At 38.0% G+C, this 250544-nt stretch overlaps 5 protein-coding genes and 2 long non-coding RNA genes across 35 annotated transcripts in view; 5 read left to right on the top strand and 2 right to left on the bottom strand.

The window, feature by feature from the left end:
• Positions 1-1985, top strand: part of IL17RD (interleukin 17 receptor D) — a 58455-nt gene extending 56470 nt beyond the window's left edge. For all 4 annotated transcript variants that reach the window (XM_027700444.1, XM_027700445.1, XM_027700446.1 and 1 more), the window contains exon 13: positions 820-1985. In XM_027700444.1, the coding sequence (XP_027556245.1) occupies positions 820-935 (116 nt within the window). In that variant the 3' untranslated portion in view covers positions 936-1985. The remainder of the gene's footprint in view (positions 1-819) is intronic.
• A 6311-nt stretch (positions 1986-8296) lies between these two features.
• On the top strand, positions 8297-122213 carry ARHGEF3 (Rho guanine nucleotide exchange factor 3). 4 transcript variants are annotated; one of them, XR_003536980.1, is made up of 14 exons: positions 8297-8407; positions 20236-20331; positions 42928-42994; positions 64955-65017; positions 105653-105760; positions 111589-111759; positions 112749-112811; positions 113150-113246; positions 113346-113422; positions 114321-114578; positions 116942-117112; positions 118291-118477; positions 119395-119980; positions 121375-122213. XR_003536980.1 is itself a non-coding variant. In XM_027700759.1 (13 exons), exons 1-13 carry the CDS (start codon positions 8373-8375, stop codon positions 119739-119741), a joined length of 1740 nt encoding a protein of 579 aa, XP_027556560.1. In that variant the 5' UTR covers positions 8297-8372; the 3' UTR covers positions 119742-122213. The 4 variants fall into 4 exon arrangements, 3 of the variants coding, with proteins under 3 accessions (XP_027556560.1, XP_027556561.1, XP_027556562.1); XM_027700759.1 differs by having other exon boundaries at positions 119395-122213; XM_027700760.1 differs by lacking the exons at positions 8297-8407; positions 20236-20331; positions 42928-42994 and adding an exon at positions 54194-54241 and having other exon boundaries at positions 119395-122213.
• Positions 122214-123571: 1358 nt separating this feature from the next.
• LOC113976120 lies at positions 123572-127135 on the bottom strand. Of its 2 annotated transcripts, none has more exons than XR_003537005.1 (3): positions 127010-127135; positions 126082-126177; positions 123572-123829 (listed from the first exon to the last, which is right to left on the bottom strand). It is a non-coding gene; the product is annotated as an uncharacterized LOC113976120 (long non-coding RNA). The 2 variants fall into 2 exon arrangements; XR_003537004.1 differs by lacking the exon at positions 123572-123829 and adding an exon at positions 125394-125615.
• Positions 127136-127272: 137 nt separating this feature from the next.
• On the top strand, positions 127273-152729 carry TASOR (transcription activation suppressor). Of its 11 annotated transcripts, none has more exons than XM_027700909.1 (23): positions 127273-127902; positions 133837-133982; positions 135111-135203; positions 135694-135766; positions 136734-136825; positions 137165-137323; positions 138368-138495; positions 139156-139187; positions 139855-139960; positions 140360-140463; positions 140567-140670; positions 140904-140976; positions 141121-141195; positions 142473-143189; positions 144910-145334; positions 146225-146363; positions 147345-148150; positions 148860-148982; positions 149557-149716; positions 150289-150397; positions 150559-150737; positions 150822-150980; positions 151336-152155. In XM_027700909.1, the coding sequence occupies exons 1-23, from the start codon at positions 127518-127520 to the stop codon at positions 151389-151391; spliced, it is 4443 nt and encodes a 1480-aa protein (XP_027556710.1). In that variant the 5' UTR covers positions 127273-127517; the 3' UTR covers positions 151392-152155. The 11 variants fall into 11 exon arrangements, with proteins under 11 accessions (XP_027556710.1, XP_027556708.1, XP_027556707.1 ...); XM_027700907.1 differs by having other exon boundaries at positions 139105-139187; XM_027700906.1 differs by having other exon boundaries at positions 139105-139187; positions 147222-148150.
• Positions 152730-153247: 518 nt separating this feature from the next.
• Positions 153248-176313, bottom strand: CCDC66 (coiled-coil domain containing 66). Of its 4 annotated transcripts, none has more exons than XM_027700913.1 (20): positions 176110-176313; positions 175028-175092; positions 172836-172858; positions 171842-172262; positions 170856-170991; positions 170581-170684; positions 169504-169628; positions 168523-168699; positions 167596-167727; positions 164749-165005; positions 164303-164387; positions 163349-163510; positions 161823-161970; positions 161373-161495; positions 159622-160100; positions 158644-158681; positions 158096-158382; positions 157527-157648; positions 154025-154108; positions 153248-153326 (listed from the first exon to the last, which is right to left on the bottom strand). In XM_027700913.1, exons 1-19 carry the CDS (start codon positions 176118-176120, stop codon positions 154028-154030), a joined length of 2976 nt encoding a protein of 991 aa, XP_027556714.1. In that variant the 5' UTR covers positions 176121-176313; the 3' UTR covers positions 153248-153326; positions 154025-154027. The 4 variants fall into 4 exon arrangements, with proteins under 4 accessions (XP_027556714.1, XP_027556713.1, XP_027556712.1 ...); XM_027700912.1 differs by having other exon boundaries at positions 153265-153366; XM_027700911.1 differs by lacking the exon at positions 153248-153326 and having other exon boundaries at positions 153736-154108; positions 176110-176312.
• On the top strand, positions 155601-158201 carry LOC113976099. Its single transcript, XR_003536999.1, has 3 exons — positions 155601-156869; positions 157586-157640; positions 158093-158201. It is a non-coding gene; the product is annotated as an uncharacterized LOC113976099 (long non-coding RNA).
• Positions 176314-200536: 24223 nt separating the features above from the next.
• ERC2 (ELKS/RAB6-interacting/CAST family member 2) overlaps positions 200537-250544 on the top strand; it is a 443741-nt gene continuing 393733 nt past the window's right edge. For all 9 annotated transcript variants that reach the window (XR_003536997.1, XR_003536996.1, XR_003536995.1 and 6 more), the window contains exons 1-2: positions 200537-200823; positions 214400-215200. Coding sequence is in view for 1 of the 9 variants with exons in the window: in XM_027700915.1 (XP_027556716.1) it covers positions 214544-215200 (657 nt within the window). In the remaining 8 variants the exon portion in view is untranslated. The remainder of the gene's footprint in view (positions 200824-214399; positions 215201-250544) is intronic.

Here is a 250544-nt window from a genome sequence, read left to right as displayed (position 1 = left end):
CCCCCTTGACTGACTCTCCCTCAAACCTCCCCTCTCCCAGACCAGATCCTAATTAGGTACAGGATGCACAGGAGACAGTGTCTACAACTGAACATCATCTGCCTATTAGAGTGCAACTCATTAAATCTCTTTACTGTCCCAGACATACAAAACATATATAGCCCTAATATTGATATGCCTGATAGTGAGAGGAGTAAATAGAATTTTTTAGGTTTTGTTGTAAGAGATGGACACGGCCAAGTTATTATTCTGAATTCACACTACCATTTCTCTCCTGGCTACCTATTTTTTACCCATTACTTGGTCAGAACAGACATGAATAGCTCTGTCATTGAGCATCTCAAAGTAGATCTTTCTTCTTTAAAGGACAGTTTTATTTAATCTTTGAAATTAAAATCATAAGTCACATTATTTTTAATACTATTTACATAGTCACGTAATTAGTAATACTTCCTATCTTTCAGTGTAGTTCCTGTGCAGATTACTGATCTGCAAAGAAAAGATTCTCAAAGAGATCATCATATTAGGCATCCTCAACTGAAGTTCAAACCAGTTTAATTTTGAGGAAGCACCAACAACCAAGGCTTTACCAGGTTCATTCACTAGTAAGGCCTTCCCTAAGATGTCCTGCCTGGGGAGAAAATCAGTATTGTTTCTTTAGAGAAGGTGTTGCTGAGTGTGGTAGTTCAGCCTCTGGGATGTATGGCAGGATGGTCCAGAGGGTTTGCATAAGTTTTCTTTGCATTGTTTCTAAAATGTTGACCAAGTCCAAAATCAGTGTTTCAATTAATGAATTTCACTTTTTTTTTCCTTTTGTAGGGGAAGAAGAACCTCCTGTAATCACTGCTACAAAGTTCTTAGTGCCTGGAATATGTAAGGCAGAACTTCATTGCCACATCCATACTGATGAACTGCAGGCAATTGCTCCTTTATAATCCATTACAACGTTGTTATGCATTGCCACTTTATCAACAGCCTCTGTTTGTGATTTAACTACCACACTGTCTCAGCACTAAACCTACTTGAAGGAAGAGATAGTCCCTGAAGAAGATCTGTTATTCCATTTTTTGTGGCCAGTAAACTTTAATCTGTTGGTCTTTTTATAACAAGTCTTTCATGATTTGAAAAATGCAGCATGGAAAAATAGAAGAGAATACATTTCAGAATTATTCCTATTATAATTTAAGTGTCATGATATTACACTGTTTACAGATGCCATAATCATACTGTTTTTTGCTAGAAATAATTTTGCAACTGGACATAAAATAGCTTGGAACATTAAGTCTTAGTAAATTTTGTAGTCCAGCCTCTAGTTTTAAGTGCTGATGTACTTGGTGGCAGGAGTGTTGTAGTGAATGAAAGCAGGATTTTTTTTCAGAAGTAAGATAAAATGCCAAAGGTGAGATCAAGAAATTCTCCATAGGAAGAAATTTTCTTTTAGAAATGTTTGAGCTCCTTTCCTCAGTCTCCTCTTTCTCCCAGATGTTAATGTGTCTCAGTATTTAATTTCAGATGAGTGCATGTCTCCCTATTCTGCATTAAGCTCCTGTCTCCCCTTCCCAGTCTGGCTGTGATGACTCACAAATAGCACCATTCTGAGGCTGAAGTATCATTTTTATGATAGGCAAAAATATAGGTCCTCCATATGCTGAGTGGTACCATGGAAACAAAGTTTTCTATTTTCTTCCTGGAAAGGCTAATGGAAAGAATACTTTGAAGAGCAGATTTTATATTGAAGATATCATTCTGGATTTGTTCAGCCATGAGATGAGGATGCTTTATGGGGGGGTTCATTTTATCCTTCAAGGACATGATGCTGCAAAATCACCTGGGATAAAACAAGCCAAGACAAGCAGTTAACAGGCAGAAATACTTTGTTTTGAGCCAGCCAGTAAACAGAAGCCTGTGAGTTACTTTGCAGTTCACAATACTTATCATTACTTAGTAATTAAGATAGTAAAGTGTTAATGTGTTATATTAAGAAAAAAAGCAAAAACTACAACGGACATGTTTATTTACAGGCACAGAGCAGGCATGTTCTGTTTTCTGCAGTGACCAGGTGGGTGTATCTTCATCCAAAATGTCCCTCCTGTTTCCAAAGAGCAACTTTTCCTAAGTAAAACACACCTATGTAACTGTAGTTCTAGGCACTATTATAATAAGCATGATAACAGGAAAGGACACCTCACCAATGTGCCTTTGCTAGTTTTGCTCATGGAGGCAGATTCTGTCTCATTTAACCCATATTCACTTTCCACTAGCAGGAGGCTACTTTAGGGAGAACTAAGGGAGAACTCCAATACCTCAAATATTCTCTCAGTTTTGATAGAAGAGAATTAGACATTGCTAACTGTTACATTGTATTATCCATTTTAATAGCGTGAGCTAGAACTATTAAACAAGTGATGATTTTGGCTGAGTAGCTTTAAAGCTTCTGGGTTGTTTTCATGGGTCTTTGTTTTGGTTTGGTTGGGGTTTTTTTGCATCAGTTTATATTTAATCATTTGAATTTCCAAATAAAAGCCTCTTGAGATTGTTGTCACAGGTGGAGTAAGAAAGTGCTGTAACAATTATTTGAACATAACCATCAATGTCAGAACTCGGACATGCTTTGCAATTGTAATATGGAATTCTGTGATCAATTAGATGTATGTGTTGGATCTGGAGGGCTTTGTCCATTAATGTCATGTTCCTTACTCCTCCTGCTTTCCGAATGTCAAAGAACACTAACTGGAATACCTCAAAACTTGCAATATCTAAGTAAGTCTAGGTAGCTTTATGTACACAGTGAACCATCTGCACCTTCAATGATTTTTTTAATGCTGTGCCTTGGGCTGTATCTGTGTTTTCCCGTTCTTTGAAGCTGAAAAATTCCTGGGTCAAACCAGGCAGAATCATTTAGAGGTAAATGCTCCTCCACTAAATCCAGCTATGAAGGATCTTGATTGGGTGCAATTCTTGTTGTTTTAGTAGAGAGAGAGAGTTTGGACTGGTAAGCCACGGGCAGAAAGGTAACAGTTCATGTGCTGAAGATCTGCTGTGCATTGAAACGCCAAAGCTGCAATTTCTTTGTTAGCTGGTGAAGGTAATGCTGCTTTCAGCCGTGGGAAGTCCCAGCTCACCTAGTGTTATTTTATGCTAAACTAAAGATTGGGAAGATTTCCATGTTCCATTAAATTCAGTAGCAGAATTGGTATTATGAAATGAAATTAAGTTTTCATTTTGAGCTCTAAGAAAGCTGAGTTTTGAAAAGGGGCGAAGGCAGTTGCACAAAGAATAACTTGTCATTAATGTTTTTATTTTTATTTTTTCAGAATTTGATGTACAATCCTGCAAATCTCATTTGTTAATTATAAAAGGTCTATGCAGATGAAAGTCAAATGTGTTAGAGAAGGGGGGCCAGAAAAATTTCTTAATTCCTTCTTAGCTTAAAGTGGAAATGGTATATTGTATGTACTAAGAAGAAATAATTAATTGAAAATATAGATTAGGACAGCCCACACTTAAAATGTACAAAAGTGAGAGAGTAATACTTAATCTGATTTAGTATAGTTTTTTTACAAAGCCGCAGTTCTTAAAACAATTAGAAAAATATTTTGTATATTGAGATACTGGAAGGACATAGTACTGAATTGTCAAGAATTCTTTATTTTTCCTGTAATGAGAATAACAGCAAAAATCCTTGTAAAAGTTACTTTTAAAAAACCAAATATGTTAACACACATATTAAAGGTTAGCTTACTAGTATTTTCAAGCATTAGTAAACTCTAAACAGAATGTTTGTAGGGAAGGGATCCCCTTAATTTGTAAACGGAACTGTGTGGACGTTGTTTGGATGTTTTATAATGTATTTTCTGGGAGGATGGAAAAACCATTGGAAAACTGAGGGCTCAAGATATGATGGTGTGTTCAGCATTTCGAATGATGAGTATTGTTGTTGCCATGATTTGTACCTGTAGATGAACACATCAACTGTTGAAAATAGGATGCAGCTGACCTTTGCAGAAATAAATTTTTTATTATACTATAATTTAGAAGCTAAATATAAAAATAAAATATTTTTTGTTCAGTTTCATCCCTTGGACTTTTCTTAATAGTATAAGAAGAAATGGCTTAGAGGTGCAGTAGTTTTGTTCTAGACACTTTGAGTGCAGTTACACACAGCACACAACCAACCAGACTTGCTAACTGCTGCTCATGCCCTACAGCTGGAAGGGAAACAGCTATTTTGGGGGGTGTTTATTATAACTAAGCAAGTGTAAAAACCTTTCTAAAACTTGTGTATTGGACAGACTGGATCTGATTTGATTTTATTTTTTAATAAAACTGCCTTAATGTGATTTTATGTAATTATTTTTCCTATGTCCTCTTAGAGTTCATTTCCAACCTCAACAATTCTGTGATTCTAAGCGCGTGAGTAGTGTTAGTAATTCAAAGGAGAATTTGATAAGTTATTTCTCTGTGTCTGAACTGGACTTCTTTGAGATGCATTCTCCATATGTATATTCTGCAGTCCTAATCTGTGTATCCTCTGCCTTGGAGCCCAGTACATGAGCTCTGAGAGCTGTTGGCCAAAATTCTTACACCTTGAGGATGGGGAAAGATATGCTTTGAAATGAGGATGTGCATATGGATAATACATCTCAAAAGAGTTTAGGAAGGAAGCTCTCCTTTTGCTTTTTTTAATTTGGCATTTAAATATTATGGTGACGTGATACTGAAATGATACACCCCCTAAATAAGAAAAAAAACCCACAAACCAAACAACAACCAACACTTTGAGTTATAGTGAAAAATGTGTACTGCACACAATATCTGCATTCAAACTGTAACTGGTCAGCCCCAGATTATTTCTAAAATGTCTGAAGTTAAAGGTTGTACTATAGATCACCTGAAGGAACTTTTCACTCTGTCTGCTATAAATTATTTTACTTTTCTTGTTGTCATCTGTTGCTGCTTCTCACTCACAAAAACCAGAACAGTGACCAATTTATATATTTTATTACAAGATACAGTTTTGTTCTTTACTCTCTTAGAACTAATTTAATAAAGTGTGATTTACCTCAGATGTTATGGGCAGCTGCACTGTGGACAGTGTTTTAAAATTTGTAGCAGTCTGTGGAAAAAGGGGAAATTGGTCATATTGTCCTGTTCATAAAGAGCAGAGGAAAAGGAAATGTTCTTTCCTCGCTGTCAGATGTCACCTGGATGACAAGGAATGGGTGCTTGCCCAAACCTACCTCAGTGCTAAAAGCTCAGGTAGTGATTTTTGTGTTGTACTTGGACACAGGTACTGTGGGAGGTTGGAAGTTTGAAAACATGAAGATATTAAAGATGTTGGGGAGCAGGGGAATTTTAGTTATATGTAGCTAGATATAATAACTTATAATAGATGTAATAGTTGTGATAGTAAAAATCCATGCAAGAAGAAATCAATATCTGGAGAATTTTCTTCATTACTTAATAAAAGGACTTAATTTTAAATGTACAGGGAGCTGTAAAAATCAAACTTTCTTCTAGACTCTCCTGGGAGGGTCACAGGCCCTGACAATACATGGAAGATTGAACTAGTGTGAGTGAGTATATGGAATGCTGTCCTATGGGCTGCTGATTTAGTTGGAATTCTAACTATTTAGTTGCTACTGGTGTGCAAAAAGATCTACTTGAAGAGAGGCTTGTTGATTATACGAGTCAGGTAAGTTTATTTCAGAATAGCCCATCAATTTGGTGTTTTGTGTCCACAAGGGAAGTTGTGCATCTGTGGTTTCACAATTCTGAACTGTAACACATCTGCTCCCTGAGCAAATTCTCTATTAACCCTTTGACTGTAAATCAACATCAAATTTTTCACAAAACTTGCTCTGAATTTCTATAATAGCCAACCAGGTTTATGATGAGATTTTACTCAACCAGAAATACTTGGCTATTTATAATCATAATCTAATTTTGCTAGGGAACACAGCATTTCTTACTAATACACATGGAACCTGAGATTACACAAAGGGCCTGGGAGACTGTTATAGTGGGTTTTTTCTATATCAGAGTAAATAAACCTTTGGAGGCTTCACTCTGCCCTTTATTGGAATCTTGACTATTCCCAACTACAAACCAACTGTAAACTTCATAACTTTTGACAGTACAGTAAAAATACAGATCAAAACTAAAAGTGGAAGTCACCTTTTTCATGGCTGAGAAATTTTTATTTCTAGCCCAGTTACAGAGGATTAAACTTGTCAAAAGATTGGATGCCTTGCATAGCAAAAGGGAGAATGAAACACTTGGGGAACAGACTTGTTTTATTTATTTTTTACATAATTACTAAACTGTGCTTTAAAGAAAAAAAAGTTCCCAGAAGGATTTTACATCAAGAAAACTAGTGCCAGGAGTATTTTCAGGGCAGGTAGCTACTACCTGATAAAAATAACCTATAGTGCAAGTTGTGGAACTATAACCATGATTTAAAAGTTCTTTTTGGCAACATTTTCTAAGCCTTTTCAGAACGCTGTGGCCACACCCTTTTTAGTAATGCTTTATTTCTCAGGTGATTCAACCAATGTCAGTGGGTCTGGTTATGAAATCAGATACTAATAATGGGAGTGGGACATACATCAGAGCAGTTGTTTGGTGCGTCACAAGTCAGAATTTTTTTTCTCACAAGTGCACAACAGGTCATATAAAGGCCATAAGCAAGTGTTTTTGTCTTAGTGTTGCATGAGAAATGGGAAGGAACTAGATAAGAAATAGGAAATGGATCCACTTCAGAACAGAGATGGGGCTGGTGGGAGCTGAAGACTGAACACAGGGTTTCACGTCTTGAGCCATAATGGTGCTTCTTTCAGCAGCCAGTCAAGGGATTTGGTTAGAGACATTATTATTGCAGCTTTTGCCATTTTGCAATAACTTGTGTGGCAGAACAGCAGGACACTGACTGATGTCCCAGAGTTCTGTGGCACCACTGCAGCAAGTCATCCACTGATGGAGCTGGGTGGGAAACAGTGGCACTGCAAGAGAAGGAAGAGGTGGGTTTAGGGCAGACATTAAACAATGTGTTTTATTTCCTCTCCAGTGTCCCCCAGGGACCTCTAAAGTGTGAGTTACCTTGGGGCAGACTCTGCAGGGGCCTGTTTCAGCCCCTTAGCACTCCTTGGTACTACTCCTCTGGAAGTGCATTGCTTGATGGGAACCTGGTTTGCAAGAATGACTCCTTTATAATTTTGATGAAAATCAGGAGTGATTTCATTGCTGTCAGTTACATCATACTTATTTCAAAATAATTAAAAGTGAGAATAGAATTAGACCTACTTGTCTTTAGCAATGTCTAATAGAGGGGATGTACCCATAAAGGTCATGAGTCATCAACAGAAAGGAAACTGTCTGCTCTTTATTGTAGCTTTTGCAAACATGCCAAGGTGTGTTTAGGTGTTAGGAAGGAAATCACCATCTCTTTGCAGAACAGTTGGACAATGCTCAGCTACTGAGGGTGGAGTGGGAATAACAGTGACAGTGAATCAGGAAAGCAGGGCAGGATTTGTATTTCTAAACTTTACCCTTTACTACTTTACCCCTGCTACTACTGCAAGAGACCTACCACCTACATTTCATTTGACTTTGCATGTGTTTAAAGTTATGTCATTGTTAGTATTTATTATTACATTGATCTAGTACATATAGGCTTTGGTCACAGAAAATAAGATTATTAGACACAGTACAAATGCATACTAGATAGTCCCTGATCTAAAGTGCTCATGATGTACCTGCTTCCACCTTCACATTGCTATTTTTTTCCCTGATCAGTAGGACTTTTGAGTCTATTTCCATACTATTTCTTTCGTCCAAAACACACATGCTGTTACCCCCGTCCAGTATTTGTCACTACTTTTTCTAGGTTTTTGACCTAGTGGAACCCTCTCCTGGTCGCTTGCTGTTAATCTCGTATGAGATGCTTCGCGTGTAACTGGTGCACTTGGCCATTTTTTGGTCGGTCTGACTTCTGAACAGCAACGAGGCTTCCACCACCTTCTCCGGGTGGGACACGAGGGATCCGGGGGAGGTCGGAGTGGCCAAGCCCAGAGCCCGGGTGGGCATTTCAGAAGGGACGCGGAGCGAAGGGGAAGGACAGGACGCCCATCAGAAGAGCAGCCGGGAGCCGGGAATGAGGAGCCGGAGCGGGAAGGGAGGGGAGCTGGGCGGGGCGGGCGGCGCGGGGCGGGCGAACACTCCCAGGGACACACACACACACATCCCTCCTTCCCCCCGCCCTGACAGCGCTGGGAGTCCTGGAACCCCCGCGTCCTGCCCACCCTCCGCCGCCTCTCTTGCCCTCGCCGGCGGCTCTGCCGGGTCCGGGCCGGGGCGGCAGCTCTGGGAGCCGCATGCCGGGGGCCGAGCAGGAGCAGGAGGGCGCAAGGTGAGTGCTGCCCGGCGAACCTGGAGCGGCTCGGCTGCTCCGGGGTAGGCGGGGGCAGCCGTGGCGGAGCTGACCTGGGGGACCCGCCGGGCCTTGGGGGACCCCGCTCGGAGCGGGGGCGGTTCGGGAAGGGACTCCCGCCAGCTCTTGGTGCGGGGAACGGGACGCACCCTCCTCCATCTCCTTTCGCCTTCACCCCGCTCCGGCGATGCCCCGTGGAGGGGGAGGCACAGGGGGACCGCACCGCCCGAGCTTCGCCCCACCGGGGTCGGTCCTGGGGAGGCGGGACCCGCGGGCTCCGCTGGGGACCCGCAGCCCCGTGAGGGGCCCCGGTGGGGCGGCACCGGGCGCTCGACCCGCTCCCTTTCGGGGCTCAACGGGCGATGTGCCTTTATATGTTTGCGGTTTTGAATAACTTTTAATGTTTATTCAGTGGCAGATCTTACACGAGTGCGGGTTTAGGAGGATGGGCCGCGGTGCCGGGAGCTGCCGCCGCCTCTGAACCCCGCGGTGTTATCGCGGACCGCGGTGCCCCCGCTGCTCTTTGCCTTGGCGGGGCCCGGGGCCGCTCTCGGCCCTTCCCTCCTCCTCGGGGAAGGACGTGGGGGAGGTTCGAGCCGAAAGGAAAGTGGAAAAAAACAAACCCGGAGCGTAATGACTTACACTTGTGAAGCGCGGCACGGCAGCCTGTGGAGGGGCTGTAATTAGAGACAGCGCTGATTAGCGAGGCACGGACCGGCGAGCGCCCCGGTTCGAGTAGTTGGTGCAGGTGAACTCGCGGAGCCGGGTCGGGGCCGCGCTGCAGGGTCAGTGTGTTACAGCTCATCCTGCGCGGTGCTTGGCACAAATCCGTGATTTACTAGGGAACCATTTACATTAATGCAGGAACTCCAACTTTGGTAATGAATATCTCTATTTTTCTTCATAGTTCTTCCATCTTGTGAATGTATAAATCTTCACGTATACCTTTTCTATGTATGCCTATACTCATTGATATAATTTCTAGCTAAATGTTATCCTTTAGTGCATTTTCATAGTGAAAGGACAGAGAAAATTTGTTCATCCTGAAACACTTGTCATTGTATTAATTTGGTTGCATACTTAGTTCTTTAGCACATACAGAGGTCTAAGAAGTGCAACAAGTTAGGAGATGGATGTTGTATCTGTACAGAATTGAACAGAAAGTTCAGAATAGAAGAAGACATAGGATTTGGAAACAAATGGAGTTAAAATATTTATTGCAGAATAAAAGGGCTTGCAGAATGTAGGTAGCAAAGTGTGTGAAACTGAGCTGCCCTGGGGCAAGTGAAGTAAGGGAATGTACAGGAATAGCTTTGGCTTGTCCTTAACTGGATTCAGCCCTTCTATTTAAAATTTTTCTATGTGTGACATGATGCCTGTTTTCAGTAAATATTTGTTACACAGTTTCAGTACACAAAAAACCATATTGTTTTGATCAGAAATCCTGTTCAATTCCCCATCGGAGTCGTGCGTATAGGTTCTCTGTGACAAGGCCTCGTGACCCGTGCAGACACTGTAACATTCAGTATCATTCCCTGCACATTCTCCCAGACCTCTGCTCTGTTTTGAATAGCTCACTTCTTCTCAGGACTGCTTTTGTGTAGACAGTTGTTCTGGCGTCAGTCCAAGTTGTGGGAGTCGTATGTGCGCATGATTTGGAGGTGTATTATGTGGAGTTGCTTCCAGCAAGTGGCCAGTGAGGCCACATGGCCCTAAACAAAACTGTTTTGTTTTGCTGCTCATGAATTGCAGTGGGCAGTACCTGCTTCTGCTCAGGAGTTCATGCATAATGTCTTCATATTAACTCAGGAACTAGTTTTTCTCATGTTAAATCTTTTGCTTTAGGTGTTAAAGAAAATTAACCTGACCTCTTAAATTTTGTTGGTGCTAGAGTTTTATTTGCATGTTTTCAGTGGTTTAGGTTTTTGAACAATCTCTTTTGATGAAATGTGTTTTCTGAGTGTTTTTTGGGGAAGCATCTGCCCGCTGCTACAAATGTTGTAATGAATGCATTTAGAATTCTTTTGGAGTGCTTTATGTGTGTGTATTGTACTGCAGACACGTATTATTCAGTGTATAAGTGTGAGGTGCATTAGGAGAAGTAATTTGTTAAGAGTTGCCACTTTCTTCCTGTGTAGTATGTAGGGAAACTGGGAAATGATATGTTTGTGGAAGACTAAAAGGCCTGGGGTTCTATAAACCACACATTGATTTATTTTGTTTAACTTAACTAGTCTCTATATAAGTCCCTTTGGTTTTTTACCAAATTGTGCCTCTTAATTTGTGAGGGTGTGTTGTGGATTCCCGTTGTCCAGCTCATATGAAATCTGGACTTAACAAATGGCTGCAGTCTTGCCCAAGTCTTTAGGAGACTATAGAATTACTGTTCTGTAGTAGGTAAAAAACTTGGAAAAGAAAGGACTTGGTGAATGTGCTCCAGTAACCTGTGATTAACACATACCTGTGCTTTGCTTTTGGGTATAAGAGCTACAAAGTAGCTGTACTGAAATAAATGGTTCTGTAGCATGTCACTGTGGTGGTCTCCACCCCCAAATGTAACATAGAGGATGTGCAAACAAACCAAATGTGTTCTCCCACCCAGTGTCTGCCAGGGTTGAACGTGCAGTGATGTGCTGCCAGGTACTGAAATGTGGGCAATGATTAACTTGCAGGTGCTCAGCACAGCACAGGATCCAGCTGAAGGGGTTTGCTGGTGAATGGACCAGGCTGTTAATACCTAAACACAAGGGCATAGGTATCTGTACATTTATTTACTTCCTAGTCACACGCTATGAGTAGCTTGAGGATTTCAGATCTGAGAAGGTGTTTGAAGTAACGTGTATCTTATACAGACCACTGCTGAGGGGCAGTACTTGAGGGCATGGCCAGGAGTGAAATCCAGCAATTCCCTCCAAAAAATTGTTAACACTGGACAAGAAGCAGAAGTTTTATGTTCTTGACAATAAAAGAAAGAGAATTTTTGCCTTTCATGTTAAATCTTTATATATACAATCAGAAATGTAACTGGAAAGGTGCCCTATACTGTTGTTTTTATTTTTTTCCTTTCTGTATAGAGTTAATTACCCCCATGGTCCTCCTAACACTGCAGGTGTAATCAATGTGTGGTACAACTTGGATTCAAAAAGGTTTACTGGCTTTTATACCACTGAAGCTTACATAAACTTGGAAAGTTGGCAGGAATTATCTGGACCTGTGTGGTTTCTGTAGAACAAGAACAGCTGCTATGCTGGTATCATCTCTCAGACATTTTAGTTGTTAAATAGAAGTACAGCTTTCATTAGTTTATTTTAAACATTTCACCATTTTTCCCAAATAAATTTTTGGGTTTATAACTGGGAGAAGAGTATGTCCATTACGCCGTCTGTACTGTATCAGGAATCCTACTGATTTTATGTTAGATACAACAGTAGTGTTCCCTCAGAAGGTTTTGTGTGGACCATCACATGAAGACCACAAGGAAATATTTGGACAGCCTGTATTTTGGGGGTGACTGACTGCTTCTGCCTGTGTGTGGCCTTAACTGATGCATCCACAGAGCAGGTGGTTGGGAGAGGTTAGAGATGTAGGGATGGCAGCAGCACCACGTTTGTATTGACATGTGCTTATGATGGGGGCATCCCAAGCCTGGTGTTCCCCCGTAGATAGTGAGGTTCTTATGTGAGTATGAGCCCTAAAAAACTTGCCCTACAGAAATAGGTGCTGTCAAAATTAGCATTTGTTGATGCCCCACAGATAAGTAATTAATATCCTAGAAAAAACTCTCTCAAGTGAGTTGATTGCTGTGTGGAGGGGTGATCTTGCAAACTTTCTCATGTAGGTTTGGATTTTGACTGCACTTAGCAATTGCAGGTGAAAAGCTGGAAAGACTGAAAAGAAGATAATTTTAGGACAATAGATCTTTTTGTCTACCATTGAATGTATTAAATAACCAAGAAAATAAATGCAAAACCAACTTGAAACACTTCAATGATGTATTAAACTGTGCAGCACTCTTGAATGAAATAATCATGATTATTAAGACTGTGGGCTGAAAGGATCATCATTTTAATATTAAGGAGGAAATGTGACACCATTCCAAGCAGATAAAATCTTGAACCTGCTGCTGTTCCCTGGCAGTGATGATTCTGAGAAAGGGGGAAATGGGTTGTGTTTGTCTCAACTGGGGTGGTGTTTCTCTTGTGTTTAATTTGTTCTTAATGTATGCTTTTTTTGAGGATAAACTTTATTCTGAAGGAAGCAGGAATATGTTGAAAGGATGAGAAGATATGAAGAAGTTGGGCAGTGGTTGCATTAATTTTACACTGGGTATACATGCTGGATCTCGTTTTTCTTTTCTTTTTCTGAGTCTGCCATTACACTGAAAAAGACTTAATTTCAGTGCTAGTTTCAGAAAATGCATCTTTTTTGCTTAGTAAATTATCCCTTAAATTTGCTTAGCATTGTATAGCCCTTCTAATATTCTTTACAGAAACAGCACAAATATTTCTGGAAATAGTTTTCCTGTAGATAAAATCTAGATTTTAAAAAATCATGGAAAAATTCTTTGTGTTTATTGTTACAACTCTTGAATAACAACTTGTTGTTGTTATTCAAATTCAGAAGTTTGAAGAGGATAGAGTTAAATGAATCTCAAATTGCTGGCTGTATGAGTCACTAAATTGGGAACATAAATACTCATATTCTTTGGAAAGAACCTCTCAACATTGTTTTCCTGCATAGTGTCAACTGCAAAACACAATACAGTATGTTTAGCTTACAAGTAGTTGTATTTGCATTTGAAATCATAGTTTATGATAAAAGTCAGATAACTTTTTGCCCTTTTTTGCTTGTCCAACTGACTAAAGGCTAGCACTAAGTCTCTAGTAGAAGCTACATTATTATACTGTTGTGTTTTGTGTGCTTGCTTTGTTGAGAAGAAATAAAAACTTGGAGAGGGAGAAAAGAGTAGAGAAAGGGCCAGTGCTGGAGAGCTCTCCTTGCACACTGATAAAAGGGATAGGTTGTTTTGTTTACTGTCTGGTGCTGAAGCCAGATACTGGAAATAGGAACATCTGGATCTCTTAGTCCCGAGAGAAACAGATTTGTCTCAGAATGACATATGTAATTTCAACATCACTGACAAAAAAATCCTTCATATCTGTTTCTTAAATAGAATATAGTACTTAGTGTTCTCTGTATTCTGCCTAAACAGTATATTCTCTTTAAAATGTTCTGTTCAAGTCTTTGGAAGTGTTTCATAATTTCAGATTTTTTTTCCCTAATCAGATAAGGGAGGTTTAGTTGTGTGTTGTTAAGACACAGAGTACTGAGGCATTAAATTTTTTTTTTTACCTGATAAGTCAATCAACTTTTATCCCTAAAAGTGACATGTAAGCTCACAAACATTCCATACTGGGCCCTACACTGCTCAAGTTTGAGTTGAAACCACTAAAAGACCGAAAGGTTCTGGTAACTTTACAGACTGGTGAATTTGAGAATGGTGTCTCATAGCAGGCTGTATTTCTCCAGCATGGAGGATTGTTCCATGTCAGTGCTCTGGCTTCAGCCTGGAATGAACTTGTACTTATTTTTTTATTTAACTGTTGTTTTTACCTTTTAATGTCTTCCGTGCTGAGAATAAATACAACATTCACGCTATTTCAAAAATAAACACTGTCTTTTATATATGGCTGGTTAGACTGTCTCGCTGTCTATAGCAAGTGTGTGTGTGTGTGGGAGAGGGAGCTAAATTTGACACTTGCTGTGAGACAGGATCATTAGATTATTTTAAAGCTTCTTCTCTGTCATCTTGGAAAGTTCTGACAGACTCACCAAAATGTGCAATGTCTCTGAACTATTTCCTACAAATATCTTTGTATATACACTTGTGTACAGTACCTATATAAAACTTAACTGCACTTCTGAAGAGGAGACAAGGTGGTTGTTTCTAATAAGATGCCTTCAGAACAGGAATAAAAGCTCTTAAAAATATGTATTTGAAAAGGTCCTCCAAACCCTTATTCCTTACTGCATCAGGTGCATATTTAGAGAGGGTAAGTAATGATATGCCACGTGTTCATGGAGGTCAAAACTTACTTGAAATAACCATGGTGTGTGTGAAACGAAGTTTATGGTATGCTGGGCTTGGGTTGAAGTGGTTCTACAATGTGGAATTCTCAGCACTGGCTGCTACTTTGAGTTGTAGTCAGGGGAAATGTTCTTGAAGAGCTTCTTGAGTTCTCTCTGATTTCCCTGAAGTGTGCTGCAGTGGCATGGAGATGTTTTTCTGAGGTTTTCAGATACGGCAGTTGCAAAACAATTTGAAGGAAAGTTTGCTTTTAGAATTTATTGTTGTGCAGTTAAATAATGAGGTTTTGTTTAAAGTTTAAATCTGCCCTTCAACAGCTGTTTGCCCAAGGTGGGAGCTGGTTTGGAGCTGAGTGCTATCAAGATGGGAGATACTGTGTGCTTGCTGACTTTGTGTGAGGAAATGTGACTTTTCAGAAAGAAATATGAGACTAAATATGTTCATTCACTAGAAATTACAGACTTTTGTGCAGCTAGTAAGGAAATGGGAAACTGGCTCTTTAAGGATGTTAGAATACATACTTGCTAATTGGTAATCTGTGTTCAGGTTTTGTGAGCATAAAGACATTTGTTTGAGAGAATGATGGTGTGTAACAGTTTTGTCTTTGTAGCAGATGCACATTAATCTAGTGATGCTATTGCCTTCTTTTTCATTAAAAGGAATAATGATTTCTGCATTGAAGGGTCTCAGGGTTCAGTAAAGCTTTTTTCTGCAGTTCTCATATCAACTAAGTATAACAAGAGACTATTTCAACAATGCAAAGCATTTTAGTGAAGGTGAGGAGCTGTGGGAACATGTTTCATCAGAAGATATTAGTTATTTTTGCTTTAACTGTAGTGAAGCGAACAGCTGTTGAATGATACATTATTTTTTAACAACCACTACTGTGAATATCTTACTTGTCTAGAGATACGAACAGGGAGTGGAGGGAAAGGCAAAAAGTATTTTTAGCCTGAGGATCAAAGTGTATCTACACTTTGTAACACAAGGGGAGGGGGGAAAAAAGGGAGGAGAAAATGGGCTTTCTGTAGAGTATCAGTTTTAACAAGATATAAGTTACAGGCTGGTTTGAGCCCGTGAGCTGTTGTGAATTCAATACTTTTCTTGAACCTTCTAATTTTTTCTCTTCAAATGATCCTGCAATGCTGTTCTCTGTAGGTTTTCAGAGTGCTGTGCTATACTAGTGCTATACTACTATGCTTTATTTTTGTCCATTTAAGGGCAATTGCAGAACTCCCAGAATTAAATAGCCATGAATAAAATACACTTAAATATAACCCGCTTTTCAGCTGTTGAGCTAATGGCTTACCACTGCTAGACTTTTCTCTACCATTATGTGGTGTAAGAATCTACTCTAAGGCAGGTGGACTGATAATGCTTCAGATAATCAAAGTTACTGTTTTTAATGAAAGCATAAAAATGTATTTCTTTGTGGAGATAATGAGAGAATTTTGGGGTGCCTGCTTGTTTCTGGGGACTCTAGTGTTGAATAAGCTGTCCTTGGTCAGAGAAGATGAAGTATGTTGTATTTGAGATGTCTCCTCAAAACCAGCAAGGATGTTTCTCCAAGGCTGTTTCCTCAGTAAGATAGTGATAGTAGTGTTAATCATAGTTGCTATAAATAAGTCTTTGACATTGTTTTCTTATGTTTTTGTTCTGGAATTGCCTTTTGCCCACTTCCTGCTATTACAGCACAACACGATCTCTAGGACAGCACCTAATCCAAGTGCATGTTCCTTATCTGGAGCAGGCAAGGCTCAGTGTGCAGAGGCTGAGGAACATCTGAGGCAAAGTCTCTTAAATTAATATTCATTGACTTGTCTTGGCATCTGGCTTCAAGTTGTTAAGAGGGAAGCTGATAGATTTATTTTCCTCTTTCAGGTTTCGTCATGTATCTTGCCTATGCCTTAAAGTTCAAGTCCAAACAAGAGTTGGATGGTGATATAGAAAGAGGCACCTGTGAACAGCGCATTTTTTTTTCTGAACATTATTCCTTTGCTTCTTGAATTGCATTTTATTTTCTAAGATGTTGTTATTTTATTACTGGAGGCTAATTTCTGAGGATAGTGGTAGTAGTCTGATTGTGTGTGTAGATATATATATATTTAAATATATGCAAAATTTTCCTTTGCTAGTTTTAGCTTTAATTTTTGTGGTTCGCTTTGAATATAAGGAATATTTTTCAGAGAGTATAAACCTTACAATACATTTTATTTCCACAGAACAATTCAGTTTTATTTTAGACCTACGGAAAACCTTTTTGTTCACTAGAAAATGTCCATAAAAATATTTTTGATGCTTGAAAAAATATATCCCCCTTGTACATCTTAAAATAGAAAAGTTTTTATTTAACAAAAATTATTTATTCTTGAGAAAGGGTCTTAAGAGCAGTCCCTGGCACACGAGTCAGGAGATAATGTACCAGCTGAGAATTTTTCATTGAAATTGTTTCTGAGTAAGGGAAATAGTGGTAATATTTCATATCCATGGCTTTGGAGAGTGTTGACAGATAGTGATTTTTCCATTTGTCATTTAGAAACTAAAAAACTGGTGGTATTTTGACAAGGCCATAAAACTTGTCCATTGTGTGGAGATCAGCTGTTTAATTACCTGCTGCTCCTGGTAGAGAGTGAACTAGGACCTGTGCAGACCTGCTGGCAGGAAGAGGATGACAAAAGAGTATCCCTGCAGCTTGTCTGACTCATTGCTGTCCAACCTTTGGAGTGGGAATGAGGATTGCTGCTGGATGGCAATCCTGAATGGACACCTGGTCCCAGAGCTTTGAGATGTTGAGCATCTCAACGGGCAGGAAGGAAGGAGAAGGAGGGTTTGAAAGAAACTGGCTGATGTGGACAAAAGCCACTCAAGGTGCCAGGAGTTTATGCTCCAGCAGACAGGAATTCCATGGTGGGTATTGCTGGAACATTGTTCGTTTAGGGGTGTGGGAGGGAAGTTAGAGGGATGCTCCGTACCGTGTGCAGCGATCCCAAGGGAGTGTGCCCTGGGCTGCTGCCCTGTGGGGGACAGGAGAGGCGCTGTGGTGTTTGTCACTCCCATCTCTTGGTGGCGGCTGAGGGGAAGGATCCTCTCCCAGCTGCCCATCCCACCTCTCCCACAGCCCGTCCCACCTCTGCTGCACACCTGTAAGGCAGGAGCGTGTTTAGTTCGTGGGTGTCTGGGCAGATCTCTCCCATCACTGGAGATGGAGCAGTGGAGGCTGCAAGAGCCGGTGTGTCTTGAAAGAATGACTCCTGGTATCCAAAAGGCCTGCTGGTGCTGAGGTTGTCGAGGAGAAGGAGTACAGTATGTTACTGACATTTGCAGATATCAGGCTGGGAACGTGAGGGAGTTGATAAATTTGATAAGATGTATTCCTCTTTGTATATACGTGATTTTGTTTTGCAGAACATCTGAGAATGTAAATTGGAATAATGCCATATTTCATTTATTTTCTGTTAAATCCGTGTCAATCTTTATTTATTGTTCATAGAAAAGTTCATAACACAGTAACTTTTATCACTTCTGTCCTCTGCTTTTGCTCCAGTTTGAGTGTGGAAGTCTCAATGCAGAGATCTGTATGGAGTGTTAGCTTAGATGTTTCCAAGGGTGGGGGGGAGTGCCAAAAACAGGTTTGTTTTTTTTTAAAGTAATACCTTGAACAGTTGTACTGCTGTGGTATTGGCTCACAAGGGAACAGGACAAGCTGTACTTTTTTTTTTTCTGGAATGGCAACCTTGTAGTTTTGTAATTTGAATCTTTCAGCTTTCAACTCTGAGAATTAATGGGCGACTTTTAACCTTTCCCTTGAACTTTTGATCTTACTGGTACAGGTGACTGCAAGAGGAGGTAAAACTCTTGTTGCTATAACTCGTGTGATCATTGAAGCATCTGGGCTTTCCCCATGTTAGGAAATTGCTGCCTGTAAAAGGGGAACTTTGCAGAAGATGTTTAAGTATGGGCTCTTGCAGTGTTGCTTCAAAATGTATTTAAGAACAACTCCCCTCTTCCTGTGCTATTATAGACCAGAGAGACAAGTAATAATTTCATTTTCAACACCTGCTGCTGCTTCTAGAATTACTAGGCTTTTGTGTGGATTTGTTGGGGGGGGGTTGGTTTTGTTGTTTATTTGGTTTGGGGTTTTGTTTTGTGTTTGTTTGGTTTTAGTTTTTGTTGTTGTTTTTTGTTACTGGCCCTTTTTTTCAACATGATCCAAATTGAGATTCAGGAGTAAATTTGAGGTCAGGCACTGATCCAAAAAGAAGTCAGATGGCTGAGTCTGTGTTCCTGCCCTCACAGAGGTGATGCTTTTGTTGTTCTCCCATTCAGAATAGTTTTTTGGATCTTTAAAACAGGATTTCAAAAGCAAATTTGCTCAGAAATAAGCTGTTCTATTATGAGGGATGTTAAAAAAATGCAAGATTAAGAACCTATCCTTGTAAGTCCCTTCTGTTTCTTCTGAAGTGGCAGTGCCACATGCTCTGGTCACACAAACAAGATGTTAATTCCAGTAAGGACCAAATTTTGTTTGCTGATTTTGGGACTTGTAGACACGCTTGCCAGGGATGTTTATCTACTCTTGCATGGACAGAATTTTGAAACCAAGATGGGCATTCTCTTCAGAGCACTTATTTTGTGAAGATTGGCCTTGTCTGCCTGCCACTGATGGGACACGTGCCTGGTGCTCAGCCTTTCATGCTGTCCCTGAAATCTGTCAAGTCTGATTTTGACCCGGGTTTCATACAGGTTAAACCAGCTTTTTAGTGGTTCTTTGTACCTTCTTGAAAAAAGCAAGAGATTATTATCTTGACAAGCACAACCCATTTTCTGGTTATGTTCTAGCAGGTATTAATTAATATACAGTTGAACCTGTTTTCTGTTAATCAATTAGGTCTTTGTGCTGATCATAATAGAAACCAGGTGTCAAATCAAGTCAAGTAATGTGACTTTGATGGCTAAAAATATTTCCCCCCTCCCTCTCTTTTAAATGAAAGGGGGAAAATAAAGCTGTAGGGCTAAGAAGTTTCATGTTAACATCCTGGATCCTGTTACAAAAAAATAATAGTGTTTCATGGTGTAATTAATTTGCTGTATGAAGAGTCTTCATTTGTTCTTGCCATGCAAGTCGTTTACTGGAAACATCTTTGACCATACGGACCTTTTGGAAGTGTTGTAACTTGGGAATTGCTATGGCCAGCATTGGAATATCTCTGTGCTGTTTTGAGAGTGACTTCAACCATGAATGAATTGTTGTTTTCTGCAAATCAGCAAAGTATGATCTGAAGTTATTAAAATATGCTGAAAAGCTTCTGTAAACCTTTACATATCAGAAAGTGAAATTTTCTCCCCCATGTTGTGTGGATCTTTCCATGGCAATGCTGGCTGTGACTGCTGGTCTGAATTAACAGAACTGACACGATGCACAGCCCTGGATTCAGGCTTGCTGACATCAACTCTCTTGGCATTTATTCAAAAAAGTAAACAAAAGACAATCAGTGTTGAGTTTGGCATAACTAGCAAGTCCATAAAACTGCCAAAATCCTTCTCAGTGTATTCATCCAATTAATCCCATTGATGTAGGGCATTTACTTAAGTGAGTAAAACATACTGTGTTTGGTCTTAAAAGTTACTGTCTTAAAGTTTTGGTTTTCTAGTTAATTAGTAACCACAATCTTCACTTATATAGCATTTTTCTTGTTTTTTTGATGTTGTTCTTTTGTAGAAAAAAAATGAATTCTGAAAGCTCAGCACTTACCATGAGTAGCCCTGCTGTAATAAACCAATGTACCAGAGGAGGAATGGAACAAGAAAAAGTTTGGTAAGCTTTACTTCTAATTTTCTAAGAGGTTAGTAGAGAGCAATATTGGGAAATGTAGTTTGAAAATTAAGTAAAATAATAACTTGTTATAACTGATGCATTAATTCTGCAGTATTTAACAACAGAGAAGGAAAAAGGGAAGTATTTTTTCATTCTGGTTTTGAGTTTTTAGCAGATGAGGTGGTACAGGGTGTCATGGGGGATGGGCAGTGGAAAAACTCCTGTTCACTTCAGCAGTGCACCAGTTGTACTCATGGAATCTTTCACATATGGCAAATGTCTTAATCTCCCCATGCTGTTGCTGTGCAGTGCTGGTACCAGCACCCTTCAGTGCTGTGCAGGCTCCTGAGATTCATGCCCTGGGAGACATTAAAAAGCCAATAGTTTCCACTTTGTATATAAAAACCCCTGGCTCTCTACTGGAGGTAAAACCAATTACACTGTTCAGTGATAGATGTGGACAAATGCTTACACTTTATGACAATATTTTTGTGACAATTGCCACTGACCATGCGATTTTCAGCACCTGATTTGCTGTTTTCATGAAGGAAACAGGGTGTTGAGAAAGCTTTGAGACTGTTTCAGCCAGGTTAACAAGAGCCTTTTATTGAGAGCCTGCTGATTTTTACTTGCTGTTGTTCACTTGGTGTTTTTTATGTTATTTATTTACCATGTAGAAAACAACCAAATAAACCCATGACAGGAAGCATGACACCCATATGGGAAAAGCTAACTTACATTGTTTTTGTAGTCTGAGAAATACTCTTGAAAAGCTAAATAATTAAAGAAATAGTAGCAAATGAGTATTTCCTGCAGGATGCTTGTCAGGAAATAAAATGAAATCTTTTTTTTGCTCCTGTTTTTATATAGGATTAAACTAACAGCATCATAATACTGGAATATAGTTTCTTTTAAACATCTCTCATTGTTCTACTACTGTTTCTGGAATATCCTCAACAAAATCTTTGGATGAAGAGGCAGGATGAGGAAGATTTGTGGGCTTCCCTCCTGACTCTCACATACAATGAGGGATGGGGAATTGACACAAACTGTTCTTTTGTTTGATATCTTTTACTGGGTTTTTTATTCTGCTTGTGGTATTGAGCTGGGACCAGTTCTGTTTAATGTTTTTATCAATGATCTGGGTGAGGGGATCGAGGGCACCCTCAGTCAGTTTGCAGGTGACACCAAGTTGGGTGGGACTATTGATCTTCTGGGGGCTAAGAAGGGTTTGCAGAGGGATCTGGACAGGTTGGATCCATGGGCTGAGGCCAATTGTAAGAGGTTCAACAAGGCCAAGTGCTGATTCCTGCACTTGAGTCGCAACAGCCCCACTCAGTGCTCCAGGCTTGGGGCAGAGTGGCTGGAGAGCTGCCCAGCAGGAAGGGCCCTGGGGGTGCTGTTTGACAGCTGGATGAACACGAGCCAGCGTGTGCCCAGGGGGCCAAGAAGGCCAAGGGCATCCTGGCCTGTACCAGCAACAGTGGGGCAGCAGGACCAGGGCAGTGATTGTACCCCTGTATTCCTGGTGAGGCCACACCTCAAATCCTGGGGTCAGTTTTGGGCCCCTCACTACAAGACACATATTGAGGTGTTGGGGAATGTTCAGAGAAGGCAATGGAGCTGGGGAAGGAGCTGGAGCACAAGTCTGATAGGGAGCAGCTGGGGGAATTGGGGTTGTTTAGCCTGGAGAAAAGGAGGCTCAGGGGGGACCTTATGGCTCTACCATTCCTTGAAAAGAGATTGTAGCCGGGTGGGGGTTGGTCTCTTCTCCCAGGTAACAAGGGACAGGACAAGAGGAAATGGCCTCAAATTGCACCAGGGGAGGTTTAGATTGGATATAAGGGAAAATTTGTTCACTAAAAGGGTTGTGAAGCACTGGAACGGGCTGCCCAGGGAATCACCATTCGTGGAGATACTTAAAAGTCATGTAGATGTGGCAGTGAGGGACATGGGTTAGTAGTAGCTTGGCAGTGCTAATGTTAGAGGTTGGACTCAATGATTGTTTTCCAAACTGAATGTTTCTATGATTTGATGAATATAATTTCATTTTTTTCATGGCATTTCTTTGGAATGCTTCATGGCAGTTCTCGGAATGTTAACTGCAATAATGCAGCAGTACAATTTATGCTATGAAGTATTAGAGTATCACGAGTGGATGGTGTGATTTGGTACAAATGTGTAATTAATCTTAGGGAAAGTAGTGCAAAATAGGAGAATTTACTTGTTTGCTAATCTTTGATTTCCTTCAGTCATGTCTGTCCTGCTCCATTCCCCCACCCCACCTAGTCTATATTGTGTACACTAATCTCAGATTTCTTTGGCATACATCCAGTCATACCTGCTAACATTTTTAATCATTCTCTTCCTGTAGTTTTTCATTAAATTAGTCAGATGTTAGATTCCTTCTTCGGGAATTAAATTAATCTTTTTATTTAATATCCTATGATGCTTAGGAGTTCTAATTATGAGATAAAACAGATTCCTTTTTTAAGACATTGTAAAATTACATTGGGATTTAAGGTTAAATAAATATTCATAATTCCAAATGCTCATCTGCAGGAGCAGACACAGCCTCCAAGTTTCTCCCTTTATCTGTCAGTGGTAGGCCAAGTTATTCAATGTGTTACTGAGATGCACAGAATTGTTTCACATTGTAGGGTTAGTTTTATGCCATTTACTTGGAAATGAAGACTTCTAGAACCACTAGAGTACTTGCACTGACTGCTTGTATAGTCACCACTCTATGTTTGGATGTATGCTTGGTAAATATTTTCAATCAGTAAGAAAAATTTGAAATTAAAATGTTAAATTAGAGTCTTGCCTTGTAATGTGTGGTAGCTCATGGGAGTGCTAATAAGGGGCAGTAGAAACTTGGGCTGACTTGTCTTGACACTGAAGTGTTTGTTACTGAAAGAGAAGTTGTTTGGTTTAAGGATATATTGAAATTTAACTCTTCTGAGGGCAGAGAGTAATATAGGCTGTCACAGGTTTTGTGATATGCTTTTATATTTAAGTACTATGTATTAGGCTATAGCAGTGGTATAAAGAGACAGGTTATTACTTCGTGTAAATTGTGGGGCTTGTGCTGAATTACATGGAGGTAAAAATATTTAAGCCAACTTTCGGTGTGCTTTGTACTTCCACGAATGTGTTTAAACCCCAAAAATATCACTTTCACTTTTGCTAATTTCTTACTTTGCAACCCAAAATCTTGTTTGTTCAAAAGGAGCATCATGTTTGCAGTCAGTGGCGTTTCAGTCTGATTTTTTGAATTGAGAAGCTCAGGAGCAGTGTGATGCATGGCTGGTATCATGAATGCAAGTTAGGCCTGACCTCTCAATTCTTTACTATCTCTGACTCAGACATTAGTTGGTGGGTGCAGTAAATACAATGGTAAAAATTTCATTTAGGTTTATGTAATATATATTTGAAGATTTCTAAAATATTGGGTTTTATTTGGTATTCTGGGGTTCTGGAGCTGAATGAACATTATTTTTCTGAGCCTAATAAAGTGCAAGGTTGCATTATCTTACTGCATCATGTGTTTATTACTGCTTATTCATTGTCTGATTCTTGAAACATTCTGATGGCTCTCAGTTTATTTTCATGAAAACTATGACTATTGGTAAGGACTGATGTTAGTCATAGCAAGATTAGGAATGTATACTATTAACAGTATGCGGTAACAGTGGAAAATATTTAATCAAGTCAAAAGCCCCCACAGAGAAAAGCCCTGAGCAAGACCTTATCAAGCATTTAAACATCACTTATGATGCATGTAAAAGGCTTTGATGTTGTATAAGGCCTCCTAGAAACAGAGGGGAGAGTAAATAATTGACAGACTCCCAGTTACCTTGTTATAGCCATTTACCAAGTCTGCTACTCTGGTCCATCAGTGTTTTGTATCTGCATAGTTTGGTGCCTCTACCAGATAAAAAGAAAATCCCTGAATTCTCAAACTTGCAGTGGTTCACTTTCTTCTGTTGCTTTTTCCCCCCCGACACACAAAATCAAGATTACAGCAGCAAAAAAATGCTGGCAGTAGCACCAGTGTGACTGCTGTAATTGTCTGATAACTGAGGGTAGCACTGCAGAGTTCATGTGGGAATCAAATTCAGCTGTTCTCCATGAGCAGGAACACTGAGGAATTCAGCTGATATTATGGATGTTATGACCACTCAGTGTCTGACCTGGTGTGGAATAGCACTGAACAAATCGAGGCTTGAGAGACTGGAAATTCTAGAAGCTCCTGATTTGGCAGATTCTCACTTTCTTAATGTTGAAAAGTGCAAGAAAGGAGCTGAAGAAAGGGAGCAAGTGGGAACTGTGTCAATTCATCCACATTTACTAGGAAAGGAGCTGGCTGGCACATTGTTTTTCAAAACAAATGAGCAGAATTGGAAATTTTCCACATTTTGTTACTGTGTGGGGATTTATAACATGCTTCCTCTAGGCTGGATGAAATCTTGCTAGTCAATCCGTCATGTTACTTAGGATTAAATATTTCCTAACGTAATCCTTTTAAAACTAATAATTGAAATTTGGGGTTCTAGGTGTCTCTCATGACAGAATATGTGGTGGCTTGGCTTTCCATTTCTGTCTCCAAATACTCTGCCCTGTTGCCTGCAGAGTCCTCCTGTTTCTATGACAAAATTACCATCACTTTTAGACCAACTTTCTCTGAAAACCGTACATGTAATGAATAAATAAGTCTATAGATCTTTAACCAAACAAGCATTGTTATATGTGAACTCCAGCGAATTCTGACTTTGTATTTATGACTTGGCTTAAGCTGAGTTTGAGGACAAACTTCTTCAAATCTTTTTTGTTTGTTTTTGTCTTATGCTATAACAGAGAGATGCTTTTTGTTTCAGCTTTCCTTTCCAGTCTGAGATGGAAGTACTTTTGTCATCTATAAAGGCACTAATCTTGACTGAGAGCAGTGGTGTGCAAATAACAACATTAAATATTTTACATGCTGTCTCTCCCATTTTGGAAGAGTTATTATCTCTTCCATTGGGAGTATGAATTACAGTCAAGTTTTTTTGCACTATGCTTTAATAGAAGAATAGCTTGCTTTTTGATAAATTTACTAGAGAGAAATTGGCAACTTGTAACTTATTTTTGGTGACTTTCTATTGAAGCTCCAGTGGGTACAGCAAGAAGGAAGACAAGGTTAGATACTGAACTTAGATATTACAAAAACTAATAGTAAAACGAGCTCCATAATTGCATACATTGAAAGACAAAAGCTTACTGTCATAGTGTGCACGTGTCTGGGATGCCCACATCTGGGTTATGTGAAAATTTTGGAAACTCTCTAGTACAGGAAAAGTAGTTATTTTGGGGTATTGTGCAACCTGTATTTGAAGCTTTTTTTTCTTTTTTTTAAATTAATCTGTTTAAAAAACAAATAGAAACAGGGTCAACTGAAATTAAAAAGATACTTGAACCAACATGCCCGTGACTCCAAGTAAAAGCAAGATAGGAAAGCAGGGGTGAGCAGCTGAAAATCTGCATCTTCATGGTGAGGTGGTGTGTAGATCCCACAAAGATACTTCCCTTAATGCCTGTGGTGTAATCACACAACCCTTCTTCCTTCATGAGGATCAGAACAGGGCAGCTAAATTGCTGCATACTGTAGCTCAAGCTGACTCCTAACTTGTGTGTGGGAAGTAAGGTTTCATGCCATAAATCACCATAATTCTGGGGCAGCTTTTGCCAGCTGCTGGTTGATGAAGGAAGAATTATGCGTCTGGAATTACTGTAAGAAGAGAAACAAGTTGCACAACTTTCCCTGTTTCTCTATATCCTTGTTTAATCAGTAGAAATGAGTCATCCTGAAGAGCTGAATTAAACTGGCTCTAGTCAAGTGCAGTTTAACTGCAGATGTTTGTGATTACAAAAGGCACATACATGTTTGGGGAATGCAGGGTTACAGTGTGTGCAAAATGGAAGGCCCATAAATTACAAATTAACACTTTGGATAGCTGGGTAAAATTAATCTTATTTGCAAGAGGCCTGAAATTAGTTGTTTTCTAGTAATGTCTTATTACAAAGACAGAAAATACTCTTCTTGGAAAGCTGAAGAATATTCAGGATAGTTAGCGTAACATAACAATTATGACTGACTAGTTTTAATAAAGCACATAAATATTTACAATGTATATATATATATATAAAAAAATCACTTCTATGTTACCTAACGTTCCTGGTTTATTAATGTACTTCTCTGCCCATAAAAGGAGTAGTAGAACTGAAAATTGTTACGAGGGAGTCCCTTGCATTGGGACTTGCAGCCTGAGAGCCAGTCCCTTAAAGGAAGTGGATGAAGATTCAGGAGAGCGATGTAGGACGTGGAGAGGGTGACTCATCTCAGGTCCTGCAGCACACCCACAAACTGCCAGAGATGAGAATGTGCTGAAATGGTTAAAGCAAGCACAGTCACCAGTTGCTGACTTGCCTCATGCACTCATGAAATGGGCTTTGTAACTGAAGAAAATATGCCCCGGAGGCAAGTACAAGTTTAAACATATGTTTAATCATCGTGTCTTACAAAACTAAGTATGGATTGCATTTCCTCATCCTGCATGGGATCAAAAAACTCTTGAAGGCTGCCTTGAGAAAGAGAAAGCAAAGTGTTCAGGTTGCCCGCTGGCCGGAGCCCCACGAGGTGGCAGCGTTGGTCCAAGCGTGAGGCTGTTCCTGGGGTTCAACTCGCTGGTGTCCCTCTCTCTGGCTTCAGGTTGTTCTCCTTCCCCCTTCCCACCTTGCCCTTTTTCTGGGCCCACATGAAGCAGTAGAAGCAGAGGTGAGAGTTACTGATTGTTGTTTCTAAAGCCATCTCACCAGACTGAGGCTGCTGCTTGTAGGTAATATTTGGTAGGGGTTTTGCACAGAGTTTATTTCTTCTTTTTTTGGTGAGGGATCATCACTCACCAGATTCCTGGATAAAGCTGTCATCTGCATTTTGTACATGTGATTACATTGTCTCTAGGTCATACTTCAAATAATTTCTGTTGATATTACGTCTCTCAAAACATTTGCTACATCCTGATACATTTGCTATGTGTGACTGTTGTGCTCTACCTGCTTTTTCATTGTTAGGTGACTCTTTGTTACAGCTGTTAGCCTAGGGAGGGAGTTACAACAAATATTGCTGGAATAACTACTTGGTTCCAATTTGATGTCAAGAATTTTTTATCCAAGTAAAAGGTAATCCCATCTTTAGGCTGCCCTCAGTGGTATTTTGTTTATAAATGTGTGTTAGTGAACAGACTGGTGATGTGGCTTTTATACTCTGATGTACAAGTAAATGGAATGTTCACAGGGGGTGTATACATTTATTAAAGGATGAAGAATGTTTAAAAACTATAACTTTTAGTTACTTTGATGTAGGAAAGAAGTATAAAAATCTGTCAGTCCACCTGTCTTTAGAAGTATCTTCTTCCATTCATCTGGATGGACTGTATTGGTGAATCTAGAAAAGATAAGTGATAAAAAAATTTCACTTTGGACTGTGGCAGTCACTCTTTTGTCTGGAACAGGAATCATTGGAACTGAGAAGCTGAATCTGTATAGCTTTATTTAAAGAACCAGGCTTTCACATTTTGGCATGTTAACATTTTTTAAAATTTATTTCTATTTTTCCCCTCTGAGAAGTGCATCCTGTCAGGGTGATAAATATCACTGGTCATTAGGCTTGGATCACCAATGTTAATAACTAATAGACTATGAAAGGAGGGCCCAGCATCCCTAACTCATGTTTTGATTGTTTGCAAGTTGAAGTTATATTATAGTAGATGAAAATGTCTCCTTCAGAGCAATCTTCCAAACATCAAATAAATGAGTTTGCATAGTTGAGAACAAGGATGAAATTTGTAACCTTAGTTTTTATTTGTGCTGTAAAGCCTCATCTTTTCATTCAGATATGCAGCATCCAGCTGTATTTTCTTTTCCTTCTCTATTACCTTATGAAAAAACCTACAATAATTGCAGAAAAAATAAACATTTCTATTTGAAAAATACAAACAAGCAAAGTAAAGGAAAACGTTGCCTTTCACCCTTCATAGTTGTTGTGGCTTAACCCCTAACAAATAATAATGAAAATAGTAATTGTAATGAAAAGGACAGGGAGATACAAGGGATGCACAGTACAGTTGCTCACCAGACACTGACCATGCCCAGCCCATCCCCATGCAGTGATCAGCCCCCTCCAGCAAACTTATACACTATATCCTACATTATGGAATATCCCTGTGGCCAGTTCAGGGCACCTGCCCTGGCCATTTCCATCCCACTTTCTCATGCAGCTCCTCACTAGCAGAGCATGTGACACTGAGAAGTCCTTGGCTCAGGGTGAGCTCTGCTGAGCAACAACCGAAACATCAGTGTGTTATCAGCATTATTCCTGTACTGAATCCAAAACACAGCACTGTTCCAGCTACTCAGAAGAAAACTAATTCTATCTCAGCTTCTCTCTTTGGGTCTCCCCAACCCCAGCCTGTACAGAACAGTGAGATAAATATGGCTCTATTTTGAAAGCTATATAATGTGTTTCTGTTCCACAGATTAAAATGCAAATTGTATGTGACTAGATAGATGAAAAAAAAATAGCTGCACTCAAGTTTTTTAAAACTGAGGTCTCTTTGCAATTTCATTCACATTCAAAACTTTATAATTTATTATTTATTACTACAGCAGAACTAGAAGATCTGGTGAGCTGTAACTGGGTATGCTAAGGCATGTTTCCCTCGCTCTCATATCTGTTTTTTCTCTAACAACTTAATACAGTGAGTGAGTCATGGTAAGTTAACTACAAATCAGTGAGAGATTTGTGTCAAAGTGCAGACAGGGAAAGTGATGCTTAGCTTGTATTGTATGTACCCTGGTATATAGCACCTTTTCTGTCCCATTCATCAGATTTCATAAGGTTTGGGGTTCTTTTTCTTCCCCCGGATATCCTCTCATTTTTCTGAACTAGCAACTGATCCAAGGAACTCTTTCATCTTTCTCCTCTGTGCTGTGTTGACATGGGGGCACTCCATAGCAAAACAGAAAACGGGGAAATATCCACCAATCTCCATACTAATGAAAAAGAAATCGGGGAGAAAAAATAGGATTTAGAAGATTAAATTACTTTATCATTAAACATTGAAATTTATTTGATAATCTGCTTGTTTATTATGACCGAAATAACATAATAATAATAAACTCTTCCCATTCTTGCCTTCCACTCATAGAAAATGATCTGGTGAAGTTTCTATGATGGTTCAGTTAATTTCCAGTCAATTTTTGTAGGAGATAAAGCTATCTCAAATCCATTGTGCATCATATGGTTAATCCAGAGGTTAAATTATGACTCCTTTAATGGTCTTAATATTCTGTTTCTTATTTAATCTGCAACTCAGCTGGCACAAGGCAATGTTTGCCTGGTCACGGGGTACCGAATTGGTTCTTTTGCATTTCATTTCAACAGAGATTTGAAATAATTCATGAAAAGTTCTCTTCATTCTGATTTGTATTTCGTTATATTTGGAGGATGTTTTAAATTTATATATGATGTGTATGTGTTCACCATTTACAGCATGATTGTAAAATAAAATAAAACTATTGGACGCAGGGAGAGGGGAATTTAAAGGGAAGGTTCCCGTAGGTGTTACATTGGATAGGCTGCTGAATATTTGTTCCTTCAGGATCTTTTCATTCTGCGTTTACTGGAGTAGGAGAGTTGTGAGGAAAATAAGCTTCAGTTATCGCTTGCCATCAGGGTTCTGTATGTAAATAGGAGAGCGCAGGATAATTCCCAGCGGGATCGCAGAGCGCGGGGAGGTGAGGGCAGTGCAGGGCTGTGCTTTGCCCAGCGGAGGGCGGTGTTTGCCGCCGGTGACTGCACAGGGGCTTTGCTTTAATAAATGTGTCACCTTTGAATTCCATTTAAGCCTCAGCCAAGCTTCTCCCACTTGCTGGTGTTTGTTTTTTATTTTGTAGGACTTAATATTGCAATACTTAGTTTCTTGGTAGTTTTTCAGTATCTATATCATTTCTTCTCCTCTTTGAGGGTTATGTCTGTCTGGTTTTGCTCGTACTGTGTATGTGTGCTGTGCAGGTATGACTGGAACTTCTGCCCAGCAGCGTCCTTCAGGTCTGTATGAGTGCTCTGCAGTTTCCTCCTATCAGGCTGAGGAGATTTCTCTTACAACTCCCAAATAGCCTGTTTACAAGAAGACTGTGCAATGTCCCCTTGCTCTGCGCACTGTGTTTGCAAACACTGTATGTGGTAACTTTGTGGTCATAAACGCAATAGCGATTTCTTCCATTCCTCTGCCGATGTGCAGCTTCGTATCACTGAAGCAGCTGTCCCTGTCTGCCTGAGGAACACAGTCCGTGACTGTTGAGTCTCTTTGTTTTTCTCACAAACAGTACAGGCGGGACTTGAGCATGTTTTTCTCTTACCATGCTCCTGCCTCAGGCCTTTCAGCAACTGCCTTCTACAGGAACACAGAGTTGTCACAAAGGGCAGGTAGGAAGGTTGGCCAAGAGCTCTAGAACTAAGAAAAACTTGTTTTGGATTCTGGATCTCTGTTATCCTTATTTAAAGGAAATGGTCTTGTGTTAAGTTCCTGGGTATTATTTCCTCGTTCTTTTCAAATCAAGCTGTTTTAATCAGTGATTAAAATAATTTTTTTTTTTCCCCCAGTGAGGAATCTGTGACTCTTTTGCCAAAGTATTGGTAGTCCCAGGAACTATCTAATCTATCCCAAAATCGCTGTTCATTTAGGATTTTGCATCTGCTGGGTGAATAGATGGAGATAATTAGTAGTCTGGTGAAACTACAAGCTGTGTTTCCCCTGAGGAAACTGCTAAACTGTTTTCTCAGCCTAACCAAGTGACTTAGGAATTGCTCAGATAAACACAAGTGTAGTGCTGCAGAGCAAGATTTGGGACCAGAATGGATGCCCGTTGTTTTTCTTTCTTACAGACTTAGCGAAGTGGAAATTTTAACAAAGCACATTAATTTCTTTTGTTTACAGTGCTAACTTGTGTAGGAAGTTTTCCTTGTAGGAAAACAATCTCAGTTATACAAGTACATGTATTTATTTGAAAGTCAAATATCTAAAGTCTTAGGTTCTTCACACAGTACTTAGTAGATGTTTTTAGATTTCTGTAAGAATAGAAAAGGTTTTTGTGTGAAGCTGTTGTAAAAGTGTAGTAACACCCCATTTTTATTATGTGTTAATGTTTGTAGGTGTTGTAATTGGTGTGCAAAGAAAGGCACTCATTATATCAGAGCTTGCTCACAATAAATGTCTCCTATGGTAATTTAATGCCTTAATATCCTTTTAGCAGTCAGTTACATCTCAAATGCACTACAGGGCAATTTTTTGTTTGTTAAGGCTTTTGCTTTCGGTGAACTCCATTACAACTGTACTGCAACTGTTTATATTTTACTAAAGCAAAGATGTAACTGTTTTGATCAGGTTCCCACTTAAAGATAACTTCAAAATACTGTGATGCTTCTTTGCTGCATTTTTTCACAGTGCAATTGAGTTTAGAGTGATCATCTTAAAGCTCTTTGTTTACATATCAGAAAATAATGTTTATTTTCTTGTAGGTAAGGTTTAACATTCCATATTTTTCACTTGCTAGTAATTTAAAATTTTTCTCTCTTGAGAAGAGCCACTTGATTTTATGAACCTTGTGGAAAAAAATTGCAATTTTCCCGAGTAGGGTTGTTGATTCATTATGACAATTGAAAAGAACAGACTTTTTTCCCCATTCCGTAGATTTACTCAAAGAAAAAAAATTATGAGACATTTTGAGTTTAAAACCCCAACCAAATACCCCCCGCCCAACTTGTGTCTTTCTCACTAGGACATCAAGGGCGTTTGCTTTGCTTTTCAAGGTACCCAGACAAATTTTTGCAGAAAGATGTGTGTGTGGTTTGAAGACAGCCTGTTTTCCTCAGGAAATGACATATGACTGTGCTGTCGGTCTCTTACCAGTAAGTTTTCAACTCATTGTCTAGTTTAATCTCTTCAAAAATAATAAAAAAAAAAAAATCAGAGCAAATAAACTCCAGTTTTAACATAATTGGGTACGGGTTAAGATGAGAGCCCCCCTTAGTACCAGCATGGCGAGGAAGGCTCCCAGAGAGCGCAACCATTCACCTTCCCTGGGCAGGAGCCCACCAGCAGAAGTGTTGGACTGAACTGCCCACAGCCCTCCTGACAGGAGGATCGCAGAGATGAGGAGATCTGAGGTGTGTGGCAGAGCTCAGGAGCTGCAGCCACAGGAAATGATCTTCACCAGCGCTGCCCTCGGCAGGGGCTGCTCCGGAGCTGTGTGCGGGCAGAGGCGATGCCTCTGCTATTACCGTGTGTACTCAAGAGTCAAATCCCTGTTCTTTTGCGTTCTGATGGCAATCCTGAGGTCACATGCCATGCATAGGGTGTGAGTGCTGCTTCACCTAATTCTGGTACCACCCTGGTCTCTTGGGAATGAGAAAGCAGCTTTTGTCATCAGTCTTTACCCTGAACAAAGATCCTGTGCTGGAACATCAGACGTGCAAACTTGATCTTCATTGCTGTACCACTCCTCCCAAGGGACTTCCTATCGCTGCATATGCATTCTATCTTAGTTTAAGTTTGTCAGAGTTGGGAGATCTGCCTGTAGGGCTGTTAGATAACATTGTCAGGGAATCTTGCAGCATCCTGAAATCCTTGATGTGATCAATGCAAAAGACCCCACTTTAGTTGGAGGTGGGGAGAGTATCAGATGAAGTGAACTCTTTTCATATCAGCTGTTCATAGAATCACAGAACAGTGTTTTTGATACATTTGGAAATGAAAAGTGCTGTCCTGTAAGCATAAAGACTGTTTCATTAATTGAGAGATATAGTATAAGTGATTGGAAAAAATCCAACTGTTTTGACTGCAGAAACATACTTTACATATTTAAAAGGAGTAGAATAATTTAATTTATGTTCCTGTCACTGATGGCTCCCAACAGTAGTTCTGGTATCAATGACCATAGAGGAAACCATAAATACTTTTGCATCATCATTAATCAAATCAACATCTGTTTGATTTCTTGCCTGGTAGTTTGACCCTCTTATTTCAGCTGCTGTAGTGACAAGGAATAGTGTCCTTCTGTTCTGGTGCTTTCTGTATTCAAACTGAAAAAGCCTGTTCTCTTGGTTTTATGATTAGGGAGCTTTTAGTTTTTATCATGAAATATTGCAGTATATGTCTAATTAATACACCTCTTTGAAACCTACATACATTAACTCCCAGCAAGAGTAAGAACAGAGGTAGATGTGCCTAATTTAAAGGCATGGCATTAAAAATGTTTCGGAGGAAACATAATAGTGGAGAATGTCTAGAAAAAAACCAAAAACCTGGTGAAAATAAAGGAAAAACCTGTGTAGTTATCCAAGTGCTGAATTCCTCCATTGGTGGCTCAACCCATCACTGGTGTGTTTTAAAGCAAAATCCCATTTTCTGTCTGATCCACTGGTCTCACTTCATGTGTTAATGCCTGGTTTTGCAGAAATTGTGGTAATTAGGAAGGAAAGAAAAAGCATGTGTGTGTATGTGTGTGTGCATCCATTGAAATATACTTTATTTTTTTAATATATATATATATGCATTTTGGAAAAAATTGGCTCCAGATCTCTCCTACCAATAAATGCACTTTTTAAGGAATGTACTTTGACCTGGGATAAACAAAAAATATACACTCTTTCAGAGCCATCACTGTTATTTTTTAATTATAGGATTCCGTACTTGTAAATGAATTATTTTAACAAAATTTCATGTATGGTCTTGTAAAATGGTTTTGGGCTGAAATTACTGTAGGTGGTGTATTTATATTGAAGAGACTAACTTGTTGCTGGCAGAAGAAGAGCTAAGTGAACATTTTCTGTCCCGAGTTGATATTTTGAATGGAGCTTTAATGGCACGATGGTTTCAACAGGTTTTACTCCATTGCACTCAGGGGTTTCTATAGTAATTACTATGGCAACAGTGATGCAGAAAATGTTCCCACGGGAACCCAGCTGTGAATAATAACTAGCTGAAAACATTTTGCTTTTGCATCTCAGGTTAAATATCCCTTCAGTGAAAGTGTGAGGGTTTTGCTTACTTAATAGGAAGTCATTCTCCTACATAAAACAGACATGTTGAAAGGAGTGTCTGGTTTCAGAATAGAAACACCTTTTAAATGTATTGCTGAAATATCATCCCCAAAACCAATGAAGTGTTTTAAACATTAGGTGTAAAATTTGGCACCAGCTTCAAACGTTTCATGTTGTTAAGCGACTTCCAAAGCCAAATTTGCTGTACAAAATCTTCTGCTCAGGAATTATAACTTAGTTTTTATTAACAGCATTATTCATTAGGTAAATGGTTTACGTAACTCGTGAAGATAAAACTATCCTGATAACCTTCTGACCTCTCTGTGCAACGAAGGTCAGGATCACAAAAGTCACATGGTGGAGGTCAGTGTTTGTTGACTTCAGTGTCTATTTATAAATTGCCTTCAAAAACTCTTCTGATTTCTGCAGAAAGATATTTGTCAGTGTTTGTATGAAATATCCTGATATCAGAGGATACAATATTTGTTGAAGCTATTTGTTGTTAAATCTAGCTCTCCTTGTATGTGTAAACTGGCCTTTGTGCATATAGTTGCCTTGTTTGTATTTATTTCACTTTCGTTCAGAACAAAGGGGAAACCAATCCAGTGTTTATGATATGAATAAACTTTTAAACTTGAAAGCATGTTAGGGCTTGATTTGGTAGCTCTACTGTCATGGAGTAAAAGAAAATGCTTATGGAGCCCAGGAGATTTGTGGCTACAAGGAAAACACCAATGTGCTACATCAGAAAAGGGGAAACTAAAGCAATAAATATTAAAAATACTCTGCTAATTCTTTTCAAGATCTAAAAAATTATGTTAAAGCTGAATAAGAAAATTGTGAAGAGCACTTTGTTAAATATAAGGAGAAAATAGTTTCCTAAGCCCAGGGGTCTGGTAATTCAGAGTTATTTATTCAACTTAATAGGAATTACTGTGCAGATGGAAATGTGATGAAATGGAGGTGAAATCACTATTTATTTCATTTGGGTGCCTGTGCTGTGCATCCTACTGGTAAAGCAGGTAGAAGTCTTACAAGTGAAAATGTCTTTGTAAATCTAAAAGTTGCATGATCGTCATGACTTGTTTGTATATATCACGTACTATTTTAAATTGTGATTCAGGGCCTCTTGTAGTTCATTTTGGTGCACATAACGTAACTTTTCAAAAAAATAAATATACTGGTAGCTTATTAAAGAAAACTGGTTATAGTGGGTATGTAACTACTAAAAATGTTTACTTGTCCAGCTGTGTCTTAAATATTTTGTTGAGTATAGTTGTGTTTATTGTACCTATTGGTCTTATAATCTAATAAATTAGAAGTGCTCTCTCCCGGGTTTCAATAAGTGTTTGTCTTTAAAACATCACCCAAAGGAAAAAGAGATAAAGTATCACGACTTGGAATTTTGCTTTTTTAAAATTTCTAATAAAAAGCTCTAGAAATGCGGAAAGGCTGAAAAAGTTAAAGCTTTATCCCTCGGGCTTGATATAAATATGGAAACTGATTCCCATGAAAGGTTTTGTCATTGATAACTTGATGAGGACAAGAGGAAATGGCCTCAAGTGCAGCAGGGGAGGTTCAGATTGGACATCAGGGAGAGTTTTGTCACTGAAGGGGTGGTCAGGCATTGGAATGGGCTGCCCAGGGGATGGAGTCACCACTCCTGGAAGTGCTCAAGAAACAACTGGACGTGGCACTTTGTGCTGTGGTTTAGTTGGCATGGTGATGGTCAGTCAAAGGTTGGACTCGATGATCCTTAATGATTCTGTGATTTCTGACTTTTTTCCACTTCTCAATGCTCTATTCTTTCTTTAACTGACAGTGTTCTAAATGTGGGAGAATGTCTGTTGTCCATGTTGTGGTTATGGTATAATAAAATACTTTGTTGTGTCCTGGGCAGAGCCCCAGAATGCTGTAGAATTTAACCTTTGGTGAGATTTTTATATCCAAGGTACTGAACTATATGTGACAAAATAGTTCAATGGAATTTGCCATGACAGCCTCCAGTCCCTTAGATGTGGTAGAGGGCAGAACTGGTGTAGACACAAAACTGTGGTATAATTTGGCTTTTCTGGAGCGGTAGTTACAGCACACTGAAGTTAAGTCATGGGAATGACTGTGTACACTTGGAGAAGTTTAGTTTATTAGCTCTGGTGGTGACAGGCCTGTTACAATCCCAAGATAAGACGTTCTGGAATGTCTGCATAGAAATTGCAGGAGTGGTTCTTGTCACTCAGTATAAAACCCTCCATGCAAGAATAATCTTGCTCAGTAGAACAGCATTCTGAGTGTTACAGTGCTCTATAACCAATCATATTTAATAAAAGCAGATTTCCTTCCTTGACTGACTGGCTCAGTGCCAGATCCTTGAGAGTGAGGTGTGAAAGTATCACACAGCTCTCTTGTAAAGGTGTGCCAGAGTTTTTTATTTTTCAGCACAGAGAAGCCTCTGAATTGACTACGGGGTTAATGGTATAATGATCCTATATGACATCTTTGTTAGAAACCTACATTTTGGGCCTTTTCAGTTGAAATACAAACTATAGTGCAGAAAAATATGAAGTTGCAAACAAAGCATGAGGAACCTGCAGTACAAGAATTTTAAAATAGTGCATTGAATTGACTTGCCCCTAAGTCAATGTTAGTGTATTTTTTAAAATAGCATTGCCCTCGTTATTCAGTGCTCATCTCCCTGAATGCCTGTTAATGAACCACAGCTTCACAGGAGCTCATGTTTGCCTTCAGAATAAGCCAGATGAGGTGAAACCAAACAAAAAGGGTTTTCAGAAGCCACCCATTTCCTTTTTCAAGAACATGATGTAATGGCACTTGAATGGATTTTGAGGGTTAGGAGGTTCTCTCCAGGCTAGCTGAAAATGCGGTTCGGTTGGATTTCACCAACAGCTAAGAAATGCCCTGTCTGCTTTCTCTGGGTGAAGGTGCTTGTTTCTGTCTAACTAGTGAGGGTCCAATCTTGCTAAGCTAAGTGGATTTCCCAGCCTTTTGTTTGAAAACAAAATAGACTTCTTGTCTTTCCTTGAGTATTGTGCAGTTTTTGCCCCAGGCTTGCTTTTTCTGACCTCCTGATGGGGGCATTTAAGCCTTTACATCAGATCTTATTTTTCCCGTGGCCCAGAGGATCTTATCTGGCTGTGTCTGACTGTTGGGTGGAGATGAGCCATTTCTTTTGAATGTGCAGTTGTTCTCTCTGTAAAGAATTCAGTTTCTGTGATACAGAAGTGGGGATGAGGTAATGACTAAAAATTAACAAACCTTATTGCTGTTTCTTCTTTCCAATATAACTGAAATGATACAGTAATAATTTTAGGCTGCGTGGTCAAAGTAAGCCAGTGAACAATCTTTATAATCTCAGTTTTTACAATACACATGAAATGGTGATATTTTGTTATAGAAACATAATACACGACTCTCTTCTCATCCTTCCCAGCATTAATGCAGCTGTACCTTTGTTAAACAGCAGAAAAGTCTGGGTCCTCCTGTTGGCCAGTAGCCAGGGATTTCTCTTTCAGGTGTGACCAGAGTTCCTTGTGTCAAGAGGGGATGCTTTTATAGTGGTGTATATTGATGGATTTATTGCATTAGCCTGCAGTAACAGATGAACAAATAAATGATTTTTTTCCCCCATCTTTCACAAAATTAGTTTTAATTTTTACAGGAAAGGAATCAAATACAGAACTGAAAAAAATGCATTTTGTAGCTTCTTTGGGTTTTGTTGGTGGTGGGATATTTTCCAGTAGGTTGCATTGGTTCAATAGTATAACTACACATGTTGTGAAGAGAGCATGGGAAAAGAGTAGGTGTGGGACAGCTCCCTGGTACATGTACCTGCTCAGCAATGCCTCTGTGTGTGTAGCCAGTCACGGGGCTGTTTTTCTTTCTTAATGTGTTTATGCCAGTTCGTGATAATATGACAACAAAAGATTGTTAACACTGAGAAAATCAGCACAGCAGCTAAAAATCAGTCATCTCTTTTTTTCTCGGTTGATATTTTAGTTTCTCTCAAGATACTGAGTAGTGCTCAGTCGTCTAAGTGGCCTCCCCACCCCCAGTTATCACGCATTGAGAGCTTGAAGAGCTCCTGTCTGCAGGCCAGGGCCTTGGCAAACCAAACATGCTCAGTCTTTGAGTTACTTTGCCTTTAGCAAGAAGAGTGTATCAAGTAAGCTCTCTATGTGAAGTTAAATACTTTCTGAGCCAAATTCTTTTGTGTTAGATTTGTTTTACACTTCTAGAAAATAAATTAAATTTTCCACGATCTCCTTTTAGTGCCAAATTGCACAGGCCTAGTATGAAAGAGAAATAATATTTGGGATTTCAAGTGTGGATGAGTCAGTGCTTTTTATTAAATAAGTCAAACCATGAGTTTTTTTTCTTCTTTTAAAATCAGTACCAAAGGTACATTAATTTATTATTATCTGTAATTTAAACTATCTAGGAGAATCAGTATTCAAAGCTGTTGTTCAAAGCTAAAATTCTCTTATGTCTCAGGCTTCACCAGATAAATCACTTTGACATTTTCTTATGTGTAATTTAGTTTTCTTGTAATGTGGTTTTCTTGTGTGTAATTTAGTATCACAACTATCCCAGTGTATTAAAATAAATGTGCTTTTGTGAACTGTATCTTAGTGTACAATTTTGATAGGTTAGGCAGACGACATTACAAAGAACAGTTCTGAACAGTAAGTACTATTTATTATTTAACAGTATCTTTGTAAACTATTCACAGCTGTAGTAACAACCTTTATTTTTGCAGATTGAAAAAGATTTTTACTTAGCACAGTTTGTCTCTAAGTGGTCTGAGTTTTCCTTTTATTATCTGAGTGAGTATATTCATGTAGATTTGTGAAATGTGCTTTTATCTGAAGACGGATGTAGCAGCTGAGTATTTTAAACAAAACATGCACAGCTTGGATATGCATATCTAAAAAAATCCTCTTGTAGTCAGTGATTCTGTGTGCAGATAGACTGGAGGATCAGATGAAGATGTAAAAGTTACTTGAGTTTAATATAAACTGCCATAAATTGTTCATTTATCTCATCATCATGCTTCAAGGCAGATCATACACTTTTGTTAGTAAATGTAATAGAAGCTTTAAAACATTCAGCCCATGTTGTTGTTTTTAGATTCCTTTATACGCTTCTACTTACCGACTGTCATTATATAATTAACCTACAGCACAGTAGATGTTGCACAAAAAAAATTCCACTAATTTATTCTAGGAGGCATGTTAATCTGGCGTCTAACAATTGTGTCTAAAGAAAGATTTCAATAAGGATATATTTGTCCAACAGATACTTTTATTATATATCCACAGTATGTGTGTGAGAGAACCTAAATAGAAAACCCTACACATGTCAAGGACAGAAGCATTTTATTCCCCGGGGTACAAAAGAGTAGTAGAAGCACCTTGGTCAAAGCCGGTGCCACAGCTCAGGGGATATCGCCAGTGTCAAAAGTTCCTGCAGTAATCAAAGTTTTGTTCAGTAAAATTCTAAATTGCTCTTATTGAACAGCAGGATCACAGTAGGAAAGTACCAGGTGAGTAAGTCAATATAGTTTGGTCATTCCCTGTAAACGTTTCGAGGGATCTAAGGAACATCGGAGCTACTGAGGCATGAAGATACCATTTCCAGGGTTTGTGTTGCCAAGGCTGGAGCTTGAAGATCAAATGGAAGATAAACAGTTAGAACATCTGCTAATGAGGAGAAGGAGGAATTTCACACCCAAACAAAGAGAAGGGCTGAATGTTGAGGATCTCCACGGGCCGCCTTTCCAAGGGACAGGTCTCTGCTTGCACTTCTCTCACACTGGAGGGACTTGGTTTCAGGCTTCTGTTTCCAAGGTAAACTTTCCATAGCGATCCGCAAACCAAGCTCAGCTGGCAGGTTTGGTGACCCCCTCCTTCCCACAGTGTTAAGAGCTCCTTTATAGCCCCACCTTTCATTCATTTAGTCTTTCATTCTTAAAACCGCGGTACTGAGGAGAAAGTGTTTTGGAGTCTTTTAGCTGAAAGAGATCCATGTGTAAGAAAAGTCAAGTGTTACAAATTACAGCTTTCAGACTATTGTTACAATAATTGTAGGGAGGAACTCCTCTTTTACCTCACACATTATTACGGCGCTTCCTTTTCTCAGTCTGTGATAATCTATTTGGTGCGTTTCACAAATGTTAATCACAGTGCTTGCAGTTAGAGAGACCCTCCCTGTCTTGTACTTGACATTTGAAAAAGCCTTACTGTAGTACCTGAGTGATTTGTCTTAGACGTAAGTGCCTCTAAAAGTCAGGTCTGCTCATCACTGTTAATGCCTATTAATCTGAGTCCTCTTTTTTACTTTGTTTGGAAAATTCTGCTTTACTCTATTTCTTTTTCAGTACAGTTCTCACTGATGTTGACAGATGGGAAGACCAAGAGATCAAAATAAGATAGTGAAGGACCAAATTGAAAATGGTAAATGAGGTCTTGCTGTTGGAAGAACTATGTTTTATTACTTGAGGTGCAGGGCCAGGAGTTGGACTTGATGATCCCTGTGGGTCCCTTCCATCTCAGGATGTTCTGTGATTCCGTGAAGTTTATTGCTTATTCAACAAATTTATTGCTTACTACAGAGTTCTTAGTTCTCATTACAGAATGATTGTGGGGAGATAATTTTTAATGTAGTCTTCATTTCCCTTGAAACATTGTCTAAAATATCGTAACACCTGCTATATTGAAGTTGAAATATCTTTTGTTTCCCCTATATTCAGTTTAACTAGTATAAAACTAGTGCAGTTCTTAATTGAATGTTAAAATAAATACCTGAACAACATTAAAATAGAAGATAAAAGTGCTGAAACATAAGTTTAAACATATTTTTCGAGAAAGAGTACAACTTTCTGTAAAGCTCACAGTACGTTTTTTGAAGATCTAACTCGTTCCAGTGTGAGATCATCTGTGACTAAAAAGCTGCAAAACACCATTGGGACAACTGATACTCTGTGTAATTTTTGTTAATCACATTTTTCTCTTTTCATAATGCAGTTACTGTTCCAGTAAAAAAGTGGGGCTTTTATGTTAGAAATTCAGTTTCATGATATTTTAACTTGGAAAGCTCTACTAGGAGAATTTACTAGTGGGACAGTCTTTGATGTTAAAGTCTGTCATGTGTGGTGACTTCTGCTTTTTAATGACTTTATCAATACACTTCAATATTGATATTCTTTCTGGTTGGCAGGCTGTTAGAGTGAAAAACTGAGAAGATTTACATCTCAACCTTTGATGTTACAAAAATTACGTAATTATCATGATTATAATTTTATCTTTTGCATTATGCTGGCATCAGAAAACATCTCCTGTGATCACAGCTCTATGATGTGTTTTAATGAACATAAGAAAAATGTCTATGCACCAAATATTTTACACAAAAATAGAGAAGACAGTAAGAAAACCAGGGAAAACTATTGCCATCCTGACTCTACAGAAAAGAAACTGAGGCATGGTATCTTGGAGTCCTTCAAGAACTACAAGCAGCAGGAACGACTCATGTTAATTCAGTGCTTTAACTGCAAAATATCTGTCCTGTTATTGTTGGACGGTGAGGTTTGAAAAGCAGCCATTTAATTTGCTGGGTTTTAACCAAGTTTTTGTGACCCTGTTATTATTTGTGGTAGCTTCTGTAAGGTGTATAATTGCATGGTTGGAGCTGCAGTGTGCTCAGCACTTGGGTCCCGCTGCCAAACTCTTTGTTGGTCTGGTCAGCTCCAGCAGGTCAGTCGAGCTTTGATCTGACTTTGTGTGTAAAATCTCAGCAATGTTTACCTACCTTTGTGAAGTAATTTAAGATCCTACTGGTGAAAAGCACTCATTAAGAGTGAAGTGGACAATGTTATGGTTCCTTTTCAGAAATAATTGTACAGTGATAATTATAGAGTAGGAGAAAGATTTTATTTTATTTTTTTTCTTTTTTTGGAAGGAGTAAAAACAGAAGTCGGCTTCTAGTTTTTAGCGTCACACCAGAGCGTGGCTGACGTGCTTTGCACTGGTGCTTCGCGTGGCTTCACTGGCAGGATTAAAGGCTCTTTGTGTCCTCATCCAGTGCAGCTGCAGCCTGCACCATCCTGCATCACATGGCATGATTGCATCTTCACAGCTTGTTTGGGTCAGGGTTGTCTCTCCTTGTGGAAAATCAGTGGGAGTAATAAGTTGTTGACAGTCATCAAGTCAGTGCGTCTCTGAAGGCCTGTAAGGCTGCCATGTCCCTTAGCTCTCAATCTGAATTAAAACCTGTAACTACGCTGAAGACAGAAACCTGTCAGAGGCACAGCCAAGGAAATCTGAGGTGTCTTGGTGCTTGAAGCATGTTTGTGTTTTTTTTTTCTCCCTCTCTTGTCATTCTGCTGTTGAAATAGAAAACAGGGCAGCTGAAAAGGTAAACACTTGTCTTTTCTCATCTTGCAGGCCAAAACAACAGCAACAGAACAATTTTTCCTTGTTTCCTTCCACCAAGGGCTGGAATTTCAGAGGGGTAAGTTTAGTATTGTTTTGTTCACACTCTAACATTCTCACCTCCTTCATTTTGTTGCAGTATAACTTTGTAGTTAAAGCATGATCTACAAGGACTAAAATCATGGCTAAACAATTAGACTTGAACTTTTCATTTTGTGCCCTCCTAAAAGGCTTTCTAAAAAATACCAGCTTTTTTTTTTTAGTGTGATTGGCTGTATTGTTATGAGGGTTGTGGGAGATAGTATAAAGTAGGTTAACCTACAGTGTCACTTTAAAAAAAAAAAGGTTGTATTTTCATATCTGAAAATAAATAATGAAAACTGAACTGATACATGTAGTTTAAGTGCTGTTTTACTGTAGTATATATATTTGTAAAGTTATCTTGTTGAAAGTTTGTATATGTGAATTTTTCAGAAATACAGTTGGAGAATCATAACAAAAATTACGTGAGTCTCTTACAAGGCAGAAGGGAATAGGTTTTATTTCTGTTTGGTTGGCTGAGCAAGGAAATACAGAAGCATGGGGGTTCCCACAGTAACTGACTGAAAACTTACATCAAAAAGCAAAGCAAGTGACACTTAGAACCTTGATATTTGCTGGTGGTATCAGGAGCTTTTAGTGTTGTCTGCTTCAGGTTTCAGAGATCTGCTTCTTACATAGGTTAATTTGTTCAGAGAGGCATGTTGTCTCCTCTCTGTTCCCTATGAGCTCTGAAACCTTGTACACCATTGGTGTAATAAATAGTATAATAAATAGTATAATAAATAGTATATTACCATTACCTGTAATTTGGACTGACTTGTGCTCAGGAGAGCATATAAATTTTCTCTGAACTTCTTCCAACAAAGCATTTAAGTAGCCAGACATAAATGCTTTGCTGAAAGGGTAAATGGCATTGACAGGCTTACTGGTCTGTGCTGCTCAAAATACTTTTTACAGTATCTGGTAGTGACTCTTGCTTTCTAATTTGGTGTTTTAAATAGAGCATCCACTATCATTTACTGTGAGGGAAGAACCTGTATCAGTTGTTCACTTGGTCTGTTTGGATGCTGAAACCAAGATAGGTGAGCGCTGGAAAAGATGTCTCAGTGTCTGTTGATGTTTGCAGTGTCTGAGCATTAACTCTATTCTGATGGATGGAAAAATTGTGTTATAAAAAGCCCAGTGAGCAGACTTAAAGTAGCAAAGGTTTTCATAGAGGTGGTGAATGATAAAAGGTTAGCTTTGATGTCTTTGCTCCAACAGGACTAAAACCTTATTGGGTAAAAGAACTAAGTTAATGTTGACAGTGGAGCAGAGCCACGCTTGAGTATAACAAACACAGCTCTAGAGCTGACTTACTCATAGCTATGTTCTTTTCAACTTCTGGGCTATTTCTATAGTACAAAATATAGAACGTCAGGAGACTATAATACAGGGTCATTTTAACAGTCACAAAAAATAAAAAATAATCAAGTGATTAAGCACCAAATTGCAACACCATGTTCATCTACCTGTCCTCACTTTGCAGCTAGTTCAATGATTTTGAAGATCTCTGCATCACGCTGATAAGGGCTCATATTAAAGCATCTTTGAACATACACCAACGTAAACCTCAAAGGAAGATAAGGAAGGCCCAGATGCTACACATTTACCAAAGAAACTCCTCTGCACTTCTTTTCCTCTCCTTACTTAAATTTATCAGAAGCAGCTTATTTCCATCCTGAGCAGCTCTCTTGAGCCCCATGGTTAGAGATCATGTTGAATTCTCTCAATGGGGATTTTCCGTTAAGATGATATCATGTGTTTCTACCAATGCTGTCATTTTTAGGTAGTGGTAGCAGTTACTTCCAGAACTTTGGAGAGTATTTAGGTATCACTGGGGAGAAGGGAGTTTCTTTTCTTTCTTTCTTTTTTTTTTTTTTTAACTAAACAAATCAAACCTGGTTGAGATTGAATTAAGACTTAAGAGTTACCAAGCAGTGCAATCTCTCCACTATATGCTCTTCCTGTGTATACACAAGGCATCAGGTTAATTTGGGCTTTGAAGAGGTTTTACAGTCAGTTGTCCAGCAAATAAACCATTATGGAGGGATTTATAGGGGTATTTATAGTGAGAACTGTCATTTCAGAGGATCAAACAGAAAACCTGTGGAGGTAAGAATATCCCTCACTGGAGGGACAGTGCAATGGGAAGACCAAAACATAGGAGATCAGGTGTTGGGTGTGGTACTTAAGAGTAGAAAAGGAATAAAGCAAAGGAAGATAATCGGTATACGATGGGAGAAGGAAAGAGGAGGAATCTGCAAGTTGGAAAGAAGGATAACCAGGGTGGAGAAAGCAGAGAGCCATGGAAGATGCGTGAGAGAAAGAGAGTGGAAGTGGATAAAGTATAGAAATGGAGGAAAGCTGGTGGAAATGTGCAGAGGAGCCAGAAATCTTCCGTAAAGCACTGCAGGTTTATCAGCTCAACCTTTACAAGTATTGCCCCTGGGGTGATGAGATGACATGTGGGTGGGGGAACAATCTGTGGCCGGGGCTTGGTAAGGAGAAGAAACAAATACCTGATGGGATGGGGCAATTCAGAGGCAGGTCAATAATGAATGTAAACAAGGCAACAGCACAGATCTTGGCACAGAGATCAGTATTAATCCCATTTTTACTTTATATTCTGGTTGCCATTAACTCTCATTCTTCTTCTCATTTCCATGCCCCCCTTCCCTTAAAACCTTGATGCAGGTAAGTGGCTTTCCTCAGCACCACAGTCTGGTACCTGTACATGATTGGTCAACATGCTGCTCTTAGTGTCTGTGGAAATAGTTTGTGATGTTGCCATGTAGGGTGGCAAACAGTTTTAGTAATAAAGCATTCCATCAAACGAGGGTTACGTTTGTACAGTCACCCACGCACAATTAGGTGATGTCAGGATTAAAGTTTCTGTGGGGTTTTGCTAGGTATGATCCAGTCTTGAGTTACACACTTGTGTGCTATTTTTTTCCATAGTAAGAGCAGTCAGTCTTACAAATAAGGAAGTTTTGAATTCAAGAAGACTAAGAAACTCTCAAGTGTTTAAGACTTCAGCTTCTTTATCCATCTCCCTTCCTGCTCCCTTAAAATGACCCACTTTCTGTTTTTGCCAGCAGGATAAACTTCTGGACTTAGATACGTGACTGGAAGTCTTTAAATGTGTTTTTTTCTACTGAAGCATTCAGATATGTTTGCAGAAGTAGTGGTACATGTTGGTCCCAGTGTTGATATGCTGACACTGGAGATGACTATGAAGAAACTGCCAGACAATCAGAAGAAAAGCAGTTACCTGATTAGTGAAGATTATTGGGGCTGTAGGCAGAACTGAAGAGGATGCTGGTTTTCTCTGTGCTTATCTCTGATATGTCTCTCCACTGTTCCACCAAGAGAGCATCATTTCCTGCATGCTTTAAACAAACATCTGAACCATTAAGATCGTTTCTCTATTCCTCCCCCCCCCAACAAATTTGGCTGAAGAACTTCAGTGCTAAAAATAAATAGTGAAATCTAAACCAACATTTTGTAATTTAAATAGTTTGAGGCATGTGTTTAGTGTGCAGTTGCCTGAACATTGAAGATAATTTATTGCAACTAGGCTTCCTCCTATTTCCTCCTTTTTTGTTTCCTTTTTAGTTTTGCAAAAGCATTTAACTAACCAAGCTGCAGATGTGGTCACTTGTAGGAAAGGCTGATCTAATTTATGAGAAATCTGACATTAAAAAAGTGTTAAACATGTTGAAGGTCAATTTTAGATATATAAGTGGTTTCTTTGCTAGTTTTACTGCATGTGTGCTTGTGGTGAAAAAGGTGTCTTTCCTGCCAAATGGGAAGAATTCCACACTTTTCAGACAGTATTTACAAAGCAGTATATTTATTTTTGTGCAGACTGGTAGACTTCAGTTATTCCCTTCAGGGTGCACGAATCTCAACAAGATAAAAATTGCTAAAAGAGAAAAGTTCTTTCCTAGCTTTAACTTGATGAGTAATTACATAAATTACATAATCATGTACTACCATAGGAAGCACCTCTGTACCTATCCTGGATTCTGACTGGATCTGTATCCACTGGTACTCGTTTGCTTAAGCAAAGATATTACCTGTAACAAAATCTTATTAGAAGTAGTATCAGACAGGCCTTTATTCATATTGTTGAAGCCAAGTTATGCACTGCTGTATCTAGATCAAATGTGCTTAAATACCATACAGACTTAGTCTATCTAGTATGATTTTAGAACACAAGTTATCATATACATGAAAAAGCACTTGTGGTTTTCTGTTATTTTAATGTACTTTTATGCACAATTTAAATAGCTTCCTCACAGGAGGGTGGTGACTTTGTGTCATTGACAGCATATTTTTCTATACTTTGTGTAATCACAGCATAGCTGTGAATGGAATAATTATACCTGTTATGACAACAGTCAGAGAGTGGTTCCTTCCCATGCCATGGACAGGGGGAGTCTGGCTGGCATCCCTGCCCTCCCACAGCTGCTCTGCTGCTGCTGCTTCTCCCTTTACATCTGCAAAGTCCCTCTATTTCTTCTAACCTCCTGCAGCAGGTTAAGGAGATGCCAGGTGGATGCTTGACCTGTCTCATCCCTCTTTCTCTTTGAAAAGAAAAATTCCATATTCCCTTTCCTGCTTTCTAAGAGATGATATGTTACTGTGCATTGCTCGCTCCTTTCAGATCTCGTCCTCTGCCTCCTTTCAGTGGGTTCCAGCTCTTCTGTCCCAGAGTTCAGTTGCCTCAGCCCTTCCCTTTCCCTGCCTGTCTCTGCTCAGCCTTGCTCTTAGTCAGCCTTTGGGGAGGTGCTATTGTGCCGCTGTCCAGCATTGACCTGTCTTGGACCAGAATGTCTCTATCCCTGATAGTAAAAAATAGTAAGAAGTGATTCTCTAAGTCTGTTCTTGCAGTTCTTTCTCTGCAGCATTCCTGGAGCAGGGAAACTTTACTTCACTCTGTGATAGCAGCAATGTAAGGGGCAACGGGAGTGCTACAAATTTCCTTCAATGATCCACAATTCTGACTAGGGCTTATAAACTGGAGCAAGTAGACACCCTGGACACTGATTCTTGTTTGTAAAAGAGTTGAGTTTGATGTCTCTCTGCTTATTCTGTGGGCGGAGTTTTAAAAGATTTAGCTTGTTATTGGTTTTGTTTTTGAACAAACCACTGGAACTGTTGTTGATTAGTCACAAGACTAATTTCTCTTGGAACAGCAAGGTTTATGTTGGCAAACAATAGAGATGCTATCAGAAATTCATTGTGTGGCATTTGCGTAACTGGATAGCAGTCAATTCCATCTGCAGTTCCAAAACACATATCAGAATTGTTTATTCTTAATGTATACACTGAATTTAAAAAGCAATGCAGGGTAACATTGCCTGTGAGACAATTTTGAAGAATTCAAAATTGTATTATTCCAAACTCATGTGCTGACTCAGTGTGGTTTAATTACCATGGCTTCTGTCCACAGTGTGTGATGTTAGGTCAGTCTTGTCACACCAGAATGTTTTATCTGAAATTTCAACAAAACACAGTTTGTTGATACGTTAGTTCTTAGGTCTGTAACAAATGTCCATATCTTTTTGTAGGATCAATGGGTAGGGTAAATTGCAAGGTCCTTTGCATACAATAGTACAGCAAAAATCATGAACATGTGCTGGAGAGACATGCATGAGTTGTTTAGAGGTGAGTTACAAAGGAGAATGATGCAGGCTGGCCTAAAGACTCCAACAGGATTTTAATGGTTTGAGACATTTTGTGCATGTTTTATGAGCTGTTATTGCTCGTGCTATCTAGAGAGGGCTGTAATAGGAGTTTGCAGTTACTTCACCAACTCAGTTCAGTAGCTGTTTTATTAAACTTTCACTGCCTGTACACCTGAAGTCATCTGTAAGTTAAGTAACACAGCCATGAAACCTGTCTACCTGGTTCACAGAGCTGCTTTCAAGTTAATTACATGCTACTTATAGAAAAGACACTTTAGATTCTGTTGCTTGGGGCAAGAATTTCAAGTTGTGCTTTTACAGCAGCTAACACATTCTTAAGAGACCTTCATAGACTTTTACACCTGCAAGTTTCATGGTTTGTGTTGTAAAGGGTAGGTATTCTGCTTATTACAGCTCAATTATTCAATTAATATTTTGAGTTTTTCTGATAATGAAAATAGTCAGATATCTCCCATTTGGAAGGATTTCTTATAATTTCATGTTATCTTTTCACAGAATTGATGTGGTTTTTTTAAAAAAATACTTCATAGGGTCATTCTGTTAATGTTGTAGGGTTTTATTTTATGGATCTTTTTAAGTGCTTTGTAACAAGTTTATTTTTGTTCCGGGTGTGGTTTGTTATTTATAGTAGAAATATTCTGTATATGCTATTAACCTGTCATGCCAGCTCTTTTGCACATACAAACAATACTGAGCTAGAAGCAGCATGTGATGAAGCAGATAGGTCCAATTGTCATTCTCTTAGGCTGAGTTGGATGTTCTGTTATATAGCAGATTTCCTGTCTTTAATCATAGACTGGGTGTTACCTTGTACTCCTGCTGTCATTTACTGTTCTTTTCTTTGTTCAGCAGCAGATGAACTTGACCCCAGTTCAATTTAACTCAAACCAAACTCTGCCCGTTTCTTTGTATTTGTTTTCCCCCACCCCACCAGTGGCTGTTCTTTGAGAACACGTGATGTGAATTTACTGTTTCCTATGACTTTGTTTCAGAAACTTGTAATGGTTAACAGGGTGATGCTGTTGTCCAGTTGAATTTAATGCCACTCAGTCTGAGCAACCAGCATTTTAGAAGCAATTTTTAACTATATATTGGTGTTTTATTGATGCTATACGGTTTCAGATTCGGATGATCCACATGATAGTGGACACAGCTGGCTGCACACACGGACTTGAATTGCTGTTTTGTTTGCTTTCCTTCTTGAAAGCTAATGTTGTGGTTAGAATGTACACAGCAATTAAAAATTAGAGCTGTCTTTAAACTGTGCCACAAATGCATAATAAGATTGATACGATGGTGTCCTCTCTTTGTTGTAGCCTGGAAACAAATTTTCTTATTACAGTAGCAGCCAGCAAAACAGGTCTCCATTTTGCTAGATATCATGTAAACATAATAATAAACTATTCTTTCTAGAAAGAATTTACAAACTAAACATATGTAAGAACATACTGTAACATTTGTTAAATAATGCTAAGTTAAATTTTTTATAGTAGATTCAGATCTGTTGAAACTCTTATATTTCATTCATGGTGACAGATTTTTGTAATTCCTGGGTTCTTCTACATGTTTTGAAATGGACTATCCCATTCTAATTGAGGATGTATGGAGCATTGCATACAATATGATCCTAACATGATTTGAGGTAATGTTCTAAAGATCTGTAAGATGCACATTTAAGAATACTTATTACATTGGTTTTGGTGCAAAAATTGTACTGGTGCTGTTTCTTTCTGGATTGTGGTTAGTTGTAAAGCTTTTCAGAGAAAGTTATTTTTAGTGTTCTTAAAACACTCATAATGCACAATGAGAAAGCAGTTTTAATCTATGTGCCAGCAGACACTTCCAGTCCAAAGCAGTCCAGTAGCCTTGTGAGAAGGTCGTGAAATGAGGGCAGTTATAGCAATCCTAAGAAGATTAGATTGCATGTCCTGACTGGAAGGATACTGGGAGGAGATGAGGGGAACTGCAGCACTTCCTGAGGGTGCTCAGTTGGGCAGTGACTGGTGCAGTTTGGTGAGGCACTTGCTTCTGGACTACTACAATCCTAGAAGTAAAAATAAAAATTATTCTCTTCTCGGTGTCTTCAGAAAACCATGACAAACTTTTCCACATTCCGGGAAGCATTATCTTAGAATTCTCCATGTCATTATCTCTGGGATTATATGTGAGAAACCACAAACCTATGAGTATAATAACACTTGAAATAATTGCACTCCTATATTTAATGCTGGCTGAGGTATTGCCAAATTCTGGTAGCAGAGGATTAGGGTTTCCTGTAGGGGGTGAAAGATGGTTTAACTGACAAGTTAATAAAGAGAAAGTAAAGAATCCTTGAAAAAAAAATTGCAGGCTTATATATAGAATTTATATGTATTTCCTTTGAAAAATAGACTATGTTCTGCTGGACAAGTCTGAAAAGAAGATGCCCAGATTGGGTTTTAGCTCATCCTTAGGTAGGGAAGACAGGCCAACAGCATTTATATTGCCCCAAAATGGAAATGCTTGAGTAAATTTTTTAAGTCTTCTTCTAAAATGTCTGCTTTCTGAAGGGTCTTTGAGTTACCATTTGCTGTCTGCAGAGATGTCACAACTCCTCTTCTCAAAGGAATTGGTGCCTCACTAGTATCAGTTTCACCTTTTATCTTCTTCCTCCGAGCTCAGCAGAAACTTTTTGCTCTGAAGAAAAATTACACCACCTCACTAAGGGCTTGTTCTCTTTAAAAATGAAGTTTGAATTGCTGTGATCTTCCTACCCAAATTTACATTTGTCTTGACATTCTTGCCCACTGGAAATAGGCAGCTGGCAAAAACAGCTCTGTGTTTGTAGATCTGAGCAAGTCACAAAAGATTGAACAAGATAGGGACATATCAGGAGTGAAGTGTAAGGATGCGGGGTATGTGAATTAATTATCTGTGTGTGTATAGATATATATAGTCACAATAATTTACAGGATATAAGATATTTAATAAAAAGTGGAATATTATTGCCAAATAATTTAATTAAAGGAGAAAGAAGATAGCTGTTTTTAAAATTACTTTTATTGTTTGCTCAGGCATAATATCTTAAATCTTCATGTTTATTCATGTCAACTTCTTAGTGCATTTCACATTGTTTTTCCTAATTTTTAAACTACGTTTTTAGACTGAATTAATCTTATGCTTTAACGGACTCTTCAGGCACCTGTAAATAATTTACTAAAACAAAGTTTGAAGCACTTCTTTTGGGGTGGAATTCATCCTTAAGTGACATGTGCAGATGAAATTCTATTGGTTTAGAAGTGAAATGACTCAGCTGCATCCGCTAAAGAGCTGAAATAAGTGAAAATCCCAGATTGCCCTCATACCTTTTTCAGTGCTTAAACTGTTATCAAACAATACTCACCCTCCCTGCACCTGAAAGGTCTAATTCTAGTTTAACATAGAGAATCTAGTAAAAGAAGTTTGCAGGCTTTGCTAAATATATGGCTTGAACTTTGTATCTGTTAATGCAGAAAACATGACAAAAATGTATTCATTGTACTGGTATGTTAAAATGAAACTGTTGACATTCAGCTGTTTTTCTTTGTCCAGTATGGATACTTGCCTGAACTTCTCACACAATTATTACTTCAGTCTTAAACAAACACAGAAGTCTCTTTGCAATAGTAGTGGGAACATATTCAGTCATCTAATATGACTAATCAAGAAGTTTTCCCAAACCAAGAATGCAGGATCTTACACATGCATAGAAACTATTTTAAAAGATAGAGCACTCAGGAAACTTTTCACTGTGTATTTACAGTGTGTGTACAAAGCATTAGAAAAGTTCCAAGATCTCACTTCTCCCTGTATTTGCACTTGTTCTTTACAGTAGAGTCCACATATACTTTAAAAAAGAACCAAATCTCATCTGTCTCTCAGCAGTTTCTTTTTGCTGGTTTCTGAGGATGACTTGTATAAAAGCTGTCCAAAGCTTGTGTTTCAACCACTTGAGATGATTATGGATTCCATTTTTTGGGGTCAATATTCTGCATTGTTTTCTACCTAACTTTATTTAAGCGAAGTTGATATTTATGTGTGTCTGGATTTTGAACAAGGCTACTCAAATGCAGCTGAAATGAATCATAGGCAATCACAAATTTTCATGTAATGTGTATGAAGTTATGTATTTTGGTGACTTGCAGATAAGCATCTTGTGAATCTTAGCTTTTGTTACCTTGAAGAAATGTAACTTAATAAGGTGGCCAAACCAGAAAATTAACTGAGTATATACCAAAGGGAAACATGTACTAGAAAACACTGGTGACCCAGCTGGCAGTTTGAGAGACCCCACTGAAGACTCATTATTAGCAAGTCAGTCTCACTCAGTTGTTCTTGTCTGCAGAATGATTTGGCATGCAAATATAAGAACTCTCAAGGAACTATTATATTTTGCAGTTTGGATTATGAGTCTGGATCCTAATCCTGTCAGTTTATTGACCTCAAGTTCTCAGTCACACTGAGGATCACACACCACTGTGTGTGTCCCCCTTGCAGGAGGAGATCCGCAGGTTCGAAAATCCAAGTGAGCTGGGAAATTTTATGTCATTAAGGTAGCAACAGTCTTATTTCATATTTCTGAGGGAGCAATAACTTCAAGTTGAATGCTTTCTTGATGCTTAAGATACATAGCTTTCAAAACTCCAGCGAAGCAAAGATTCACCAGGTTTCATAGGATGCAGCTGCTAAAGGCTTTCTTATCCAGATTGGAGGAGAATCAAGAAAAATGAAGTTTCTTTTGTCAGTTATATTGAACTACCAGGGATAAAATCAAAGTCTACATTTCCTTGACATCTTCTCACATCCAAACTTTGGGTGCTCTGTCAAGCTCATCTCTGATCCTTTATTCTGGGCTTATTCTAAAACATTCTTTGCTGAATTCTTGCTATTACACTTTCTGTTAATTTAAGAATCCCTGCTTAGCAGATCCCCTAACTTTTCAAATACTAAAAGTTTTTTGTAAAATAAATATTTAAAAGCTCTATCCAGTATCTACCAGCTGTTTAGTTTGCTGAGTCATCTACACTTGGAGATATTTGTCTGCCCTTGAGTTTAAAGCCCCTTGCTGCTGTTTGAGAATTGCACAGGTAGGAGATGGACTGTGTTTCAGTTACTGAGTCTCAAAGCCCCCAAACAGCAACCTTTTATTTTAAAAGCATGATAATGATATCTTTAACTGGTGCCATTCACCTGTTGGCAATATGTAAACCACTTTTGTCTGTTTAAAATATTATTGGAAGCAGTTTATGGGAGCAAACCACAACAGAGATAGACAGGACAATACGGATCCCTCGGCTTCTGACACTTGTAGTCTGCTGCATGACAGGAAGCGAGAGCAAACTGTGTGGCTGCATGGGGAGGAGTTCCTGCCCAAAACTGAAGGAGAGACATAGGGACTCCTTTGTAACAAAGACTTTTCATAGTCACGTTGAATGTTAGGAAACCTCCTAAAATCTGAGTACAATACAAAGTACCTCATGGTGTGGTGCTGCTTTTTTGTGCATTACCAGGTAAGCGTGAATTTGGGGTCGTGGAACTCTTTATTGTTTGTGTGTGTTTAAGTTGAAATTGCACAGATATTGCTTCCAAGCATGCCAGGATTTAAAACAGGGTATTGATTAAACCAAAATTTTGCTTAGCAGGATTGTTTCCTTCTGTAAGGAAAGAAATTGGTTTGGTAACACACTCGGATATTCCCAATGGGATGGAGGACGGTTTATTTTTCTCTCTGTGTTGGTAGTTTGTTGCTGCAGGATGGTGGGTTTAGGTCTTTTGGTTTTGCTTTTTTTATCATACATGTGTAATAATCACCTCTGTCTCCTAGCATGAAAATGAGGATTTTGGCTGATGCTAGGGGAGCATTTATAGCAATATGCATTAGTGTATCCATTGTCAAAGTGAAAGCTGCAACAGATCCTATTTCCAGTGTATTTACAGTGCAGAAGGATTCTGCTCTGCAGCATGGGGATGTGGTAACACCTGGAAAACTGGGTGCTGTTACAGACTCTGCACTTGGGAAAAATGTGCATAGAAAAGTATCAAGACTGATAATAACTGCAGAAAATACAGCCTTTGAAGGAAGTTTAAAAGATTTAGTGCATCTTGTGTATACAAAACCAAGATGTGATATGAGGTGTGAGTACATGTTTGTCTCTGAGTGTGTGGGAACAATTATATAGTGGGCACTTGTTCTCTGTATTTGCCAAGGATAGCACAAGAATAAGCAGGCTTATTTCACAGCAAGGGAGATTCAGGTTAAATATTTTTGGGGTAAATGCTTCCTGATTGTAATGTTAATTAAGCAGTAGAATGAAATGTAGAATTAAAATCTGTAATTTCAAACTTTGTGGCATAAAAACTTTTCAGACCTGTTTTACATGTTGCAATGGTTAGCATTTAGTACTGGGTTGTTCTTAATGATTTGCGTGGGTTTTGATTTTGGGCTGTTAATATGTGAATAACAGTAGCACATTAGGACACAAGTGAACAGATCTCTAACTTTGCAGCTCCAGTCCCAGTTTATAGCATCCTTTTACTTGCTGGAGAACTAGAGAGCTTCCTCTCATTTGAGAAGCAAATCTGTTTCAAAATATTTGTGTCTACATTGACTGAAACTGCACTTTGAAGTTCTTAAAAACATGTGGTAAAGGTGGAGGCCTGAAGTGTGAGGCAAGTCAGGGATATGGAGACCTTATGGCTCTGCACCTGCCTGAAAGGAGGTTGTAGCCGGGTGGGGGTTGGTCTCTTCTCCTAGGTAACAAGTGATAGGACAGGAGGACATGGCCTCAAGTTGCACCAGGGCAGGTTTAGATTGGATCTTAGGGAAAATTTCTTCACAGAAAGGTTTGTCAAGCACTGGAACGGGCTGCCAAGGGAGTGGTGGAGTCACCATCCCTGGTGGGATTTAAAAGTCATGTAGATGTGGCACTGAGGGACACGGGTAACTGGTGGCCTTGGCAGTGCAGGGTTAATGGTTGGACTTGGTGATCTTAGAGAGTTTTTCCAACCAAAATGATTCTGTGACTGTGTTCAAAGCCCTGTATGCTCTTGGATTTGCTGTGGAGAATGAGGCTTAAGTACACTGAACCTTAAGACTGAATTGTTAATGGGGATTATATATGTGTGTGTGTATGTGTGTGTGTTAGGGTTTTATGTTCCCTGTGACAATTTCCAATAGTGAAAGAGATTATCTGTGATAAATTTATTCCACAGAATATTTTTAAGATGTTACCTGGTGTACTTTATGCAGTTCTGACTTAAATCATGTTTAAGAAATGTATCAAAATTTCAGCAGACTTGAAAAGCTTATTAAGACTGTCAGATGAATGAAGAGCTAGTCAATGAATAAAATTAGTTTAATAGACATAATAAAATTGAATTCTCAAGTTTCATTAAATAACTTAAGATTAGGACTGGCTATTTTTAATTGCCACACTGTTAAATTGGTGTAGTCTTTCTGGATGTAATTAATATGCATATTTGCTATGGGTATGTATTTTAGATAAATTTTCACTTGAAAATTTATAGCAGAAGAAAAATAGATGCCAGTTTTCATGGAACACATGGGAAATGCGTGGTTGAAGTAAAACCACACAGATTGTTTAGCCTCTACTAATATTGCGGCGCTCACTTTGAAATCTTTTAAGTTGGGTGCCAATTCCATCTCCTGTTCTATATGCTTTGTCCAAAATAGATATAGTAACATGCAGTTTCACTAAAAGTGGTATTGTTTTTATCTGCAGAAAAATCCATTTTGGGTGCAGCCATTTTCTCTATTCTGTGTGGTGCTGAAGAGCAGCACTTGAGGCACTTACATCAAAAGCCACATGCAGGAACCTGTCTGTGGTTTAAAGGTACAGCAGCACAGTGGTGCTGAGGGCAGGAGACTGGGGGAAGGCAGAGCAGCAGTAGAGAGTTAGAAAAGGATGGAGTGACTGCAGTTTATGCACATCAGCCAGTTGAATGACACATGAAGACCTAGTTTATGGAGATTATTTCATTCTGCTGTATGTGGTTCTGGTGCTGTGCACAGCATCAGTGATCCAACCTCCCTTTTACAATGAGAAGCTTAGTTGGATTTTTAAAAACAAACAAACAATGAAAGCCACAAGCCTAAAAAAAAAAAAAAGAAATCGTGTCATTTGAATGAATCTGCTTTTCAAGTGAGAAAATTTCTTTGTGGTTTTTATTCCAAGAAAAAAAGTCTTCCCTCTTACATGCACAGATGCAGCAGTTTGGGCCTAGAACTGGTTGTTGACAGCTGTGATTAAATGATCAGCAGCAGCAAGTACAGGTCGTTGCTGTCCAGGTAGAGGAAGTCACCATGTGGAAGTGCACAAAACCTTTGAGGACAGAGTTAGAGCATTAAAACACCTCAACTTTGATTATTCTTGGTTTTACAAATAGACCTGTAATAATCTCCCTCCACAACAACATATAAGGCTTGGAGCTGCAACTTCATCACTTCAGATGAAGTTGCCAAAGGCAAAGGAATCCAGGGATTATTTGCATGCTGGCTGATTATGTTATCTGGGGGCATAAAGAACTGGATCTGACAGAACCCAGCTGAAAAGTGTTTGTGAGAAGAACAGAGGATGAATCTAAATAGCATGTGGACTCTTTTGAACTGCATCTTAGTTTTTATTTATATCCTAGGTGAATTTAGTATCCTTAGATATTGACTGTGTTAAATAAAAGCATAATTTACATAGCAGTCTTCCAGTTCTGAGAAAGGATTGTATAACAGAGGTTGCTGTTCATTCATGTAACAAAAACCTCCAATAGAGTAAGAAATAAATGTAACTTATTTAGCTGTGGTTGATTTGGACTTTATAGTAAACTGTGAAGAAGTTTCAGTGTATTTAACTCTGCTCGATTCCCATTACTGATCCTCTCCCCTGTCTTCCAAAAAGGGGAAGGAAGAAGGTTAAATAAAGACAGAATAAATACCAGTCCTCAAACAAAGCTCTGCTACTCCTTGTCCTTACAGCATCCCGTACATGCACACCCATTTCCTGTTGTTAATGTTAAACACATTGAATATAACTTTCATTTCATTGTTCACTTCAGTGTTCATTTTCTATTACATTGACCGGAAAATCTCAAATCCATCACAATAAGCACTGCAGAACTTGGGCTTGCCATGGTGAGAGGAGGGTGAGGAGGAGCTGCCATTTTGGCTGGCAGGGATGGGGAGGGTTCCTCAGAAGGGCTTAAACAGTTTCAGTGGCAAGGTCTTAAGCACCACAGATGACCTCACCTCCCTTTCAGCTTTCTGCTGTGCTGTAACAGACTTAGAGCAGAGTCTGTTTTTTCATTTGTTTGTTTTCCTTGCAACATGGGGAACAAGCAAGTTCTGTTCCTAACACCAGTATCCAGGGCTCCTGCCAGCTGAACATGTGCAGGATGGGAAGTTGGACCTTCCACGCTGTGTCCCAGGCTCGGTGCAGACTCTGCTGTGGGGTCACCTCTGGCTGTTTCTCCCTTAAAAACAATAGAGTTAATGTTTAGATTTTTGTGTCGCTCTTGAGAAAACGAAACCTGGAATGTCTCTGGTGTTCTGAACAGTAGAGGGCAGCGGAAAAATACATGGAAACCAGTTTTATTATGAAACTAATGAATTTTTGATCGCAAGTTCCTTTTGCCAGTGTGACATGAAGAACTGTGATACTGAAACACAGGGTAGCAGGTTCTGTTCTTTTAAAAACATTTAATGTTAGAATACAGTATTCTGAAATTAGGGTCCCAAAAAGCATAAGGCATCGTTCAGCTAAAAAAAAAAAGCATCATGCTTGGGAAAACTCACTGTCAGTGGTACAGCCATGGAAGTGAAAGATGGAACAGGGAGGAAACACTGCTACTGGCATGAAGGTAAAGTGAAAGAGGGCTTTAAAAGATGATGGAAGATCCACCTCTCTCTGAAAGACCTTAAACTCTAGGAAATGAATTATCACTTGTTCGTGCAATTGTAATTGGTTAGCTCAGAACCAAGGACCACACTGAACAGGAAATGAGGGGATTTCTTGCTGGGGATTGCAGAGATGTTTGTGTGATTGATATGATACCTTTCCCTGCTCTATAGATTTCTTTCTAGAACTGTGCATTGTTTCTTTCATTCTACCTCACTTCTTTCATACTTTTTAATATCTGTTTTGTACTATTTGTGCCTCATCACTGGACTCTGTCCTGACTTCAAGTCCTTCATACTCTCTGATATAACTGACTGGGAGCTTGATAACTTTGAGAACATTTGAATGTGATTTGAAATGGAAAACAGTGAAAACTTGAAACATATAACACAGAAGCAACAGCAGATGGAATTATTGGAGTCATTAAAGGAATAAATATGGTCTTGGCAAGAGGTACTTTTTGAGGCTTTTTAAGAGAGAGATCAACATGTCAGTTGGATGGGTGTGGACGCACTGACAAAGTAAAAAAAAGATGAGAATTCTAGTGTCTGAATATTCTTTTTAAATATTCTTTTGAACTTAGCAGCTTCTGTACCGGTTAGGGATTTAAGAATTAGAAGGGTGCACAGAAGAGCTCATGCATATTTGTATGTACACATGTGGATGTTGCTGATAAAAAAAGAGAATTTATAAACCAACTGGATTTTTTTCTTTTTTAAAGGAATCTTGTATAAAACCAGTGTGAGTAGAAATTCAAATGGAAATCTTGATTATTGTTGTGATTTGGTGTCTTTCTATAAAGAAAATGATGGTGTGCTGCTGCCTTACTCCCAGCTGCTTCAACACAGACTGTGATTCCTAAGGCCATCAACAGGCTTTTGATGTGAAAGTTCCTTGTAGATTTAAAGTGCTCTCAGCTGGCTAAGGAGATACTGATTGCTTTTTAAAATTAAAAGAAAAAAAATCATGTAATAGAGCTGCTTGTCATGCAGACATAATCCACCCTTTGGAGGGTGACTTGAACCTTTTCTGGCCTGTGATATTTGACTTTTTATTAAATATTTGGTCAGTTTTCTCTCCTCCTTCCACATTAATCCCTTTTGGATTTTATCTTTTACTCTAATTGATTTCTTGAAATTATTTTTCTTTGATTGGTTTTGGTTTTTAACAGTCTGATGAAGACACTGTTCCTGATAAAAGTGTACCATAAACTGGAGAGCAGCATAAAGCCCAGAACAGTGAATCCCTTCCTGCCTTTTTGTCAACAGTAAAAGTGATTCAAAACTTTGTTAGCTATGGTTTTCCCTGTTCTGTGTTATTGCAAATTACGTGTGTGTGTGTATACTTATATATGCACATGTATATATTTTTATATATTAGTGTATATATATGCACTTCTACCTACTTCCATTCATTGAGATCTTATAACTCCATTATTTACAAAATTATTTTCTTCCAATTAGCAATCCTGAAGTGTTTTCAGATGTATGTTCTAAAAAGACTGTTTTTAAAATATTTTCATATGAAAGCAATCTGAAATACAAACTAATTGCATGGTTTCCAATTTTTCTGGGTTTTGGACTTTTTGTTTTGGGGGGTGGGGTAAATCTATTTCAGTAGATTGAATGGATCCTCATTTGTTAAATGGATTTCTGTACCATAAAAAAGGCTTAAAAAGTCAGTTATTTTGTGTTTGATTTTGAAATGAGTCTGTCTGTGACTTAGAAGGTCTAAGGGTATGATGTGCCTATGCAAATACATTGTCTTGAATTGTTATTTATTTTTATACCAGTCTGTGTGCAGACACATTTCTAAACATTTAGAATGGATAATTAACAAAAGTCAGCAATTCTTCTGAAAAGCATTTCCTTCCCTGTCACAGGATGGGTTTTGTCAGGCTATTTTTGTGCATCTTTGCATTTCATTTCCCAGTTGGTAAAATATAAATCTGTGGATTGGTAACTAAAACCCTGTGATGAGGAGGATGTTAATCCAGCCTTCCTATAACAATGCCTTATTGCTTTAATTCCTTTAATTAAATCACTGCTTTAATGTGTAATTGAATATTTTACCTTCTCATCTCCTGTGAGATAATTATGGAAAGCAACTCTTTCCTGCTATGTTAAGGCCAGGAAGTATCCTGTCTCTGTAACTATGGATGTAGCCACAGCCTTTCAGGCAACAGTATCACAAATTTTAGGATTCAAACTTGTGATAAGAGAAGTTTTCTCGGAGGTACCCGTTCAGATGCATGTAATGCACCTGTGTGGTCCCTCAGAAAACACAGACACATTTCTAATCAGAACATATACTTGCTACTTTTTTTCCTGCAGATGTGTCCCCCTTTCTTAAGATCTCCAACTACTGTGCAAGAAAGGGGAGTTATTGAAGTGTTTCAAGCTTTCCTTTTTTCCCAGCAAGTCAAACAGCTTCATAATGTTTTCCAGTTTATTTGATTCATGTATTTACAAATTCTGATAAAGCAACACTCTGCAGGTGGCATTTGTCCCTTGCTCACAGCCTGATGGGAGCAATCCCAGATTTTGTGTTCGGTGTACCCATGCAGTGCTGCAGGTTGGCATTCTCATGGAAGACACGTGCACTGGAGGTGGTGAGTGACTGTGGCTGGGATAAGGACACTGGAGTTTTCCTGGGGGGTGTGACACACACAGGGCTCCATCACCCGCCTCTGGATTTGTCCTGAAGCTGTTCCACTGTGCTCAGGGGGCTTGGGAAAGGAATACACATGACAGTGGTGAGATCACAGTGCAGTGAAGTTTGTATTGCTTGATGTGCCATGTGATTTAAAACATCAAATGGAGAGCAACATTTAAGGGGTGATTTCCTGGAACGTGGGACATTCAGAGGTCAGCTGCACTGTGCTATGGCAACTGAGACAGGACTTGTAACTCCTTTGGGGAAAAGCTTCTCACAAAGAGCAGGGATTAATTTAATGAGCACCTTATGCTCCCTGCACAATATCTACTGCAATCTTTGCTTCTAATCCACTTATTATGGGCAAAGAAATTTATCTGGTAGCTCAATTATTGGATTTTTTTTTTTTGCCATGGTGTTCCCCCTCCCCCTTATACAATGGTGATAGCCCTTGAAACTCTCAGAAAATTTAAAACATTGATCTTGCCTGCAGTGGTTAATATTTAACAATTTCTGTATGAAATTACACGTCTTGCCTAATCACTGAGACAAACTTACTGAGAACATAAGAAGTATAATATTGCAAGCTTCCAGATAACAAGAATAGTACAGTACATGTGTTGTTTGGTAGATTATTTTTGTGTGTGTGTGTGTATAATTTTTCAATAAGTAGAATATTTGAAATACAGTGAGGAGTGATCCTTTGATTAGCACAATGAAGTAAGAGATAGAGCAAGAGATCTCCTTTGTGCAGGGTGTCCCACACTTAATATGTAATTGCTTTTCTTAGACTTTCCCTGTCTTTTCATTGCTTTTGGTCTGTACATCATAGGTGATACTGATTTGTTCCTTGTGGCTGTTTGGATATTTAGTTGTATAACCACAGAGGTGGTCTCTAAATAAGATATGAGCATGTTAATTACTCCTAATTACATTTTGTCCAGAATAGTTTTGCCGTGGATGCTTGTCCTCATGGACGCTGCTTTGTCCATGATACCTCTGTGTTTTGGACCCATTTGAATGTAGCAATTAGAAGCCCAGACATAGTTGTTTTGTAACTTGCCCTCTCCAGTAAAAGGGTTGTCCTGCCTCTTTCAAGTTCACTTTAATCCTGTAGCCTTGCCCAGTGGGCTTCTATTTCATATTATGTAATTTATAGTCTCAATCTGCTCTCATTAGAGTTGGCCTGTGTTGGAAATGCCACCTTCTGTGTTAATCTGTAGCCATGTGACTGCAATAAGAGTCTTTTAATCAGTTATTTAACAAAGGAGCTACCTATTTGTTGTGTGTGTGGTCATTTGTTACACTCCATTAGCAATGAAATTGAGTCTATTCCATTGTAGAAAGCATTTGTTGTAGTTTGAAAATGCATACGATATATTTTAGACAGAGAATTTTATTTTTTTTTCTAATTTGACCTGCCTGTAGAGTATTGGGAGCACATACTCTAATCAAGCACCAAACTTACCTTTTTTTCTCTCTCTTTTTTTAATTACTATACTGCTTTTGGAATTAACTTCTATTTTTTTGTTGTTTTGTTTTTTTTTCTAATATTTTGTAGACTGAGGCTTAGGTTAGAACCATTTTTATACTTCTGTCACTAAAGATATCAGACTAAAAGCAACACCAACTCAAGCTGTGAATGCAGTTGCATCCTGTCCATCTGTATACTAGCATTATAAGTTAGACTCAGGTACACCAGATCCATGCACCATTTTAATTTATCCTTATCTTGTAGAAATCTGTATTCCAAATCTAAACACCCTTCATTTTTATTTAACTTGTGACCACTGTGTGGGAGGGCTGGTACATTTTAGTTCAATAATTTCTGTTTTATGAAATAAAAACTCAGTGTAGACTTCAATAGAATCAATAAATCTATTTTTTTTTTGAGTAAAACTAAAGGATGCTCACATTTGTATTCACAGAAGTCTAATTAGGTTTGAAAAATAGTCTGCAACACGTTCACTGGGATCTTAGGAAATGCTACCCTTTGGGCAACGGACTGACCTGATAGATTTCATCCTTGTTGTGTGTTTTTCACAATGAATTCACACTGGCAAACCCTTGAATACTAATTCAGATTAGTTTATCATGTGGGGGAAAAAAACCAACCTTATAAAAGACTGATACAGGGTAAGCAAATATACTCAGTATTATTTCAGATATTTCTGTTTGTTGCTCAGTGTGGTCTGGTCCAGAAATTTCTGTGTTCTAGTCAGTCCTTTAACTTGTTGCTAAAAATCTGAACTGTAATGGTAAAAGGGATTTGATTACACTGAGTCTTAGGGTGGAGAATTACTTTTCATTAAACATTTCTCACTGGGTAATGTGGTGACAGAACTCCTGGTCCAGTTTCTGGATAATAACGATGTTAAAACCCAGCTCTCACTGACTGAAATTATTGTCAAAAAAAAACTGTGAGAAGTTACTTAGTTACTTCCTGCATTTAAATATGATTACACAAGTCAAAGATCTGCTGAAAACTAGTGAGTAAATATAAAAGTTTTCAACACCTACAGTTTAATTAAAAAAAACATGAAATCAAAACATCTGGATTTTGTGATAAATATTCCTTATCCGTGTTCATCAGAGAAACAGTTCTCAGAAACCTTATGCTTGACCCAGAAGATTCAGTAGTTGTTTCACTGGCTTGATGGAATAAAACCTCCAGGCTTCACAAGAGCTGGGAGCATGGGTACTGTGGGGGGGAGACACAGTTTTTTTTCTCTCTCTGTTTTTTTAATAATTAAAAAAATACCTGCATCATGTGCAACTTGTGCCTGGTAGCTGAGCTTGCACCATCTCATAGTCTGGGAGCTCTGTATGGCATCTGTGTGGGGTTTTTTTGCACCCTAAATTGCTCATCTTTGACTCCTGTAGACTGGAAACTCTGATGTGTGAATGCTTATCTCTGGCTGGCAGTGGAAGACAACACAGCTGGATAAATAAGAATCCTGTATTCTGTCACTTCTCTTGTTTCCTGAGTCTTCCTACCTGGTAGAAAATGTAGAGGTTTGCTAAATGGAATGTCATACTTATTTGAAGGCATGACTATGAATCTTGTGATGAAGCTGTGAAATGACACAAGGGAGGGTGTGCCATTTGCAAAACCCAAACCTGAATATAGAGCAGAAACGCAATCACTGACATGGAGAGTGAAACCCAAATACATGCTAAGGTAATTCCTGCAGTACATTTCACCGTTTATCCTCACTATATTGACTATCTGGGAATAGTACTTGATTGCTGAATCTGTTTTGAAAATCTTAAGGCTAGCCTTTCAACACAAAATATGAGTTTCTCCTCCTGACAGTCTCATTAGTTACAGAAGTTCGTATCAAGTGCCGAAGTACAATTTACAATGTGGAATAATTACTTATGCTTTTAGTTTGAACTAAGTTTCTTAACTGAAGAAACTGAGCAGAAAAAGGAACAGCATTTAATTTACTAATGTGCTAGTAGGTAGCTTTTCAACTTGTGAAAATAGAATTTATACTCACATACGTGATAATTATAATAATGATCAGAGAAAATAATTAACTATATATACACACTTGTATTTATGTATATGACTTCATTATGTGTACTTGTTTCAGGATCAAGCTAATGGTAGTTGGTATTATCAAAACTGAGCTTTTCTTTTGTTTTGTTTTACAGAAAAAACGAAAACAGAGTACTCAAGATGAAGATACAATCAGTATCTGCAGCCTGGATACAAGTGTGAGTAATTTCATTTTCTTTTTTGCCTTTCCTTCCCAACCCCTTAAACTAAAATATGGTTATTAGGGGTACTCTGAAATAAACCCATTCATCTTCTCAGCTGTATTGTTTTCATACATAACATGAATAAGTTGTTCTGCTTATTATGAAAAAATTGAATTTGCTGTATTACTGCTCTCATTTTCTGTGATAATATTTTTAAAAGAAAAATGAAAAGTTATAATGACAGTTTATTGTAAAGTAGCAAATCTCTTACTAGTAAATAATTATCAGGATAAAAGGGAATTTTGAATGCAGGACTTAAATCCAAACCTTCTATGCATTTGCATGGGTGTATGAGAAATTTTATCTCAGTTGCCAGTGGTGGTTAATGCTGCTGCTGTGAAACTGTGTCGTGTGACGATAAGATTGTAAGACCTCTGTGTGTCACTGCTGAAGTGATGTGCACATCACATCCAGCTCTGCCACCCTGTCACACGCTTCAGATGTGAAGGCAACACCAGAAAACACATTTTATAAAAGCCACACAATTTATAAAGTGTCTACTTTTCAGTACAAATATTCTGACTTGTGAATTTTTTAGTTGTTTCTGTAAGTAAAGATGAAATATTTACTTGTTTCATAATTTAAAAATATGACTACAGTGACACTACAGTAATTTTTAGCTTCTTTTCAAAAGTAAGCTATAAGGACGAAACTCTTCCTGTTGATTATAGTGGATGTTGAGTCCAAGTTTTAATGAGGGTAATTATGCAATGAGGGTAAACTGCAATGTGTGTTGTTTTTTGTGTAAAGTTGTACATAAAGGTACACTGGCAGTTATCATTTAAAATCCATGGGACTAAAATAGATGTAGGAAAATGTACCATTCCTTCTGTTCAGTGTTTTCATCAATATTTTCAGTGCTTTGTTTACAGTCAGCTGTTGAACCAGTTTTCCCTCTCTGTAGCCTCTCATGTAGTACAGAGAGAAAAAGTAAGTTTAAAAAACAGAGAATAAACACTGCTTGTTTAAACAGTTTTATTTATTAGCACGTGTCAAAGCTAGTGCTGTGGTTTCTTTAGTGGTCAAATTTTCATTTTGGTTTGAAGTATATGTGTTCTTTGAAGAAGCAATTACACTGAAGGGCTCACCTGCCTGGATGGCTGCAGACAAGTGCAAGCTCTTGCAGGCATTTCGAGTGAGCTGGGTAGAATCCAGCACCGTTCTGGAAATCATAAACCCACAGTAGCCTGACCTTGTCTGTGAGCTAATACTTTAATGTTAGTTAATCCCATTAGACCTTACATTGGGCCCAACTTCAAAGGAATTGTGTTTCCTTTAAAGGAGTTTTAAAGGAATTGTTATTCTTCAGGGAAAATTCAAAATTGTTGACTATTTATTATTATTATTATGGACTAATTGATAGCTTGTTAGATGCATTACTCTGATCTGGGATGGAAAATGCTGGGTTTAACGATTTTTATGTTTCTGTAAAGTGTGTATTTTATTCTTCTATAATTAAGACAGTTATGTCAAACTCTCTTGTGTAGAAACTGTTATCCTGCTGTAAAAATACTCAGATGAGTATAGTTTTGTTTTGACCAGTAGCTAAAGATGTAAATACTGTTTGAAAGGTACAATTTCTGTTAATATAAGAGGAGGGTGATTTACCTCTTAATTTGGCCCACAGAAACACAAACAGAAAGCACTGAGCAAAGTGAGGCTCGTGAGTTACTGATAAGCAATAGATATGGCAATAACAATAACAATGTCCTTCATTTCCAGTCATAAAATATGACTTAAAATTTATAAAATGTTATTTCCTTGATACTGCTTTTCTGCATAACCATTATTATTATTTGCAAGGCAAGTGAACAGAAACATGAATCAGAGAAAAGCTAAAACTATGAACTGAATGTTTCTGAACTGATCTCTGAGACAATGACTAATAAAACTACTGAATTTGGATTTTCATGACAAGATTTATAAATCCTACTAAAAAGGGATCTTGTCAAACAAAGGTGTGGAAGGCTGGTAAGAAAACTGTTCCCCCTGTCTTCAATGCAGAACTTCACTACTTAAATTTAAATGCATGCTGGAGTCTGTATTCTTAGAAAACAGTGGGGAGAGAAGGGGTGAGAAAGGAATGGGTGAAGTTTGAATCTTTCCTTATGGGGCTTCAGAATCACTCAGGTCAACAGGGTGGGGAATATCCCATGAGGATATAATGGGCATGCAGTGTATCTTGAAGAATGATCAGTTTGTTTAAATATACAATTTATATAAATACTAGTTGGTTTATGTTTTTTGCCTGAGGTGGCTTTAAGCCTGTCACCCCTTTTTTCTGATACCAGAAAGTGCTGATTATCTTATGGTGTATGGCCATGGACTGCATTGGCTCTTGGGTCTTTGGAACTTACTTTGCCCTGAACTCTTCTACATTATAATACTACAGTTTCTTGTTCGGCACGTAGCAGGTGCTGTCCCTCATCACTGACAAGAATTGCTGTTAAGGCTGCTTTGCCTCTGGCTGTGACAGAAGGCTTGAACTGTCATGGTGACTTGGAGAGGGAAGGTGCCTTTGGCTTAGAAAATGAGCCTGACATGTGACTTCAGAACAACACCTTCAGGTTTTTTAGCTCTAGGTGATAGGTTAAGTGTGCCCATCAAAACTTGGTGCTGTTGACATTAAAACAAGTTGGGCAGGAAGAATAACCCGTTTTCCCATGACTTGTGTTCCTGCCAATTAGATTATAATCCCCCTGGTAAAGGAGGACTATCACCTTTGTGAACCTCCTGGACATGGCAAATAAACGTTTGTTTTTCCTTTCACATCATATTTTGCTGATGGATAATGATAAAGGCAGTGCTGAAGATGCATCTAGATTGAATACTGAGTGTCTCGTGTCATTAGAAAATACTGGAGGGTCTTTTAGCTACACTGTGAAATGTTGTAGCACAAAAGGGACCATGGGAATCCAGCAGTCCATGGCTGAATACTCACCTGTAGAGGCATTTTATTCTCTCCTTGTGCTTAAATGCTATTTATACTGGGGATAGATGTGTCTCTTGTTGACTTGGGTTTTGATTTTAGAGAGCCATAGCTGACATTCTAAGCAATTAGAGATTTTGTTACACGGCAGAGATTTGGTTGTCTTTTGTTATCGTGTTTGTGAAGGCAAATTTCAGAAAGAAGGAAAATTTCAAAAAAGAATCTGTTCATACTTCACAGAAACCAGCTGTGGTGGTGTTATGCAAATCTACCTCTCCCTTCTGCATTGCTCTCCGCTCTTCATATACCAAGTAACTTATGCCCAGGAACAGGGGTGGGGAGTGGGTCTGGTTTAAGGAAGAGGGGGATGTTGATGAGAAGTATCTAAAATAATCAAAAGTTTGGAACAGTTTCCATATAGAAAACAATCAAATATACTGCAACTTATATAAACTGAAATCAAATATACTGGGGAAAAAATGGTGGGTGATTAGTTATTTATTAGTGTAAGGTTATTTATCCTCTTGTGATTAACAGCACAAAATAAAACTGTTTGTAGGTTCCAACCAACCAAACAAACTAAAAGGGATGTCTCTTCACCTAGCATGCAGTGGCACAGCTCTGGCACAGGGTGTTCTGGATACCAGAGGTTTTGCAGGAGCTCAAAAAGCAAATTGGGCAAATTCATGGAAGAAAAACCCGTCAAGAGCTATTAGGTGAGTGAAGGCATCCATCTGGAGAAACCCTTGAACTTGCATACTTCTGAGTCTGGGAGAGGGAAGTATGTGTGTATCACTGGGTGTTTACTCTGCTTTCACACACTGGACAGCTCTCTTTTACTATTGCTGAGAAACGGTGCTGGCCTGAGACCCATCCTTAGCCTGTCATGGCCATTCTAAGAAGACTTTCATTAGCCCAATACACACCTCCTTTTCTTCCAAGCAAGTCTTGAAATGACTTAATGAGGGCTCTAGGCTTAATTGGAGCATGATGTAAATAACTAAGTGTTCAGGTTCCTTTGTCTAGTAACTCTCTTAGGTCCTTGAAAAGATGTGCCAAATTGTTTATACGCATATCTTCAATGAAAGCATTTATTCTCCAGAGCAGTGGCTAAGAATATAAAAATTTGAATGCATGTGTTCCCTATTACAAATTTAGATTCTAACTGGGATAATTATATATCATTAAATTTTTACAGGCAATAAATCTCTCAGGCTGTGCAATAAAATTGGTTATTTTTTATTAAATAGCATATATATGTAACAAATAAGTGTGTCAGACTTTTGTGGGCAACACACTGTCTAGTTTCCATGATTAGGTGAATGATGCTGGTTGGTTCTTCCAGCTCCTTTAGCTGCTGATGTAAAAAGCATGTGCTGCAGTCACTGCTGTGCTACTTCCCAGGCATCACCTCAGGGCTATGACTCTTTTTTGTACTTGCCAACGGAAAGATCCAGCCATTGTTACTGTCTGAAGTTTCCAACTTGTGTAAATGTATCTGTTGGCCACCTTTGTCCAGGAGAGGGTGAGGGATAGCAAAGGAAGAGGATATTAACTATTTAATGATTGGATTGCTTCATACCTTGGAAAGCAACATACATATGTGTCTCCTGCCAATTTACATCATCATCTGTCTACAATCTTTTTATAAAAATGGGGTTTAAATTTTTTTCTCTGACTGACCATTGCCAGACACACCTGTCTTTTCCATGGGAATCAGTCATACAGACAGAATTTCCTTTCACAGGAAATGCTGGTTGGAGCTTTGCTGACTCAGGACAAGGACTGGTAGCCTAAGCATGTTAAATGATCCTTGTATTTGTTTAGTGATCTGGACTGTTTTGATGCTTCAGGAGTTGATAAACTGGATTATTAAACTGACTGGTTGCTTTTGGCTCATTTTATTGCCAGCTTAAAGAAGTGGATTTGCAAATCCCCTCAGTGTCAAATAGTTTGTGATAACTTGTGGCAGATGTGACCAGCAGACTGTGAGGGCTGAGTGCAAGAACATACAAGGCCACTGCAGTCAGAAGTTTGTATTTAGAGGGAAAAAATGCATATTTTCTGATATGGCTTTGTTCATGTTGGCCTCATGTTGCATTAATTCAGTAAAGAGACTTCAGTCTATACAATTAACTTAGCCACTGACGTGTTTCATGCTTGTGCTCTTAAAATGATATGTGCTAGGTTTCTATATGCATATTGATTTACAGATATTATGTAACTAACATGGCTTACACACACTTGAGATTTTATAGATATCCCTGTAAAGCTTGGGGAACTGGGACAGAGAAACTGAGACAGCTTGAAAGATCATAGAGGGCTAAGTACTTTCTTTGTACTTAAAACACCCTCCATGAGCTCTACTCTATGTTTCTCCTTGTTGCAGACACTGTCTCTCCTTAGTTAAATTCTGAGCAGCTTCTGGATTATTTCTGTCTATGCTTTTGCTCCTTGTTGCTACTATGACTTTTGTTCTTTCCTCATACCCAGGCTTTGAAATGTGGGTCTTCAATCTGTGCAACCTTCATGTGAGCCTGGTGTGGTGCTCCTCAGTCAGGGACAGGGAGCCAGGTCTATAGATATATTCCATAACTATTAAATATAGTTAATCTATCACACTGAGCAAAGGGGTGATGGACACTGGGATATGGAGATTAGGCCATAGAGCACTCAGCAGGTAGTTAAAAGCAATGCTTTTCTAATGGCTATTGCAAAAGGGGTAACTGCAAAATAGTTGAAATCTTGTAATGGTGATGATACCATGTGCCTCATAAGTCTGAACCCTATAAAATCATAAGTAACTCCAAAGGTATTCAGAGAAAACGCTGGTAAAACCCAATAGAAAACTTAGACTTTTCAGAATGAAATTATACTTACTTGAGCAAAATTCTGTTCAGAAAAAGAATCAGGGCTATGGTGTGCAGTTCTCCTCTGCAATTGGTTGTATGCAAATTTGTTGTAAACTCATGGCAGTTGCTATTGTTTTCATGTTATATTGAGGAGAAAGAACATACAACAAATACATGATGAACTAGACATATAAAACATTTCCATAAAGAAGGTAATTTCAGAAGATTTATTTATTTTAGTTATGTAGAAGTTATCTTTACTGAAAATAAAGCTCTTCCAAATGGTCACTTATTAGTGAGTGAACTGGAGAAGTCTTATGGCTCATCTGTCAACTTGCAAGTTAATAAAGTACATCCCAGTATAAAATACAAACAAAAAGTTACCTAGACTTAAGCTACATTTGCATACACTAGATCAGAGTTCATTAATTTTGATTGCTTTTAGGGTGAAGTGATCGTTTCTTATGTATTTGAGAGTCAATATAACTGAAACATTATTTGACCTAATTAAACTTAATTATAAACTCAATAATATTTGTTTGCTAAGGTAGGGTGAGCGAGCTTTATAAGCTTAGAGAGGATTACTTCTACATCAGCTTATCAGAGTTGAGATAATTAAAATATATATTGTATCTGGGTCCTTTTATTTCTATAAACTGTAGTCTGTTGTGTGTTCATAGTATAAAAAGCCTTCAGCTTGCCCAGTAAGATGTATACAATATATCTGAATTATTCATGACTTCTAATATCACTGTATTGCATGGGTGGTCAGTGCTCCATCTGGACTCAGACTTCATTATACAGTTCTTAATCCATTATTAATCCATCATATGATTGTCATAGACTAGGCACTGTCTGCTGTTGGTATTATTTGGAGTAATGTCATGTATCTGTTTTGTTTTCATGCTCTGTTTTGCTATTCCCTTGCTATTTCTCATTAAGCAAGGCCTACAAGTGCTCTATTGGAAAAATGTATAAACTGCTGGTCATGCTGGACTAACTTTTTTTACAGTTTAGCTCAGACAATAACAATATCTTACTGGGACTCACTGGCAACTATTTGTCTGCTCCTTTTTAAACTCATGTCCAAGATATAATTTGATACAACATCCTTTCCTACACTGCAGAGAATCCACTGACCTCAGGCAAATTGTTCTCTTTTATTACTTTCTTCTTTTCAGAAATTGGACATGGAAGAAAACATACTTTGACTAATCAACAAATATGATAAGTTGAGTTCAACTCTGCCTGTTTGCAAGACTATTAAGTGATCCTGTCTGTGTTAGGGTTCCAAAAGTGGGTTTTTTTCTTCTTGTACAGTGTTCAGATTGTCTTAGTAGTTCTAATGTGCTATATATTTCATATAAAACAAGGTCTGTTTTCAAACAAAAAAGAAAGAATATCTGAGAATACCTGTTATTTAAGTTAGATCTATAACTGAAAAAGGACTGAAAAATTGGGGTCAGAGAAGGATAATGTGGTTTAGGAAGACAGGCTACAGTAATCTTGTCTTTGGTAAACTAATAAAGCTTTAGGAAAATAAATATTGTTGCCAGTGAGTCTCTGAAGTTATGCTTTATAGAAAAATAATGGTGTACATGAATAAGCAATGTTTATAATAATAATGTACATATATATTTATAAACTTAGTATTCATTTATGCCAGCATGTTAAAAAAATTATCAACTAATTGAAAAAGAAAAATACCGGTCCTTCTGAATACCATGTTAAAGAAATTATATATTCTTTGTAATGAAATAAAAGCATGCCCAGAATGAGCCCTGTGTTCTGGCAGAATTTCTGAAGCTATTGCTGTTCCAGCAGTAGGTTTAACATAGGCAAAGTATCTTCAGACAAAATGAAGGGAGAGAGGGGCAGAGAGACTTTCAGACATCATGTATACAGAGTTTATATAGAAGGTATAAATCAAATCTGCAAATTGTATTTTTTCTTCAGGGAAACAGGAGTTGCCTCTGTCTGCACTAACACACAGAGATCTATCAGTGTTTGTACTTGGTTTGGTGCTTTGGTGGCAGGATCCGTAGCTCTGAGTTAGTTATCTGGATTTCCTGTATACTTCTGAGATTTAGATCTTGTTTTAACAAGAACATGTAAAGGAGATCAGCTTGCCCTGTATCTTGCCTTGATACTCCTGTGAAATGTGTTTTGTAGCAAAGGGAAGATACTACAGAAGAGTCTGAAAGAAAAATACAGGTGCAGGTAGTTGGGACACGTGTGCCTTGTGCAAGAACACATGAACTGGTGTGCTTCTGAGCTCCTGGTACAGCTGCAGGACTTTTTGAACCCTTTCCTAGCATTCCCTTGCCTAGTTCTTTTTCTCCTCCAGCTTCTTGGCATGGATGTCCCTTTGACTGGAGCAGATGAGACTGTTTCAGCTGGAAGGGACCACAACGACCATCTCGTCCCACTGCCTGACCACTTCAGGACTGACCAAAAGTTAGCACATGTTAAAGGCATTGTCCAAACACCTCTTGACGGGGTTGGGCATTGACCACCTCTCTAGGAAGCCTGTTCTGGTGTTTGACCGCCCTCTCCATAAAGAAATGCTTCTTAATGTCCAGTCTAAATCACCCCTGGCACAGCTTTGAGCTATTCCCAAGCATCCTATCCCTGAACCTCAAAGAAAAAGATCAGCACCTCCCTCCCTGCTTCTCCTTCTCAGGAAACTGTAGAGAGCAATGAGGTTGCCTCTAAGCCTCCTCTTCTCCAAACTAGACAAGCCTAAAGTCCTCAGCTGCTTCTCACAGGACATTCTTTCCACCACTTTCATCAGCTTTTGACACATTCAAGCACCTGAACATCCTTCTTAAACTGTGGGGCCTAGAACTGCTCACAGTATCCAGGTGAGGCTGCACCAGTGCTGGATACAGCGGGATAATCACCTCTGTGGATGATAGTCACCTCCCACCTCTGTGAGAGGCTGTTTGATGCACCCCAGGATGGTTTTGCCTTCCTCTGCCAGCTCCTGCTGTGCTGCTGCTGCTTTGTGCAGGGCTGCTCTCCAGCCACTCCTTTCCCAGTCCTGCTGTGTCTGTGGTTCCAGTGCTGCTGGCACAGCCAGTAATGGCAGAACTGATCCAGTTGAACCTTTGCCTGGTCCTGCTCCACAGGAGGTCAATGTGCCATGGGGAGAGCTACTGAAACCACGTATGGTATAAGGGAAGACCTTAAGGGGTTTCCTTCACCAAATTATGTAAACCTCTTGGTTTGGCTGACTTTGAAGTGGTTTAATAGTCTCATTGAAATAACTGCTGGAAGTCAGAGGAACTATTTAAGTGCTTGACGTTAGATAAGCCTGTTCAAGTGTACTGCACTGCAGTAGGAGCTGTAGACTTTAAATTCCATGCATTTTGTAAAATCTTTAAAGATTAGAAGATGCATTATTAAGGGATGTATCTCCTCTGGAAAAGGAAGCACATCCACTTGCTATTTATGATCTTGACTAAAAATGGCAGAGTTGGACTAAACTAGTTATTGTACTGGTAAGACATGTAACATGTCTTAAGATATGGAGAGGAAAAAGCAGAAGCACAAATTCCAGAGCTAAGGATGACTGATATGTGCATAAAGATATAACAAGCAGTAAAAGTAAAATAGAAATGCCTGGGTGAAAAAAACCCAACAGATAAATTAAATTTATTGTATAACCCCTTTCCTCTGCCTTGAGGTTCTTTATTTGTGCAATTTTTGGCACTCCGCAGTCTCTGAGGGGGACGTAAAGCATGATTTTGTGGGAAACTTGTTGGTTCCTAAAAAGTGATTTTTCTTCTATTTTTTTTTTCTGATGAGGCATACTTGGTGTTACTGTTCCAAAACTGAAATGTGCATAATTGTGAAGCAAGAAAGACATGATAAAACCCCTTCCAGAAATTGAGAGGCTTTTCAGATACTGCAAAGCTATCGCTTGTCCTTTTGCCTTTGGGTTTAGTTGTTGATCAAATCTTAAATTGTTACAAATTCTTGGGAGCTGTGGGAGACTTGTGGTACAAATCTGGAAACAGATTATTCCAGTTCCTAGATTAGGTGGGGTTTGGTTAGATGCCAATTTTTCCTTCCCTTGACTGTGAAAAGAGAAGAAAATGAACTAAGGTTTTGCCTCCAAATCAGAAATGTTTCATTGAAAAGATCTACTCACTCTTTATGCTTTGCTCCAAACAGCAGCAAATTACCTGAGTGAAAGATATATGAGCCAAAAGAGGACTTTATCTTCAAGAAATACGAAGGTATTGTTATTTTTATGACATTTGTGCATAATGCTGGTAATGTCTCTGATTCAGTCAGAAAAAGATGTAAGTCTGTGTTGGATTTCAGAGAGTTGGTTTTGATAGTGATGGCATTGCGTGCTGGGTTCAGTTCAGCCTGGCTGCTGGCTTAGTAACTGAGGGCCCTGGGAGGCCTTGCAGCTTGTACTGAGCTCTGAAGCAGGATATTGGACTGCTTGTGGCAGGTCCTTGTAAGCCCTCTTGGCCACCTCTGCATAAACTGCAGTCCAGCATGTCTCAAACTGCAGTAGTTTTGTGCATGGAATATTAGAAATTATTTTTTAAAGTAATATTCTTTAATATATTTTCAATCTTAGAACAGTCTTTATAGGCAGATGGTGATTAGCAGGGCAGTATTGTCCATTTACTGTTTGTATCACATTGCTGTGTAGCAATTTCATGAACTGAATGTAATTTTCTTGGCTGATGCTGTTTTTCTTTATGAAACTCCACCATAACAGAAAATGGCAATTGAAGTTTGAATGCAGTTTAAGTTACTTTTAGGTTACAGAAGCAGACTTGACGTTTGCTTATTTTCAGCATGGCAAACTGGGAGCATTTGTGAACTGAAGTGAGCCAGATGTTATTGGCAGATATGAGGCTGGATATCCATTAAGCACTGTGTGTGGTGATTGGTTTGATGAAGATTTGCAGAGGAGATTTTCATAATTAAATTGAATCAAGTAATGAGTTACTGTAATTTGGTTTATTTAGAGGTCAAAATAAAAACTGGTATTAGTCCTATAGTGATGAATATTGTATAAGCCAATACATTTTCTAAAATGAAGTTTTATACATCATTATTGGTAACTGTATTTTATACTGAGTCTATAATATAGACTGTGCAGACATAACTTCTAAGAAAAATGAAGGCTCCATGAAGCAGTGTGCTGTGTGTGGCCTTGACTCAGAGAGTTGAGTTTTCCAAGTTATGTTAAACTTTTGGTTGAAACCGTCTACTTATATTTATTCCATTAAAGAGGGAAAGGATGGCCCATTCATCCTCAAATAAGAACTGCTGGGAGGGTTGGACATAGTCCAGTGCTTACTGAAATCTCCAGTGGAAGTCAAGTCAGGACTTCATTGAATTAGCATGGCTGTATATTTAAGTCCATAAATTTCTGCAATGCCAGCTACATTTTGGCTATACCTCTAGAAGTGATCAGCCATAATAGGAAATTAAGTTTGTATGTAGAGGCACCAGGATGCCTCTGTACATCAGAGCATTAAGATAGGCCTTGTGAGGGCATTGTCCCATCCATCTCTCTTGGTGGTTGAATTAAATGATAATGAAGTTATTCATTACAGGTAGTTTTGCAAGGTTTTTTTAGAAGCCTCTGCTGTTTCTGCAGGCAATCCAGTCTGTGTCTATTGGTAGCAAGGTTTTTCTAGTCACAGACCAGTTTAGGACATTGCCTTAGTCCATACATGAGCATTCAGATCAGTGTAAGCCCATAAAATCCACTGGACAGGTATGGGAAGGGGATTCTATACTTCACTTTTCACTGTAGCCAGAACTACTGATAACCAGTTATTGCAGGTGATGCCTTTTGCTTAGGTAGACCAGAGGAGCTACTATTTGTTTCAGCAAATGCAAAGTTAAAGTAATTTTATCAGCACGTTGATCTGATTTTCATTAAATAACAGATATCTTCTGAAGAAACCTCTTATACCAGACTTTGTATTTTTTAAAACAAGCCACATCTTTGCGGGAAAATTATAATTGAATAACTTCTTGAGCAAGAAATTAGGAACAAGAAAAACAAAGACAAGCTTCCTGTTAAAAACTTTTAGTAGGTACTTTCTAATTCTAGCCAGTGAAAGTAGTTTAAAAAAAAAAAGATAAGGAGTTTCACTCAGATATCTGTAGTGACATGGTCTACTTGGCTTGTATTTATTCCATCTTGAGCCTTAAGTTTTCTGTGTAACCTTCAGTGAACCATCAGACTTCTGCCCTGATCAGATTCTTGTCTGAAAAATGCAAGTAATGATGCGTGTTTGTTTTCCTAAGCTGCTGTGTGACCAAAATGCCAAAATTCCCGGAGCAGTGTTCCGCTCTGCCATTGCCCATGGCTACAGCTGGGAGGGGGACGTCCCAAGGCCACTCCGTGCAGAACAGTGCAGGAAGGCATAAGCAGGTGAAGTGTTACACAGAGAAGTGTAACATGATTTTACATAAAAGTGTCACTAGTTTTCTCTGGGCTAATCTTACAATGCCATGATAATCTTAGAAAATTATCTCTGCATATCAAGGATTTCTCAATTGATTTGGTAGCTCTTAGGTCCTCTTATCTCATAGGGAAGTGTTTTTATTATTATTTCTACCATTCCATCACCACTGTAGCTCTGTAATCGGGACATCTGAAGGGTGTCTGCTTACAGCTGCTGACTCACTACCTTGTTCCCTATGCCATGGTGGGAAAAGCAGCAAGGAGGGGAAAGCAAATAGAAGTTCAGCATGTGTTTGGAAGTGCTCTAAGAGCATTTTATGAAAGAAAAAAATTAATATGTTATTTTTTACAAGTGTGTGAACATGTTTTTCAACAGGATATTAGCGTGTCAGCTCTACTGATGAATGAAAATGCAGAAAAACAGAATTAAAACTTGCAGAGCAGTAAGTTTGGTGGTTCAGCTATACCCACTAACATACAGGAGGCTGAGCAAGACTATTTTGTCACTTTAGACCTACAGGCAATGGGCCTATAATGCACCTGACATTACAGGACCTTACAAAAACTAGATTTTAGGGTTAGACTGAGAATTTTCAAGTTTATTTTGAGCACTGGACTATTTTTACCACTGTTCTTAAGGAAACCACTACTGGAAGGCTTTGACTTTGTCTTAAGAAATGTTCAGACTTTCATCTGCTATTTTTGTACATAGAATATATTATTTAAGCTGCATGTATTTGCTTTGCACTGGTGTTAGAGGTTGCCCTTTGAGTTTTGTTTGCCCCTAAGAGCTTAATCCCTTCATGGAGGAGGGATTCTCTTGATTTATCTCAGTAATCTGGCTTCTTTAGTGAACACTTGATAGAATTGGAAGCTGAACTGCAATCTGTTTAAAGCTCTCCTTCCTGCAATGCTGGCAGTTCAGCTGCACTACTTAGAATTGTATGCCTGGTTTTTCTAAAGGTGCTTAGGTAGTGATGGATGCATAAATCTGCATAGAACTGTCAAAGCTGCTGAGGCATTTAATTTCCAAACAACTGTAGATAACTTAATGTTGCTGTGTGCTGAATGGTTCTACTCGATTTTTACCTCACTGTGAGAATGTAATTGACTTTTGATTTGATTTTCTAAAAATGTAATTCAGAAGATGGCAATAGGCCACTAGTCTGGTTTTTCTTTAGCATATTGATTAAAAACACTTTATGATTTTTTGTGTGTTTCCTCTGAAAACTGTTATAATTTGAGATTTTTCCCTTCCAAATTACCTTACTATACTGAGTTATGTTTGTAAAGAAATGTAAATTTGTCATCCTTCTGTTTAGAACAAAGTTGGTTTTAGTATGAACCTGATGTGGCACAGCACAGCAGAAGTGACCTACCCACTTGAAAAAGTAGAATAAGGCATTATCGTGGTGTTGTGAATGTTAAGTTTATTCTGTACCAGCTGCATATTACTGAAATAAATTTCCAATTTATAATGGTTTAATTTTACAATTACATGGATAAATGATTATTAAAACTTTTAAGAATTCATATTACATAAAACGAGAAGGTGTTCCTGCTGGTGTGCTGTAGGCTAAGTGGGTGTCCTGGTAATTACAGAGTATCCAGAGCTCTACTGGAATAACAATTTAACTGTTTAAGCCCTAAGTTCTATTTCTGTGATTTTGCTTTTCTGTGTTATTAGTTAGTTCTTCAGTGAAATGTTAAAATCTTGCTTTGTGTTATTTGGCCTTTTTTGAGTACTCCATATTTCAAGAGATCTCATTGACCTGATTGTAGTTTTGAATTACATGTAGGATAGTTGAGGCTTAAATATACAACCTTGGTAAAGAAGTTTACTGTTCTTTTCATAGCTGTTACTCTTCTGTGAACATTTGTGAAGAGCTTTGAAGGCAACTGAAACTAATTGCACATTTCCAGAAGCCCAACAATGAACAAAACAAATACAAACCCTTAGCTGGAGGGGGATAAGCTGGCAGTAAATTTCTACTTCCTGTGAAGTTAGTGAAATTTCTTCCAGAAAATGCTGATTTCAGGAATGGTTATGAACCCCCTAACCCTTCCTGTTAATAATAATAGGAACCCTGATTGTGTGAAAATATTAACAAAGACAAGTTGCAAGTTTTAATAGGCATATATTCTTATTTATTACTTATAGATATCTTTGTATCAGATTTGTCAGCATCTAAATCAGATATTTTTCTCTAATACATATCTGTTGTTGGATCTAAAGGTGGTCAGTGATGTGCACATGACGGGATGTAAACAGGATGAGACTTCACAAGGGACAAACTGTGCGACTGGATTTCTCATGAGAGCAGAAGCTTCTTTAAAAGTCTGCATTAGTGTTTGTTGTACTATTTACTAATTAATAATTAATTAAAGTTCTGAAAGTATTTATAGGTAGTACAGAGTAGCTGGATGAAGTTTTTTTTACCTCTTTTATGAAAGCTCCATAGTTGCTTCCTAATTAAGCCAAATGAGTCAACTTTGAGGCATAAAGGGAAGAGTTGTCAGAGCATTGTTATATTAGAATAAGTTGTTTACATTATGACATTTATTGCATGCATTGTGTTATTTCCTGGAAGCTTGTTGTTTCATATTCTGGTGTATCTTTCTTACAGCTGAAGCATTTGAGTTGTGCTTCTTTTGTGACTTTTTTTTCTTTTGTACCATCACTTCTTAGAATAGCACAGTGACTTCCTGCACACTGTGTGAAATCTGCTCTGCATTCAAGGAGCTCGTGTATTTTCATGTTTGAAGACATTTATGTTTTTAAACTAGAACCTCTTGCCAGAATAAGCAGCTTTTTATGCCCTTTTCTGCACACATGAAATTTTTAACAGTTTATAGATAATGAGCTTGCTGTCCATGTCTGTGTGGAACTGGCCAAAGGAGTGATGTGGAGGCTGAGTTTGGAGCTGCCTGAAGTTACAAGAGTATTTGTGGTTATGGCACATATTTCTCATGAACTTCATGTATCACCCACTCTGTGGCTTGTTTTCACTGCTTATAAAATGCTGATGAGCTTATTTTTCCTTAGTGATACTAGGAAAATTTATTCATCAAATGTAAAGGAAGAGAGGAAATGTTATTGAAATGGAAACTACTATTCTGGTATTTATTAAGTAATTGGAATTGAGCTTGCTCTGGTTGAAGAGTTTCAGGACCTGCTGTGGTTGGGACAGTCTTTTGATGTAGGATGTGTAGCTGTGAAAGAGTTCCAAATACACTATTTGGTCAAAGAGACCTTTGGTCCCCGTTTGTTGCCATTGTCATTCATCATTCCTCTACCTTGGTTTTTTAATTCAGTGATTTTTTTTTTATCTTGGGTCATGGATTAGATGCATAACTGGCAGCTTTTACTTCACTCCTCAGGAAGGTAAGATGGTTTGCCTCAGGAAAAATAATTTTCCTTGTGGCATCCTGGCTGGCAGACTTTTTTTACCTGTGTCTGGGGATAGGAAGAGTGAACGCTCCCTTCCATTAAATGTTGTTTCCAAAAGAATTTCTTTTGTAGCAATAATATAGCTATACTGTGATTTTTTTACTGTTGTAATCTGTCTTTTAATCATCTTTATTTACGAGAAAACATAAATAATATCAACATATTAATAATTATTCACCTATTAAGTTAAGCAATGATGCATCTCTTGCTGGATATATTTTCTCACATTTGTCACTTCTTAGTGCTCTTTAAAAATAACTTCCTCTTTGTGGTGTTCACTGTTTTTAAGTGTGCTAAAAAACCCTCTACAAACGAGAGATATGGAGTAGGACATCTTAAAAAGCAGTTCTTAACATTAAACAGATCACAAAGTTTTAAATATATAAGTACTGGATGGATGGTAAAGCTTTCATCTTCTAGTTTCCTCTGAGTGACCTTAGTTTAAGAAGCAAAGAATTGGTGCATTCAGAAGCAGTTAGGGTTTTTTTTCTTTTAACCTGATGTGTGAGGTCATTCCAAAATGCAAACCTCTATGCAAGTGAGAAAGGAAGGATTGATAAAATCTGTATAAAACAGTTGCTGTGGTGTATGTGTAGGTACAGCTACACTGCTAACGAAGCTTGAAGCTATGATAAATTTTATTCTGCCTTGCATCAGTTCCCACTGCTTAAAAGTAACTCAAAAAAAGTGAGTTTAAATTTCCCGTTGGGTAAAGAAATAGGAAATGGAAGTAGGAACAAGTCATTAATGGCAACATTAACAGCTTTTGTCTGTTAAAGGATTGGCAGAAAAGCTAGAGTGTTATAGCTCTTCCATGTGGAAGCTGCTATATGGAAAAAGTAGGTCTTATCCTTGGGGATTAGCACAGCTAATGAAGGAACCCTTTATTGTTCTCAGGTTACTGTCATTTCCTGATATGGAAACCGCTTGAGCCAGCCACGTTTGCACTTGTGATTTTGGAGTGGCATCACCTGAAAATTATGGTTTCTTTCTCCTTAATAGAATTATTATTGATAACTATTTGAATTGACACTTATATATAGCAGAACTGAATCGGCATCTGTAGCCAAACTGACCAACAGCAACTCTGTGAAGCTGCAAAGAGGTGCAAGTTCCACTGTGAGCAGCAGTCACTGGCACTCTTAGGTTCTGGGAGCTATTTATGTGATATAGCTGTAAATTTACAACAGTAATTTGTGCTGATTTGTTAATATACATCATGTGTGTAGGAATCAGTTTCTGCTTTGCAAATACTCTGTCAGGGCAGTTCAAGCAGAACCCAATGCTAGAAATTTTCTTGTAAGATCTGCTGTTACTTCACATTAAAAAAAATGGAAGGAAATGCTCCAAAAATAGCTGGGTATTTTTTTAGTCTATACTCCTCCAAAGATTGCTCTTTAAAATACAGAAGATAAATATCTGGCCTCATCTATGGGAAGGTGGTTTGTGCTGAGCGCTAAGAGCTGATCAAGAAGAAAGGTTACAGAAATGACATTCCTGTCGTGAGTCGATGAATCCAGAGAGTTGATGCATTCCTGACCTGGCTTTCCAGCTGAATTAGTGGTTGAAATGCTGATTCAGTGTACTGAGAGGTTCCAGCTGAGACTGCTTGTAACAGCCACAGGAATCATATGGCTTCAGACAAAATATTTAAAATAATTCTAAGACTGAAAAGACTAAAAATGACAAAGGCTGTTGCTCATTAGCTGGTAACTCCTCTTACTGTAGCTGTTTGTCCAGGTAATGGCTTGGCATGAGACTGAGGGACCAGATGGCAACAGTGACTGCTGGAGGCACCCGCATGTCTTTGCTAGTTGGCAAATTCGGCTTTACTGTTTTACCTCTCCACATTTTGTAGCAATAAAAGGGTATTAAAGAAAGCAGCAGTGTTTTTGGATACTGCTTGCCATGCTTAATTGTGTGCTGCATTCAAGTGCGTGCTGGTTCCACTTCATTAATTAATTCCAGGCTGCCAATTACAGGAGGCAGCTGAAATATGAACCTTTTCTCTATGTTGACACCTCCCCTCCCCCCATCAGGTGTGACAGCTAAAGCCATGCGTGACTCAGTGGAACAGGAAGAAGTAACACTTTGAGATTTAATTAAGACAAGGTGTCTTTAAAGTTTTTTCCCCCATCCCCCTCATCCCCCAGTTATTTCCTGATACATTTTCGGGGCCAACTTTAGCAAGTTTAGGAAGGAACAGGTTTGAAAAACAGATGCATGCTTCCTGAAAAGGATCATTAAAAACTTCCACCCCGTTTCACAAACAAGACATAATCCTCACCCTATAAGAACTGAATACAGTAGAAAAGAAACTGTGGTCTTAGCTATTGGAATTTATTCACATATGGAAAAATATTTAACAAAATGATCATATAACAATCTTAAAAACTGTAAGCAAATTGTTATCTCTTTGGAGTGTTTCTTTACTGTTCTTGTCAATTTTTTTCATTGGTGAATACTATGGGGGATATTGAGTGTTATTTGATTTTGTTATTTTATTCTTATTTTCTTTAGTGTTATGTGAACTGTCCAGTTACTTTGCAAGTGTGGGTCTCCTCACAGACACTGCTGTCACTAGTTACTAAAGAGGTCTAAAACAGTGGTCCTGAGACTATGGAATGGCAAACAGCACTGTCTCTGAGATCACCTTAATGCTTCTTGTGGCCACACGAAATTTAGAAAACATTCCTAATTACAAGCCTGAAGTTATTGGTAAGCACAGCACTTGCTTAATATTGTTGTCCATAATCCCTAAAGTTTGGGGATTAGCAATGTAAATCTGTGTAATTTTTCTTTGCAAGGAATGTCCAACTCTTGAGCCCCCTTACCAGTAAAATGTGCTTTGTGCAGAGATAATTTTTCATGGGTATGTTGTGGTCAGAAGGCAAAACTGGATTTGTGCTGTATGCTTCTCTAAGATTAGACAGAGGATGAGAAGCACTCAGTATTTCTGAGGTAATTTCTCAGCATGGTGTTTGGTGACATTTTCCTACTGAGTTGGGTATGAAGTCCTAATGAAAGCTGCTCATCTCTAAACACCAGAGATGGAATCAGGACAGATTCATCAGGGTTAAAGATTTCCCTCTTTCTCTTTTCTCTTTTTACAAGGAATATGTTCCTTTTACAAGGAATATGTAATTTGGTAATTGGATTTATTTCTGTTAATATTATTTTGGAAAATTGGCAATATTCCACTCACAACTGCTTTTTCATAGTCTGGATAGAAAAGTAAAAACGGGCTGATGGGATTTTTTGATTTCATTGCACCTTACAAAGGGTGAGGGGATATTGCAGTTCTGACAGAAATGTTGGGTCAGAAGCTGATTAATTTAGAGGTTTTTTGCAGCTCAAATGTTGCAGATATTGAGATGTGATGGCAGGCAATGATTAAAAAACCCCAAACCTGAACACTACAAACAAACCAACCTTCCCTCCCTGAGCTGTTGTATCTTGGGGAAATAATATCTCAGTCATAATTCCATTGCAGATACACTGTGGGTATCTAAATTTATAAGTCAGAACACATGAAAGTGCTAGTAGGGTAGGAGCAATTGTAAAACAAGTGTAAAACAAGTGCAGTGCAAGGCATAAGACTCTGCCTTACATAGGATCTATTGCCTGGTTATTGTATCTTTCCCGTATGTGCAAGTAATATCAGTCTGGTGATTGAGTTTCATTGAGATCAGGGAGGTTGCTCATGTTCAAAAAGGTCTTTGTAGCTTCTTATTTCAGCTGTTTGGCTCATTCACGTGCTGTGGTTAATACATCCTGCACTGCCATGTTTCAGTGCACATCTGCTGTCAGACAGCACGTACTGAAACAAATGGCACTTCCTGAGCTAACAAATAGATGGATTCTTGTGGTGAAACTGCAATCATTTGGGGAGGATAGATAGCCTTTATTTTAATAAAAATACCAGATCTAGAGGAAGCAATTATGAGCAGAAGCAGGTAGTCTCTAAATGTTTGTACAAAAACAAACCCACCAAATTCCAGAGGACAGTATGTAACAACATACCTGAGTTTCTGTCGCAGATATGAGGTGCATTCCAAACTTTATTGTACAGCTATGCTTTTATGAAGCTGTCCTTTCAGCCTTCCAGTTTTGATTCATCAGTGCAATGGCTGGACATTTCATAGGACTTATCATTTGTCTTTGTGGATTATCATTGCAACTCCCTTAGGTCGTCTTGAATATCCAGTCTGTGCTCTCTTCCCGTGTCCTGTTTTGTTTCAGGGAGGAATGGAGTCGTGAATTCAAGGAGAGCTGGCAGCACACAGAATACCTGTACCAGACAATGTGCTTCAAGTACTACATAAGGATTAACATTTTTCCTTCTGTTTTATTGCAACATATTCACGTGCCTGCTTTCTGTTTGCTTTTTCTCCCACTTGTTTCACACTTGGCTTATATTTTTCATTATTTAATTATCATATCCAGAATAAGACAAGTATACGGACACTGAAATGTTCCTAATTGATAATTATTACTGGAAATCAAAATGAAGGCCCTGTATCTTGCAGCCTGGAAAACATGAGTTTTTTTACTCCTGTTGCACCTTTTACTTCCCTTTTCCTCTTTCAGCTTTTATAGGTGACAGAATATTTTTGCTTCCAAAACCAAAGTTAGCAATTCTGGATGGTTGCAAGTTTGTTTTCTGTTTCTTTACTTTTTCTTTCAGAAAATGGTTCTTTGTTAAAGTGCTTGAAAGCACATTACTTATAGCTAATTTAGTTAGAAGAAGTGTTAATGTGATCTTGTTCTCTTCTATCCTGTAGTTGCCTAGAACTCATACACACACTCATGGTTTGAGAGCTGAAGAGTGAAATAAGATTCCTTGGGAGGAATTTTTTTTAATTCAAGATCATTTGCATCTCTGCTTCAACTGCTGCTTGTGATGTATTGCCACACATAAAATTCAGACACAAGAATTCACTGAATCTGACCATGCCATCTTTTCTAAAAGTCTTTTGCTGTGTTCTTGAATGGCATCAAACTCACCTGAGAAGTAGGGACTTTTATATACCCTGTGTCTAATTTTGTATGTTATTTGCATGTCATCATTAGTTTATGGGAGTTTTTTTCTGTTTACAAAACTAAAAATCTCCTTCAGGATCTTACCTACTTTTGCATTTTGATTATTGCAATATATACAGCCAAATGTTATTGCAAAAGCCATTTTCCTGGGTGATCCCTTTGATCGTTCTATGCTGCTCTTTGCATTGCACTAATGACTTCTATTTTGCATCAAACAGAAGCTACAAAGGCCTTTGAAAGCATAGATAAATTATTTATCCCATGAATCATTCTGCCATTCAACCTGTTCACTCCTGTTCCTGTCTGGTCTAGAATAACAGCCTTCATTCTTAACTTGATTTTTTTTTAAAATCTATGTGCTTTTTCTCCCCCTCTACAGCCCCGTTTTTTCAGAGGAATCCTTCCTATAAGTTACATGTTGGTCAGAACAAACTTGACAGCTGTTAATCATCCTGGGCTCTGAAAGCAATGCCTGCTATTAGAAGTATATGGCTTTTCTATCCCACCCTGCTCCAGCTATACTTTGTTTAACATGCATCCTGAGAACAAAATCATTTTATGGCTATGGGTTGATATTTAAGTCTCCTCATGTTGTTCTATAATCTCTTGTGTTAACACTTCACTATTTACTAGGCTCTTAAGAGTTCATGTTTTTGCAGAGATTTGAAGATACAATATTTGATATCCATGTAATTTAAGACTAATCTCTATTATCTAATCAAATCAGAATGCTTGCTAAAACATCTTGGTTTTGTGTTCAGACAATTGCTATGTTTTCAAGACTAATAGACACAGAAAATATGTTCTGATGCAATTTTGAGTTGTTTCTTAGCTTTTAAAATAATAACCAATATTTTCTCTGTGATGGTTGGAATTACTTTCCGAACTATTGACTCTCCCTTCTATTTTGGGAACTAAGTTAACTGTGGTCATTAGGGACCTGTCCAAAATTCATAGTTCTTGGGAAATGGAACAGTTGTGGTGGGTTGTGGTTGCAGATTTGATAATGGAGATCACATAAAAGCAGGATAAACTCCATCAGTGCCAGACAGTAGTTTGTGGATAACAACTTGACCAGGAGACAGCCTTGAGAAATTATAGCTGGCTTTCTTAAATCAGGAAAGTATTCAGGAAAACAGTTTCTTATTTATATTTTTAGGTCAGTTAAAACTTGTTATAGTAACTTTTGTACCATATGGGCTTACATCATTATATTTACACTTGGGAAGATAGTTATTTTGTAACTGTAAATAAAAACTTTTTGTAACCCTAAACAAAATATTCCTGGCAATGGCTTTTCGATTCCCTAATTCTTGATAAAGGGATAGAAACAAAGCAGTTCTGTCCAATTGTAAATTGTTGCTGTCTGTTTGAAGATGTTACATCCCATTTCAGCTGTCTTTTAAGGATTAGTCACATTGTTGCTTAATGCCACATCATCTTTAAGGTCATACATCTGCAATACAGTTGTAATGGGAGTAGGTCAGTTCTATCATTTGTTGATGCATTACCAATTTTTGCAAGGACACTTCTTTTTGAAGTTATACCATGGTTTTCCTCCCCTCTGTTAGTGGGAGGATGTGGGTAACAGAAAGATGATTTAGTTTTTTTGTGTTCATTTTTGTCTGATGTTTTTGTTCAGTGGGTCATAGGATATGGGATTGAACAGCATTTCTAAGGATATTAATGGACCATGACAGTGGAATATTGTAATTTGGATAATCACTGTGATTATTTGGATTGTAAGGCATTGCGTGATCCCAAAATCTCTATTCAGGACCAAATGTGGAGAGTTCTGTGCTGGGTTCTCAGTCAGTATTGCAGCGTGAAAGAAGGCATCTCAGGTTGCTTTACTGTAGTTGAGATATTATACTCTTGTTTTTGTTCATAAAGCACTTAATAGTCTTACTATTTTGCTTGACTTTCATCAGTCTTTCCCATGGATGTCTTGTCACCTGTGTCAAACAGTTTTTAGTTGCTTAACTTGGAGTCTAGAAACACTCATGGCATCTCCTTGGCTGTGGTCTAGAAAAGGGTACATCCATGGTAATTTTCATGCTTCTTATTTAATTTTCCATAATAAGATACATTATCTCTAAACTGTTGCACAGAAATTTAATTTTATGTGATCTTAATTTGCAGATTTTTTATTTTAATACCTTTTGCAGTTAATGTATTGACTTATGTTGTGGTGGACAGTGCTGAGATAATGGTTGGATGTGATGATCTTGAAGGTCTTTTCCAAACTAAACAATTCTATGATTCTATGCTCAGGAGAACATGAAATCAGTCTCAAGGTTTGTGTTCTAAATATTTATTCAAGAAGCACAGATGTTCTCTTAATTGCAAGACATTCAGATTGGCAAAAATAACTGACTAGACAATGAGTTACAGTGCACAGTTGTTATGGAATTTAATAGGTGGGTTTGTTTTTAAAAACAAATAAATAAAGCTTCTGATCCAGAACGTTCATCCAAAAAAATGAAATGATGACAGTGTTCTTTGAGTATGACTTCATGAAATTAGCTGAGCTAACAGTTTAGAGCTATTAGGAGGAGAAAAATCAGCCTTTTCCCCGTCCTGTCCTTATTTGTACCCCTGTACTTTTCCACTATTTATTTTCAGTGAGTTCTGGTGCCTTTCTCATGGCACAGTAACTTGTTCAGTTCACAAAAAGAGCAGACAAGAAACCTGGCAGAAGAAAGTGCTTTTGTGTTTTTGGGCTGCTGACTTATCTGTGTGATGAGTACTTGAGTTGGCATAAGGTGGAAGGGAAGGACTACACAGAGAGAGGGTACAGTGCCAGTGAAAGAGCAGGAAAAGAGGGAAGAGGAGAAATTTGTGAAGAGAGGGAAATGAGGTTCATACTTTTACAAGTGGCAAACTGTCAATTCACATCAGCCATACTGTAAATTCCTATTCTTTCTTAGCACTTGGAGACTTTATTTGTATCTTGAGTACAGCACTTCCCAAAGTAGAATATGAATGAAGGGCAGAATGTGATTAACTTGGAAAATTTCTCAGGACTGGGGAGAATCATGCAAACAGATAAATGTAGTAAACTGGGTCAAACTGAACACAAATGTATAACAAGGTTTGAAGTTTGTACAACTGCGTAAAGAGATGGTTAGGGAAAGAAAACTCAAAAGGCCTAAGTCTTTTTTTTTTTTTTTTGCTGGTTTTATTTCTTACCTGAAGAAGGACCTGTGTTACCCGAAAGCTCTTCTTTTGTTGTTTGTTTGTTCTGGTTGTTTTAGGGGTTTTGTTTGCTTATTTGTGTTTATTTGGTTTGGTTTGATTTTTTTTGATTTTTTTTCTTCCCCAGTTATATAATTTGGTCTAATAAACCATATTAACCCCAAACTTTTCTTTACATGTTGCAGTTGGAAGGGATGGTTGAAAGAGCAAAATAAGTGTCATTTGGCCTCTATGATGTGTGAGACCAGTTACAGAGCCAGCGGAAATTCCTGTTACTTTTGAATTAATAGAATTTTCTTCTTGCTTATATCTAAGCGTACAGGAAAAAAATTATAAAATACTATCCACTCTGAGATAAATATTGTGGAGTTGCTTATGTAATATAAATGTTATTATAATAAGATTTAATCAAAACAAAAAATAGACCACTACCGTGATGTCTTGGTAAACATTTTGCATTAGGGACAATGATTTCTCATAAAGAAATTTGTTACTTAATTTTCCAGTCAGCAGGAGTGTTCTGGAGAGAAACTCCTGCTCCCACGCTGCCTGTAACTTAAACAAAATTATTTTAATTACATTTAATCTCATTTAAACATCATACAAGTGGTTCCAGTAATTGCTTCTCCCTTTCAGTGGCATTCTACCTTTCAATGAAAAGTTCAGGAAAGATCACTTTGGGTGATCATTTCACCCTCTACAGAATTTGGGCAGCTGTTTAAAATCCACATTGATAAATCAGTACAATCCTTTCCATCCCCTCTTTTCTGCTCTCCCCAGGGCTGTGGACTCGGAAAACCTCAACCAACTTCTTCTAAGTGTGACTGCTGGAGGGTCATTTCAGCCAACCTCACCCCACCCTGTGCATTCCCTCAGCAGGGACCACCCTGTTGATAATTGGTGAGCACTGTTGGGTGTGGGAGAGAGGTGGAGAAGTGGGAATCCTTCCCAGTTTCTCTAGGCCAGCCAGCAAACCAGTCACCAGAACAATTTTTATATAGCAATCCGAGGCAGCTTTAAATGGCAGCTCTGCCACGGGCAGGGACACCTGCCACGAGACGAGGTTGCTCCAAGCCCCCTCCAGCCTGGCACTGAACACTTCCAGGGATGGGGCAGCCACAGCTTCTCTGGACAACCTGTGCCAGTGCTTCACCATCCTCTCAGTAAAGAATTTCTTCCAAATGTCTAATCTTCTTTCAGTTTAAATGAGAGAATGGCTGCATATATATGAAAAATACTCCATAAAGTGCAAACTATTGAGGAGTTTTTTTCCCCCTTGAAATGTGTATGCAATATTTCTACTTAAGGCTTTTATTGTGCTTAAAATTTTCAGAAACTTCATATGCCAAGTACTCTTGGTGCACTTAGGCAAAATTGGATAGGAGATTCTGGTCCTCTGCAGCACACTTTGCATTAAATCTTTTACTCCCTCCATAAACCTGGAATAACTTAGCTAGACAGCAGAGCTACTCCACTTGGGATGGCTCACAGACTACTGGATAACTTGATATCCTTACAGCAATTCATCTGTTCTGAAAACAGAGCAATGGACTCTTTATTGTTCTTAATGTAATTTTCTTAAAATCATCTGGGAATATAACATATCTGAAGACTATAGTGATAGCACAGTGAGTTTGGTTGGTTTGTTTGGGGTTTTTGAAGCATGACACCTTTCCTTAAATTCTTGTCTTGTTGCTGGAAACTTGTCATATAGGCATATATTTCACCAAGAAAGTATCTATATGCAGAAGTGTCTCTTTCTAAGTCGTCAGAATGGACAGATCAAAAGGAAAAGCTCCCATAAATATGAATTACAGGAGAAATATAGTTAGTGCTTTTCTTTTGGCTTTGCTAGTTGTAATTAAGAAAATAAATAATTAGACTGAATTGTTCCAACTAAGGCTTGGCTGCTTCTTAGGCATCAGTGTCAAACACAGACCACAAGAAGCCAAGGTTTGTTTGATATTGGGTGAGGGAGGAAAAGCAAAGGCAAGTAGACAAACATTTGGAGTCTCTTACATCTTGGTGTACCAATATTTTACAAAAATATTTATTGTATTTATCAGTTTTTATTTTTTTAACAGCTTGGCAAAACAGATTTTGACTTTTAAAAGGGAAAGCAGTCACAGTAGCATATCAGGAACAAGAAGGTAGTCAAGATCTGGATGTAGACATCTCAAAATATTTCGGTTCTGTTCAATCACAGATTCTGCATTTCTGCTCAAGGCAGTTCAAAACTGTTGGCAAAGATCATATTAAAACAAAACTTTACAAAACTATAAAAACACCAACTCAAATCCTAAAAGCATCTATTTGTGAGTTTTCTTCTTTAGGCAGAGTTCAACTTTAATTGATAATTTTCTGTTCCACTGAACTCCTTAAAGCCCTTGACTTTGATTGCTGAAGATTCTTCACTCCATTGGACTTTTCCTGATTTTAATGTTTAGATTAAAATTTCAGTTCCTTTTGCTTAGTGTAATGGCTTCTTAACTATTCTTTAAAAGGAAACAAGGTTTTTTTAGTTGTTTTTTATTCTTTTGCCATTGTATTTTGCATTTTAATTTTAAATTTACTCTGATCAAAGCTATACGAATCTCAAAGATTAGCATAAGATGAAGAATTGTAGGCACATATGAAGATGTTTTAAAGGTTCGAGCCTGAGTATCTCAAAGGGCTTTGCTGTGCAGATGCTTTTGCAAGAGTTCCTTCCGTGTTAGGTTTTGAGTTTGGGAGGAAATGAACTGAAGGCATTGGTGTGAACACCATGACCACAGACCAGCTCTGTCAGGGAACTTCAGTGCTGAACCAGGTCAGTGGTGGTACCTTTGATGAGCAAGGCTTTCCAGAGTTACCAAATAATTTGCTTACTTCTCCCTGACAGATAAGTAAATGTCTGACTAAATGCTGCTGTTGGCCTGTGTAGATGAACATTCCCCCCCCCCCAAACTAAACCCACAAAAAAACTGTTCCAGAAATGGCAAAACTGATGCACTGGCCTGCTCTGCAATCCAGTCACTAGCACTGTCTTATCTTAAATACTAGTTTATTTCTTGAAAGTAGCTTACAATTCAGATCTAATCTTTATAGCGTTAGTGTAGACTTGTAGTCTAACTAAAATTTTTGGCAAGAGTTGGACTGGCTGGCTGCACACTTAAGAGATTCCTTAGTGGAATCACTGAAACCTTTGTTTCTCCAACTGTATAACTGGAGTTCTCTAGGGAGTCCTTCAGGCACAAGTTTATGAAGTGCCATTTGGCTCTGCTGGGTGTGTGTGCACATGCACAATGCAGGGACTATTGACTATACTAAATTAAAGTAGAAATGAAATGTAAATGTAAAGCAGTATTGAGTCTATAAGATCTTTCAGAATGGACTCCAAGTGTTGTGTTTGATATGCAGTACAGAAGGGACTCAATACCATGGCTAAACTGTAATCATAATTCATTGTTTATAAATACACATAGCATTTTACAGACAAATTCAGTTCTCTGAAAGAGAGAATTGTTTGAAATTGTACCATTTGTTATTCCATCAGATGATTTGGACTCTGGGTCCAAATTTCAGTTCTAAAATTGTATTTATACTCTGTGATGAAATGAACAAACATCCACAGAGTCTAATGAATCCTGGTTTAGATGTCATTGAAGTCTATCTTAGAGGGGCAAGATGCTCTGAAACTTACTGACATAGAAATCCTGCCTATTAAGAATCATATTCCTTTTAGGACTAATTTTTCTCTTGTTTCTCAAGAACGCTTAGTCAAGCTGAAGTGCACTGGCCTGATTAATGGAGAAATGACAAAATCTGTCTCTTGGCATGTTTTTGTTTTGTTTTGTTTGGTTTTTTTTAATGCGTATAAACCAAAGTTCATTATTTCAATGTCCAAACCAGTACACTCTTGTCCTGAGTGAAGTGCTGTTTATGCCATGAAGCATGTTACAGGATTAGATTGCTTTGAGGACAAGCCCTGAAGACATTTTGTCTAAATGATTTAAGTGAAGCTGATTTTTGAAATGGTGTTAGCATACACCTTCCTAAACAAACATACACAGATGGTATTTGAAATCAAGGCTTCTTGGTCTTAAATGGTTATACAGCAGCTGCAGCATTCTCGGGGAGGTTCCTGACCATTTTATGCAACCTGTGTGTAGTGGTGTTTTGATGTGCTTGAAATGGGAGGAGAGACTGTCCAACATGATCAGGTTGTGCTCAGAGGTGTGTCATCTGAACAGCACACTGAAGAAGACTTGCAGAAATGAATGTATCTTTATGTCACTGAAGTAACTGTTCATACTTTCAGAAATCCTCAGGTAAGACAAGTAGTCTCCAAATAAAATGCTACATTCTTTTCATATTTTTTTGAAATATGGAAAGGAAGGGGCTGCTGCAAGAATTGATCTAACCTAACATCAGATCTCCAGTGGTGGCCAGCAGGAGCTGCTTAGAGGAGAGTCCAAAACAGAAATAGCCTGTCATGATGTTTCCCGAAATACTGTCCTAGTAGTCAAGAACTTGTGTTTGAGAACCTTAGTGGCAGCATCTTGTGACACGTACTTCTACTGTGTATAACACAAAAATTGTACATAATGTGAAGAATTAATTCACTTTCCTTTGCTCTGAATCTGCCACCATCTGGTTTAATCTGACGAACCATTTTACTCCTCTTGTTGAATACAGTGAAAAATCATTCCCTATTTCCTTCCTCTGTCACTCGTGGTTTGTAGGTTTTGAAACCCTGCGCTAACCTCACTCTTTTCTGATATGTCTTGTCTAACTATTTCTACATGAAAGCTGTTCAGTGCCTCTTGTCAACACTTTCAGTGTCAGTGAACCTTGTCCCATCCTACTGTGATGGGGATGAGGAGTGTGGTACTGCACAGAACTCTCCAAATGTTCAAATGTCATGTTTTCTTCTAGAATCACTGAACATCTAGAAGTACTGATAACTTTGTTCCAGTGATGTTGCTGGAACTGTGGGGTTGGGAAACTAGTGGGGTTTTTATTTTATAGGCTGACTACCACAGAATAGCAGGGTGTAGCAGGCAGCAGGATAGCATCCCTGGCTGTACTGCAGGTGCTCCTGAAAAGACATAACAGGGGTAAGCCTGAGAGCTATCATGTGCTTGGGATATTGAAGTGAAAGGACGGTGTCCAAATGAGGACTGTTTGCCATTTGACTAATCTTATTCTAAAGTCATTATTATCTGATTAACAGCCTGTAGGAAAATAGATGCTTGTAAAACCACATCCATCATAGGATCTGCCTTTAAAACCAGTTTATTTTTTCAAGCTCTGTGAAGTTATTCTTGGTTGTGCTGTTTCCCTTTGGCTGAAAATATCCTTCCCTCCTCCCCCATCCAGCTTCCTACTCAGTTTCCTTTTCCTTGTCTTCCATATAGAGTCTGTCAGATTGATCCTGTGTTGCCGACAGGGCCCTTAACGCTTCCTCTCTCTTTTCAGGAAATTTTCACTACCTTTGTTCTAAGGTAGCCATCAAACAGAATTTGCCTGGCTGCACAGACACTGAAGTGCCCTACGAGACACTTGAGGCAAAGGTGTTTTTTCACTTTCTCAGCTCGTTACAATGAGGGGTGCGAGCAAGGGAGCTCTTTGGTCGAACAATGGCAACAAAAGTGTGGAACTTAAAAAACACAAGAAACAAACTCCAGCTTGCCAAACAGGAAATAAACAACAATATGGGTGAATGAAAAAAAGGGAAAAATAATAATAAGGGAAAAAAAGGGAAAAAATAATAATAAGGGGAAAAAAAGGCGAGGGGTGTGGGAGGGAGGATGAAAGCAGCGATATTGTGGCTCCACCACACGATGCAGATTCCCTCTCTGATCAGCAGGAGCAGAGCCACTGCAGTCCAGTCTGTATTTGAGACAGGACCGCTCATTTGGGAGCGCTGCGCCCTTTGGGACCGCTGCCAGTCAGTCCTGCGCTCCTGTCGGACCCTCGGCCGCCCGAAGAGCCGGGCAGTTCCGCAGCGGGCAGGGAGGTCACACCAACCTGTCCGTGGGTGTGCCCGCTGTCAGTGCTGCCGGGCAGAGGTGCCCGTTCCGCCGCAGCAGCTCCGCGGCCACCCCCGGGAGTGCGGGGGCTCCCCCGCCCCGCCCCGCCCCAGTCCGGCCCTCGGCCCGGCCCCCGCTCCGCCCCCGGTGCCGGTGCCGGCGCTGCCGCAGTCGCGCCCCGGAGCCGGAGCGGGTGATGCGCCCCGAGCCTCGGGCTGGGGCACCGCGGAGCCACAGCGCTGCCGGGGGCCGGGCAGGGCCGGCGCGGCCGCGGCTGCACCCCCTGTGCTCGCACAGAGCCGGCGGTGAGCGCCGAGACCGCCCCTCCCGCCGCCACCATGGTGGCCAAGGATTATCCTTTCTACCTGTCCGTCAAGAGGGCGAATTGCGCCTTGGAAGTGCAGACTGTGCCCAGCCCAGCTAAAGAGACCGAGGTACTTGATCTACTGGTTACACAGTTGCAACTTTATTTTTCTTTATGTCGCTCCGGGGAAAAGTAATGTGCTTTGAGAACGGGCTGCGATGTGTAGATTCGGTCAGGCATCTTTTACTGCCTTCTCTAGGTATTGAATTTCTTTTTGGAATAAGGCAAGAAACGGAATTTAGGTTTTTGTCACCTATCACTTAAAGAAATTAAAATTAGTCTTTAAAGCAGCTAATTGAGAAATACTTGTTTTACATAGGTGATTTATTTTTATTTTATTCCTGGACTAACCATTACTTAAAAATTAAGCTTGTGCAGGAACTGGGAGGGAACCTGAAAAATGGTGTCTTAAAGCATTAACTGTCTTTTCCTCATCAGCAGTAAACAGGAAACTAATCCAATGTACAATTAGCTGAAAACTCTGCCATACCAGCAGGTTGACTACTCTGTTTCTTAAAAATCATGAAAACTTTTTAAGTGACATTAAAAATCTTATTCATTAACCCAAATCACATACTCATTTGCAAAATTCTCAGAAATGCTGAAATGTTTCAGGAGCAAATGTTTGTGAAAGGCTTAAACATTGGATACCTTAGCTTAATGTTGCTTTGTGTTTGGGTAGACGGTGACCTTAAGGATTCTGAGTGCTCTTGAGGAAGGATAACATTTGTCTGGAAGATTTTATCACTTAAATATATAGCTTCTTTATTAGTCTTGTTTGCTGAGTAACTTGAAGACAGCGTACTAAATTGGGTGCATTTAATACATCTCCATCAAAGATTCATTTCCTCCAGCAGTTGAATAGATCTAAGGTAAAAGTAACATAAGCCCAGTGACCTTATATTTAATCGTGATGCTTAAGCTAAGAACTAAGAAGATGATGCTGCACTCTTGTTTTTCAGTGTACCTTTACATAGAGAGATTTAATTATTGTAGTTAAGCAAAGTGGAATTTTGTTCAACCGTGTGTTTTTGAAAAGTAACACCCGGTGTGTGTGTACGGGTGAATCTACGGAAAACACAAGCAATTAAGTACCAAATGTCTCTCTTAAGGGTACTCATTTTACTAATCATAATACAAAAGAAACATGTTTTTAGCCTTTACTGCAGGAAGGGTTTTTTTTGTAAATGAGTGGAATTATAAAATCTGAAGAGCTAGAGTGTTGCTCTGTTACTGTTGGAAAAGCAGCTTGATTATAGTCAAATTTCAAAGACTCTGAAAGCTGAGAACATGAGGAAGTGTTGAATAACAGATGTGATCAATCAACATTACATTGTGCAAACAGCTTGTGTTTTATACGAGTAAGAAAATGCACCCTGTGCTTTCAGGCTGTTTTCCGACAGTAGGATGGACTTCCAGCATTCTGAAAAATAAACTTTTAAACATTCTATTTGTTTTAGGAGGGTAGGACCACCCACCACTCCAAAAATTTGGTTAAGGAAGCAGAAATAAAAGCTACTAACTGGAAAAGGCATTATAAGGACCTGTTTCTTTGAAATCTGTCAATATGCGGGAGAAAAATCCACGTTTCTTAAGCTCTAACATTAAACTGTTCTTCCAGCCTTTCGTATTTACAGGGCCATTAAAGCTGTTGGGCGCCTTCTACCACAGTTCCCTGTTACTACACGAGAACGCTTGCTGTGTGCGGGTTAGGGATTTCTGCCTTTGAAAATCGGGTTTCATCCTAATTATTAACATGTGAAGTTGGTCGATTTATTTAATAACCCTACAGTGTGTAACTGTTGATATTTTTGGAGTAGAACATATTTTCTGCTGTGTAGATGTTTTGAGGAACAGGTTGGTGGCAAAAAAGAGAACTGAGGTTTTCTACTTCAGTTCTTTCTTTAAGCCACACCAGCTCCCTTGGCATAAACTCTGTAGAAGTAGCACAGTCACAAAACAATGACAAATGAAATTTCCGAAACATATGTGAACACTAAAAATCTGGATTCTGATAAAATGCTAATGTTCCAGTCAAAGTACAATTAATTTATTATAGTTCTAAGTGCAGTTTAAGGGCAACAAACACTGCAGTACCTCAGTTAATACAGCAAACACAATAATTGTGCACATACATCATTGTATGTTCTACACAAAATCCTGTAGTACAGTTCTAGGTGTAAATAGTACAGAGCTGTTGGGCTCTTCCAGCTTTTCCATAATTCAGAAATAGAGACAGTTAATGAAACTTGAAATTTGCTTGCTCTAAATTCTAAGAAGCCCCACACCTTTCCTGCTAATAAACACCATTTGCTGTTTCACTGGTTAAAGCAACTCCTTTATCACCCTTTCTAAAGCAAACCCTCAGCTGGTGGATGGGCAGCAGATGAGAGAGAGCATTCACAGTCACAGATTGAGGTTTAAAGGCCTCAATGTGAAGTCTGCTGCTCAGGATGGGGTTTGATTCGACATGGGGAGTGAGGGGAGGCTGATGTGAAGGGGAACCCACGGGCCTCTAGGCCATGGCACATCATTAACAGGAGAACCAGGCATGGAGCCAGATGAGAGGGGCCAAAAGATTATGAGATAAACTCCAAGTCATGAATTTTCTTTGATCTTCATAAATGTAGGTATTTCACTGTAATGAAATATTAGCAAGTTGTAGTTTTGATGTATTTCAGGTAAGTTCATGTGCAGTGTAACTGGAAACGTGTCAAACCCCTGCACTTGGAATTGCTGATCTGTTCTGCTTAATGCCGGTGTGAAACAAACAGCTTGTCTTTATTTTTTCATTCAGTTACTCGCCATATGATGTCTGTGGGTTAATTGGCAGTCCAGGTTAATATCCAGTTTGTTCCAGAATGGAAAAAGTCTTTCTTAGATTGCCTGTACAAGCAGCTTCTAATGAGGGGAAATGCAGAATTTAATCAACCCTACATTAGTTGTCTGAGTTTTTCAGGGTTTCTGTTGCTTTTGTTAATTCACCTCAGTGTGAGGTTTTTCTGTTAATTGGCCTTCATTTCCTAACTTCTGATAGATATATTGATTTCTGAGTATTGCAAATGAGTGATCAGTCAAGATAGCTGCATGCATCTTGTTCTTATGCTACTGACACTGCAGTGGCTCTGTCCTGCACATGGCAAATAAAATCGGTGGTGACTAATGAGGGCAGCCCGTGTGCGGGAGGAGTCAGTCCTTGATGAGCACATGAAGGAATAACATGCTGCAGACTTCAGCTGTTGTCTTTGACCAGGAATACTTCACCACTTCCCTAAGTGGCTTTTCATTGTACCCCAACTATCATTTTCAGGTTCTCTTCTTTGATGTGCTGTGATTAAAATAAAGTGTCCCTGGATTTTGCTTTATTTGCTTGGTGGTTTTGTGGAGACTGACAGAGGAGGAATAACAAACCTCCTCCTGCTCCTGTCAGGGAACTTGGGTGGTGGATGGAACCTTATGGATTTTAAGGAAAGTGGAATCACTGACACTCACAATTTATTGGATGATCAAGTTACCTTTATGTATCAATTTACTTAAATCGCTTGATAAATTCTCCTTGAGATGCTGGCAGTTTTACTGGTGGGATGCCTCTCCCAGGTTCTAGGATGGACCTGTGCATATGATTAGAGTTACCTTTGTGCAACGCTTTGTTTTTCTTGACCATAGGCCTCAGTTCTAGAAGAGTCAATGTTCTAGAATTTCCCAATCAGAATACTTCTGAGATACTATGAAGCAAAGGCAAATTCTCTGCTGTTTCAAGTATAAAAAAGGTGTCTTTTTAGTGCCAAAATCAATTCAGAAGGTTTTAGACTTGCTTGGCTCTGAAGGTACAAAAGCCTTGAGATGCCTGGCTTAATTTATTTTTAGGTTAAGTGTTTGCTGTGTTAAAGACTCTGTTGTAACATAGGTTGTTTTTTCTATTTTAACCTTTTTTGTTTGGTTTGGTTTTTTTATCCTGCTGAAGGTTAAATACTGATAACATCCTGTGGAACAAAGCTTGAATGTGGTTTTTTTTTTTTTATTAAACTGAGTTTTGGGGGCATTTATTAGAACTGTTTAATCTGAGGCCAATTTAACTAGTAGCAGACTAATAAAAATAATATTGTTGGGCTTCCTGCCATGACAAATGTTGACTTACCCTTATAAAGTTGACTAAAAACTAATAACATTTAAAGTATAGGCATATGGAAATATAGCCAGTTACATGAAGTCTGAAACAGAGTGGTTCTGTTTGCGTTTGCTGGCACTGCTCGTGAATTAGGTTTTAAAACAAAGGTTACTGTACTGCTTCAATTTATAATGTCTTCCATTTATTACACTGTTAACGCTTTTGGGACTTATTTAAAACATTTTGTCCTAATGAATGCTTCCATAACACAGAATGAATGCTCTGGGTATCTGTTTGTCTTGATTCATATCAAAAAAAGGAAAAAAAACCCCAACCCAGCATATTTTTTATAAAATGTGAAGCAAGTTAGAAACCCCAAATCCGGAATTACTGCTGTAAATAGTTGTCTCAGCACTGAACTCCAGTAAAGGAGGATGTTTTTAAGAGGCATTGCTGATTTCAGCTGTTTTGTATGTGTGTTGAGACAAGGCTAGTCGGCCTTTGAAGGTAAATCCTTTGAAGGGATAAATTCTAATATTCTAAAACACCAAGTTCCTGTACTGGTTTTCGCACAGCACTGATCTTCTGCATTGCCTTAAAAACCTCTGTAAATTTCTTTTTTTTTGAGTTTGATTTTAAATACAACCAGAAAAATCAACACAATATGGTCACAGTAGTGCTGCAGACACAAGTGTAATGACTCCTCGGGGAAATATTTTCCCTTGTTTGTCAGATTCAGCAGCAGTTCTCTGACATGGAGACTGTTGTTGAAGTTGCTGATAAGAGGTGGGAGAGTCAGTTGGAAAAATAATCATACCAGCAGTGACCATCCATTTGCTGTCCACTGGGAGGAAATCAGTGGCTAAGCTGGTCAGGGGCAGAGAGTGAAAGAATTTTGAAGTGAGGTACAGGATCAAGTGAAGACCTTTTAAATGGCACCTCAACTACTATTCAGTGTGTGTTATCCAAGTCATTGGTTCTGATGTTCTTAGGGCGATATGAAGGGAATCTGGCCTCATTCTTTTTGTTTGCTTTTGTTCATTTTGATAGAAAATGAAAACCAGTCTTTTGCTAGAGCAATTTATCCATCAAAGTGTGATAATTAAGCTGTGGGTGGCCTTGTTGAATGATAATGTATCAAAAACTGATTGATATCATTAAATGGATTTAACTCACTCTGACACTCTGCTTTGAACTTTGGGCAAATTCCATTCTTTACACATACAACTAAAAGAAGGTGGTTTTGGTTTTGTTTTTTCTTTTTCATTTTGCAGATGAAGAGCACCAAAGCATTAGTTTCTTCCCCTAAATAGGCTCCTAGAAGCTTTCCTATCTGTGTAGTGTGTTATTGGATAAATATATCCAATTATTAGGTGCCAGTTTCACTAAAGAAGGAATAAAAATAACATCAACTTAGCTGTCAGTACATTGCAACTAATCTAAGTGCCTGATTCTTCAGAGGATCTTCTGCTTTATCACGCTTCTGTGGCTGTTGAATGCTCAGCTTGCCCCGGGAGTGGGTGCTGTGTGCGAAGATTCAGGCTTTTATATGGTAATTGTTGTGCACTAGAGCCAAAAATAATGATAGAAAAGTTACCTTTTTGCCAAGATGCTGTCATTTTGGAATGACCATATCACAGTTTAGAAAGCAACACGTCACTCAGTTATGCAAGGCAAAAAGACAAATTTTACTGAAAAGGGAGTTGGCAGATCTTACCCGGGCTCCTCGTAGTGCTATAGTTGCAGCTCGTTGCTGTATGAGTTTTCCAGCTGTCCCTCAGCAGAAGGCTAATTTTTTGGGTTCTACGTTAAAAGATAGAACTTTCCTTGCTTACTCAGCAGTCTAAACCATTAGGTTAGAGTTTAATATATAGAAGTGCGTGTGTGTATATATATATATATATAAAATCACAGAATAAATTACAATAAAGAAGCAATCTTCATGCCAAATTAGAGAAATGGTGAGGCATGACATCTTTGAAACTTATCTGATAGCTTCCCATCTTAAATTGGGATTATGCCATTGTGATTAGTCTTTCTTCCTATTAATTTTTTGGAAAAGTATATTATAAAAACACACTCTCCCCAGAGGACACAGTAGTTGTTTGAAATGTCCACTCTGGTTTTCAGAACCATCCATATTTTGGACACAGATTTGCTGCTTTTATCAGTTTGTTCACAGTTTCAAGTTCTTTCTGAGGCTCATATATACATGATATTTCCGCTTAAATTTTTTCCTCTCTGAATTCAAATGTTACCAAAGTCATCTTGAGTTCAAATATACAACTCCCTCCAAAAGCCATCTGCTCTTTGTTCTAGCTTAGTCAGGTATTAATTTGATTTCACTTGACTGTTCAGCCTTTGAAGTTCGTGCACTCATGTTTCCCTCAGTTTTATTTAGCCTTATATCAAATTTAAAGCCTTGTCAGATTAACGTTACTTGTTCACATACACCAGCTCCACATTTTGGAAACTTTGCCAAACTGTAGTCTGGATCTTTTTTTTTTTAACTTCCCGTACTGTTTTGGCAAGCCTTCATGAGTCTGAAAATGCAGTCAAACATGCAATAATTTCAAAACTTTGAAATAAGTTTTTTTTTTAATACCAATAATAACAACTTTAAAAAGTCAGGCAAAACATTAGAACTCCTGAATTTTTTGTGTCATAACCAGTTCCCAGTCTGGACAGGTGATGATGTTGCAACTGGATGCAGCCACTAAATCCTCTCTCTCAATCCGCTCTGCTTCTACCTTCACTGAAGGGGCGGGAGAGAGCAAAAGGGAAGGGGGACTGATGACTTTTGGTAGCTCTGTGCTCAGAGGTGTGTGCCTGGAGTCTGATGTTCATTCTACCTGTGCAGTATGTCCTTACTGGAGCCTCCTCACGCTGGGCAGACACAATTCTGCGTTCCCACATGCCGAGATTCATACCCCCAAGGATTTTATGATTGTGGGACTACTGATTAACTGGAAAATCAGAGATTTTTCAGAGACAAATTAGTAAAGTAATGAATACATTCACGAGGAATTCCTAGGTGCAAAGGCAGTTTATTATTTTTAAGATCAATTAATAAAATTGGCTTGGGAAGCAGCATCTGGAGAGCAACTCCCTGATCTTATGGGACTAATGTGCAAGTGCAGATTCTGTTTGGTGTCTCTGGGTAAAGCAGAACAGTTCACACAGTCTTCTCTTTCTATTTTTTCTGCTGGCTGTGAAGAAGTGTCCTTGATGAGAAAAACAGGCTCCTGTTTAAAACTTGCACTTGACTGTGGAATTTTTCCCTGTCCAGATCGTTGGTCTCGTAGCTTGTTCAGCTTCTCTGTGGTGCTGGTTTGGAGACATGATGCAGCTTGAGGATGAGGGTGTTGATTGAAGGGGAGGTGGAGACAGGATGATTTTAGACCATACAGCAGAAATCCTGTGATCGAGTGTCTCACAGTTTCACTATTATTATCTAATGGTTTTAGAATTGCTCCAGTAGTGCTATATTTTCATTGCACAGGCAAAGCCTTACTTGTACAAACTTCATTTTTCCATGGTAGAAAGGGTGACTCAGTGCTGATGATCTTTGTTTTTAGACTTCTCTAAAGGAGATGACACCTGGAACACTTAAGATTTGATGAGTTTCCACTTCCAGCTCGGTATCTTAACCTACCAGACAGTTTCTAATACAAGGTGGAAATCATATTAGAAATATTCAAAAAAAGCTTTTCTCATACTTAAAGTAAATCTTGTTAATCATAAGTTGTTAAGAGCTCCTTGGTATAAAGTCTCAGACTTCCGAAATTATCCTAAATAATGCTGTTTAAGAGAATCCTGTGGTAATGCTATTTTCTTTCCATAAAATTGAATTCTTAATTTCAACTATGTATTTAGCTGTTTGGAATTCTGGTCAGAATTTTCAGTGTGAAATCAGAACACCAAATGTTGCATGAGAAAGTGCTGACACAGGAGGGGTAGGACTGCAGTTACCTGACTTGGTGTTGCCTGCTGGGAGCTGAGCTGACCTCTGGTGGCTCACAGAAAGAGGCTCTAGAAGAGCTTGAAGTTTTTTGATGGTGGCTGAAACTGGAGTTTTTTGTCTTAAACATCAGTTTCTGTTTTCAGTGAGGTTTTGCAGCATGAACGTTAGTAAAACTACGCTGCCTTGGCATTTTTCTCCTTGAAATGGATGGGAGATGGACCCCCCAGCCTGTATTGATACCGAGGCTTTTCCCGACCCAGGTGCAGCACCTTGCACTTGGTCTTGTTAAGCCTCATTTTTTTTGCATCCTAGAACACACACAAATTGCAGCAAAGCTTTGAGATAGCAGAAAGGACACGGCAGTGAAGGAGGAGTAATCTTTTCTATTAATCCTAATCCTCCTCTCTCTTTCTTCTGAAGGTCCATACAACCTTGATTGCCAGGTTTTGCTTTCAGGCTGGGCTGTTGATGCCCAAGTAACCTTTGCTGCTCAGGTAGAGCTGCTGGCACAGGCTGTGCTGCTGGCATGGCGCTGCCCAGCTCCGTCTGGGGCGGCGTGTCCTTCCACTGCAGTGCAGCACAATCCTGAACAAGCAGCTCTGCCATGGGATATTATCTGTGCACCAGCACTAGCATTCTGAATAATCATAAAAAACAAACAGCTGATGATGTGCCACCAGTTAGAGAAGAATTACAGTGGAATCTCATGCTGCTGCTGCTGTAGATAAGTATGCTGGTGGTGCTGCAATGACATAAAAAATACTCTCTAAAACCTGTCTCAAAGACATGGTTGCTGAAAAGGAAGGGTTATGAATAACAGTGCAACAGTGAAGATAAGAATTTAATGTGATTTAGGCTGCTACAGTTCCTTAATGTCAGGTTTCATGTGTGATGGAATACATTATTTTTGCTAGAGGGTTAAACACTTTGTCGCTCATCTCAGCTGGCTTTTATGGATTTCCAGGTCTGCCTGCTGAGAAGTAAATTAAATATGTAGCTGCTTCTCACCTTTCCTCTGTTGCTGCAGTAATAGAAGAGAATTTTTCTTGCCAGTAATACAGATGGTGATCTTCGCTCCTGAGATTTATTATTTTTTGGTATCAGAAAGGTTGACAAATCTGCATTATTTCCGGAAGGATTTATATTTCTGAAGAAAAGGATAATAGGCATGCTTCATTTTCTTAAAGCTATGCCTAGGCAATTGGAGGCATAGCAAACCTACACAAACCTTATAAGCATGGCTGAAAAAGAAAGATGAACTACTTTAGGATGTCCTTGAAATATGGTGTTGGATGGGTTTTTTAACTTCACTTGGAAGGTTTGGCTCTTTTTCTGTCAAAAGTTGCCTTTTGCATGTGCTGTTCAGGATCCGTTAAATGTCAGATGGAGGTTAGGAAGCCAAGGGTAACTGTTCTATTTTTATGTATTTATAACCACCTTTTTCTTGTGTTATGATTTCTGTTAATTTTGTTTTAAAATATATATCTGCAGGACAATTAGCATACTATTGTGAAGTAGTTATATATTACTTTAAGTGCTGCTGTGCTGTTGAAAGTATACATGAAAAGAAAAATATTTAAGTAAATGCTATATGGTAGATTTTTGTTTCATTTTCCTTTATATTTTATGCAAAAAATAAATATATATAAACACATTACTTATGTGTTTGCTTGTATATGCATTTCTATAGGAACATGAATTCAAAGACAATGAGACTTAGAGATTTTTGTCTGAATTATATTTTCTGGAATAAAATATATTTAAATGAATAGGGTCACATGCTGACAGTGCCAGAGGCACAGAAATAAACAGAATTGTTTTTATTTGAAAGTATTCCTTTCAATGAGATTATCACGATGTGCATTAGCTGCAGAGCACTGCTGAAAATTTTTCTTTTAAGAATGAGTTAATATAATCAAATTATTTAATCTTTCTTTACCTTCCTCTCTCCCTCTGCTCCCAGCCATGCCAAGTCTCCATCATGACATTTTCCAGCTGTTTTAGCACCTGTATGTACCAGCCAAGAGCAATCTATCACTGTCAGTGTTTAAAGCTGCTGTTGTTTATTTACTGCCCTAATTATGGGCCAGGTTTGCAAACTTGCTTGTTAGAAATGGTTTCTTAGGAAAATCAGTAAAAGCTCAGCAATCTTTGTTTAATTATACTCACACTCTCCCCATTTTTTTCCTTCCCCCTCTCTCCCCCTGCCACAGGAGCCCAGTAACAAACGGGTCAAGCCGCTTTCCAGAGTCACATCCCTGGCCAATCTCATTCCTCCTGTCCGAGCCACTCCACTGAAGCGGTTCAGCCAAACACTCCAGGTAATGGCAGCAGATCCAACTGTGTTAAAAGGGGTATGTGGGCACGGCCACAGTTTTTTTGGGTCCCTGGGAATGGGTGATGCACATACGCACCCCCCCCACTGTGATGTGCCAAACAGGTTCAGGCAGCTTGTGAATATCAAGTCACTCAGCTTCAAACTCACAACTCTCACCTCAAAAAACCACTTCTGTGTCCTGATGATTAATGCTTTTCAATTACCAGTAAGAAAACTATTGCACCTGTAGCATATAAAAATGGTTTACTAAAGGATTACGATTGCTTTTAAAATTTGATGAAGAGAATGTTCCATGACACTTTCTATTAATTTTAGTTGGTTTCTTTGAAAGTGTTATTTTTGGTATAGCTGGCCATGTAGGACTGCTAAATTTCCTTCTGTATAGTCAACTTTGACCTTGCCTAAACAAAAGAGTTAGTTAACAACTGGAAATTTCCAAGTCGTTTTCCAAAGCTGATGATGAAAACTAGTAAAGGGTAAGCAAATTTTAAATGCAGTTTCTATGTTACAGATTAGGTGCATATTAGTTTATAAAGCATTTGTGCCTTCAGACCTAGAGACTGTGAAATATTTGGGTGCTCAACTCCTAAGGGCTCTCCCGAGTGCCAGCTGGGAACTGCAGCACTGCTGTGGGTCTGGCCTAGAAAGCCAGACTGTTTCCTCTTTAAAACAGTTTATGTAAGTAAGCACGTATAAGATCTGAAGAACATTATTTAACAACCTTAATTTCTTTGAGAGGAAATGTAAAAATAACTTGAATGTATTAAAAATGTTCTAATCAAAATCAGCTAAACTAGAGCATTACTGAAGCTACCTGTTAAGGAGGAAAGGAAAGAAATAAAACTTCAGAGCAGGGAATCTTATGGCAAATAAAAAGTCGTGGGAAAGAACCCTATTTTTCTGTGGTGGTAATTATCTAGAAAACAGATATTACAGGGTTTTTCTGTTACATTGGTTTTCCTGTCTTCGGTTCCTCCGGTGTGTGAAGTGCAGACATTGGACAGAAAAGCCGCATGTGCAGGGTTGGAGGAACAGCAGAATGTCTGCACAGCCCTCGGCCTGGGCTTGGGCCAGGTGTAGTCTGGCGTGACTCGAGCAGAGATGCCTGTATTCCCTGGGGTGTATAAATCTCCTCCATAGTCTGCCTCCAGGAAAAATTGGCCCTGCTCTGAAAGGGCTACATTAGTTCCAGTGGCGAGGAGCGTGGAAAGTGAATTGATTTTTGGCTAAACTGCAGCTGAGTGAGACGCTTCCCTTTCCCCAGCCTTACGCAGCTGTTGGCCTCATTGAGGTACCTGTGCTATTGTTCTGCAGTGAATGCCTCTGCCACTGTACACAGTGTCCAGTACAGTATTGTCTTTAATAAAGTTCTTTTAGACTATCCAAAACAACTGTCCTTTCATGTGTGTAGTAGCAGCTTCCTGAGGTGAGAGCTGTATAAATGTGTTTCAGGGCAAATTTTGTCAAAAATAGGAGAGAAAATAGTGGCTTTGCAAGTCCTGCTGTTGCAAGCATTTCTGTTCTGTTCATAATAACTAGAAGAATATATTTTAGTTAACTGTCTGCTTCTAAGCAGATTAAACAGTGATGTTATTCATACCAACCCCTCTAACTATGTGCTTGAAGGAGTTGCGTTGAGAAATCAGCTTGTGTATTCTCTAAATCCTGGATCTGAATCCATTTCCAAGTGATGAATGCTGGTGATGTCCCTCAAGACTGCCTTCATAGCTGGCTGTAAATTGACTTCTTATCTGATTTTGTCAGTAACTATAGAACAGGGACAAAAAAGACTGACCTTGTGCTCAGGTGTCCCACTTGGAATTATTTAGAAACATTCTGGGAAGCACATATAGCTATTTCACTTTATTACGTATTGACATAGGTGTAATTGTGTCTTATGAACAGTTTAGAGCAGGATTTCTTTTCATGGTGTAATTTCCTGTAAAAAAAGGAAAAAGTTGATTTTTCTTACTGAGTGAACCTTATGTATCTTCACTGTTATCTCAGTCAAAACCAATGTCTCCTCTTGCATTGCTGCTTAGATCTTCCATATCAGTAAAATGAAGTAAAGTACTATTATCACCACAGTATGCCAAATAAATGACTTCTTCCCCTTGAAGAAAACAAAACAAAGCCAACAGAACATCCATCTAAAAAGATTACTCCAACAGCATCAGTAAAAGGAATTAGAAAGTTCTGAGACTCCTTTATGGCATTTCAAACAAACCTTCTTACATATTCTTCTGAATGGAAGATACATGTACGAGGAAAAAAGTTTATTATGGATAATTTTCCTTACCTCTGTAAATGTATCTTCCATTTTATATTAATGGACTTTCACCCTGCAGGTCGAAGAGAAACATCTCTGTGTCTGGGATTTGTATAGTGTCTTTTAAGATACGTTGTTAGCAGCTTTTCATGTTTTGCATATTTTATTGATTATAGAAGTATCTGATTATTTTTGGGTATACTCAACTTTATTACAATTATCCACTTATTTTCAATACTTTTTCCATAAGGATTCCAAGTAGCAAACACATAAGGTCGTTTTGGTTTTCTTCTCTCTGGACTTTTTTTTTTTTGACTCTTTGTAGTCTTTTTGTTTCTGTCACATAGAGCACTGTTGAGTAGCTGACTAATGCAGTGCTGTCAGCTTCATCTCTGACAGCCTGTCTGTATACCTGCAGGGTGCCTCATACGAAGCAGGTATTCTTATTTGCTCATCCACCTGGGAAACCAGTTTATTTTATAGCTGTATTTTCAGTCTCTATCAAGACAGACTAATGATTGTGATGATCTGCTTGGTCTTATTCACAGCTGTGCTGTTCAGCTTAAAAGCTGAAAATAGGATCAGAAAAAGAACTCCAGCTGATGCTGAAGAGAGAAATGGAAGTCTGGCTGGCTTCCTCTGCAGCTTCAGTCTTCATCAGTGTGTCTTTAATTTAAGTAGGGAGTCCAAATTATTTCTATCTGTCTTAGGACACCGGAAATTTCTAAAAATCCCAAAGAAGAAAACTTTTTTTAACATCGGTCCCGAATGCCAGGGCTTTGATCAGTAGTGCCCTTTTCACAGCACATGAAGCTCTTTGCTTTACTGCAGCTGAAATTAAGGTTTGCTAATTGCATCAATTAATGTCAGAAACACATAAACCCTTCATAGCAACAGTCTTGTAACAGCCAGGGAAAGCTGTTGCCATCAGAGAAATACAGTAAACAAAATGAGGGGTTGTGTCTGGATTCTTCCCTGGCTCCTTTAGTTTTTGGAATTATATGAAAATTTTAATCACCACAGATGGCCATAATTTTTAAAGAGTGTCTGGGACGTGTTTTTTAAGGAAGCTAGAAACTAGGAAAATATTTTTAAAAGACTGTAGATATAGAAGTGCTGTTTTGACATTCCTGCAGTTCCTTCATGGGATTCTATCACATGACTGATTTTTCTTTTTCTTTTTTCTTTTCCCTTCTTGGTGAGTACTAACCAAAGACACCATCAGAGTACTTGTTTTTAAAACTTTTTGGTAGAACTTCACTTTAGGGCTCTGTTCCATTAAATAAATAACCTCAGTCCTGTGCCCCTTACATTACTTTTCTCAAAGCACTGTGTGATATGAGTTTGCTGTTATTGCTGTGTGCCATTTTATAACATGATACAAGACATTGTTAAAAGGTTTCAAAATCAAGGCGTTTACTTTAAAAATCCATCTGCCTGGTGCTGTTCATTGCAAGTGCTTTCTTCATTCAACATGAAACATTCCTTTATGAGAACACCACCACAAAGGAGCTGTCTCCTGGAGGATGCATATGGGGATGCATGGAAAGGGTCATTCCACCTTGGGGCATGGAATGTTCTGCTTAGTTGCATTCTCGTGGTGATTTATGGATGCAATGCACCTGCCTCTTTTCCCTAATCTTCTCATTTGCCTGTGAATATAACAGGTTCCATGATTCCTTATTATAACAAGTGTAAATTAAGCAGGCAATTTCACCAGTGTTTCTGTGCTGCCTTAACTCTTGAAGGAAGACTAGCACCTGACTTGCAAAGTTTTGGAAGGTTTGTGTGTGTGTGTTTATTTTTAAGGGGTTTGTCAATTCCAAGTGGGACTCAGAATGACTTCCTTTAAAAGGCATTTTATTTATATAATATGTTTTCTGATATTGTAAAAACATACTGTTTTTATAGGCACTGTTTGCATTTTATGGGCTCTTATCTTCAGAGGAGAATTTTAAGTCTTATGCTTTGTATGTGGTGCTTTCAACCTGGAAATGAAGAGAATTTATTTTGTTTTAAATATTCTTACCCAAGGCAGTTGAAAGATGATTCTGTTATGTAAGGCACGTTTTAAATAACAACAAAAGTGTAGAGTATTTCAACTATGTGAAATAGTTATGGCATTTCAGAGGTAGGACCTCAAAAAGAAGCCTCTAATTTTAATGAAGGAAGAAAGGAATCTTTTCAAAATAGCACGGTAAGAGCATAAAGTATCCATTCTTAGCCTGAACTCTTTCTAAGAGTCTACAGGTAAACAGAACTTTCAAATCTCTCGTAAAATTGGCTTTATTGAATTTTAGGACCAGACCACATAGTAGATACAGAGATGCTGGTACCCATTGGTGGAGTTTAGAGGCTCCAGAAGTACTAATAAAGATTCCACAGTAATAGATTATTTCACAGTTTGCTTTCTGCTAGCACTGATTGTTAATGTAGTTCTTCAGCTGCTGAGAAGTAACGTAGGAGCAAATGGTGTGAAAAGAACCTGGCTTGTTGCTTGTCATAAACATTAATATCTGAATATTGACATAATTTTAAGGAAAAGTTCGTTCTTCTCATTTCAGTCAGCTACCCATTTCACACCTTTCTATGTGGATTAGTTTCCTGATCCCATACATTTGAAGAGGCAGGATGTTATCAGTTGAAAGGGTTTCTCCATGTATCAAAACCAGTTTGGTCAGTTAGAGCATTATGGCACTAATTATTTAATCCTCTTATGGACATATCTGTAATGATGATACCTATCAAATCCCTGGTGATTGACAGTTAAAACCCAAAAGTGATGCTTTCAGGTATTAAGACACTTAGTAAGGTAAAAGGAAAGGTTTTGAAGTGAAATCTCCTTTATGAACCCTCTTTCTGCCCAACTGAGAAAAGTTTGTTTTTTTTCTTAAACCTGTAATATGTGTTTAATGTAATGCACACTTTCATCTGATATCCTTGAGGTGTAGGACCTATTGTTTTTCAGTACAGACATCTTTGATCACTCCCACCCCCCAAAATAAATTAAACCCAACAATTCTGTTGACTTACAGTTGATGCAAGTTTATCTGCCAGATTTTGCTGTCTTAGCTTTCCAGAGGTTCTGTGTAACAATTAATTCTTTCTTTCAAAATTAACCAAAAAAGTATTCATAGAGTTTACTCTCTAAATTTTTAAGTATCGGGGATCTAATGAGGCAGATATGGGTAATGCATGAATAATTTCTGTTTACTGAATTGAAACTCTGATCAGTTATGTTAATTTAGTGTGTTGGACCATTCTGCATTGTCCCTGTAGTTCAATCTTGTTGCATGGTATGTGAATGCATTGCATAAGTTTTGAACATGTTGAGGGCAGGACATGGACATAGTTCACTGCAGAAATTGGAGGTATTAAAATAATTTTTCTTACATTCCCAGTACTAAAACTTCTGTGAAGTTCAAAGTAAAAACTAATTAGATAATATATTTATTGTACTGAACTATGTATATAAATTCCCTAGAAAACAAGAAAAGTGCAGCTGTTCTAACCATAAACCCAATTCATCCCTGTATCCGCAGCGCTCCATCAGTTTCCGCAGTGACAGTCGCCCGGATCTGTTCAGTCCTCGGCCGTGGGCTCGGAATGTGCCCCCTGCCAGCACGAAACGGAGGGACAGCAAACTGTGGAGTGAGACCTTTGATGTCTGCGTCAATCACATGCTCACAGCGAAGGAAATCAAGCGGCAAGAGGTCTGTGTTGTTTTGTAACCATAAATTGCGCGTTTGAAAGTTGCCTGTAAAGTGTGGAGTTGGGAATTCTAGTAGGCGTTGGGATGGCACTTGAAGCTTTCCTGCAATTAAATGGAATGTCACCACTCCACTAGAAGCAGAATTCCATCCCTAGTCTTTAGGATTCAAGCTATATTAGATGAATATATTCTTCATAAAAATCAGCTCGTCATATTTCCTTCATAAAATGTGAAGTGACTGAGATCTGTTGTCCTGTGAGGGGCTGCATGTGTGTACCTGTTCTGTGTGACGCTTCCTGTGATCATGGTTGATATTTTGGTGGTTCATGTTGTCCTAGCAATGGTGGATGAACAGGCTGTGCTAGGAACAGGTATCCATCAAGTGATGCATACTCACAGAAATGCACCATCATTTCCCCTGCTGGAAAAGACTGTCTTTGAGGAAGCTTCCAGTGCTAGAAAGATGACATACTGACCAAAAGATGTCTTCCAAAACAAAAAGAGTATGTCGGTGGTTTTAATGTGTTGTACATGACAAAGTCTAAATAGTTCATATTGCAATCAACACAGAGCTCCTACAGAAGCAAGCTTTTTTTATTTTCAAAAGAAATTTTGGGTAGTATCAACAAAGCTTATAACAATCTCTGAGAATACTTCAGGCACTGAGTCATAAATCAAACAACAGTAGTGCCAAGCATTTCTTGTGCAAATTTTAACAATGTACAAGAATTCATAGGAAATAACTTCTGTAATTGAGAACTTCAAAGGCAGCTTATTGAAAAATAAACTGTAGAAACTGTTTGCACAGTGTAACAGTCATTGCTGTCTTGGGGCAGAAGCCAGGACCTTTGATACAGCCCAAATAAGTGAGCTGTATTCCAGGAACCAGCTATGTGGTATTAAGGCATCTGGTCAAAATATAACATCAGTTCAGTAAGTGGAGTATAGATTAAATAAAGATATTTTAGAATATTTGTGTCTGTTTTACAGGCAATCTTTGAACTTTCCAAAGGAGAAGAAGACCTGATAGAAGATCTGAAGTTGGCAAAAAAGGTATGTTAAAAAACACCCAAACAACCCAAAACCACAAAACACAACAAACAGTATTAGTTGGTTCATAGCACTTTAAAAATAATTTTTGCTTTTTATAATTGCTAAAACAGTAAGGGAGGGAAGAAACCCAAAGCTTATTTCTATCTTCTCATTCTTTCTGAAACACTTAAATGTGCTGCTTTCCCCACTCCCCAAATATGAAATTGATAATTTTAATATATGGTTATGAGACTTCAAAATATTCTTAGCAGTTGGTCTGTTTTTACTTACACAGAACTTTAAATTTTTCAACTATCAGTGATATATTAATTACAGAACACCTTTTTTTTTCTTTTCAGGCTTATCATGACCCAATGCTTAAGCTTTCCATAATGACAGAGCAAGAGTTGAACCAAATTTTTGGAACACTGGACTCCCTAATTCCTCTACATGAAGGTAAAACTCAAATAGTCTTTGTCTGCATTACTACTACATGTAGATTTAAAGTCACCTGCTTTATTAAGTGAGGTTTCTCTTCTTTTTTCTAATGATCAGATCTTCTTAGGCGACTTCAAGAAATCAGGAAACCTGATGGATCAACAGAACATGTTGGCCACATCCTTGTGGGTTGGGTAAGGCAGAGTTCATAATCAATTTTGGGGCTTTAGCTTGGAGCTGTAACATAGTTTTTATCAGACAATTTCCTTTTCATATCTAGCATAACATGTCAAAAATATATTCTCAGAATTTTTTTAAAAGGGAGGGCAACTATTTAGAGATATAATGGAAAATTTTCTCTTTTCAGGGATTTTCCATGAAAAGATTTAGACTAGGACGTTGTTTTTAAAGCTTTTGCTCTTCAGGAGACAGACCGTATTTAGTATACTTTAAACAAAAATGGAGAGGCAGACTAGAGTTTGTCTCATGTAGGTCATTTTAGAATCTGCCCCCATTTGTATTCTGGTTTGCTTGAAAAGTCACATTGTATAAGAGCACCCTACAGTTAGTTTTGAATGTCATTCTGTTCCAGTTGTCAAAGTTGTTATTTTTTTTTTTTTTCAGATTTAAGGCACAGTTTTGTCATCTTAGTTTGGTTAAGGTTCTTGAGGGCAATATAGAAGTTTGACTATAGAATTTTACATATCTAAAAAAGGCCAGGTTTGGGAGTACTCATTCCTAGGCTTTTATTTCCATTCACAATTAACGTCAGGCTTCTGTATTCAACTATTGCCTGCATTAAGTAGTTCTCAGTCTTAAGTCATTGATATTTTTAATGCTTTGAAATAGTATTGGAGATCTTTAGGCACTGAGAGATGAGCAAGTGCTTCTAAATTACTGAAATTTTGAACAAGGTCTAAGTACCCTTATAAAACTTATATATGTTTGAAATGCTATTATCAATAAATTGTGGATAAATCTCCAGCTAAAAGAGTCTCACCGTGAATCTCTGATATCCTGAGTCACTTGAAACTTTCAGTAGAGCAAACTGGGCTCTGCTTCAGCTGCAGAATAATCTCTTCCTTTCCTCAGCTTCCATGCCTGAACTCCTATGACAGCTACTGCAGCAATCAAGTAGCAGCCAAAGCTTTACTGGATCACAAGAAACAGGATCACAGGGTGCAAGATTTCCTGCAGCGCTGCTTGGAGTCTCCTTTCAGCCGCAAACTGGACCTTTGGAATTTCCTGGACATACCAAGAAGCCGTTTGGTTAAATACCCATTGCTACTCCGAGAAATTTTGAGACACACACCAAATGATCATCCAGATCAGCAGCATCTTGAAGAAGCTGTGAGTTACTGCTGGGTTTGGTTTTTTTAGGAGATAGAGCACTTTTAGCTTAGGAATAAATTATTGAGGGACGCTACATAAAATACAAAAATGCAAATACTTGATATGTACACCTGAAACTAATACATGAAATATCTAGTACCACTCCCCCAGGTAAAACCTATTTCAATAGCAAAGTGATACTAAAAAACAATGAGAGGATGGAAGGTGTTTTACACAGGTCTTGTCTGATCCTTGTCCATTTTGTATTTACCTTACAATATTGTTTTCCAGTCTAATCTAAGTCAAGTGGAGATTTCTTTTCGGGTTTTAGATCATTCAGATAAGTTTTACTCCCTGGCTTGAGATCTCACATAACCTCTGAATCTAGTAATTAACATCTGCAGGAAAGGTGCTCTGAAATTTGCTTTCATTCCATTTTTCATTTGTAATTGTAATTCCATAATTCCTTTGTGTTGTGCTTTCTGAAGTAAAACTAGGGGAATAAATCCAAGGCTTTAAAACTTCTTCATTAATTGAAAGGGATCCAATTCAGATATTCCTAAGACTTCTGTTGTTTTCTCATGTACATAAACATACACACACATATATCTATATCTATATTTACACACATACATACACACATTAAATTCAATAATATGTACACATACACACAAATGTGTATCTGCGAGTAAATGAGTTCACTGTAGCGGATTTGTTTGAAACACATTTGTAAAGAAATGAATAAATAAGTATCATCACTGTCCTACTGCTTTTGAATAGTATTTAAATATAAGTAAAATTAGTATTTTGAGGACAAAATTTATGATTTGCCTACATTTTAATATTTTGTACATTTTAGTATTTCTCTGCTGAAAACATGACTGCCCTGCTTTTTTTTGGAAAATCCATCTTTCAAAACACATATACCTCACCACTGTTGTTCTGCTATTCCTTCCTCAAATCTCTTGCCCAGTTTAACTTCTCTGTTGTAAAATTGGACAAGTATGGTTTAAATTCAGCACTTGGATATTCACATTTGGATGTAATCTATAAAATACAGTTTTCCCTTGTGCATGTTCTGTAAGACCCAAACAAAAATCATAAATATCTCAAAGAATTCTTCTGGTTATTTCTGAAGTTTGCTTTCCTAGATAGTGCCTGGTGATATCTTCTAGAAAATGTTTTAAATGCTTTCCTTCTACACTTGTATTTTGTATTGCTTCAGAAAATATAATAATGATTTTTGTTGATTTTTCAATGGCCTTACATAGGTTTGTTATGATCTTTGAAGTGATTTATGTCATAAATTGTGTATCTGCCAAGTTAAATTAGGAAACAGAAATGACAGTATGTGGTTGGCTCTTAACACTGTCCGAGGTTTATGAAGTACATTTGTCTTCCTGGCTGGCCATCTGCTTTAGGCACGTTGGGCCAAGTTGATCCCTGATAAATCTCCTGGGATCAGCAGATTCTTGAATTGCCTGTTTGGGCCTGTATGTCTCGACCCATCCCCCTGCTCCACCTCCAGTTATTTAATTGAATTTGATTGGTCTGAGCAACCTCTGATCACTATTTCACTATTGGAGTTGAGTAAAATCACCAGAACTCCACATCCACATATGGAGTTAAGGAGCTGTATTTTAAGTTTCAGAGGAGTTGATATCAAGGTCCTGAAGGACTGCGCAGTATAAGGATGGTTAAGATAAGGAGCATATTTTTATAGAAAAGGCAAAGCTTTCCTTTTAATGTTTTTTAAAGTAAAAAGGCAAGAAAATTATTACTTCAATTATAGAATTGTAGATATATGCACATAGTGGAATTTTAAAATACAATTAATTTACTGTGTTTCTGGAGGGTAACTAATAATGAATAACAGCTGAGATTTTAGTGGTTTGGGCTAGTTACATGTTTTGCAGGACAGGGATCTTGATAGTTCTTCTGTTTCTTGTTCTCTGATGTGATGCAGCAGTTTTCAGAGAATTATTATCTATTTTAAGTAAACATTTTTAAGGTAGGTTGTTTGTCCTGTGTCATTTATTGGCACATTTCAGCTGACAAAAATACATCTCTGATTATATTTCTTATATCTGTTTATCTTAATTCTGCCTATTTGGGTTTGATATAAAGAGATAAATGCCATATTTTTAAGCCATAGTTATAAGCAATAATAAAGCCAAACTGAAGTGTCTTTGTACACTGTAGTCTGCTTAATTCTGTTGTTAATATTAATACTTTTATAGACTGCTCTGCAAAAAAGTAATGAAAAATATACTGTAAATTAAAATGTATTTTCTTGTGGCTACCATTAAAATTATTAGGAGATAGCTCTGAGTATTGGACTGTCTAATTAAAGGTCTTGTGTTTGCACTGTCTTTCTGTAGATAAATATAATTCAGGGCATAGTTGCTGAAATCAACGTAAAGACTGGGGAATCTGAATGCCAGTATTACAAAGAGAGACTTATTTATCTTGAAGAAGGCCAAAGGGATTCATTGATTGATAATTCACGTGCTCTGTGTTGTCATGGTGAACTGAAGAACAACAGGGGAGTGGTAAGGAATAAAAATTTTATCATAAATAGCTTTTAAAGGTAACTTCATTTTGAATGGCAGCTAAAAGAGCTGTGAGCATACACAGAGAAACCCCATGCTCTAATATATAGGAAGTTGGTAAATATTAACTGTTATATATATAACACTGATCATTTTTGTTAGTAGTTAAATATCTGTATAGTTTGATAATAAGCTTATATGTATCTCTGTCTCTTGTGGGGCCTAACAATATCCTGGATAAACTGTAAATCTGATAAATTGCAATACTTGCAGGATTATGTGTCCTATAAAGAGATGCGCAAGTTGTAAAAAAATTGGACTATTCACGGATATAAAATGAGGCACCTGTTGTGAAAATATAGAATGAAGATGGGCATTTTCAATATCAAAAGACTGCCAAGGCATATTGGGAAAGATTTCTGCTATAATTACTATATAATTGCAGTGAGCTAAATGGATCTGAAGCTCTGTGTTGTCTTAAACTTTGCAAGCAGTGTGTTTATTTAGATTTAGAAGCAAAGAACTTTTGATTGGGAAGCAAATTTTGGCAATGAAAAACAAATTATTTCAATGCCTGATATCAAGTGAAATGAATTTAAAATTTCAGCTTGTTTATTATTGAAAGCCACTGAAGATTGCAAAGTGTCAGGAGGAACATAATGCAAAGATGGTAACAGGTGACTTGTGCCACCTGGGAGCAAAAGTAATTTTCTGAGCTTCAAAGAGTGAATATTTCCAGTGGTGAAGCTGATTGTGAGCAGCATGTGAATTGTAAGAAGATCACTTTTAATTGTTCATTGAAAATATCTGGATGAGTAAGATTGCTTCTTTCTTATTAACAGAGGCAGTAGAGAAAAGTTAAAGTGTCAGAAAGAAGAATGTGTATAAGCATGCTGCTGCTGTAGAGACAGTTTTGAAATGCTGTGCACGATTCAAGGCCTCAGCTCGGAAAGGATTATGACATAAGAAACTGAGAAGAGGACAGGAAAAATAATTCTAGAAGTTTTTAAGTTGTTGTATTTACATACTTGTGTGCTGTTGTGCCATGCAGTGGGAAGAATGGAATATTTATTTTAGCTGTTGAAAGCTCGAGGTTATAACATGCTCGAGTTTAATTCTGGTTTAATGACTTTCTAAAAAAAAGGAATAATGCTTTATTATTTATTACTGTTTAACAGAAGCTGCATGTCTTCCTCTTTGAAGAAGTGCTGGTGATTACACGAGCTATCACCCACAACGAGCAGCTCTGCTACCAGCTGTACCGGCAGCCAATTCCCGTCAGGGAGCTCGTGCTGGAAGATTTGCAGGATGGAGAGGTTCGGTTGGGTGGATCCATCCGTGGTGCATTCAGCAACAATGAGAGAAGTATGACCACACCTTTTTTTATTTACTTATATAGGATCCTTATAACCCTTATGAGACATCAGAATGTTTTCTCTAAAATTCACGTTATCCAGCATCTTGATTTTTGTTTCAAACTGATTTATTATGTTGTAACTTGTTTCTTTTAGATTCTTTCTCAAAGCTCACTGTATTGATAATTTCTCCACATACCTTCTTCTGTACTGAGTTGAGAAGGGGAGAATATGCAGGCTATAGTGGCAAAACTGCAAAATTATAAATAGCAAGTGTATTTTGAAATCTTAAACTTTAGCTGTCATGCCTTTCCTTGTATTATGGAGGCATTGATTGCTATTCCATAACTCTTTCAGCTGACAGATACTGTAGCACTCAGTGTCAAGACTGCAGCTATTCATGTTAATGTCCTTCTAATTAAGTTCATTATAAAGATGCTTGTTTTATTACAAGGGTCCTCTTGAACAAATTCACTTGACATCATAAATCTCACTTACCTGATCAAAACTTCGAGGCATTTTTGTACATATCCACTATATTAGTGAAGTGAATGGAAAAGATGAGGCAGTCTCTGGCTGGTACAAGGAAATCTGCTTTGCAGAGAAGTAGAAAGAGAGGCTTGGAAGTTTGGGAAAAGCCTTGATCCTGCTGATTCAAATCAAGCTTTATGGATAGCTTGTGCATGGCAGAACCAAAATCATTTAATCCAGCAATATGAAATTATTAGATGAGCATGTGGTGTTCTGGGATCTTGACCCACAAAACAAGGAGATACCCAGACTCTTCTCTTTGGTCTGACGTGGTATTGGCAGAAAAACACATTAAGGCAAATATTTTGCAGATTCTGTTACTTAAATATAGGCTTTGATTATAAAATCCATTCAAGCCAAAGCATTCAAGGTTTTGACATGTATTGTTTCTTTCAGTCAAAAACTTCTTTAGAGTCAGCTTCAAAAGTGGATCTCAAAGCCAGACTCACTCTCTCCAAGCCAATGACTCCTTCAACAAGCAGCAGTGGCTGAACTGTATTCGCCAGGCCAAGGAGAAGGCAGCGTGTGCGGGCAAGGCTGGCGGGCTGAACTCGGAAGCACATTTTCTGTTGTCACCAAACGGACGCAGAGTTCCCCAGGGAGAATCCAGCCTGGAGCAGATGGACCAATCCGACTGTGAGTCGGACTGTAGCATGGACACCAGCGAGGTCAGCGGCGACTGCGAGCGCATGGAACAGACGAACTCTTGCGAACATGAAAAGCAAATAGAAACCAATGTTTGACAAAAACTTACAGTTCATGGAAGAAAATCTGTCTCTTACCTGTACAGTATTTGCATTCCATATATGGAACCATTTGGAGAAGCACTTTTAGAATATTTTTTGTGATGATGTCAATGCAGTCCTTCTTGTATTCGTACCTGTGAGCGTAGTACTGTGACTGTCCATCTGTATAAGCTGGAATCTCTTGCAACTCATGTCCTGTGATTATATTCCATAAACACCTAAGGTGGATGAAAGAGGTACTTGACCAGTTATTCTCAATGTCCTGCTGTAAACAGAATCTCTAAGCTACTGTTTATATATGCATTACATAAATAACTTTTCCTGATTTTAAGTACTTTATTTGCCCCTCAGTGGGGCAGCTAAAGATGTGGACATAATATGGAGTTTCAGGATGGGGTGTTAAGATAATAAGTTTTCTTAAAGGCATGGAAGGAAAAAATAGTTTCTTGGAAAAAAAGAAAACTATCTTGCAGTAACCTGTCTGAACTCTTATGATATTAAATCAACAAGAACTGTAAACAGCAGGCCATGGAACCAGGGACTCTTTAGGGATTAATTTTTCAAAATGAAGTGTTGTCCTAAAATCCAGCAACCAAACTTACTAAAATCTGGACATTTCAGGTGGTCAGCATAGTGATGTGGTTCATTTGTCAAAGCATGTAATGCTAAAAGTGATCAACTGATAAAAAAATCCAGCCAAACCTCTACAGCCAGCACTGAATTAAATGAAATGCTGAGAATACTGGGTATTTGTAAATAAGCTGGTAGTTTGCTTTCAGTGCCATAAATATATTATCCCAAACAGGATGGAAAAGAGCTTTTGCTTGTGAATAGGCCCTCTTCAGCATTTTGCACTTCACTGACCTCCACTGTTGGTTTTAAACACCACTAAACTAATGTTAAAACAATTAATTTTCTGTAAATGTCTGTTTACAATTACATGTAGTTGGTTTTTAAAACTAAGTGATGATTTTATATAAATGGTGCTCTACAAATACCCCATGGGATTATGTAGAGAAAGTTTAAACAAAAAGGGAATTGTTTTTCCTTTAGGATGTATTACATCCTTTTTCTTTTCCTCAAGTTTTGTTTTAAAAGTTTTTGTTGCATTTAATCTCACGCTGTAATTGGAAATATTACTGTGTTTTCTGGTGGCTGATTTAATCTACTCATTATAATGAGAAGCAGGTGAGTCACTTAAATGCAGTCTAAAACAGTTAAACATCCTGTTACTTTCAGGAATCCCTGGGTGATATTTTATTTCTTTTTATAAGAAATAATGCCAGTGCTGTGTGGCAAGCTATGAAAATGATATATTAATAAATTTAAATGATTCTTGATATCACACAAGATAACCTGTGCAAAGTACTCGTCAAAACAAAAGTAGAAAAACTTAAGTTATTGCCAAAAATATTTTTCTTGTGTTCTGCAAGTTTACAGAAAATGTATTATGTCAAGTATCTTACATATATATATGCTGATGTGCATTACAGAAATCTGTGTGACAAGATGATAAACAATATAAACCAAGGTATTTTTATTTTTTAAAAAAATGGCATTTTTACCCTATAGAACATATTTCTGTATTTATAGTTTTTAAAAAAAAAATCAAATTTCTTTTCTTTTTCAGGCTTTGTAATTTATTTCAACTGCTTCATTTTTAGAGCTGAATGAGTATGCCAGTGAAGATGGGAGAAAGGAAAAATCTGCAAAAGAAAAGGAATAGGAAAGCTGTTCAGCAAAATGTTGAAAAAGAGAAAAAAGCATGTAAAGTGTTCAGATAGAGAAGAAAGAATGAATGTGTGTATTGCCTTTTTTCTTTTAATAATGGCCTTAAACTTTTCTGGAAGCATTTCAAATAAATTACATTAAACCATTTTGATTTTTATTTGGTTTGGTTGGTTGTGCAAGAAGACTGCAGAAAGATTTAAGTGGTACAGGCAGTGAGGCTTAATGCAAGTGACCAAGGCTTATCTTTTGGTTCCTATGGAAGTGTTTATATTTGGATCTAATTTGCTAGATACAAAGTAATAACAAAAAAAATGAGTTACTGTACTCAGTTCTCCACATTCCCCAAAGTTTTGTGTTAAATAATTAATTTAGTAAGTAGGTGGAACAAAGAACTAACATCTTGTCATCAGTTTCTCGTGATTCCTTGGGGATCACATCTCTACTAAATATATTATTCCAAAATACTGAGTTGATTAATTCTGGGGTATGTAAAAATTCACCAACCAGCCAGTGAATCTCAGAAGATTAATTTACATTTGTTTACTTTCATTTAGCCACCCACTTAACCTCATGTTCAGCATTCTGGAGTGCAAGTAATTTGTCCTGCTTTGTAGTTTACATGCACTTAGCTACTGATCAATCTGAGCTTAGTAATGTTGGGTTTTTCTCTTCAAATCATCTGAAGGATTAAGCTTTCCAACACTAATATAATTCTGGATTTGGTTAGCTTGTTTTAGTTCTAGCACTTTTAAAATGTCACTGCTTTTGAAAGAATGACTTTTGATTGTGGCAGGAGGGGCTTGGGGTGGTGGAGTGGTGGGGTGGGCTTGGACAACAAAACGTACCAAAACAGGTGGGTAAAACATAAAATGATGAATGTGTAGTAAAGAGGAAAAGTAATGTACACAAATATGTCCAAGTGATCATCACAGTCAGTAATCCTGGTGCAGAGCAGAGTCTGAGGGGTTGCAGCAGTGAAAAGACTGAGGTGTCAAGTGCTTCCAGGATCACCATGTGGGGATGGCAAAATGAGGAGAGGGATGCAGGTGCTCCTCCAAATCTGAGCTATGAGCACTCTGGATCTCACATTCTGGGAGAAGAGTGAGCGCTAAGGTGTCCTGCTCTCAAGAGCAGGAAGTCAGTGGTCTGATGTGGGAGATTTGCCCCTTTTTGACAAATCTTAGCAACTCTTTGCTCTTCTGTTCCTGATGAGGACAATCAATGTAGTCTTAGCTTATGGAAAGATCTGATGAACCAGAAGGTAAAAGCAGAGATTGTCTTGATTGAGAAAGAAAGGTAAGCAAAGAGAATGGCCTTGGAAGTCTTTGAACTGTGTAGGTCCTCTGACGAAAAAAAATTTTACTGTCCGTGGCCTTTGTTTCCCTAGATTTGCTCTGCAGCACTGAAGTGAATAACACAAGGATGAAGACTTATCTCCTGGAACACAAAGGTCTGTTATGAGACACCAGCAGCAGTAAGTTTAAGATCTCTGAAGCTCAGTACCAGAGAATCAGTTGCCAGAATCTGGCATGGATAGGCCAGAAATTGAACTCCAAGGCAGAGAACATATTTCTCCTGTTTCAGCATGATCCACCTGATCCAGGGATACTGCCTTAGGAATGTCTCTGTGGGACTGGAGACAAGGTTTCTTGAGGTTTCACAAAATTTTTAGGATTTGAAAGCTACATCAGAACTTTAAGGTACCAGTTTAATGGATTGCACTTCTTGAAAAAGTTGATGTTTTACAGTGACACTGCCTGGCACTTCACGGACAAAGCTTGGTTGCCAGGATCTAACACAGTCTGAAGCTGAGTTTCACATATATGGAAGATTTTTTTCCTTTGAAAAAGGGGTTCCAGATCCAGAATGGACAGTTCTGTATTTAATGCTTACTCATGAATACTGATTTTAAAATACTGTAATCTGTTCTACAGGTTGATGGTGCCATCTAATGGAAATTATGATGTATTTTTAGAGCTGATTTGATTACATAAATTTAAAGTATTTTAAGATATTTAATGTATTAATCATGATAAAATGAAAGTATTTTAAAAATACAAGTAGGTTTTTTCAAACTTTCACCTGAGGATCACAAATTTGTTGAAGAAAAAAGCAGCAGTTGAATTTCTGCTACTAATCCCTGCTGTTATAGAGCCAAGTCAATCCTATTGCCCCATTTTGTCTCACCTTTTAATATCATAGGCATATTTTCTCCACGCTGGTAAATGATACTAAAGCTCTTTCCAAGTGTGTAAATTAGGTTTTGTTTCTGAATTTTCCAAAGGTGCCTCTCTTTGCATGGTCTTTGAAGAAAGATTAATGATACAGTTCTCCTATCTTTGATCTCCTGGCAGCTGAAACTTAGTCAGCACAAAATTAGCATTTAAACATTTGAAGGAATGAGATGTGTTTTGCATCACTAGAGCAATTTCTGGAAAGTAAAATAGTAATTTCTAGTTATTTACATTAAACTGTAACAATATGCTCAGATTGAGCAGTTTTGCATTTCTAAATTTGCTTTCATAAAGGAATACCAAGGTAATGTCTGGAGCAAGAACCCATGTTTGCTCCTTGAGCAAGGAGCCTTACACAACCTCCCTTATAAATGTCCCATTTTGTGGCTGTTAATGTGACCTAAATCTGTAATACTAATGTGTTACATATCATCTGATTTCAGAATCAAAGGGGTCTGCAGCTGCTTAGTACTTGGGTGGGAAACCACTTGGTGCAAGCCAGGGAGTCGTGGTTGAATGCCTGGCAAGGATCAGAAACCACAGAAACCAGAAGCTAGAGAGACAATAAGGTGACAGATTTTATAACCTTTTTTACTTCAGAGTATTCAAGTAATCTCTTCCTATTGTTATAAGTAAATAAAATAGATCGAGGTACAGCAGCAAAATTTATTAAAGATTTATGTAAAGTGCAAATAAGCAAAACAGCACACTGGGCGGCCTGGGAGACCCTTGCTCCGCACGGCCCGCAAGCGCAATAGGCAAAACCAGTAACTTTTATACCCTTATCAATCCCCCTCCCATAGTCACTTGTTAGCTCTTCATTGGGCTTGAGTTCGCAGGGTTGGTTCCTCTCTTACAGGCCCAGTTCAGTTGCCAGGTATTTTCCATCCATAGTTTTAATCAGTCCTTTGTCCTTGAGGCCTGGTGTGTGGGACTTTCCAGATGTCTGTTCTGGTTTCTCCTTATCGCTCTTGTACTTGACCTTTTGATTCTTGTCCTTCTCTTTACTTTATAAGTACACTTTAGACAATATATTTCAGAAAAACAGGATACAGCATACATGTAAAGCATAATAATTTGTCTTGTCAGATAGGAACTGCAAGCTGCAGGACTATCAACTTATAATACTGACATGTTAACCATTCTGCAACTTACAGTCCCTCAGCCTTAACAGAATATTGATTACAATAACATATATAGGAATATAACATACAATTATATAACATGCAATTTGATGAGTAAATTATTTTACTATTGCTTATTTACTACACTATGATGTTTTTTCACTGAACCTTTGTTTTGTGAACTGGGATTCTTAGTACCTGTTTTATATATGTCAGGATTTAAAATGCATAGTGGTACAGTGATCTGGTATTGTTAAATAATTTATCAAGTACTACTTAGTAGTTTTTGTGACATAAAGACTTATGTTAATTAATACAGAAAAAGAATTCTGTACAACTACAAAGACTTAGGTTTTTAAAGCAAGTGGTAAATGAGGAAACTTCTGTTGCTTTGTCAATAAGCAAGACTTCCTACTCTCTTTGGTCCAAACACCAGCTGAAGACATGCACAGCCCAGAAGTGATTTTAGCAGCTTTGCCAATTCAAACTTAATAAAGCAGGTTGACATATTTGGAGATATATAATGGATCAACACAGCCTTAAATAGCACTAGGTTGGTATTTCCATTTTTTTCTTGTATATGGAAATTCTATTTGAACAAACTAAAGCACAGCAAAATTATTCCAATAATATATCAACTCATCTGTAATATCCTCTTTACCACCACTGAACCCTCACAGAGGCAGGACTACACATTCTCAGGGAGGCAGTCTTGATTTATCCATAGGATGAACACTGCATTTGTGGGGTTTATTACCTCTGGATAATGGAACACCATGTTTCTGCAGTCAGAGAAATATTTGGTGTTATATTTCTGTAATTTATGTAAATTATGGATACAGATACTAATTACCCTGTTTAAACTTGCCAGCTCACCAAAGACTTCTAAGAACGAATAATTATTAGCTTATCTTTTAACACCCTGGAGGCTACCACTAGCACTAGGCCATGTGTGAGCTTGGCAAGTTACTTATATTTTCTGATTTACAGGTAATCTAAAAAGAGATCAATTAAATAAAATGGTCAGGTGAAAATATATGGTTAAAATATATGTTCCTTGCATACCTTGCAAGCATGGAAACTTCACATTTTTAAGGTCAGTAGCTGCTTTTGTGGTGACAGTATAAATAGCTACAGTTATGAGGATTGAAGGTAATTGGTATAAGTAGCTAATTTATATATGCATTTGTTCAACAACCACAGCACTAGTATACTTTTAATAAAGAAAACTAATGTTTTGTTAGTTACTTGTAAAACTAAACATCTGGTATTCGTATTTCCTAGGCACTGCAAGAATGGGTTATTTTCAGCAGGCACTGTTCAATCCTGGTGCATTCCTCAGAGCTGCCAAAAAAAGGTCTGTACTTTGGCTGTTACATATTCACACCCCTCTTTTACCAGTAAGCCTTGCAGTGGCAGGGGCAGAGGGGAATAAATGTTAACCCTCTGATATGATACTATCTTCCAGTACAAGTTAGCTGGTTATGAGACTATTCAAGAATCCTGCTAAAGCATATTAAGATTTTTTTTTTGCCTGCCCTTCACTGTTAATAATGTATTTTTATTCATCAAAGGGGAAATTTTGTCATTTTCTCCAACGCCTTGGAAAGGAAACTTTAAACTTTAGAGGAAGAAGTGCGACCTGGCGCTGTGTGCAGTGTACTTTTTGTTCGGGGGGTGAGTTTGTCAGAGGTATCTATGCAAGCCCTGGGCTGCCTTTTGGGGCAGGGGAGCTGTGCTGAGCTCCAGTGAGCCCCTGGATGGTTCCTGGACTTGAAACACCACCACGGGCTTGGTTTGCTCCGGGGAGCCCATTCCCTCCACGGGATTATATCAGAGTTTCGAGATGCAACAAGAACTAATAGTTAGTGCAGCAGAAAGTAACACAGAAACTACCTATAGCTGAGCCAAGCGATTGAAAAGAACCAACCGAGTGAAGAAAACGAAGAAGGGAACTGAGGCAGCCAGCCAAGAAACACCAAGTTATTCTATAACCAGGTGTATTGTCTTAAAGAAGCTCATAAGGCTTCTTGTGAGTGACTCATAAGTCACTTAGAACTTTATGGGCTCCAGAGAAGACCACCAAAGACCCCTCAGTGAAGCCCCTCAGAGACCCTGTACGGATTGTATATATGCTAATAAGTGTTGGGAAATGTCATGAATATGTAACAGGTACCGGGCGGGGCTGGGCGGTGGGTGACAAGCGGTGCGGGAGGGCAGCGAGTACCGCGGGGGGCTGGTGAGCGGGAGGGCAGCTGGCACGGGAGGGCGGCCGGCGGGCAGCGGTGTGGGGGGTTAGAGGGCGGCCGGCGGGCAGCGGTGTGGGGCGTTAGAGGGCGGCCGGCGGGCAGCGGTGTGGGGCGTTAGAGGGCGGCCGGTGGGGGGTTACACAGCGGCCCGCGCGGAGCGGGTCCGGTGCCGCCCCATCCCAGAGATAGCAGTTCTTTCCGCACCCCTTTTTATAGCGTGTGCCGCGAGCGGATTGGCTGAGCCGGGCCGGCCGCGGCCCCGCCCCCGGTGCCTGTGCCGCCGCCATGTTGTGCGCCGGGGCGGGGGCGGCTCAGGGGCCGCCGTGAGGCGGGAGGGGGGAGAGCAGGGGCGGCGGGCGGTGCTGGCGCTGGGCAGGGGCGCTGTGCTGGGCAGAAGAGAAGGTGCGGGCTGCCGGGCTCGCTTCTCCGGAGGGAATGACGGATGCCGTGATCCCCAGTGGTGGCGAGATGGAGCGGGAGCAGCATCAGCGGACGGAGAAGACCAGCGCGGACGTCCTCGGAGTGGGGAGTAACAGAGCGGGAGCCGCTGAGGACACTACACAAAATGGCGGACGCTCTGAGAGCAGTAGCGCTGGGGAGGCGCTGCTGGTGGCTGCTGCTGCTGCAGAGGACAAGGTCCCCACAAACCTCAGCATCACTGGCAGCAGCCAGCGCAGGAGCACCATCTCGACGGCACATGAACAGCAGCCGCCGCCCAGCGGTGTGCTCGGGGGGCCGCCCCCTCTCCCTAAGCCCCCAGAAGACCACCAGCCTGTTAGGAGGAACTTTCAGATCCCCAGGAAGAGCAGAGAAAAGAAAGGTTGTTCCTTCCCTCCCCCTCCCTTCTCTCCCTCGCTCCCCTCCATCCGATCCATCAGGCAGGCTCCCAGGCACCTCACACGGCTGCATGCAAACCCTGCGGGTGTGGAGGAGGCTCTGCTGGCTCGCACTCGCGAGGCTGCTGCAGAGACGATTTTAATGTCAGGCTTTTACAGTCTTTCCCTACCCCTCCCTCTTTTCTTTCTCCCTTTCATTTTGTCACAAGAAGGAGGAAAAAATTTCAAACCCAAAACTCGGCTTGAATTTCAGACCGTTGCTTTAAAAGGAGGAGAAGCTCGATGCAATCAGGGTGGGCTTTGAGTTGATCACGACTCTTCTGGAGGTGCAGTCGCATGCGGAGAAGATGGTTCTCTGGGACATGGACGTCGGAGAAGATGGTTCGCTTTTCTCTTCCTTCTGACCTCCTCCCTGCAGGAGAGGAGTGTAATCCTGTGTAGGATAGACTAACAAACAATGAGCAGAATTGTCCTTCATTGATGATACACAGAAGACTCTTCTTATCTGGTGAAAGTTCTTTGCAGGGGGGAAGGGAGCATCCCACGTTCTTGTGCTTCGCCTTGGAAGCGTTCTGCTTCCAAGTGTCCAGGGGTGGTTTTTGTTTGTTTGTTTCTGAGTAACTCTTCCTCTAAAAGCCAGTGGTATATCTTGCTTGTCACAAGACTCCACTGGCTTCTGCTTAACTTTAATTTTGGTAAGTGAAGTTGAAGTCACATCTGATTTCCTCACAGAAACTGATCTCATTTCTTTCCCTTTTGCAATGTGGGGTCAGTAACAGTCCATATCACAAAAATACTTGTTCGCATAGGCTTCTAGTTCTTCAGAGAAGAGTCTAACATCTTAACTTCTTGAAATGCTTTCTTCTATAAGGAAGAGATGAAGGTAGGTTTATTTCATTATCCAGTCTTTTCTTCCATTATATCCCCATTTTCTTTCATTTCTTTCCCATTGCCACCCCGCTTGGGGTGGTACAAGTCTGGCAGAGATTCATTGTAAAAGGACTGGGTTGATTGGAGGAAAAGGGTTCCTTATAATTCATCTGACAGAAAAATATCTGAATATAACGTGATGCCTCATGCACTTCTGTGTGTCACACCCAAGTGTGGTTACGTGTGAATACCTTTAAATATATCTCAAAAATGTTTAGTACTTGACCACTGACATTTGAAGTTCCAATATGTAGGAAAACCTGCAAAATATATTTTCAGTCATCTAATTCATTATTTGCCTATGCAGAGCCATCTCCTGCAGTGTGCAAAAGGTTGTAGGTATGTAGTTCAGTCCTCGCACTTATGTGGCTTCTAGTGTAGAAGAGGAAGCCATTCTCTACCTTCAGAAACTGACTTGCTAATGTCAAGGTCATTTGAACCATTCTTAAGGCCTTACTCGCGTACAGAAAGGTTCTTGGGCATTGTAATCATTGTGATGACTTAAGGTTTTGGAAGTTCTCAAAGCAGACCTTTCTCCATTCAGTCCATGCTGCTTGTGGGCTTAGGGTTGCTGAGTGTTGGTCTCTCACCCTGTGATCAGTAAGGTGCTGTGACAGCACCGTTGGTAGGCAGCACTAGCAGAAGTGGACTGCCAGCGTGGTCTTTGAGGACAACCAGACTGCAATTAGGATTTGTGCTGTCATTTGAGAAATGGTGCAATTCAGTCAGTTCTGGAACTGAACTAGAAGCTCAGCAGTGCATTGATCATCTGGTGCTGTAGGATATATGCTTTGTGCCAGTGTTCAAATATGTCTTTTTACATTGCAAAACAATCAGAAAGTCATCAGTCCGTCTCAGAAGGGCTCTCTTGGCTGGATTCTGAAGTCCAGCATGAAACAATAGCTTCCTCCATACTTCCTTGCCTTGGAATTGTACTTATTTTGCTTTTTAAACTACCACTTCTTTCCTGGACATACCATCCTGAGAGATACCTTGATTATGAAAGCTTAGTTGTAATGTAGAAAGTATGTACAGGATGACTTTGTCATAGGTGTCTGGGGTTTTTTTGGTTTTGTTTTTTTTTTCCCCTTTTGTTAATTTTCTAAGAACCAAAATATGTTTCAGGGACAATTTTTGATTGTGAAGCAAATAAAAATTGAATCTGTAAAGCAAAAAACCATCATTTTGAGATTCAGCTGGTTTTTTAGTCTTTTTTAAGTGTGTCTCCTCTGGAGACTTAAGTAGGGACTGGAAGTCAATAGAAAGCCTTGCAATGTGGAGAAATGCATCTGGAGGAAACACAGTATTTAAAACATCAACTGTGGTTAGTTGTCAGAATATTTTTCTCATTTCCTCATTCTGTTTCGCAGTGTAAGAATTCAGGAAACAAAACTGAAAGAAAGGTTGGCTGGGAGATGACTTTTTAAAGATGTGCCTTCATTTGTTTTCCTCCTTAGAACTGTCTTGAAGGTTTGTTTTCTTGGACATGTGCGCTTTCTTGAGTAGCTTCTCTCTTTTGTTCATCTTCCTGCTTAGCCTGTTGTCCTGGCGTCTTCAGAGATTTTCAAGTCTGCTTGAAACTCTCCAATTGAGAGATTCTTAATAGGACAAGGAAAGGAAATTTTAAGGATAAAGCACAAGAAGAGCACTTCTAACTGGCTGAACTATGAGTGACAATACCAGAAATCCTGCTGATGAGGCAGCCCAGTGACTTAAAGGGGTTGCTTGTTGATTAAAGCTGGACATTTGTTTACAAAGTTTGCCAGGGTACCTGGCTGTTTCTCAGGCTGAATGGGGGGAAAGCAGGTTCTTGCTTTTATCCCTGAAACTCTCAGCAATACTTGCTTGGAGGTTCAGGTTGTCCCTTTTCTACTTAATCATTTTGCCTTTTCTAATTTTCCATATCTTTGGTAGACAATGTCTATCTGCTGTTTGCTGCATGGGGAGTTCAGTCAGTCCATGAACTTGATAACTAGTCTTTTGAGAGCTAAAGACATTTTGGGCTGAAAAAGTCATAAAGTTTATCGTTCATTTACACCACATAATTTTGGTCTTAGTCTTAAACAATGAGCAAAAAAATGAAGACTTAAAATGGTGCTTCTCAGTGGAGTTTGTGCAGCAGGAGCACGAGTATGTGAAGAATGCTAGCATTCTGCCCACTTAGCTGATAAGAACATCAGTAATTATCTTCACTTAAAAGTTGGTCCAGGATTTCTTAAGGAGGATGTCTCTGTCTTCATGTTCTGACTTAAAAGAAAACAACAAACTCACTAGCTCCAATCTCAGTTTTCTGAAGTTGAAGCATCAGACAACTGTGAAGGAGAATCATGACATGACATGCATCCAAACATCAGGTCCAGTGCCTGTCCCTGACTACTTAGTACTCCTTAACTCAGTTTCCACCAAAAAATACTTAACACAAGTTCCAGTGCCCTGGGTAGAAGCTGAACAAACACAGTATTTACTTGTTTTTACTTATGCAAAGCAAGCCAGCAAAACCCACAATAATTGACTTGTGTTATAAGGATGCTGCAGGTCAGTCCTTACGTTATTACTGTTTAATTAACACAGGTCAGTAAAGGTGCAGCACACCCCCAGGTTTGTACAGCAAGCCTGCAAGATGCATATGTACACACTACTGGTCTTTGATGAAGGACTGGAAATAAGCTTAGTGATTTCATCATTTGCCTGGGAGCAACAGGCTTTGGTGATGCTGAGAAGGTCTGGTTTAGTACTTCTCCTTTTTTACTTTTATTTTTGTCTTGCTTCTGAACTCCTTCCTTTAAGTGAGGTGCAGGCTGTGCTGTGTTGACATGAAGGTTTTAGAACATCACTGCCCTTGAACACCACTGCTTAGGTGACAGACTAAAGAGCAGTGCCTTCCTACACCTCAGTGTTCCATGTTTTTATTAAGAACTTGAAGTCTGCAGTGCCTCAAATTCTGGAAGAAAAAAATTGCCATGGTCTTTAAAAAACCTCTTTAATTTTCTGTATTCCATAGGTAGAGCCCTTCCATAAAGCTGTTGAGAGCTAATTGGATAGTAGTTTATGTAGGTTTTTCCTAGCAGGAGAAGGGGGACTTGCTGCTTTGGGGCAGGTCTGAGCTCACTCATCAGAGCTTTCCACGAAGCAGGAAATGTTTAAACACAAATGGGAACATAGTTGACAATTGTTGCACGTATGACAGGATCTTAATTGGTGTAATAATGTGGCTCTTCCTAGATTTGGATCTGTGGAGAAGGTAAGATGTGTATCCTTTGCAGTCGCTCTTTCCTGCTGATCCTGTAGGGCTTTATTGCTGGGGCTCCACATGGAAGGGAGAGGCTGGTTTTCACTGAGCAAGTAACTCGGGGAAGGACCTGGAAGGGAAACGCTGTTAAGAAAACAGGAAATTTGGACAAGCAGCTGGCAGAGATAACCTTCTGCCTTAAATGGTCCTTTTGAGGAGCTGGCAGCACCTGAAACTCAGATCTTTTGACAGGGAGTTACTAAACCCTGGTGGTGTAGTGCCCAAGAGCTGTTTGGGGATGGGTGGAACAGGAGGTGCTTTTCCAGTACGTGTATACATTTAGTGGGCTTGTTTTCTGTTTTATTAGTAAGTATTTCTCTCTTCAGTACAAGTGCGTTCAGCCTTAGTAATGCTAAGTTGAAAATTCCATTCACTCTCAGTTATCTTTCCCCCCATATTGCTGTCAGCCTCTCAAGAAGGAAGGTGGTGTTATTAAAAGGGATGTTATAAAAGCATGATTTCTTAATCTCAGAACTTAGGCTCTGTGCTGGTGTTGGAATCATTGCTTGACTTTAGTTTGCCCATGTGGTATTACGTCCAGAAGTGTGTATGTAAATGCAGCTTTACTAGATAACACAAAACAGTTTTCATTAGGAACATTTGTTTTATATAGAGGCTCATGCAGTAAATATTTCCTGCAAATGAGGAAAAGATTGCTATCTAAACTGCCCTATTATTTAATGAAATCGGAGAATACACTCTGAAGATGTAATTAAATTTAATTTGCTGTTAGAGTAATGGTAGATGGTCTTTTGTGAGATTAGTGCTATCGTAGTTCTTCCTAATGGAACTATAAAATTCTGCACTTCTGGTGCGTGGTTTGCAGGTTACCCTGAGGAGAAAAAACACTTTTCTTGTGTTGTACTGGTTTGGTTCCCCCAGAGATGTTATTTTCCAGCCACTATTAAAATCTGCGCTCACATTCTCTGCTGGCCCGCTCTGGGATTGTCCTTCTGATCAGTTTGTCACTTTGATACCCAAATACAGATAAAGGAGCTTGGGGACATGAAAGATTCCCGGAGGGAATTCAGGCAAAGGTTTGCCCAGAAGGAAAATTTCTACAACAGCAGATAAAGGAAGGGCTTTCCTTTTAAAGCCATTATCATAAGGAATGAGACCATAAAGCATGAACACAGGCAGTGGGATTTTTAAATTATGGGCACTTACTTGTCTTCTTAAACCAGTATTGTATTTATTCATATGTAGCTTTAGTTGCCATAAGCAAGCAAACACAAAACCCCATAATGGTTCTGAAGCCAGGCCAAGCTATGAAACTCTTGTTGAGGTTTTTATTAGAACAATTTGTTCCTACTTCTTAATTAAAAGAGCTAATTAGTTTAATTACAGTTCTGAAAGTTTAATTACAGTGTTTTGCAATACGTATTAGATGTTTTTCAAAGGGTAAGTTAAGACTCGAGGTGCTTCCCTTATGAACTTCTGACAACTAGTAGCTGCTCCAGAGTAATGTTAAAAAAGCATGAAGAAATGTGATTTTTTTTTTAAGATGCTATAATTCTAGGCAACTTAAAGATAAATTTTCTAAAGTCCATCTTTTCCAAATATTTTAGGTGTTCTGTATTCTAAGTCGGATCACGAACCATTTGTCTTCATGCATAAACTGTCAATGAACTGGAGAATTTTGGAATTTTTTTTCCACTTATATGTTGGTGCTTATTATTTTATTTCTTCTCTTTTATAGCACTCTTTCAGCCAGTAGATCCAGCTTCTCGAGAATTTGAGGATATTGTGAAGATTCTGCATTCATCTTACTTGGATTCAAGTTCAGTGTCCAATTTTCATTACAAGAGTGCGAGCTTAGTTCAGAGTGAACTGTTGGAAAAGGAAGTGAGTATACTTGTGGCTTCTCCATAAGGTACCAGTCAAATGACAATATTTTTTCTGAATCTAGAGGTAAAGGCCTGGAGATTATTTTCTACTTGTGTGCTTAATACTTAATTACAATTAATTATGAACTCACATCCCCAGAAATGTAAGCAGCTATTTTTCAGTCAAGTTTATTACTGCACAGATGTAAACTCTTGCCTGCCAGATACTCAAAAAAGACTAAAAGAAAAATTGTGTTTGGCACGACTTCTCTCTATGTATTTTTAATTTTCAAAAAATTTCTTTAACTTTTGTATCTTTTTAATAACCTGGAAAGATGTCTTCTTTGCAAGGCCTGATGTTTCCTGTGAAACTTCAGGTTAAAATATATGCCTGATACTAAATTTCCATGGTCTCTGTAGTTTTGTTGTTTTCCAAGAAGTACTTTAACAAATTGACTACTTGAAGTAGTAAGTGGAGCATCTTGGGTGAAGCACTTCTGTATCTTATCTGGTGTTTGTTAAATCCAGCCTTGGCTTGTTTTCATCACTCTGAAATCAGTTTTCATTCCCAGTGCCAAAAAGCTTCACAGATGAAGTAACTGAATATATAATTTATTTGCTGTAATTACTATCTTGAAGCTATAAAGTAAACTGAAGTATTTTTTCCTACTATAACATTAAATATTCATGGTTACAACTAAAGAGTATTGCAGCTGGTAAAAAACACCTCAGGAGCAGGGAAGTGCCTCTGCAGAAGTACATGCACAGTGGAAGAAATAATCCGTCTCCTAAAAAAAGTCGTATTTTCTGCAGTTTCAAAGCTGGTGTGGAAGGCATTGAGCTGGATAGTTCTAGCTAGTTCTGCTAACAAAGATAAAACAAAAATGTCACTGCACAGGTTTATTTGAAGATTGTCTCTTTCTTAAAAAAAACAAAGAAATACTTGGGCAGATAAAGCCAATTATATTTCCCACAGACACAATGATTTTGAAATTTAATTTTAGCATACTAGAGTGTCATTTGGATCATCTTTTGATTATTTTTTGTACCCTTGAATCTGCTAACATAGATGGGGTTTTAAAACACTGAACCTTGAGTGGGAAGGAGTGATCTGTCTTCCTGTGTTAAGAACTTTCTGTAATAACAGTTCACAGAAAAACGCAGGGAGCTGAAATTTGATGGTCGCCTGGAAAAGGAGCTTTCTGAGAGCTACGCCTTCCTGATGGTGGATTGGTGTCAGGTAAGGAAATAAAACACTGCAGGTGAAATGCTTTCTCCTTTAGCAGTGAAGAGGTTTGGGTTTTTTTTAGTAGTTTTAATTTTTTAATTCCAGCACTAGAAGGTGTAGAGTAATGGGAAAGGGATATAATATGTCACCATTTAAATCCTCTATTCTCTGCTACTTAAGGTTGCTGTAAAGTATCTTCTCTGGTTTAGGCTCTGTTTTATAAATAAAAGGATAGATTTTCTGGATGGCACATGAGTGTTTATTGGTTCTGTGTTTGGGGTTTTTTTTAAAGGAGGAGGAATGTAACTACTTTATACTCAGTGTTTGACTTGCACAGTTTAACAGTTTTATAAAGCAATTCAGACTAGTCTTGCCTCTGTAAGGGTTGGGGTTATTTTTTAATATCAATCTAAATTCTGTAATTGTCATTTCTTACTGTTTGTTCTGTTCATATCCTGGCTTTCCTGATGGAGTTGCTTAAAAAAATGTCTGTTCTCTTTAGATCCAAAACATATGTGAAAAGGGGCTGCAGGTTGGCCACTCCAGAATATCAATCCTCGGCAACCCTTCCATGGGTAACTATCTTCTGCTTATAAGTGCTGGTGTTGCTCAGTATCAGTTGGCAGATAATGTGAGACAGTTGTGTAAACTTTCAGTCCTTTTTGTGTCACTTACTGCAGGAATATCCCAGCCAGGTATTTTTAGCAAAGTAGACAGACATCAGAACATTATTTCATAACTCTGTTTTTGACTAGTTCACTTAAATTCCCTTCCCAAAGGGAAGAACTAATTCTCATTTTGGCTTAAGTCAAGCCACTATACCACATCTTTGCAGTAAAACTGGGAGACCAGAGAGCTAATGCAGTGTCTCTGTGTTTGTACATACACACATGTGCATTCAGAAATACCCTGTGCACGCAGTAGCTCAGTTCAGTGTTGATGTAGATAGAACTAAAATTCTTGATTCCACAAATCCAACCAGAGCATGGATAGATTGGAGACTTCGAAGAGTCACAAGGTGTCAAAGGTTTTAAAAGAGCAAGACAGTAAGGTCCTTTCACAAAGCTTTTCACACAGAAAATTAGGAAATAATTTTGTCATCCTCTGTAAGAGTAACGTGATACAGAGATGATATGGATATTGAAAGCAGAACAGAGGCGAGGTGGAGGAGAACAAAGGGATATGAGTGTATAATTTTTTACTGGTGTAGCTGGTAAAGGTTCTGGAGCCAATTTACCAAGGCTGTTAAATACAGACTTGGAATGAGAGGAACCAAAGCAAAGAGTTCCCGAGTTCAGTTGTAGTTCTTTGATCTGAGGTAGTCAGCCAGACCAACAAAGGACAGTGTTTGAAGCCTTAAAATCTGTGTAATAAAGTGTTGAAAAGCATGAAGTTATTTTACCTTTGCACTTGAGTGTCAGTTTTGTCTTTATTATTTGATGTGCATTGATCTTTAATTCCGTGTAATGTTTTTTAAACCTCTAATATGTTTTAACATTCAGCATAATGTATTCTGTTGGGTCTTTTTTATACCTCTCTCAGGTGTATATATCTCCAAGTATGCTGATTTATTGCAGCCTAATCCTCTAGAAGCAGGAGCAACTGGAGATGTGATTGTTTTTAAAATAATAAAGGTAATTTTATCTTGCTGTTCTTGAATTGTATTGCTTACTGATAACACACAGGTGGTTTTAACCCTAATTTTAATTTGCAAAATTATCTGCTTATAGAGAAACTAGAATCCTACCAGGCTTAAAATCCAGTGTTGACATTGAGCTTACATAATGCATAATAAATTTTTTATAAAAGGAAAAAATGTATTTTCTTTGTAAGTATGAAAATAATATGCTTCTATAATTTACTTTTTTAATGGCCTGTTTTATTTTCCCTGCTATTACTTCCTTCGATACTTCAAGCAATTTGCCAGTTTTCAGGAAAAAGCTTCTGCTTACAGTTCTTTTGCTTTATTACAGGGAAAAATGAAAAGTATCTATGACCACATTGATATGAAAGCAATGGAATCAACTGTAAAGAGCATGTTAGATCCAACTCCAAACCACGAGTGTCACATTTCAAAGAATGCACACAAAATAAACTCCTTGTTTTCTTATCGAGCCTATGAACGAACTCAGGTAAAGCTGAGCATGTGATAGCTGCTTATATAGGAACTTCACCGAGAGAACTTGTGAAATGATCAAATCACTGCAAATCCAACACTGAGCATGTCCTGTAGAGCTGCAGTGGGGGTGTGGAGAGGCCCACGGGTGCCTGTATTAGAAAATCCAGAATGACATGTCAGCCTCTCCTGTTTCCCTTGTGTGTACCTGAACCTGATGGAGAAGATCTCCTTCAGATTAGAGTGTAGGTGGAATGGGAAATAGCTGGGGAATGTACCTGGGAACTGGAATGTAGGCTGGGGAAGAGAGGAGATAATATGGGGAGTTTGAAGTGTAAAAGTATAATTGGCTTGTGGTCATTAAGTGAGTCTCATAAAAGGGAAAATGTTGGCTAAGAAAGAATAGTATTTTTTTTTCTTTCTTTTTTTTCTTTCTTTTGTTTCCCTTATCAGATTCTCAGGTTTGGAGATGGTGAGGGAGGAGAGAATGGAATCTGTTCCAAGCATTTCTGTTCCTCCAGGTGTTCGATCTCTATTACTGCAATAATCTGGTGCAGTCAGATTATTCCACCATCTGTACATTCAGGATCCTTACTTAAAAGCATTCTCTTCAGTATTAACTTCTTTTGTCTTCTGTAAATGAGAGCTGAGCTAAAAAATGAATACATTTTTTCATTTCTCATTACAAACTTGCCTTAATTAACATTTAACATTAGAATTTTGTGACTGGACTAAGGATAGACTCCAAAACTCACTGCAAGGCTCACTTTCCTCAGTGAAATTTTGTTTTGTTTTTGTTAGTTGTCCCTTCCCTCATCAAGAATATACTTTCAAATAAATGGTGCAAAATTAGTTTTTCATTCTTGATTAGCTCCTGAAGTAGTGTTCATCTGTCAGTGGTTGATAAAGGAGGGAGAAGGTAAAAAAACTACCGATTGCATTATAAAGTACAAAAAAGAATAGCATTTAAAAGCTTCCTTATTTTAGATACCAGCTTTTAAAGAAATTGACTGTTGGTCCAACCTTCTAATTTAACATTGTGCTTGCTTTTTTTTCCTAGTACTATTTTTATGAATACAACCTTGATGAGATAAGGCGAAGACCAAGACATGTTTGTCCTCATGCTGTTGTTTCATTTACTTATAAAGGTGACATGGTGCAAGGACCAAGATTCCCGTCCTCATCAAGGTAAGCCAGGAAATGATTTTTGGAACTGCATGCAACATGAAGAATTCATAGCTCTTGGCAGTAGCTTAGAATTGATTTCAATGAATAGTGCTGAAATGAATGGACATGTCACAGGGGCTTAGCATAATAAATACTTCTAATTCGAAGCAAGAAGTGGCAAAATTGGTTTTATGCAGCAGACTGTCCCCTGTGGGAAGCACTTCGCTGGTTTTTTTTCACCTACTTGGCTTCTGCCTAGGTGGAATGCATGTATAGTGGGGGGTTTTACCTAACTGAGGAAATTCATGGATATAAAAATGTTCACAACGTTATCTTGCTTGGTAGTCTAAAATAATACTCTGTATATTTTGTCACTGAACTCTTCACTGGTATCTTACTGCTGTTGGAGAGAATATCTAAGTGGGCAGTTGATCACAGATAGCATATGATACCTCTGCTGATAGGAAGGCATGCAGATGTGGGAACTCGACTGTGGGGTGCTGAAACCCATTATCAAGATACCTAAAATAGCACAAGATGCTGCAGTGTTGATTGCTTGAGGTTACAGAGTCAGTTACCAGTGGTGCTGTTTTGTTAGACTGATAAAAGTATCCTTATTGTAAAATGCAGTGGCCAGAATTTTCTGTTACAACCCAGTCCTTCTGTCTGTCTTTTGCTTAGACCAAACACCTTCAACACAGATAGAAGAACAGGTAAGAATGAACTGCATTTTTTTGTTTTTATGATACAGACATGGAAAGTTTTGGATGTTTTTCCCCATGTGATTTTATGTTCAACCAACTTAGTTATGCTGACTGTGTACCTGCATGTTATCCTGTACCATGCTGATTGCAGGCATCTCTTCCTGATACTGGATGGTGGAACAGACACCTTAATATGTATCTTCTTTTACCAGAACAAACCAGAAGTGAACAAAATCATTTTTTTTTTCCCTCCTTTTCTACTTATAGTGTAGTAAGAACTGTTCTTCAGTTCCTGAATCTCCTGTTCAGTGGCATTTCAAATAATACGATCCTCTGTCCTGCTTTTTTTTGAACCTCATTCAAGCCAAACTAATATGTATGAAAGTGGTTGACAGTTAAGGTAAGGAAAGAGGATATCATTCCTCAGATGTTGGGATCAACGGGATATAGACAGGTGTAGGTAACATCCATCCTCCTTTACTCTGCTTAAGCAGTTCAAAACATGATAAGACTGAAATCACCCTGTCACCTTTTAACATTGTTGTCTGGTCTGGTATTAGTGTAAAATTTTCCCTAAACTGTTTTTGGAAATTCAGCAGCCTCTTTGCTGCCATTTTCTTTCAGTCCCACTTAGCAAGTGGTTTCACTTAGTCTTCCTTTTTCCATCTTAATTTAGAGAAATCTGCTGTTACAGTGTGGAGGGGACAGCTTTGGAATAAGGGCAAACTTGTGTGCCATGTTTCCTTAAAATCAGCAACATGTTCCTTCCCTCCATGCAAGCTGTGAGTATTGCCATTTAAACAATAAGTCTAAAATACTGTTGTGTTAAAACTCTTTCTAGTGGATTTGGGATATATTCAGATGAAAATCTAAAATACTAAGTGCTTTATATATGTCAGACTAGACTGGAGTCATACATGTCCAGAGCTTCCTGGAGTTCAGGCACACAACTGTTAACATCTCTTTGCTGTTCAGTGTTTTGTTGTTTGTGATTTTTTCTTTTTCCGTTGAAGTGACACACATCCTTTGCAGGAATAAACACCACTGGCATGAGATACTCTAGAAAAATTATTTTTAAGAGCATGTGTTTAATAGTTTCAGGTCACTGAGGGTAGAACTATGGGAGGTAAAAGAAGAGGCCCTTATTTTTTTTTATCCCTCCCCCCACCCTTTTTCTCCAGCCCTGAGAAGCTTGAGGTTGAAAAGGTTGTCAGCATTGATGAGCTGAAGAAAAAAATTTCACCAGCGTTGTTCTTCAAAGAAACTTACCAAGTAGGAAAAGAAGGTAAGTAGTTCTACCTTCATTTTTTTAAATTCAGAATTTTTTCTGAACTACAGTTTTGTTTCTTTTTTTCCTACCTTCTCTTTCTCCCCTTGTGTTGTGTCAGTGTTGAAGGACGGCCTGTACTGTAGCCTGTATGAAGTTGTGGAGAAGTGCCGTTCTGGGAGTCACTTGGAAGGTTTACTTCAAAAACTAGAGAAAGAGAAACTTGTGAGTGCGACAGATTTGACTATTCCTGTTTTTAAAAATCATTTTACTAACTAGTAATTTGAGGCATACTAAAAGATCTGTGATCTCACTGGAATTCCTTAGCTGGCATATCCTAAAATATTGTAGCAGGGCTCTTCTCTGCTCATGACAGAATTTATCTTACAGTCAGAGTATTTGTAGCCAGCAGACATCTCTGATGGAAGCAGTTTTTACTCTTTTTTGCGTGAAAACAGGTTCTTGTGAAACCACTTTTGGACAGAGGATTTCTTTTTCTCCTTTCTCCTTGGCAAATGATGTCCCCTTATGGTAAGCATACTTTGTGTTTTCTGGGTTTAAGTTGGTTTTGTTGTTTTGGTTTTTTTAGGGGGAGTGGGTTTATGAGTACTAGATTGTCTTTTGACCCATAGTGGTGCTCTCCTTTGTAACTGTTTTTGGTTTGTTGTGTTCTAGACCACCAAGCTGGATTGTCCCGTGTGTTTCATGCATTATTTCTGTTTCCAGAGCCTAGAGATGTAATTAGCTCAGGTAAGTTTGCTCACTGTCGAGAGCGTTCTGTACAGGCTTATTTAAACATAGATAATATTCTGTTGAAGACCTTGTAGTGTTACAGCCAGTCACTGTAAACTAGGAGTAACAGTTTGTATTGATTATGGTCGTGTTCAAAAATATTTATTTCTTCACAAAAGGAAATATCACCCATTTTAGGTTCATTTGTTCATATTTGAGAAAGTAAAACTTGTTCAAATTTCTTCATTGTGTATTCGGTTATAACTGAATTAAGGACAGAACATTTGAAAGTCTTTATTGTACCTGTAATTTTTTTTTTTTGCATTGGGATATACATCAAAAACTAAGTCAATGAGCAAAGAACGTAGTGATACGACATAGTAAGATGACTGAAAGAAGTTGGTATTAGTAGAACTGTAATGCTTTGGGATTACACTTCAAAGTTCCTCATTTACAGTAGAAATTTGCACTAAGCAGTACTAGCAGCAGCATGCAGTGCTTTCAGGCCTGCTGTGAGTTACAAGTGATATTGTCAAAACATCACTCTTTTCAGGCATTTAACTTTTACAAGGAAGTTCTTGTCCCAAGTCTTGGCAGCTTCCCGGAGTCTTAGCTCTGTATTTCTTATTTAAAAAAACCCAAAACTTTACATTTTTCTTATTTAAGTAACAGTTGTGAAAATTCCAGCAGTTATAGATTGGGTAAGGAGAGATAAGCTGACATTTAAAGTGTGTGCATGCCGGGTACTTAAAAATACTCTGTTCTTGGTGCAGTGACATCTCAAAGACTTGTGAGCTCCAGTTTCTGTCAAATACAAGGTTAATCACTTGTATTTGAGTTTGAGTCTTCAGGGTGTTTAAATGATTGAATGGAGAAAAGTTTCAGTTTGTCATTGGAAGGGGGAAGAGTGTGAATAAATAAATTAAAAAAAGGATACAACTTACAGCTTCCTTGAGGATGTGGTAAAAGGATCTAACTTCTTCTCAGGACAGGGAAATCCTGTTCAGTAGAGCAGTTGAAATTGGAAATCATGACTGTCTGTATCTAGGACACAGGTTACCACCAAATTCAATGTGGTTCATCATGACTGTGAGTAGGTTGACTTCTAAGTAGACTTTAAAGCTGGTTATGGCACGAAAAAACCCAAACTTCTCTGGCTTCTGAATTATTTCTCCTCAGTCATTCCGAACTGTGTTTCACCCCATATGTATTAATAGAGAATACTGCTAACTAGTCATCAGTTATTGATAGCTTCATGATTTGATTTTAATTGTGAATTCCCTTTTCTCTTGCAGCAGCACAAAGAAGTGTTCCATTTGGAAATTCAGCTCCCATGGTTTCACGTGAAAAAAAGGAAATCATTCCAAAATTCACAAGATTTATTTCATCTCTACATTTTGCTTTAATCCAGGCTCGTAAAGAGACTAATGCACACTTCAATCTTGTTGTTATTGTTGAAAAGTATATAAATGAGTATTTGAAAAAGCTCTTTTGTGGCACTCTAAAGGGTAGAGAATTTAAATTACGTGAGTATTCGACACGGTTGGATGACAAAAGATATGTTTATCCTGCTCCAAGATATAAAACTCATATTGATGTCTACTTGCAAAACTATATCTTTCGTTGTGGGACGTATACGCTGCCTCTTTCTAGAGCTGAAGAACTGATTGACAGGAATCGGAGACCTCAGCAGTTCAGTCCCATCTCAGACTATGAAGCCACAGAAGACTACTCGGATTTTGCCAAGGCAAAATGTGGGAAAAGAATCCATGCAAAATATGAAACCACTGCTGCCAAGCAAAAGCTGCTTCCTTCTGGAGATTATGATACTGAAAGACTCAAAGAACTTATTAACTTAATCCAGTGTAGGAAAAAAAATGCAGGTGGAGATTCTGATTCTGAAGACCCCAGAATTAGAAGTGGTCTGAAAAGAAAGCTGGAAAAAGAGTCTGAAAGTTTGCACAAATACTTCAAAAGGAGTGAATCTTCAGAGAATATTTGTCAGTATGACGGTAAGAAAGCCTTTGTTTAGAGTTCTTCTTTAAACATCGTAATTCAAAGCATATTTAATCTTCATAGATTGAATATTTTTTGCATGCTGTAGATATTTAATGCATGGTGGTTCATTTGAATATTGGCCTGAGACCTACCAGTAGAGAGGAAGTTTATTTTTATGTAGTTTGCCTCTTTCTAGGAGACAACAGGAATTGTCATGCTTTTGTTCTGCCTCTTTGGGAAGAAGGCAGACTTCCCAAGAGTTTGCTTAGCTGTGGAGCTGTCCAAAGACTCTCTAATACAGAGTGCTCAGCAGACTTGATACCGTAATGTCTTTTGCAGAGTTTGACTTCAGGCTTTGCTGTAATTCTTTATGGCTCCAATACCCTATATAATACCTCAGAAGTTTGGATTGAAGGGAAGAAGCATAGTTAAGTTTTGAAATAGCCAGTAACGTGTGCAGTGGGACAAAGGAAACAATAGTATTGATTGAACTATGCTATACATTATCTACATTCCAAACCTCAGATAATTATCACAGATATCATCTGACATAAGATCTGCCAGAAAAAAAAACCCTTTGATTTCCGTTTCCCTGACCCTTTTCCAAAGGCAATGATAGAAGCCTCCTGCAGAAGGGGGAAAACTGAGGAGCAGCGTTGCACAAAGAAGAGGAGTTTTACATCAAGCACCAGTCACTCTCATGTGTACATGACTCACTTTGGAAGATGAAGTGACTGATCTTAGAAATAAGTTGCCCTCTTGAGAGGGACAAAAGATATGGGCACGTAGGGATGGAGGAGACAAAGGGTAGGCTTTATGCTTGGGATTCTTGCTTGGAATTCTGTGAACCTTAAGGATGTTTTTACATTGATTATTCATGTAAAATATGTGAATGCGTTTCTACCTGGTCATCAGAACAGTGTCTGTTCATAAGTAAATTTTGACTTACCTCCCTCAAAGGTACCAAGCCAGCAACATCTGTCTATGGCTTGAATTCCGTGGTTTTATGTAACCCTGGAAGTCCATTTGTTTGCCTTGCAAAAAATCACTAAATTTTGTGAGCTTCAGTATCTCAGCATGATTAGATTTTTATTAGTCAAACAGCACTTTACAATTCCATGTTTCGATATATGACAAGTGAATTAGAGATTAATCAGATATTTAAGTAGTCGCTTAGCCTGTCTTGTCCTGAGAAGAATAAATAGCTATGGTATTTACTCATCCAAGGGGATGGGTGCAAGAATAATAAACCTGCTCTGAAGTTTTTTCAGTATAAAGAGACATGGTACGTTTTAGAACTATCCTTAATGTAATATAACTTAAACATTAATTTACTCATCAGCTTCTGGAGCAACAGGGATAGGATGGGGAGAAGTAAATATTGTGCTCAAATGAATCTTTTTCTTTCAACAAGTGATGTGAATTTTATAAGGTTTCCATAAAATACCTAGATCACAGTATGTGACTTCTACTAAAACATAAAATAGTGTGGTGTTGAGTGACCTAGAAAAAGGTAATTATTTAACTGGGAGAGTACTAGCTTTAGAAACTGCCCTTTTGTCAACATTTACCTGTTTAAAAATTTTTGTTAAAATAATGTATTTGTACAGTATGAATTGATGCTAAAGAGTGAGACTGGGGGTATGTGGCACGTGTTTTGGGGGGGGTCTCTGGTTTTGGTGTTATTTTAAGACTTGGTAATGGATTACTTTTCCCTCCTTACTCTATTCCAAGGGGGCAGAACCTCGGATTCACCACACTCTGTTTTCTCAACTAATTCTGGTCTGGGTGGACACGATGCTGACTTCAGGCAGCAAGATGGATCCGACCCTGCTGCTGCTGACGTCATTAAAATGCTTTTGGAAACACTAGCTACTGGAGGACGCTGGGATTCCTCGTTGGCACAGACTATAAGTCAAGTTTTAGCACTAAGCACTGGTGAAATGGAAGAGGATATGAGACAAAATTATGAATATGAATCCATTCCAGCTCAGGATCATGAGCTTCCTAATACTGCTCAGGCTGACAATGTTAATTTCAAGGACCCTGAAAGCCCAGTGATTCTGGAACCTGATGTGCCATGTGTGCCCTACCCTGTCAATGTTGATCTACAGCTTCCAGATAACGAAGTAGGCTTTGAACACACACTACAGTTACAAGTAAGTGAAACTGCCAAGATGCTGATAACAAATGTACTATTTTCATAAAAAGTATGAGACTGAATGAAAAAAGCATTATATTTTTTTACACAGGTAAACATAGGTAAGTACTGACTTCTCTGTGAAGAAGCTTTCCTGTTTAGTAGGAACATACATGGAAATTTTCTTCACTCCTGGTTCCTTCTATCTACTCTTTCTGCAATAAAATGGGAGCAGAGTTGAAGAATTTTGAGCTCTTACCTGCATGCCCAGCTCCCTTTGTGTGCCTTCTTGGTGCAGTGGTGTACACGAGTTCCAGGCAGACTTCTGACAGCACACAATTGTCAGAACACCCTTTGCAGAAGGCCCTTTTGTTCAGGGATCACAGGGCCCCAGCTGCTTGCTCCAGCACATTACCCTACAAGAGTGTTCTGTGATCTCTGGTGCTGGTGCTTACACACCTGGCCCAGTTTCTGAGTCATAGAGCAGGAAAGAGTTTGTCCTACTGTAATCTCTGTGCTGTTTTGCTTCTAACCATCTGGAATGTGAGATGAAATAGGATTGTCTAAGGGCGCAGTACGAGTTGCAGGCAGTGCCTCAGCAATGCCAACATCTCATGGCTTTAGTCAGGTATCAAGACAACAGCCTGAAAAGGGCTTGGGAGCAGCCAGTTATCCCCTTCTTTCCTCTTTGCCCCACCCAGCTTCTGTACTGTAAGGCACATGCTCAGGACTGCCTTAGTTACTTCATGGTTGACCAGGAAAGTACCTCATGTAAACACTTCTGAGTTTGACTTTACTGATGGCAGAAGTGCCAATGTGCTGCTGAACTGAGGTGCATTCTTACTGCCAGCTGTTCAGAATGTAAAAAGCTTAATGGTTTTGACCTGAGCATTTTGATTGTTTTTTTAGGAAGCAAGCATTGAAAGCCTAGGTACCTTTGAAGACTGCAGTCCTAGTGCACCTATAGAACATGCGCATGGCAGTCAACATCCCAACTCAGATAATACAGGAGAAGTTGGAATGCACTGGAAACTTATTCCAATTACAGGTAAGATGGGTTTAACTCTATTCCTACAAATAGTGAATGAAAACATATTCTAAAGGTTTGTATCTTTCATGGATCCCAGTTTTGGGTCACATATTGGTACACAAGCACTGCCTGTGCAGTTGTTTCTGGTATTTGATTAATACAGAAATCTGCTGAAGGAAAACAAATACTGGTGGAGAATATTGGCTTGCCTACATAATGACAAAATTTAGAAGTGTAAATGCTTTAAAAGCAAGCAAAACTATAGTTTTGAATGTGGATGGTGAAGAAACTGAGTGCTGCAGAAAGGATCTGAGGTTTGCGTTATGAGAGGCTTTCAGCACTCCTTGCAGCATCAGTGAAGCTGTGTCAATAATCACCATTAGACTGATACCCTCCCTTTTTAAGCTAAAAAACTTGTGTTCACAATTGTGAGATCAGACTTGCAGCTTGCAGTTTGCAGTCCAAGGTCACATGTGGCTAAAATAAGCTTTTTGAAAGTGAGGATTATAACCTTGTAGCAAATGAAGATATTTGAATAATTTGTCACCCTGCATGATTTCTAATTTGATTTTTAATTTGTAATTGAGGCAGTTCCTGTTATGCTTAATCATGTTATCGCTAGGAAAATTCCTTGTATTCTGCTTTTTCAGCAAACTTTGACTGTATTGTTCCACTGTCTCAGGAGCTGTTCAATGTCCTGTGCTTCTATACCTCAGCAGACTGTAACACTTGAGTCTTTGGATTTAAGTTGGTTGGTGTGGGAGACACAACAGTAATGCTGTGTTCAAGCTGTTTGGGAGGTTTTAGTGTATCAGCTGTGTGTGATTTTCAAACATGAGATGATGATGATGATGATGATGAACTCTTCCTATCTAGGTCTGAAATCACCAGAAGAGTCACTGGTGTATTTGCCACCAACGGATGCCCTTCCTAATGACCCCCGGGTAATAAATAGACAGAGAAGTTCTGATGACCAGTTTCCATACTCTCCATTTTCAGACACACAAAAGGGGACAGCAGAAGATGGACATTATACAGGACAAGTGGAGAAACCTGAAGATGAGTATGGGCTAGCAGACCACCCTTTTTCAGCTAAGCATTCCATTAGTGCAGTAATAGAAACGACCCTGTTAGAAGAATATAATCTTTTTGCACGAAAGATTCAAGAAATTTTGCAGCAGAAGAACATTGCTTACGTTAGTGGGATGCCCACACCGGTCTTCTCTGCCCGAGAGAGGATAATGAAACTTTCTGAATACATATGTTTAAAGGCATCAGAGGTGTCTGTCCAAGAATATATAGAGACACTGAGTGAAAAGTTGCACAGTGTCATTTTGGCTTCTTCCTGCATTAAGCACACTCAACCCATTTACTCTAGTCCTGAACCATCTGAAGTTGGGAGCAACACTGCAGCAAAGCCTGTGCCCGACACACTGTCTGTGTGCAGGGACGCTGACACAGCGCTGTTACCAGAGCCACTGTGCAATAACCTGCTGGAAGATCTGCACTCCAGTGAGCAGCCTTCATCAAGCTTGCCCCTAGTGAAGGAGAAAATGGATCATGTGAACGCTAAACCAGAGGATCAGACCTCTTCTAGTGGGGATCTGATGGAGCCACCAGAGAAGACACAGAAATCCCCTGAGAACCTAAACATTTCAACTCAACCAGCTTTCTCTAATATTATAAGCCAGATAAAACCTGAAGTATTTACCAGCTTGGTCAAAATTATGAAAGATGTACAGAAAAATACTGTCAAATTTTATATTCATGAAGAGGAAGAAAGCGTTCTTTGCAGAGAAATCAAGGTAAATCTGTTTCAGTTCAAACTCTCTATAGTGTTAGAATAGAGTGCCTTTCAAATTCAAATGTATGAAATTGGACTTACAAACATAAAGTAGTCTGACATTATTTCAGAAGAGGCTGAATTGTGAAAGTGAATTGTGAAAGTAGGCTGTCCTGTCCCATCTCTTGTTTGACCTCTTGAGGTAGTCTTGCTTATATTTAGCTTTTACATAAGTCTTTTTCTTGCAGTTGGAAAGCAGAACAGGCTGTAGGTTGGTTCTTTCTGAACATCCTGCCAGGGGGTGGCCTTACAGAGAAAAGATAATAAGGGAAAAAATGTGATAGCTTACTATTTTAGAAGGAATGTATGAAAAGTCACTGTGTGTGCCTTTGGGGTTTTCTCCCCTTCCCCTCTAGTTAATAGTACTGATAACTTTGGGAGATCACTGTTCCTCTGTAGTAAAATGGGTAAGTTAAAAGTGAAATAATAAAAACTTCTGGCTTTACATGAAAACTCAGGCTGTTTGATAGACTGTCAGTTGGCTACGACTGACTTGGTGAAACAGCCAGTCTGTGTTGCTGCATCCTTCTGGTTAATGTATGGGAGAGACAAGGAAGTCACTCCCTCTGAAATGCATCTGAGTGGAAAACTTATTTGCCATGGTCATCATCTGAGGATTGTTTTGACCAAACTGTTCCCTTTTTTCCCCATCTTTTCTTTCTTGGTGGTAGGATTATCTTATAAAGTTGGGTAATACAGAGTGCCATCCAGAGCAGTTCCTTAAGAGAAGAGCTGATTTAGATAAACTGTTGATCATCATCCAAAATGAAGACATCGCCAACCTCATCCATAAGGTATGTCACACACAGGTAAATGTGTACTATAAAAAGCTGTTGTTATTGGTGGGATGAGCTCACTTTGAGCCAGGCTGCTTTCTCTTGACAACACAGCATTTAAATAGTGCCCCGTGTTTAGTTGCTGTTTGAAGAAACAAAATGGTTGTGGTAAAAATGGTCTTGTTCATCATGTACCCCCAGCTTCTTCCACCCCCACACACGTGCTAATGTGTATTTATTCTTAGTAGTTGTAAAGCTGTAGAGAGGCCTGAGTAGTTCTGCATCTAGTTCTGTGATGCTCTAATGACAGGTGAAGGCAGCTCTCAGATGATGTTTAGATATTCCTGACAGCTGGGGCTTATGAACCAGTGTTGGACAGAAAGTGAAATTATTCCAAATGCTCAGCTTCCATTTGTCTAATTCCTGTTATGTTCCTGAGAGAGCACCTCCCCAGGCAAGAGATAAAACAGTAATTCCTTGAAGATGTGTTTTGAAATTTGGTGTTTGGCATTAGTAAGTAGGAAAGTTCTGTAGTTGTTTTTTTTGTATGACCTTTAGCATACATCTCTGATTTTCTAATGTTTTTAAACAGATCCCATGCCTAGTAACTTTGAAGAGGCTCTCCTGTGTCAGCTTTGCAGGGGTTGATAGTTTGGATGACGTGAAAAATCACACTTACAATGAACTGTTTGTGTCTGGTGGTTTTGTTGTGTCGGATGAATCTGTTCTTAATCCAGAGTCCATCACTACAGGTGGGTGTGATGCTTCCTGAAGCTTTAAAACAGACTAAAAGCCTGACATTTCAGACCCTGAGAGGTGCTGTACTCACTGCAGTGAAGGTTCTGTGATGTTTTTTGAGAACTTCAGCTAATTCAGTATCTTTCTCACCTCAGTGGCCTTACTGAAGGACATGTGAACAGGGAGATTTTGTTATAAGTTTGTATTACATTGTATTACATTACATGTACATGGAACCTTTTATTCCTTACTACTCAATCCACAAATATAGTAGGAAAAAAATATTGAAAACCCAAGTTTTTTCACTTTTTCTTTATTTGAAATTGAATAGTTAATGGAGTTACCATTTTGGTAACACTATGTATGACTGAGATCAGCTTTTAAATACCACTGTTGGGCACCTGACCTACAGAAAAGCAGCTCAGTTTTGTGATACTGTTGTTGGCCACTCTGCTCAGAAGAAAACCTGAATAGTTGTGTGACTGTGCTGTGATGGAAACAGAAAGCAGCTTTATGTATATACTGAAGCAGTATTTTCAGTTTGCATACCACAAAATTTAACTTCTATTAAATATTTCCATAACAGATAAACTAAAGCAATTCTTAGAGTTTCTGGAGGCTCTCAATACCCCAGATGGGAAATGGCAGTGGAAAGTCCACTGCAAAATACAAAAAAAACTGAAAGAGCTGGCAAGGTAAGTAATGTTCTTCAGTGCCACCTGTTAAAATCCTTCAACTTTTTCATTATGCTCTCCAAATCCCACCTCAGTACAACTTACTCTCATGTTTGTCTTCTAATATTTAGACTGACCTTAAATCAAGTATTTCTAACAATGAGCTTTTCCCCCCATTGTAGGATGAATGCCAATGCCCTGAGTCTGCTCACACTTCTGAACACCTATCAAAAGAAGCACTTGGTTGAGATTCTGTCTTACCATACCTGTGATTCTCAAACTCGAAATGCTCCAGACCTAGACTGTCTTATCAGGCTTCAGGCTCAAAACATACAACAGAGACATGTTGTCTTCTTAACAGGTAAAGCCCAAATTTGTGAATACCTCTTTCCCTTTCTTTGATAATAGGTGCTAAACATAATTACAAAATCTTTTATGTGTTTAGAAAAGAACCTCAAAACATTCGCGAGTTATGTTGATAATGGCGTAGTGGTTGCTGCTATTGATGACTTTATGCAGAATTTTAAAAGCCTCGTTGGGTATCACAACTCGGTTACGGAGCAGAGCTGCCTTCCTGCCTCCGGAGCTCACCAAAGACAATCAGGTAACGTTAAACTCACTTAAACTTCCATTGCCAAACTAGATGTGTGGGGTGGGGGGTCCTTTAGACAGTGTGCCTTGACTCTTGTCAACGAACACTGCAGCTGGCAAGGAAAACCCAACTCTCCAGCTACTCTTTTTCTGTTTTAAATGATGGGGGAAAGGCAGCTGGGATGGAGCACCAGAGGAGATCTTAAATACAGAAGGTACAGGCTAACATGGTACTCGAGGTACTAGACAAGAGCAGGAAAAGGATAAACTTTACTACCTACCTTTATCTACTTTTAGTAGATAAACTGTACTGACATGTCAGTTTTTGTACTCTTTTAATTAAATACTTACCTGCTGTGTAACTTTAGATGCTGTTTTGACATTGCCCCCTTTGGAGCTGGGAGTTGGGATTTCCCAACACTAAATATGAACACAATGTGCAGAATCGGAGTAACTGGACACTCCCCCAGAGGGTTAAGTGTGTGTGTTGAGTAAGTGAACACGAGTGGCAGAAGACCAAGACTTAAGTGCTATTGGACTTGCTGACCTGAAGCGTAACCTGCTGTGAGTAGTGTATGGCCTTTCTAACCCAAGTTTGTATTTCAATAGAATAGGACTTTCTCTCTTTTTTAACGTAGTTCTTGTAGAAAAGGATGAGAAGGATGAGGAGGACATGTCTCTGGATTCAGGGGATGAAATATCACAAATAGAAATCTGCAGTGATGCCTCTAAGTATGATACTCATGTGGAAGCTTTGCAGACAGAGGCCAAGGGCCCACATGGAGTAGATGCTAAAGAAAGCTGCTTATCAGTTACAGAGTTATCTCCCGAAGCACAAACTGGCCTGGTGGAAAAGACTTCTAAAAGTGACTTGGAAGAGAAACAGCCACTTACTCCAGGTTCTACAACATGCTCTGTTGAGGGAGAAAAACACAATTCAGTTGAACAAACTCCTTTCAGTAACTTCCCGGTTTATAGCAGACAATTAAACATGTCCCATCAATTCAGCCACTTAAATGTACTCACTCATCAGACTTTTCTGGGAACAACATATCCAATTTCTTCTGCAAATCAAAACCAAGAAGGGAGCAATTATTTTCTCTCTGCCTACAGTCAGAGCATGGATACAGAAAAGTCCTCATCACCTGGTGGCTGGGACAGCAGCTTTGATTCTTCCAGGCCATATTCAGAACAGAAATAAACTCTTAAGTCTCTTTTTCTAAGTTGCTGTGGACTTCTCAGTTTCTAAAATGTTGGATTAACAATTTCTATTTTATTCTGGAGCAGAATGTTTCTTGTTCTTGTTATCTCAAATGTTTTCTTGTTCTATTTAAATTCCTGATGGCTTGTCCCTCTTGGAACCATCTGAAAGTTTAAATAAATATATATTTTTTAACGTTTACTGTACTTGAATTATCTTGTTTGTTGGCACTTTTAATTTCTACATTTGTATTTGACCTGGGCTTCCGTTTGAGGTCTGTTTTCATGTAAAACTGAATGTTTGCCTAAAATATGTGAAAGAGCCAGTTTTTTCTTTTTTTAACTGTAAGAGTATCCAAGTCACTTTTCTTTACATAAATATTAATGTATTTATTTGACATTGACAAAATTTTTGTATAATGTTTTTACATAGCTCTAAGGCAATGTAGTTATTTTCATGACTATATACTGGATTTTGGCTAAATACCTCAATTAGAGTAACCAATGGTGCAGTTCCATTACAGAAATTGAATAAACTCTTAATGCACAAGGGACTTGCTAACACCTTGCATTGTCTGTGGTTTTTATGTTGTTTGCAAAGTATGGGAGAAACACCCAAACTTGGCTTCATGCACAGAATGATCAGTGTTATTATGGCACCATCGGTGTCCTTACAGCTTTTACCTGGCCATTGTAATTACTGTAATGAGAGGGACAAACCTGCCTTTAATGACTGTGGGAGTTCAATCTGCATTAGAAAAACCTCGATCCTTTCCCACTTCAGCCTAATGATTCCTGGGGCTTTCAGGGGTTTTTTGGTTTGGTTTTGTTGTTTATTTGTTTTGTGAACAAGCAGTGGCATAAGAGTTTTATCTGTTTCTTAATCCAGTCTTTTTTAATTTCACATCTGATGAGTTGTAAACTCCACCCTGTGTCTCCCCCCCCCCCCCAGAGTCTCTCTTAATTGCCTCATTTTGTCCATCATCTCTGACTCAGGTTTCTGGAAAGCAGCAGCTGGCAGTGTGGAGCTGTGGAGTCTCCAGACGACCCTTGTCGGACCCTTTGGAGTCGACCCTTTTACTGTATTGCTGGTTTTACAGAGACTTGTCTCTATTGCTTGTCTTCAGGTTGTCCACAGTCCTGTGTTTGGGGGCTTTTCCTGTTTGTAATTTGATTTTAGTGCTTTTGTGCAGAATGTGCTGTTTGGTACCAGATGATAGTGTTTAAAACTACATTTTTCTAAACTCACAAAATTAGTTGGGATAAATATTATTGGTTAAAAAAGGGCAGCTTTTAATAAAAGAACAAACAAAAGCCATAGACTTTTCCTTAAACTTGAATCTTTCCCTCTCTTTAGAGGTGATTGACTGACTTGTTCAAATTAAGAACAAACCAGTATCAGACTATAGTTGTTACCCTCCCCCAAAACATGGCAAATAAATAACCATTTTAGAGAAAAGAACTCCCTTGTATTCACTGTATCAGCCTAAAAGGTGGCTGAATATTTCAAGTACAGGCAGTATTTTACAGTTAAAAATACTAACAAAGACTACCCAAGCCATTCAGAATACATCTTAATCTTTTTATTTATCAAAATACACACACTTGAGTTCTACAAAACCCCATGTAACAGTTTTCTTCTGTGTTTTGGTGGTTTATATTAAATTCACATCTTGAAGACCATTCTGAACAGACACACCACCATTAGTTTAATGTACCTTCAGTATCAAAATGTGACCCTGTCATCTATCAAAATTCTCATAATTTAAATTTCATAAAAAAGCTAGGTTCATAATTAATTACAGTAGCAAAGTGCTGTGCATTTACATTTTAAGAATTCAGAACATTCACATGTACCTCTCAAAATGGTGGAATGAAGTTCTCTTGAGCTACAGTGGGAATCAGAGTGTTCTCCAACTCCTTCTGCTTCTGCAGGAGGCCCTGGAATACATCAAATACAAGGTGAGTGCTCTGTCCTCCTCACACAGCCTGAACTAATGATGTGTCACTGTTTCATAGCTGAAAACAATTTACTCATTGAGGCTCAATACTTTTTAAGTACCCAGCTTCAGAAAAAGCAGCACAAACGCTCTGTGCAGAGGGAACTTTGCAAAAGACTTGAAGTGTGACTGGAGTGGAAGCCAGTCCAGTTTCCAGGGATGACCATGCAGAGGGAAAAAGGACTTTTCCACTGTATATAATTGAAGCTCACTCCTTTGTGTACTGTTTCTGCATTCACATATGCTACTGTATTCTTGTATGAAGCTGAACCTAAACCTTGATGGGGACCAGCTTTTAGTCTCAACATAAGTGATACTTAAGATCAAGGGCAGCATTGCCGTTTGAACCAGAGCAGTGTCAGACATCTCAGGATATACACATATATTTACTGTCAGAAGGTTCAAGGGTCCTGCTTTGCTAATGGCTCTTCTAAGTACTGAGGAAGGAAAAAATCTATAATAAATAAACCTCTTGGAAGTGTACCTTTGTCTATTAAGTACCACATGATGCAGGCATGTCAAGTGTGTTCATAAATTTAAAATGTCTTTTTACTGTTATTATCAAGATCATATATATTGATACATCTGGCACCTTCATCTCCCTCTATTTTAGACCTGTCAGAAATAATTTGGTAGCAAGGAACTTAAAAAAAAAACAAACGGTATTTTTCTCAGAGTTACAAGAGCTTTGTCAAAGATAAGGGTTACAGGCTGCTGGCACAGCTCAGCAGACCTGATGCAAGGCAGTGGGTACTACAAGAATTTAGACACATATTCCTGAGGCACAGAAGCAAAGCAGCCTGTTAGACTTAACTTGGGATCCTTCAAAGGCAGCAGCTGCCTACCTTCAATCCCCTTGACGAATTGCTTCCTAATTGATCAACAGTATGTGCTATTATTGTTAATGGGTCAGTGCAGCTTTCAGTCCCTGTGTCAATAATTACTTCTAATATTTACCGTTTCTTGCATTTAGTAGCATGTTACAAAACCAACTCATAAAATAAACTGCCCTAAATAAAGCAAGAGCTGACAAAAAAGTAACATTGAAAACTGACAGTTCAATGTTTATCACTTGGTCTGCAGAGGTAATAGAAGGGTCTGGAGCACAGTAATGTGGAGTATTTATGGAGGGACCAGGAGTGAGCTCTGTCCTCCCACAGCCCAGTGCTGGCCATCATGAGCTACAGGAAGTGCCTTTATTGCCTTAGAAACATGAGGGTGCTCTGGTATGTACTGACCTGCTGTGGGGGGTGTTCTTTTTCTTAAACTTTGGCCCTTCTTTTTCACAAATAATTCACTTTGCTGGGCTTATCCACTGATTTTTGATTTCAGTGAGGAAAATTAGGTCTGTTGCTTTTTCCTATTACTGCTATCACCTGAGACATAGGCAGAGACTTGCTCTCTTGTAATGAATGCAGCAACAGACTCACCCTCCCTTTGGCAGGGGAGCTTCCTGTTTTCCCTGGTGTCTTCAGTTCCTCTGGGCTGTTACTGCAACAGCCCAACTGTATTTATCCATCACTTGGGCTGGGTGTGGAGTGCAAGGGCTAAAGACTGGTCAAATATTCTGTGAATTTTCCCAGACAAAAGAATGCTAAAGAATGGTCAAATATGTTGTGAATATATATATATACACATATATATATTCTGAAACTATCAATCCACTATATATATATATAAAAACACAAAAAACAAGACTAATCATCTTCTGAAACAAAACTCTGCTCGTTGTCTAAATTGTATTTCAGACAAAATACTGCACTACTCATTCTTTCTCAGTGAAATAAATGATGCAAAACGGGTGTCACCTGCAGGAGTACACAATACTTAGATATACAAATATACTGAAGTTCAACAATTCATGTCCTAAATGCATTCTGCAGCTGGCAGGGTATTTAAAAAAGAACTCCACATGTTTTAAAATAACTCTCTTGCAGAACCAAGATCCACTGAAAGACTAACCTTACCATTACTTTTTAGCCACTGTTAAGACTTGAATATTTACTATGCATCAAAAATGTAAACCTCTTTAAATATCCACGCCTTTTGTTCACCTCAGCAAGCAGAAGGATCAAACTGTGCTCTGAATCTGGCTTTGCTCTTAATCAAAATGCCACTGGCAAATGAAGCCTGAATACAAAATACTTAACAACTGTAGATATTTAACAAAAATGTTAATGAGCATTGGGGAAGACCAGATCCAGTCCAACCCATCTGGGAGCTGTTGGAAACTCGCAGCTTTTCACTGTTCTTGGGTCACAACTTTTCTTCCTCAGCTGAGGTGTGTTAAGACCCTTCCTTTGCACAAGGAATTTACCTGCAGCTGAAACACCACCTGTGCATGGCAGTACTTCTGTCTTGCTAAAGCACAACAGGTAATCCAGGTAATCAATAACTACTGTAATTTTGGAGTACTTCAGTCTGTCAGATTTTCTTCCCTTTGATTATTTATGAAATTTTCCTCCCTCAAGGAAAAGGAAAATAAATACTGCTGCTAGCAAGAAAGTACTTTTAGAATGGAGCCATTCAAAAAGCAAGGGAAGGGACTGACAGATGTTTATCTTCAGTGTTCTTCAAGCAGATCTAAAGTAAATGTGCTTTTTTGTCTTGCAGCCCAGTCAGACCATTTAGAAGCACAAAAGAGAACTAACTGCTTGTGTACGTGTCCAGACCTGCTGTGGGCCACACCTTGTTGCCAACAGGTGGAGTATCAAATTCACTCATGTTTTAGTAACTAGATACCATTGCCAGTAACTTACTACAAAGAGAACAACGTATACAAACACACACAGGCTTTTGTCTCAGGAGCTCGTGTGTCTGGCTGATTAAAAAAAAAATTTTCTTTTTTACATGCTAACAAATAGCTGTCTTGGAAGGATTTTATAAGTGTTTACACTTCCAGTTTGCAAATATACAGGATTTTTCTAGGACTGACAACCCTTCTGCACCAGCCCCAGTGCTCTGTTGAGACTCACTCAGGCAGGAACTACAGAAGGGAAACTTCATTGAAAAGGTTCTAGTGTTGTGTTAAAACACTTTTGAAAGTCATACACACTACAGACAACCCTAACTATGGAAACAAAGCCATTTCTCTTGATTTCAGGTTTTCTCAGGCACTCCACTGTTTCATAGCTAATCTAAGGACTAAGGAGCCCATGGTCTGACTGTAAGGACTGTCCAAAAGTGGAAGGCAACACATGAAAAGTAAACTTAGTAAGAGGGAAGAAAAATAGAGGACAGGACTCAAAACATAAATCATATGATGGAAAATGAATCAAAGATTATGATATGTAATAGTTTTGCAATGTTCATTTTTACTTAAATATATATGCATGTTTGTCCACTAAGTTGTTGCTTACCTGGCGTAATTTTGACAATCCTTTGAGAATTGCATGTTGTCTCTCTCTAACTACATCAGGATTTAGAAGAGGATCTCTAATGTGATCTGAGCTAAAAATCTGTCGTGGCATTTGGTAAGAATCTAGAAGTAAATGTACATCAAATCAGTTAATACCCTTTATTAATTTTAATTTTGAGGCAGTAAGTTTTCACAATTTGTGAAAATCAGGTTTTGGTTGCTATCAAGATTATAATCACTGTTTTTAGGTGAAAAAACACTTAGATTCCTAAACCCCAATCTATATACAATAATGCCAGAGAAGTGCAATCATGCTTCATGAAAGGTAAACAGCCAAAAAAGAGAGATAAAATATTTTTTGGTTGCTTTTTTGACTTTTTTTTAAACTTTTTTTGTGGTTGCTTTGTTGGGTTAATAGAGAGTATCATTTAGTTGCACAGCCTTTGTGTGCAGTGCTGTGACACGTGGATTACTACAAAATTCTGTAAAAACAGACATAAAATTGGGTAAAACTGTAGCACTTGCATCTATAGCACTGTAACATCTCTTCTACATGAATCATTTCAGTACCGTGGAAGTGCCGATACTGTGGGTCGTGTGTTGAAGGTCTGGTCACTGGTGCCTCTGGATCCAGATAATACACTTCATTAGTTCGGACATACGGGATAAACTGGGCCGAGGGAGGCCTTCCAGCCTCGGGGACGGGAGGAGGGGAGCTCCTCTGCTCGGCATCTGCCTTGATGCTTTTCTCTCTTCTGCTACTGTTGTTATGCACCGGGAAATTAGAAGCATGGATCTGTCTCTGTTGTACTTGGAGTAATCTGTTCTTAACTGCTGGAACAGGTGGTGATTCGGATCTGTATGAAACAACTGCAGTTAAGAAAAGCCCAAACAATACTTAAGTAATGTAATTAATTTTCTCAACTAGAAGAGACAAGGAATCCTCAGAGGACAGGACTTTTTGTTCATCTACTCTGCTTTTATAATTGCAGTCTGTCTGGTCATGTGTATTTTTAATAGTAGACAATTAGATACATCTAAAAAGTCAGGAAAGAAAAGCGAATGTATTTCACTATTACTGTATTTATGCATTTTATTAATGCAGAATATTGACGTACCTTTCTTCATCCAAGTGATTCTTATAAAATTGTTCTTCCTAGGAGAAAGCAAAGTCAAAAGTAAAACCAAAAATCTTCATGTTTTTACATTAAAAGCTTTGATTTTTCAAAATGAGTTTGTTTTGAAATTCCACAAGGACTATTTGACCTGGGTTCAGCACAAAGGTATTTATCAAAGATTTGCATTAAAGAGATTTGCAGTGTCTATGAACTAAAGTAAGCAAATTATAGGAAGATTTTCTTCCATTTTCTATGTCTTTGGCAGCTCTAAGCACTATCAAAAATACTATATATATATTTCTATGTCCTTGGAAAGCTGCATTCATAAACTGAAAGGTTCAACCCAAGACAATGATTATTAAAGGAGAGGTCCAGGTTTTTTCTATTTGAAAGTGAGGTGTTTATGCATAGAGTGAGCAAGGGGGAGAGAGATAGAAGGCATGATACTACTTGATAGTATTTTCTTTAAACAAATTTTTTTTCCAGCCACAAGCTATACTGATACATGCTTATTGCAAATGGAAAATGATTCCACTAAGAAGGATGCATTTCTGTGACAACAGAATACATCCTCAGTAATCTACATTCTCTGCAGAAGTAAACACTGTTTTCTTGAACAGATGCTCCTGTACCTCACCCACCACCACAACATAATGACTGCACACAAAGGAGCAGGTCAGTGCTGGCCTGCACTCTGCTTGCAATCAAGCTCCCTATTCACATAATAGATCAGTGGTGGTGAACAAATGAAAAGGAATCAACACTTTGGAGGACAGAAATAACAGTAAAAGCTAATTCACAAAATTTGAATATATTCTTCTGCTCATGATGAACGAAATAGGGTTTTTAATACAAAGGACAGCAGCAGGAAGATTTCAGTGCTTCAGTTACAGAACTGAACTCCCACCCAGGTAAAACTGTGGAACAAGAGTCTCAAACATGCACATCATTGCTGTTAAAGGCCAAGCAGTTACCCACCTTCCTGATTCTGTGCCCCTTATTCCTCACAGCTGTTTCTTCCCGAGGTGAGGGAGACCTGTCCAAACACCCCCCCTTCCTTGCCCAGAGGTGTCCGGGGGTGTTTCTTTCCATCAACTGAAGCAGCTCCATTTGTCGCCTCACTTTGTTTTCTTCCCTTTGTTTTTGTAGTTGTTTAGGGTATCTTTCTGATGCTGGAATGTATCTTTTCCCAGGCTTGTTTATGTTCCAGTCAGGTCTTTTGCTGTATTTTTCTGAAGATTTAATTTGTCTTTCTTTTCTGGCATATTGGTCATATAGGTCACTGTAAGTGCTACCAGTCTCTTTTCCTGATATTTTATTTTTATCTATATATTGCATTTCCTTCTGGTATTTGTTGCTGTTAGAGGTTTCTTTATATTCTATAGAAATATCAGGTGATTCGCAACGCACAGTTCTTTCCTCAGCCGACTCAGTGTATGCTGCAGTATTAAAGTAATCTAAAAAAAATAAACTGTATTGTAACTCTAAGCTATTCAAATTACTTGGTTGACTTTTGTATGCATATCAATCTGCCATTATGATTTTATTCAAAAATGACTGTTACAGTTTTTTATAAAGCTTTTTTATTCCTTTTTTATGTGGAAGACAGATAGGACCAGTAAAAGCAAACCTAGTAAGGAAGGGGAAAACTTCAAAAGATTGGAGAACAAAATCAAGTCACTGTAAAAGAAAATTTATGTAAAATGAAACAACATTCTTTTAAAATGCAGAATTCTATTTCTGTCATGGTACCCAAAAGTAAAGAGCAAAACACAGCTTCTGTATAGTTTTCCAGCATGCCCATGGTTTGGTCATACTCACAGCACTACTGGGAATAATTAACTTCCCTAATCCTTGTTGTCCAATGGAAATTATTTTTACATTTTTAAATTATTAACAATCCAGCTTTTTTCTTTACTAAGAGGCATTCACAAAAACATTATTTAATTTGTAAACTGTCCAAATTCACAGTAAAATTTCTACCAGCACTGTCAAAACCAAAAATATTATGCTGGTGCTTTGGCAAGCAGGAATAAAATAAAGCTTGCACTTCCCAAGTGACAAGCTAATACAGTTCTACATACAAGGCATAAAATGACTGGAAGTTTCCACTGAATCTGCTCATTCACACCTCATCTTGAACATTTAAAAAATGCAGACTAAGTTTGAGCTGTTTTTTTTAATGGTGTGATACAAAAACAAGAAGATGAAGACTGGAATATGTTCTATCTAGATGGACCTGCAATTCTCTCTAGGTATTTAGCAAGAATGTAAACATTTTATAAACATTTGAATGTAAGCTCTCATTTTCTAATGAGTTTTCTAGTTCCAGAATTACTGACAATGATTCTGCCAATATATTCAAGGACACATTAGGAAAACCTCAGCCTTGCTCGATACCAAACCATATTACATAAACCTGGGAACATTCATGCTGAAGAATACTACAAATACATGTTTAAATGCTTTAATAAATTTGGGCCTACATGGCTTGTGACTCTAAGTCAACACTATATTCCAGACTGCGTGATTTGAATCTGTAACCGGTAAGTAGCAACTATACAAATATATAAATTATTTAGAAGAATAAAGTGATATACTCTAATATACCAACGTGCCTATGTCTGTGCAAGTATTTCCTTCTAGTTTTATTCCATTCTGGCTCACAGTGATTTCACAAATACGCTGCCTCTGCCTTTGCTGAGGTCCCTCAGAGCAATCAGTCGTACCTGTCTGGACAGCGGTGTCCTTCCGAGGAGAAAACTGCTGCTCACTGTGGCTCTTGACATCATCACAGAAATTGTTACTTTGACGTGAAATGCCAGAATTACAATTTTCACACTGCATATCACCTAAAAAGTTGTAAGTAACATTGTTCCATTTAGTGACATATGTTCAATTTAAACCGTGCTATTGAGTTACCCGACTATGGTGGTGTTTCTTTATCTAATACAGCACTTGGCACTTACTCAAATACAATATTCACCATAGGAATATTCACCAACACTTGTATTTGTTTGGAAGGTAAATAAATTGTAATGAAACTTGGTTTGTGAAGGAGCCATTTCTGACCCAAATGCAGACAGGGAAACAAACCCAAAAAAACCCCAACCCAGAAAAAACTTGCTTTCAAACCCCAAAGGAACAGGCAAACTGAGTAGGAGAAGGCTTGTACTTGCCACCACCAGGATTGTTCTGAACTTTGGAAATGTCATGTGCCTTCTGAGCCACGTCTGGAATGTGCTGTTCTTGTTTTAATCTCTGGGCTAATTCCTGAGCTTTCTCCATTGTCTGATAGAGCTCTTTGGTTTTAAGGGTTGCGAGTTCCTTAAAAAAAAAAGGCAAATAAGTGATCGTTTATTTTGAGAATAAAATTAATAGGATTATTTAATCCCCATGTAATCCTTGAGGTTTACATATATTGTTATTTTGGGAAAATATTTTTTTTTCCCCAAAACTAAAAGTAGTTGAGTAAAGGCAATATGTAACATATAATTTCTATGATTATTAAGGATAAATTCAGAACCTCTGCTGTACTAATGAAAGATGTTCAATCCTAGCATAGAAAAGTAAGCATTTAGATCCTAAAAGTTATTTGGATATTTATTTCCTTTCTAAGAAATTAATCTTTTTCTAGAAGCCATCTGATGTCAGCCATTTGTGGCTTCCTGTATCTTGTGGTTTAATGAAATGAACAAAGCCTAAATAAAAATAATAAACCCACCTTCCTCCTACTTCCACAGGACACAGTAAAAACTCCCTAACAAATGTGAGGGGGTTACAGTTTCCAGACTCAGCAGGTTCAACTGCAGGACACCGGGCCAAGGAAAATCTCATTTCCAAACTGTTATTCCCATCTCATCCCCACTTCCTACTGCATTTGCAGGTGGAAAGAAGAACAACTGGTGGTGTAACATGTTTTGAAGGAGCTGAGCAGTTACAGGCAAGGATGACTTTCCCCGTGTTTTACCAGTCCCTGAAATCAGGGATCCACATGTCTGCAGGTTTTGGAGCAGTGACACTATGGAATCTGCTGCTGTTCCAAATAGGAAACTAACTGTAATAGCTGCTACTGTGGCAAAAGGAAGAATGAAACATCAGATGAAGCTTTTAACCTTCTACAGAGGTAAGAATGGATACAAATGCAAAATTTGTACTTACCAAAGGTCAGAATGTACTTTTGGTTTAACTTTTATATGAAAGCAATATGTAAAGTTCAGCAATAGCTACAGAGGGGAAAGCTGCAGAACATGAATGACTTTTAAAATTACTTTTCCAGACTATATTCTCAGAAGTCTTTAATTCAGACTGAAAGCACATTCAGTCAGATGAACTTCATGGTACTGAAGTATCTTAAAAACATCGAGTTACCAATAACAATAATTGCATCACATACTCTGTGGTATTTTTTAATTTAAAATTTGCATTTTAAAATGGATGTTTCTGCATTATTTCCCTTTTTGCTAGTTCTTATAATTTCTCTTCCTGAAAAGGCCTTTGTTCAGAAAAACAAAGTTGCCTTATGCTTGTATGGTGTCATAAGTTTATCAGTTGAGGAAACAGATTTTGGTTTCAAATGTCTAAATTTCACAGAGTTTTCATTTTCAAAATGATGAAGTGACACAACTTTGAAGGTGAGGAACAAGAACCATTCTCCTCAAAGCTCAGTCTGACTATCTGCACTAAAGATAATGCAAAACCTCACCTCCTTTTGTTTTTGTTTCAGCATTTCTTCTTCAAACTGTTTCTGCAGTTGTTCTTTTTCTCGTGCCAGGCGCAGTTCTTCCTGTTGTTCCTCCCATTTTCTCTTCTCTTCCTCCAGTTGTTTCTTCTTCCGTTTTTCTTCCACCTGGGCCATTATTGCTTTCTAGCAATACCAGAAAAAAAAGGAAAAGATATAACATTGAGGCATTATAAGCTATTTATTCATATACTTTCATATATGTGTATAATAATTGGATTTGGACAAATGACAAAAAGAAAAATCAAGACAATTTATTTCAAACACTTTTGGCTTTGTTTTTGGAAAACCACCAGCCCCATCGAGCATTTTGCAATACTGAGATACAAAAAGGAGCTTTTAATGTTTTAGAAAACACTTTTATTTTTCTTGTAGAGAAATGAAGGTCTGATTTTTACCTTATGTATGTACTGTAAGCCAGGAGTTTGATCTAGCAGAGTAACAGTTTGAGCAGAACAGTCTTCTTAAATTTATACTGAGACTTCTTTACATGGTGCTAGAAACACCACCATGGAGATATACATTCAGTTAGAGAGCCACAGAGGTTATGTAAATGTCAGTAAAGTGCATAAAAAGCTAAAGATTCATGGAGTGGGAATCTGTAAATATTAGTCCTCCCCACAACAGTGGAGACCAGGAAAATGCACACAAACCCACTGGAGCTCTAAAGACTGAACTGTACATTTTTGGAGGCAAGAATTCAGTTATAGAAATGCAATCATCTCTTACAAATATTGAAAGGACACTGTAGAGTCTGACTGAATGAAATACTGCAAACAACTGTACATGCAATCTAAAGCATAAAAGTCAAGTGCCTGCCTGGATTCTGGTATTAAATCTCATGCTTTATTCACGAGACATTACCTTTTATCCTTCCTTCTTATTAAAATAGTGTTAGACTTAAAAACAAAAGTCTACCTGATGTTCTAACTGTTTCTGCCGCCTCCTGTCTCTCTCTTCAATCTGTGCAGGGTCCAGGAGAGCTGTCATTGAACGGAGGAAACTAAGAACAAAGAAACATGTAAATGTTTCTAATCATTGGAAAATAACCCTAAAGCCTTTCTTAGTCAGAATCAATTAGATTTCATTTTCATATCGAGGTTATCCCATTGTATTAATTTATCATTATGGAATTCATTTTACTAAGGAACAAAGTGAGGTTATTTGCAGTAAGTGTTATTAATGAACAATGGAAGCACTTGAGTCTTTCACAAGTGAAACAACAGGTATTTCTGAAGAAAGCAAAAGCCAAATGAGTAAGATCCAAAGATCAGATTTAAAGAATTTTTTTTTTTTTAAATTTCTGAGGTGGTATCAGAAATATACTGGCTGGGAACATGATTATCCTTACACAGCTCACTCACCTGACTTTCTGACTCTGTTCCAAAGCTCCATTTTTAGCAGCTTTTTCTGCATTTCCCACCTTTAAGGACATGAGATTATTGCCTAAAGCTGCAGGTGAAAAAGGGTGAATAAAAGCAGTCAGCTCCTTAGGGTCAGGTGACAGGCAAAGACTTTCAGGCTGCTTTTTGTGCATTCCATTTAGGGGGTGTTGTGCATTAGCATTAAGGTGGTTCTTAAAAGAATCAAAGTGCATTGCCCATCTGTCATGCTCTTCTGCCTAAATAAATATCAAGCAACAAAAAAAAGGAAAAGCACTCAATCACACTGTTTCTGTAAAGTGTGCTTCACAAAACAGACAATACACATTTTGTACAACAGGAACATTGGAAAAACTCTGTTAGGGAGCTACAATACTGACAGCAGTTTATTCCTTAAATGGGAAAACAAGTCTGTCTGTTGCTTAAAATGCAAGTCTGATCAGGAATTATCCTGCTGATCCATATTTGGTCAGCAAAAACATCACTACTACATTTTCAGAAAAAAACAAACACCAAGATTTATAGAGTGAAAAAGTGCTGAAAAATAAAAAAGTAAATTAACATAAGGTCAGGCTGTTTGGTAGTGTTTTTTCAATTTATATTACTATTCTGTCCCAGGATTTTTCTAACAGGACTGGGCACTGCTTGTTAGAGAAGTCAGTGCTGGTCCTGCCTCACCCTCCTGTTGTGTTGTTATTCTTTACTAACAAGAGCAAGTGGCTTCTTTTAAACTGCCCTACATTTACACCCTCCATTTTAATTCTGGACAGTAGCAGAATCAATGTGCTTTGGGCAGAGATAGTAATCTCCAGCTTCCAATTTTCAGCTAAACATGTCTATTATAAAATAAGCCTTCCTTCAAAACCTCTTCCACCCCCAGCAGCCACTAGTGCCATCCCAGCAAAGTACCTAAAACTTCTGAAGAGGTGACACACTGGGTGTAAATCTCTCTTCTGTACCACCCAGGCTTATCTTTTTGGCTCAGTGTTGGCAACTGGGACATTCCAATATATCACTAATAAAAGATTTTTACCCAAGGGGCCATTGTTTTGCTACTGAGAAGGTTTTCACTTCTGACTGTAAGAACTGTTTCCCTGGAGGGACTGGAGAATGACTACCTAAAACTTGCATTCTGCAAGAAAATACCTAAAATTATGTAATCTGATATACCTTCTGGGAGTCCTTTCTTTAAACAAAAATTCCCCTGTGTTAGCTAAGTTTAACACCTATTTTAAAAGAAGCATGAAAATCATAGTCCAAATAATAAAAATCCAAGTTACTCTTCCTCCTGTCCCTGTGAATACTCTGATATAGAAGCAGATCAGACAGTTGAAAAATCGAGTTTATTCTTTTGAGGATCTGTGCTGCAATATGCAAAAGAGTTCAGAGTATAAGACAACACCTGAGAAACAGGTGTTGAAGCAAAGAAGGTTAAGTGCCCATTAACCTCCTTTCAGACAGAGGCTGGGAGTGAAAGTACTGGGGAGTTACTGGTAACTGCACCCTCCTCCCACAGCACAGCTATCCATTAAAAACAAGGCACTAATGAAGGAACCCTTCACAGCTGTGTTCCCTTCACAGCTGCAAAACTCAGTTTACAAAGGAAACCTGATCCCTTCAATAACTAAGAAGATGACAAGACTCGTGTTGCCTGTAGGTACACAACCAACCTGGGCACCAAGGGGTTCTTCAAGAGGGTGGGTAGGAAAGTTCTATTCTAGTATTACAAGCTGTGGCATTAAAATGATGAATTGCTGTCTAGCAATTGTATAATTGCTGTAAAATGCTTCAGTTGGGAGTAAAAACTGTAGCCTTGTAATCCAGAAGGCCACAGGCTATGAAAATTCATATCCATCAATTTTGGTAACCAGGCTTCTTGTTCACTAATAAAACAAAACATCTCATGATACGAAGACAGCTCATGTATGGTGAAAGATAAAATCCTGGAGTTCAAGCTGTGGACAGTAATTTGGGATTCTGGCAACAGTACAGTCTCACTGCATGTTTTTTTATTTCAAAAAACAAAGTTTTTGGAAAAGTGTGTCAGTATGGGGCTGTATAAGAATGCAGAGCATTCCACTGATCTTAAAAAAATCTGTAAAGATAGTAACAGATAAAGGAAAGAAGTCAGCTTCCATATAAAGAAACTCCAGGGATATTGACCCCATTGGCCAACAGGGACAGTATTAAAAGTCTCTTCAGGTATTTCACCTGCAAAGCAATTACATTGGCCACACTTTCCTTCTAGATCCAGTATTGGAGACCTACATTCAACAGCCTGAAAAAACCAAAGTGTAAACAAGGTAAGGCTATTTTCTTCAATACTTTCTGGAGAAAAGTTTTTTAACTTTTTTAAGGTTTCATAAGAGTGTATGTGTATTGAAATAATATTTCTAGAAACAGGATTTAAACAGCTGTGTGACACACTATACTTGTCTATAACTTTCCTCCTGTTTTCTCATCTCTTGTAACCCACACAAAATTTCTTTTTATATAGCCATTGTCTCTACACCACCTTCCAAACTCTAGTGCTTTTACATATGGTGGGAAAGAAAAAAAAAAAAAAAGCAATATCCCTGTCTTAATCTCTGCAGCAAGCACTGTAACACCACACGAGACACAGTCTGTTCTCTGCCACCCAAACACTGGAACAGCTCCAGGCTGAATGTTCAGTAAGTCCATCCTTACAGTGAAAACATGGACATGCTGCAGATAATGATGCCTTTGTTGCCACTTCATTAGGTCTATGATTTCATCTTTTATTTCTTAGAACAAACATGTGGAGAAAAACCTCTCTTATTCAAAAAAGTCCCTCTAAACCACAGATACCTTTGATAAATTAAGTTTTTCTTCTATTTTTCGTAGTTTAGCTTCTTCCTTCTGTTTGTCCAACTCTTCAAGCCACTTCTTCTGTTGCTCATGCTTCAAAGCACTGAAAGGTCGTTCCTGTGGCACAGCTTCCTGAAATCAGATAAGTGCTAGTCCCTTGTACAAAAAATTCAATACCTTGTCTAGCCATGTAATAAAGACTTGGCCTTCAGTTAGTAAGCATAAGTGGGCTTTTCTCTAGCATAGAAAAAGTAAGTTTGTAACTGTAGGAAGTATCTGACTGCTGTTAGAAAGATGCTAAATGAGCCAAACTTTGAACATTATTCTAACTTGAACCATCAGCTTGTCACTCTAGAAAACCTTACTTATATGTATCATGAATAAAAATCCCTTTCTTCTTCCTATGGTTCACTGCTCAGTCTGTGTTCCAGGTAGTTTCAGCATCACAATCTAAGTAGCAGTAATCTGTCTCAAGTAAATTACTTATCATCTTCATTCTTCTGTTTCTGCTTCTGAAGATGTCTGTATTATTTAACAAACTCCACTGGCACTGAGAACTTTCAGTGCCATCTGACAAAACCCCCTTTCAATCACTGCCTACTAGCCACAACCCAAAACCTACTTTTTGAACCTTCTGCCATCAATATTTTTTATTTTTGATAGGTTCCCACTTCTCTATTTTTTCAACACATACTTAAAAATTAACTAATACTTCATGTCACACCTCTAGTACTGTTCTCCACATCAGCCTTGAAAATGCTCAGTCTTCAAAACATCAATATTTTGAGAAACATTCATTTAGACACAATTATTTAGAGAGAGCAGAAAGACCTAATGGATTCTTCTGGTTTAAAAGAACTACTGGAGACAAACATTTGTTGTCCATAAATAAGTAAAAAAAACCCTGCATGCAATTTAAGATCTTACCCTGAAAACAAATGCTGTGCAACTGCCAGCTGGAAAGTCAGAAGAACTGAAATCAGAAGACTGCCCAGCTGGAGCTCTTGAAACATTCAGTGGAACTTCATCAGCCTCTGTGGCTAAAGCAGCTGTACAGGCACAGTTTTCCTCAGTGGCATTGACTGAGTCAGCTGGAAACACTGTCTACAAAGAAAATGATCATTTTAAGACTTTAGTTAGCTTACCTCTTTGGTTTACATTAAATAGCCTTTAACATATAATAAACAAGTAAATGATACTCCTAGAAGCTGCTATTCATTAAAACTTCAGCCAAAACTTGTAACTAAGCCTCTCATATCCAGTACTTCTTAATTAATTTCTTAATGTTGATTGAAACTAATTCTTATGGGCCAGTTGTAACTTTGCTAAGAATGCTGAATATGCCACAAAAAAATGGCAATTTGCTTTTGCTGTAATAACTGACAGCAGATACAGCCCTAACTTCTGTTTAACAGCAATCAGTTTTACTGGAGAAGTTTCATCTGAGTATATTACATTTATCTAACACAGTGTTTTCAGAGTGACAGCTGACTTTTTAAAAGGCAGAAGAAAAGTCCTATTGCTATAATCATTATTATGTAAACAATCCAACTTACGTGAGAGCTCAAATGAACAATGTAAATAATTATGTAGCCAGGGATTACATTTGAGACTATTCCTCAAAGCAGAACTAGAAAACATTTATATTTTTAGTCAGGAATCAAAATGGAAGGACACGAACAAGTTGTTCATGCTACAAATATCTTAAGTTGCAAAGCTACAAACTGGAGCTACAGGTAAGTGTGGAACAGGGAGCTGCAGCTTTTCATGCCAGGAAAGGGCTTAAAGTCACTACTGATATTGGATTCTACTGGATTTGTACAGAAAAGAAAACCTTGTATGAATTAGAAGTTAAATTGCTCTGCAGCAATGGAAACTGTGCTCTTCTGTGTTTATGGACAGCCTTACCTGATCTGGGTCAGCTGTTTCCACTTTTTCTTTATGGGTTTTATTATTGCCAGGTTCTGCCCAGAAATATCCCACTTCTCCCTCCAAGGTTTCTTTCAGTTTCTTCTTCAGTGCTACCTGTTCATCTTACAAAGAAACCAAAACCTCCAATAAGAGTTCCTAATACAAACATTTAGCAGTTAAAAAAACAGACATCAATGCATGTCTGCCCTGTTATTTTGACTGTAAAATGGACTACAAGAGTTGTCACCATTGTCTGACCAACAAGTTCCCAACATGACTTTGCTCTTAAGAGAATGGCAGCTGAGACTCTGCCCAGAGATGCAGAGGTGACTGGGGAGTCCCTCTAGAAGAAGAAAACACCAAAGACTTAACTATTTCCCAGAGAAAGAGGGAAAACTAACCAAGCATATAAATTCTCTCAATTTTATTCTACCAGTCTTGGACTACTAAAACATTATTAAAACCAGTGGAACTATACATGGAAGCTACTGACAAATGCATAATTAAACCCTGAAACCAAATGGCCTAAATCCCAGTTGAAAACAAAACACAGCACTCCATGTGAACAGTAAAAAGTTTAGTTTTAAACATGTTAAGCATATTTAGTTTTCTACAGAGATTCTCCTTGCTTGGTGAGGGGGCAGGAGTGCAAATTGTTTCAAATTCAAATTGCAATTTGATACATTCAGTCGTGCTTGTACATTAGGCTGACACTTGTCCCATTAAAATCCAAGTGAATGTGTTGATGATAATGGCTATCAACTGCTGTCAGAATGTGACAAAACCACTGGGAAGTAGCTCCTAAAATATGAAGTATAACAATGCAATTGTTTGAAATAATGTTTAATTGGTAAAGATGCATTTTTGCCAGAATTTATTGATAATCTTTGCATAATATTTTGAAATTCAAAGCTCTTAATCTATCTTGGAGACTAATGAAATTATATACTTTTCAATTTGTAGCAAATGCACTGATTATAAGTAAATTTAAAAGAGCATAAGGAATACCAAGTTTCTTGGCATCCTGAGTGTAATAAAAACTGATCAAAAATATATTCTATACATCATAAATACCTAATTCTTTCTTCCACTGGATCTTTTTAAATTCCAGTAAGGCTTTCTCCCCTTCTCTTTCACCCAAGGTACTAAATATGTCAGCAGGTTTCCACGAATCCTTTCTAGAAAAAAGGAGGGAGAAATAAAAGAATTTTACTTAAAAAGCTAATCTGTTAATTTTAAAGGTAACTTTTTAATTAGTATTTATAAACAATCTTAATGTTATTAAGAATCTTAATACAAGTCTTTACTGGGGACACAATTTTTGTAGACAATAACACAAATCTACCTACATAACTTTCTGTCCTGGCTGTGGATGTGCTTCTTGTTTCCTGCTTGAATCACAGTTCCCTTCATCTGGAACTGATGAAACTTCACAGTCTTTTTGGAGTGATGCTACAACGTTTTCCTCTGATGCCTCATTAGTAGCTGTGGACAACATAAATATATAAAAATAAATATACTTATGACCACTAAACTTTCTTCAGCACTGAGAAAATACTTCAAGAACAGAAGAAAATTGCAAACTCCACACTATTTAACAAAAGTGTTTTCAGCCTTGCTTATATAGTTAAGACACATATGTTAGAACATCACGGTATTTTTAGAATGCCAGACTTTTAGTAAATGCTTATTCTTAGCTAGAGGCTCAGACTTTGGGACTCTACTTAATTGCAGTGTCTTATTCTTGGTGGCAAAGAGCTGACCCTCTCCACAGACCCACCAACAGGAGTAAGGGTGCAATGCAGGAAAAAACACAACAGTTCTTATGCTTCTGAGTAGAAGAACTGGGGAGGAAAAAAACAACTACTCAGCCGTAATGTTTACAGTTAAGCAAAAAGATACATGTACATCTTTGGGCCAGAGGAAAATGGCAGCACTGCTCTTGAGACACATTGCAAGACCTGAACTCTTCACTAACCAGAAGGGCCTGTCTCTTTGAGGCAGTGATACAGTGCAATTCTTTGTTTTCTACCCCAATGTAAAATGGTTCTTATTTTGCATGAAATATTGCCAAAACTGCTTGCTGGTTTGCTCTATGAATTACTGGAATACTATCAAACAATCCCTAGTTTTTACTGTCAAAATTATCAAATGCTTGGTTCCCCACAGTAACAGAAAATTTCACATCCATAACAGCAAACAGTATTTTGTCTGAGACCATTAAATATAAAAGTAACATCTCTACAGCATGCAAATAAATTATCAACTCTGAGTTAAGCTTTCACATTTTGCTCTGTTTCCATGAAATGAACTTATTCAACAGCTGATATCTTACCCATTTCCTCTTGCTTTTCATTATGAGTCTCAGAGATGCTTCTAGTTCCTTCTTTAACAATCATCAAAATCTGCTGGAGCTGTTCTTGTGTTAAACACACCAAACTTGTCAAGTCTTCACCTGATACAGATGGGGTTTGAGGTTTCTGTTTAGCTTTTTTAACAATGTTAGGATCCTCTGAATCAGGATATCTGTGTGTGCCATCTCTTTGGAAAATCAAAGAGGGACCTTTAGTTGTGGCTTCATGTGATGAGTGTTTAGCAACTTGCAGTTTTTCACCTTTTGTCATTGATAAGCTTGATTCACTTCTTGGTTTTGCTACATTTTCCTGCTTGATACAAGCATTTTGTGTTGACCTCAGGACATGCCCAGCGTGCCTTGTTCTCAATGCCTGTTTAGGTGCTCTGGCTTTATTCCCCATCTGTTAAAGCAAAAAGATTTCCCCATATATTAAATAAGGAAATAAAATTGTATTTGTAACAAATGAAAACGAGATCAAAGCAACAAGTAAAATAAGTGTCATTTTTCTTCCTTGGTGGACACTTGTAATTATTTCCTATGTATTAGGGCCTTTTTCTGCTTTCTGTTCTTCCCTAACCCACTGCATTCCAGTTTACTCAGACAGAGACAATCTATACGACCAAACTGGAACTCAAACACACTTCAGATCCCTATTTTACCAGAATTCCTTTAAGGTCTCTGAAAGTTCTGATTGATATGATTCCCTGTGCTGCTTTAACTTCTTGGCCAAGTAAAACAAAGCATTTTTCAAAGGTAAAAATAGTCACAGAACTTTGAATTCATCCTTTTTAACAGCTATTATGAACCTGAGAAATCACAGAATATCTCAAGTTATAAGAGACCCATAAGTACAAATTTCTCTTTCATAAATATAATTGATTACATGTATTTAGGTAGTTCAAATGAATTCTCAAATTTCTCTGTTAATGAACTAAACAGTTAATCTATGTATTCTAATAGTTTTTCCACTTACCTTCACTGCAGGCTTTGATTTGTCTTTTGGGAAACAAACACAAACATATGAAAGAAGTATTTAATGACAACTTCCTCCTGAAAAACAATCTTGAGAAATTAGTAAACTGGTATATTCATCTGGGTTTTGTAGGTCAGGGGAAAATACTTTGCCTGTAACATCTGCCCTGATTATTTTACTTTTTTAACTTATTTCAGTATACACACTTTAAAAGTATGTTGGAAAAAAATTAGATATATTCCAGTAACTATTTTCAGTTTTATACAGATCTAATGAAATTATTGTGCCAGTCTGGCCCTCCCCTGTTATTCATTATTCCTCAGAGCCCTGTGGTAATGGCTTTATCTCTGGTTACATGATGTTATGTCTCCATTGCTGAGATGCCATCCATTATTGCTCCCCACATCTATGCCCTGAAACACTCTTAAGTCTTTTAACCCAAATCCTAGAGGATACATAGAGGTGTAGTGGTCTCAAAAATAATAGTATGTACCATGTTCAGTATAATACTTATGAATAAAGAATATTATAATAGAGGGAAAGTGGTACTTGAGAAATCCTGCACATACAGCTAATGCAAAGGGACAGAAAGAGATACTATTTTACTGGGGCACATCTATTGGAAATAAGGCTTCTTCAGCAGCATAATGCAGTTACTGCTCTGGCAGTGGCTGCTGATCATTTTGCACTGGTAGCACCTGTACCTTTTTTTGGCATTAACAATTGAAGACACTGGAGAACTGTTGTTAAAGTCTGCAAAACAGCACTACTAATGGCTTCCAACCTACATGAGCATTTTAAAATTTGGGACTATGCTCAACTGTTGTCCTGCAGGGACAGGCACTTAATCCTGAACCACCTCGGTAATGTTTCAGTAGTAAAGGTGTTCTGTGGCCGTTTTCATCTCTGGGTTCTCAAGCATTCAACCCTCATCTGAGTAGGTGAAAGTCACTTTTTGACTTCGTTCTGGCTATTCAGAAATTAAACTGTGTGATTCTGTGTGCTATTCAAACCCAACTTCTCTGTAAAAAGGAGAAACACAAATAGGGTCTTTTCCCATCACAGTGGGGAGATGCATAATGTGGAACTCCAAAGTCCTGCTTACGTGTTATTTTCTTTGGTTTTTTTTCTGTGTAAGAGAGAAGCATCTGTCTCCAGCAGCAGCTTAAGCTACTGCAGAATAATCCTGCTTTAGTCCCTAAGACTGTGAGCAGTGTTTGTCAGCGCAGAAAACCGAAATTCAGAACTAATACAATCTGACGCAATTTTGGACATCATTCTTCTCAAGGAAGTGCTGTTTATATCAGTGCATAAACAAGTTAATTTCTGGAGAAGAGTGCTTGTTCAAGGCTAGTTCACAGTCCAAGGTAATGCTTTATCTTGGAGCACTCTGGAACATGCACTGGCCCTCTGCAGCCAATGCTGCTGCTGATGGTTGTAAAGAGCGAAAGCTGTAGCATTGCTGTTTCAGAGGTATTTCAGGGTTTATTACCAGCACACTGATGTTCCTTCCTGACTCAAAACACCACATAAAGCCTCATTAAACAGCTGTCTGGTAAATGCAGAAAATGAAATATAATTTAAAGGGCATTAAATGGAGAATTTCTGTATCCTGACAATGTAGAACAGCTACAGAAAGTAACTGTAAAGCAGCAAATGTATGTCTGACAAATCACAAAAATAGAATTTTTAACATTTAATCATGAACATATACTGGAAAAGTCTATTTCAGATGGTAGTAATGAGATTTGGCCTAAATAAACTGGTTATTGAAAATTAAAAATGTCAGCTGCCAAATACTGAAGCTGCTTTCAAGTAAAAGATGACTGTAATGATGTAATTCTGTGTAAATTAAGCAGAGAGTTATTAGGCCTCTTTTTTCCCTGGTAAGTAATGTGATATAAAGTTAAAAAAATTATCCAATTATGCCAGTTGATACACAGTAGCACTTTTATGAATAGAAACAAGACTACTGGCCACCTGTGCACCAGCGGACAAACTATTCAAACTTCACTATCAACCTACTGTTCAGAATCAAGGTCTTGAGTAAAAAGACTTGTAAATAATAATACACAAACATTCTTCCTGATCTGAAAAATATTTCAATAAAGCTGTGCTTTGTGTTGCTTGGATCTTAGGTTTAACTTCAAGAAGCTTTAAAGATTACTTGAGATAAATGATTAAAAAAATACCAGAAGCAGCTAAAATTAGCCTAGGCTTTCCATCCAGTACTTCAGTTTCAAGCTTCAGTCCATCACTGCAAAATGAAAGAGAGAATGGAATCTGAAATATTAAATAATCTGATAATGTAAGATCATTACATTAATAACAAGGACAATTGTACTTAATTACAAGCCGGTATTTACTGTTAGTCCAGATGGTCTTTCACACCCCAACCTTTGTATGTTTTGAGAAGTTACTTAATACAAAGAAATCAACGTGTCTTGAAGAGAGTATATTTTTACTGAAAAAACTGGATTTGGTGTTGCAAAGGTTGATGCTGAAGGTGCCACTCACATATATATATATATATATATAAAATATATAAATATATAGTTATACAGAGCAATACGCCTGCCTCAAGAATTTCATCATCCTACAATATAAACTGTGTGCTACAAAAACGACTCAACAAGTCTCCCAGAACGCCAGCACTGATCACAAAGAGGGGCTGTGTTCTGGTAACAGCCCTTCATTGTGCTTCCATGCACAACAATCCACCTTTCCAAATGGAACAAGCTTTATTAGAAGGGTTTATTAAAAGAGAAAAGCGTGGCAGTGCTTAGGCAAAGTACACAAACACTCATTTTTCTTCCGTGCGTTGAGAAACCCTACTACGAAGATCAGTGTTCAAAGTAACACTTATCCTCAAGCTTTCATTAAAAACAAACAAACAAACAAAACCAATCCAGCGAGCACAGAACTTTCTCGGGAGCCCGGAGCGGTGTGACCGGAGCCGCTCCCCCGCAGCCGAGCCCGTCCCCGCTTTGTGCCGCACCCGGCGGGACGCGGAGGGTGCGCGGCCCCCTCTCACCGCCGAGTCCCCAGTGTCCCACCCCCCTCCACCGCTTCCCAGACCCCTTCCCGAGGCCCTCCCGAGGGACGGGCCGTCAGTCCCGGCTCTGTCCCGCTCCTGGGGCCTCGGACACGCGGCACCGCCGCGCTCCGCTCCGCGGGGGCGGCCGGGCGAGCGGCGCTGGGGCCGTCCCTGCCCGGGCAGCGGGAGCGCCTCCGGCCGCCAGCCCAGCCCAGCCCAGCCCCGCTCCCTCCTTACCCCAGGTTCATGGCTGTGCCCGGCGGCCGCGGAGCCGCGCGGAGCTCCGCGCATCGCCCGCCCCGTCCCTGTCTCCGTCTCCGTGATCCGCGGCCGCGGCCCCGCTGAAGGAGCCGGGCGGCGATTGGGCTTCCCGAGGGCGGGATTTGCCAATGGGCTCCTGGAGCACTGCGGGGCGGCTGGGCCGGGAGCGCTGGGGGATGGAGTCCCGCACCCCTCCCGCGACTGGGAACGCCGCGGGGATGGAGCTCCGCGCCCTCCTCCCGGGGGATGGAGTCCAGCACATGCCTCGCGGCCGGGAGTGCCGGGGGATGGAGCCCCGCACACCCCCCGCCGGGAGTCCCGAGGGATGATGTCCCGCAGGCCCCCCGCCTCCGGCCCCGCCGGGTGTGCGCAGCAGTTGCCGGGCGATAATCCCCGGGCTCGGGCGGCTGCGGGAGCGGGCGAGGGCCTGAGCTGCCTCCGGAGCGTGGGAGGGCGGCGGCTGCTCGCTTGCCTTTTAGTGCGTTTATTTATTTATTTTCTGGTGTGGCTTTGGCAAAGCGGACGAGGCAGGAGAGGGGGGCGACGTTGAAGGTGGGGGACGGAACGGCGTCTGTAGCCGGCGAGGGTTTCACCCGCCCGCCGGGTGTCCTGGTGCTGCGGGGGGAGCGGATCCTGTCAGGAGAGGAGGGAGAGCCGGGATTGAGGAGGGAAGGGTCGGCCGGGACAGCTGCCCGGTGTCCGGGCCGGCGCGGCGGGAGCGGAGGGCGGGGAGTCCCGCGTAGGACGCTTCCTATCCCTCCCTCCCTCCTGCCGTCCCAGCGGGCGGTGGATCGGTACATCGTGTCCCGCTCGTGGGCTCTCCGGGACTTGCTTTACTCTGGGCTGCCGAAGTGGTTTCTGCATCACGGTCCTGCTGAACTTTGAGATCCGGCCCTTCGCGATCGCCACTGGTTTGGTGGGTTTCCCAGACCGCGCTCCAGGTGCTGGTGGGTGTTCCTGGACCGTTTCGATGCTCTTGAGCAGCGTTGTAGGAGCGAAATATTGAGCACTTTTGTTGTGTAGGTACAGCTTCTGGAATAATGGGACGTGTAAACGTGCAACTCAAATGAATCTACATGTTGCCTCATTTTCAGGATAAAAATATCGAACTTATTTCAGGAGGATTTTCTTACGTTCAAGAGTATAGTCAGATTCCATAAAATGCTTCAGAGCCCGTTTAGATATTTTACTATTCAAGATGGCATTTAAGCTTATGCTTAAAGCCAAATGCTTACTGAAATCCTTAATTTCAAAGGAGGTTAAGGCCTTAAGACTTGTCTCGAATAGTGTTGCTTCTAGACGTGGTTAATTTTGTCTGGACAAAGGTACCACAGATACAGGGGCAGATCCTCTGTGTGTTCTCCAGCTGTGCTTACTCCAACTGACAGTGATAGGAGTGTTGCCCTTTGGAGATTACAAAGAAAACAAATAAACAATAATGGAAAAATAGACGGTGAGGCTGAGTTTAATGTGTACACAGAACCTCTGAACTGCTTTGTTTGTTCTATAAAATGAACGTGTCAGTCATCAGACAAAATTATATTTTCTGGGGGATTTATTACAAATATTGCCTCACAGCTTTTTGTTTGGTATTTATGGATTGATTGATGAGCTAAAAAGTCTTTAAAACATTCATTTAGGGACTAGAACAAGGGAGGAAAAGAAAAGAAAGCCAGGAGTTTTTCTCGGTAATGCACTGCATGTGAAATCCCGTGAAGCACAGAACATACAAGACAGATTGTTGATAGCTGCTGCCATTTTTGGCTGCCTTATATCAGTATCTCTAAGTCTCCCTGGGATGTCATCAACAATAACCTCTGAAGATTACTTTGTCTATCTGATATAGTGTAGGTTCATCATTAATTCCAGGAATTAAAATCTGTTAACAGTGATTTAAACCAATAGAACACATGCTTATCAAAGTGTTGAACAGTGCTTTCCCACAACAATATTGAAATCTGAATCTTAATCATTGGGAATGACATTGTCTGTTTAATTTTTTTAAATGTCTTTGTGTCTGAAACAATCAGCTCTTCACTGTCATGGATCTCATATGCCTGATTTCATCCCAGCTCTATGTATCTGGTCACAAGGTAATAAGACCTGTGAGATTTCATCCCCTGCTTCACAATAGATTTCTGAAATAAATAGATTTTCATTATACTTGCTGACCTTTAAATAATATAGCAAACAGACCTGGCTTCTAATTTTTGTCTGAGACAGCAGGTGGCAATGTAATTTCAAGCATCTCTTCAAAACTTTGTCATAGAGAAAATAATCTTGTAAGGACTATAAAAGAAGTTTTACAGTAGTCCATTTAGATTTCTTTTGATTTTGATATTTTGTAAATCATCAGTGCTTTGCTAGGCAAGAGATAAGTTCTTTCAAAAAACTGACAGTAGTTGATCAGTGGTTTCAGAACTTAGGGGAAAAACAGTGCTGCTGTGTTCTTTGTATATGAGTTAAGACCATCTAAAAAACCTCTTCTACGAATATGGAACTGGATGCTTCAAAACTGGCAAGTCTTTCAGGTGTTTGATAAAGTACTACACAAAGTAAAATTATTTGGGCAAATAAGCAGATTGTAACTTGTGTAAAAGGATTTCCTACACTGTAAAAAGTTATTAATTCCATTAATGCACACTTGGCTTTATGTTATCACGAAGGCCAGATAACTTCTTTTTTACTTTCAAACTACCTTGGAAATATCATGTGTCATTCCCACATTAAGAGGCAGAATTTTAAAAATATCCAAAGTCCCTTAACTGAGCTGCAGTTTCACAGGGAGCCCCTGTGCAATGTTACATATTGTGAAAAGGACTGTAGCAAAGTATGTTTTTTTCAAAGCTGGAAAGGAGAATTATTCTCTCCCACAGCAGGCCAGTTATCCATCTCACACTGAGAGCACATCGTGCACTAATGCTGATAGTACAAATTTTAAGGCAGCCCAAAAGTTGACATATTTTGTTAAATGAGCATGGAAATGTTACCTAGTGTACACGCTGTAATTTAAAATGGTTTTTGAAAACCATAAAAGGAATCTCTGAAGACAAATCCTGTTCTGATACACTTTTAAAAATACTTCTGGTTTTTTCACCCTTCAATATTTATCACTATTTTAAATCACGGGAACCTTTCCCCTTCAAGACAATTATTCTGTTTTATTTAAAGAGTTTTAACATAGGTTGTATCAGGTAGTAAAACTGCAGCCTTAACTTGTGGTTTTATCTTCCCTGTATAATTTCATTAGCCATGAACTTAATTGCCTTCAACTGACATACATTTTTGAAATACGTGACTGTAGAATTTACATATTATCATTAGGCATTTGGGTATTTTGGACTCCAGGCTTTAGCCATGCATTCCAAACTCTATGTGGATAATATCTCTATTCATGTCAGTAGGCCTGATTGTATAGACTATATTCTAACTCGCCGTGCTTCCAATATTATAATTAACTTTAATTGTTTTATTTACTGATTCTTCTCTGCAGAATTTAGTGGGAATATTAGAATCCGACATAATGGGCATGATAGAAGTTGAAGTGAAATATATGAAGAAATCTAAAGATTATGTTTCCTGTTACTGCTTGTCCAAAAATCCTATTTAAACTGCTTATGCCTTTAGAAAGGACTATAGAGGAGATAATACTTGTTTCTATAATGCAAGGACTGTTGGAGTGCCTACAAGAAAAGCATTACCAGGCTCTATTTCATTTCCTGATAATCACCAGCATTCCTATGTCCTTGATTTATCATCCTAGAGGACTGAATGAAAATGCTTTCAGGCTACATGCATCTCTCATAAGGATCATGAAACACTGTCAAGCACTTCAATCACTCATTAATTAAAGTTTTTAACAATATAAGCAAGGTAAGAGGGTGAGATTTCAGTGGGAGGTAGGTGTTGTGAAAGCTGCATCAGGTGTTTGCCTTGATCTCCAGACACATAAATGCCATTAATATCTAGTCATAAGTGACTTAAGAGAACAAGTCCTATTGATTTTTCAATCACTTACACACTTGTGAAACCCCACTCAGAATTGTTAGACTTGTTTTCCAGGGGAATAAAATGGATTGGCACAATGATTAATTCAGCATTGTTGCTGATACTTTCTGAAAGCTGGAACAATGGGGGTTTGGCTTGGGTTTGGGTTTGTAAATGCATTTACATGACAAATGCAGCTGAGAGGGTCCCCCAAGAATACATTTCTTTGGGGCTTGCATATGGAATGTATCCAGGTTTGAGTTTGGCATTGTTGCTGCATGGGTGAGTATCTTTTAAATAGCTGAATATACTGCTAGTATGGTTTGAGTCCATTAATTTCTAGTTTGTTAATTTTGGAGGAAGGGGTTCCCAAACCTTTTCAGAATAACATGGCTTTCATAGAAAGTGTATCCTTTTACAGTGACAGACAGAAATCATTATCCATCTTCTTAATACCCTGCATGTAGTTTCTCTGGCATCCCCAGCTATTGCAGATATAGTAAAGTAAATCAGGAATATCCTTAAGGTGTGTTTGATATTTCTTGATGAAATTTAGTAGTTTGAGCTGTAGAGAAGCTGTGTGCACAGCTGAGCAAACAGCAAATGCCTACCAAGTGCTCTACAGGTGAAATGGAGATTACTGCTCAAGAGCAGTAGCTCCCAAATCTTGAAGATGTCTTACCTGCTACCACACAAGTTCAGACTCATACTTAGCTTTCAGGTCTTCTAAAGTTAAATGGGAAACCTAAACAGTTTTGGCCTTGCTTCCAAAACATTTTAGGTAACGGAAATGGAAGTTTTTGGACTTGTTTTCCTGATTGCTCCCTGCAAAAGCAACATGATGAAAAGTAACTATCAACTGAATGCAATCAAATGCCAGCGTGAGATGGTGTTAATCTTTCGCTGGCACACTTGACGATTAATGAAATGAACGTATGATCTGTGTGCCAAATAAACTCAGTGCTGAAATCAAACAAAATCTTTCTTTCAAGAAAATAATTTGCTTTTCGGTACTCCAGCCGACACAGGAATGGCGTGTTCTGATTTTAAACTTATTATTCCAAACAGGAGCTTACGTGATGTCCATAAATTAGAGTCTATATCTGATGTCATAGATTACTTCCTACTGAGAAGTTTTTAAACACTAGAATATTTCTAAAATATATTCCTCTGTGGCAGAGGAATTCAGTTCCTGAAACCTGCCTTTGTGGCCAAGAAATGTGCAGCCCATACATGCCATCTTTTGTTCTGAGTGTGGGGTATTGCACATTTCCTCCCTCCTTACTGATGGATTTAAGTGGTAGTTATGCTTGAGACTGAGTGCATAGGCATTGTCTTTGTAAAACCTCTTATGAGGAAGATTGATACTTTTATATTCTGGTATATACCCACCAAGAAGCACATGAAGAATGTAAAGAAAGTATGTTCTTACTGCATATGTGCTAGCGAACAGCATCAAACTGGGAAGAGAAACTCAGGAGTAAACAACCCAAATTTATTCCAGTTGAACCCTACAACAGCAATCTTTTCCTTTTGTAACCTTCAACTCAATCAGTTTGATTGGGCTGCAGTGAGATCCATGGGTGGCAAAAGTGGCTGTTGCTCCAGTGGGGTTACCCTGTATCAGAACAGCAATAAATCTTACTTTCCAAATGAGATAAACCCTTCCATTAGCTTCTTGGGCTTTACAGCATTTGCCAAAACTATTTCTAAAGTATTTTCTATACTCAGGTATCTCATGCGCACCTATGGATGGTGCACACACCATCCTTTGTAGGAGTTTTCAGGGATTACATACTTAACTGGATTCTTCTTAAAGAGGCTACTGAAATAACATTCTTTGAGGTGAGCCTTGCTTCAAAAAGACAAGTGTACTTGCTGCGTATTTTTTGTCTCTACGTGGCACTTCCAAATTGCACAGAGCTAGAGATGGTTCTGGTCACAGTCAGTTTCCTCACGTGGCAGTCTTAGCTGGAAAAAACCTCAAATCCATCACAAAACTTATTTCAAAGTTTATGCGACTAAAAAGGGTTTATAAGTAATGTTATGATAGAAGTGGCACAAAGTGTAGAAATAGACCTTACTGCATGGTAAGGTAAAAGGTTATCAAGCAAAGAATGGATTGTGATCTAAGTGAAGGACCTGATGGCTGCAGATTTTTACCAAGTTTTCTTTCTACATTCTTACAAGCAAAGAAACAAAACCTCATGGCCTAATACTGTAATGCACAGTGACTGTCAAAACACAAAGGACTTGAATCATATTCCTTACAAATATATTCCCTATCAAATGTTGGGGAAGAATAAAGTTTGCATTAAAATAAGTGTATTTTCTGGTAACGAGATTAGAATGTTAATTATATAATGCTAATGTGTAGTGTCAAGTTTGGATTTTAAAAAAAAGTTAAATTATTAATGGTCAACTTATTAAGTGAGCATGGACCAGTGTTCCTTCTGAATGATTTATTGTGATTTTTTTCTCCCAAAAATATATTTTAATATAGTTTATAATAAAACACTATAAAAGTAGAGATTACCACTTAACATTTCATTTTTGTCAGGAAAGCATCTCCTGCAAAATACTTACAAATGAGTCTCTTCTGCAGTCTTGACTGAAATGCATTATGCAGAAATCTGACAACTGTTCAGTACAATTTGCAAGCTGCAGAGAATTCAAAATAGTCTTTGATGTCTAGGCAGAAATTCACTGTACAGCAGGGAGTTTAGGTTGGTTCTCTGCATTTTATCAGCCCATGTTGTGTTTAATTAAGACATGGCAAGCATCTCAGGATTAGCCTTTGACAGCTGAGAGTTTTTGCTTCAGGTTAATAAGCCTGATTTTTTTCCTCTCCCATTTTTCCCCTTCATGAAATTCCAATAGGCTGTCAAATCTTCTAATACTTTTCTTGAAGGAGCCTTCTTTTGGATAGAGATATCATATTGGCACTGGTGTGTTCCTCAGCTTCATGCAGAGTAACTGTCCCATGTGAACTGACTGGATTTTACTACATAGCAGAAGCATTTAATGGAATAAAATTCATATCTGACAGCAGGTATAAAATAAATGTTGGATGTGAGGACTGCAGAAACTGTCCTCACAAGAAATCATTCAATATGGATTGGAACATACACTAATGAAAGCTAAATGAAAAACAACAAAAACCTTAGCAAGGACAGCAGAAAATAATAACCAAAACAATTGAAAGAGTAATGATGTTTATTTGTACTTGTTATCAAATATTGATGATTATCATAAACCAAGAAGAAACTGTAGTTAATCAAACACTAATAAAGTAAAATTATATTACACTTTAAGGATTAAAAATGTCATCTTAAAGAGACCAAAAGTGTGGAGAGAAGAGGAAGAAAATTAAGTCCTGGGCATACCAAAAATGGATCAAGCCAGTCATTTTTTCTGAGCAAGCACTTGGTCAGGTACTATACCTATACCTTTCCTCCCTTTTTTATTCCACTTCAATATACAAATGCTTTTAAAATACAACTTATGTTTAGAAGAAAATGTCCATAAATTGTTAAACCCCCCTAAGATAAAAACAACTATATCAATTAAATAAGGAATGTTCATTAGAGCTTGGACAAATCATTATGCAGAGGATATACTGGGAGAAAGCACTGAAACAATCAAAGTTAAACCAGCTGCAGAAATAAAAAAAAAGAAAATTATAGCTTTAGCAAATGAATGTGAGTAATTATATTTCCATCACTTTGTATTATATTGTTTGTCTTCTTGGGATAAGATTTAACTTATTCAAAGTTTGAACTCTTCTGACTGCTAGAACTTGGACGAAGGGACTAGTCAGAAGAACCCCCGAGGGAAAGGAAAAGCTTGTGTTCACATTGTAATGGATCATATCTGAAAAGTGAAAGGTGTGTTCTGAGCTCCTGGGGCTTCTTGTGCTCAGTTTTTAAAACCAAATTTTCAGGGATTTTAGAGCACTGAGTTGCATAGCTACTTCAGCTTGGGAAATGAAGGAAGGTAGGAAGATGCTTATTTTTTTGCAGAAAGTAAATGGAGACCTGTAGCATCAGAAACATAATGCAACAGTGATAAACATCCTGAATAGCAGCATTAGTTAGAAACTCTTCAGCTTGGAGAAATCAGCTATGAGTTGATTTGTTTCTTCAAATGAGACGTAAAAAAACAGGAGAGAGGATGATTGTCATTTATCTTGCTTTAAGATAACTATATTAATTTATATCAAGGGATATCCTATATGTCCATTTATTGTAACCTGGAAAGTGTTACAGGAAGCTGAATGTTTTGTGTACTTTTTCTAATTGTTTCTGATTGAGGGGAAACTGTAGAAATGCTACACATTAAAATAATCAGCAAGGGCATAGTAAATACAAATATTACACTATATTTTAACATGACTTAGGAAAAAATTAATATACCATTGTGGTATTTAGGGAATATGTGATCATTTTGGGCATTTAGAATTTTTGTTAAGATGAACAATCTAGATCACAGCACTTCTGTGTGATAAGAGAAGAGAAGCACATCCACGGGCCAGAGGCTGACACAAACAAGCAGACATCTCTAGAACTGTTTTCAAGATGCTTTTGTATTTTTGCTACTCTGATTAACAAAAATCTTGAATATCAGCAGACTGAATATAAAGGTATTTGTGCTGAAGGATAAATAGTAGGATTTTCTACCAAATTCCCTCATCTCCTCTTTTCTCCACTGTAAACTATCATTTTCATAGGCATTTCCGTATTTTTTGTCCTTCCCCTTATCAGTATCTGGTTTCTTCCCAAAATTTCACATTCTCTTTTCCTTCACCCTTGAACTGTACATTTAATTGTATTCATGCTTATGTTTGGTGGGGGTGGGGGAAACGATAAATTGTTGCAAACATCACCCTCTGCATTATCTGGAGTAAGAAGAATATGAGGGAAGAGGTCACATGTCTAGTTAGCACAATTTTCTCTTTGGTCCCATGGGTTTTTGTTTGGCTGATTATTTATTTCTTTATAGTTATTACTGAGAGTATTTAACCCAAAATGTAAAAGTAAAACAAAATATGATTGTCTTTTTCCTTGCTATTTTTGGTAGTCCCAGTAACTGTATTAAGAATTCTGTTTGGCAAGTAGAATTTTATATGCATATGTGACAGTGAACTCAATTAGTACAATATCATAAATGCTCCAAAATGGAAAGTTTTATTACAGTTTTGTCTTCCCTCCTTCAGAATGTCACAATTGTGATTATGGTTGGCAATAGGTGAAACCTCATAGACTTCTGTAGATTTATTTCAACAGAAAATTCTACAGTCCAATTTCCAGAAATTCCTAGGATTTCTTTTATATTTTGTGCAGTACTTTGTAAATCTTTGACTGACTAAATGATGAAGAAAAAAAAGTCAACCAAAGCAGTAATTGCAGGTTCAGTGCTGAGTAAAAGAAATAATTGCAGAAATTGATTTGACTTAAAAAACATCAACTACACTGAATCCCCCCCTGCTAAATTTAACAATAAAAAGAATTGGAAATGTTTTGCTTTTATCCTTATGCTTTGTTTTTAACCTGTCCAAGCCTTGTGTGTTGCTGAAGCAGAAAATGCAGCATAATGGATGGAGATTTAACAGAAAAGAAAAGGATGACCTATGCTGATGTAATGCTTTCTGTCATCTTTTGTGTGAGTCTCCCATTTTGTCAAGTTTTCTAAACAAAACTCTTTAATTGTAATGTGCTTCTTAAACCAAGTTGAGCTTGAACATGGATATATTTAAAAATAATTTCAGTAATTCTCAACGAATGTTACTATTATAATTTTCGTTTGTGCTTTAGAATTTCTGAAGATGTAAATTAATTTAGATGTAGTCCTTATCAGTCTTTGAAGAGAATGTTAATTATATCTGGCAATAATTGTTTTCCAGAAAATTGGGAAATCAGCCTGGATCTCTTGAATGGTTTATGATTCAATCCCACTTCATGAGTAAGCTTTGCCAACTGTTTTGTTTCTACCATGAAAGCTTTATGTATGTGGGGGTGTGTGTATACACACACACATATTAAATATATATGTATGGAGTTCTTGTAAGTATGCTTACAGAAAAATGTAAGTATACACTGTATTTCTTTTCTGATAGTACTGTTGAATTAGATAAGGTTGAATAAAAACAGATTGGGACACTGGTAATTCAGGATATGCTTTTTGAATAGGCAAAGGAGCTTTTTTAAGAAAAGGAGATTAAAATGTTGTGCCATAGCTTTCAAAAATGTTCTGTGCTTCAAAGAAAAATACACTTATCTAGCTGCTACAAGATGAGACTGAACTTGGTGATGACAAGCGTGACAACAAATCATCATGTTGCTCACTGGGGCTCAAGTCAGTCGAGTGTTCCTTCTGCGGTGGTTTTTCTGTCCTGCTGCAGTGCCAGTGTACATCTGATAGTGCTGCTGTATTGTACTCTGGCACAAATGAAATCTGCCAGCCATTATTCCAGTAGCTACAAGTAATTGCTTCGTACTTGCACAAATCTTTACAGGTTATAAAAAATTAGCAATTTCCGAAAGGGTGTTGTATAATGTTATGTCGTACTTAGTTTTTTTAATTCAGTGTGCTTTTGCAACATGGGTAATTCAGAAGCATACATTATTGGATCATAATCATAAGAATGAACCAATTTCTGTCACTTTTATGTACACTAAATAGAAAATAACTTGGGTGTAAAGGGATTATTGCCACACTAATGAAAGTTTCCAGAAAGGAACGTGTATCAGGAAAGCTGCAACTGAAGAGGCTGCAACACCGACAGTGATGACTGTTTATGTTTCTAACAGTGATTAAAAATATTTCCCCTGAAATTCTGTATAATTATTCTTAGCCAATTGTATGTTTGTGAGTGCTTTTTGATTTATATTTTGGGAGTTAAAATACAGAGCTAGATACTATGTCTAGCAGAGCTATATGGTATGCTACCACTATCCTGTCAGAAATGCCCAAATGGAATTTCCAAAGATAGCCTGTGAAGCAGCCCCGTGGCCAGGAGCTGAAACACATTGATTTCTACTCCTGAATAATCAGGGTGTAACCTTTCCCCTCCCTACTTCACTTTTTCATTTGCAAAATTGAACAGTATTAATAAACTATTTGATTGGGTTTTTCTTCAAATATGTTAGATTATACTCTAAGTGGCATCTCCCTTGCATAGCCTGTACACTGCTCCTGCTTCCAGTAACACAGAAAAATGCAGTTTCATCTCATCTCTATGGCTACGTGGCGTTAAGCAACATGACTTTTAAAAAATTGTAAGAGGTGGGCTTCTTTTTTCTTTTAATTTTTTTTCAAGGTAAATAAATTCGTTCAGTCTCAGGGAGAAGCAAAATACTGAAAATAACAGTATTAGAAAGGCTAAATGGATCTTTATATGTATGATATATAATATTTCAGAAATGATTTAACTAACTGGCAAATTGAAGGACTGAGGCTTTGCACAAAAGCTACTTTGAAAGGGATTCCTTACTGAGGCCTTGTTGTATACACTTCACCCTTACAGTATAGAAGGGGTTGTTGTCTGTATGATCTCTATATATACATAGAAATATATATAGAGAAAATATATGGAAGGGACCTGTTGTCTGTATGTCTTTTTTCCCTTCCATTTCTTTCCTAAAAAAGGAGTTACTGTGTTTTCTTCTTTCATGGTAAGGAAATGAACAACAACATCGAACACTTAAGATCTTCCTGAATGACCTTTTTATACTTGTGAAGTTTGAATAAGCCAAATAACAGCACCATGGAATTGAACTAAACTTCTAAGGCCACTCGAAATGCTATGGAGATCATAAGATGCTTACACATTTGATTCTTGGTTTGGTGAATGAAAAGAAGATGATGTCTGTGACACTCAGAACTATTTCTCATGGATGCAAAATTAAAAAAAAGGGAGAAAAATAGGGGCAGTGGGACTGTTGACTCCCTAAAGGGCAAAAGTTGCTGAGTAATTACTTAACAACTGATTTATGAGAGTTCCAAGCTTAAAATCCATTTCATGGGTGTTTCAGAAACAGAGCTATTTTTTTCTTAGTAATAAGTATGATATGGATTGTGGCAATGAAGAGTTTCTATTCCCTCCTTCCATCTGTGTTCTACATCCATCTGTCATACTTTATCCCTGTTTAGATTGAAAATGTTCTGGATTTGTGCAGTGTTTGTATTTACAAACTAAACAACCCATGGGACAGAAGCTGTGAGATCTGCTGGTGTCACCACTTGGCAGTAGGACCCCTGTGACAAGAAAGAGGCCATTTTTGTTACTGGAGTTGCTAAATCCTGGCATCCAGTGCTTATCACGAAATAACTAAGGAAACAAAGCACAGTTGCACTCTACTGTCCTAAGGACACACCACTCCTGAATAATAACAAATCATCCAAAGGACGGCTGGAAACAACTGGCATCTGAGTACCCAGAATGATAATACTTCCTTAAATACAACACTCAGGCTCATCAATAAATAGATTTTTTTTTTCTCAGATAACAAAGCCAAATATCTGCTACTGTATATACATGTTCTGTAGTCTTTGCTGAATCTTTCATTTGATACAAACTGGATTTTTTACTAAAATTACACGAGCATTTATTTTAGATTTAAAAGCGCTATTCCAATCTGCTGTAAATTTATCCAGTTAACTGTATGACAGCACCTTAGAGATAAGAACTGTTCCTTTTTCCTCGAGAGATATGTATTTCATATAAACAGTAATTTACATATATACTTACTCAAATTATGACTAACAGGTTGAAACTGCAAATAAATAAATTGGGAAAATTAAAAATAGCTCAGAAGTATCCTTCCTGTATTCCTATAGAGTATGATTGAATCAGTAGAGCAGCAGAGGGCAACATGGCCATGACATGAATCTGCACTCTGAAATGGCACTTTTCTTGGTTTTGATTTTTTTGAGTTTTGGTTTTTAGTATCTGAACTTTTCAACCAGAAATACTGTAGCCTGATATTATTAGACATTGAAACATAGAATCATTTAGGTTAGAAAAGACCTTTTAAATCGAGTCTGACCATTAACCCGTCACTGCCAAGGCCACCACTAACCCAGGTCCCTCAGTGCCACATCCACATGGCTTTTAAATCCCTCCAGGGGTGGCAACTCCACCCTTTCCTTGTGCAGCAGGGCTTGACAGCTCTTTCAGTGGAGAAAATTTTCCCTGATAGCCAATCTAAACCTCCCCTGGTGCAACTTGTGGCTGTTTCCTCTTATCCTGTCACTTGTTACCTGGGAGAAGAGACCGACCCCAACCATCCATGGGTGGCTCAGGGGTGTGAGGGTGGCTCTCTCACACAACTAAGCCAGCTTTTCTTTTTTCACCATGGTAAAATGAAGAGGCTCTTTGGCTGTGTTAAAGGATTCAGTGGAGACTTTTCCCCTTCATTCACTGCTATTCTTTTCTGTGTGCCAGTACAAATGATTTATGCTGTGACATGTGGAGCTGGACTAAGAACTGATCTGAATTAAAATTTTGTCTAGTGGAAAAAACAGGGAGGAGAAATGGGAGGGGGTGTGTGTGTGTAATTTTCAGTGGATCACCTTCTTAATTTTTCACTGTGTAACCAGGCAAATAGCTGTGTTGTCATCATGGTGCAGCACCATACATGAATTGGTAGGTCACTGAGTAGATGGATAGCAAAGAATGCTAAACTGTCATTGCTCCTAAAGTCATAATAAATATCAGAAATATCAGATTATGTCCTCATTTCTATCTTTGTGGTAGAGATTTTTTTCCTGGTAACAGTGATAAGATGAACTCTGGAAATGTCCCATAAAGCAGGCAGAGCAAAGAGCAGATTAGAGCCTGCACCAAAGCTTGATCTGCAGCATCACTGCACCTTATATGAAGAAGCAGTTCCTTAAAAGAAGTAGCAACTTCCATGCTGATTCTGTTGTCAGATGACAAAAGGCTATGGTATGGATGTTTAAAAAAAAAAAAAAGAAATTCAACTGGAAAAGATACTTTGACTTCAGGAAAAAGCTACATACTTATAATCTATTTATTTAGGAATAAATTAAATTGCTCCTGCTCACTGGCATGATGAAACTTATTATTTTCTTAGAAGAGTTCCCCTTATAAAATAACATGCAATTTTTTTGTGTAGTAAATGAAGTCTCAGTGTGTTTCGCACTTCATTTGAGCCATCATAAACTGTCATGTTAATTCCAGAGCATAATATTTATTTACTTATTTTAAAATTTGTATTACTTTTATCATGACAAAATAAGCAATCTCCAGCCATGCTATTCATCTAATCAGAATAGCATGTGAAGTTAATTTCCAGTGGGCTCTATGTGAAGCACATTTATTCCCCCCTAATGCCCTGCATTTAGCACAGAACTTCCACTGCCATCACTTCCACCAAAAGTACCATCTTATGATAAATGAATGTTTGAGATTCGCTTAGTTTATTTTTTTATAAGAGAAAATGTACCACAGCATATAAAAATGGAAATTATGTTTCAGAAAATTTAAAATTTTTGGATAGCTTCCATTCAAAATCAGAGCATGAGAAGAATGTGTCTTATGAAAAGGGAGGACAAAATGTTGAGAGGTTGAGTATTTTAAATGAATGAAGCCTCAGTTTATGTTTCTGTAATCTAAAATAGCACTGATAGTGCTAGAATAGCTAGGAAACAGTTAATCTAGTTTTGGAGCACAGGAACTGTGCAACCTTGGGGATACTGATCCACCTTGAGTTCTACTATAAGAAGAAAAGAGCAGTCTCAGGGATAATACTTACCCTATTCCATAAAAACTGACTGCCAGAGGTGATTGGTATAGGGATCATCCCTGTACTTAAAGTGCTGACCATTGCCAGAACTGGACTAATAAAAAGTACTTTATCAGCAACTCAGTAGCTTTCACTTGTTCATCCAGTATCTAGTCCGTAACCACAACCATAATTCGATTGCAATATGGAGTTCTTTTATTCTACAAATAAAAATTCTTATTATTGCAGTACTTTATTCTGATCTTTCCCTCACTTCTCTCATTCATTTCTCCCTTAGTTTTGTTCTACTTGCTTGAGTCTTAGTCATTTCCACGCCTCTGAAAGTGTTCTACTTTCCAAGCTGATGTGCAAAAACCATCTCTAAGAAGCACACTAATTATGTGGATGGGTTTGGTGACCAGAGCTTAAATTTCAAATAGCAGTATGCAGCTCTTGAATATTTCTGTTCTATATAAGAACTACATGATTTTGGAACCTCTCAATTTGAGTTTCAGTAGCATGCAGGATTTGTCTTTTAATAACTTAGTGTAGGAGAACTGCAGTACCCCAACCGTCTGCTTTATGCTGAACTCTCTGAAGCAGCCAATTTTGTCTTTCAGAACGTGGCTGCTGCACATGCTGGGTGCTGATTACAAGTATTATCTTAAGAGAATCACTTCTCAATATTTAAGAAAATTACTCTTAAAGGCATGCTTTTGTGCTTTTATACTCCTGCTGGCTCATCTCACCAGGAGGGAACTGAAAAATACTCTCATTCAGTTCCATGGCTGTCTTTGCTGCTGCTTTGTGTTTAGCAAACAAACTGGGAGGAAAAAGAGGACTACAAATAATCAACAACCTGCAGCTTCTCAAGAAGCAAAGGAAGTAGCTTGGCAACAAAAAGAAAACCTGTGCTATAGTGCAACCAGAGTGGTTTGCCCGTGTAACAAGACAGGAGCAGTGTCTGAGAAGGGCCTGAAACAGAGATTCAAAGGTTCAGAGCCTTTGGGCACCTGATCTGCTTTACAGAGAGCTCATGAAAATCAAATGCAAGTAGGAGCCCTGCAAGAAAGAGTGTAACCAGAATATTTGCTGTCAGGTATTCTCCCTTCCCTACTCACCTTTTGTGTCAGTAGGTATGACACAGAAGTTCAATGAGCGTGTGCAAGAGCCAGCATTAGAGGTCTGGAAGATCCAGTGGGTTTGTGCGCACACAACCTGAGCTCACCTTACACTCCTGAGTACCTGCTGCTGTACCAAACTAAATCCTTTTTAAGCCTGATCTTCTTTCTTCACTTCTGTTCCTTATAATACATTGTGAATCACCATAATCTCTGCTCTGCAACGATACCACAGAAGTAAAGTGCTATTTCCCTCAGCTAATATAATTGTAAACTACTCTAAATCAAATAACTGTCAACTTCCAAAATACTTCATTTTCCCTAGTTATGCTCCCATGTTCCCATCTTTTTTTCTCATTAAATACTACAAAGTAGTTTTGCTCAGATTACCTTTTATTTCTAAATTAACCCTTCTATCTGTCAAGCACAGGCCATACGGCATTTTAGGATCCTAAAATTGCAACTGTACCTTAACACCAAACCCATGAATCCAATTAGCTGCATGAAAGAAGCAGGCAAAATATTTCCAGAGAGATAAGGCTCTTGCAGGGAGGCAATATGTTTTCTTAGACCAATTGCTGTAGCTGCAAAATATTTCTACTAATTTTCAAATGTCCTCCACGGCTGCCTGGTCAAGGCATTAAAAAAAAATTAATGCAGGAAATAAAAATATATTTTTGAAAATCCAAAGTATGTCTAAATAAGGAGCAGAGAAATGTAAGTAAGTACAAATAAGATACAGAGAAATGTTATTTAAAATACTGCTGCCTCCTGTTTTATCCCAATGTCTCTGTGGTTCCTCATTCATATTAAAGATGGTCATATACAGCTCTCATACAACAGTAGTAGCAGAGTCTACTCAGGGATCAAGAAATCATGCACTGTATTGTACTCTGATGTTTCATGGTTTATAAAAATCTTTTTAATTGAGCTATACTCAAGTGATTAATGCACTTATCCTCCCCTTCACAGTGGCTGCTGCTGCTGTAACATATGGTTTGGTGTCTGCCTTGTGCTGTACATATTTGCTTTCCAACTGCCCTGAAGATTTCAGAATAAATTCAGTACTGCATGGCAAAATACTCCTTTACTCAACATGAAAGATCTTGTGGCTTAGAGTCTGTAGTTCACTTGTTTATAGGTGTTTTATATCCTGAACAAGCAAAAAATGGAAGTTAGGTTTTCCATTTTTTTTTCTCTTACCTTCTCTGGGGCTGATAAATTTATAGAAATTTTGCATTGCTATTTCTTCCCCCAGCTAGTAATTTGACTTAAGAATTTTATCAATACTTCTATTTCTTTCTATTGCCTGATTTTTTCTGGGAGTTCTGAATCTGCTTCTCGACATTTCTATATGACTTCAGAATACATGATGGTTTTCTTCTGCTTTTTTCACATCTGCCAAAAGAATACTCATTACTAATGGATTGACAGGAACATACATGTTTCTTCATCCTTAAAGGTGAGTGAAGAGTAAAGCAACAACTGTTTATAGGCTTCATTTTTTTTCCTGTGTTTTCTGTTTTTTTTTCCTAATTTTTCAGCTGCTTCAAATAAGTTTTCTTCCCAAGATTATGTCTAAATAATAAAGAAGAAAAAGCATGTGGAAAATAAAGTTACTACAGTATATTTAATCCATAATCACAACTCATTGGAAACAAAATTATTATTTATTTCTACCAGGCTGAAAGTACTTTTTTTTTTTTAATTTGACTCTTCCAATAAAGTCAATTAAACAATGAGAAAGTTCACAAAAATGGACAAAGGAAATTAGTAATAGTCACACATATGGATTTTTTTCACTCTAGACAATCCTTTATCAAGTATTTACAAATGATAACAAGAAAAAAATCCTTGAATTTTCAAGGCCTATATTATGAGAGCCACCTTCTCCCTCATTGCACAGTCACACCTCAGGCATAGTCATGCTCCCAAACTGCATCTGCTGAGTTTTGCAGTCCACTAGAAATAGAAGTGCCAGACTGGCAAGGAGGAATTCCTGTACATTTCCAGCCATTTTGTACCTCTTTGCAGGAAAATGTTACATAATGTCCAGCCAACAATTAAAAATATTTTTCTCTCTCTGTTTTAAATTTTGAGCCTTCTCACTTTTAATTTTTTTCTAGATAATGAATAAATTCAAAGTAATCAGCTGAATTTAATTTAGACTTCCATTATTGGTATATACATAAATTCTTCTGTTACAATATGGGGTTGTGTTTCTCTCACTGAAGTCAAAGATTGATCTTAGTCAGAAAGATAATCAACAAACTATATGAGTGGAATAGGATGGAAAAGTGGGATTGGAACAATGAAGGAAGTAGAAACTCTTGGGGGAAGAATGCAAGAAAGGCATTACCAAGTTGACTCCTGGATCTAAAGGCCCCTAAATGCCCACTTCTGCAATCATCAATGCTAAAGGAGGCTTTTATTTAAGGCACATTTCAGGTTCTGAGGGGAACTTATTCATTAGATGCTTCTGTAGTCAGAGAATCAACCAGATAGAGAGAATTTCACCTACAGTTATGTTTATGCCAGTGAGTTAAACAGGTTCAGGAAGCACTTCTTGGCACGGGAATTTAACTGTTCAATTGTTAAAACAGCACCTACCATGTTTTGGAATAGATGACTCCCTCTCTCCTGGTTCTCAGGCGTGTTTTAGAAGCTGGCATAAGTTTGCTCATGTTCCCAATAGGAAACCTACATGGGATTAGCCTAATTTGGCAGCTGAGAGAGCCCAGAGGCATGAACCCAGATAATGCTAAGCCACTTCTCCTTTGTAGGAGAGAGTTGTTCTTTAAAAATTTAATGACCTGCTAACATTCATGTAGTTTACAGGGCTGGTTCTAAAGGATAAAAATAAATGTGAAAAAGACCATTACCTCTTTTTAGTTCTAAAGTTGGCAAGATAAGGGGACATAACCTTCTGAAGTCAGATCCTCAAATGGCTACCAAGTTTTGCTCAAATGTGGGAGAAGTCCTGATATTTGGTGAAGTCAGGGTAGTAGATAATTGTCACAGAAATACTGATAAAGGGATATTTTCAAACCTATATTTAACCTTTCTTCAATTTTAAAGACCAGCACATAAATGAAATATTCAGAATGGGTTGTGCCATTAGTTATTCTGTGTCAGCACTGGCAAGAATCTCTATTACAAAATGGAAATCCAGTGGTTATGAGAACTTTTTGTAAGTAATCCCTACAAAATGGGTCAACAAAAGTCTACTTGAGTGAAGATTCTAGAGTATATTACAACTATCTGGTTACTGAAATGTAGGATTCCTTAATATTTAGCCTTAGGTTGTATATCAAGCAAAAACTACATTGGTAAAGATAGAAATCTAACCTTCTTGTGTTCTCTAGATGGTTTATTTTACATAGTATAATTACAAACATGAACCACAAAAGCAGGAAAAGTGTTTTTTTTCTTAAAGGGAATGTTCTTTTTTCTTTTTTTTCTGGGACTTTGTAGTGAAGAATGTTTCAAGATTGTGATAACCTGAGCCTTTGTATCATAGATTTTTTTACTGGGGAGCTTGTGGAGTTTTTTTCTTGTTTCCATGCAAAAATACCGAGGAGGAGTACAAGTGTATGTGTAAAAATACCTATAAACCCACCAGGTAAATTATCTAAAGCAAGTTATAAAATAAATCCAATTTAATTCCCCAGAAATGCATACTTTGTGTAATCCTATGAAGTGCATATAAAGTGTTACATTCTCAAAACAGTAGTTCTATAAATTATCTTCAGTGCGTCTATGTAGAGTAACAGATGGAAGACTATCAAGTCTTTTTATTATAAGCATAACAGTTGTAGGAACCTCACACCTTCCATGTAATGTCAGTTGTTAGCTAATTAACAGTATTGTGAGCTGGATTGGCCATCCATGGTCAGATGTATTTTACTTCTTGCTATTCTATTGGACACTCAGTTCCTCAACAGAATCCACGAGCACAAAAGCAGGGAAGCATCTGCAGGTTCATTGCCAGTTTTGAAGCAGTCATACAGGGTAACTGGTTTTAATTATTTTCACACTGTTCCTTAATTTATTTGATCTAGTGTGGAGCTATTCATTGTAGAAATTTGATTCCATTTTGGCACTATTCCAGTGGATCCAGTTTCTAGCTCCACCAATCTTGGGTACTTTAGTTCCTGCCCAAGTCCTTTCAGGTGTGAATGTGATTAAGGCAGGAACTCAGGCTTCAGTACTCAGCTGTTTAAAATTGGAGGAGACTATGTGGCCAATAAAAGGCTCCCTTACTAAACAACTGCTCTTTAGCTCTGCTGAGAAAAGGTAATGCAGTGGGGGTGAATAGTCCTACAATCCTAATTTTGTTTGTAGCTGCCAACTTCACTGTAGAGGTTGAGATTGTGAGTAGGGAAGGGGGTCCCAGTTTCCCGCAACTGCAGAATTGAGAGGAGAACCTGAGTTGCCTTCAGATGAAGTGCCTCATGTTGACACTTGTAAGTAAAAGTTTTAGTACCTAGATTTAATTTTCAGGAATAAGGTAGGCATTGGAAAGCTTAATCCTTACTGAAAAGTCAGTTGAACTTTAGCTCTGACATGTCTAAACTCATTTAGATGCTGGTTAATTTTTCTTTAAGGGTTTACTAGTCAGTGCTCATTTATCAGCAGCTCCAGTCATTTATCAGTCAGTGAGTATATTCACATGTACAATAGTGGTAGCAATAATGCTATGTTTCCAGAAAACAGATCCAACCAGGAAAATAAAGGACTGCTAATAAAATTTTAGGTCTTAAAATATTAAACCTAATTCAAGATGCCTAAGCTTTAGTTTTTTTTCTTTCCAAACGTTTTCAGTTGGGAAGAACTTGCACTATGAAAGTAACTTTCTGGTTTGATCCTTTATGACAATCAAGTATAAATATTAATAAAGAGCACCAACATCTATCATGACTTTCTTTTCCATAGAATAAACACATTCACTAAACCATTTATTTGATGATTATTTATAGAATTCTCTCTGGGTAATAGCTTGTAATAGTAAGTTCTACTGGACAATTATAATGAACTTCAAAAGTGCTTGTGAATGCAATGAACAGCTAAATTTTATCAAGGGCATTACTGTTGCATCTATTTGCTTTGTGCTGCAACATAGTGTAAATGGAATTACTAATTCTGTTTCTTGATAATAATCTAATCTAATATTATCTTACATATTTCTGGGTTTAACCATCAAAACAGAGGGAGTGACCTGCATGATCATGTCTTATTTCTGTTTCAGAAGCTCCCATATTTCTAGTAATATTCATGTCTTTGTGTTGTTTCTATTCTTGCTGTATATTTGTGAGGGAGTAATTCAGGTTTTCATACAGTAGTATAATACCAGAATTTTCACAATTTTTAACATTCAGTTTTAGGTAGAAAGTAGACTGTTACATTGTGTTCTTGACTTGGCTTTTGTGATAGAAAATGAAGGCTGAAGGCAACTCTGCCACTAGGGAAGCACAGAGGAATACATAAGAACAGGTTCAATGAATAAAGATAAAATGCATTTTCCTGGGTTTTTAAACACACACCTGCAGTTGCTTGCTAGCAATTATGCAGCAGTGACTGAGCTCCATTTCTATTTGTAGTCATGTTTTTTAAAAAAGTTAAGCACTAAACAGCACACATCTTCTCTGCTGCTGCTGCTTAAGTGTTATTACCAAAGGTAAGAAGAGAAGAAAGAGTTGGGAAGGATAAAGGGAGGCACAGGGGCTGAAGACAACAAGTAACATTATATGCCATTTTCAATTATTTATACTTAGAGTAACTAAACAGAGAAGTTATTATAAGTATGTTTTATACTTTTCTGTTTCCAAAATCACTATAGTATAAACCAAGGAAAATAACAGACTTGAAAATATATATTTCATATATATTTTACTTGTTTAGGGCCTAATTTAGGCTCATTGAAATAAAAAAGAATTTTGTCATTAATTCCAGTGGGGTTTTCACAGCTCCTGATGTGAAAGCAGAAAGAAGTATGAATATACTGCATTTTTAAAGTGGAAAACATACAAGAAAGCTTTTCAGAAAACAAATAAACCAAAGTATGCTAGCCAAAAACCTATTTGAAGATAAAAACTGTTGAAAAGTGTAAATCTTAGCTATAGCATCAAGTGGCACTTTATAATATAAATACTGGTTTAAGTTTTACAACAGCCTGCTTTCCTCTAACAGTTGGCTGAAAGATATGTTTAGTAGTTAATAGGAACCTCTTACCAAAAAAAACAAAACAGGAACAAAGTGGTAGTTTGCTCATGTGATCTGACTCTTTATGCTTAATGGCTCCCACCTGTATCATGGCACCAAGGACAACACAGATGGTCCTGTGATTAGACTGAAATGAGAACTTTCATCAGCTACAGAGAAGTCAGCCTTAAGTACCTACTGTTGTTAATATCCTACCCTTTGGATTCCAGCATTCTCTTGAATGTAAGGAATGAATATTTTTGAAGGGTTTGGATTATGTGACCCTGAGGTTCTTTGCATGGGTGTTGTTTCTTCTAATACAATAAGTGGGTTAGCTGTAAAATTCTGATCACTTTTTTCCTCTTCACTTGAACTGCACATTTTCCTAACAAGTCTTTTTGAGTACAATTCAGCAAAATATTTTTTCCCCACAAAGCTCTGCACCAAATGGTCTTGTCCATAGTGGATATATTCTGTTCTTTGGCACTAGTAACACTGACAGTCCCTCTGCAGATGGTCTACTGCTCCAAGATGGTCCATGATTAATTCTGCTGTAAAGTTTATTGAATGATAGCAAGCTTAATTCATTGCAATATTATCGCAGCCTTATGGTAACTCTCTGCTGTCTTGCCGTGGTGATTATTTCTTGGAAAGAGGATTCTTAGGCTACTGGTCTTCTGTCAGAGTGCTCCTGGCTTTTGCCAGCTCTCACAAGGCCCTTAATCTTTGCCAGTAAATGAGTCACAAAACAGAAAAAGCAGAACCTGATGTTCCTTGTGTTTTCACATAGACAGGGATGGTGTGACATGTTTTTTAAAAAACTGTCAGCAACTGACACCACTTAGAACAAAAGTCCTGTCATCATTAACAGTACTGAGATAGAATTGGGTGTAGCAATATTGAGACAGGTCTGTAAGATATTCTCATTGCACACTGAATCCAAATTAAGCACCAAACTTCTGAAAATGGACACTTCTTGTGTTTTGAAGCATTCAGTGTAGTGACCCACATTTTATAGTGTTTATCCTTTTCTTTAAGATGCAGACTTGCTAGCTCTTCAAGAATACTCTTGTATTTGCTTTTCAGATCAAGTGAAATTATTTGTACACAAAACCATTCCCTTCTTGTCAATTTCTCCAGGAACAGATTTTCTCTGTCCGTATTTTTCATGGCTTTGCAACTATTTTAACAGAAATGTCTTCAAGTAAATATGCAGATTTAAAAGCAACTGAAGTTTGCATTTTAATCATGGTTTATCCCATTACTTTGGACTTGGAAAATAAGTGTTTGCCCTCTATTGCAGTTATAGCTGAGGTAGATACTGTAAGAGTGTGTCCCTTTCTTGGGGAAATACAAACTTGCTATACTTCTGCTTTGACTGGCATTCTAGCATCTCTGAATATGACAGCCAACTATTTCAACTGGCTTTGGATAATTCAAATACAGCAATTGAAGGGATTATGTTAATTTTAATCATGATTGGTTGAAATCTATTTGATTTGACATAGTTTTTAGTAGTAATTCTGTGAAATAATATTTAATAGTGGCATTTATAGGTGCATATGTGGGCAAGACAGAAATAAAATACAGATTACAGCAAAACAACTACAGATTTCAAGTGCTTCCTAAAATCATTATTATGGCAATGAGAGTAAGAAGAGGTAGATAAAATAGATTTTTGAAATTCTGTGTAGGGGAAGATGTGAAGGTGCATTGAAGCTAAGGACTGTGATCACTTATAATTGTATACAGAGAAATTAAATTTAAAAAATGAAGGGGGGAAAAATAGAAGAGGAACAAAACCTCAGTTCTTAGGATGAGAAGCCTGTGATGTTTATAGGATCTTCTCTCTCTCCCCTTAATACAAAAGAAAAAAAATAATTTTTAATGCAGTTTTCTGATGGAAAAGGCTCTCCAGCTTTGCATGGCTTTTTATTTCCCCCCCCTGCATACTGTTTTTTAAAAAATACAAATAAATATGGATGTCATTTTCATTTCTTTTACACTTAAGTCAAAACAGAGATTTAGCTTTCTTTTTTTCTGTGTATTCATGTACATATGGTAATGGATTTTTAGGCATCATGTTCTTAAGCACCTGACTTCGAACATTTCTGGCCTTCAGGGAGCAGGGACAAGAAAGCAAATTTGCCTCTGCAGTTTTGCGCAGACATAGGTGTATTTTTAGGCTATTTCACAATGAGTAACACACTTCCAGACGTTTGCTGGGTGGGGACTGGAACCCACGGGTTCGCAATGAATGGACAGAGACAAATGCTCTGAGAAATCACGGGCTGGCAGTGCGTGTGCTGCTGCTGCTGCTGCCCCCGGCGGCAGGACGAGCCGGTGGAGCCCCAGCTCCTCGGGAATGCTGGGAATGTTGAGTCAGGGACTGGCAACCCAGACAGCCAGGATCGCAGCTGACTGAGGGAGACTCGCTGAGGGACAGAAAGACGAGGGACAGGAGCACACAAGCCTCCCCCGACTGCAGCAGGTTCCCCCTTTTCCTCCCCTCGGAGGTGCTCGGTGGCTCCGGCTCTCCCTGCTGCCTCCTTCCTCCGCGCAATGGGATGTCAGCTAAACGTGATGTTGTAAAATCCATGTGAGGACGAAAGACAGATGCAATGATTTGAAAGGTGAGAAGCTTAAGCAAGAATATGGCTGTAATACATGACTGTAAATTATTTGTGATTAAGGAAATTGCTGTATATTGCTTTTTACAACTACCTGGTAGCTGAATCTGGAAATGAATTTGCAGAAAAGGCTTTTTTATATTGCTTTAGAAATACATTGTAATAAATGGGACCAAGTGCACATCTTATTCTAGTAACAGAGTGCCTCTCCCTACAGAATCGTCAACCAGAAATCTCTCTTGCAATTTCTATTAAAAGCAGCCATAGGAGTCTCTTTTTTTTTTTTTTGGTGCCCAGTGTTTAAAAATATTATTGTTGTTGTTAAAGTTTTCTAGAATAGAACCGATGAGCTTTGTAAATTTTTAGCTTTATACCTAAATACTGGATAATGTTTGGTGTTTTAAAAACCGTGTCAGGAAAAAGGTGAGAGATTTCTGTTCCCTTCTAGTGGCTGGCAAATGGAAAGAGAAACTAACAAAATATTATTTTTCAGTTATATAATTAATGAATACTTACCAAGGTCCCTCATTTATGGTGCTGTGAGGTTTAATTTTTTTTAAAAAAGATCATTTTAGGCTGGACAAGAGTGATGGATATGGTGCATATGCTAAAATCCACGCATATATTCATCAAGGATACATACATATTTTTTCTGGGAGCACTAGAGTAGTAACGTGATGGAGAAGGATTTTTTTTTTTTATTAGTGTATGATTGATTTCTAGGCGGCTACCTGCTAAGCCTTGTGATGGATGGATGGGAATGTACTCCCTTAGCGGCGAATTGCTGTTTCCCTGTTGATGGACACGCCAGCCGACCACTTGCATTGGCAGATATGTGCTCGTTGCACATAAGCACGGCCAATAAGTGCAGCCAAGAGGAGGGCAAATCCTACTTGTCAGGGTTAGTTTTCTGGTTGGGTTTTTAAACCAGCGGTTTCGCTTGACTATTTGTTTGTTTGGGATTTGTTTTTATGTCCGATTCCCGTGCCCGCATCCCCCGGGTGCGTGTCCAGGGCGGCCTCTCCGTACGCGGCCCCTTCCCGGAGCCGCACCGGGTGCAGGCCCTGCTCGGCTCCCCCTCCTTCGGAGGGCGGGGAAGGGAGGCAGGTCCCCCCTCCATCCAGTCGCTTCTCCCCTGGCACTCCCTTTCCCTGTGGCCAAGTCGAGGACGGAGCAGATCCCCCGTCTCGCCCTGCCCTGAGGGGAGATGCTGAGGAGATGCGCTACCGCCCTCCTCCTGCCTCAGGGAATCGCGGAGCTCCACGGCGTGGATTCAGGGCCCTTTTCCAGCCGCGGGGGCACTGGGGACCTGGGACCCTCCTCCCATCCTCGCTGCTCGCCAGCGAGAGGGGAGGAAGCCCGACCAGCTTCCCGGCCCAGCTCCCCCACAGGCGGCTGTGTCACCGCAGCGCGTCCGTCCAGGGAGCTCTAAAGCAATCCCTCTGCCAGGGGGATTTCCTTGGATCCTCCCCACTGCTGTCTCCAGCTCCGCCGGTGCCGACCCTGGCGGCCCCGCCCCGCCCTGCCCTGCCCGGCCCCGCTCCCTTGGCCACGGGCGGGCGGGGATGGCGAGCGCTCCTGCAGCGCAGGTGAGGAAAACACCAGCGACAAAAACACTGCCGGCAAAGCAAGCCAGGGCTCTCGCAGCCCCAGTCCTACCACGGGCTCATCTGCTTGAGCAGAGCGTTTCCCCGTTTCTTCCTTTCCCTGAATACGAGGAGGAAAAGGTCCGTTTTTAGGATCTGTCTTTACACACGGAGTGTGTAATGGTAAATTACTCCAGTTCCCTTAAGGAATATGTTTCTGAGGGAAAAGCTCTGTTACAGTTTCTTGATGAAAGAAACTTAGAGAAACTTGGCTTTGTGAGTGACTGTGTAAAGGGCCGTGTGTGAAAGGAACTCCAGATTTCAGTGGTTTAAATGAAAACATTTCCGTTACTGTTACTTTTGTTTGAAAGTTCTGTATAAATACAGCTTTCAAAGGCATCAAGGTGAGTTAGCATTTTCACTTTTCCTACAGAAATCTGGGGGAAGGAGAGGCTTTCTGTCCTGTGAGTGAAGGGAAGGGAACACAATTTCTTCCTCCAAAGAATTTTGGTCCCTCCAAATAAATCTCGATCCCTGAGATTTATGGCTGCCCAGCTCAGGTTGAAACGAGATGTTTAAACTATGGAGGAACCCTGTGCCGTACGTCTTACAAGCACACCTAGGGCGGGGTAGATCTTGCAGTTAAGAACTGAGAAATACCTTATTTAGTGTTTGAGTGACTTACTGTACTCATTATCCTTTTTCTTGTGGTTTGGCTACATTTGGAAGAGACCCATCTTGTCACCTCTCTTATTCCTCGGGTGTTTCTTCACTCCCCCGACCCACTGGTAGTCAAAGTCTGATGGATGGTAGTGGAAGATAGAATTGCCTTTGCCAGTCCCCCCTCCTGTTCTTTGACTGCTCAGAAGGCTGTAGCAAGGTGTGGGCCATATTCTTAGCAGCCAAATATGAAGTGAACACATTCAACCATCTTAAAATGTCAAATATGTGTGATATTTAGAGAGTTAGCTATTCAGCATGCGTGTTTTTGTGAAAGAATGCTCAAGGTGATTTTTTTTTTTTTTTGCCTTGGAAAGATGATTCCTGCAGACCTTTGAAGGATGACTAACAAAAAAGAGTGGGCTTTTCACCCCTCAAAGAGAGTGAGGCAATCAGCCTGTGTATCACTTCCAAAGGCAACATATGCTCTCCCACCTGTATCTCTTATGGTGCTTATTATATTTTTATCTGCTATGATGCATTTGTTATCCTCTCTGTTTAATTTAGTTTGTAATGTCTAGGAGATAGATTGTTAGTCAGATGCACCTAGGAATATTACTGTGATACTGATTTTTAATTTTTTTTTTTAATTTTTATGATATGACTGCTCTTTTATCTGTGAGATTGTTCAGTTTAGGATTGCTTTAAAATATTTTTGTGATTTAAGTTTCACTATTTGAGTGATGATATGCACTCAGCAATGATGAGTTTGCCTCAACGTATTTTGCAACACTAATGCTAGTTTATATTTTCTATGAAGTCTTGGAAAAAGGGTAAGAGTTACTTTTAAAGCAAAATGAATTTACAATTTCTTTTTAAGGGTCACAGTTGGTCAGGGGAAAATAGTGCTGCTTCTTCTGAGTGATACTTTCACATTATGAAAATGCAAAGTCATTAGCAAAAGCATCAGTTAAATATTTTTCTGGAGCATTTTGTTTTTAATTAGTCACTTTTTAAAAATGTAATGCATTTTATAAAGAAACAGTCTTTTACAATCTTTTGAAATCAAGTGAGATGTTGGTTTGTTATTGCTTTTGTGCGAGATGTGAAAAAAACCCGTTTCCTTATTTCCTTGGAAAATGGCTGTGGACTACTTCTGGAGGTCCAAGAAGATTTATAAGCATGGGTATCCAGTGAATGTTTGTATAAGAAAATGTAAATGTCTGATGAGATAACATTGCTGGTGTAGTATTTGTGTTGTTGCCTTCTTGGCTGTTGATCTCAGAGTGTTTTATGACTCATTAGTGATAGAGGTTTTTCCATGCCTGGCTTTGGAATGTCTGAAATACCCAGGTTTTGTTTTGGAGTAATTGCAACAATTAGAAACACCAACCTCATCTCCTTTCAGAGACAGTTTGTCAGGTGCTGAGCTCTGTCAAAAGAGAGAACAGTAGCAAAGATGTTTTAACGTTTCTCTGGATAAGGCTCTATTACTGTCACACCTTTTTTATGCACAGAAATGTGGAATTCCTGCATGGTGTTAGAAATGTAGACTTTGCCGTGGACAGTTTACATGTTTGGAAGGTTGTGTATCACTACAATCTCTACTTTGTAATGAGAATGAGGGAGAATTGTAGTGTCAGAATTTCTGTGCTTTTAGGAAAGCAGAAGGAATGTGTCCAAGGATTTGAGGTATACATCAGAGTTTCAAGTTGTGATTGGATGTGGGAGTCTTTGACATTTTGGATGTTTAGCAAAGCTGAAGCTTCACTGTGAAGTTTTAAGATTAGGTTTCTGAAAGGGGTTACCTGCTCTCTAGACTATCTTAGAAACTCATTCTAAGACAATCTTGCAGATTGGAAATGCTTTGGGCTAGTTAACACATGGCTTCTTTAATGACCAGTGTACTTTTTATTTAGTTCAAATGCCCCATTTTTAGCAAATACTGTTTGAGGTTTTTTTAAGTGTCTCACTGCTTGTCCTGCTTGTTATCCTGCCCCCCTAACTGAAGCCACAGTGCAGATGTAGAATCTAGCAGCCAAACTCTACAGAAATCAAAAATTTTGAGTTATATTTTAGAATTAAATAACTTTAAAAATATCTTAAATTTTGTGGGAAATGCCATGGGACAATGAAAGGAGTAAAAAGGTTGGTGAGGTTGGTATATATAAGTACATATTGTATAGGTATGTGTGAAAATGATGTGCTGTAATTGCTGGGATAACTGCAGAGCTGAGGTGGGAAGTCACAAAAGAAAGCATTGTCTATAATGATTGCTTAGCTGGATATAATGTGCAATTTGTTTTGAAGGAAGTGAAAGAAATGTAACAATTCTGTGCCACTTCTGAATTTAGTCCAACAGATCACATGTTGCACAGAGCATTGGTAATATGTGGGACAGTTTTCCTCCAAGTAAAGAGCTTGGATCACTTGGGATGAATGCTGACTTATTCCCGTTCCTAATGGAGGTTTACTGTGTCCATACTTTTGGTTACCCCATTTGGCATCCACTTAAGTTGTCCCATTGCAAAACATAACAAATTGAATGGACTTGGAGACCACGGTGCTTGAATTGTCAGGAACTGATATTTCTTTATTGAATATGAGTCGAATCCTGTTGGATATTGTGCTGATGCTTCTTCAGTTTTCACTATTGTTATCGAAGCACTTTTCATGGTCAGTAAAATTAATTTGCTGGTAATCTGCTAAGATATATATTTCATTATCTCTGGTGTGTGCAGTGTCTGAATCATTTAATTACTTTATAAAAAGGCATAGGCCTGTTATTTCTGTGACAGTGTGGACTTTGACTTAAGCAGTTTTCTGTAGTGTATTCATTTCCTCAGAATATATTGTCATTTAAATACAGTTCTTATTGGTTTTAGTCTTCGAACAGTTCTGATTAGTGGACAAATATGACATGGTAAAGCACAGTTCTTTTTGTTGACCTCTGTCAAATAATAGAGCAAGAAATGGATAATCTCAGGGGCTTCTCTGGAAGACAGTTTGCTGTGTAAAGCATGTTTATTTTTGATGGCTAAGTATTGACAGTCATGATGTACTTTGGTTTTCATTTATAGACCTCATTTGAAATCTGCTCAGACAATTTGTTTTTCCTTAAGGAAAGCAGTTACAATAACATCTGTCATCAACATCAAATGTTCACGTCAGATGCCTGTGAGGACTTATAAATTGCACTTGTGCATTGGTGTGGTTGTGGTTTGCTAAGATGGGTTCAGTGTCAGCACAAAGCTGGAAGGTTGGGCTGTCCTATGAAATTGTTAATAGCCATCAACCAAGTGGTTGGGGAACCCTTCAACATTTTGTGTGAATAAATAAATAAATAAAAAGGTAATTCCTGAAGTGCAGTGCCTTCGAATGGTTCCAGGGTGCTGATAATATGATGAATTGAGGGCTAATCTGCTAAATCACTTGGATCAGTTACAGAGCCTGTAAGTTCCTTGGAGAACTTTGATCTAATGTGGCTGAAGCACAGCCAGATTCTTTCTCTGGCATGATACTGAAGCATGTGCATACTCAGATCCTAGTGAAGGCTTCAAAGCATGCTGGATGCACAAATATATACTTTTTGTTTTACAGTTTGAGTATGCATTGTTACTACTCTTGAATGAAATAAATGTAGGATGCATAGTGGATGTTTATGCTTGCTAAATATCCCAGTATTAAGTATTCTAAGAAAATGGTGGGGGCTACGCAGGTAGTCTTAATGCTGGATTCTATTACTATCCTGTTGCTTTCTTGTAAGAATGGAAGCTTTGTAGAGAAAAAGAAAAAATATTGCTTTTTCCTGCAAATATGTAAGCCTGTGTTTAATAACATTCATGTGAGTAGCCTTAGTGACTTCAATTGAAAATACTCCACTGTGTGGGAGTATTGCTGATCATTTCCAAGATAGGCTTAAGAGCTTTAAATGCATCTTAAAATGAAAAGTATGACATTAATGTAAAAGACAGAATATTTTTAAATGTACTTAATGTGAAAATAGACAAATTTACAGGGCTAAATCTAAATTCAGTTAATTTCCTTTCACGTTCTTTTCAGTTCTGAAGCTTTTTTTTCTAAAACAAATAATTGCAGTCTTTAATGTGCATTTATTTAGGTCTGTGGCATCAGGTGAACAGCCTTGTGTTTCAAAGACTGTTGGTAGAAATGCTGTCAATGTAGATGAACAAAAGAAAGAACAAGACTGGGTTTTCTTAATGTATGCTTATTTTTAAGCTCTAACTTCTCAAAGATAATTCAGTCTATAAAAAAGACAGTGTTTCTGTAAACTGTTAAATAGTCATTCAAGTTAGGTAAATGTTGGCAAAAGCAAAGCATAATGGTGCTACTCGTTAGGCATAATTTTAAGTAATCCTGAAGAGTATCGTATACTCTTACATTTTAATATTTTTTCTCAAAGGAGACTATTTTAGTAAAAATTTAGGACGTGGGGGTTTTTTTGTTTATTTTTGTTGTTGTTCTTTAGTAGTCATTAAATGGAAAGTACTGTTCGTCTGGCTAGCTATGTGCCTTAGAATAAGCCTCCACAAAATACTGGAGTTTGTAAATGCAAGCTTGCATTGATAAATGAGATTTCTTATCGAGGAAGAAATAAAGAGGGAAGCGATTAACAACTGCAGGATGGAAGGCACAATGAGTACTGACTAGGAGACAGAATTTAGCACACGAAAGACACCTGCATGCTTGCAAGAACTAAAATGTTAGGAAACCTTTCTCTGGGAAAACAAAAGCTTGCCAAGCCTTTAGCAATATCTGTGTACCCTGAGAAGGTCATTATGGTGCAGGGAAGTTGAGAAAACTAATAAAACTGAAGAGGTGCAAGCAGTGGTTTGGAATGTACGTGTTTCTATCCCTTATTGCTTGTGATTCACACCATCCTCCCTCCCACCCACCAATAAAAAATAGGATCTCAAAGTTGCAGAGAGCAGATGGCCAACAAAACAATGACACAGTGAGCGTGGGACTGGGAACTTTGATCACTTAAAACTGAGGGGTTTTACCCTGCAGCTCTGAAACGCGATACCACCGTTAATGGCGGTGTTTAAGACTTGAAACAAAGGATGATGCTAAACATCCCTTCTTCTGTTGAGTGACCATTAAACCAGAATGAACTCGGAGAGTGAGATACGCTCTGCATTGGAAGGCAATTTGTTGTGCAGGCTGTACTTGACTGTATTTGCCCTGATTCGGCAGATAGGATACCCTATAGCTTTTTCCTTAACACCGTGTTCTCTGACAAAACAATTAAAATTAGATGTGATGATTCTGCCATTACTTGCCTATAGAAGCCTTTTTTTCTTAAGGTTCTATTCTCAGGTCTTTAATATTTTACACAACATGAGAAAAATTAAATGAAACAAATCTGAAATTTCTCACCTCCCTTAAGCATCTTAGAAACCCTAGAGAGACTTCGTTTTGTCATATGCAGGAATGCAGGAAAAATTTCTTTTAATGGAAGTGTTAGAGATAAAATATTAAGAATTGGAGTTTCAAAATTAAAGAGACCTAACTTAAGTTACAAAATAACGGAGGTGTCAGTTGGTGGAGTTTAAATATTACTAATATATTTAAAGCTCATTTCTAATTATTATTGTGTTTTAAAAATCTTTTAAGACAATTACAATGTCTCTAACATTGTAATAAAGAGAAAAAGATAAAAAGAATTAAAAAAAAGGTCCCTCTTTTGCACATTAGCCTTATTTTAAACCCGTGAAACTTGTATAAAAGAGTTAAAAAGGTATTTTTGAATCTTCACTTAAATACGTTCGGGAGTAATATAATTGACAATCCCGATAATTTTGTCACAACTGCTTGCTTTTCAAGATTTTTAATACTGCGTTTTGAGCAAATATTTCAATTGCTGGAGTTTTCTGATTGCATGACAAGTATTAATTGCTGTCACTGCACCTGACAATGCTAGAATGCCTGACAGTTTTATTTTCCATATATGTCATTACATGCATATTGAGCAGCCATTCCCGTTTATTCCTTCATATACAATTTCTTCTGTATGAAACGAAAGGCAGGCAAGTCTGATGAACTATTTCTATGAGGTGATAAATGCCAATTCTTTCATTTAGCATTGATGGGAGTTCAGGGACATGACCAGCTTGCATGATCAAAACTCACTTTATTTGCAGCTACATATGTACTATTTGTATAAGAAATTACAAGAGAAAGGAGATAAATGAATGCCTGTTGACTAGTAAAAAGAAAGTTATTGTGCAGACTGTAGTAAAACATTTACATGAGCAATGCAGATTCAGGGCACTCTAAGGAACCTAAATGAAAATGTTGTTGCTTTTAAAACTGTCATGTGTATTTTGTTTTTCAAACTTCTAAGGAATAGTGTAGTAGTAGGAAGAAACGGGTGATTTTTCTTCTTAGGATTAAAAAAAGGGGGGGAGATAAGTAATTTGGTCGGTCTGATATGTCTGGTAAGTAGGAGAAGAGAGTACTTTGCCCTTTTAATAGAAACAATGCTGGTCTTGTACTACCCCCATATGAACCAGCATTTTGTTTGTCATCTTTTTGTTACTTTTTAAAAGATGTGCTGTGCTGCTCGGATTCATGGAGAAAGGAAGGATACTCTACAATAGATTTCAGTTCTCTGTATCTAGTTTGCATCAGCTTGCTGGTTTTGTTTGTTTTTCTTTTACATCAGCACAGATAACAGAAAACATGCAAATAAAAGAATATTGTCTCCTCTGAGGATTTGTTGAGCCACTGTTAAAGCAGTTGAAAGCCCAGGTGTGTTAGAAATATAGTAGTGACTCTTGGTCACTACTTTTAATACCCACATCCCTGGACTTCGATGTACAGAAATGTTTTTTGTTGTGATAAGAGTATTTCAATGATTCCTTTATTTTAATATCATCCTTATTGTTTGCTAGCACTGTGTTTATGGAACAGATCTTTTTCTGTGAGTCTCCTTTTCATGGTGTCTCAGAACACAGTCCTGGTGGAGATCATTATCTTCCACATCATCTTTTATTTCTTCTATTTTGTTACTTTTGGTTTATATCTGGGGATTTGTATAATACTAAACAGTTTTAGACAGTTTGGAATCAGATTGATAATTTCTGCACTTAGCTGTCACTGCATATTATTTGGGGAGGTTAGCTGGAAGGAAGGGGTTCCCTTAAAGCTTTTGGTACTATTACTAATGTTTGAGCTCTTGGCTGAATGTTAATATTGGCAAGTAGTTGTGGAAAGCTATTAAGGATTTGGCTAATATCCAAACTTCCTGCTGACTAGGTGATTCAGGCTGGAGGAGGACACACTAAAAATCTAACTCATCCCTAAACATATAAGAGTGTGTAAACAGAGAAAACCAGGACTTAGGGGGTTCTGTGCAGACAGTATTTCAAGGAAACCATGTAATTATGTAAAATGTAGAAGCAATGATTTGGAAAGTAAATTGAGACAGACTTTCTATTAGCATCATATTAGAATCCTGTGTTTTAAGTCTCTATAAAAATAGGTAGTTAAAAATCAAATAAAATGCATTGTCAGAGACTTAAGCGATGTGGGTAATGTGGAGCCATGATATTACTGTCTGCAGAGTGCAGAGATTTTAAAACTCAAAAGAACCTTTTATAGGAAAATGCATGTAGTGGGTCTGCAGTCTGTCCCTTCTGCACTGAAGGAATCTGGGTGACTTTTTATCTGAGAAGTTTTTTAGGGGATGTGATCTTTGAGTTGTATTGGAGCTCTTTAGTGCTGGCTACAACATCTGCAGCTTGCAGGCTTCTATTGAGAGTGAGGGTCGATCTCTTTAGTTGTGGGCATACTGTTCTTGTCTGGGGTGAGAAATTATTGCTTGAGAGTATTCTTCCCCCTCCCTCAAATTAAAAAAGCAATATAAAATCTATTTAGTTGTCAAGATAGAGTGGGCAGGTGAGATATAGATGATTTTAAGTTCAACTAAAACAGCTCTATTGGGTGGTTCTATGGGAAGATGAGAGAAGGGAACTCCTCTCTCCTGTTCTGTAGGCAGTAGATGATGATCTGTGTGGCAATTGTTGAGGCCCTGAGGCTGATATTGCTTCTTCATGTCTCCAGTTCCTGATGTGTTGAGACACATAGTAAATCTTCCTGAAGCAAGGAAGGCTCTGTGTATAAGCATTAAAGAGTAGAAAATGATGTAGGTGCCTTTCCCCCCTCTTGCAGACGGCAATGGTATATGGCTTCTACTGTGTCTGAGATTTTCACAGCCATAAAAAAAGTCTCCAGGTTTATCCATAAGATGTATATGCTTTGAAAAAACCTACTTTCATGTGCTTGCCTTTTTCTGAGGTGTTTGCAAGAAACCCAGTCTGTATAACTCAGGATGGAGATGGTAACAAATTGCAAATGAAAATAGAGATAAACTGTAAGAATTTCTTTAAATCAGGGTTTTCAGCTTTTGGTCTGTGAGCCATCCTTAGTAGGTCATTAAGTAAGAAAACCAAGCATATTGTCAGTGTGTTTGCCCTTTTTACGTAGAGGTCTCTGTTTTGATTATGATATTTCTAAGGGAAAAATAAAAGCAATAATTGGAAATACTGTGGAAGTAATAACATTTCTTTGGTGTCTTGCTTCTCTGTTCCTGTTGCTTTCAGAATTTTCACAAGCTTACGAAAGCTACTATGTTAAATTGGTATTTGAATGTTATTATTAAAGAAATTCAGGGAGAAGTTATCCATTCTTTTGGATAAGGAATGATGATTTTCTTCTTCTGTAGGGCTCAATGGTAAGCATTGGAGGGCTAAGCAGGATGAAAGTGTTCTCTGATTTGAGATGAGAACTTCCAAAACTTCACACAAGTAGAGAAAAGAAAGACCACAATTAATAAGTTCTAAAAGGCAAAACGAGTACCTAAAAATACATATCAGAGACACAAACAGAAGGCTTAAGTAGGTTATTAAGTAACTCTAAGCAAGAAGCATAAATTACTTATTTATCAGACTGGCAATGACAAGGAAAACCACTATGGATATGATGTAAGGATGTCCTGTACCTCTGTTTTTCAGGATGGATGAATCTGCACATGGACATGTATCATGTCTGCTGTAGCTCAAAATATTTTATTGTCTCCAGTTTAAATTGACATTGACAGCTTCTGCTAGCAATCTCAGTTTTTCACCAGGCAGGATAGTGTTTTTTTTTTTGGTTTGGACTTTTTTTTTGGGGTGGAAAGGGAAGGGAGAGTGGGGAGAACTGTATCAGTTTAGAAGACAATTGCTTTTGCTCAGAATCTGCCACGAGCCAGTGGAAGGAAAATGATCTTCATCTCTGATCTCATGGGAGATTGTCTTTGCAGAAATTACAGAACTTTTCAGGAAACTAGAAAGGTACAAGGGTGGATTTCTCGGAGGGCATAATGTGTGATGCTCCTTGCCTGGCACTTGAGAATTAGGATGAGTAGTTGCATTGCTCCAGTTACCATGATCAGATAGATTTTTTTTTTTTTTGTTGTTGTTGATTAATGCATTGAAGCTGAGATGGCAGACAAACTGCACCAAACTCTTTTGGTGGAACAAGCTGTGGGTCATCTCTTGAATGCTGGATGACAACTGAAAAGACGGGCAGGTTTGTACACTGATGCTAGAATGTCAAAATTTGAAAACGTAAATCAACAAATTGCATCTGGTTCCTTTACATCTGTGGGCCTTGGGGCTGAATTCTGGAAGCTTTAGGAGGTTTTAATGGCTCAGAAAGTTGGATCAGGCTTTTGCATCTAAAAAGGGGAAAGAAGTGAAAACATGGGAATGGCCACTGTTGTACAGCAGTAGCTGAAACAAACTGAAACAGCTAATTCAGATGCATGCTGGTAATTTAAATGGAACAAAAGTGCTTAAGACTGTGCTGGCTCTTAAACTTGATGAAAACACAGCATATACCAAGCAATTCTTAGAGCTCATGTAAGTCGTGGGATAATGAGGGGTCAATGGAGAACTCAACATGCGTCTTGTTTGCTGACATCATTAGTGTCCATGATGTTTTATGCTCATATTGTTGGTGAGGATTTAATAGACTAGAGCTTATTAATAAATATGACAATTAATTATCCTACTGCTTGCCCCTGCATCAACACTTCTCACAGCAGATGCAGAACAGATGTTTTAAAACACTGGGAATAATGTATCTATCATAATGAGGATGCCTTGAGGGAATGGTTAAAAATTACTGGATTTGACTGAATTCCAACTTCTGTTCTTTCCATAGACACCTTTGAAATAAATGGTACTAGATCGGGTTGATGACCACCAATTTAATACCACTAATTTATTGAAATGGTTGTATTTGTTAAAAAAAAAATCAAGAGGCCTACCTAATCCCAAAGTCCTATTGTATGCTTATTTTTATGCTTTGGAAAGTTAATAAACTTACTCAAAACTTGCTAAATGTATAATAATAGTATTGAAGAATTTTAAAATTGATCCACAGCATTGGTCCACATCTATGTGTTGCTTGGTTAAATAAATTACAAGGCTAGTTCTATCAAAGTAATGGAAAAAAAAAAAGAAAGCAAATTGTATTTCACAAGCACTCCTTTTCTAAATGAAAACCTAGATTACTGTTGTGGAAGCTTTTCCTGAGAAGCTTATTAACAACAAATACTGGCCTGTTAGTACTTCATTAAACAAATAATACTGTGTCATAATACATTCTAGTTGTTTGTAAGGAAAAATTCTCTCAAATTAGCATAGTTTTATTGTTAATTTTTCTTGCTAAAATATGTTTTTACTGGTTACAGCTGAACTATTAGAAACAGTTTCCTTCATCTTTTTTCCTATCCTAAAGCCTCTTTGTTAATCCAAACAGAAATTAAAATTTCTGCTTATTTCCTTGATGTGTCTAATATTATCAGAGAATGCACAAATCTGCTGAATTTCTGCTTTTATACTGTCTTTTGAAAATGTAAGATCTTAATTTTTTGGGTAGTTCTTAATGTCAACAATAGCTATCTTTTTCCTTCATATAAACTTCACATGGTCGGTCATTTAAGTCCATTAATATATCAGCTAAGGCATGTTTTTGGGCCCGTGTTGTTCATGGCAACATAAAGTAACTCAAAATTTTGCTAAACTAACTCAAAAATTTTCTAGCAAGAAAGAAATTGAACAGTTTTCTTCCGATTGAAATTAGTTTGAAAATGCATTTTGAACAAGTCACCCTAAATACTAAATGTATAGTAGATTTTATTTTTGAAGTTTTTACTCTAGGGAGTGAGTTACCTTATTGTATGACATGTGGCGATTACTTGCAAACTTATTTTCCCAGATGAAAACTTAATTTTATAATTTTTTTTTTTTAATCGCTAGGTCCGTCTTTGGAGGAAAAAGATATTTTTGCCTACTGGAAGAATGCAGTGAAACTGCCAATATTTCTAGCTGGAATTATTAGTTTAATATTCAACTTTAGTGTTACTAATTTCTTACTAAACAGTACCTCAAAGTAGAAGAAAAATGTATGGAAGTGCAAGAACAATCAGCAACTTGGAAGGAAGTCCCTCCAGGTCTCCCCGTTTGCCCAGGTCCCCCCGCCTGGGTCACAGGAGAACAAGCAGCGGGGGAGGAGGAGGAACAGGGAAGACGTTGTCGATGGAGAACATCCAGTCCCTTAATGCAGCCTATGCAACATCTGGACCAATGTACCTGAGTGACCATGAAGGTGTAGCTTCTACTACTTTCCCAAAGGGCACAATGACTCTTGGAAGGGCTACAAATCGAGCTGTGTACGGGGGTCGAGTCACAGCCATGGGGAGCAGCCCCAATATTGCGTCGGCTGGACTTTCGCACACGGATGTCCTTTCTTACACGGATCAGCACGGGGGTCTGACCACATCTGCACACCACCACCACCATCAGGTTCCTTCTATGCTGAGACAGGTTAGAGATAGTACCATGTTAGACCTGCAGGCTCAGCTTAAGGATCTGCAGAGGGAGAATGATCTTCTCAGAAAAGAACTGGACATTAAGGACAGCAAGCTGGGATCCTCTATGAATAGCATCAAAACTTTCTGGAGTCCTGAGCTAAAGAAAGAAAGAGTGTTGAGGAAAGAAGAAGCAGCCAGAATGTCAGTTCTTAAAGAACAAATGAGAGTTTCCCATGAAGAAAATCAGGTAAGTAATTATGAAGGTTTCTTTCTGTTGGTTTACAACTAAGCACTTGATGTTTTGCTTATGGTTCTTTGTCCTGTGCTGGAACAAGTTTGACGTTTGCCATAAGAATTGTATGTCTTGATCTGTCTGCTTCTGGCTGCTAAACAGTAGGAAAGCACGCTAATAAGAATCCAAATGCAGGTTATAATTTCCCTCATGCAGCATTCTTTTACATTTTAGCTTGGGAGAATGACTGTTTGTCGTTACCCTTTCTCTTATTTTTGACACTTCCTCTGTGTTTCCCCCCCCCCCCCCCTTTTTTTTTTTTGGCAACAACAGCCTAAATATACTTGGCAACCTTTTTCTGAAGAGGTAAATGAACCACCTTTGCAAAAGTATGAATAAACATCCAGAGGCATGTTTTGTATGGGCTGCACAGGGATTTAAGAGTTTTAAAGTTAAAAGAAGGTAAATACCCATATGCAACTTCCTGTATTTCTGCATTACAAAATGAAGTTGAAGTTGTGTTTTCAGTAACATTTCAGAGACCTATGTCTTATTTACAAGATGCTCCTTTTCTATGTATTTCAAATTATTTCTATTCACTACATTATTTTTCTGAAGTAACAAAATTAGTCAAGTATTTTAATCTGGATGGATCAATCTGTAAGGCTAAGCTTTGAGAATCTATGCTATATCACAAAGCAATACAAACCAGTGGCACATAATAGATAAAAAAAATTCTTATATTGCTGTCTCCACACACTTTTTGGCTGCTGGTCTCATTTTAAAGCTGCTCCTTTTGAGACCATCTGTTAAGTTTCCCCAGACAAAAACACAATCCTGTGTTTCTCTCACTTCCAGATTCCAAATCTAAACTTCTTTGCTGGCAGGCAGCAACAAGTGAAATTTTGAATTTACTTCCAAGTTTGTGATCATTAGTGCTTCTCAGCAAACTTTCCACCTTTTAGGCATGTCATGAACCTAAATCTCGACAGAACTAACAACTGTTACCAGTTACAGCAGTGGGAAACTGGGTCACAGTCAGAATTCAGTACAGTGAATTAATTTATTACTTTCTTCTATAACTTTTGTATCTGGACTGACAGTAATAGGTACTAAATATTTATTTATAGTAGGTGCACAAGGATGCTGCTAGAACCAAGATTATCAAAAAGGTGTTTGATGGAGATTCTGCTATTCAAAAGCCTTATTGGCTAGGTATTATAATTGTGATAGTGTCACCTCAGTAGGAGGAATATTCTAATACAGTCTGTTCTGGTAACCTTTCTTATGGAAATGTCACATTAATATCTTATATTGACATTTGGAATCTGAAGCTGGTATTTAGAGATTTTGTCATCTGCCAAAGTGGTTATGCTTTCCTCTTTTTTTCCTAAAAGCTGTTTTTCCTCATCTTGAAGGGAAAGTAAATTAGTAAGTCTGTTAGGAGTTCTCCTATTCATTAATTCATTTATCAGAAGATTATATCTTACTGACAAATACTCTTATTTTCTTGTAACTGCAAACCTGACAAAAATAATGTATTTTACCCTATGTGTATATTTAATATGCATCATTATAGCCCAGTATTCCATGGCTAACAATGTCCCAAAGTTCACAGAATAGATCTAGTATGCAGTGATATCCCCACTAGTATTTTTATGATTCAACTAGAGTTTTTGTGGTTAAAAACTCGCAATGGACTTTAAATTAAGCCAGGTACTTTTGGACCTATTTAAAGTACCAGTGTCCACAGTCTCCTAGAGCAGTGAACCCCACAGCTTAACATATCTGTGAAGTTATGTCTGAAACTGCTTTTCATTTGGTTTTGCACTAGATTTTGGCTGCTTTTGCTACGACTTGCTTTTCCTTGTACAGGAGGAAGAATTAAATAATTGATGTCTTGTGCAAGTCTCAGTGCCACTTAATGATTTCACAGGGAACCATCATCACATCCCTCCCTCATCTCTTTTCCAGATGGGGGAATCTTAGCATGTGTGATAGTTCCTTTTGTGAAATGGTGACGTTGTTTTTCAGACCTATTACATGGGGCTTTTTTGAGGTGAGGAGACCAGAACAGCTCATGTTTTTGATAATACAGGTGTAAAATGAGTTGTGTGTTGATGTTGTAGCATTTGCCCTTTTATTCTGTATGTCTCTCTCAAGAATTCTCAACATTTAAACTGTCCTTTCTAGTTTTGGAGGACTTATTTATTTATTTATTTACTCCTACTGAGTACTGAGCTAGTATTTTAAAGGAAATATTTAGTATAGCTGAAGAATCTCACCACTGGTTGTGATCAGTTTAGATCCCAGCTTGTTATGCATACAGGTAGGATTATTTTCACTTGCGTTTAACTTTTATCTCCCTGAATTTCATATGCCAGCCTTTGACTATTTGCTTAGCCTTATAAAATCCTTCTTTGCATTTGGCTTTTGTCTTTCCTGCCCTGAATAACCTAATGTCATGAGGAAAATTAGTCATCTTAGCGTTCACCCTGTTCTTTGGGTTACTCAGAATGTGTCAGTCAGCACAAAGCCCAGCCACAGGTTCCAGCAAAACTCCACAGGGACCTTCTCTTGGTTTTATGAGTTGACTCTGTGTTTCTGCTATTTCCTCTCTTGTAATAAAATATTTATGTTTAAAAGGACCTATCCTCTTATCTAATTGCTGCTTACTTTTTCTTGTAAGCATTTGGAGAGGAGCCTTTCTGAAGGGATGGCTTAGGAAGCCCAAGAGGGCTGTGTCAGCTGCTTTGTCAGTCTTACTTATCCACACGGCTATCGATTCTTTCAAACAACTAATTTAAATTTAAATTATCAAAAAACTATAATTTTAAACACAAAAAAAGGGAAGTGATGTACTCTATCACATATATACTAAAAGTGGTTGATTTGTCTTGTGGGTCTGAGGATTACTGGCTTAAAAACTTTCTTAAGAATGGAGGTTTTTCCCACTGAAACACTAAAAACTGTTTTCACATTGGCTGTGCATGATGGAATTGACACTGATTGGGGCCTTTAGTCTCATACCAAACTTTGGGAACTTCCAGGAGATTGGAGAAGGGCAAATCTATCTGCTTGCCAAAAAAAAAAAGTTCAATGAGAGGATAATAAGTGAATTATAAGTTTGATATTTTTATTGTGGTTTCTGTAAAAAATCTTGTAAAACCCAAAGAAAATTGTTCATAAACTGTATTAATTATTTGTATTGTTTAAAAAAAATCATTAGCTATTTCTAAATATAGAGGAAAAATAAAAAAAAAAGACTAACATCCAATATGGATTTGTCAAAAATAATGTCAAACAAGACTGATTTTTGTGGATGACAGAAAAACACACCTTATGCATAAGGGAAAAAACAATAGTAACATACTGATGTTAGAAAAATTTTTTCTGTTGTTTCAGGAGATATTCATTAGTGAGTTATTATAATTGCCATTATATGGAGACCTATCTGATTGGAAGCTTGTGTTAAAGTGTAATTATCAATGATTCATGGTGAAATTGGAAGGATGCCTGGTAGGATCTGGTAGGGATCTATCATGTGCTCTGAATGATGGATATGTATTACGCATCCAGATAATGTCAAGCTGGGAAGGCTTAAAAACATGCTGGAAAACAGGATTATAAATGGAAACAAATTTGGCAAATAGGTGAAATAGTTTCAAATAATAGGATGTGTTTCAACATGGAAATCGATAAGAACTGAACCTTTTGGAAGCAAGGAGAGACCTGTGAAGAAGTTTATGGACAGTAACTTGGACATTGCTGATTTTCTTTTGAAGGTTATTTTGCTTCTGGAAGTGTACACTTTGAGCACCTATTCTTTGATATTACAACTCAGACTTAGTTGTCTCTCTGTTCTTCTTATTCTTTGTGACATATTTTCTCACGGCACAATTAGTGTTATTCTATATATGGATTGATATACAAAGGGGCAGGAAGTACCTTATGTGTTTTTCAGTATTTAAAGTGATTCTTCATCTTGGAATCGTCCATTTGCAGTGTCTCAATCAGAGATTTTGCATTTTTTCCCCCCCTAGGTAGATAGTTATTCTCTCTAATGTGACTTGAATGTATCGTATAGAAGAGTTAGTGTAGAAAGTTTCAATGGGGAGCAGAAGGCTCTGAGGTGGAAAGCACTGGGAGGTCACGTTGTTCAGCAGGATTATTTTCCAGGTTTGTTGCCTGTCTGTCAAAAAAGGAGGGAGAACTAATTTATCGGTTTGGATTAGCTGGATCGAAGACAACATATTCACATTTAGTGGTTGATATGCTGCTGTTTTGACATTGCAGAGACTGAATTAGATTTAATGTGGTATTTTTAAAAAAGACACTAAACTTGGTTGCACAGAATAAAACCCTTTTTACGTACTTAAAGATGTCATCATTTAATACTACATAATTAGTACAAAATGGACCTCTGCATGCAATGAATAGTGACTCTTCTTCATTCTTGATATGGTTATATGTTGGAAATAAGTGGTGAGCTTGATGCTTTTTTTTTTCCTTACAGAAAAGCAGGTAATTTTAATGAAATTAATGTGTTCTTTGAAAACATATTATAAATTTTGATCTTCTTTTAAAGTTTAGTTCCTGTCCTGATACTGCAGGAATTTACTTCCCATTAATGAGATGAAGAGGAAGGATAAAAAGGATAGTGAGCAGTTCCTCTGAGAGTTTTGAATACAAAATTGTTTCTTGAAATAATTTTATGTATCTGTAGGATATTAATAGTTCGGATGCTGCAATTAACAGAATAGAGCTGATAAAATAATCAGTAGATAAGGGAATGTGTATTCATGAACCCAGAACTGTGAGTAGCTGCTCGATGTTATTTCACATGCTCTTCATTTTCACTTTGTTTTAATGACAAGTATCTAAATAGAATAGTAAAAGAAAGTGTGCTAAGAAATATTCTGAAACGATGTTTCCCTTCTTTGTACTAATTAAACTGTTTTCCTAGTAAAGCCTTGATTATGCTAAAGTATACATGATTAAAAAAACCCCAAAATCTTATTTTGAGATATTTAGTTTATGCCCATTGAAATTCCTAAGGTTTCATCCTAGTGGAATATGCAGGGAGTCGCCAACAATTTAGTGTGAGTTCCCAGATAGGTGTTTTCTTCCTTAATATCTGTCAAAGTATGCACTTGATTACTGATTGGAAAGGTGGCCTCCCATTGTTCCTAAATACCAGATGTTCTGCTCACGTTGTACTGTGCTACCTGAGGTGTGTTATCACATTAATAGCCTAATAACAAAAAATATTAAAAATTGGCTTTTTTCTTAGTAAATATGTCTCTTTTCAAGAAATAAATAATAAATTTAAATATTTTCAACTGAAAGTTTTCATATAGAATTTGCAACCAGTGAAAGTCTCTTTTAAGGTATTTTAGAGTGGTTCTATAAAGCCAGTAGGCTCAGCATATCTATTCACCTTATTTTCTGCTTTTCACTGTACTGTTGTTTCCTGCTTTCTTCATATTTTTTTTAATATTTGTCTTGATCTGCATGCATACTTGTCAATTTTAACTTTGTTTTGGATGTTTTCACTGTTTTCTTCATTTAAATTCATGTTCATTGATGGCAATTTAGGTAAGTGCAAAATATTTCTTCTTTATTTTTTTAAATGTAACAAAGTGCTTAAGCTTTTAACCACATTGGATAGATCAAATATTTGTTATGTGAATATGAAAGTACAATGAAATCAGTACATTTTTTTTAACATATATTGGGAGTAAGTATGTTTGTATGAAATGGAAAGAGGCTGAAATAGTGGGAGTGTTCTGCTGAGGAATGATGGTCCAGAGTTGGTGAGGAGTGACTGAGCCAAAGAAAGGTATGTGTTACCTTTTGTGCTGCTGCTCCTGAGGGTGAGGAAAGGCTCCCAGCTCTGTGATGGGGAGGAGAGGGATAAGGGGGTGGACATAATACTGTAGATAACCACGGAAATTTTGAGGAAGTAATAACCCAGAAGTGTTTAAGGGTGAATGTAGTTAGTTTTAACTTTTTTTTTCTTTCTGTGGGATTTTTATATCTGAAGAAGCTTGGTAAGTACTGAGCTAGAAAAAGAATAATAGGAATATGTCCCTGTAAGTGTGTAAGTAGTTTTTTAATCTTGACTGAATCTTTTTGCTAGTATTCTGGTTTAGCTAGTAATGCACATACATACATTACATAGTAGAAACTAATAGTTTAAGCTGTATGAAAACTGTACCGCAGGTTAATGGTGATTTGGAAAGGATAGTAATAATAAGTTATATTCTCTTCTGAATTTTTGAGATATAAGGAGATCTGAGGAAAGTAAACATAGATTTTGTTATGTTTTTTCAGTATTTGAAAAAGATTAAGGGCATGAATTGTAGTCTCTAGGATGCACTGGTGTAACTGTCAGCTGAAGGAACACTATTATTGCATTTAAAACAAAAGGTACTTTATTCACCATGTTGGAAAGGAAAAGATGTTGAATATTGCAAAATGCTTAATTTTAAATGCAGGGTGTAGGTCATTCTCAATTATGTCAGTGCCCAAGTGCTGCCATGAAATTTCATTTGCATCTTGGAGTCTTAGAATGAGCGTCAAATAATGAGTGGCAGTGAGTGTTCTTCATAAAGAAGCATAAACAAGACCAGTCATATTTTGAGAAAAGGTGGATTGACTCTGTAGCAGAAGCAGCATTGCAATAAAAGGTGATTAGAACTGTGTAATGCTCTGGGACTTGGAATTGTGATCTCATCAGCTTTGAACATCCTTAGCTAATGTTTGATGGTACATGCCTGAAACACTACAAAAACTGTTTCTGCTGTGGGTTGTTTGTCCTGTAATAGTGGTGATCATTTGCTGCAAATAACTTCAAACTGAAGTATTACATGGGCAGTTTTCTGACAGGCTATAGGTTTATCAGTTGATACTTCAGCTGAATTTGGTAACTTCATCCTGTTTGTTAAATTTCCCTTGCAATGTTCTGTGTTCCCCAGTCTGTACTCTGAGCACCATTCTGCTGTTCAGCAGTGATGGTTGTGTTGCTGTGTGGGTAAAATCCATTGCTCAGAAGTTGGGATTCTGACAGGATCTCAGAGATGACCACTTCAAAAACATGTAGATCAGGCAGGAAATTAGTTGGGATAAAACTAGCCTTAAGTTATCCTTAGAAAAGGTGTTCCTTTAGTACATACCAAGAAGTCACACCTCAAGTATGGCAGCTGCTGCTTTTTGCTGCCTCCTGCCTTAAGTTAGGGATCAGTCCAGAGCAGGCATCCTAGTAGGGGGCTTAATGCTGTCAGAATGACATAGAGGAAATGGGGAGAGAGGTAATCATATTGTACATAAACCTGTTGGAGTTTTGTTGGAGTTGGGTGGTATTGGATACATCACGTAAATAGTAAACTGACAATGCAGGAATTTGTTTTGAAAGCAAGGCTTACAAAGCATAAATAAAGTCTCCTGAAGAAGTTAACTAATGAGTTAACTCACTAATAATAGAGTTTCTCACAGGTATCATAGATAATAGATCAAACATTGTCCTTGGTGATGGAGCCTGCAGTTTATGGGGTGTTTTTTAAAAATATATTTCTCTGTTAGCTTCTGTAAACTGATTTCCTCCCCGCCTTTAAACCTTGAGGTTCTTCAGTTAATCTGAAAAAAATACTGGAAATGGCTCTTTAGAATTTTCCATCATCTAAAGTGAGGAGAGAAAGGGGAGGAAGTACTGAAAAAAAATGAGTCATTTCTTTCTCATTTTGCATTTTTAGTCTTTAATAGTAAAATTTCTGACATTATACTTCCATCCAGTCCTTTCATCTTGTGTTTTCTGGGATTTGTCCTCAAATTATCTACCAGGCAGTCGATAATGCCATATTCCATTAGCCTGCAATAGGGAGCTCCACCCTCTAGGCTCTTTCTGAAAAACACAACCCTTTTGGCTGTGCTGTAAAGCATTATATTTATTATATATATTTATTTATATATATATATATATATAATTTAGAGAGAAACTTGCATGACGCTTCCTAACCTTTCTCTTTTCTGTTACATTTCTGAATCCATAAGATGCATTTCAGGTTGTTGTGTCAGGATAAGGGCAGTGTTATGGTGGTGACTTAAATGGAATCAATGACCAACAGGTTTCTTCTGAATTCTTGCATGTCAGGCAGTTGTACTTGGTTAATGTCATGCGCGGTCAGATTTTGACTTTACCTGTAGTTTGCTCTGTTCAAGGTGTCTGGCATTCCCTGCTATGGAACTGTGCATTTTCCTGGTGACAGTTGTAAAAGCTGTCAGTCAGAAGATGTTATTTGCTTCTTGAGTTTATTGCTGGAATATGTGTCAGTTGACTTAGTAAAGAAACTAGCATTCAGGAGCCCTTGGTATATTTTATAGAGGATAACTTTGGTTCAAATTGGATTGCCTGTGGCAGGAGCAAATAAATCTTTTGAATTTAGTTATTTCAGAATATTTGGCCTGTGGGGTGGGGAAATCATATTTTCTTTTTGGATTTCCTTAAGCATCTGCCACAATATAGTTATTGCTCTTACTCCTGGTGTTGGAAGATGAAATAAAAAGCTAACAAAACACATGTTAAAAGAAGGCAGTAGATTTCATCTGAAGCTCTCTTTGTACCCTGAAGGGAAAAGAATAAATGATGTTCTTGCCAAAAGGAAAATCCTGAGGCACATCAATCTAAATATTTCAGTGCTAGAGACTTGGAGAACGCTGAGGTCTTGTAAGGTAATCTGTATTCCAGTTCCATCTATAATTGAATGAGAGTGTGGGGTCTCTACCACATGACATTTAAGTAGAAGAAAAGCAAAGGTCAGCAGAAACTGGAGAAAAAGCATCACAAATGTTGGGATGCAACTCCAGAGGAGCTCCAGAGGAGCTGCAAGCCCTAAAGCAAGGTCTGCATTTTGAACATACTTAATTTTCCATTTAATTTACTACAGCCTTAATTGTACAGAGTACAAGTGTCGCTACAAAACGTGCATTTGAATAAAAAAAAAATCACAGGGGCAGGAGTTGTGCTTTGAAAATTAGATCCTTGCTATATATTTTGGTTTAAAGTGTGTGTTAAATGATGTAGGGCTCTTTCAATCTGTAGGTATGAAGTCTAAAAGAATAGTCCTGTTAATGTGAACTTTGTCTTCTGCGTGATATTAACTCCAGGTACCTGATTACTGGTAAAGCTCTTAATTCAGTGAAGAAATGCCTAAATATCATGGTATACTATTCCTGCTGGATACACTAGAAGGTGGAGGTGAACTACTGGGTTATATTTGAATCTTCTTATACCAAAGCATTAATACAATGTTTCAATCCTAACTTGAAAAACCATTGTTTGCAATCAGCAGATCTGTAATAAAAGCTGGTCTATTGATGTGTACATGTAATTATGCACATACATATACCTAAAAAAATAAACATAGGTTGGGATAGTCAGAATGTTTTGCATTCAGTGACCATATTAAATTTCTTCTCTACGTGACAGAAACTAAACTGTATCTTGGGAGAAATCAAAATTCCCAATTGCCCTTTATTTGACAGCTAAAATTTTATTTTTTCCCCATAGGACTCTGAAAATGTATCTACTTGTCAGCACAACTCTCTGGACTATGGAATATGTGTTACCTATGTATTTAGGTTTATACTCAGTTTGATGTTAACATAAATACATCTAGGTACACATTATATTGTCTTATTTATTTTGATATATATTGTAAAAAAACCTAAAATGAACCCCAAATCCTTTTCTATTTCTGATGCTTAATACTGCCATGAAAATTCCAATATACAAACTGCAATTACACTGGAATGATACTACAGTATTCTGGAAATCTGAAGTTCTTCCTAAAAAAATGTGTGTTCAGAAGGATATTGGGTTGTATTCTGGTGTAAATTTTGCTAGCAAATCAGATTGGGCATAATTTTTAATAATTGGTTAAAACCCACTGCTTTTCACATCACCCTCTTGGGGATAAAATTTGTTTTAATTTTATATTGTTATTTTAGTATGTTTATTCTATTTATAACAGATAACTCATATATTCTTAGTTTGGCTGAAATATGGAAATGAATGAGCTGCATAATTGCATAACTGTGTATGAATGATCTAGTACCTTCCTTCCACTTGAGAGATATTTTTGTCTTCAGATTCCCTAGTGCAGTGAAGGGAGGAAGGAAGGAAGGAGCGAACTATAGAGTATAGAAAACACAAAAGTTGCTTAAGAAAGCAAAACCAGTCATTCTTCATCCTGTTCAGGCAGTTCATCCCCTGAAGAGGGAGAACTGTCAGAATGAGAATTGGAGCAATTAGGCAAGAATATTTGTGATAGGCTTTTCCAACCGAATGGAACTGCGTTATCCGGACTCCAGGACTGCACAACTAACGAGCAGTGCCAGGCGGGCAAAGGCCAGGAAAAATGATTTCCAAGTAACCTTTTTAGAGAGGAGCTTGTTTTCCTAAAGAAGTATATAGGTGTGACCATAAAAGATCAATTGAAGGCATCCAGGACATCATCCCTTTCAGAATTCAGGTCTTGTATCAAGCAGTGCTTCACTGTGTAGGGAAGTGGTGCCTCAATGACTAAACACAGAATCGAACAGCAGAAGGAAGGTTATGCAAATTTACAAGTAAACAAAGTTATCTTTAGGAATATATTTTTCATACTGTTTTCAACTAGAAAGTTTCTTTTTTTTTTCCCATGTCACAGTGGTCTCAGAAGAAATTGGTAGCTTGATCCAGTTGGAAACTGTATTTGAAAACCTATGCTTCCAAAATTTTGCTAGGTGTTCATTTCCTAGAAGTGTCCACTTGAGTTGTTTCCAAATAAGTGAGGTAGAACCTACTCTTTATTTGATATCCTTGAATTAAGTTTTTGAAATAACTTGGGGGTAAAATATATTAAGAAAAACCTAGTGCCATATTTATTAGCAATGTTGCATTATTAATACTTCAGATACTTTAACACATCTGAATTAACCCCCCCTCAAAACAGCAAAGAAGTAGTTTGGAAATAGGAAGACATCTTTGCCTTACACCACAGTTCTATTGTAGGTGCTAGATAATTGAAAATTTGTGAAACTCAGCATTGCACATATGCATTTTCGAAAGGTCCCATTGTGTGTGGAATTTCTATCTTTACATTTTGATGAAAGTTTACTCTTAATAGGGCATTCTTTTCCCTTTTGGACATCAATTAAGAATAGGTGATTCACCCTTTAGAGCTTTTTTTAGGGAGTGTTTCACTTGGATTTAATTTATGTCAAATTCTCCTCCTTGTGAGTTGTGACTGTATTTCCCCACTATTTTAATCTCCCAGCCTGAAAGTTTGTGCTTTAATGGTTTAATGTCTTCTGACCTTTGCCATCTCATTTTTTTTCTGCAGGACTTTGGATCTTAGTGGGAGGGGTCACTGAGGGTCACTTTATTTTTGTGCCAGCCAGCAATTGCTCACATACTTCTGTTACTCTCCCCAGGTTTTCATTAGAATTCCTATCCCAGCATAATGTGCTACATTAGGGACAAATACTTGAGTTTGTTTTTTTTTTTTTCCCCATGGATTAATTTTCCAGCTGGATCACTCCCCTGGCTGCTCACATCTCCTCCTGTGCTGGTGTAAAGCAGGGAGAGGTGAAGCACAGGAGATGGAGGTGGATCTCAAATTCTGGCAGCAGCAGCTCAGGTTGGGCTGCTGAGCCTCTGTGCTGGTGAGGCCTGACTGCCTTTGGAACTGCAGAAATTTCTGGAAAGCAATCTTGAATATCTGTACTGTACTGCTGTCTTTGTTTCAGACATGCATTAATAGGTAGGTAAATTACTATTTAGAGTACTTTGGGTATTTTGTACTTGCATACTTCCTTCATGAGCAAATGTTGAATGCTGATGATATTGTGACTGCCATGAACAGCAACATTTGCCATTGAATTATGTTCCTTTTGGGACGTCAGTAGTGCATTTTAGCTCTGATATAGTCTTTGGTGTTTGCTCTGGACATCTTATTTTTGAATGCCCATAAATATAATTGTTTTTTAATTCTATCTTTATATAATCTGAAAGACAGGGTTTTTTTTTCATTGACTTAATTAAGATCAATATGTCCCTACTACGGTGGGAGTATATGTTTGTTTTTTAAATCCTGATTTAATAGTGTGTACAACAAATTTAATTCTTTCAGCTTTGAAGGCTTATTTCTTCCTCGTACATTTTTTTCTAGAGTTAGTAATCATCTATGTGCAGAAAAAAACAGTTTTTATTGCAAAAACTGTCATAAATCTATTTCATGAATTTCCTTTCATTTTATTGATTAATTCATTTTTGCCAGATGGTAGAAATTTCTGAAAAACACATAAGGGGCTTGCTGCTGTTTTTGTTTTTAATTCAGCTTACAAAAGGCTACTGGCAGGATTATGTGTGATCAAGAAGAGTGAGTCAATTTGTATGAACTCCTTATTTATACCATTTACACATCTCACGCATTCAGTACTATCCTGCTCTCTTCTGCTGTGCTGTTCAGCTTTAACTATGCATTTTCTTTGACTCCTAAATTTAAAGTCTGCAGTGTCTTGAGGCAGTAATTCTGCACTTCACAGGTGGCTGCTCACCTCCTTTGCCCAGGTTCAAAAGGATAACTAGGTTTACTCTTCATTAATGCTTTCCAGTTCCCCACATATTTGCCCTTCCCTTTTCCCATATTACTGTGCTCCATGAGTAAGTACATGGAGTGTTGTACTGCAGGATCATCAGTTTAAGTGAAACAAGCAGTCATTTGGGAACGTGGTTGTGGACGTAATGGAGGACTTTGTCATAATTGCTAATCCATTATAATGAATGTAACAATTGGGAAAATGTTCAAATTTAAAGGTGGTACCTTTTCCCCCCATTTTCAGGCTCTTGTCTAAATGAAATGGGTTCATGCTGCTTTTTTCACGGTTCAGGGAAGAGGAACATCCCTTTCGTGATGATCTGCAGCAAGTCCTTCTGAGATAGAGTAAATTTACCTTCTCTAATAAATATGAGAAAATAGATAGCTGTGCAAGTTGCTTAACTTGCTGCTTATAGCATGAATTTTCAGATGTGTACAAATTATTTAAATGCTAAAATCAGGCTTCACTTTTTTGGATGAAAAAACTTAAAATCTGCAGCTATAGCTGGGGAAATTCTGGAAAAGCTAAACCACTAGTGATTAAAGCCAATAAAAAAAGCAACACCCTGCCAACAGTCCGAAAGAAAATAATTGTTATATGGCTTGAAATGTTCCTTTCTTTGTTTAGAGTTCTAAGAAGTGTAGTCATTTAAGACTCTAAACAATATGCACCAGATGAACTTTTCTGTTATAAAATGATTCTGAAACTACGAAACTTTATGCTTTAGATGTGAAACAAGAAACTCCAAACAAAACCAGTGAAGTAGTAGTTTCCTTTTTAGATTATGAAGTGGTTCTGTCTTTGGGTGTGAATCTTGCATTTTCTACAGGTATTATATGGGAATTGAGAAGGTGGATATTCTTGTCACCTGCAGAGGCAAGCAATGAACTTCAGATCAATACATTTGCAACTGTTAGATACCTAAAAACAGTGCAGACCATACAAAAAAGAGAACTTCATAATTTAGGTTCATAATAGGTTGTTTAGAAAGTCACTTTTTTTTGCTTTTCTGTTAAATGTTAGCCAGAATGTGTCACACAGTTTGGACCAATATGTGTCACAACTCCTGCTACTCTGTAGGTAAAACACTGGGTAAATTACAACACCAGGTTGTTTCAGAAAGGACATTTCCTGTGATACCAAATTTGGATGAAGCTTTATTTCAGATAAGCTGTTAGTTTCTTTTGCATATCAAGAAATTACACTGAAATATTTACTTATGCTTCCATGAACATGTGTAAAACAAAGGAAAGATGACAGGTAGGAATTCAGGAGAACTCAGCAGTGGCTTTGACAGCTTACATAGTAATGCTCAGCAATTCTAGTATCACTTTTCATCGTGTGCCGGGGGAGGTAATTGTCCACGCTTCTGCAGGTCACAATTCCATTTACTAAGTTGCCATATAAGAGTCTCAAGGAAAACAGAGCAGTTTATGATAAATGCTATGACAAAGAATAACTGTCCATGTGCACATTTGCAGTACTGATATTTTTAAATTCTGCCTACCCACAACTGCACTGTTAAACTTTGCATTTCAAATTGATAAGCCTTGTGTATGAAGTAACTCTGCTGATCTGTCTATATGTTACTGAGGTGGTATAGCTTTTTCTTTTAATGTCTGTGCATTTTCTGCTGTTTTACTTGTGGATTCTTTTGCTTCAGCAGTCTACTCTTTCTATCTACCTAGTATCTAAGCAATGAGATAAGTGAGTCTGAACAGAGTCTTACAGGTTTTGGTAGTGCTATTCTATTTTAGTTTACATTTCCTTTAAGCTGGGCAAAACTGAATGACACAGCTAACTAAAAAGGCCTTAGTAATGTTTCCTATTGAAAATGGAGTATTCTTTGTACAGAATCTTCAAAATAATTTAGCTGTGCTGTACTAAGTGTTTAAGAAACAAATGTTTTTCTAGAAGTATCTGTATTTCTGAGAAGACAGTTGTGGTACCTTAATTTCAGAAACAAAAAAAAGCCCCTGTGCAGTAGCTAAAGAAGTTTGTGCTCTGTAATGTATGGGCATCACTGCAGAAATATGCTGCTTTTTGGTTTCAGCCTAGTGTAAATCTTTGTTTAGAAACCCTATTGGCAAAGATTTCATGACTTCTAAGCATATGAATTTCATTCCTGCATTGTTTTTGAATATGGATCTCTGCAATCAAGTCACTTAATTTGCCTTCATCAATCACAGAAAAGTATTTTTATACTTTAGTGACTGAGGCTTTGATTTTTGTAGTGTGAAATACGACATCAGCTTTCCATCAGCTCAGATTTTGATTCTCACTATTTTAGTTGCATGGTTTCTTGCTGTGCTCTAAGGGATCTCATGATTAAATATTAGCAAAACTGAACCCAAATCTGACCTTTAAGACTACTATAAATCTTATTAAATAAACAGTCCCATTTATCTTTTGCTAATATTACCCTGAATATGAAAGTTCAAAATTTAACTTTTTATAGTCCATGATTACTAAAATATAAACCTGGAGGTTTCATATCCATAGGACATAAGAACAGTGTGCCTAAAGCAGTTCAAGAAATACTTTCTTTGGTGTATCTGATTCCTTACTGTTCATTTAATTTGCCTTTTTTTTCAGTTATAGCTGATGATCTGGAATCATTCTGTAGAGTAAATCAGTGCCTTCAAAGTGAAGCTGTGAAAAGATTCACTTTCAGGCCCCCTTTCTTTGGTGTCTGTTCTAGTTCCTAATTCTGTGCACTTGGCAGCAACCTCAATCAATTTGTAATTTTTTAAAAAATGATCTCTGATGGTAATTCTGATCCAGTAATAAAATTAAGTAAAGGTGGTGAGCACTGATGCCATCTGCTAGGGGAAAAACAGATTGTAAGCCAAAGAGCCCAGCCAGTTCTCAGGGTTGCACATGGGGGAAATAATTCTGTTGAGAAATCACACTACTCAGAATCACAGGCTCAGTTTGGAATAGATGTGGAAGTCTGGCTATTAAATAGTTATACTTCATAGGTAATATTCCTATTTAGCATCAGAGCTATAGGCTAAATATTAGTTTCAATCTAGATGACATTTGACCTTCTTTTAGTCCTCTGTCCAGCCTATGGACATATTGATGGATACAGTGCTTGATAAGCTGTGTCTGCCACTTATCCAAGTTGTTACTTAAATCTAATTAGCCAGGTTATCTTAGAACAGTTGTAGATTTACTCTGAGTTGTGGGCTATCCCTTTTCTTCAAGGAGCACAGGAAGACTACACTAATTTTGCTGCAACCTCAAAAGCTTATGTGGATTTTTGTTCATTTTTAATTTTGATTAAAAAAACCCTTAATGTTGAACGAGTAGATTGCTCTCCCTTCAGAACTTGGGGTCAATAAGTTTCTCATCCTCAGCTAAGAGGAACCCAGACCTGAAAGGGAAATTGCAGTTAAAAGGTGAACTACCTTGCAAGAACTGAATGTGACAGAATTATATTTATTAAAATGACTGTTAACAGAAGCGCTAAGAGAATTTGCATTTGAGAGTGCATAATGCATAGCTGGTGGAGTAATTAACAACTGGAATATGCAATATGCATCAGTAATTTGTTTTTTAATGACTTTGATCATTACCAGACCTACCTTTTCATAGAATAGGTAAAGAAGCTGTGAAAAAAGTATTTAATGCTCTAAAAGTACATATTAATGTTTAGGCTCCTATTCAGACAAACAATTCCATTACATCCCCACTGTTTAACTCTATCAAAAGCATGTATTTTGGAAAATGTTTCATTCTCTCTGATTCTTTGCTTTGAGGATACTGTTTATAGTCTGCTATTTTAGTTGAGCATTGCCTGTGCTAAAAAACAGTGTTTATTTATGTTTTTAGTTACCTAAGCCTCCAAATGTTCACTAGCACAGATACAGTGGACTCTGAATTCCTTGGCAACTAATTAATGTGAAGTCTGTGCTTGCATTTTGGTATTTGAGCCAAAGTTAGGCTGGATTTTTTTCTGACTTACACCTTGTGCCTGATTTTTACACGGATCAAGAGTAAAATATATTAAAAGCAATATTAAGCCCCCCAAGCTAAGTTCATATTTGCTCATATCTTCTATTTCATATGAAATCTTAATGCAAAATATAAAGACAGGTTACTTGTAGGACACATGATAGAAGCCAAAATTTCCAAAGGAATTGAGGTAAGCACAGTAACTCGTAGGTGTACTCTAATTTTTAGGCACCCAATGGTTTTCTACGTATTTCTTTTTTCTTGTGTGTAGAGTTCATAATCAATAGCTGATAAGGGACCAGGAATTCCCTTCCTGTTGTCAGCAGAATACATCTCCAATAGATTAATTTTAGTTTCTGTTATTATGTTCTTTCAAGTCCTGTGAAATTTGCCTTCTTGGTTGCACGGTGACAAAGCTGTACTGTAATGACTTCTAGGTATCGCCTGTTTCCTTTTAACATCTGTAATTATGAATAGCCCAATAAAAGAATTGTAATTTTTCATAATATGTTCATATATTTGTGTCCTTAACAGCAACATAAGAAGTACACCTGTTCTCTCAGTGATGAGTGTGGAATGTGCTGTTACACTGTATAATCTCTGACAGGTACAGGTCAGATTTGCCTGTGTAGTAGGGGGAACTTTTACCATATGGCTGTGATTATAAACTGTGACAAAGGATGTCTTGCACTGTTTTCCTCTTCCCATGTATGGATGATAGGACCCTCAGGACCTAACACACTCAAAGCTGACAATAATTTGAGGGGAGAGACAACCTTCTCTTTTAGGATAAAAGCTGCAGTGTACCTTTTGCCAGAAATGTTTCCTTATGAGCTTTTGTAGCTCAGCAGTGCCCAGCTACAAAATATGTTCAATTCCTCTCTTTCTAATCAGGCTCAAGACCCAGTTGCTGGAAACCTATTTGATCCAGTTTTCCTGGATGCAGGAAGTTGTTGTCTGGGAATCTGGGCAGTATATTTAGTGAGTAGTGTCAACACATGAATGGGTATAATTTAAAATATTTAGTTCAATTACCGATTTATGGCCACTTGTTTCTAACAGAAGCTCAAGAAGGAAGTAAAATTGGAAACTTTTTCCTTAAATGAAACTACCCTTATCCTTTATGGCATTTTCTTTAGGCAATGAAACAACAATTTAAAACTGTTGGCAACAACAGACCATCTGTTGAAATTTTCAATATGCTGATAGGAAAGGAATGTTTAATGCTTTCAAATCAGATAAAGGCTATTTTTGTTCGACTAACTTTTTGGTTATGCCTGAGCATAACTAACTTTCCTCCTCATAATAGAATTCCATCAATATTAATAAATAAATGCACAAATGTCTGGAATAGCTGTTGGTGTAGCATATTGGATGCCTTTTCACAGCCTTAACAGCACCTCTGTTACTATTCATGGTGAGCCACTATATTTTGTAACCTGAAACATGAATATGCTAATAAAGAATGAGTGACATATTATTTGCAATGAAATAAACCAAAATAATAAGATATGTCTTCTGACACTTCTCAGAATACCACAGAAGTATGGAATCACTTTTCAGAAGTCTGTTTGTTGAAATCCAGACTTACATTGACTATTTTGACTCTTAGATATCTATGCTGCTCTTTGCTTCCATTAGACGGTTGGCAGCCTTTGGCAATTCCAGCATCCTTCTTTGTGAGACTAAAAATATCCTGACACACAAAAGTACTTTGAAGACTGACTCCTGCTTCCTTTATTGGGGAAACCAGCAGTCTTAGTAGCTTAGGTTTTTTTTGTTTGGTCCCCCCCACCTTGTGCACGTTTTTTCTGTAAACTGTTATGAGATGGAAGGTCTTGTTTAGTTGAAACATCAAAGATTTTCAAATTTTATGTAAGAATGCTAAATAGTGATTTTTAAAATTTGCATGATTTTTCTGAGGAAACTTTGAATTAATGAACTAAAGCAAAGTCCGTAGACTTACAAAATATAACACCTCAGTATTTTCTGGTTGCTAAATTAACAGAAAAGGATTTAAAACTTTCTTTGTTAGCACAACTTCCTAACTGTGCATATAGGGATAGAGCTTTATACACAATAAGAATAAACTAACATAGAAAATTTGAAACAACAGGAGAAACAGGAATTGTCTATGTTTATATATAGTACATTAATCAATAGCATAACTGGAAAACAAAAATATTTCTGAAGTGCAATCAAAATATTGTTTATAAAAACCCACACAACAAAACCACAAACTATGGGGAGAGTAAATTTTATATCCCAGTGTTTGCAACAGAGGAATTTCTTGGCCTACTTCATGGCAGAGGCTGAAATAAAAAACTATTCAAACAAGTCCTCTTTTATTTATTTTTTTTTTATTTTTTTAAATCTACTGTTAGTGTTTGGTCAGTGGAGAAATGGGATAATAAGCATTAGAAGGGAGGAAAAAAAGGTAGCTGGCACACAGAAACAGCAAGAACTTCTTTCAGGATTTGGTACAAACTCAGTGTTTTTCCTTGGGTCTGAGGTGTTTGTCCCACACGTACAGGCCACTTCTGTCTTGTGTTATCAGATTTTACCAACTCTGTCTTTTGTCAGATTCCTGAAGAGTTCAACTCAAACTGCTACAACCACGTTGTACTGACTTTTTAATGTGGATTAGATGGGAAGCTCTGCAGTTTGTTCCATGAAATGCTGCTTCCAGGTGACTCTAGCTCCACATCTGGCCTCGGCAGTGCAGGAGAGCCGGTGGAGGGGGCATGTGCTGATGAAAGAAACTTGATCCTAAATGCCTGGTTTGTACTTCCAGAGAGATGCCAAGAAAGAATTGTCTTGATTAATGCCAACCTCAGGTGTACTGGAGACACAAGCAAACTCTAGGCTGGCCTCAGGGGAATATTAATTAGCACTAGCACACCTACTGTTCTGTCTTGAGAACTTAATTGCTTTAGCCCAGATGAGAACAGTGATTCATAAAACAGAATTTAATGACTGTATTAGAAAAAGGGTTGTGAATGTGAACATAAATTAATCCCTGGAGTAATTCCCTCTATAACATGAAATAGGGAATGTTTCTGCAAATTTAGCTTTATATCTCACACACTAATTTAACTTTCTTTTTACAAAATATTAATGCGGTTTGATTTATTTCTTGACACATACATAACTGACTTCTTCCAACATATTAGGCTAATATTGGAGTGTTCATTTGACCATTTCATTAGGTGGAGAAAGAGGTGTGTATTTGATGGGTCAAATCCCATGGTCCCAACTAGTTTCTGTGGGGTGAGGTCATGTCTACCACTAAGAAATTTTATCACCTGAGCTTTTGTCGCCTTTCAGCTGCCAACTTTGCTGTGCTGCTGGGGCATGTTCATGCTTGGCTGCTTGTGCTGGTGCCTCTCCTGGCTGAGAGACACCAGGCTGGCCAAGGCTCTGTGCGTGGTGGGGAAGAGCCCAGAGCTCCCAGCTGCTGACAGGGCTGTGTCCCTGGAGCGTGGCCAGGGCGGCATTTTGCCAGCAGCTGAATGTCAGCTGAGGGCTTGTGTCATTTGTGAAGGTGGTTTCAGTGCAAGGACTGGATTTTTCCTGCTTCATTTGGAGGTGTTGTGGAGGCCTGGCAAAAAGAAGGCAGTAGCTTACTGCAAAAATTCGCAGCCTGTGACCCGTCTAAAATCCAGAAAATATCATTTTGAGGTTGCCTTACTTTGAAAATGTTCATAACATAATTATAGGAACATTCATTTGTAAATATTGAATTAAGAAATGAAATAGTTTCCTTAAGTATTCTGTGCTATATTTTAGATGCATGCCTGTAATTGAATTTACTATGCCCTGAGGCTGTTTGTGTCATTCTTGCTGTGCACTGAAGTCTGAGGCATAAATACATATATGGTTGAGGAATAACGTGTCTGTCATTACCGAATGAATGTATGTTGAGAGATGAGTGCTATGGCTTAAAAATATTGATGAAACGATAAATACATTCTAGTAAAAATGAGAGTGAGTTGAAAAATTTTGAACGTGAGATTTTGGTAATTTCTGAATATCTGTTGTACCCGCTGATGCTTGTACTTTGTTAAAGGAGAAACCCCCAAATTTTATAGCTGATAGGATGGTGAGTTCTGAGTACATCTAGAATGGGAACATAGTCTTGATAGTGAATATGTTAAGAAAGCAGGGGTGCATGAAGGGCCTGTCCCTTCCTTGCTGGAGTGAATGCTACTCAAACAATGCCACTGTTGACATAAACAATGTATTTTGATACATCTTTCCTTGAGATAGAGAAGAATGTTCTTTTTAAAATTAGTTTGTGCAAGCTCTGAAGGGAGTTTGTGAAAAATGCCTAAGGAAATTGGGAGCAGATCTGGCTAAATTTAGCTGTTGAATTTGTACTGTGAAATTCTTTTAAGGTCTTGCAAAATCCCATCCTAAAGTAAAACATAAGTTTTGCAAAAGTGATGCAATATATACTCTATAGCACTTCCCCTTATGCTGCCACGTTTTCATAACTGGGAAGTAACCAGGAGGAGGAAAGTTGGTAATTAATTGCATATTGTATATTTGTAGTGCCTTGTTCACTTGCTATTAAAATGATAATGAGAAAATATGACCCAGCTCTCCTTTGATGAATAAAAATTAAAACTTTCTGGGAAATTGTATATAAAAAAATGCAATTTCTGAAAAAAACTTTTCTTCTAAATATGTTTTTAAAAGCTTTTCTACTGGTATCCTTTATATTGGTGTTCTGAGTCATCTTATAGAAACAATTCTGTAGGATTTCATATTTCCTGTTTAGATATTTACAAACATTCTGTTCCTTTATATATAAAGGACTTTCCATACAGCAAGGAAGCATATTGATATTGTTATGTTAGAATGTGGGAATCTAATATAATAATATTTCAGTGTAGTATAGTGCCAATGGCATATCTGGAAAGCTTATTCTTTGTCAACAGTCCAATTCATAAAAGAATATACTGGAAGCCATATGTTTTAGTTCTGTCTAAATGTGAAATATGATAGATGAAACCATGTCAGTGTTATATCAGTTGGATCAATGAATGTCTAAAAACCTTTTTCCTCCTGTAAATAATACTGTATTTGCTCATCAGGCACCTAAAATTCCTTTCCTGATGAGATTATTTTGCCCTTTTTAAAATATATACATGCCAACTTTTTATTAAAATGCAGTTATTAAAATTTTATTAAAATGCAGGTTATGCACATAAAACAGGGAAGAAATAGTAAGAGTGCTTCAGAAGTGAGAAATTGAGATGTCTGTTAAATTATGGTATTTACAGCATGTTGTAAAACAGTTGCAATAAGAGGTAACCATGCAGGCTCTATAATGGTGAAGTGGCTGGGGAGTTAAATGCTCCTTTAGCTTCTACTTAACAGATTATGACCTGATTCATCTTTCTCTGTGGCAAAATTGAAATGGAACATTTTCAACTTCTGGTGCCAATTTTCATTGTGCCAAATCAAACTACCTCCAGTCCTTTGCTTTCCAGCAAAACTACCATCTGCTGCACAAAGAAATGGGAAGGCTTGAAGTCCTGCAATTAAAATTGGCATTTGAACAACAGTACTGCATTATTTTTATTGAATGTTTATTTACTTAACAAAGTGGTGTTCAGATTTACCAATCAGTGCCCCATTGTGAAATGTGATATGAAGCCCAGGGGAAAAGACAGCTGCTAAGAAATATTTAGATTTTCTTGGATAGATTGGAGACAAAATGTTTTTGGCAAGTTAAGATTTTTTTTTTTGGTTACGTTTTTTGCTGCATTTTTGATGCAGTGACAGCACCATCAACCTCCAGTGTGTGATTCACAAAAGTTTGTTACTTTTTAGTTTCTCTGTATATTTTCCCTCTATTTCTCTTTTGAGAGTTGTACAGGCTATTCTATATGTATGCAGGTGTAAAAAATTGTGTCTCTCCATTTTGTTTGTGCTCAAACTTGTTATCTTGACTATTTGCATATTTGCTGCTCTCTGCTCCCACCTTCCTTCTCCTGTTGTGTCTTTTTAATGCCTCTTTCTAGGTCCCCCTATTTCGCACTAGGCTTATTATTTCTCAGTGAACTTCTACCTGCAAGTCCACCCTGTAGGTAATACCTCTTTTTATCATCTCTTTTTCCCACCTTAAGTGCCTTTTTCCACCTAATGACATTTTTCTGGTTTCAGTTCCTTACCGTTTTTTTCTCAGTGCTTTCTCCCAGCTCTCATTGTGCTTTTTGCCTCACAGATGTTCCACGTTGGTTTTGTGCCTGAGGTTGCCTGTTCAGTTGGAGAATATGCTTTTGTACAGGTCTGAGCAAATATTAGGGTTTGCTTAAATGAGTTTTAACTATTGTTTCTGGTGGCATCATCTCCTTTCTATTGCCATCACTTCCTCCGTGAATTACAATGTAGGAGTGTTTGCAAAAACAAACTTCTGGAAGTGAAGGAATGTAAAGTGTTTGATAATATGACTCCTGGTTTCTCTTGTCTTAATTTTGGTTTTCTAACTTAATATTTCACTATACATTTGTTTGAGGGGGGAAGAGGAGGAGTATTATGTCCTTGAAATGACAGTAGAGGTAGGCTGTGTTTCATATGCAGCTTAAAAAATAATTATTATGAGCCAACAGAAGTGTGTTACTGAATGTTGAGAGAAATAGTATGACAGCAGAAAGAGAAAATATGAAACAGATGTACCGTATGTTACTGTGTGCTTCTTTTCTGTAATAAAACCATGAGGCATGCAAGAATAAAAAGGTAAATTTTATTTCTTTTTGCAAGAGTTCAGGAAAGGCTCAAATTTATATTTTAGAATCATTCAGAGGAACTATCTTTAGGTTTGAGCATGAAGTTTACTGTATCATAATAACTGATCATTTTTTTCCACTTTTTGCTGTGTGCCTTCCGGCAGTTGGGAAGGGCCTAAAGGAAGTAATTAATATTTTTTTAAAAGGTTGTGGTGATGGGTAATCAACCTCCCCATCTCTTGACTTCATGGAAATCCTTTACATTTCCATGGATTTTTGGAAAAACACCCCCAAAACAAAAACCAAAACCAACCCAAAATGCCACAAAACCCCCTGGAATATCAGCAACAGGTTTTTTCTGTAAATTCATAGCATTTTAATGCTCTAGTTTGAGACTGAACCTGTACCATTGCCATCACTGCTTTATTAGATGCCTCTTGAAAAGGGTGCTTGTAATAGCTCCTTTTTAGCCAGTTATCTGGTTCCTAAAGAAAAGTTGATTAAAATGAAAGCACTATGGATTTCTATGGAAATTACTAGGGTTTCTGAGAGTCTGAATATGAAAATAAGAATCTTCTGTGCAGTCTTCAGGACACTTTCCCCTTGGGAAAGAAAGAAAAGGTCCACAGTTTTCTCTCTTTACAGCACTACAGCTCCTGGAAAGCTCCACAGAAAAGAGGCTTTAGTCTTGAATTATTCCGTAGAGTTTAGCCTTTTGTGTTTTAGCAATTGCAAACGTGTTGAAATAGCAGATTAGAAACATGTTAAGTAATGTCACCATAATAATATAACTTTCTTGTTCTGTCTAAATTTTACGTTCTGTGTCACCTACAGTAATTCGTTAAACACCCACATTACCTTTATGTATAAAATAACTTGTTCAATATGTGCCTCTCAGTCTCATATGTGCAAGATACTACACTTCTATTTTTATTGAAATAATATTAGAAGAGCTTTACTTGATGCTTATATTGTAACTGCGTGTGAATATCCCATTGTGCAGAGTGATCTTGAAGTTCCTTCAGGATTTAGCTTGATGAAGAGAACTTCACTTTCAAATGAAATAAAAATAATCTTTGAAATGTGCAAAGTTAATATGGGATAGTAAGATTGGTGCCACTATAACTCTAAGAATTTCCTATATAGCCAAGTTAAATTCAGTGGGATCTTATGAGTGAATAAGGGCATAGAACCTTATTCAGACTGGCAAAACTTCATACCCATCAAAGACATACTCTTTGTGTTGTTTTCAATACAATTTATTTCTGCATCATTTTTGATTTTCTGCTAAAAGCAATGAGATCAGAGTCAAATTCAACTTTAGATTTTTGAATATCTGCAGTTTGAATGAAGTGGTACTGTAGGTGTTCTGTGGTACCTCCAGGTCAGAGATAATTTTTACAGAAAGTGAGTAAAAGGGAGCCCATCTTTTCTGTTAAGAGCATTTACCAGAAAGTGGAGTTAAAGCTTCTGTATTGAATAGACTAAAATGCCAGTCTTTGATATGCATGTTTTAATGGGTAAAAATGAGGCCATTATAGTAACCCCCTTAGGAGCTATAAGAGGTCCTACATTTTTATCTAAGGAGTTCTGAATTTTGATGAACTTAAAAGATTTTCATTTTATGTGCTTTCTCTTTTTTTTATACATGCACCTATTCCAGTGTCTTGCTGCTGTGCTGAATGGCACAATAAAATAAATAGAAAAGAAAAAAACCCCAACCTAGTTTTATAATATTGATTTAATTTCTTATATCACTCCTGGACCAATTTATGAGCGCAGCTGAGATTTCTGCTCCGATACTTGCTTTTCTTTTTGATCTTCACTGAGAGTATTTAATACTTTTGTAGCCAAGTATAAAACTTGTGATGGCTTCTCTTGCCTGCTAGTTCCTATTATTATTTAACAGTGAGTTGAGAGCCTGTGGTTTTCCTAGTTCCTCAAAGGTTACTGATATCCCAGTTGTTCTAGTTATTTAAACTGTTATTTGCTAGGTAAGCAACTGAGAACTCTCATCTAGGAAAGAAAGTAAAACCTGTGTAGTGTTTTTTTTTTTTTTTTCCCTTGATGGAGGTTTTTTTTGCTTGTTTTTGTTTTTCCTTCACAAAGCTGTTCAGTGACATTGCTGTGGTGTGATGTTTCAACAAAGGATTGTTACACCGTCTAGGAATCCAACCTTTCCACTCAGTTGAGCAGAAGAATTTTATTTATAAAATATTTAAAAATACTTTGTTTTGAAGAATCCCGATTTGGGATTTGGCTTTTTGGGACTTACCTTTTTGGGGATTACCTTTGGGGATTCTTGAGACTTCACAGGCCTCCTGTCAATCTCACTGGCTCACTCCTGCGGAAGATAATGCACTCCATCTATAGAAAGGGAGGCTCCAGATATTTTTACTTGAAAACCATTTCTTCGTATTTGTAATGCCAAGTTGAGATTCCATTTTCTCTGATGATGAAGTGGTCAGAAGCACTATAAAGGAAAAATACAGTCTGTGTGCAGAAAGATGCCTGAAAGACCTATGAGACATCCTTAGCTTTTCAGTCAGGGTTTTATTGTTGTTGTTATTTATTATGACATAAGCAATGTTCTGTGGCAAAAATCCCATAAAATATGGAAAACCCTGATTAACTCCATACGCCTACAATTATTTTTCTATCAGATTGAATGTAGGAGTAACTATAATTCCCTCAGTCATTAGAGTCCAGATCTGATAAAAACAAATTTGTTCATGCTTATTTATATGATATTATTCAATCCCCCTTGTGTGTGTTTGTGTATGCCGAGGAGTCCCTGATTCCTTGATACAGTCACAAGAGTTTTGAAAAGCTTTTTTGGAGTCACTTGTCAAAGGTTCTTAAAAGACCTAACTTTATGTGAAATAAAAGTTCCTTCATATGCATTAATCACTTGTAGAATATCTCTCATGGAATAATAACAGGTTGAAATGAATCAGGGAGATTCATTTCAATGAAAAGGGATCTCCTCTGTTCAACATATTAATTAAATGAAAAAGGGGGCAAAAGGCATGAGGGCATCTATTGTTAATGTTCTTAATCAGGATAACTGCGAATACTGACTAGAGAGAGTTGCAATACTGAAGGAATGTATATAAAAATTGTCAATGAAATTTAATTCTGATAAGTGAGAAGTGGTGCACCTATGGGAAAAATGTCCTAAATTCACATAGACAATGATGCTTAGTGGACTACTAGCACACAGAAAAGAGGGTTTGGGGTTATAGCAGATTTTCTACCAAAATGTCAGTAAATGGGTACCAGTTATCTTGAAAAGCACTTAAAATCTGAGGCACTGGATATCAAGTACCAGAAACAGTTCAGTTTTACTGTATAAGTTTGAATTCAGAAAATAATATTCTGTTCAGAGGAATGAAGACTGTCAAAAAGGTTGTGATGTTTAAAATCAAAAGTCTGAAAGTGCTTACTTTTCTGTAACTTTTAAGAAACATTGAATATGCTTATTTATGTCATGTAAATTTTGATTTGGCTGTTTCCCAATGAGAAGTAAGAGCCAACAAAACCATCGATGTGCTGAAAAGTCTAATTAGTTGAAGCTATTTCAAATATTTGCATTATTTCTGCTGAAATAAAATTTGAATAGTGACTGGTGAAAGTGTGCTATATTTGGGTAATATTTATAACTGGCTGCAGTGCATTGATTTATATATTGAATGGTTTTATCAGATGCTTGCAGTGAATCAGGCTTCAGGACAGCAGAATGTATCTGTGCATCAGTAATAGCCTTCTGGTTATTTGTCTCATACAATTGAATTTTAATACAATAAAAGCTGTGAGCATACTTGCTTTTGTAGGTAGGTATGTAGTTATCAATCTTTTGTCATTGGGATAACTTTCAGCACAGTTTCATTTTGAACAAACTTAGAAAAAATGATTTAGTATAGAAGAATACACAAATGAGGTTTCACAAGTCTGAGTAGAGATGCCTGATTATTAGATTTTATTCTAAAATTCTTGGTTAGACTTAGCAAATTTAGCTAAAGAGAGTTCTAACACCAGGTCCCTGGTGACATGTCAGACTACCCAAGTAAGAAATTATCAAGTTGTTGCCCTGAACTCACAAAGACTGTAGCATTTTCATTCTAGAGATTACGAGGGGGGAAAAAAAGGTGATAAAAGATTCTACAAACCAAAATATTAATGTTAAGTGTATTTGATTACAAAAGCAATTAAATGTTTAATTTCCTTTGTTTTCTGAAGTGCCTGGAGCCATTTTCTCTTGATTCTGTTTAGTGGTATTTAAAAATAAATGATCCAGCTGGCTGAAGGCTTTTCACTTGGCAGGTAAATGGTATTACTCTCCAAGGAGGAGATATTTTGCATTTCATCATTCCTGGAATTTATTTTCTATGGCCCAGCTTGATTAAACCTCTTGTGGCACTGGAAGAAACAGAAGAAAAGGTCTTAAAGCACGAAAATTGTTATTGACTAGTTGGAGTTTAGGACTATGCAAATTTAACTTCTCTTTTCCCCCTTCTCAAATATTCCTTGTGCTAAACACAATACAGAGTAATCACAGGACAGTTACTTACAGATAGACATTTATTATTTAATTATTTTCTTTGGCAATTAACTTGCTTATTGTGGTTTAAGCCCAGGTGGCAGCTGAGCACCTCACAGTCACTGTGTCTGTGCCACCCCTCCCCTCACAGTGACCACAGCATCTCCTGTTACCCTTTCCGAAGGATTTTTTGGACCAGTGGATTATGTGGGTATCCTGCTCTGGGTTTGTCTCAGAAATAGCAATTTCTCCCTGTGCAAGTATAAGTAATCAAAATAGATTACACTGCAACATGTCGACAGCTTCTGTGATTTGAGGGAACTGAGAGATGGAAAGGAATAGGACTACACCAAAGACATGTTTACATTTTAGTGCAACTAAAGATTTTGACATATGAATGTCCATACAAGGAAAATATGTGGGTTTAGGAATGGACAGCCTTTATCTTTTAAAGTAATCAATATATCAAAAAGTGCTCGGGATACTTTCTAGATTTTGCTTGGTCAATAAATGTGCATTATGATGAACAGAGGAAAATGGAATGGTTATTCTCAACATCATACCCAGATACTTGATTCTTATTGAATATGGATAACACTCAGGATTTCTACAGGCTCTGTTTATCAAAGGAAAAAAACACCCCTCTAATCCTCTCTAAAAAGTATATTATGTTTTACTAAGGTTTTTGGCAGTAGAAATGGCAGAGTGCTATTTTAAGGTACACTTTTCTATAAAGGGTTTTTTGCTCAAAGTTTGAGTACAAGTGGCCTAGACTTTTTTCCTCTTAATAGATAAAATTCAATATCTAGGACTGCACTTATTTCCAATACAACTGGGAAAGTTAAAGGGAGGGTCAGTGCAGCAGGTGAATCATGGAGCTGATCAAGGTTATTTCAGTAAGGAGAGAGTTTGGAGAGGTAAAAACCCCCCAACGAGTACCTTTGACATGACTTCAATAGATTCAATGTGCTGGATTTTTTGTTAGAAGTGATACTAAGTGGTTCATTATTCAACTGAATTTTGAATTATGGGTAAAGCTGTATTAAAAAAATGTGAAATAAGCCTTTGAGCTAAGGCTCTTTGGTTCACTGCTGCAGACATCAATGAGGCCAGTATGTCAAGTTTGTGAGTGCAATTGCAGTTTTAAAACTGTAGTCTTTCTTCTTCTCATCTTGGATTGTGTTTTTTTTTTTTTTTAATGGAATAAGGTAAATTAATGATAATGCAGAGGAATAGAAGCAGGAAGAGAAGGGAAAAAGTTGTCGAATTTATATCCTGTTTTGTCTGAGATAATGGCTTAAGACTTGACAAAAGTAGAGTGTTCCATTGACCACCTCTGTTCGCTTCTCTTGTTATTGAACATCTCTGTATCAGATACAGAATTGATCAGAGGAAAAAAATAAAGCCTACAATGCAGTTTTTACTGCCAGCCTTCTGGTGGATGTTCCTATTAGGGATAAAAGGTGGTGTAATGCCTTTGAAGCTCCATTTTATTCTCACTTCCAGGATTTCTAATCTTTTTCCTGAACTCCATGATCACACTTTTTGGTGCCTAGTCCTCTTCTCCTCAGTGTCTTTGAACACACTGTCTGGCTATTATGTTTTTTGGACCTCTGCCTCATTGGCTGACAGTTCCATACCAGTAATTGTGGCGTCATTCCTTGAAGAAAAGACCTTAATTTTTTCTTGTGTAGAAATAACTTCTAATAAATGTGCATGGAATGGCTTCCTATCGTTGGTATCAACTTTATTTTCTCTCTGTAGAGTAAACTGGAAATGAATAAATTAGCCTGTGAAGATGTTAGACCATACTTACAGAATTAAACCTGCTTGTTTTCCTATTTTTCAGTTGAAGAAACCAATGCAGTCGTCTTCAGAAATATTAATTGTATTACATTAAATGGCTTAAGATGCAGACTGTTAAATTTATTTGTGGTAACCGATGTAAGTTCTTACTTATGGTAGACTGTGCCCTCTAGAACTTGCTTTGGACGGGGCTTTCTGGTCTGCTGAGAAGCATAAAGGTTTAGTCCAGAGAGTTCTGGTGCAGATTTTACACCTCAAGGAGCATCTACATTACTGTACATATCCTCAAAGGTGATGTAAGTGCATTTGCTTCTTCACAGGTTGAGTGAGAAGGCTCACTGGAAATTACAGGAGCTGTAACGTGAAATAGTCGAGAGCAATTCCCCTGTGATTAATCCTTTGCTGCTACAAGTGATCTCATCTGTACAACATCAGAATGTTTTAAGGCATGACCTCTTCCAATTCTTAGTGTATTTAGGTGCCCTGAAATTAGGGAACAATAATTCAACGTTTTGTTACCTCTGGTAGTTGTGCAGTTGTTTGAAATATCATCAGTATTAATTTTTCTGTGCAATTACTGTATTAATTAATTCTGTGCTTAAAAAACAGTTCCAAAATTGTGGAATATGCTATTTCTGTTACTAGGAATGTGTTGTGAAAATATCACCTTACAGAGTGATTACTTTCTTGTTTATTAGAGAGAATTTCAAATGGGCGACTTGGAATAAGCTTTGTTGGATTTGATGTGAGAATAGTAAGGACTGCTGATAACAACAGCTGGGTTAAGAAAGGACATTATGAAGAGTAATTTGGAATATGGAAAAAAGACTGCTGCATCATATTGCTTGTGACACTCTTCCTTTAGTGGTAGTGCCTGTTTTTATTGCCATACAGGGTCTGGGGTGGGGAGGGGAGCACTTATGATTTCAGCTGATTTCCATCTCCTTTTCACTTAAAGATCAACAAATAGTGACCAGAGCAGGAATGGAATGAAGCTTTATCTCCCTTAGCATTTATATTTAATGGGATACAAATGTGTATCCCATTACCTTTGATTATTTATATCTTTAATATTGTCTTCAGTTTATCAGATCATATGTTTTTCCCTAGAATTCTCCTAAATTTCTAGTATTGAGTCTGAATATGTGTAGCATTAGAATAATTTATCTTATAATAATTAGGTGATATAAGAACATGATGTTCAGTACTGACCCCAGGTAGTCTGGCTTCTGAGAGATAAACTGCAGCAGTGTGTGAGTTATGAACTTGCTAGTTAATTGTCAGTATTTTGTGAAAATCGGGGTAGAAGTTCTCATCAGTGTTGTGAAACAGAACTCCAAAAACACTGTAATCCTTCAGAAGAAAAATATTTCTTTTCCTTGAGAAACATCTTCTATGGGAACACCTGTCTCACTAAATAATGATTGCCAGTGCAGTTCTTAAACACATGTATAGCAGAAACATCAAAACTGGTAAATCCTTGCAACACCACAGAGTAAGCATAATAAAGGATCAGAAAAGTTTCTGTTTAAATCAGGCGTTCTAAGGGAAGTTGGTAATTAGATGCATTCAGTCATAAAGTTGAGTTCACTTTTATATAGATATTTTTATGTTAAAACTGAGTAGCAGAGCAAAGGAACCTGAGTTTCTCAGATGTTTATGATTGTTACTTGATGTTTTGCGTTCAGCTGATGGTCCCAGTGGAGCTCCTCTCTCTGAAGGTTATACTCTGAAACAGGTGTGGTTTGAATTCCCCAAACAGGGATATTGTTGCATGTGCACAGTGGCTCACTGCAAAGAAATGGCAATGCATCCCATCACTTTGGGCTTTTGTGACATGAATTTAGTGACATTTTTTTAAGTACTGAATCCTAAGTTGCTTTGTCCATCAGACTATGGAAGACCTTCCAGGCACACGGGAGTGCATTATGCAGTATGTTTTGCCTATCATAGCTGACACTTACTGTACATTGAAATTGTTTCTGATATGGCTATAAGGGGTTTCTAAATCATTCCATCATGTTGGAAAACAGTTTGTTTTGCTAATTTTTGTTTTATTTTCACTAGTCATCACATCTGTGTACATGCTTGAGTTAGTAACAGCCCCCGACCCACAATAACATTGATGTTCTAGTTCAAGATTTTGCTACTGCGTGAGTTCTACTGATATTACAGCATTATCTGAGAAACAGTAGGGTTAAAGGAAAGCTGAAATTGGAAAATGTGTTAAGCAAGGCAAACAAGGTATGAAAGTGAGAACTTGTTGCAAATGCGGAGAAGAATCTGGAGAAAATGGGAGTTATGGAAGAGAGAAATCAGAGGTAGATTAAAGGAAAACAATGTTGTAGAACCAGTTCATATGGTTCGTGTGCTCCATCTCTTGTGTGCTGTTCAAGAGTAAGGTAAAATCATTGTGTTTTAAGATGCATCTGAGCACGAATTGGAAAGTAGAAGGATTCAAGATGATATAATTCCTTAAAAAGGTAAAAGAGCGCATACGTTTTATTAAATTACTGACAGAAGCTGACATTAGCTGAACAGGATCTCAGAGTGTTTTTGATGACAACAGGAGTATTGATTCTGTACTTTCACTTTCTTTTATACAGAATAGAACAAATCCTCTCTGGTCATACAGTGCAAAAACTGGGGATTAAGGGAGGATATGTTAAAGGGGATATTCATTCTGATCACAAATCTGTACTTAAACTGCGATGAGTTTACATTGTATAGCCAACAGATGTGTAAGCATGTGATGTGGAGAAAAATAAACTCCAGCATTTTGTACTTCAAGGTGGCTCTACAATCCCTTCCCCACCCCTATATCTTGTGGTGTCTTATGCTCAGTATGGGGTGATTGAAAGGAAATCAATAGTAGAGGTGTACTTGTGGAGCTTTGCATTGCTTATTTGTGAATATAAAGCTGGGAGCACAGAGTGGATCCTCAAATTGCTTTCCTTTTTCCTACCTTAATCATTGTTTTCTTTTGTGTCTGGTTGAAAAGTTGGTTGCAGAGCTTTAATAATTCCTTTTTTCCCCAATATCTGTATATATGGAATATTCTTACAGCATGCTTACTTAAAGCAGTGTGAAAAATAAGGAAAAAACCCAGTAAACTGCTGGAGGAGAAGTAGATAGTGCTAACAGTTTCAAATTCAGCACTGTGGAATGCATTTGGCCTGAAATGACCCTAGTACCTGTTTATTTAATTGGAGTTGGCAACAATGGGCTCCCTGGAGGCTTCTGGGCACTTCTTGAGTTTGAACACCACTAAATAGTAGACCAGCATATGGGTACACTACTATTTCAGTAATTAAGATTATGCAATGTACTTGGGGGAAAAAGAATCCACCAGCATGCAAGGAAAGAAAAGGGTGGGGTATAAAAAAAATCAAGTAATTTAAAAAGGAAAAAGGAGTTTACTGCATATGGTTGCTTCCTGTATGGCTTAACAGTGGATCTGTAGTCTTAGCTGAGAAATTTCTTTTCACTTTTGGATTAGTATCAAAATTATACTATTCATTTCATATATGTTTTTCTGTAGAAAAACTGGTTTTATAATTGTGCTTAAAGAATGTAAGTTAGTAGCTCTTAAAACTTGAAATCTAAAATACTTAACTGCTTATTAAAAGTTAGTATTGTACAGTATAGAGTGTTGAATGGCAATGAGGAAGACATACAGATTTAACTCTGCTTTGATGTTTGTAGCTGCCCTATAATTGTAATTGCTCCTTAGGAATGCAGGCTGGCCCATATTTAAACGGGCAAGTAGCAAAGGTTGTATCTGACTGTTGGTGTTTGCAGTGGGATTGGATTCAGCACTGACTGAGCAGTGGTAGTGTAACCAGGGCAATGAAAAAATTTCTAGCTTAGAAATACTGTGGTTCTGTGTCAGAACTTGGAACAAAGAGCCAAGGTGAACTTGATTTGTTGGTAAGTGCTAACTGTAAGTCAGGGATTAGAAAGTTTTTGAAAAACTTCTGTGGGGATAAAAAAACCCCAGCACACTTCTCCCCCCCCCCCAGCAATATATGTAGGCTTGGAAACAACAGCAGCTATTTTTGTTTAGTGAGGATAATTCTGCCTGTAAGTTAAGCTTTTAAACTTAAGAATTAAAACAGAGTTCCAGGCTAGTAATGCTTTGATTTAAATTTGAACAGTATTGTAGTTTAGGGATCCCCTGGCCTTCATTCTGCACAGGATACTGGAGTTTGCACTTGGGGTGCTCCAAATTAGAGGGTGTTTTACTACTGGATTTTAACTTTAATTGTGTCTTGTGTTTGCTTTTTAATGATTATCCTTTGCAAGACAATCCAGTTTCAGACTCAGGGTTGGATTTTCAGTTTGTACAGATACTATTTTGTATTAAATATTGAGGAAAAATGTTTAGATTTTATTTACTTTAATATATATATATATATACAGAAACATCTTTAAGTATGTATAAGTATAAATTGAATGTGTGTGTGTATATGTGTGGTGTTGTCTGTCTGTCTTCCCGCTGCAGTTTAATTATGAGGGGAAATTGCGATCTCTTTAAGAAAATATCTGATTTAGTCCGTTAATTTTATCTTTCCTGACTTACAACTTCTAATTCTTAGATAGTCTTTTTGAGAAACAGAATAGTCCGTTTATTTATTTTATGTATGTGGCTATAGTTTATCCTTTGCGTTTTTGTGCTTTTTAATATTTTTTTGCAGGATGAGGGTTTAGTGCCATCTTGTGGGAAAACTTAATAGCTGCAGATTTTTTATGTCCTGGATTCATTTAGGCTATGAACGAGAAGATACTCCTATGAAATCTGACAAGTATAAATCTAGTTTTAACAAAGTTCATTGTGAAACCAAAGTCTTCCAACTTGTGAAAGCGTATATTTTTGGACCTTTCTGAACCCTTAATGATTTCTCTTTCCTTCATATTTGTATTTCTTCAGTAACTCAGGAAGAAATGTCTTTCCAGATGGTCATCTCGCTTTGTGATGCATCATTTTATTCTGTTGGATCTAACTGAACACTATTTTGATTGGAGCCACTGAAATCTCTGTATTGATTTTTTTTCCTTCCCCTTAGCTGTAGCAGAACACTTAGTTCTGAAGCTCCTTTTCAAATTGTTTCAATGGGAAATGATTATGTATTATGGTTAATCAACTCACAGTACTATTCCTAGTAGTGAAGAAGAATTGGAAGCTGAAGAGTGCTCTTTTATGTATTTTGCTGATTAAAATAGAGCAGGGAGAGGTTGAAATTGGAACTTGATTTATCACTGTATTTCTGGCTTACTAAAAGCTGTGCTTGAAATTGTCCTGTGAATAACTTATATTCGTATCCTTTGTCTAGTGGCTGCATTAAAAAAAATGTAGTTAGGAAATTACAAAATGAAAAGGTGGCAAGGATAAGAAGGTCATATCAGATGTTAAGATGTCCCACTCCAACAGCTTTCACTGATGCTCTGCATTTGTCTCTTATGTCAGTGAAGATTTCCTGTATAGAAACTTCAAGCACCCGGTTCACACATGAATTAAATAGGAATGTTTGCAATACAGTGCTGAGGTTTTGACTGGTCTTCTAACTTGCCTGTTCTTTGTCTTTCAATGTAGTGTAAAATAATCACTGGAATCTCTTTTGGAGAAGCTGATGAGCTTTATGAGGCTGTGAGACTTCCCTGTATTACTTCTTAG

The sequence above is a fragment of the Neopelma chrysocephalum genome, unplaced genomic scaffold (genome assembly GCF_003984885.1).
Source record: "Neopelma chrysocephalum unplaced genomic scaffold, ASM398488v2 Primary Assembly neopelma1_147, whole genome shotgun sequence".
Classification (NCBI taxonomy): domain Eukaryota; kingdom Metazoa; phylum Chordata; class Aves; order Passeriformes; family Pipridae; genus Neopelma; species Neopelma chrysocephalum.
Note: the sequence above shows the minus strand (reverse complement) of the source record. Positions and strands in the feature narration are given on the sequence as shown.

What these genes read in the sequence shown, in the direction of transcription:
- CCDC66 (XM_027700913.1), bottom strand. An exon ending in TGAAAAGCAAGAGGAAATGG is followed by an intron (nt 170,992 to 171,841) that starts GTAAGATATCAG and finishes TGTTGTCCACAG; the next exon opens with CTACTAATGAGGCATCAGAG. An exon ending in AAACAGCTGACCCAGATCAG is followed by an intron (nt 168,700 to 169,503) that starts GTAAGGCTGTCC and finishes TTTTCTTTGTAG; the next exon opens with ACAGTGTTTCCAGCTGACTC.
- TASOR (XM_027700898.1), top strand. Translation starts at nt 127,518, where the DNA reads ATGACGGATGCCGTGATCCCCAGTGGTGGCGAGATGGAGCGGGAGCAG. An exon ending in AACTAGAGAAAGAGAAACTT is followed by an intron (nt 140,671 to 140,903) that starts GTGAGTGCGACA and finishes GCGTGAAAACAG; the next exon opens with GTTCTTGTGAAACCACTTTT. An exon ending in AGCTCACCAAAGACAATCAG is followed by an intron (nt 150,981 to 151,605) that starts GTAACGTTAAAC and finishes TTTTTAACGTAG; the next exon opens with TTCTTGTAGAAAAGGATGAG.
- ARHGEF3 (XM_027700759.1), top strand. Translation starts at nt 8,373, where the DNA reads ATGCCGGGGGCCGAGCAGGAGCAGGAGGGCGCAAG. An exon ending in TCTGCAGCCTGGATACAAGT is followed by an intron (nt 65,018 to 105,652) that starts GTGAGTAATTTC and finishes CCCCTGCCACAG; the next exon opens with GAGCCCAGTAACAAACGGGT. An exon ending in AGGAAATCAAGCGGCAAGAG is followed by an intron (nt 111,760 to 112,748) that starts GTCTGTGTTGTT and finishes TCTGTTTTACAG; the next exon opens with GCAATCTTTGAACTTTCCAA.